Source organism: Tachyglossus aculeatus, chromosome 2, assembly GCF_015852505.1.
Source record: "Tachyglossus aculeatus isolate mTacAcu1 chromosome 2, mTacAcu1.pri, whole genome shotgun sequence".
Classification (NCBI taxonomy): Eukaryota; Metazoa; Chordata; class Mammalia; order Monotremata; family Tachyglossidae; genus Tachyglossus; species Tachyglossus aculeatus.
In genome coordinates this window covers 83,793,188-84,081,545 of record NC_052067.1, presented here as the reverse complement: position 1 = coordinate 84,081,545, position 288,358 = coordinate 83,793,188, and the positions used below count along the sequence as shown (strand labels likewise).

General features: G+C 43.2%; 1 protein-coding gene and 1 non-coding gene across 3 annotated transcripts; both read left to right on the top strand.

Annotated features, from left to right (window-relative positions):
- Positions 1 to 22,739: 22,739 nt before the first annotated feature.
- LOC119924175 lies at positions 22,740 to 22,877 on the top strand. Its single transcript, XR_005449065.1, has one exon. It is a non-coding gene; the product is annotated as a small nucleolar RNA SNORA7 (small nucleolar RNA).
- Positions 22,878 to 102,356: 79,479 nt separating this feature from the next.
- Positions 102,357 to 259,929, top strand: TCF21 (transcription factor 21). Of its 2 annotated transcripts, none has more exons than XM_038771291.1 (3): positions 102,357 to 102,582; positions 256,840 to 257,525; positions 259,553 to 259,929. In XM_038771291.1, the coding sequence occupies exons 2-3, from the start codon at positions 257,079 to 257,081 to the stop codon at positions 259,637 to 259,639; spliced, it is 534 nt and encodes a 177-aa protein (XP_038627219.1). In that variant the 5' UTR covers positions 102,357 to 102,582; positions 256,840 to 257,078; the 3' UTR covers positions 259,640 to 259,929. The 2 variants fall into 2 exon arrangements, with proteins under 2 accessions (XP_038627219.1, XP_038627209.1); XM_038771281.1 differs by lacking the exon at positions 102,357 to 102,582 and adding an exon at positions 246,737 to 246,768.
- Positions 259,930 to 288,358: the final 28,429 nt, after the last annotated feature.

Here is a 288,358-nt window from a genome sequence, read left to right as displayed (position 1 = left end):
TGAACAATTGATTGCTCTTACTTAGACTGTAGGCCCTAAGTGGGACAAAGACTGTGTCAAACCTAATTAGCTTGCGTTTGCGCCAGTGCTTAATACAGTGCTTGGTATATTAGTGAGGTCTTAACAAATACCCAATTATTATTCATTCATTCAATTGTATTTATTGAGCGCTTACTGTGTGCAGAGCACTGTACTAAGTGCTTGGGAAGTACAAGTTGGCAACATATAGAGACAGTCCCTACTCAACAACAGGCTCACAGTCTAGAAGGGGGAGACAGACAACAAAACAAAACATATTAACAAAATAAAATAAATAGAATAGTAAATATGTACAAGTTAGAGTAATAAATCTGTACAAAATTATTATTATTAAGGGAAAGGAGAAGGGGAAAGAGATCACCTGACTTTATCTTGCTGCTGAGTATTCATCTGCTTTTAGCTAGCCAGCATATGAGGAGCTGGGATTAGGGGAGCAGGAATTTGTGAGAGACCAGGAGAAGTAGCCCTGGGATAGAAGATTGAATGTTATTAATTGGATGCTACTTGCTTTATCTAACCTGTAGTAGGAGTTACTGTCCTTCTTAGTATTTCCTGCACTTCCTGCGTGCTCGATAAACATCTTTTCCTTGCTAATTGTCCTATACTTTATCTTGATAATATCTCCTTTTTTGTTGGCTTTGATTCTCTTCAGACTTCTATTTTATTTCCCTTCTGTCTTTTGACAGTATATTGAACAGTGCGTTAGGTGAAATACGTAAATGGGGATGATATCTTTTTATCTTTTGTCTAAGGGTGTGTTTCTTCCTGAAATGTGTCCATATAAAGTTGTTCTGAGAAGGTTAAGCCTTGGAAGTTCAGAAAAATAGGAATGTTCTCACAGAACAAACCTTATTTCAAGTCTCATAACATTTTATAACATGAATGTGACCCTTACAGTTTTAGTAAACCCTTCTTAGACATAATAGCTAATGTGACTTTTCAAAAGAAGCTGTCTTGTTTATGTTCTGAACTTCTTGAAGGAAAGCACAGTCACAACATTTTGAAATGTGTGACAATACTGGGCATCATTATTAAAATTTTACAAGGTCTCCGGGAGCTCTAGATCCACTCAAAAATGCCTCCTTACTTAAAACATAACTCAGCAGAGCAGCCTTTATTCATTCATTCATTCATTCATTCAATCATATTTTTTGAGTGCTTACTGTGTGCAGAGTTAGCTTGGATTCTGATTAGCTTGGATCTACCCAGTGCCTTAATACAATGCCTGGAACATAGAGCTTAATAAATACCATGGAAAAAAATTGATCTGGGTTACGTTGAATGGATCAGCTCAGGATCAGAGGGCAGACATATTTAATTAGGAGGTCCAGGGATGAGGTACGGGGTTTTCAATTATGACACCAGAAGCTGAAATATGTTGTTAGAGGCTGCTGGACACAAGGGGCTAAACCGGTGATTTCAGAGGATCAGGTGATCCAAACAAGCAGGTTTAATTGCCCTAATCTGACTCTGTTGGGTTCCCAAACCCACCTGACTCCTGGGGTTTTGGGGCAGGGGAGGAGGCAGCCACGTTGGATTTAAGGTTCCATGGGCCAGGCCAGACCTGTGGCCATGGCTTTGAGCTGTTCACATTCTCCCTCTGTGCCCTCGGGAGGTAAGTGACGTCGAAGATGGTCGTTAGAGGTCAAGCATGCCGCGGGGGTATGTTTTGGGGGGCTTATGTTGTAGGCGAGAGGCAGAGCGGAGGTTAGAACCTAGGTCTCATGACTCACAGGCCCATGGCCTTTAAATTAGGCCATGATACTTCCTCTGAAATTCATTAGGGAAACAGTGTGGCTCACTGGAAAGAGCACAGGCTTGGGAGTCTGTTGCTAAACTGTACTTTCCAAGCACTGAGTGTAGTGCTCTGCACACACGTGCTCAATAAATATGATTGAATGAATGAGTCAGAGGTCATGGACTCTAATCCGGGCTCTGCCACTTGTTTGCTGTGTGACCTTGGGCAAATCACTTAACTTTTCTGTGCCTCAGTTCCCTCATTTGTAAAATGGGGATTAAGACTGTGAGCCCCATGAGGGACAACCTGATTACCCTGTATCTACCAGTGTTTGGCACATAGTAAGTGCTTAACAAATATCATCATTTTTTTTCCTTTTCGCACAATTTCTCTGCCTGCAACTGGCATGTACATTACCGAACTCCTGGTGATGGCCGGCATCTGGTGCAGCTAGACCAGCGTGGCCCAGTGGCTAGAGCCCGGGCCTAGGACTTAGAAGGACCTGGGTTCTAATCCTGCTCCTCCGCTTATCTGCTGTGGGACATTGGGCAAGTCAACTTACTTCTCTGTGCCTCAGTTCCCCCCTCTGGAAAATGGGGATTAAGAGTGTGAGCCCCATGTGGGAGAGGGACTGTGTCCAACCTGATTTGCTTATATCTACCCTAGCACTTACTACATTGCCTAGCACATAGTAAGTGCTTAGCAAATGCCAATAATAATAATAATAAAAACCTCTGACCTCCAGGACCTACTACTCAATACCAGTGATTGATAACTGAGCCCCCTTTTTCCTCTCCACCTCCCCATTCCCCCCACCCTACCTCCTTCCCCTCTCCACAGCACCTGTATATATGTGTGTACAGATTTATTGCTGTATTTATTTTACTTGTACATCTCCATTATTCTATTTTATTAATGATCATATATAGCTATAATTCTATTTATTCTGATGGTATTAACACCTGTCTACTTGTTTTGTTTTGTTGTTTGTCTCCCTCTTCTAGACTGTGAGTCCGTTTTTGGGTAGGGACCATCTCTATATGTTGCCAACTTGTACTTCCCAAGTGCTTAGTACAGTGCTCTGCACACAGTAAGTGCTCAATAAATATGATTAAATGAATGAATGCAAAGCACTGTATCAAGCTCTTGGGCAAGTACAATACAGCAATAAAGAGAGACAATCCCTGCCCTCAACAAGCTCCTTTAATATGTGGTTATTTAATAGTGTAACCAATCAACTTAAATATATTTGGGAGACTATATGTAGATAAGCGGCATGGCCTAGTGGTAAGAGCACAGGCTTTGGAGTCAGAGGATGTGGGTTCTAATCCCAGCTCTGCCACTTGTCTGCTGTGTGGCCTTGGGCAAGTCACTTCACTTCTCTGTGTCTCAGTACTTCATCTCTAAAATGGGGATTAAGACTGTGAACCCCACATAGGACAACCTGATTACCTTGTATCAGGATAGAACAGTGCTTAGAACAGTACTTGGCACATAGTAAGCACTTAATAAATGCCATCATTATTATATGTATGTGCGTGTGTGTGTGTGTGGGTGTGTATATGTGTGCATGCATACATATATATTCATTCGGCAAGAAAGAAATTAAAGTTAAACATGAAATAGTAGCCAATTAGTATCACAAAAATTATAATACTGCAGGGGAATTCCGTACAGTTCTGAACAGATCATGAAAAACTCACTAAGATCCTAGGTTTGCATTTTAATTGCTATACAGAGCAGTGCTTTTAGGTTAGTTTGAAAGATTGGGTAACCAGAACAAAAGGTAGGAGAAAACTTCCTTAAATCAACCAATCAATCAATGGTATTTTTTGAACTGAATGACAAAGACTTGCATCTAGAAGACTTCATGGTAGCCACAGTGCTTCTAGTTGGAATGTCAACTTTTATTTCAGTAACTTTTTTCCATTGATATTTCTTTATCCAATATTGGTATAGTTTCCTCAATAATATTTAAGTCAAGAATGCGCCTATAATTGAATGTTGAAAATCAGTCAATCAATCATATTTATTGAATGCTTAGTGCGTGCAGAGCATGGTACTAAGTACTTGGGAAAGTATAATACAACAGAGTATTCCCTTCCCTCACCCCCAACGATCTGGCCTCCTACTTCATTAATAAAATTAAATCCATCAGGTCTGAGCTCCCCAAAGTCACTCCCCCACCTTCTCCAACCCCTCGGCTCTCAACCCTCTCCGCTACTCTCCCATCCTTCCCAGCAGTGTCATCGGATGAGATCTCCTCCCTCCTCTCAAGTGCTACTCTGGCCACCTGTGTTTCTGATCCCATTCCCTCTCATCTTATGAAATCTCTTGCTTCGTCCCTTCTCCCCTCCTTAACTTCCATCTTCAACCGCTCACTCTCCACTGGTTCCTTCCCCTCTGCCTTCAAACATGCCCACATCTCTCCCATCCTAAAAAAACCCTCTCTTGACCGCACCTCACCTTTTAGTTACCGCCCTATCTCCCTCCTACCGTTCCTTTCCAAACTCCTTGAACGAGTCATCTACACGCGCTGCCTCAAATTCCTCAATGCCAACTCTCTCCTCGACCCCCTCCAATCTGGCTTCCGTCCCCTACACTCCACGGAAACTGCCCTCTCAAAGGTCACCAATGACCTCCTGCTTGCCAAATCCAATGGCTCCTACTCTATCCTAATCCTCCTCGACCTCTCAGCTGCCTCCGACACTGTGGACCACCCCCTTCTCCTCAACACGCTATCTAACCTTGGCTTCACAGACTCCGTCCTCTCCTGGTTCTCCTCTTATCTCTCTGGCCATTCATTCTCAGTCTCTTTTGCAGGATCCTCCTCCCCCTCCTATCCCCTTACTGTAGGGGTTCCTCAAGGGTCAGTTCTTGGTCCCGTTCTGTTCTCAATCTACACTCACTCCCTTGGTGACCTCATTCAATCCCACAGCTTCAACTAACATCTCTACGCTGATGACACCCAAATCTACATCTCTGCCCCTGCTCTCTCTCCCTCCCTCCAGGCTCGTATCTCCTCCTGCCTTCAGGACATCTCCATCTGGATGTCTGCCCGCCATCTAAAACTCAACATGTTCAAGACTGAACTCCTTATCTTCCCTCCCAAACCCTGCCCTCTCCCTGACTTTCCCATCACTGTTGACGGCACTACCATCCTTCCCATCTCACAAGCCTGCAACCTTGGTGTCATCCTCGACTCTGCTCTCTCGTTCACCCCTCACATCCTATCTGTCACCAAAACCTGCTGGTCTCACCTCCACAAAATCACCAAGGTCCGCCCTTCCCTCTCCATCCAAACTGCTACCCTACTCGTTCAATCTCTCATCCTATTCCGACTGGATTACTGCATCAGCCTCCTCTCCGATCTCCCATCCTGTCTCTTCCCACTTCAGTCCATACTTCACGCCACTGCCCAGATCGTCTTTGTGCAGAAACGCTCTGGGCATGTTACTCCCCTCCTCAAAAATCTCCAGTGGCTACCAATCAACCTATGCATCAGGCAAAAACTCCTCACCCTCGGCTTCAAGGCTGTCCATCACCACGCCCCCTCCTACCTCACCTCCCTTCTCTCCTTCTGCAGCCCAGCCCCACCCTCTGCTCCTCTGCCGCTAGTCTCCTCACCGTGCCTCATTCTCACCTGTCCCACCATCGACCCCCAGCCCACGTCCTCCACCTGGCCTGGAATGCCCTCCCTCCGCACATCAGCCAAGCTAGCTCTCTTCCTCCCTTCAAAGCCCTACTGAGAGCACACCTCCTCCAGGAGGCCTTCCCAGAATGAGCCCCCTCCTTCCTCTCCCCCTCCTCTACCTCCCCATCCCCCCGCCTTACCTCCTTCCCCTCCCCACAGCACCTGCATATATGTATATATGTTTGTACGTATTTCTTACTCTATTTATTTTACTTGTACATATTTATTCTATTTATTTTGTTAGTATGTTTTGTTTTGTTCTCTGTCTCCCCCTTCTAGACTGTGAGCCCACTGTTGGGTAGGGACCGTCTCTATATGTTGCCAACTTGTACTTCCCAAGCGCTTAGTACAGTGCTCTGCACACAGTAAGTGCTCAATAAATATGATTGAATGAATATGTTTCCAGCCACAAGAAGCATACAGTCTGAAAGAATGGAAAAATATCCATAGCAATGGCAAATCTTCATCCAAATATTTTTTTAATGGATTTTGTAAAACCCTTACTACTTATTCAATCACATTTATTGAGTGCTTACTGTGTGTAAAGCATTGTACTAAGCACTAGAATGTGCCACACACTGTACTAAACACTGGGGTAGTTACAAGCTAATCAGATTGGTCACAGTCCATGTCCTACATGCAGCTCAGCATCTTAATCCCCACTTTACGGATGAGGTAAAAGAAGCTCAGATCAGTTAAGTGACTGGCCCAAGGTCACACAACAGAAACATGGAAGGGCTGGGATTAGAGAACCCAGGACCTTCTGATTCCCGAGCCAGGGCTCTATCCACAGTGTGACAGCATGTGTTGTGGAGAGAGCACTGGCCTGGGAATCTGAAGGTCATGGTTTCTAATCTTGGTTCTGCCATTTGTCTGATGTGTGACCTTGGGCAAGTCACTTCACTTCTCTGGGCCTCATTACCTCATCTGTAAAATGGGGATTGAGACTGTGAACCCCACTGGGGACAGAGGCTGTGTCCAACCTGGTTTGCTTGTATCCACCCCAGTGCTTAATACAGTGCCTGGAAATAGCACTTAGCAAATAATAATAATAATAATAATAATAATGGCATTTGTTAAGCACTCACTAGTTGCAAAGCACAGTTCTAAGTGCTGGAGAGGATACAAGGTGATCAGGTTGTCCCACGAGGGGTTCACAGTCTTAATCCCCATTTTACAGATGAGGTAACTGAGGCACAGAGAAGTTAAGTGAACTTGCCCAAAGTCATACAGTTGACAAGCAGTGGAGTCAGGATGAGAACCCATGACCTCTGACTCCCAAGTCCATGCTCATACCATAATTATTATTGTTACTATTAATACAGCAACTTTTTATTATGTAAGTACTGGAAACACTAGATGAATTTCAACTTGATAAAATCCATGATCCAAAAAATGGAAGAGGTGCAGGTTCCAATCAGAAGCAGTGTGGGAAGTAAACCACCCAATCTGCAAACCAACATTGCCAGCCCTGACCTCTCTCCTTCTCTGTAGTTTAACATTTCCTCCTGCTTTCATGTACATTTCCCAGTTTATTTATATTAATGTCTGTCTCCCTCTCTAGACTGTAAGCTTCTTCATTAATTAATTAATTAATTCATTCAATCATTCAATCATATTTATTGAGCACTTACTGTGTACAGAGCCCTGTACTAAGCGCTTCAGAGAGTACAATGTAACAATAAACAGATACATTCTCTGCCCAAGATGACCTTATATTCTAGAGAAGCAGCATGGCTCAGTGAAAACAGCATGGACTTTGGAGTCAGAGATCATGGGTTAAAATCTCAACTCTGCCAACTATCAGCTGTGTGACTTTGGGCAAGTCACTTGACTTCTCCGTGCCTCAGTTACCTCATCTGTAAAATGGGGATTAAGACTGTGAGCCCCCCGTGGGCCAACCTGACCACCTTGTAACTTCCTCAGAGCTTAGAACAGTGCTTTGCACATAGTAAGCACTTAATAAATGCCATTATTATTAGAGAGGGAGACAGGCATTAATATAAATAAATAAATAAATTATAGATATGTACATAAGCTCTGCGGGGCTGGGAAAGGAGATGAATAAAGGGAGAAAATCAGGGTGACACAGAAGGGAGTGGGAGAAGAAAGGAGGGTTCAGGCTGGGAAGGCCTTTTGGAAGAGATGTGCCTTCAAAAAGGCTTTGAATGGGGGGAGAGTAATTGTCTGAGGTATATGAAGAGGCAGGGCAGATCAGGCCAGAGGCAGGAAATAGGTGAGAGGGCAGAAGTAAGATAGATAAGATCGAGGTACAGTGAGAAGGTTAGCATTAGAGGAGTGAAGTGTCCAGGCTGGGTTATAGGAGGAGATCCCTTGTGATCAGGGAATGTGTCCGCCAACTCTGGTATATTGTACACTCAAAAGCACTCAGTACAGTGCTCTGTAAATATGACTGATTGATTGATTGAACCTAGGCATGTAATCCGATGCAGCTCAACTGGCATCGGCAATTACATGGGCAGCTTATGCTGGGATTGCTGGGCCAGTGTCTCTTGCTGATTCAACCTTAATAATAATAATAATAATAATAATGACATTTGTTAAGCGCTTACAATGTGCAAAGCACTGTTCTAATCGCTGGGGAGGATACAGGGTGATCAGGTTGTCCCACTTGGGATTCACAGTCTTAATCCCCATTTTACAGATGAGGTAACTGAGGCCCAGAGAAGTTAAGTGACTTGCCAAAGTCACACAGCTGACAATTGGCAGAGCTGGGATTTGAACCCATGACCTCTGACTCCAAAGCCCGTGCTCTTTCCAATGAGCCACGCTGCTTCTCTAACCATAACCTTAAGCCTAGCCCACAGAGCTGCCCCCTCACTGCCAATTGTTGGCCAACCTGAACACTTCAGAATGCTTTCTTGATGCATAATTTTTTTTAAATGATATTTGTTAAGCACTTACTTTGTGCCAGGCACTGCACTAAACTTTAGGATACATTCATGCTAATCAGATTAGACACAGTCCATTTCCCACTTGGAGTTCAGAGTCTTAATAATAATAATAATAATTGTATTCATTAAGCACTTACTGTGTATCAGGCACTGTACTAAGTGCTGGGGTTGATGCCGGAAAATTGGGTTGAACACAGTCCCTGTCCCACATTAGGCTCACAGCCTCAATCCTTATTTTACAGATGAGGTCGCTGAGGCCCAGAGAAGTGAAGTGACTTGCCCAAGGTCACACAGCAGACAAGTGACAGAGCTGGAATTAGAAATCACAAGCTTCTAACTCCCAGGCCTGTGTTCTAGCCAATATGCCAAACCCCCATCTTACAGATGTGGGGGGCATGGAGAAGTGAAGTGACTTCCTGAGGTCACAAAGAAGATATGATGCAAATCCAGGAGTAGAACCCAGATCCTCTTACTCCCAGGTTCATGCACATTCCATTAGGTCACACTGCTTTTCTGCTGCTTGTCAGGAGAAGGATGTGTAGATGTGGTCCCACCAGCAAATTAACCACTAGCAAGCCCAGAACCTTCATCACTGGCACCTGGGGATTTCTCATCTGTCAGTATTTTAGACTCTGGTTTACAGTATGAGACTGACCATAAATTACTTCTTTCTAGTCATTCATTCAATCATATTTATTGAGTGCTAACTGTGTGCAGAGCACTGTACTACATACTTAGGAGAGTACAGTGCAACAATAAACAGACACATTCCCTGTCCACAATGAGCTTAGCTTGCAGAACACTGATCTGCATTGATTTGAAATGGTGAGTCCCTCCATAACACTCCAAATAGATGAATATATCACCACATGGAGTGGTCACCCACTGGCTGGCTCCAGCAAGGCACCAACTGTATGATAAGACATGTATGTATATATGTTTGTACATATTTATTACTCAATTTATTTTACTTGTACATATCTATTCTATTTATTTTATTTCGTTAGTATGTTTGGTTTTGTTCTCTGTCTCCCCCTTTTAGACTGTGAGCCCACTGTTGGGTAGGGACTGTCTCTATATGTTGCCAACTTGTACTTCCCAAGCACTTAGTCCAGTGCTCTGCACACAGTAAGCGCTCAATAAATACGATTGACTGATTGATAAGAGCCCAAGACTTAGGTCAGTCAGTCAGTCAATCATATTTATTGAGCAATTACTGTGTGCAGAGCACTGTACTAAGCACTTGGGGGAGGATAATATAACAATAAACAGACATATTCCCTGCCCACAGCGAGCTTAATTACAATCAAACACCACTTCATGATCCAAGACAGGTTCGGCTCCATCTCACTGGAGAGTTTAGGAAAGGGAGATTATCCCAACAGGCAACTGAAAAGGGAACCAAGACTGAAGCAGGGAAAAGGTGTGGCAAGTGGGAACAGGTGATCTTGGTGACAGGCCAGGGAAAGACTTGCTGGATCTGATTGAGTGGTTTTTCAGTGGCAGTAGGGAAAGGGGAGATGGCAACCATTTGAGTGACTGGGGGCTGGTGTGAACATGCCTAGAGAGGCTGGGGTCTGAGGCTGTAGCCACTGAAGTGGCTGGAGCCACTGGGTTTGAGGTTGAAACAGCTGGAGCAACTGGCATGGCTGAGACCACAGTATTTTAATTGGAAAACAACAGAGCCCGGTGGGGTGGGAGGAGGCAACCCCTGAGAGGAAGTTTCTCCACCTTGGCCAAAGTCAGTTCAGGATCAGGGCAAGATAGAGAGGGCAGGGGCTCCTCTGTCCTCTCTGTATCACCCAGCTCCTCCCTTCTCTGGCCCCTTCACATGCATATTTTCCTCCCTCCTTTGTTCCTCCGCAAATGAAGCCCTGCTGGTTCTGGTATCTTTGCACAGGTATATATAGAGAAGATTGGTGGGAACTTCAAGTCACTGACGGAAAAGAAGCAAGGTGAAAGTGGAGTAGGGGGAAACATGGTGCAGGGAGGAATTGACTTTCTGCAGTGATAGGATGAATTGTCAGGTGGGGTTTATGGATCCTGGGCTACATCTGCAATGAGGTCAGGATTTATCTTCAGATTTTATGTCTCATGGTCATTTGGAAATGGGGTAAGCCTTGTAGATATGTGATGTAGGATTCTTATTGTGGGCAGAAAATATGCCTACCAACTCTGTTGTATAGTGCTCTCCCAAGCACTTAGTACAGTGGTATAAACGCAATAAGTACTCAACAAATACGGATGGATTGATCTTTGTGCCTTCCACTGAATAGTCCCCAAAAGGCTGTGGTCAGAATACATGCAAAAATAGCTTACTATTCCCTCATGAGAATGGGTATGTGTATTTGTTTGTATGTCCATAAGTATGTGTCCATGTGTTGGGTGAAATTGATTATATCTATATTTTTGTATAGTGAGCTGCTTCATTTTATCTCACAGAAACACGTTTTCACTTTCAGAATAAGAAATTACTTTTTGTATGTGACGAGGGCTCACCATTTTAATATTGTTTATACGTTAAATATGTCTAAAAATTCAACATAAAATTCCCTATTTTAAAGGAAGTAATTGAATATGATTTTCAGTTTTCTCTGACAGCTTTTCCTGTTTAAATATCAGACAGCAATAAAGGAGTGTGACTGAATGTGGTTGCATATTCTTTAATATTTACTCAGCTCTTCCTCTCTAGGTCTGACTAAGCCACAGACTATAGAGATGTTTAAGTCAACAGTCTTTCAAAACTCTATAGCTCAGCCAGCAATCAGAAAACTACAGGACAGGTAGCCACACTAGGATTTGCAGTTGCCAAGCTTGCTACTTCATCTGAGGAGAAAGTGAAGGGAGATTTATCTACCAATATCTTCTATTGGTAGGGAGGCCAGTGATGGCACTCAAGACCATTGGAAATAGAGACACATATGATATCAATCAATCAATCAATCAATCGTATTTATTGAGCGCTTACTATGTGCAGAGCACTGTACTAAGCGCTTGGGAAGTACAAATTGGCATCACATAGAGACAGTCCCTACCCAACAGTGGGCTCACAGTCTAAAAGGGGGAGACAGAGAACAGAACCAAACATACCAACAAAATAAAATAAGTAGGATAGAAATGTACAAGTAAAATAAATAAATAAATAAATAGAGTAATAAATATGTACAACCATATATACATATATACAGGTGCTGTGGGGAAGGGAAGGAGGTAAGACGGGGGGATGGAGAGGGGGACGAGGGGGAGAGGAAAGAAGGGGCTCAGTCTGGGAAGGCCTCCTGGAGGAGGTGAGCTCTCAGCAGGGCCTTGAAGGGAGGAAGAGAGCTAGCTTGGCGGATGGGCAGAGGGAGGGCATTCCCATGCATTATGCAAGGCAACCAATGTAACATGATAAAATCCTTAATATGAGTTGTTGTGTGTGCAGTACTCCTCGTTCACTCTAATTTATAGTATTCTTTTTGTGGTATTATGGGAGAGGGGCTGAGGGGTAATCTGTGACCTTTTCCTCTTACCGAGCTTCCGTGTTTCTTTCCCAGGTCTCTCTTAAAATGGGCACCAAGCTGCAGAACTCGGTGGCAGGAGCTGTGGTGGAGGAAGGCTGGAGGCTTAAAGAACAATAAAATACTGGATATAAAAGCAGATGTGGTCGGGGGACAGACATGCTGAAAGCTGGACTGTCCAGTATAAAACTGAATGAGTGTCCATCTTATTCATCAATAGTTCACCCTCTGAAGGAACTGAAAACTTTCCTTATTCCTTGTGACATCTGAGAATTTTCTGGGTGACAAAATCAGTCCTTCTATATTCAATAAAAATAATAATATTAATGATGGCATTTATTCAGCACTTACTGTGTGCAAAGCACTGTTCTAAGTGCTGGGGAGGTTACAAGGTGATCAGGTTGTCCCACGTGGGGCTCACAGTCTTAATCCCCATTTTGCAGATGAGGTAACTGAGGCACAGAGAAGTGAAGTGACTTGCCCAAAGTCACACAGATGACAAGTGGTGGAGCCCGGATTTGAACCCATTACCTCTGACTCCAAAGCCCAGCCTCTTTCCACTGAGCCACGCTGCTTCTCATCAATCAATCAATCAATATATATATAAATCATATTTATTGAGCACTTACTGTGTGCAGAACACTGTACTAAGCATTTGGAAAATACAATTCTATATGCTTCCAGTACAACTGTAGGAACAGTAGAGATATTGCTCTGATCTAGCTGCTTTCACAGCTACTTCCCATCCTCTGGGAGGACAATTCTATCCTCCCACCTTTTCTTGTTCCCTAATCTGATTTGGAAATTCCACCAACCAGAAAAATGGTCAGATGGGTTCTTCTCATATGGCAGCAGCCATGAGTGTTGAAGTCTCATATCATTTCTTCAAATGGTCAGGGTAGGAATGGAAAGAACTGGGTTGGTGGAGGCGCTGGAGGGGAGGGAGAGATTCCTCAGGCAGAGTTGGTTGGTTGAAAGGGATATCACCTCCACCCATCATAGGGTGGCTGGTTTATATCCTCCAGATTGGCGTGGGTGTGATTTAACTCAACTTCTGGAAATCCTCCCATCTCGAAATCCATCCTCCACAGGTGGGTTTAAGTCTGGAGACATTGCACTAAACTTGACCAGGAAGACCAAAATGCAGACTAGAGGATGATATAAAAAGAGAATACTAATTGATATGATCCATGCAGAGGAATGTCCCTCTGTTTTTACAGTGTTTATATTCCGGGAGAAAATAATAAAATATAATTTATCACCAGAAGAACATAAATTTAAACTAAAATCCCCCAAGGAGCCTTGTTTTCAGAGATCACTAGTTTCCAGAGCTAGAGCAGGGAACGACTTAATTTTGAACGTTATAGCTAATAAGTTAGAAACTAGAATCCCATAAGCCGTTATTATAGTTTGCCTTCATGTTGCACTTCAAATGTTGATTGTATCCATTATTCATAGTTTCATGTTTTAGTTGGTAGAACACCAGACTAGATGATTAGTTATAGCTGATGAAGTGAACTTTTTTGAAAGTTCAGGGGGTCTTGCGTTATATGAAACTGAATTTCTAACATTGGCCTTTGATGTCTTCCCAGTACAAATACTGGAATCACAATTAAGCTCTTTGGATAAAAGGATAAAAAAAGTGGTTATAGCCAATCCTGACCCATAGACACATTTCCTACAATATTAATGGTTTTCATTGACTGCTGTTGATCTCCTGATATAATGAATTGGCCAAATATTTTTACTTTTCTTTGCATTTAACTATTCCAAAGTGAAATGCATAAATATGCCCATTGTTTAACTCTACACTTTAATAGACTCCATATTAATGACTAAGTTTTCTAAACATATTTAAAATCTCATGAGTAAGAGACTCAAAAGGAGCAGATTAAAAGTAGCAAGCCGATATAGGAATATCATACTCCAGGTTGTGGATGACAGTGCGATTTGTAGCAGAGGTGTTGTCTGGTTCAGTGTCTGGGTGTCCTATCAGATCTACCAATCCATAGTAGAAGGGGTTGAATTTTAATCCAACATGGCATGCTGTCCCTTGTAATTGACATCTGCCCATCAGGTGATGCAATAGGATATCATTTTGGAGCCCGCGCCTCCAATCCAATGGAGGAAATCATGTGCCATATTCTCCATAATAATTAATAATAATAATAACTGTGGTATATATTAAGCACTTACTATGTGCCAAGACCTGTTCTAAGAGCTGGGGTGGGTATAAGTTAATCAGGTCAGATACAGTCCCTGTCCCATTTGAGGCTCATATGCTCATGCCCACTTTGCAAATAAGGTAACTGAGGCACAGAGAAGTTAAGTGACTTGTCCTAGGTCACACAGCAGGCATGTGGAGGAGCCGGCATTAGAATGCAGGTCCTTCCGACTCACAGGCCCGTGCTCTATCCACTAGACTATGCTGCTTCCATTCACACAACCCCCTCTGAAGCTCCCCTTTGCCTCAACTCTAACCCTTGGAGAGGTGGTGGCCCTGGGGGCCAGCAGATATAAAGGGGAATAATCCAGATGGGAGCCAGGACAGATGCTTCAGTTTTTTCTTCACCTCCTCTCATTATACAAAATGTACCAATCTGTTGTGGAACCCACACTCCAAACCACATTCGATCACATGCCCTGTGGATGTTCACCCAGGTAGACGTTGTCACCAGCCTTAGCGTCCAGCCCACCAAGTTATGCAACTCATATTTTCACACAAAATGGCCTGGATATTGAATTGAAATCTTGAAGAAGTCAGTTTTCTACTAGTGGATTATGTCCAGTTCAGCTAATGAGCTATTTTAGATCAATCTCAGGATCGGTATTGAAACATTACATTGAGAAGACCATCAAAGCACATGAGAGAATGATTCCTACACTTAATACTATTTGCTCCTGAAATCGAAAAATCATTCCAGCTTCATTTCTTGTTCTGGAATGTTTAAACCTTTCATCAGTGCAGTCAAAAGGAACTCATCACTTCTGATTCTACATAGCAACAAATTTTTATTTAATTTTTTAGGATTTCTCTATTCCATCTACCCTCCAAGTCTGTGTTTTTAATGGAGTTACTGAATGCGATTCTGCCATAAGGTGTAAGGTTCCCTCCGGCTAGGCCCCTTGCAGAACTGCACCCAAAGTGACTTAAACCTCTTTTAGATCCATATCATGGCTCAACACTCCTTCCCGCCTCCATGTACAGTATTTCATTTCTCTGGCCTCAGATCAGCCAAATGAGTCACAAGTGAACTCAAAACAGCAATAAATTCTGTGGGCTCCCTGGGAATGCGCCAACAAGTCAAAAATACCCTACAATTCCATAATGCTGCCTTATTTTATTGCCAGTCATTTAAATAGTATAACATTCCAAAGGTGTTTGCGTTCACCAACAAGTGGGATTAGGAGGAGACTGCTCTGTGGGCGGCCTCTGTGGCTAAACGAGCCACCCAGTGGAATTAAATGGCCCTGTGTCACCCTTGCACTTGGATTTGCACCCTTTATTCACCCCACCCTAAGTCCCATGGCACTTATGTCTATATCCGTAATTTATTTATATTAATTTCTGTCTCCTCTTTTAAATTGTAAGGCCCTTTGAGGGCAGGGAACATGTATAACAACTCCATTATATAGTTGTCTTCAAAGCACTTAGTACAGTGCTCTGCACACCATAAGCACTCAATAAATATGATCGATTGATTGACTAGCTGGACCCGAGTGAGCTGCATTTGGCTCTAATACCAGGTTTGGTGACCCAGATACTAAACTGATGTTGATTAGGACAAACTTTCTCTGCCATTCTGTCCTTATTTACACAGCTGGAATTTTTTTTGTACAACTCACCCTAACATTTTGCATTATTATTAATAATAGTAATAAAAAGAAGAATTGTTCTTCATCAAGTACTTACTATGGGGCCACTTTGTGAAGCATTGGAATAGGTACGATATAATAAGATCAAATACAGTTCTCATCCCTCAGAATGCTCAAAGTGTAAGCAAGAGGGAGAATGGGTATTTAATCCCCATTTTACAGATGAAGAAACCAAGGCACCGAGAAGTTGCCCTCCCTCTGCCCCCCCCCCCACTACCATCAAGAAGCAGGTAAGTCATGGAGCTGGGCTGAGAATCCAGGTCTCCTGACTCTCAGTCTTGTGAAATGTCATTTTTATGGTATTTGTTAAGCACTATGTGTCAAACACTGTTCTAGGTGTTGGGATAGATACAAGTTAAATAGGTCCCTTTCCCACAAGGGGCTTACAGTCAAAGTAGGAGGGAGAACAGGTATCCCCATTTTACAGTTGAGAAAACTGAGGAATGGAGAAGTTAAATGATTGCCCAAGGTCACGCAGCAAGCAATTAGCAGAGCCAGGATTAGAACCCAGGTCTGTCTGATTCCCAGACCCATGCTCTCTCCACTAGGCCATGCTGCTTCTCAATTGCCAATCACTTCAAAATATTCCACATAAAATAAAAAGCACCCTCATCTGCCACAGATTGCCAATACAATGATGCCATTTTGATTCAATAAGGGCACTTCATGAAGAGCCAACTCTATGTAGTTTAGCTCCAGTTCAGAGTTAGGATCCCTCTACCTTTAGGAAAGAAGAATTTTAACTCTGAGTTGGTCATATTGCAGGGGTGGCCAAGCCTCATGGAAATAAGAGCCATTGATTAAAAATGATATCCATATTCAGGACAGGCAGCAAGCATCTGGGGATGATGCTTGCAGTGAGGGATGCAAAATGGGTGTCCAGGATGGAGGGAGAAAAGCAGGGTGTGGCGGCAGTGAACAAGAGATAGCAGGGGCAGCGGCTGAGGATAATAATGATGGCATTTGTTAAGCACTTACTATGTACAAAGCACTGTTCTAAACGCTGGGGAGGTTACAAGGTGATCAGGTTGTCCCACAGAGGGCTCACAGTCTTCATCCCCATTTTACAAATGAGGGAACTGAGGCACAGAGAAGTTAAGTGATTCACCCAAAGTCATACAGCTGACAATTGGCAGTCGGTATTCAAACCCATGACCTCTGACTCCAAAGCCCGTGCTCTTTCCACTGAGCCACGCTGCTTCTCATGCTGAGGGATGAGGTGCTGCTGCCAGTTGGAGTGAAGCCTCAGCACCCTGAAATGCCCTGCCACAGTGGTGATATAATAAATAACAAACACAGACCACACAGCAAGTGAAGAAGGACCACATGCAGTTCTCAAGCCAGTTTGGTGATCCTTGCTACATTGCAAGGATAACCAAAGGAGAAGCAGCGTGGCTCAGTGGAAGGAGGCTGGGCTTTGGAGTCAGAGGTCATGGGTTCAAATCCAGTCTCCACCACTTGTCAGCTGTGTGACTTTGGGCAAGTCATTTCACTTCTCTGGGCCTCAGGTACCTCATCTGCAAAATAGGGATTAAGACTGTGAGCCCCACGTGGGACAATCTGATCACCTTGTATCCTCCCCAGTGCTTAGAACAGTGCTTTGCACATAGTAAGTGCTTAACAAATGCCATCATTATTATTATTATTATTATTAATGCATCATGGGTCATGACTTAGTCCCCTCACTTCTTCCTACAGGGCTGTGAGGAAATAGGTCATAAACATACAGTTACAGCAGTCCCTAGTGTTCTCAGGGGATGGGTGAGAGAAATACCCACAAATTCATTCATTTAGTCATATTTATTGAGCGCTTACTGGGAGCAGAGCACGTACTAAGCACTGTACTAAGCGCTTGGGAGAGTACAGTGCAACAATAAACGAACACACTGCCTGCCCACAATGAGCTTTCAGTCTGGTGGGGGAGGGAGACAAAACCAGAATACCCATCTATACCTGGCAGTGAAAGTTTAGTCAATAACCTGTGGCCATACAAGCCTTCTTAATGCTATTTGTTAAGCCCTTTTTATGTGCCAGGCACTGTACTGAGCTCTGAGATAGGTACAAGTTAATCGGGATGGACACAGCCTTTGTCCTACATGGGTCTCACAGTCTTAATCCCCATTTTACAGATAAGGTAACTGTGGCACAGAGAAGTTAAGTGACTTGCCCAAGGTCACACAGCAGACAAGTGGTGGATTGGGATTGGAATCCAGGTCCTTCTTATTTCCAGGCCCATGCTCTATTCGCAAGTCCACTCTGCTTCCTGGGAGCAGTAGAGTAGCCGGCCATCCACTGGAGAGGTGGAGCTGCTGCTCTTGCTGCTGGCCATCACAGAGTCAGCAAGCTGCAGAGACAACGGACAAGGCCGGGGTCCCCCACCACCACAGTTGCGAGCGTGAGTCCAGCCAACTGCGGAGAAACAAAAATACAAACAAAAAATCCAGCCTTACCAAGGGACTACTGTGCTCACCAGTGTAAAACAAATTGCCATAGATAATCCCAACCACTTAGCACTTTTTAGATCCTCTTATTAATATAGTTCTTTCCTGCATCATTACCTATATACTGATTTATACTCTATTTCTCTCTCTCTCTGTCTGTCTTCCCTTCCTTCCTTGTTCTGTGGTGAAGTATTCCAATCTCAGAAATCAGTCCTCCGTGAGATATGTTTTTGCTCAGTTCACGTGGCAACTGCATGAACCTTTTCAGATTTCTCCAAGATGCAGCAATAAAAATGACTTCTGCCCTGTATGTTTGCCTGCAGAGCTGATATCTATCCCAGATCAAATAGTTTTTATTCTATAAACAGAGAGTTTGACCTGTTCAGTTAGCCAGCTTGTCTAAACAAAGTGAGATCCAAGCAAAGTGATCCAGGATTCCAAAGAAAAGAGCTACACACACACACACATACCCACACATCCTCATGCATGGACACGTGTGCATTCAACATGTATTCCCATTCACACATGCACAGTGACCTACATTCCCTCTTCTCTCTTGCATTTCCCTGCCCTCCATGTACACACACACAATCTCTCTCTCTGTCTCTCCCTCTCTGACTCAGTCTGTCTCTGTCTCTCTTCCTCCCTCTCATCTGGAGAAGATTCTGGCTCCCTGCCCCTGCTGAACAAATTATCAACATCTGCTGAGATGCTGAGATTTCTTCAGTGGGGTCACCCGGTCTATAAAAAAAGAGGCTGGATAAGGCAGGATTCTTCCCAGAGTCCATCTAGTTCAGTAGGCACCAAAATGACAAATGGTGGAAAGGGTTGGAGGGGAGAGGGGATGGGGTGAGACAAATCCACCTCAAGGATACTTGATGGAAAAAGGGGAGTACCTTATTGCCAAGTGTCTGAAATTACGGGGGGGGGGGGGGGGTGGCGGGATTCCAGTGAAACAGAGCTTCAACTTGGTTTTATCAGGATTCTTCCTAAGTTGCTATTAAGAAGTATTTTTCAACAATCTCTTTTTTATTAGCCGTTTGTGCCCATTATAGTTTTCTAGTTGCTAGTTTGTTATGGCTTTAACATAAATAAGGTTCTAAAAATGTCTCACTTGAGCAGTTGCAGGGCTGGGCATGCCATTTAGGCAGAGATAAAAGCAGACGTAAAGGGTTTTCTCTGTAATGGGACTATTTTATATTTAATAGAACTGTCATATAAACATATACTAGCATTTAAAATGCAGTTTCTGGGCTATAAAATAAACACCATTTCTAATATTGCTGTTGGCTTTCACATACACAGGATTTAGTTCATTAAATAGTCTCTACTCCATTTACATGAAATGTGTTTTACCACCAAAGAGCACACAATGTACATTTTCCCTTGAAATGTAGTCATTACAAAAAGAGTTTAGGTCAGGCATAACAAATGTTTTCTATGCAATATATGTGCAAACCCAAAGCTCAAGGCAAAATAATGTCTCATTTATGTTAATAGTATGAGATTCTTTATTTTTCTAACTAGGTAAAATATGCGATCTACTTTGCCATCCATACAACAGACAGTGACTATTTATGAATCATCCTAATAGCATCACTTGTGTAAATGTGAGTATTATTGTATGTATATAGTAGTAATGATGGTACTTGTTACAAGCTTTCTATGTGCCAAGCACAGTTCTAAAAACTGGGGTAGATACAAATTAATCAGATTGAACACAATCCCTTTCCCACATGGGGCCCACACTCTTAATCCCCATTTTACAGATGAGGCGACTGAGGTCCAGCGAAGTGAAGTGACTTGCCCAAGGTCACACAGCGGACATGTGGCAGAGCCAACCTTCTGACTTCTAGGCCCACACTCTATCCACCAAACTGTGCTGCTTCCACCTACTCTGTGGCTTTTCAGAATCAGAGGAGAGAAACCACTTCTGGTTGTCTGCACTCCCATACGTATCCAGGGTTCCTGATTTGCTGTGGAATGGACAAGGATTTGTTCAGCATTCCTCCTACCTATGGCAAAAAGGTACTTGTCTTGTCTTACGCTGTCTTATGTCTTATGCTGTCGAGTCAACTCCAACCCATAGCGACTCCTTGGACACATCTCTCTCAGAATGCCCCATCTCCATCTGCAACTGCAATCGTTCCGGTAGTGGATTCATAGAGATTTCTTGTAAAAATCCAGAAGTGGTTTACCATTGCCTTCTTCTGTGCAGTAAATGGGAGTGTCTGCCCTCGACTCTCTTCCTTGCCAATGATGCCCAGCACAGGTGAGTTTTGACTTGTAGCGGATTGTCTTCCACTTGCTAGAAACTACTTAAGGTAAGAATGGAATGGGTATAATAATAATAATAATAATGACATTTATTAAGCACTTACTATGTGCACAGCACTGTTCTAAGTGCTAGGGAGGTTACAAGGTGATTAGGTTGTCCCACAGGGGGCTCACAATCTTAATCCCCATTTTACAGATGAGGTTACTGAGGCAACGAGAAGTTAAGTGACTTGCCCAAAGTCACACAGCTGACAATTGGCGGAGGCAGGATTTGAACACATGACCTCTGACTCCAAAGCCCATGCTTTTTCCACTGAGCCACCTGCTTCTGGTATGCCTCTGTTTGACTCTCCCTCCTGTAGCTGAGACTTGTAGAGTACTGGAAACTCTTCAGGTGCATAATAGTAATAGCATGGCAGGGTTAAAGCCCACCAGACTCGTTCTTCTGATAACAATTTGAGTGAGGCATACAATTTTCTAGCCTTGTTCCCATTTGGATCAGTGAATTCCTCAAAAGGATTGTTCAAACACCTGGATTGTCATGAAATGTTATCTCTTCGGTCATCAAACAGTCAATGTCCTTCATCAGTAACATCGCAGCCCTTAAGTGCTTTTGTCATTCTTGATTTGTGTTTTTTGCTACATTTATTAGGTCAATTACCTTGTTTGTGTCTGTCACCATTTCCCACACACCTTTTAGAGTGTGAGCCCCCTGGCATGTGTCCCACATATCATCCTCGGAGCTTTCCCCTGTGTTTAGTTCAGGGCTTTGCATAAAGTAAGGGCTCAGCAAATGCAATGAACATAGAATATTAGAGGGATGCACACTTGATCTGATTGTCCAGTAGTACTGAGGGATTGTGCCAAGCCAGTCCCCGAGTGTCTAACAGAATGTTCTTGTGATAATAATAATAATTATGGCATTTATTAAGCACTTACTATGTACAGAGCACTCTTCTAAGCACTGGGGGGATACAAGGTGATCAGGTTGTCCCATGGGGGAGCTCACAGCCAATCTCCATTTTACAGATGAGGTAACTGAGGCACAGAGAAGTTAAGTGACTTGCCCAAAGTCACACAACTTACAATTGGCAGAGGTGGGATTTGAACCCATGACCACTGACTCCAAAGCTCATGCTCTTTCCACTGAGCCACGCTGCTTCTTGATGTGGTGGGGATCCAGGATTAAAGACACCCTTGAATCACTGAAGAGAATATACTGGGGTGTCCAACTCTGCAGCAGACACTCTTGAGCCTTGTCTACACAGTTCATATGTTCATTCAATCGAATTTATTGACCACTTACTGTGTGCAGAGCACTGTATGAGGCACTTGGGAGAGTACAGGGCGATGAACAAAGGAAGCACGTCAAGGTGACACAGAAGGGAGTGGGAGAAGAGAAGAAGGGGGTATAGTCAGGGAAGGCCTTTTGGAGGAGATGTGCCTGCAATAAGACTTTGAAGAGGGGGAGAGTAATTGTCTGTCGGATTTGAGGAGGGAGGGCATTCCAGGCCGGATACAGGACATGGGCAAGCAGTCGGCGACGAGATAGGTGAGATCAAGTCACAGTGAGAAGGTTAGCATTAGAGGAGTGAACTGTGTGAACTGGGTTATAGTAGGAGAGTAGAGAGGTAAAGTAGGAGGGTAGAAGATGAGCAGTTGCCCGGTAGAGGAACTGTCAGTGACTTCCTCATGAAGTAATTCAGATTACTTCTGTGATTACCCACCTTAATATTTTGTAAAGTGACTTCCATTTCAGTAAGTAGCAATCACAGAAGTAATCTGAATTACTTCATGAGGAAGTCACTGAATTACCACTAGGAAGCAGTGTAACCAAGTGGAAAGGGCACAAGCTTGGGAGTCATAGGACCTGGATTCTAATCCTGGCTCTGTCACTTGCCTGCTGTGTGACCTTGGGCAAGTCAATTAACTTCCCTGGGCCTCAATTCTCTCATCTGAAAAATGGGGATTCAATAACTGGGCTCCCTCCTACTTAGAATTTGAGGTCCATGTGGGATCTGATTATCTTGTATCTGCCCCAGAGGGAAAAAAAAAAAACTGGAGTTCTGTTTGGAAGCTTTTCTTCCCACACTAAGACCATGCAAGAAGGCTGCCAAGGTAGGCAAAAATCACTCCATTCCTCCAGGCATAAAGGACAGAATACTGGACTGGATCTAGTAATAATTTGACATAGGGAAGGTATTGCATTATGCTCTTATTAATCAGATCATCAGATTTTGTGTACTTATCCCCCTTCCTCCCCTCTCAAGATCACACCTTGAGAGTTTTCAGTATTCTACCAGCCTGGACTATAGGAGGGAGAGTCAAGCAGAGGTAAACCCATTCCATTCCTAGCTTGGACAGTGGCTAGCAAGTGGAAGGTAAACTGCTACAAGTCAAAACTCACCTGTGCTGGGCAGCAGAGGCAAGGGAGGGAGTCAAGGTTGGAGACTCAAGTTTACTGACTGGAAGAGAGCAATGATAAACCACTTTCATATTTTTACCAGGAAAACTCAATGGATACACTACCAGAATGATTGCAGTTGGAGGTGAGGTGTTCTGTGAGAGATGTGTCCATGGAGTAGCTATGGGTTGGTGATGACTCGACAACGTAAATCAAGACAATCCTCCTCCCACTCGACCCTGCTCTGCAGTGAAGGTTACAGAGAGAGACTGATAGAATCACCTTTAGAAGGGTAAATCCCATCTTCTTTTCCTAGTTGGAAAGATCCCCCAAAATGTAGCTAGAAATTAGAGATTTTCTAACTAAAACATGCATAACCAAAGACTAGTCAGCGTGGAGAATATGAAAGACTGAGACTGCAGTGCTTAGGAATGAATAAGAAACCTGGCAGGAATTGGGAAGTCCCCAACATGTGGGAGGAGGAAAGGATTTAGGCATGAGGGCTTGCCCCAGAGGGACTGGGTGTACAGGTGTGACAATGTGTCAGGGTTTGAATTTGAGGGAAATTGTTCTCAGTTGGAGGGTCTGGATGAAACAGGCTGAAACATAAAGCATTCCTTATTTATACTGCATCTGCCAAGGGGCTGTTCCTTCAAAACTGGGCTCACCCACTCAAATAAATGAAACAGAAACCATTCCTTCACAGAGCTGATGGGCCGTGGGCTCAGAGGACGGATTGGCTGGGTGTAGACATCAAGGCCAGAAAGGAGTAGAGTGGTCACTGAAAGAGCCCTAAACTAGATATTTGTGACCACTGGAGTCTAACTCTGCCTTTGATTTGTTGAGTACCTTTGAGTATTTAGTATATGTCTCTGGGCCTCCATTTCTTCATCTCTGACTGAGCAAAATGCTGATGACCATTTTTTCAGAGGGGTGATATAGAAATGGAGAAAGGCAGTTGGAAATCATTGTCAGTGCAGAATCGGGACTCTTGCACAGACATTTTCCTGCCCCATTTCATTCCTCACAAATCCCTTAAAGATGGAAGAGAGAGAGAGAGAGGGAGGGAGAGAGAGCGAGCCTCGAAACTGTGTCTTCAAGTTATGGGTTCAAATTCCGGCTCCACCACTTGTCAGCTGTGTGACTTGGGCAAGTCACTTAACTTCTCTGTGCCTCAGTTACCTCATCTGTAAAATGAGGATTAAGATTGTGAGCCCCACGTGGGACAATCTGATCACCTTGTAACCTCCCCAGTGCTTAGAACAGTGTAGTAAGTGCACATAGTAAGTGCTTAATAAATGCTATTATTGTTATTAAGAGCTGTGCTGTCAATGCTCCTTTGCTATTAATTGCCACTCAGAGCCAAACAGTGAAATGGAAATCTTTTTCTCCTATAATTTTGGGATTTGTAAATGTGGTTTGTTTAAAGCAGGATTCTTTCCCACTTTCCTTTGGGTTGACCCACTGGACAGTGCCCAACCACTGTGGGGACTCAGGCTACTCATTATCACAGGTACCTCAGGAAGCCCCCTAATTCAGAGGGAAGTTGAGTAGCGGAGCATAGTGCATCCCCCTGACACAAATGAGAATCATGGAGAATTCTTCTGAGCTCCCTGCTCAATGTCCCTTTCCCTACTTCTCCCTTCTCCTCATTTCCAGGGAGTCTGCCCAACCCCACTGACATCTCCCGTGATCCCCTCTGGACACATCATGTATATACACTTCCTGCATTTACTGCTGTTTAGTTTCACTGGACAGTTTGATAGCATCTATTTTCTTTCACCTCTCAGGTTATAAAAGTAGAGAATCTTTGCAAAATATTAGCCCATGCTCTTTCCATTAATGATCTCTTTTTCCCAAAATATTTGAAGTTGATGTTCCAAGAATAAGAAAAAGGTCTTCTCAACCCTCTGCCCTTTTCCCTCTTCCCAGACACCACTCCTAGTGAATCAATCAATCAATGGTATTTGTTGAGCATTTACTGTGTACAGAGCACTCTACTAAGCACTTGGAAGAGTACAACATAACAGAATTGGTAGACACGTTCCCTGCCCACAACAACCTTACAGTCTACAGGGGGAGACCAACATTGATATAAATAACTAAATAAGTAAATAAATAAATAAATAAATAAATAGATGGCAGGTATGCACATGTTATGGGGTTGAAACTATAAAACCTATGAAATGACTGGCCCGAGCATAAATAGTTTTATTAAAAGTTCAAAACACTCAGCATTCAGGAAGATTGCAGACAAATTGTTGCTGGGTCACATTCCACTGACTGAAAAGAATACTCCTGACACTCCTGACATTTGCATGAAGAAGAAAAAGAGAGATTTGGTGCTCTCTCACCTTAATGTGAGAGCTTAGTCACTTTTCTTTTTTAATGGTAATTCGCTAAGTATTCACAATGTGCCAGGTACTGTACTAAGCACTGGGGTAGATACAATATAGGGAGGTTGGACACAGCCTGTGTCCTACATGGGACTCACAGCTTTATTCACCATTTTACAGATGAGGTAATTGAGTGCAGAAAAATTAAGTGCCTTGCCTAAGGTCACACAGCAGACAAATGATGGAGCCAGGATCAGAACCCATGTCCTCGGACTCCCAGGGCTGTGCTCTTTCCACTAGGCCATGCTGCTTCTCTGCTTTTTATACAGGAATTATGTTTGTCTCTCGCATTAGAGCGCAAATGCCTCATGGGCAGGGAATAGGTCTGTTATCCTGGGTTTCCTCTAGTTCAGTGCACTGCGCCAAGTGAGAGCTCAATAAGATGCTCCTGTTACTCCTCTTCCTCCTCTTCCAACTACAACTGCTGCTATCCTACCATGTCATAGTAATAGTAGTCATGTAGTGGCCAATGGAAAAGAAGGATTAACCATTTTACTGCACTGATTTCTCAGAGAGACAAAATTAAGTCATCAGTTTGACAGCTCCTAACGGGTGAACAAAACATCAAAGAATACATCAGATTGTAAGCTCATTGTGGACAGGGCACACGTCAACCAACTCTGTCTCCCAAGAGCTTAGCACAGTGCTCCTCACAGAGTAAGCACTCACTAAATGCCACTGATTGATTGATTGATTGACCAAATTACCATACAAAAGCAACAAAGTTTTAGGCATGGAGATTTTTTTCAAAGCACATAGACTCAGACTCTTCAATTCCTTTCAATCCCAGGACAGCTTTGTCATACATCCCATACCTCCAACGGCACCATGAAGTTCTTCACCTGCACCAGTCTCACCAATTAATGTAATCCCATCTATCTCCACACCCACTATGTCAAGGGGATCGTAATGACCCTATAAGTCATTATCTATCATCTATAACTATCAAAACTATCATCTCTACACTGATGACACCCAAATCTACATTTCTGCCCCTGCTCTCTCTCCCTCCCTCCAGGCTCCTGTCTCCTCCTGTCTTCAGGACATCTCCATCTGGATGTCTGCCTGCCATCTAAAACTCAATATGTCCACGACTGAACTCCTTATCTTCCCTCCCAAACTCTGCCCTCTCCCTGACTATTCCATCACTGTAGATGGCACTACCATCCTTCATGTCACACAAGCCCGCAATGTTTGTGCCAGCCTCGACTCCGCTCTCTTGTTCACCCCGCGCATCCAATCAGTCACCAAAACGTGCCGGCCTCACTTCCACAACATCGCCAAGATCTGCCCTTTCCTCTCCATCCAAACTGCTACCTTGCTGGTTCAATCTCTCATCCTATCCCGACTGGATTACTGCATCAGCCTCCTCTCTGATCTCCCATCCTCCTGTCTCTCCCCACTTCAGTCAATACTTCACTCTGCTGCCCAGATTATCTCTGTACAGAAGCACTCTGGGCATGTTTCTCCCCTCCTCAAAAATCTCCAATGGCTGCCTGTCAACCTACGAGTCAAGCAAAAACTCCTCACTCTCAGCTTCAAGACTCTCCATAATAATAATAATAATAATGGCATTTATTAAGCACTTACTATGTGCCAAGCACTGTTCTAAGCACTGTGGAGGTTACAAGGTGATCAGGTTGTCCCACGGGGGGCTCACGGTCTTAATCCCCATTTTACAGGTGGGGGAACTGAGGCACAGAGAAGTTAAGTGACTTGCCCAACGTCACACAGCTGACAATGTGCAGAGCCTGGATTTGAACCCATGACCTCTGACTCCAAAGTCCGTGCTCTTTCCACTGAGCCATGCTGCTTCTCTATTCTCCATCACCTCGCCCCCCTCCTACCTCACCTCCCTTCTCTTCTTCTACAGCCCAGGCCGCACCCTCCGCTCCTCTGCCGCTAACAAACTGTACCTCATTCTCATGTCCTGCCATTGAACCCTGTCCCACGTCCTTCCCCTGGCCCAGAATGCCCTCCCTCCACACAACCTTTAAACTAGCTCTCTTCCTCCCTTCAAAGCCCTACTGAGAGCTCACCTCCTCCAGGAGGCCTTCCCAGACTGAGCCCCCTTTTTCCTTTTCTCCTACCCATCTCCCCAACCCTACCTCCTTCCCCTCCCCACAGCAGTTGTATATATTTGTACAGATTTATTACTCTATTTTACTTGTACATATTTACTGTTCTATTTATTTTGTTAATGATGTGCATATAGCTTTAATTCTATTTGCTCTGACGATTTTGACACCTGTCTTCATGTCTAGTTTTGTTGTCTGTCTCCCCCTTCTAGACTGTGAGCCTATTGTTGGGTAGGGAATGTCTCTATATGTTGCCGATTTGTACTTCCCAAGTGCTTAGTACAGTGCTCTGCACACAGTAAGTGCTCAATAAATATGATTGAATGAATGAATAAGTGAAAGTCAATTTAAATTGGTTGAATTCAGGGTAAAGCCTGTGTTTGACCCTTATGGATCAAGGAGTCTGTTGGAAATCCCCAGCTGACTGAGGAGCAGCACCTTAACTCAGCATATGGAGGTGGTTTGTTCCTTCCTTACTTTAATGGGGTGACAGATTCAAATTTGACACAAAGATTGTTTTCACCAATTATCTCTCCTCCAGACTTGAGATAAATTTAAAAGTTTTCCTTGTGGAAAAAAAATGACCAATCCAGTCACATTTACCACAACATGTCTCCTTCCCAACCTTCTCCCTTTTAACCCAGGGTTCCAGATTCTTCTGCAGTGTCATGTAGGGTATATTCATCAATAGTTCTTTCATTCAATCATTCATTCAATCATATTTATTGAGCACTTACTGTGTGCAGAGCACTGTACGAAGTGCTTGGAAAGTACAATTTGTCAACAGATAGAGACAATCCCTCACAGTCTAGACAGGTGTCAATACCATCAAAACAGATAAATAGAATTATAGATATATACACATCATTAATAAAATAGAGTAATAAATATGTACAAATATACACAAATGCTGTGGGGAGGGGAAGAGGGAGGAGGAGCAGAGGAAAAGCGGGGGAGTCTGGGAAGGCCTCCTGGAGAACGTGAGCTCTCAGTAGGGCTTTGAAAGGGGGAATAGTTGGAAAATTCAAATTTGAAAAAGCGTGATCCCTTTTTCAGGGCCCCACTTGAAGTTAAGCCTGACTTGGCATGCAAGAGTATGTAAAGTTAGAATTATTTTTTATCAAGTTTACTAATTGTTCTTAGTGTCTTTCAGTGAGACAGATTTAAGTGTAAACTCTGCCATAGTGTGCCTGGTTTAAAACATTTTTTGGGTAGTGGTCATTCTGAATTACAAATAGCCTCATCCCTCTTCCTCCTTATCAAACTCTGACATATTCAAGATAGTAAGAGAGATTTGGGGACTATTGATGCCAAAACACTGATCTCCTTAATCGTTTTTAAGCCAATAGTTTTACTGAGTTAGTGTCCACACTACTTTCACAGAAGAGTGTTAAGAAGGGAAACATTTCTCTTGCTTTTGAAAAATCCCTTTTATTACCCAAGACCATTAAAATGGTCACAAATAATTTACATGTTTGTAATACTGTATGTCTCCTTGATGAACAGGGTATAGTTCTTGTGGGGAGAAAGGGGAAGAAATCAAAACATTTATAAGAGGGCATTCAGGGTTCGGAGCATGCTATAAATGGTGCGCTGTTACCACCTAAAACAACAAAAAGAGATGAGATGGTATAATACGACTATAACATAAAATGGAAAAATAATGTTGCTTTGAAAAGTATCTTGAGAGTAAAGCTGTGCACTAGTGATGCATTTGTCTGTCCTTTGTGCTACTGACAGTGAGATCCTATGCACAGTTGCAGGTGTGTCTGACAAGACTTATGGGCAACTTCATTTAATTAAATAATCTGCCTCTTCCTTTCCAGCCAAATGGACACGGTGCCGGTCTAGGTGCTTGTCAACTCCCAGGTTGGCTACTGCATCTGCCTCCTCACTGACCTCCCCTCCTCTAGCCCCCTCCTTCTCCAGCCAATACTTCTCACTGCTGCCCTTATTGTTTTGAGAAAAAAATTATTCTGCACACATCTTCCCACACCTCATGAAACTCCAGTGTTTGCCCATTCATCTCTGTATTAAGCAAAAACTCCTGACCAGTTGACTTTAAGACACTCTATCGGCTCTCTTCCTCCTATCTTCTCCCCAACACCCCAACTCTCATGCTTTGTTCCTCTCAAGCTAATCCATTCCCTGTTCCCTGCTCTCATTTCAGCCCACCCACTTTGGTCTTTAAATACCAACCTACTCACTGTATCTCACTCTTCTCTGTCTCACCATTGGCTCCTTGCTCAAATCTCCCTCAGCCAGGAACACCCGCCTACTTCATACCGATAGATTGTGAGCCTTAGGGTCCATGTCTAATTACCACTTGTATACTCTGTTCCAGAACAGTACAGTGCCCTGCAGAAACTCATTTCATGGTCAATGCAGAGAAAGAAGGAGTAGGGGAAAGGAGGGCTGTGTCACACTCACTAGGTGCTAGAGTGCAAGCCCATTATTGGGTGGGGATTGTCTCTATCTGTTGCCAAATTATATTTTCCAAGCGCTTAGTACAAGGCTCTGCATACAGTAAGCACTCAATAAATACAATTGAATGAATGAATGAATTTGAAGAGGGAGGCATTCCAGGCCAGAGGCAGGATGTGGATGAGAAGATAAGATCGAGTTACAGTGCTGTTGGTTGGTATTAGAGGAGCAAAGTGTGTGGGCTGAGTTGAAGAAGGAGGGGGCAAGGTGATTGTGCACTTTAAAACCGAAGGTAAGGAGTGTCTGTTGGAAGTGGAGATGGATGGGCAATCACAGGAGGTTCTTGAGGAGTGGGAAAACATGGACTAAATGGTTTTGTAGAAAAATGATTTGGGCAGCAGAGGACTGGAGTGGAGAGGGAGAGGAGGCAGGGAGGTCAACAAGGAGGCTGTTGCAGCAATCAAGGCAGTATATGATAAGTGTTTGGATAAATGTGGTCACAATTTGTGGGGAAAGGAAAGGGTGGATTTTAGTGATGTTGTGAAGGCTGAATAATAGTAATAATAATGGCATTTATTAAGTGCTTACTATGTACAAAGCACTGTTCTAAGCTCTGGGGAGGTTACAAGGTGATCAGGTTGTCCCACAGGGGGCTCACAGTCTTAATCCCCCTTTTACAGATGAGGGAACTGAGGCCCAGAGAAGTTAAGTGACTTGCCCAAAATCACACAGCTGACAATTGGTGGAGTTGGGATTTGAACCCCTGAGCTCTGACTCCAAAGCCCATGCTCTTTCCATTGAGCCACGTTGCTTCTCTGAACTGACAAGATTTGGTAACCCATTGAATATGTGGTTTGAAGGAGAGAGATAAATCGAGGATAATGCCAAGGTTTGGGGCTTGTGAGACAGGAGGATGGTGTGCTGTCTACAGGGACAGGGAAGTTAGTGGGAGGACAGGGTTTGAGTGAGAAGATAAAGAGTTCTGTTTTAGACATGTTAAGTCTGAGGAGTCGGTGGGACATCCAAGTAGAGATGTCCTGAAGGCAGGAGGAAATGTGAGACTACAGAAAAGGAAATCAGGACTGGAGTTGTAAATTTGGGAATCATTCGCTTTGATAATAGTAGTCGAATCCACTGGAGCAAATGAGTGGGTCCAGATGGAGAAGGTGAACCAGAATTGTAAATTTGGGAATCATTGGCTTTGATAATAGTAGTCGAATCCACTGGGGCAAATGAGTGGGTCCAGATGGAGAAGGTGAACCAGAACTAAACCTTGAGAGACTTCCACTGTTAGAGGGTCGGAGGCAGAGGGGAACCCGCAAAAAATACTGTGAAAAGCAGCCAGTGAGATAGAAGGAAAACCAGGAGGGGGCAGTATCGGCGAAGCCAAGCTTTCTCGTATTTAAATTTTTACTGAAATAGCATCTCCTCCATGAAGTCTTTTTCAATTAATTTCCAAATCTACACCTTATATCTCCCCTTAAGTATTTAAGCATTCACTCAACTCACACCTCCATAGCACTTGTGAATATACATTACTACGCTATTCTTTCCTTCTTTGGTAACTTATATTAATAACTGTCTCCCCTGTTAGATTGTAAGCTCTTCCAGGGCAGGGATTATAGCTCTTCATTCCATTGCATTTGCCTAAGAACATAGTGCTACGCTCTGCGCTCAGTAGGTGTTCAGTAAATACTTTCTTGTTTTATTGATGGCTTGACTGTAAAAGAACTAGGCCTCAGTACTGATGAGCTGTTTTTATTCCAGGACTTCACTGTTGGTGAACCTGTCTTGACATTTGATATAGTGTATGGCTTTTAAGGGATATGTTTTCTCAACAAGTCAGAAGTGCTTTCTGTAGTTTATCTAGAACTTTTTTTCTGGTATTTTTTAAGCACTTACTATGTGCCCAGCAGTGTACTGAGGAATGGAGTAGATACAAGATAACAGGTTGGACACAGTCCCTGTCCCCCATGGGGCTCACAGTCTCAACTCCCATTTTACAGATGAGAACAATGAAGCATAGAGAAATGAAGTGACTTGCCCAAGGTCACCCAGCAGACAAGTGAAAGAGTCAGCATTAGAACCCAGATCCTCTGACTCCCAGGACTACTCTGCTTCTCAGAATTAAATAAATCAAAATGAATAGATTGGACATTATCACACCTTCTTAGACCTTTAGCTTAATTCTCCATTTTCAACAAATTCTGGCGCTCAATATTCTGAAGGATGTATTGGCCTTCTAAATTTGATTTTCTACTTCTTTGTCAATCAGTATATCACAGGCTAGTTTATTAACTGAGTCTGTAATTGCAGAGTCTGTGTTAGCATTAAAGTGTGTCTTGTTGAAAATCTCTGGTTTGGCTTTTCTAGGCTGGTACAAAACCTTGACTTTCTTCAGGTGTGATCACTAGGTTGTAGTACTCTGCTAAGTCTACAAAGTAGTTAATAATAATGATGATGGCATTTGTTAAGCGCTCACTTTGTGCAAAGCACTGTTCTAAGCGCTGGGGGGGATACAAGGGGATCAGGTTGTCTCAGGTGGGGCTCACAGTCTTAATCCCCATTTTACAGATGAGGTAACTGAGGCTCTGAGAAGTTAAGTGACTTGCCCAAGGTCACACAGCAGACATGTGGTGGAGTCAGGATTCAAACCCATGACCTCTGACTCCAAAGCCCATGCTCTTTCCATGGAACCACGCTGCTTCTCAAGCAGTTCACAATCAAGCAATCAATCTGCAGCATAAGTACTTACTAAACCCACTAGAGTATAAACTCCTCCCTGGGAATGGATTACATCCATTAATCCTGCTGTAGTCTCCCAAGCATTTAAAATAATGTTCTGCACAGTAGGTTCTCAATAAATACTTTTGCTTCATTGATGGATGGCACAGCATTGTTCTAAGTGTATGGTAGTGTGCTATGAAGTTAATAGATATGCTCCTTACCATCTACAAAGGGAGACAGACATCAAAATAATTTAAAGATAGGAGGAAGAAGGGAAGTGGACAGAGAGGTGAGTGCTTAATAGGATATGATCAAAAGGACTGCAGGTAGTTGTGAGTAAATAAGTGCACAGTCATCTTTGTCTGCATTCAGCCATCTGCTTAAAGCATTTCCTGGAACACTGCCTCAAAATTTTCAATGATGCTCTTAGGGTGGTGGGTTGGAATAGCATGGCTAATGATTTCCTTCTGTTCAATCAACCAATCAGTGATATTTATTGGACACTTAATGTATGCAGAGCACTGAATAAGCTCTTGGAAAAATACAGTAGAACAGAGTTGGTAATCAGTACTCTGACCAGAAGGAATCGGGCTAGGAACTTGCCAGAGGATGATAGGTAAGATAATAAGTAATTATAATAATTGTGGTATTTGGGTTTTTTTTTTTTAGTATTTGTTAAGTTCTTGCTATATTTCAGGCACTGTTCTAAGTGCTGGAGTAGATACAAGTTAATCAGTCCAATACAGTCCAACATGGGACTCAAAGTCAAGAAGGAGGGGAGAACAGCTATTGAATCCCCATTTTGAAGTTGAGGAAACTGAGTCACAGAAAAGTTAAGTGACTTGCCCAAGGTCACACAACAGGGTAGTGGCAGAGTCAGAATTAAAACCCAGACCCTCTGGCTGTCAGCCTTATGTTTTGTCCAATAGGCCACGCTGCTTCCCATTTGTTGAATGCTTATGAGGTGCCAACACTAAGTGCTGTCAATCAATCAGTATTATTAATTGAGCACTTACTGTGGGCAGAACACTGTACTAAATGATTGGAAGAGTACAACAGAGTTGGTAGATACATTCCCTGGCCACAATGAGCTTACAGTCTAGAGGGTGCTAGGGTAGATAAAAGACAAACAGATCAGATACAGTTCCTATACCTCATGGGGCTCACAGACTAAGTAGGAGGAAGAACAGGTGTTTCATCCCCTTTATACAGACGAGGAAACAGAAGTACCAAGAAGTGATTTGCCCAAGATCCAACATGAGGCAAGTGGTGGAGTCTGGATTTGAACCAGATCTACTGACACCCAGACACATGGTATTTCCACTAGGTCCTGTTGTTTCTCAGTGTAACCTATCAAGCACTTAGTACAGTGCTCTGCACACAGTAACCGCTCAAAAAATACGATTGAATGAATGAATGAATGGTAGTTCTACAGTTCATCCACAGGATGCCTTCAGAGTTCAACTTAATCTACCAAGTTTTAATTAGAAGTCGCTGTTGATGGCTGCTCGTAGCAGCAATTAGCCACCTAAAGAGAGAGAGATCTCAGAATTCCCTATTCCATAGTAACCCAGTATCAGATCTTCTAACTCCTACGGCTCACTGAGATGGGGGTGGAGGATGAAGGAAGGAAGGGGAAAGGAAAAAAGGAGAGAGAAGGTACAGTGCTCTGCATATAGTAAGCACTCATTAAGTACCAGTGATTGATTGGAGGGGAAAGCTTTGTCAGAGATTGTGAGCAGGTGCAAATGTGAGCTGTTTGTCAGTACTTGCATTACCAACCCCATCTGTGGCTGTGTGAGTGGGTTCTTGTGGAAGTGTCAGTATCCTGATGTATGACAAAGGTGCGAACCAAAGAGAGATTAAGGAATCACAAAGGCAAGTGAAAGATTTGGGTCAGATACAGGGCAGACTGAAACAATGAGCACCCTTCATTGAATTGTTCTGTATGCTATGCTAGTGTTTTAAAACATTTCAAACTTTGTAGTGGTGCCACTGATAATATTTACTGGATTTATAAACTGATTCTGACATCGCCTTGCCCTCAGGTTGAATGTGAAAGAAGTTTTTCTACCTTACAGAATATTAGAACCATGCTCAGGATTGTAAATCATGGTATTTTTACTAAGCCAAAATGATGATGAAATCATTGAAGGTTTCAGATCAAGAAGGAAATGATGAACAATTTTAGCATTTTTGGTTAGAGATGATGAAATAGCAAGATACAGAAATGATGTTTGTTTGGATTAAGCCTTTTAAAAATGTAGGAATTTATAGGCTCATAGATTTCAGTGTTACCTGTGAAATGTTTTAAAACTTGCAGGACATGGGGGCCCAGGGCAAGATAACCTCAGGACTCAGAGACTGGGATAAAAATTACTGAAATGTATGTACGTGGGATTTGGGGCCCCTGAAGCTGCTCAAGTGCAATGAAAACCCATGAATCTATTTGAGAAGCAGAGTGGCCTAGTGGAAAGAGCATAGAACTGGGATTCAGAAGACCTGGGTTCTAATCCTGGCTCTGCCCCTTGTCTGCTATATGACCTTGAACAAGTCACCTAACATTTCTGAGCCTCAGTTTTATCATTGGCAAAATGGAGATTAAATACCTGTTCTCTATACCTCTTGGATTGGGTGCTCCATCTGATGAAGGGACTGTGATTTGATTATATATTTACCATAGTAAGTATGTGCTTAACAAATAATTATTACTTGCAACAAGAAGCGTGGTGATGATTGAAGCCCCAAATCCTTAGCCCATATAATCCCTTATATTTCCAAATGGAAGATGAGGAAGCAAAATCTCAGAGTATGAGCTCTTTCTTTGAAGCATTAAAATACCCAAATTCAGAGCACAGCAGCCCTTGTAAAAGGTACCATCTGAGAAATAATTGTTTGGTGAGTTTTTTTTTTTTTTCTTGATTTTTAAATGCAAAGTCAGAAATGCAATGGTCAAATTGGCATGTCCTGTGGAAACTATTTGTCCTTTTGATGTATTGCTATTGCAGGGGAAACCCCCATATAACAAGTATTCCATAGAGGAAAAATCTTATCACAGCAAGAAATGCATGGCTTGGGAAAACTTGGTTGTAGAATAATAATAATAATAATAATAATAATGGTATTTGTTAAGCACTTACTATATGCAAAGCACTGTTCTAAGCACTGGGGGGATACAAGGTGATCAGGTAGCCCTACGTGGGGCTCACAGTCTTAATCCCCATTTTACAGGGGATTAAGGTAACTGAGGCACAGAGAAGCTAAGTGACTTGCCCAAAGTCACACAGCTGACAATTGTTGAAATGTTTAGCCTTCTCTTGGAAGCAGAACAGCACAGGCCTGTGAGTCAGAAGGACCAGGGTTCTAATCCCAGCTCTGCCACTTGTCTGATGTGTGATCTTGGGCAAGTCACTTCATTTATCTGGGCCTCAGTTACCTTTTCTGTAAAATGGGGATTAATAAGCCCCATGTGGGGTAGAGATAGTGTCAAACCCGGTAAGCAGGTATCTACCCTAGTGCTACGTACAGTGCCTTGCACATAGTAAGGGCTTAACAAATACTACCAAAAAAACCCACCAAAAAAACTAAGGATCAAGGAAAAAAAGCTTATTGCACCAATGCCTGAGAGCTAGAAACTACATTTCCCAGGAGCTTTAGGAATGAGGCCCAATTAGCAATTTGGGCAGAACCTTTAAATCCAAGATGGGTGGGGCTTGGGATTGATTTGCTTCCTGGCTCCCCATTGAGTCATTTTCTGGCAGCTGCTCCAAAGCCCTTCCAACAGTTTCCTCCACATGAGGAATAGTGAGTACACATGGATAGGACCTAGAAAGCTTGTGTGTTCCTAGAACTTTGGGTTTTATTATTGCTACTGTTTTCACTGTGACATGGGAGTGTTTGGGTCTGGTTTGGCATTCCCCTTCCTTTTCTCCTTATCATTTAAGTTAATTTTTGGTGGCATTTTAAATAATAATTGTGGTATTTAAGTGTTTACTATAGGCTAAGCATTGAACAAAGTACTGGGATAGAGAAAAGACTGCTATTATTATAAGCAAACTGGACACAGTCCCTATGCCACATGGAGTTTCCAGTATAAGGGGAGGAAGAACAGGTATTTTATTGCCGTCCTTACATAAGGAAAAGTGAAATACAGGCAAGTTAAGTGACTTATCCAAGGTCAAATGGCCAGTAAGTGGCAGAGCCGGGATTAGTCAGTGTTCTATACCAAATAGGTGCTCAATATATATTATTGTTGTTGTTGTTGATGAGGAATGCCTACTGAAAATTTTCACTGATGTTCATAATTCTTAGTTTTAAAAATATATAATCTCTATCTTAAAACAACTCTAAACCTCAATAAATACCATTGATTAATTTGAATCACTCATAAATTTGACCCATAAGTTCTAAAACTTTCGGACTGCTTGGTTGTCCTATATCATATATACTTGTGTTTGTATATCTTTTGTCTCATTTGGGGGAGAAAGACATTTCAGCACTTCCCCAGACCTACTTTTACCTTTAGCTTTTTATGCATTGCCAGTTTAGGAAGTTCCTACCGCTTGACAGCACCCTTAACCCCAGGGGAAGGAACTTGATTCAAGATCCAGACAATACCTAGTCTCCTAACTTGGCCTCTTAATCATTGGCATTTTCATCAAGAGTAATAATAATAATAATAATGATGGTATTTGTTAAGCACTTACTATGTGCCAGACACTGTACTAAGCACTGGGGTGGTTAGAAACAAAGGGGGTTGGACACAGTCCCTGCCCCCTGTGGGGCTCACAATATTAGTCCCCATTTTGCAGATGAGGGAATTGAGGCAAAGAGAAGTGAAGTGCCTTGCCCAAGGTCACATAGCAGATACATGCTGCTGAGATTAGAATCCATGACCATCTGATTCCCAAACCCATGCTCTTTCCTCTACGCCATGCTACTTCCCATAATTGACCTTTTTGCTCCTTTCTACACCCTCTTGTCCCACCCTACTCTCCCTCCCTTCTCTGCAACCTATCCCCTTAAGCATTTTGATACTCACCCCACCCTCAACCCCACAGCACTAATGTGTATATCCTTATACTCGGCCATTTTCCCTATATGTAATTCATTTTAACATCTTTCTGACCAATTAATTGTAAGTTCCTTGAGGGCAGAGATCATGTCTACTACCTTTATTGTATTGTACTCTTCCAAGCAATTCATTCATTCAGTTGGATTTATTGAGTGCTTACTGTTTGCAGAGCACTGTATTAAAGGCTTGGGAGAGTACAACAATAAACAGTAAAACAATAAACAGACACATTCCCCGCCCACAGCAAGTTTACAGTCTAGAAAGGGAGACAAACATTAATATAAATAAATAAATTACAGATATGTACATAAGTGTTGTGGGGTGGGGAAGGGGGTTGAATAAGGGGAGTAAGTCAGGGTGACGCAAAAAGGAGTGGGAGAAAAGGAAAGGGGGACTTAGAAAAGGCCTCTTGGAGGAGATGTGCCTTCAGTTAGGCTTTGAAGGGAGGGAGAGTAACTGTCGGATTTGAGTACAGTTCTGTGTGCGTAGTAAGTATGCAATAAATACCATTGATTGATTGGGTTTATATGTTAAATTTAGACTTAATATGTCTAAAACAGAACACCTCATCCTCACCCACAAATCCTGTCTCCCCTCCCTCCCCCGGTTTTCCCATTACTTTAGACAGCACCATCATCCTCCCTGTCTCACAAGCACATAACTGTGGCATTATCCTCGACTCATCTCTCCTCATTCAATCTGTCACCTGATCCCTCTGGTTCAATCTTCACAGCATTGCTAAAATCCATTTTTCTTCTCCATCCAAACCGCTATCACATTAATCCAAGCATTTATCCTATCCCTCCTTGATTACTGCAACAGCCTCCTTGCTGACCTCCCTGCCTCCTGTCTTCCCCCCTTCAGTCCATATTTCATACCGCTACCTAGATGATTTTTCTACAAAACCATTCATTCCATGTTTCCCTGCTCCTCAAGAACTTAGCAGTTGCCCATCCATCTTCGCAACCAACAGAAACTCCTTACTGTCAGCTTAGAAACACTCAATCACCTTGCCCCTCCTACCTTACCTACCTGATTTCCTACTACAACCCATCCCATTCCTCTAATGCCAACCCACTTACTCTACCTCCATCTTGTCTGTCTTGCCACCGACTCCTCACCTACACCCTGCCTCTTGCCTCATAATTCCCTCCCCCTTCATATCTGACAATCACTCTCCCCACCTTCAAACCCTTATTAAAATCATATCTCCTCCAACTCTTCCCCAACTAAGCTCTCATTTCCTCTTCTTCCACACTCTCCTGCATCGACCTTGCACTTGGTTTTGCATCTTTATTCACCTCACCCTCAACCTTACAGCACTTACCTGTATATCCATAATTTATTTACTTATATTAATATCTGTCTCCCCCTTTAGTCTCATTAATAATAATAATGACATTTATTAAGCTCTTACTATGTGCAAAGCACTGTTCTAAGCGCTGGGAAGGTTACAAGGTGATCATGTTGTCCCACGTGGGGCTCACAGTCTTAATCCCCATTTTACAGATGAGGTAACTGAGGCACAGAGAAGTTAAGTGACTTGCCCAAAGTCACACAGCTGACAAATGGTGGAGTCAGGATTTGAACCCATGACCTCTGACTCCAAAGCCCATGCTCTTTCTACTGAGCCACGCTGCTTCTCTTTGTGGGCAGAGAACATGTCTACCAACTCTGTTATGTTGTATTCTTCCAAGCACTTAGTACAGTGCTTGGCACATAGTAAGTGCTCAATAAATACTAGTGATTGATTGATTTTACACTCTATACCCTGTTATCTTATTGTCATTAATAAGAATCAGAAAATATGAAGAGAACCAATTATTTCATAGCTTAGGCACTGTGGAAGACTCCTGCCCATCTCTTTTAGTGAAGTGTTTTAAAATAATCATGATAATTAAGGTAGTAAGTTCTTAGTAATAATGATGGTATTTGTTAAGCACTTACTATGTGCCGAGCACTGTTCTAAGCGCTGAACATTAGGGTAAATGCAAGATTCTCAGGTTGACAAAGTCCTTTTCCCATATGGGGCTCACAGACTTAAAGTTTTATTAGGTCCCTCGGAAACTACTTTGTGGGATCATTTGCCAAACTGAAAAACACATAGTCTTTGGAAGGCAAATGTGATCGTCTTTCCCAAAGGGAATTTTTGAGGCAACAATGGCTCAGAAATTGAGCCACCTCAGTCGAAAGGTGGTTTCATTTGAGAAAACTTGCAAGGGAAAAATAGCGGGAGAATGAGGAGGTAAATGATGATCCCCTTAGAATGCAAGGGGAGAACGAGCCAAGCACAGGCATTTCTCTATGACAAAGAAGGATTAACATGGATCCATATGGTGGGAGACTTCTCCTTGCTGACATTTTTATGAAGGTTATGTACATGCCCGTTCATCTTCATTCTGCTGGTGCTAATTGCTCTCTATTGGGCCCTGTGCTACTGTGTATTGAGACCGCATGTTTCCCTCTGACACTACCATCACGGCGGGCTCCCCACATTATTCTGCTGTCCACAGATAGGAACCTGCTGCTGCCTGACCACAACAGCTGGAAATATTCTGCTTTTAAAAGCTTATCTTGTTGATATTTGAGTTGTGCTATTACACAGTGGAACAGGCGATCGGCATGACCGAACCCTCTGTGGGCAGCTTGTGGTAGCCAAAATGCTTCCCGTGTGCCTTTAGATGTGGGACTCATCTTTGAATGGAAAAGGATGTTTAACAGAGATGTTTCCTGGGAAGGAAACATGATTGCCACGCTGTCAAGAGATTCAAAGGAAATGGATCTAAGATTTATGATTCATGTTAAGCCTTAAAGCAATGTGGATTTTCATTTGCTTCATTCTACTTGGTTTGATTTTTTGTGGGGATTTGAACTGGCAACAGAAGAACATTCCCAAAGCTGTCCCACGAATGCCATAGTACTACACCAGGCATAGTTCTCCCTTTTGTCACCAGGTGGGCAGTGCTTGATGTAGAAAGAAGAATTTCTCTCCACCCTGCTTCCATGTTCTTCAGTGTTGCAACGCAAGTGGCTAGTCATGATTTTATCTCGGATGGTCGATTTCCAGATTGTCTATCCCCTATCAAGTAGGGATTTGACATTGAATGAACACCTCTAAGACCAGTATTTTTATCTTCAGTGCACAGTTTCTTCCTGCCTTAATTATGGAAGTGCTTCCTATGTGCCAGACCCTGTACTAATATAATAATAATTGTGGCATTAGTTAAGCACTTACTATGTACCAAGCATTGCACTAACTCACAGTCTAAGAAAGTCTAAGTAAGTCTAAGTAAGAGGCTCCCAGTCTAAGAAAGGGAATAGGTATTGAATCCCCATTTTGCAGATGAGAGAACTGAAGCATTGAGAAGTTAAGTGAGCTGCCCAAGGTCACACAGCAAACAAGTAGTGATGCTGGCATTAGAACCCAGGTCCTCTGATTCCCTTGCTTTTCCCATTAGGCCATGCTGCTTCTCCAGTATACAATCATATCAGACACAATCCCTGTCCCACACAGGACTCAGAGTCTGAGGGGGAAGGAGAGAGGTATTTCATCCCCATTTTACAGATGAGGAAGCCGAGGTCCAGAGAAGATGTGACTTGCCTAAGGTCACACAGAAGACAAGTGGCAAAACTGAGATTAGAACCCATATCCCTGACTCTAAGGTCCAGCAGCTCCAGATGACGAATCCCATGACTTGGAAGTGGTGCTGGATTCACAGGGATCTAATAATAATGATGATGATGGTATTTGTTAAGTGCTTATTTTGTGCCAAACACTGTTTTATGTGTTGGGGTAAATACAAGGTAGTCAGGTTGTCCCAGGTGGAACTCACAGTCCTAATCCCTATTTTACAGATGAGGTAACTGAGGCAAAGAGAAGTTAAGTTACTTACCCGAGGTCACACAAGCAGACAAGTGGCAGAGCAGGACTAAAACTCACATCCTCCGACTCCCAAGCCAGTGCTCTTTCCACTAGGCCACACTGCTTCTCATGGAGGGGGGTGCAAAGGCTCTGGAGTATGTGGGGGCTAAGAGGGCTAAGAGTTCCTGTGGCAGTAGGCTCCAGGTTTGGGCAGATTTAGACAGACTCTTGAAAAATGGCACAAATTATGTCATTAGATTACTCTGTGGGCCCGGCATATTACACATGACATCACGTGAGCTTTTATCTGGTATCTGCAAAGGCCAGTGGTGACGAACTCATCGCAGGTCTTGACCCAATGGCACCGGAGAATATCCAAAGTGCCTCTTGAAAGGCAATCCTAGTGGAAAAAGCACTGACCTGGGATCCAGGGGACCTGAGTTCTAATCCATCTCTCCCACTTGCCTGCGGCATGGCCTTGGGCAAATTGTTTGTTTATTTTCCAGATGAGGAAACTGAGGGTTCAATACCTGTTCTCCCTCTTCCTTCGACTGTGAGTCCCATGTGTATCAAGGACAGTATCCATCCTGATTAGGATTCATTCATTCAATCGTATTTATTGAACACTTTCTGTTTGCAGAGCACTGTACTAAGCACTTGGAAAGTACAGTTCAGCAACAAATAGAGACAGTCCCTGCCCACAATTGGATTAGAATGGTGGGAGTCTCTAGTTCTATCCCTAATTCTTCCCCAGAAACCAAACCTCTTCCCCCTACACTAATGTACCCACATGATTGTGTATCGACGTGCGTTTGTACATTTCCAGGAACATGAGTAAACACAAAATGGGTTTGCGTTTTCTCTGGCTGCTGAAACAAGCATAGCTGACACAGAAGATATAGTCCATTATGTTGGCAGTTTAGAAAACTAAGCTGAAAATATCATCCTGATATGATTCCCCATTAATGTTTTCTATTGGAAGGGAATTGAATCAATCAATCAATCAATCGTATTTATTGAGCGCTTACTATGTGCAGAGCACTGTACTAAGCACTTGGGAAGTACAAGTTGGCAACTTAAGTACAAGTCGGCAACATTGAAGAGAGGAAGGAGAGAGATTAATAGTTTTGTATTGTGGAATTGTAATGTGTTGGCCAAGAGTAATTTCCTCTGAGTTGTATAGTAAAAATGTTGGTCAGTAATTTACATATAGACACACGATTAATATACTGCTTTTGTGTTTTCTGTTCCCTGGAAACATGGAATTTTTGGTTCATCAAACTTTTCCAAATCAAGAAAAGAGAAATTGGGGCAGAATTTATTAATAGTAGAGAAGCAGCGTGGCTCAGTGGAAAAGAGCCCGGGCTTTGGAGTCAGAGGTCATGGGTTCAAATTCCGGCTCCGCCAACTGTCAGCTGTGTGACTTTGGGCAAGTCACTTCACTTCTCTGTGCCTCAGTTCCCTCATCTGTAAAATGGGGATGAAGACTGTGAGCCCCCCGTGGGACAACCTGACCACCTTATAACCTCCCCAGCGTTTTGAACAGTGCTTTGCACATAGTAAGTGCTTAATAAATGCCATTATTATTATTGTTATTATTATTATTATTATTGTTATTATTGGAAAGAATGCTCTCAGCCCCAGTTATTACGGTGGGGGCCTGGGTATCTGCCTGGTGAATTTGGGTCAGCCCAGAGAGCAAATGTGAATGTGCTAAAGCTGAGAATATGCAGTGTAATGCAAGCAAAGAATCATACTGTGCACTGGGTAGGTGTTTACAGTTTATCTAAGCATTCAAGCAATTGACCCAGCCCGGCTGACCAGACAGCCAGTTCTCCAGCTACAGCAATTCCTTTATGCTCTGCTTCATACCGGTTTAATAAATTAGTAGTAGTAGTGATAATATTTATTAAGCACTTGGTTTCTGTAGAGCACTGTACTACGTACTGGTAAAGAAAACACAGGTGAGAAATAGACACGGCCCCTGTCCCTCAGGGAGCTCTTAGAGATCTTAGGGAAAGCGGTGGATAGAGCACAGGCCTGGGATACAGAAGGATCTGGGTTCTAATCCCGACTCTGCCACTTGTCTGCAGTGTGACCAAGGTCAAATCACTTCACTCCTCTGTGCCTCAGTTACTTCATCTGTGAAACAGGGATTAAGACTGTGAGCCCCACGTGAGACAGGGACTACGTCCAACACCCACGTCCTCCCCCTGGCCTGGAATGCCCTCCCTCCGCACATCCGCCAAGCTAGCTCTCTTTTTTCCTTCAAAGCCCCACTGAGAGCTCACCTCTTCCAGGAGGCCTTCCCAGACTGAGCCCCCTCCTTCCTCTCCCCCTCTGCATCTCCCCTGCCCTACCTCCTTCTCCTCCCCACAGCACCTGTATATATGTTTGTACAGATTTATTACTCTATTTATTTTACTTGTACATATTTACTATTCTATTTGTTTTATTTTGTTAATGATGTGCATCTAGCTTTACTTCTGTTTATTCTGATGACTTGACACCTGTTCACATGTTTTGATGTCTGTCTCCCCCTTCTAGACTGTGAGCCCATTGTTGGGTAGGGACCGTCTCTATATGTTGCCAACTTGTACCTCCCAAGCACTTAGTACAGTGCTCTGCACACAGTAAGCGCTCAATAAATACGATTGAATGAATGAAAGAATAAATACGATTGAATGAATGAATGAACCTAATTTGCTTGAAATAACCCCAACACTTAGTATAGTGCCTGGCACATAGTAAGCGCTTAACAAATAACACAATTGTGACACTTATTATCCTTATTTGTGTCATTTTTAATCTAATATTTCCATTAGACTAGGACCTGTCATTGGTACCTTCTGTGATGAAGTGAAGTTCTAATGGAAGATCACTTAGTCTGGATCTGAGAGCCAGGATCCTGAAGGTTTAGGCCCTGCTTTGGCCACTGACTTTTTTTTAAATGGTATTTGTTTAGCGTTTACTTTGTGCCAAGCACTGTTCTGAGTGCTGGGGTAGATACAAGATAATCAGGTTGGACACAGTCACTGTCCCACATGGGATTCACTATCGAAGTTGGAGGGAGTAGGATTTAATCCCCATTTTACAGATGAGGCAACTGAAGCACAAAGAAGTTAAATAACTTTCCCAAGGTACACAGCCCACGAGTGAAAGAGCCGGAATTAAAGACTTCTGACTGCCAGACCTGTGCTGTTTCCACTTGGCCAAGCTGTTTCTCTTGACTTGCTGTATGACATGGGAAAAGACACTTTATATCTTTGTACCTCATTTTCTTCATCTGTAAAATGGATATAATAATAATAATGTTGGTATTTGTTAAGCGCTTACTATATGCCAAGCACTGTTCTAAGTGCTGGGGTAAATACAACGTAATCAGGTTATCCCACATGGAGCTCACAGTCTTCATCCCCATTTTACAGATGAGGGAACTGAGGCCCAGATAAGTTAAGTGACTTGCCCAAGGTCACACAGCTGACAATAATAATTAATGATAATAATAATAATAATGGCATTTATTAAGCGCTTACTGTGTGCAAAGCACTGTTCTAAGTGCTGGGGACGTTACAAGGTGAACAGGTTGTCTCACGTGGGGCTCACAGTCTTCACCCCCATTTTACGGATGAGGTAACTGAGGTACTGAGAAGTTAAGTGACTTTCCCAAAGTCACACAGCTGATAATTGGCGGAGCAGGGATTTGAACCCATGACCTCTGACTCCAAAGCCCGTGCTCTTTTCCACTGAGCCACGCTGCTTCAATGCCTGCCCTTACCTACCTTATTGTTGCAAGAACAAAATCTGATCACAGATGATAATGCATTTGAGAAAAAATGCCATACTAATTAGGTATTCTTGCCCTTACTCTTGATTTTCTGCAGATGAGGTAAGAACTGCTCCCTTTAGGCCCTGTGCTGAAATCGAAGGAACCTTCGGGCATTATTTGAAACAATGTTATTCGTGTTTTATCTTGGTGAGCATGATTTTGCATTTATTGGGAAAATCTCTCTCCTAAAAGCCAGGGGGAGCTTGCACACTGTAGACATTGAATTTGTTCTTGGTGGTCCCCAACCCCATGTGATCCCTCTGGATCTTCATGTGTGTACTGGAATAAGAAGTGGCCCCCAAATTTCAAATCCCCCTCGGATTTGGCCAGATAGACTTGTCAATAGGAAAATTCATTGAATGTTTATTAATCCCACTCAAAGTGTTTGGCACTGCACTGGGCTTTTCTTTGGGCAGACTAAACAGCCAATGTGTGTTATTTAAGCAAAATATCCTCTTTCACCTGAATTACCAGACTAAGGGCCTGGGCTATGCAAATACACCACGTGATCATACACCTTTTCATTTGTGCTAGAGTATTTGGTGTGGTCAGGAGTACAAATGACAGGAATTACATCACTGTGGTCCCACTCTACATTTCCTCACCTCCTAGAAATTATTTTATCTTTCTTCACCTACTCAGTCCTGTACTATCAATCTCCCAAAATCCCCAGCAATGATTCATTCATTAATTCATTCAAATCATATTTATTGAGCATTTACTCTGTGCAAAGCACCACTTCAGGGGCTGTGACAGCCCCAAATATACACAGAATTATGGGTCTGTTTGATGCAGGGACTTCAACTTTGCCAGGGAATCAGAGTACCTGAGTTCTAATTCCAGCTTCACTACTTGCTGTGTTACTTCTCTGTGCCACAGTTTCCTCATCTTTAAAATGGGGATTAAATGCCTGTTTTATCTCCCTTCCTGTACTAAACGCTTGGGAGAGTACAGTGTAACAATAAACAGACATATTCCCTGCCCCAGTGAGCTCAAATTCTACAGGCTCAGTCTCCAAACTCTCCAGTGGTATGGCCTCGTGGAAAGAGCATAGACTTGGGAGTAACAAAGACCTGGAGTCTAATCCCAGCTTTGCCACTTCACTGCTGTGTGACTTTGAATGAGTCAGTCAACTTCTCTGTGCCTCAGTTTCCTCATCTGTTAAATGAAGATTTAACACCCATTCTCCCTCCTACTTAAACTGTGAGCCCAATGAGGGACAGGGACTGTGTCTGACCTCATTATCTTGTATCAACCCCAGTACTTACCACAGTGCATGGTGCATAGTAAGCACTTAACAAATACATCCATTATTATTATTTCTGCATATTGAGTTGAGTCAAATTTTACCTTAGCCCTTCTGACATCAATCTTTGAGTGGTTACCCATAAAAGGTAACTGTTTAGGAGAAATGGGCTCTGACTGAATTTAAGCCTTGTAAGCCTTTGAAATGGCCCTGACCAGGACTATCATAATAATGATCATAATAATAATAATGATGGTATTTGTTAAGTGCTCACTATGTGCTTGGCACTGTTCTAAGCCTTGGGGTAGATATAGGGTAATCAGGTTGTCCCATGTGGGGTTTACAGTTTTAATCCCCATTTTACAGATGAGGGAACTGAGGCTCAGGTAAGTGAAGTGACTTGCCCAAGGCCACACAGCAGACCAGTGACAGAGCCAGGTTTAGAACCCACATCCTCTTACCCCCAAGCCTGTGCTCTTTCCACTAAGCCACACTGCTTCAGAGAGTCATAAACCCCCAGGTAGGCCTTGGGGGCCATCCCTAACAGACCCATTATTAACATTTCCAAGATTCATTCCTTCAATCACATTTATTGAGTGCTTACTGTGTACTAAGCAATTGGGGAAAGTACAGTACAACAATAATCAGACACATTCCCTGCCTACAATGAACTTACAGTCTAGAAGACGAGTTTAAGATAGTGGGCAAGCGTGAGCTTGGTTGACTTAGAATTGTTGCTGGGGTGGGAAGTCTTTGGGTGGATAGAAAATCCCAAGGAGGGCAACGATGGGAGTTCTAGAGGTAGTGTGGAGGCAGAGTAGGGTCCAAATGTTGGACTCATTTTTCTTTTTTTAGTTAAAAAAAAAACCTTACAGAGTCGTTTTTATTTTAGAGGGAAGCTGTAGGTTTACTAAGAAAGGCACATAATAATAATAATAATAATAATATTGATGGCATTGGTTAAGAATTTACCATGTGCCAGACACCTTACTAAGCGCTGGGGTGGATACAAGCAAATCAGGTTGGACACAGTCCCTCTCTCATGTGGGGCTCACAGTCTCAATCCTCTTTTTATAGATGAGGTAACTGAGACACAGACAAGTGAAGTGACATGCCCGTGGTCACACAGCAGACATTTGGCGGAGCTGGGATTAGAACCCATGACCTTCTGACTTCCAGGCTTGTGCTCTGCAGCAAGAGTCCTGAGGTAGGTGGACCCTCTGCTGATATCAGAACTGTCACTTACTTCCAGTTCCTGCTATCAGAGTCAGAGCTTTTCTGTAGCTACAGCAGCCAGTTACAGGCCAGGGATGTGGGACGGAGCCAGAGCTGTGACAGATGGACAGCTGTCACACGTCTTTTTTTTTAAGCATTTATTAAGCGCATACTATGTGCAAAGCACTGTTCTAAGTGCTGGGGAAGTTACAAGGTGATCAGGTTGTCCCACGGGGGGCTCACAGTCTTACTCCCCATTTTACAGATGAGGTAACTGGGGCACAGAGAAGTAAAGTGACATGCCCAAAGTCACCCAACTGACAATTGGTGGAGCCGGGATTTGAACCCATGCCCTCAGACTCCAAAGCCCGTGCTCTTTCCACTGAGCCACGCTGCTTCTCTTGAGATATAGCTGCTTCAGATCAGCTCTCTAAGCCACAAATCAAACAGCTCCTACAACCCCACAACTCTCCAAGTACTCAAATAAACAAAAATCAAATACCAAACAGTTGAAGAAGATTCCTTTATTTCTGAGGGCGGTGAGGGGTGCAGTATAGGGAGCTATTGTTAAGCGAGTATAGGGAAGCAGAAAATCCTGTAATAAACTAAAAATGGCATTCAGAAGGCTGAGGGAAGGGGATCAGCAGAGTGTGTTGCGCATGTTGATGAGGCCCCTGGTGAGGGTGCCATGTCCCAAGAGATGCCCATCTTGGAAGAGTCAAGAGAAAATTTTCAGTCCCTGTCCCACTGTTGGGTAGGGACTGTCTCTATATGTTGCCAACTTGTACTTCCCAAGCGCTTAGTACAGTGCTCTGCACAGAGTAAGCGTTCAATAAATACGATTGATTGATTGATTGATCTCTCACCCTGAGGCAACTGCTTAGTCACTTACCTTCTGAAGCTGGGCCTGGTCCTGACCAAGCCATAAAATTTAGTATGATTTTAAAGTAAAGATAACTTGACTTTGTCTTACAGTTTGTATATTCTATCACACAATCATCAAACTACTCCTCCAGCCTTGCTAAAAAGCAAAAGCTCACTATACCAAAACTGAATCATGACCTTGAGTTTAATTAATCAGTAAAAATGAAGAATAGTATTGGGGCAAAAAAACAGCCAAGCACTTAACATAATCTTATCTAATATGTCCACTAAAATATAAACAAAATAAGGATAAATGTAAGTTTTCCGTTGTTCAGCATGCTAAAGAAAAAAAGCAAGCAAACTGTGAGAAACCAGCTGTTGCTATCAATACCTCCTACAAATCCTTGTTTACTCAGAGAGACTATTTCACATTGCTCCGGGAATGTCACTTGGCATAAAGGCCTTTCCCTATGAAAATTCATTCTGAAATAAAAAATATTGACTGAACGAGGAAGCATATTGGCTGAAATTAGGACACAGCTGAGGGTATTTAGGCAATGCAATGCCTAATTGTAATTAACTAACCAGATGGAAGAGCAGTACTTAGAATTTGAAGTGCAATGAGGAAAATAATGGGTCTGCTTTCCCATAATCCAGTGCTTAGAACAGCGCTTGGCGCATAGTAAGCGCTTAACAAATGCCATCAATATTATTAGATTATAATAATGATGGCATTTGTTAAGCGCTTACTATGTGCCAAGCACTGTTCTAAGTACTGGGGGGGATACAAGGTGATCAGGTTTTCCCACGTGGGGCTCACAGTCTTAATCCCCATTTTATGGATGAGGTAACTGAGGCACAGAGGAGTTAAGTGATTTGCCCAAAGTCACACAGCTGACAAGTGGCAGAGCTGGGATTAGAACCCATGACCTCTGGCTCCCAAGCCTGTGCTCTTTCCATGCTACTTCTCTTAATCTCCAGTCATCCCCTCAATTCACCTTAGTCAGGACTTCAAAAGCAGAGTGTCTTAGTGGAAAGAGCACAGGCTTGGGAGTCAGAGTCATGGGTTCTAATCCTGGATAGATAGAAATGTCCTGGTTAGAAAGCAATGTCTGGAGCTCTCTATAAAGGACCAAGGAAAGTGGAGTAAGGCTAACAAATTCCATGGGATGTTTTCACTGAAGTAGGAGTCCAACTCTTTTGGAGAGAATGAAGACACAGGGAAGGGATGTTATGGAAGAAAGTCAGATTTAGATAAGAGACTTAGAAGTAGAGGGCTGGAGGAGACTGGTGATCTAAGGAAGTGGGAATGCATTTTTAAACCTCCTAACTTCCAATACCATGGCCTTCTGATAGAAATAAAAGACACTAAACAGTAGAAAAAGGCTGAGAATTGAATTTAGGAAAGCCAACTGCCTGTCACCTTACCAGTTAATATGCCCTAAACTTGGGTCCAGTAACAGAGGTACTGTCTACATGAAGAGCAATTTAATAGCATGACATTTTTTATTTTTATTATTTCCTTTTTCTACTTCTTGAAGGGGTCTATGAAAACAAAAATGGGGAGGAGGAGGGCAGAGACAGAAAACTCCTTCCCATTGTTTCCCCATCCCTACTGAGGAAGAGAAATGGAAGGGGATGGGGAATGAAGGGCTACAGGTGCCAAGAAGTAAAGGAGAGTGATGAACAATTGTATTTCGGATCAGCAAATTTCATTAGTCCTCATCAATAAACCTTCTTGCTCTGACTGGTTTAGCATGTTTGCTAGCCTTATTTTCAGTAATTTTAATGGACTTATTTGTGAATGGGCAAATATGGATGATGCTTAGGCAAAATACCTTTGACTGGCTCAATGAATTGGAGATGGTTATGATAAAGGCACATAAATCAGTCCCTTTCAAGAACCTCTTCAAAATGTGGACACAAGTGGGAACAAGTGAATTTTTGAATCCTTCCTTCTAGAATTCAAATAAAAATCCACTGGGTTGTTTTAAATTAGACAATCGGTGGTACTTATTGAGCACTTACAGGGTACATAATAATGATAATAATAATAATAATGGCATTTGTTAAGCACTTACTATGTGAAAAGCACTGTTCTAAGTGTTGGGATAGATACGGGGTAATTATGTTCTCCCACGTAGGGCTCACAGTCTCAATCCCCATTTTACAGATGAGGTAACGGAGGCACCGAGAAGTTAAGTGACTTGCCCAAAGTCACACAGCTGACAAGTGGCAGAGGCGGTATTAGAACCCACCACCTCTGACTCCTAAGCCCAGGCTCTTTCCACTAAACCATGCTGCTTTGTGCTATATTAAGCACTTGGAAAAGTACATTCAAGTTGGTAATCAAAAAATCCCTGCTTTTGAGAAGTTTGTAATCTAGGGGGAGAGAGAAATTAAAATAAATTACAGGTGGTGGGGTAGGAAAGCAACAGAGTAAGTGCTTAGTACAGTGCTTTGTGCACAGTAAACGTTGAACAACTGTGACTGAATATAAGCATGTTTGCATATAGAAGTGATGTAGGGGTGGAAGCAGAGTGACAGAGGGGTAAAGACTAAAGTGCATAGGTGATGCAGAAGTGGAGGAGAATAGTCAGAGAAGGCTTCTTGAAGAAGATATGATTTTAGCAGAACTTTGAAGACGGGGAGAATGGTGATCTGTCAGATATGAAGGGGAAGGGAGTTCCAAGTAGGAGGGAGGGTGTGAGAAAAGGATAGATGGCTAGAGAGAAAAGTTTAAGGCACACTCAAGTAGACCGTTAGAGAAAGTGAAATATGTGGGCTGGGTTGTAGTGGAAGTGGAGCAAGGATAGGTAGGATGGAGAGTGGAGAGCGCTGATTGATTGAAGGAGCCTTTGGAGAGTGAGATTCATTCCGGAGGTCTACAGGGTTTTGTATTGCTGAAGATTGTTGTTTTATTACATCATTCAATTCTTCTGCAGTCAATGAAGAACCCAAATTCAAACCCATCAAATTCTAAGCATTTTTATTTTTTTGGTAATATGGTAAAATACATTCACTTTCCAAAAACAAATGTAATTCATCGAACCTGACTGAAAGTTGATGCCTTTCCAACTTTCTCCTACTTCTTTTATAGTTTGAACTACTTTTCTATAAGATCATTTAATTTTATTGTCATATTTTAAAATAATTAGGTTCCTGGGTTTATTTCCATTTTTCTCATTCATACTATAAAATGCTTCATCTAGTTTTGGCATTACTCTAGGGGTGATTGTTCAATTGCACAAATTGTTTTGAATAGCTTTTCAGATTTTACCATCTTTTTATAAAAGATCAGAAAATCCCAGTGTTCTAAGGATTTTAGTGGGGGGAAGCTATATAAAGAAAATGTCATTACTATTTATGACCCTACTAACAGAAATAAAATCAGATTAAGAAAAGAATTCTGACAAAACTGATGATCTGAAGTTTAGGGACAAGTGTTTACAAATCACAAGGCCAAAAACCAAAAGAATAATCATGGAACCAGCAACATTTGCTTGCCAAATATAAATGAGCCCCAAGTCATACATATATCTAATAATAATGTTTGAGAATGGAAGTGAATTATGATCTTCAGTCTTTGATCTAGCCAAGACTTCCTTAAGAGTTATGCTAATGGTTATTAATAAAGGTAGTAAAAATACAAATCATGTTGAAATTGCAAGTCACCACCTAAGACCCCTTTGACCATGTGTCTGCTGAAGACCTATAACAGTTTGAACAGCGGAAACGTCGTCAGGTTGGAACAGGGGACAGAAGAGAGAATTAAATTTCATTCCCTTTGGAAGCTCATCTAATTTGTGAGTCATCTTGATTTTCTGGGCTGGATTATTTCAGGGAGAACTAATGCTGGATTTGACCCATGTGGCTTGAAAGTGAATTTCAATGCTATTAGCATGGGTAAGTGTATATCTATCTCTATCTATATTTATATATGATTATATCTATCTATATGCATATATAATTATAATAATAACGATAGCGTTTATTAAGCACTTACTATGTGCAAAGCACTGTTCTAAGTGCTGGGGAGGTTACAAGGTGATGAGGTTGTCCCACGGGGGGCTCACAGTCTTAATCCCCATTTTATAGATGAGGGAACTGAGGCCCAGAGAAGTTAAGTGACTTGCCCAAAGTCACACAGCTGACAAGTGGCAGAGCTAGATTTGAACCCATGACCTCTGACTCCAAAGCCCGGGCTCTTTCCACTGAGCCACGCTGCTTCTCTGTTGTTTATGTATAAAAAAGCAGAAGCAGCGTGGCTTAGAGGAAAGAGTCCAGGCTTGGGAGTCAGAGGTCATGGGTTCCAATCCCAGTTCTCCCACTTTGCTGTGTGACCTTGGGCAAGTCACTCAACTTCTCTGTGCCTCAGTTCCCTCATCTGTAAAATGGGGATTAAGACTGTTAGCCCCCTGTGGGACAATCTACCCCAGTGCTTAAAACAGTGCTTGGCACATAGTAAGTGCTTAGAAAATGCCACTATTATTATTACTATTATTATACACACATCTGACTAATATGAATAACCATACATGCACCCAAAAATCAAGCATCTTACCATAAGCAGTATTATCTTAGAACTGAAGGTCAATGCTAATATATATATATATATATATATATGAACATATTTGAATATATGATATATATATAAGCATGTATATAGATGTGGAAGAATTTATGGGGGAATAAAACAATATAGTGATATGTACTTAAGTGCTGAGGGAAGGGGGTGGGGTGAATATAAACTTCGTAAGGGGTACAGATCCAAGTGGAACAGGCAATGTGGAAGGAAGGGTGAATGGGAGAAATGAGGGAAGGCATCTTGGTGGAGGTGTGATTGTAGTAAGACTTTGAATGTTGGGAGAGTGGTAATCTGTCGTACATGAGAGGGGAGTGAGTTTCAGGCCAGATGGAGGGTCTGGGCAAAGGGTCAACAGCAAGACTGGCAAGATTGAGGAACAGTGAATAGATTGGCATTAGAAGAATGAAGTATTTGTGTTGGGTTGTAGTAGATGATCAGTGAAGTAAGATTGAAGGAGTAGAGCAGTTTAAGTGCCTTAAAACCAGTGGTGAGGAGTGTTATGAGAGGATGAATGGGCAACCATTGGAGGTTTTTGAGGAGTAGGGAGACATGAGTTGAACTATATTTAGAAAAATAATCCAGGCAGAAGAGTGAAGGATGGACTGGATAGGAGAGAGACAGGTGGCAGGGAAGCTGTGGGGAGGCTGATGCCATAAAGGCGGGATATGTTAAGTGCCAGTCTCTCATCTCCCTTCTCTTTACCATAGTGTAAAATACTGCATTAAGCACGTGGAAAGGAGATCTAGCCCTCAAGGGACTCCAACCTAAGAAAAAAGCAGGAAAGAGGACTGGAAACAGCACTAAAATGTGGAATTATATCTCAAATTATATCTCTCTAACCTGTAATTTACTAGTTCACACCTAAAACAGTTTTGATACACAATATGTAGCAATATCAATACTTACAATAAATGCCACATAAGAACAAATTGTAGGAGAAAAATGAAAGTTGGATTCCCACACTCTTTCAGACCACCATGACTTTATTCTTACCAGGAAGCCCGATTTGAACTTTAATTGCTTGAAATGGAAAGTAACATTTTCAGAAGGGGGAAACCCTAACCCCTTCAACTACACCTGGGCTCTTTGAAAAAGAGAGACCTGATCATTCATTGTTCAATCCAGTTCTTAAAATGCATTCATCACCTCTTGCTATCCAATCCCCATTTGCTCTAAATTGGTGTTTTACCAGGCAGAAAGTCAACATCAAGTGTCTTTTTCATAAGAACTATTTCAGATGGCCATTTATCAGGTGTATATTATGCCACAGGGTGGTGTTTAGAAATTCCATTTGCTGTGCGTTATCTGTGATCTTTGCACATTGCCTTCATTTGTCAGGGGATTTAGATCTCAGCTGTGTTTAGTTTTTAGGGCTTGAGAACAAGTCGACCCATAGTCAGACACCTAATGATATAATCTGTGCAGTGCGAAAGCTTTCATTGCCCTCTATCAACCTTTATGTAGACGACTCCTTTGAATGCAGTAATGGATGACAATATCAAAAGCATAAATCTCGGCCAACTTCAAGGTTTCCTGGAAAACATGACTCTTTAACTTTCAGCTTACAGACAGTTGGCACAGTGACAGAAACTTTCGGACTATTCATTTATCCAGCACTAGCCAAAAATAACCAAAGCCTCTACGTGTCTGTTGATTTGTTTTGAAATCTGCTCAAAATTACAAAGCTAGAGACTGGCAATTCAGAATGAGTCCTATGAAATTAAAGAGATTCTCTTCGTTGTCTTTCCACATGTGGTACCTTGTAACCAGCCTGTGTTCTTCAAAGAAAACATTTTCTCTTGGCTAGTTCTGAATGGACCAAACTAAGGAGCAAAGAGGTGAATGCATACAACTTAGGGATATGCTCAGATGAAAATGGCAGACTAAAATAATTGAATTAGTAACCATTATTTTACGGCCACGAGTGTTTGAAAGTTTTGATGGAGTTATTATTGTATAATTTTATGAATACATTATATTTCATTGTGGTTTATAGCATTTTCATGTAGAAAAGGGACCATGTGGGTTTACCTTACACTTGCTAGATTAGACTGCAGGCTCAGAAATGGGCCCATCGTTTGCCAAGCCGCCCTGGATCATTTATTCATTTTAATTATGCTTTTGCTGACATGAATGACTTCCACTGAAGAGCTTTCAGATAATAATGTTTCTCCTGATGAACAAATGTTCCAAGGCCCAAGGGAATTTAATAGTTTTTTCTTCTAGTGAATATCCATGACAAAGACAAAAATATCCATGGAAGGGGTTTTTATTCATTTGAAGTTTAACCAAAACATTGTTTTATGCTTGGTGTATGTATTTTCAGGGTTTTTTCTTAAATAATAATGATTTGGGGGATATCTCATGGGTTCTTTTACAGGATTCAAATTTCCAAAGTGGTGGGTTTTTTTTCAATTTTGAGAGATTTTGTTTAGTTGTGTGTTAATCATTCTTGGGTCCAGTAGTACCATGCATGGTGAAACAGAGGAAGAGATGGCACCAGATGTCCACTGGCTGGAACTATCCCTTCTCTATACCCAGCCACCGCACAGATCCAATTTCTCATCATATAATGCTTAGGCTATTCCTCAATGATCTTCCAGCCTCTTTCTTCTTCAGTGTCTACTTCACTCTACTGTCTGGATCATTTCCCTACAGTACTTCTTGGAATACACCCCTCTCCAACCCATTTCTTTCCATTTCAAGCAGAAATTCGTAGCCATTGGCTTCAAGGTTTTCCTCCAGCTGTCTCCATCTTAGCTATCCCGTGGCTCAGTGGAAGGAGCACGGGCTTGGGAGTCAGAGATCATGGGTTCAAATCCCAACTCCGCCGCTTGTTAGCTGTGTGATTCTGGGCAAGTCACTTAACTTCTCTGTGCCTCAGTTACCTCATCTGTAAAATGGAGATTAAGATTGTGAGCCCCTCGTGGGACAACCTGATCACCTTGTATCCTCCCCAGTACTTAGAACAGTGCTTGGCACATAGTAAGCGCTTAACAAATGCCATTATTATTACTATCCTCTCTCTTGTGGTTTCTGTGGGGTTTTTTGTGAAGAACTTACTGTGTGCCAAGCATGGTACTAAGCGCTGGGGTAGATGCAAGATAATCAGGTCCCATAAGGGGCTCACAGGGGAAGTAGGAGGGAGAACAGGTATTCAATCTCTATTTTTGCAGATGAAGTAACTGAGGCACAGAGAAATTGTGATTTGCCCACGATTACACAGCAAAGTGGCAGAGCTGAGATTAAAACTCAGGTCCTCTGACTCCTACGCCCATGCTGTTTCCCCTTGGCCACGCTGTTTCTCTTCACCTACTCACAACTAATATTCGTCATTCCTTCCAAGCACATTTCCAAACTGTTCCTCCCTAAGATCCTGGAAGCTTGGGTTTATTTCTACTGAGTCTCTTGCATTGTACACTCTCAAGTGCTCAGTATACAATGCTCTGCACACCGAAAGCACTCAGTAAATACCAATGCTTGATTGAATGAACTTGACTTTGCCACCTCATTATCAATATCATCAATCGTATTTATTGAGTGCTTACTATGTGCAGAGCACTGTACTAAGCGCTTGGGAAGTACAACTCGGCAACATATAGAGACAGTCCCTACCCAACAGTGGGCTCACAGTCTCTGACACTTTGCTCATGGCATTCTTGTTACCTAGAACTCCCCCACCTTACATATATAATTAATAACAATAATTGTGGTGTTTAAGTGTTTACTATGTGCCAGGCACTGTATTAAGCACTGGGGTGGATATAACGTAATTGGGTTGAACACAGTACTTGTCCCATATAGGGCTCATACTCTTAATCCCCATTTTCCAGTTGAGGTAACTGAGCCAGGATTAGAGCCCAGGTGCTTCTGACGCCCAGGCTCATGCTCTATCCACTAAGAAATGCCAGACTGCAGATCATCTCATTTTTAAAGCTTGTTGTGAGCAGGGAACATGTCTACCAACTCTGTTATATTGTACTCTCCCAAGTGCTTAGTCCAAGTGTCTGCATACAGCAATCACTCAATAAATATGACTGATTGATTTAAAGCTGTCCTAAAATTCCACCTCCTTCAAGGAACCTCCCATGTTTAATTCCTAAGTCACTTTAACCCGCTAGCCACCCTTATCATTTATGTGTATTTACACCAATCTTCAGCATTTATGTGCATAAATAGTTATCTTTCATACTTTAAGAAACCACTGATAGTGAAATCCATCAATGAGTGTATGTGTATGAGAGACAGAGAGAGAGAGAAAAGACCAATGCAGTGCTCACAGTCCCAGACACACTGTGCACACAAAAGGCTGTCCCTTGTTTAGTAGTGTTTGATGTTTTACAGCACCTGAGGTTGCTGTTGCTTTTACCTCCATGTTTCTCAATCTCCTTCCTACCGTTCCTCTCCAGACTCCTGGGGCAAGTTATCTGTCCACATTGCCTCCACTTCCTCCTCCAATCTCCTCCTCCTTCTCTCCTTGATCCCCTCCAATCTGGCATCACCCCCTTCACTCCACAGAAACTCTTGTAAGACCCCATTGACCTCCTTCTTGCCAAATCCATCAACTCTACTCCATCCTAATCCTCTTAATGTCTCAGCTGCCTTCATCACTGTGGACCACCCCCTTCTCCTAAAAACCTTATCTAACCTTGGCTTCACTGATACTGTCCTATCCTGGTTCTCCCCTATCTCCCTGTATGTTCTTTAGCGGGCTCCTCCTCTATTTCCCACTGCTTCCATCTTCCTCTAACTGTGGGAGTCCCTGAAGGCTCTGTTAGGGGTCCCTTTATATTCTCCATCTACACCCACTCTCTCGAAGAACTCATTCGATCCCATGGATTCAACTACTGTCTCAAAGCAGATGATTCCCTAATCTACATCTTCAGCCCTGACATCTCTCCTTCTCTGCAGCCTTGCATTTCCTCCTGCCTTTGGGACATCTCTCCTTGGATGCCACACCAATACCTTAAAATGAATATGTCCAAAACAAAACTCCTCATCTTTCCACCCAAAGCCTTTCCTCCCCATGACTTTCCCATCACTGTAGACAGCATCACCATCCTCCCTGCTTCGCAACTCGTGACCAAACCGGGATCACCAAATCCCGTCAGCTTTAGCTTCACAACATTGCTAAGATCCACCTTTTCTTCTCCAGCCACACTGCTACTATGCTGATCCAAACACTTGTCATATCCTGCCTTGACAACTACATCAGCCTCCTCTTTGGCTTTCATGTCTCCTGTCTCTCCCCACTCCAGTCCATACTTCAGTCTACTCCCTGGATCATTTTTCTAAAAGAGTATGGCCCACACTTCAAGAACCTCCATGGGTTGCCCATCCACCTCCGCATTCAAGAGAAACTCCTTACCCTCAACTTTAAAGTACTCAGTCAGGTCTCCACCTCCTGCCTTACATTGCTGATTTCCTACTGCAGCCCAGTGCCCGTACCTCACTCCTCTAATGACAACCTACCCACTATACCCCAGTCTTGTCAATCTTGCCACCAACTCCCTACCCACATCCTCCCTCTGGTCTGGAGTTCCCTTCTACCTCATATACTACAGACCACCACTCTCCCCACCTTCGAAGTCTTATTAAAATCACGTCTCCTCAAAGAGGCCTTCCCTAACTAGGCCCTAATTTCCCCTGCTCTCTCTCCTTTCTGTGTCTCCCAGCACTTTGATTGGTACCATTTAAGCACTGATATATATGTATATATGTTTGTACATATTTATTACTCTATTTATTTATTTATTTTACTTGTACATATCTATTCTATTTATTTTATTTTGTTAGTATGTTTGGTTTTGTCTCCCCCTTTTAGACTGTGAGCCCACTGTTGGGTAGGGACTGTCTCTACATGTTGCCAATTTGTACTTCCCAAGCGCTTAGTACAGTGCTCTGCACACAGCAAGCGCTCAATAAATACGATTGATGATGATGATGATGATGATGATATTCACCCCACCCTCAGCCCCACTGCACTTATGTCCACATCGGTAATTTATTTAAATGTCTATCTCTCGCTTTAGACTGTAAGCTCCTTGTGGGCAGGGAACATGTCTACCAACTCTGTTGTATTAGACTCTCCCAATCACTTAGTACAGTGCCTAGTACATAGTAAGTGCTGAAATAAATACCACTGATTGCTTGATTGATGCAAACATGAAGGAGTCTCAGGGTGGACAGGGATCTTGTCTACCAAATCTGTTATATGGTCCTCTCCCAAGCATTTAGTACAGTGCTCAGTACACAGTAAGCACTCAATAAATACCACTGATTGATTAATTGATCAAATCTTTCAGGGCAGCCAAATTTGCCAAGCAATTTATGGAGCTCAGATGTGCTACTGGTATCAAACCCTTTCATACTTGTTAAGCGCTTACTATTTTCCAGGCACTGTACTAAGTGGTGGGGTAGATGCAAGCTAATCAGGTTGGGCAGTCTCTGTCTCCCATGGGAGTCACAGTCTTAATCCCCATTTTACAGGTGAGTTAGAGAAGCAATGTGGCCTAGTAGAAAGAGCATGGGCTTGAGAGTCAGAGGTTGAGGTTTCTAATCTCAGCTCCACCACTTGTCAGCTGTGTGACTTGGGGCAAGTCACTTAACTTCTCTGTGCCTCAGTTAAGTCATCTGTAAAATGGGGATTAAGACTGTGACTCCCATGTGGGACAGCCTGATTACCTTGTATGTATCCCAGTGCTTAGAACAGTGCTTGGCATATAGTAAGCGCTTAACTAAGAATAATAATAATAATAATAATAATAGCATTTATTAACAAATGCCATCATCATTATTATTATTATTATTATAACTGAGACACACAGAAGTTAAATGACTTGCCCAAGGTCACAAAGCAGACAAGTGTCAGAGCCAGGATTAGAATCTAGGTCCTTCTGACTCCCAAGTCCGTGGTCTAGCCACTAGACCACACCGCTTCTCTGTGGTCTATGAAAACTCTGCAAAGCTCACTGCAGAAATCATATCTGCTGTGCCACACTGTAATCAGAAGTCATGTTGTGATTTTGGAGTGTTCTGTCAACAATATCCTTAAGTAGGTGACCTAAGTAAGCTCACTGTGGGCCAGGCCTGCATCTGTTATATTGTTGTACTCTCCCAAGCGCTTAGTATAGTGCTCAGCACACTCAATAAATAAAATTGACTGACTGATTGGCTGACTGAGAACACTGGTTAGACTCTTGCCAGCAATGGAAAATATCGAGATCCCTTGACAACTGCGAAAGTCTGATCAAGCGCTTAATACAGTTCTTTGCACACAATAAATGCTCAATAAATATGATTGAATGAATCTTTGGCCTTAATGATGATTCCTGAAATTCTGTGGCATTTCCTCAATAGTCCATGTCTTGAGACAGAGTTGGTGTTAGTTTTTAAGGTGGGTGTCCCCTCCTGCTTGTAGATCTCAGCGGGCACATATGTATGTATGAATGTATTTTCAGTTGTCCATTCAGTTAGCCAGCCATTTCATTTTGACGTATTTCTGCTACTATCCTCTTGGTCTTTTTCCTGCTCCCTGAATTGATAAATGCTTTGCCTTCCTGTGTCTCCCATTAGAGTGGAATCTCTCCAAGGGGAGGGACTGTATCTTTTGCATTTGGTGTATCTTCCCAAACATGTAGTGCCATGCAGCACCCACAGTAGGTGTGAAATAAATACTACTGATTGACTGGCTGATTGGGAGTAATGGGAAAGATGCTCATGGAGAGGGGTGGTGATGGTAATGGCAGCATCAGGGCTTCTGGGGTTGAGAGCCTCACATAGACTGGCCTTCAAGGAGAAGAAAAAGAGCAGCAGGCTCTGGAGCAACAATAGTCACCTTGTCTTCATTCGGTTTTCTTGGCTCCATTGGGACTGTTCCTGTTGGTTCAACATGACAAGAGGGAAGAGAGAGGGTGGAGAGAAATGGAGAAGAAGTGAGGAGAATGAGGAGCAGTCAGAACTATAGGAAGCTTTGTGGAGAGACCCAAGATTTGGTTTTATTTTCCTGGATTTTTAAAAAATGGGTGTATAAACTAAGGTAAAATTGGGTAAAATACAATTGACTGAATAATCCACTCCCCCTGCTCCCAGCACAGTCAGTCATTATTTAAACACAATTTCATCCATCGAACTTTATAACACTAGGTGAATCAGAAATCTTATCACAATTGCTTGGAGGATATGACTCTCTCATTTCTAGGGATGAGCCCTCTGTTTTGCTGGAAAGTCTTGTTGGGATCAGTGTTGCCGAGTATTTACCACACCATCTGGTGTCTTAGAGCGTATTTAACTAATGGGAGGAGAACGGAGGTCTGGCAGGGAGCATTTATTAAAGGCTCATTATCAAGTCACTTGCATTATGGCTCAAACCAGATTTTCTCTCTTCACAGATTTTTCCATCTTCATCAGTGGTCCTCTCCTTCCATGCTCTCATAAATTCTGAGTCATCTCCCATCTTTCCTTCTCCCCTACATCTAATCCATCACTGGAGCCTGCCGACTCTTCCTCCATGGTAATTCTCGGATCCACCCCTTCCGTTCTGTTCCCACAACCCTAGTCCCGACCTTAATCACCTCCCACTTGGATTACTGCCATGGCCTGCTTGCTGGAATCCCAAATCCACATCCGTGTCCTCCATCTATCCTACTGACAGTAATAAGAATGACCTCCATTAAGCATTATGTCACTGTGTTCTCCTCTCTGTTTCTGAACATATATCCTTAGAGTAGTGAGTTGAATTCATTCAGCTTTGCCTCAGTCGCTGCCTGTGGTATGTCTGAAATCAATCAATCAATCATATTGATTGTTTACTGTGTGCAGAGCACTATACTAAGCACTTTGGACAGTACAAAATTAGTATTGGTAGGCACATTCCTTGCCCACAATGAGCTTACAGTCCAGAGGAGGATGTGGACATTAATATAAATATATAATTTATAATATTTATTCATTCATTCAATTGTATTTATTGAATGCTTACTGTGTGCAGAGCACTGTACTAAGCTCTTGGGAAGTACAACTTGGCAGCATATAGAGTTGGTCCCTACCCAACAACGGGGAGACAGGCAACAAAACAGAACATGTGGACAGGTGTCAAGTCATCAGAATAAATAGAAATAAAGCTAGATGCATATCGTTAACAAAATAAATAGAATAGTAAATATGTACAAGTGAAATAGACTAATAAATCTGTACAAACGTGTACAGGTGCTGTGGGGAGGGGAAGGAGGTAGGGCCGGGGGATGGGGGATTATATTATATAATTTATAGATAGAGATTTTGTGGGACATATGCAAATAAGATCCCAAAGGTTTATAATTGTTCTTTATACTTAGATGACTGGTAGTGAGGTTTCCTATGGAATCACATCAGGAGAGAAAGCTTCTCAGAATTGTTCTGAGGTAAAGGCATTCAACTGACCTCAGTTTGGGTCCAAATGAGATAGGGCCAGATTAACTGTTAGAGATGTATAGAAATTTTGTAACCAAATTCCAAAAGTAGATAATGGTATCAAAGGGAGATGTTCAAAATCATTGATAACCAAAAAAGTCAATACATAGAAATCAACGAAGAAAATCTCCTGACCTTTTAATCTTAGAACACTTATTCATTCAATCATTTATGTTAGCCAAGCACTGTCCTAAGTGCTTAGGAGAGTACGACAGCATTGGTAGACACATTCCCTGCCCACAATGAGTTTATTCATTCATTCATTCAATCGTATTTATTGAGCACTTACTGTGTGCAGAGTATTGTACCAAGTGCTTGGAAAGTACAATTCAGCAATAAAGAGAGACAATCCCTGCCCACACAGAGCTTACAGTATGGAAGGGGGAAGACAGACATCAAAACATGTATACAGGCATCAATATAAATAAATAGAATTATACATGTATACATCATCATCATCATCATCATCATCAATCGTATTTATTGAGCGCTTACTGTGTGCAGAGCACTGTACTAAGCGCTTGGGAAGTACAAGTTGGCAACATATAGAGACAGTCCCTACCCAACAAGTGCTGTGGGGTGGGGAGTGGGGGAAAGAGCAAAGGGAGTGAGTTGAGGTGATGTGTATGGGAGGGGGAGCTGAGGAAAAGGGGGGTTTAGTCTGGGAAGGCCTCTTGGAGGAGGTGAGCCTTCAGCAGGGCTCTGAAGGGGGGAAGAATGATCTTTTGGTAGATTTGAGGAGGGAGGGCATTTTGGGCCAGAGGTACAGAGTTTACAGCCCAGAGGGGATACAGACATTAATATAAATACATGATTTCCTATATAAAATTTATAGATGTAGGTTTTTATTCAACCAATTTAGTGAAACACATGGAATTGTGCAAATGTACAATGTGCAGGTGATATTTTGGTCAATCGCACTCATACTTCTTTGTTAACTCTCTATTGACTTTCTTTTTTCAAATTGGTGATTGACTCCAGCTCAGCGTGCACACACACACACACACACACTTCCCCCCTCCCCACCACCACTTTACCAGATATGTTTGTAAAAGAACTATGAGAAAAATCATAGCCCGGAGGATGAGGTGTCTTGTGGTTATTTACAAACACTGATATAAAAATAGTATAGTGCCACATTCTGAAAAATCTGTTTGCAAATTGAGAGTATTGATTAGACTCTTAAAAAATAATATTTAGGAAAGACGTTGGGTAAGCTGACTCATAGTAGAGAAGCTTCTATGCTGCTTGTTGAGAAGCAGCATGGCTCAGTGGAAAGAGCCCTGGCTTTGGAGTCAGAGGTCATGAGTTCGAATTCCGACTCTGCCACATGTCTGCTGTGTGATCTTAGGCAAGTCACTTAACTTCTCTGGGCCTCAGTTACCCCATCTGTAAAATGGGGATTAAGACTGTGAGCCCCACGTGGGACAACCTGATCACCCTGTATCCTCCCCAGCACTTAGAACAGTGCTTTGCACATAGTAAGCGCTCAATAAATGCCATTATTATTATTATTATTATTATTATTATTATAGAAGTGCCCTCTGTTAATCTTCCCCTTAGAGATTTGACTTCTCTTGCCCTAGGTTAAAAGGTCTTAATTATTTAATAATTATTATTAAAATTCATCCTTTTTGGAGGTATCTCTGAAAAGTATGGGAAGCAGCATGGCCTAGAGGATAGAGCATGGACCTGGGAATGAGAAGGTCATGGGTTCTAATCCCCACTCCACCACTTGTTTGCTGTGTGACTTTGGGCAAGTCACTTCACTTGTCTCAGTTACCTCATCTGTAAAATGGGAATTAAGACTGCGAGCCCTCTGTGGGACTGGGACTGTGTCCAACCTGATTTGCTTGTATCCACCCCAGCACTTGGTACAGTACCTGGCATATAGTAATGCTTAACAAATTCCATTAATTATTATTATTATTATAATGCCGACTGTGAGCCAGTTGTTGGGTAGGGACCGTCTCTATGTGTTGCCAACTTGTACTTCCCAAGTGCTTAGTACAGTGCTCTGCACACAGTAAGCGCTCAATAAATATGATTGAATGAATGAATGAATGACTCTGATGCCTGTCTGCTGTGTGACCTTGTGCAAGTCACTTAACTTCTCTGGGCCTCAGTTACCTTATCTGCTAAGTGGGGATTAAGACTGTGAGCCTCATGCGGGACAGGGACTGTGTCAACCAAATTATTTGTATCTACCACAGTGCTTATTGCAGGATTTGACACATAGTAAGTGCTTTACAAATATCACAATTATTACTGTTGTTACTACATTCCCGAGGATTTATCAGGGCTTGATTCATGCAAGGTTTTAGGAGCATCAGCCCAAGAAAAGGAGGGGGCCCTAGACACACATGGAACTTCAGGCCTCTGCTCAACCAGGGTCTGGAGACCCCAGGATCAGCTTTAGGAAGTCAGAAAGGGGAGAGAGAGCCTTCAGACTTGCAAGGAGAGAAGTGGGAGCAGAGGCGCACACCCAAATCTGTCCTCTCTTTTTCTTTTTTTCTGATTAATGGTATTTCTAGACTGTGAGCCCACTGTTGGGTAGGGACCGTCTCTATATGTTGCCAACTTGTACTTCCCAAGCGCTTAGTACAGTGCCCTGCACACAGTAAGCGCTCAATAAACATGATGATGATGATGATGATGGTGGTATTTGTTAAGCGCTTACTATGTGCAAAGCACTGTTCTAAGCGCTGGGGGGGGGGGGCCACAAGGTGATCCGGTTGTCCCACTTGGGGCTCACAGTCTTAATCCCCATTTTACAGATGAGGTAACTGAGGCACAGAGAAGTTAAGTGACTTGCCCAAGGTCACAGCTGACAAGTGGCAGAGTCGGGATTCGAACCCATGACCTCTGACTCCCAAGCCCTCACTCTTTCCACTGAGCCACGCATATGATTGAATGAATGAATTTAAGTGCTTACTATGTGACAGGCACTGTTCTAAGCGCTGGGGTAGATACAAGCTAATCACTTTGGACGCACTCCATGTCCCATATTTAATTCCCATTTTACAGATGAGGTATGAGGCACAGAAAAGTTAAGTGACTTGGCCAAGGTTGCGCAGCAGACAAGTGGTGGATATGGGATTAGAACCCAGGTCCTTTTAACTCCCAGGCCTGTGTTCATTCATTCATGCAATCAATCATATTTATTGAGTGCTTACTGTGTGCAGAGCACTGTACTAGGCGCTTGGGAAGTACAAGTGTTCTATTTACTAGACCATGCTGATCTCTTCCCCTTCCCTCACCCCAAAATGCTTTGGCTGTAAGGGAAATCTCAGCCACTGGAGTCTGCAGGGCGATAACCCAGGTGCAGCCACACCAGTTGTGACCCCAAGAAGGCCTCAGCAGCATAAAACATGCTAATGGATAGGACAACTACCTATTGCTAATGACCTAGTAATTGACAAATGCTTGTAACCAGGGAATTAGCTAATGGCAATGGAGGAAAAAACCCCCCCGAGTGTGCATATTTGGTATGGAGAGCACACAATCCCTGTTACACGGAGAGAGTGGTATGGGGGAGCCGGTGTGGAGGTGTTGGAGGCTCCTAACTTGAAGTCCCACAGTGTAGTGAATGTGGTCCATGTGTATGCACAGCACGCACACATACACACACACACACACGCACTCCATTCATTCAATCATATTTATTGAGTGCTTACTATGTCTAAAGAATTGTTCTAAGCACTTGGAAGAGTACACAGTATAACAATAAACAGACACATTCCCTGCCCACAAGGAGCTTACAGTCTAGAAGCCAGTTAACAATAATAATAATAATAATAATAATAATGATGGCATTTATTAAGCGCTTACTATGTGCAAAGCACTGTTCTAAGTGCTGGGGAGGTACAAAGTGATCAGGTTGCCCCATGGAGGGCTCGCAGTCTTAATCCCCATTTTACAGATGAGGTAACTGAGGCCCAGAGAAGTTAAGTGACTTGCCCAAAGTCATACGGCTGACAGTTGGCAGAACCGGGATTTGCACCCATGATCTCTGACTTCAAAGCCCGTGCTTTTTTCCACTGAACCATGCTGCTTCTAACCTGTATATATGTATATATGTTTGTACATATTTATTACTTTATTTTACTTGTACATATCTATTCTATTTATTTTATTTTGTTAGTATGTTTGGTTTTGTTCTCTGTCTCCCCCTTTTAGACTGTGAGCCCACTGTTGGGTAGGGACTGTCTCTATATGTTGCCAACTTGTACTTCCCAAGCGCTTAGTACAGTGCCCTGCACACAGTAAGCGCTCAATAAATACGATTGATCGATTGATTCTAACAAAGATCTTCTGACAAATTTCTGCCAGTTCTTTTGCCAGTTCTTCTGACAAACTTCCCTGAACCCTGAAGCATGTGTGTGGGTGTATCCCAGTGGGTTTAGGGAGGAGCTCACTCATAAGACAGGTGAGGGATGATGGCATTGGGCCATAATCAGGATGAAGCCTGGAAGACAGCTCCAATGTTATTGTGGACAGCAGGACTCAGTACAGTGCTCTGCACTAAATGCTCAATAAATACCACTGATTGATTGATTGGTTGATGACAGTGTCATTGCACCAGATGGAGAAGCCCACAAAATCACTTAGCCCCAAGGATAATGGAGGTAAGGGTTAATCCATCCCAATACTTAGTGTGGGGCATTCAGCCAGTAGACAATAAATACCATTTCTATTACTATGCATTACGTCCTTGAAAATACAGTAGCACCATTTTCTGGATTCTTGCTCTTTCGGTGATCAAGACATAGATCAGTTACTCAATCAGCACTTAGAACAGTGCTCTGCACATAGCAAGCACTTAATAAATGCCATTATTATCATTATTATTATCATTCGACATTTATTGAGCACGTAGTGTGGGCATAGCAAAGTATTAAGCACTTGGAAGAGTAGGATGTAACAGAATTTGCAGACATGTCCCTTGCCCACAAGGATCTTACAGTCTAATAATAATAGTAATTCTGGTATTTAAGTGCTTATTATGTATCAGGCACTGTACTAAGTGCTGGAGTGGATACAAGTATATTGGATTGGACGCAGTCCCTGTCCTACTTGGAGCTCACTGTCTCAATCCCCATGTTACAGATGAGGTAACTGAAGCCCAGAGAAGTGAAGTGACTTGACCAAGGTCACACAGCAGACAAGTGGCGGAGCCAGGATTAGAACACATGACCTTTTGAAAGACATTGAAATATATTATGGATATCAATCCATCAATCAATGGTATTTATTGAGTACTTACTGTGTGCAGAGCACTGAACCAAAAGCTGGGGTCAATAGACGTTCTCTGCTCTCTGTGAGTTTACAGTCTGCAGGCAGGGGGAACAGGTGTCAATATAAATACAAAACTTGTAGTGTATAATTTATAGATATGTACATAAATGCTGTGGGGTTTAGCATGCTGTGAATAGCAAATGCCCGAAGGTCACAGATCCAAGTGCATAGAGGTGACACAGAAGGGAGAGGGGGCCGAGGAAAAGGGGGCTTCACTGGGGATGACCTCTTGGAGGAGATGTGACTTTAATAAGGTTTTGAAAGTGGGGAGAGTGATAATCTGGGATGTATGGTTGGGGCCAGAATGATGTCAGCAGCAAAATATATGAAACAGGGACACAGTAAGCAAGCTTGCTCTAGAGGAATGAGGTGTGCAGGCTGGGCTGTAGTACGAGAAGATCAGCGAGGTAAGGTCAGTCAGTCAGTTGTATTTATTGAGAGCTTACTGTGTGCAGAACATTGTACTAAGCACTTGGGAGAGTACAAAATAACAATATAACAGACACATTCCCTGCCCAAAGTGATCTTACAGTCTAGAGGGGGAGATAGACATTAATATAAATTAATTACAGATATATACATAAATGCTGGGAGGGGGATAAATAAAGGGAGCAAGTCAGGGTGATGCAGCAGGGAGTGGGAGTAGAGGAAAGGAGGGCTTAGGTAGGAGGGGGCAAGCTGAATAAATGCTTTAAAGCCAATGGTAAGGAGTTTCCTTTTAATGCAGAGGTGCATGGGCATCCACTGGAAATTCTTGAGTGATGAGGAGACATGGATTGAATGGTTTTTTATTTGCTTTTTGAAAAATAATCCAGGCAGCAGAGTGAAGTGTGAACTGGAGTTGGAAGAGGCAAAAGTTGGGGAGGTAAGAGAGGTTGCAGATTCAACAGTCAAGGCAGTTTAGGTTAAGTTCTTGGATGAGCATAATAGCAATTTGGATGGAGAGAAAAGGGTAGATTTTAGCAATGTTGTGAAGGTAGAACCAACAGGATTTGGTGACATTGAATAATGTGGGTAGAACGAGATAAATAAGTTGGAAACAATACCAAGGTTGTGGGCTTGAGGACTGTGGTGTTGTCTACAATGATGGGAAAAAACAGAGGGAGGGCATGGTTTGGGTGGGAAGATGAGGAGTTCTGCTTTTTACATGTTTAGTTTGAGGTAGAGCTATCCTGAAGGCAGGAGGAAATGCAAGACTGCAGACAAGGAGAGAACTCGGAATTGGAGGTGATGATTTGAGAATCATCCACATAGAGATAGTAGTTGAAGCCATGGGATTGAATGAGTTCTCCAAGGGAGTAGGTGTAGATGGAGAAAAGAAGAGGACCCAGAACTGAGCCTCGAGGGACCCTCAGTGTCAGATGGTGGGAGACAGAGAAGGAGCCTGAAAAAGAGACTGTGAAGGAATGGTCAGAGAGGAGAAGAATCAAAAGAGGACAGTGTCACTGAAGCCAGAGTTGGATAACGTTTGGATATGAACATAGGTGCTGTGGGGCAAAGGGTAGGATGAATAAAGGACACAAATCCACTCGAAAGGGTCACACAGGAAGGAGAAGGAGTAAGGGAAATGAATGTTTAGTCAGGAAAGGCTTTATTGAGTAGATGTGATTTTTATAAGACCTGGAAGGTGGGGTGCTGGTCTGTCGGATATGAAGGGGGAGACAATTCCAGGCCAGGGGCAGAATGAAGGTGAGGGGTCAGCGGCGAGACAGATGAGATAATAGATGCCAATGGTAAAGAGGGGTGAAGGATTCCCTAAGCAGCGGGGGGCCCCACATTTGGAGTTGACACTGTAAGGTTTTTGGCATCTACTAGACCTTATGGTTAGAAATATACAGACTTAATGACCTAATGTTCTCCCAAACACATGCCAACTTGCCCTGACCGCAGCTCTCCATCCTGACATCTCCAGAAAGAGATTCCTCCTCAAGTGCATGCCTCCTGCATTTATCCAGTCTCCCCTTCATCATTCAACCCCCAGGCATGATCCACTTTTATCTTTGTTCAATGTGTATGGTCCTGTACATTGCGTCTTGATGGGCATCAGGAATTTCCACCTTGTTGCTTCATGATGATGATTATGATGTAGAAACATCATCATGTAGTTGCAAGGTTATCAGGCTGTCCCACATGGGGCTCACAGTCTTAGTCCCCATTTTACAGATGAGGTACCTGAGGCACAGAAAAGTTAAGTGACTTGCCCAAAGTCACACAGCTGACAAGTGACAGAGCCGGGATTCGAACCCACAACCTCTGACTACATGTGAAGTCCTTAGTGACCACAGTCAACCCTCTTTCACAACCGCTCCTGGTGGTGGACAGACAGTCGTTGTCCTTCCTCTGAGGCCAAGGTCTTGAGTGGAGGTACCTTCCCGAGGTAACTCATCCATCCATTTCCTAATTAACAATAATGATGGTATTTTTCAAGCGCTTACTATGTGCCAAGCACTGTCCTAAGCACTGCAGTAGATACAGGGTAATCAGGTTGCCCCACGTGGGGCTCACACTTTTAATCCCCATTTTACAGATGAGGTATCTGAGGCGCAGAGAAGTTAAGTGACTTGCCTAAGGTCACACAGCAGACAAGTGGAGGAGCTGGGATTAGAACCCATGGCCTCTGACTCCCAAGCCCAGGCTCTTTCCACTGAGCCACGCTGCTTTTCTTACTCTCAGTTCTCCCTTGATGCTGCTGCTTATGGCTCCTAGGATGCCTCCAGACCCTGGCTGGCCCTGGAGGATTTCACCATGTTCTTAACAGGAGCTTTTCTAGTTATTTGGGCCCAGTTTAGGGGTCTTAACAGACTGTTAAGACTCATCAAAAGTCTGTATTTCCCCCTCTTCTTAGACAAAAAGCAATTTACCTTCTCCAAACACAGGAAATAGTACTAATTTTGGTATTTGTTAAGCACTTACTATGTACTAAGCACTGTTCTAAGCACTGGGGTAGATACATGGTAATCAGGTTGGAGACAGTCCCTGTCCCAGAGTCAGAAAACCTGGGCTTTAATCCCAGCTCTGCCAGTTGCCTCCTGTATGAAATTGGGCAAGTCACTTAACATCGCTGTTCCTCAGTTTCCTCATCTGTAAACTGGGGTGTCAATACCTGTTCTCCTCCTACTTAATCTGTGAGCCCCACGTGATTAGAAGCAGTGTGGCTCAGTGGAAAGAGCACGGGCTTTGGAGTCAGAGGTCATGAGTTCAAATCCCGGCTCTGCCACTAGTCAGCTGTGTGACTTTGGGCAAGTCACTTAACTTCTCTGGGCCTCAGCTCCCTCATCTGTAAAATGGGGATTAAGACTGTGAGCCCCCTGTGGGACAACCTCATCACCTTGTAACCTCCCCAGCACTTAGAACAGTGCTTTGCACATAGTAAGCACTTAATAAATGCTATCATTATTATTATTAGAGGGACTGCGTCTCACCTGATTAACTGGTATCTACCCCAGCACTTAGTTCAGTGCTTGGCCCATGGTAAGCACTTAACTAATACCAAATTATTATAAACATTTATTTTACTTGTACATATTTATTCTATTTATTTTATTCTGTTAATATGTTTTGTTTTGTTCTCTGTCTCCCCCTTCTAGACTGTGAGATCACTGTTGGGTAGGGACCGTCTCTATATGTTGCCAACTTGTACTTCCCAAGCGCTTAGTACAGTGCTCTGCACACAGTAAGTGTTCAATAAATACGATTGAATGAATGAGTGAATGAATAAACAGGCACACACCCATTTCCACAAGGGTAGACTATACAGGAATTGATAAATTTTCCCCCAAGCAGGAGATAAACCTGCTTACACAATACTACAGCTTGCAAATAACTCTCCCAGAAGTCAGTGGAGTATGCATACGAACAAATACGACTGAATTTGGCACATTTCAAAGGAACCTCTGCTCTTTACCCATCTAATCTTATATGAAATGTTAAGAATTGTGAGAGGACAATCTAAAGCAGGAATCACAAAATTATCATCCTAGAACAGTACTCTTACTCGAAAAGAAAATGAAGTGTCCCTAATAAATTTATGTCGTGCAATATTTTTAAGGAGCCAAGACAAATAAGATAAAGTTGGCTCTGCTAAATTGAGGCATGGTGGAAGGAGGCGCTCTCTTGATAAAGGAAATTAAGACTTGTGTGTTACAACATATCATTCGCCTTAATGACTTACAAAGTTATTTTGGAGCCAAAATGTGTTCCAGGAAACTGTAAACAACGAGTGCGCATAAACTCAGGACTCCTGACTGTGGTGGAAAATTCAGAATGAATATTTGCCAATAACATTTGGCCATGAGGGTGTACTGTGAAATTTGCATGGCCGTCAGGCAGGTCCTGAAGAAAAAATTTGTCTTTTTTTTTTTTAAGACTTGCTAAATAGCAGATAATAGAAGCAACGTGGCCTAGTCAAAATTAATCAATCATATTTATTGATCACTTACTGTGTGTAGAGCACTGTACTAAGTGCTTGAAAGAGTACAGTTAACAGAGTTGGTAGACACGTTCCGTCCCCACAAAAATGTTACAGCCTAGAGGAGCATAGGCCTGCAAGTCCAAGGACTTGGGTTCTAATCCTAGCTCAACCACTTGTCTGCTGTGTGGGCTTGGGCAAGTCACTTAATATTTCTGCACACAGTAAGCACTTGGTAAATACAATTGATTCTTCAAATATGAAAGACATCATGTCAGTGTGTTGATGCCATCTGGAGTAGCCTAATACTTAACAACTTCTCTGTTGTCCTTGGGAAGTTGTCTATATATTGATTGATTGACTCACTCGTTCATTCAATCATATTTATTAAGCACTTACTGTGTGCAGAGCACTGTATTAAGCACCTGTGAAAGTACAGTAAAACAACAGTGATATTCCCTGCCCACAACAAGCTCACAATCTAGAAGGGGGAAGACAGACATCAATACAAATAAGTAAAATTATAGATATATACATAAATGCTCTGGTGTTGATGGGGGAGAGAAGAAAAGGGAGCAAGTCAGGGTGACACAGAAGGGAGTGGGAGATGAGGGAAAGTAGGGCTTAGTCTGAGAAAGCCTCTTGGAGGAGATATGCCTGCAATAGGGCTAAGAAGGGGGCGAGAGTAACTGTCTGTCAGATTTGAGAAGCAGAGTGGCTCAGTGGAAAGAGCACGGGCTTTGGGATCAGAGGTCATGGGTTCAAATCCCGGCTCCGCCAATTGTCAGCTGTGTGACTTTGGGCTAGTCACTTAACTTCTCTGGGCCTCAGTTACCTCATCTGTAAAATGGTGATTAAGATTGTGAGCCCCCTGTGGGACAACCTGATCACCTTGTAACCTCCCCAGCACTTAGAACAGTGCTTTGCACATAGTAAGTGCTTTTTAAATGCCATCATTATTCTTATTTGAGGAGAGAGGGCATTCCAGGCAAGAGGCAGGACGTGGGCCAGGGTTGGCAGCAAGACAGGTGAGATCGAAGCATAGTGAGAAGGTTAGCAAAAAGAAACGAAGTATGCAGGCTGGATTGTAGGAGAGAAGCAAAGTTAGGTAGGAGGGGACAAGGTGATGGAGTGCTTTAAAGCCAGTGGTGAGGAGGTTTTGGTAAATGTAAAATGGCATTTACCAGATTTAAAAAATAATTGGACTAAATGATGCATTTGGTAAGTTTTTATTAGGTGCCAAGCACTGTACTAAGCATTGGGGAAGAAAATAATCAGGTTGGATTCAGTCCCTGTTCCTCATGGGGCTCACATTATAAGTGGGAGGGAAAACGGATATTGAATCCCCATTTTACAGTTGAGGAAACTGAGGCCCAGATAAGTTAAGTGACCATCCATGGACACAATGTAGACAAGTGCCAGAGCTGGTATTAAAACCCAGTCCTCCAACTCCCAGGCCCTTGCCCTTTCTGTTAGGCCATGCTGCTTCCTGAGTAGTGTTGTTTAGTTCAGATGGTAAAAATGGATCAGGAAGAGGGGGTAGAAATAAGTGAGCTGGAGAGGGAGGAGCAAAGGCTCTCAGGAATGAAGAATGGGAAGAGACAAGCTAGGCGAAGTGTGGTAGTAAAGGAGGAGAGGTGGTTGGACTTTGGTAACCTTGCAGAAACAAAGCTGCTATTCAGCCCTCTGAGTGGCAGTAGTTATGCCCCTGGCAGAAACATCAGAAATGCATTCTCATTCACCCTGGGTCAAATCCCCAAATAGCACTCAAATAGGTATGCAATCATTTGCAGTCCAGCAAATCCCTGCAGATAGCTTCCTAAGTGCCAAAGTTCCAACAGCAATTACTGAAGCCTCTCGGAAAAAGGTAGGAAGGGAAGAGAAAGGAGTCAAGTGGGATGGATTTAGGAAGTGTCAACTCTTTGTGGGCAGGGAATGTATGTATACTAACTCCATTGGATTGTACTCCCCAAAGTGCTGCGTACCATGCTCTTCACACAGTAGGTGCTCAATAACTAACATTGATTGATTGACTGACAGACAGGACCACGAAGAGTTAATAGGTCAGGCCCAATTTGGAGACTTTCAGCCTCATTCAGAAAATAGAGCTCTTTTTTTCATCCCCATTCAAAAAAATCTCAGGACCATCCAAGATCTAGGATGAGTGAGACTGGAAACCTGAAAAGCAGATGGGAGGAAAAAGGGCTTTAATGTCTAGGATCAATTTTCACCATTGTCCCCAGAAAGCTGGCTTGTATCCTCCTAGGTCTGTATATAAAGCTAAGTTTTCCCTGCCCCCTGATTGATAGAAATTTTTCTTCTTCCAGGACTTCAGAATCTGGTAGTGTCTGAAAGATACTAGGATATTTTTGTTGGTATTCATCCTAATATTAACTCAAGGTCAAATAAATCCTTCTGGTTATCTGGTTTCAAGATAAAAGACTGTTCTTTTCCTCTGGGGTTTCTGTTTATGTGAGCATCTTAGTAGAAAGTTTTGTCACTCAGCTAGGCCACACATTTACCACATTTAATTCCTTTAATCTGCAAAAGTCATGTAATGTTTTTTGTTATTCTCCTCTGAACTTCCTCCAATGTATTTAGTCTCCAGGTTCCGTGATCTTCCAAAGTGAAAAGAGAATTCCAGGTGTAGTCTTGAATCAGAAAGTTAAAGAAAAAGATCCCCATTCCCTACTCTGGGATTGGTGAACTCTTTGAAGGCCCAAATATCTTGACTTTTAAATTTATTTTTTTGTTTTTTTGTGGTTGTCCTTCCCTTTTAAGCACCTATTTCTGATACTGTCTTTTGGCAATTCTACTAACTGGATTTCTCCTAATTACCAAACTCCCGAAGTTTGGACATTTTTATCCAGTTGGTTTCCTCATTTTCATTTGCTTTGAAAGGAACATTTCCTTTATCTCCCTCTGAGGAAGCAAAGAGGATCTATCTTCCAATAAAAATATCGTCTGTTAATTTCTTCAAGCTTCTGCTTAACTTAGCCTTCCATCTTTTCATGAGAACAGAAAATAAAATCATATTCAAGAGTGACTTGTGGTGCTAGTATTGTGAGTAGGCTACTCAAGAATGTGGTCCTAGAATCCCCATGTGGCTTCAGAAGATGATATAAGTGCTTAGTATAGTGCTGTGCACACAGTAAAACTCAATAAATACAACTCATTGGTAAGGCCTGGTGTGCATTGCCTTTGCTCTGTGCCAGATTCCCTTGTAAGCTCCTGATGCTCGGGAAACATGTCTACCAACTCTGCTTTATTGCACTCTCCCAAGAGCTTTGTATGGTGTTCTGCACAAAGTGCTCAATAAATATCATTGATTGATTGATACTCAGCCAAGCCCCACAGTACTTATGTAAATATTCTTATACCCTACTGTTTCCCCTCTCCAGAATCTATTTTGTTGATAGTCTCACCCTATAGATGGTAAGCTCTTTGTGGGCAGCAATCTCATCTACCAACTCTGTTGTAGTGTACTTTACCAAGTGCTTACTACAGTACTCTGCACACAATAAGCACTCAATAAATACCGTTGTTTGACTGATTCAGGAGAACAGGGAACCAGCAGTGTGCCCTGAAGAAAATAGTGGGAAGCCATGAGAAGCAAAATGGTAGAGTGGAAAAAGCACAGGTTAGAGAGCCAAAGGCCCTGGGTTCTAATCTCAGCTCTGCCACTTAACTGTGATGTGATCTTGGGCAAGTCACTTAGCTTCTCTCTGCCTCAGTTTGCTCATCTGCAAAATGGGGATTCAAGACCCGTTTTCCTTCCTACTTTCTCTTCCATTCATTCATTCATTCATTCAATTATCTTTATTGAGTGTTTACTGTATGCAAAGCACTGTACTAAGTGCTTGGGCAAGTACAGTACAACAACAGATACATTCCTGCCTACATCAAGCTCACAGTCTAAAAGGGGAGACAAACATTAATAAAAATAAATGCATAGATAAATAAATAAATGTCAAAAATATATATACATGTGTGCTGTGGGGATGGGAAGAAAGATGAATGAAGGAGCAAATAAGAGTGACACCGAAGGGTGTGGGAGATGATGAGAGCAGGGCTTACTTGGAGAAGACGTGCCTTCAATAAGACTTTGACATGGTGGAGAGCAATTATCTGTCTGATATGAGGAGAGAGAGCTTAATAAGCCAGAGTTAGGATGTGGGCGAGAGGTCAGTGGTGAGATAGACTAGATCGAGGTACAGAGAGAAGATCAAGGTATAGTAGACTCTGTACTTTGTGAGCCCCATGAGGAACCTGATTATCCCGTAGCTAACCCAGAATTTAGTACAGTGCTTGGCCTATAGTAAGTACTGAACAAATACCACAGTTATAATTGGGTAGTTGTGACTCTTGCAAAAACATTGACTCTGCCAGAGTCCAGGGTTCTGATAAACTTCAAAGCAAGGTTGGCCATCCTAAAAATTTTATGAAGACCTTAAAAGGTGCTCCATAATATCTGGAATGGTTGTGTCACAGCTGGAGTTGGGGCAAGGGGGGCTGGGGGAGAGAGGGGAATAATGCTGTTGGAATAAGCATCGTGTATCCCCTTACAGCTGAGGTTGGTGTATGCTCCCCTGAGGTTGATGAGTGGACAGCTTTTGTCCCTTCTGTCCCATGCTTAAAGTGCTCCTACCTACAGCACAAACGACACATTCCCCTCCAGGAACATGAATAGACAACAGTAAAGAAGTGGATGCTTGTTCAGGATTCCATAGCTTTTAGTTTTTTAAATATGATATTCAATAATAATAAGTATTATTATTATTATGGTATTTGTAAAGTGCTTACTATGTGCAAAGCACTGTTCTAAGCGCTGGGAGGATACAAGGTGATCAGGTTGTCTCACTTGGGGCTCACAATCTTAATCCCCATTTTACCGATGGGGTAACCAAGGCCCAGAGAAGTTGACTAGCCCAAAGTCACACAGCTGACTAGTGGCAGAGCCAGGATAAGAGCCCATGACCTCCGATTCCCAAGCCCATGCTCCTTCCACTGAGCCATGCTGCTTCTCTATTTTTAAGCATTTAACAAATGTGCCAGGCATTGTATAAGCGCTAGGATCGATACAAATTAATCAGGTTGGACACTGTCCCTGTCCCACACAGGGCTCACAGTCTTAATCCTCATTTTAAGCCCTCTTTTCCACGGCTCTCTCTCCCTTCTGCTTTGTCTATGCACTTCAATCTGTGACCTTTGGACACTTGTTATTTGCCCCACCCCAACCCCACAGTACTTATTTATTTATATTTATGTCTGTTTCCCCCTCTAGACTATAAGCTCATTGTGGGCAGGTAATGTCTGCTAATTCTGTTGTATTGCATGCTCCCAAGTGCTTAGTACAGTGCTCTGCAAGTAGTAAGTGCTCAGTAAATATGATTGATTACAGATGAAGTAACCAAGGCATAGAGAATTTAAGTGCCTCACCCAAGGTTACACAGCAGACAAATGGTGGAGTCAAGATTAGAACCTGGGTCCTTCTGATTCCCAGTTTTATTCACATTGCTTCTGTAGATGGATTTAAATTTTGATCACTTATCAGTATTGCTTTTAGGCATAATTAAAACAGGATTACTCATTACTTAAGAGCAATACATGACAATAATTTTTGCTCAATTTTATTTTATCTAATATCTCTCATTCACTGTTTCCCCCACAATAATACTCTCTCAACAGACTACAGTTGATGTCTTACTTTACTTGGATTCCCCAGGTAATTATTCAGTATAACTTTCTCTAGGCAGAGAAGTTTAAAATAATTATGACATCTTGGACATTTAGTCTTCATCTCAAGATCCTCTTCCTCTGAACCGTATTTGCCTTTGACCTTTATAAAAATTTTCCTTCTTAACTGGCTTTAACTTATCTTTGCCCTGTATTAATTCATCCTGTCTTGGGATACCCTTATCTTTTCCTGTATTATTGTTGGGTCTTCTCCCTTAATTTCCAGCAGAACATCCCCTGAGCCAATGCAGTTTGAAACGATTGGATAGTTCTTGCTGTACGCATTCCTCTTTGTGTTTTAATAAATGTGCTAAAATATTCTGAGATGCTTCTGGTTTCTTGAACATTCACAGAATTTAATACTTCCTTCCAGACCTCCATCCTGATTATCATATGTGTAACACAAAGCAGCCCATAAACAACTCTGCCTATCTCTAACTTGGGGCCCACAGCTTCTACAGGGAAAGTGAGGAAATACTTCTCTCTGGATAACATTCACAAATTTGTTCAAATGGAAAATTGGGAAATGAAAGAAAAATTGAGGGGCAGGAAGCTGATTTTCCTTTTAGTAGCCAAGAATTGGCATGGCACTGAAGTCCTTCTTGATTTACAACAATCCCATGCCTGAAAATCATATCCAATGTGCATATCAATGGGGGATGCTCTCCTGAAAATCCAAACTTTACCATTTAAATGCAGCTAGTATAGAGACTCCTAGGTGAGTAGTATCAATAATAATAATAATGCTATTTGTTAAGTGCTTACTATGTGCCACACACTGTATTAAGCACTGGGGTAGATACAAATGAATCAGATTGGACACAGTCCCTGTCCTGCATAGGGCTCACAGTCTTAATCCCCATTTCACAGATGAGGTGACTGAGGCACAAAGCAAAGTGACTTGCCCAAGGTCACACAGCAGATAGGTGGCAAAGCCGGTATTAGAACCCATGACCTTCTGGCTTCCAGGCCCATGCTCTATCCACTATGCCATACTGCTTCCTTTGTCCTTTGTCTTTAAAGACACTCCTCATGGTGAAATTAGGCTGATAAGACCAATAAAGGACCCACAATCCTGTACACATTAAGCACACAGTTTATCCCTTGTTGTGTTATGTTTTATGTTTGCATCACTTGGTCCTTATTTTCCCTCCCTACTGCACCGCCTGTGCCCTTGAATCTGTAACCCCTAAGCTTTAGGAACTCACCACACCATACCTCCACAGCACTTATGTCCATATCTTTACACTCCAACATTTCCTCTATCTATAATTCATTTTAAGACTCTCTGCCTGGCTAGATTACAAACACCTCAATTACAGAAATATTGGCTTTTAACTCTAGTGTTCTCTTTCTCTTGCTTAGTACAGTGCTCTGCATGCACTAAGTGTTAAATAAGTACTTAGACTGCAAGCTCAATAATAATAATAATAATAATAATGTAATTTATTAAGCACTTACTATGTGCAAAGCACTGTTCTAAGCACTGGGGAGGTTACAAGGTGATCAGGTTGTCCCACGGGGGGCTCACAGTCTTAATTCCCATTTTACAGATGAGGTAACTGAGGCACAGAGAAGTTAAGTGACTTGCCTAAAGTCACACAGCTGGCAATTGGCGGCTCCATGTGACACAAGGACGGTGTCTGACATGCTTATCTTGTATCTACCCCAGTGCTTAGTACAGTACTTGACACATGGTAAGTGCTTAACAAATACCATTTTTATTATTATTATTATTACTGCTGTCAGAGGATACACTAACATTGAGTCAATCAGTAGTACTTATTGAGTGCTTATTGTTTGCAGAGCACTGTACTAAGCACTTGGGAACAACATTATAACCCTATAATAGATAAATTCCCTGCCCATAATTAGTTTACAGTCTAGAGAATCTAAGTGTATTATAAAGTGTGTTCTGGGCATATCACCCCACACCTCGAAAATCTCCAGGGGCCTATCAACCTCTGTATCAAACAAAAACTCCTCACTATTGGTTTCTGACCTCAACTTGCCCCTTCGTACCTCACCTCCCTCCTCTCCTTCTACATCCCAGCCCACACACTCCACTCCTCTGATGCTAACCTTCTCACTGTGCTTCAATCTCGCCTGTCCTGCCGTCGACCTCTGGCCCATGTCCTACCTTTGGCCTGGAATGTCCTCCCTCCTCAAATCCGCCAAACAATCACTCTTCCCCCCTTCAAAGCCTACTGAAGTCTCACGTCCTCTGAGAGGCCTTCCCAAATTAAGCCCCCTTTTCCTCAGCTCTCCCTCCCTTCCGCATCACCTCAACTCTCTCCTTTGCTCTTCCTCCCCTCCCCGCCTCACAGCACGTAAGTATAGATGTAAATATCTATCATTCTGTCCATTTATATTGATGCCTGTTTACTTGTTTTGATGTCTGTCTCCCCCCTTCTAGACTGTAAACCCGGTGTGGGCAGGGATTGTCTCCCTCTATTGCTGAATTGTACTTTCCAAGCACTTAGTATAGTGCTCTGCACACAGTAAGCACTCAATAAATGTGATCAAATGAATGAATGACTATGTAACTTATTGTCAGAGGAATCAACTTCATATCTGAATGAGAGAAAATTGGGCTAGGTTATCAGAGTGCTGTATTAAGTGCCATCCATCTAGCATCACTTTGGATTTCCCAATCAATAGAAAAGGCCAAATGAGCATATAACGTAGCTTTGATTAGAGGCCAAGTAGAAATGCTAATCTTCAAGAGGAATTATTTCATTGAAAGGAAATTAATCACTGAAAAGATGTTTGAGGAGTCTGACCAAGTATTTTAAGATTTAAAAGTAATGAACTTGACTGTTTAATTTGGAAAACTGAAAATTCAGGTACATGAAGTCATGTAAGGAAAAGGGGTCATAAGCAAAACGTGATAGTGATTTTGGAAACCTTCCCACAGTTTTGGTCCAGTACAGCCCGAGAGAGCGGAATGTGCATGCTCTTCCAGGAGGGGAGATTTCAGTTTATGTCAATTTTTTTTTCTTTGATTTTGTTCTTTCTCATACTACTACTGGGGGCTTGCCTTCTTTTATTTTTAGGTTTTGTATTTGCCCAAGTAATTGGACATGTCAAGTCTACCTTGTGAACGGAAACAAGAACAATGAGAAGCAGTGTGGCTTAGTGGCAAGAGCAGGGGCTTGGGAGACAGAGGCTGTGGGTTCTAATCCCAGCTCTGCCACTTAATAATAATAATAATATTTGTTAAGCACTTACTATGTGTCAAACACTGTTCTAAGCGCTGGGGTAGATACAGGGTTGTCAGATTGTCCCTTATGGGGCTCACAGTCTTAATCCCCATTTTACAGATGAGTGAACTGAGGCACAGAAAAGTGAAGTGACTTACCCAAGGTGACACAGCAGACAAGTGGCAGAGGCATATACCCATGACCTCTGACTCTTAAGCCTGGGCTCTTACCATTCATTCATTCATTCAATTGTATTTATTGAGCGCTTACTGCGTGCAGAGCACTGTACTAAGCACTTAGGAAGTACAAGCTGGCAACACATAGAGACAGTCCCTATCCAACCACTAAGCCACGGTGTGATTTTGGGCATGTCACAATTTATCTATGCCTCAGTTATCTGTAAAATGGGGATTAGGACTGTGAGCCCCACATGGGACAACCTGATTAACTTGTAATTCCCCCAGCGCTTAGAACAGTGCTTGGCACATAGTAAGCGCTGAACAAATACCATAATTATTATTATTATTAAACCAGGGATTGTGGCTTTTAGAACTGTGGACTGGGTGATCAAGAAACTTACTCTGAGTCTCTCCATGTTAGCCATCACAGTTTGTGGCAGTTAAAGAAATAAGCAGCCTCAGTGATGAAAGGCCTTTTCCCAAATTGAGCTGCACTTGTTATCCATGACTGGGGCCGTAATAACTCTCTGGTTTATCCCCTAGTGTTGGCAAAGTCTAAAAAAGGCCTTTGACTTGTTAGTGGGAATGTGAGCTTCAGTTTTAGTCGGTCAGACAGCCATACTTATTGAGCACTTACTGTGTCCACAGTAAGAAACAGACACATTCCCTGCCCACAACAAGCTTTCAGTCTAGAGACTGTAACTGATTACAAAGTGAAACCTTGACTCTAGGAACTGAGTTAAACAAGTCAGTGTATTTTGCGTTAGTGGGTCACGTGTTCTTGTGTGTAGGGGTGGAAGGAAAACAACTTTGATGATAATTCAAGGGGTAGAAATGACTTAACAATAATAATAATAACAATAAAAATAATAATAATAGTGGTATTTAAGTGCTTACTATGTGCCAGGCACTGTACTAAGTGCTGCGGTGGTTACAAGCAAATCGGGTTGGATGCAGTCCCTGTTCCACATGGGGCTCACAGTCTTAATCCCCTTTTTACAGATGAGGTAACTGAGGCACAGAAAAGTGAAGTGACTTGCCTAAGGCCATACAGCAGACAAGTGGCAGAGCTGGGATTAGAACCCATGACCCTTTGTCTCCCAGGCCTGTTCTTTGTCCATTATGCCATCCTCCTTCCCAGGTTGAAACAGAACTGAGTTTTGCCATGAAATTTCTGAACTTGTAGGTGGAAACATCCTTGATGTTAACATGCCTTATCAGAAATGAGTCTCATCGATTTGTCAGACTTGTAAGCCTTCTAAACACTTTTGCTAAGTTGCTTTCTAAATTAAATCTTGAAAGATTTTGCACATGGAAATGAGTCTTCTTGAGTATCTGATATTGTTTTTCCAAAGCATTTCCACAATAATTACTTTATTTGGTCCTCTACATACCTGGACTGGAAGATATGAAGAGGCAGATATTCTCCCCACTGTACAGGCTAGGAAACTGAGGCATGGAGATGTTAACTGTCATGCCCAACGTTACACAGTTGTAAAACTCTGCACTATAATTCCTTTATAAAAATGATTCTTAGTTCAACTTTACTTTTTTTTTTTGCTAAACACACAAAAATTGCTGGTAGTGTAGGTCAGAGTAATATGAAGTGACAAATTCCATTGTTTTGGCTGGAATTGTTGATTAATGATGAGTGAATAATCCACTCATTTGTCTCTTTTTTTGTTGTTATTCTAAGTCTATGCACAATCTCTGGATGAATCACTCAGCCATCTTTCTTTTTTTTTGTATATCATTCTGGAAAATGAGCTTGCCAAATGACAATCAGCTAGGAGGTCTAATGAGAGATTTACTAGATTCTGGTTCCCTTGAGGTTTAGTTTACATGGTAATCGATGTCTATGAGGAAAGTTGGAAAGCACTTGCTACTGGCAAGTTCTTGTATTCCCAGACTATTGGTAAGGAGAGCAGAAATAAGAAGGGTGAGCTGCTGAAAGGAATAGAGGGAGAGCCTTGGAAAATATAGATAATATGGAATTAAATTTGGAGCCTTCCTGTATCTTTACAGTACTAATGATGTCCATCTAGTTCTACTCATTTTAGGGGGAATGGATATTTTTTGTCCTAATTTGAAATGAAAGGTCCAGAAAGTTAGGCTAAGTTGTTTGACCCAGAAACTTAAGATTCATGCTATCTGAGACTGGAGCCACTTAGTTGTACAACACCAAACCAGGAACAAAGTTAGCCATTCTATGTTTCTATCAATCTGAGGAAGATTTGTGGTTACAAATGAGAGACAGAATCCAGAGAAGCAGTATGGCCTAGTAGATAGAGTATGGGCCTAGGAAATGGAAGGTCCTGGGTTCTAATTCTGGCTCCACCACTGGACTGCTGTGTGACCTTGGGCAAGTCACTTCACTTCTCTGTGCTTCAGTTACAATAATAATAATAATGGTACTTGTTTAGTGCTTACTATGTGCCAAGCACTGTTCTAAGTGTTGGGGTAGATACAAGGTTATCAGGTTGTCCCACATGGGGCTCACAGCCTTAGTCCCCATTTTACAGATGAGCTAACTGAGGCACAGAGAAGTTAATTGACTGGCCCAAGGTCACACAGCTGACAAGTAGCAGACCAGGGATTCAAACCCATGACCTCTGACTCCCAAGCCTGTGCTCTTTCCACTAAGCCATGCTGCTTCTCTTCTGCTTGTCTTATCTGTAAAATGGGGGTTAAGGCTGGGAGCCCCATAGGTACTGGGTCCAACCTGATTATCTTGTATCTACCCCAATGCTTAGTAAAGTGCCTGGCACATGGTAAGCACTTAACAAATACCACAATTATTATTATTATAATCCAGTCAATGGCTCTAAGAAGGCCTCAGGAATCATGGCCAAACCAGATCCCCAAATAGGGTAATGACCCAAATTGAAATTTAGTCAAACCTATAAATGGGAAAGAATAGCAACAGAAAAATACAAAAGCTAAAATTTTAAAAATTAAATTTAAGGCCTCTGAAGCTTAAAACAGCAAATGCCAAACTGACTGATTACCAGAAACTAGTCATCAGGTGCTTGCCAGGCCACATTAAGGTATTCATAGAGGAAGTAGCTGGAAAGCGGTATAGGCTAAGAACAACCTCGAATTAGCTCGACATAACTCCCCTTTTAGGCCAAGTATAGTTTTGATCAGAAGGGCACAACACAGCAGCACTGGGAGCTATCTTCTCCAAACTACCCAGGGGAATGGGGCTTTCCCACTGTTGGCAAAGGACTCAGGCTTCTCCCAAAATAACCCTAGAGTTTCCGGGAAGTGTAAAGGAAACTAACCCTTCTGCACTGTGGGTATTATAGTTTTATGCTTCTGCTTCTTTCCACGTGATTACCCATCCAGGCCTATTTTGAAAGGGTCTTAAAAAACATTGGTTTGGCAGTGACCTTGATGACTGACATGAGGTCTTGAAGATTGCAGGAGATTGCTTGCTTCCTGATCACCTAGAGACATTCCAGTCAACAGCTGTTGCCGTGTGGAATGATTTGTTCTGGCTGACCCTCCCAAACTGCCTGAATTATGGGTGCCATGAGGGCTCTTCTAGGAAGGCCTCATTGTGGGCAGGGAATGTGTCTGTTAATTGTTCTATAGTGCTCTCCCAAGTGCTTAGTACAGTCGTCTGGCCTCAGTAAGCACTCAATAAATAGTACTGAATGAATGAAGCCCTGAATGATGGAAAAATCCCAAGTAATCTGTCAGTCAGACATACAGTGGCCATTCATGCATCGGATTTTTATATCAGATGATCCAGGTTTCAACTGCTCTATCTGCTTTATCCCCATCTTCTGCCTAATTTTTTTTTAATGTATAAAGCCATATAGGCTCCAATCAATCAATGGTATTTATTGAATGCTTACTGTTTGAGGAGCACTGTACTAAGTTCCTGGGAGACTATAATACAATGGAATGGGTAGACAAGACACCTGCCCTCAAAGAACTTATGATATAATGGAGAGCAAGAAGCAGAGTATAAGGATATGTGCATAAGTGCGGTCAGACTGAGGGCAGGGGAGTAGCAAAGTACTCAAGGGGTACAGATTCAAGTGCATAGGTGATTCTGACGGGAAGAACGGAGTGGGGAAATGAGAGGTTAGTCAGAGAAGACTCTCTGGAGGAGATATGATTTTAGTAGGACTTTGTAAAGGAAGATTATGGCAGTCTGTCATTCATTCATTTAATCACATTAATTGAGCGCTTACTGTGTGCAGAGCACTGTACTAGGTGCTTGGAAAGTACAATTTGGCAATAGATAGAGACAGTCCCTACCCAACAATGGGTTCACAGTCTAGAAGGGGGAGACAGACAGCAAAACAAAACAAGTAGACAGGCATCTATGAAGCAGTGTGGCACAGTGGAAAGAGCATGGGCTTGGGAGTCAGAGGTCATGGGTTCAAATCCTGGCTCCGCCACTTGTCAGCTCTGTGACTTTGGGCAAGTCACTTAACTTCTCTATGCCTCAGTTTCCTCATCTTAAAATGGGGATTAATACATTGAGCCCCACGTGGGACAATCTGATCAACTTGTATCCTCCCCAATGCATAGAACAGTGATTTGCACAGAGCAAGCGCTTAACAAATGCCATTATTATGGAAGCAGCATGGCTCAGTGGAAAGAGCACGAGCTTGGGAGTCAGAGGTCATGGGTTCTAATCCCGGCTCCCCAACTTGTCAGCTGTGTGACTTTGGGCAAGTCACTTCACCTCTCTGGGCCTCATTTACCTCATCTGGAAAATGGGGATTAAGACTGTGAGCCCTACATGTGACAACCTGATCACCTTGTATCCCCCCAGTGCTTAGAACAGTGCTTCACACATAGTAAGTGCTTAACAACCTTCTAGACTGTGAGCCCATTGTTGGGTAGGGACCATCTCTGGATGTTGCCAACTTATACTTCCCAAGTGCTTAGTACAGTGCTCTTCACACAGTAAGTGCTCAATAAATACAATTGATTGATTAACAAACACCATCATTATTATTATTATCAAAATAGATAAATAGAATTATAGATATATACACATCATTAATAAAATAAATAGAATAATAAATATTTACAAATATACACAAGTGCTGTCGGGCGGGGAAGGGGGTAGAGCGGAGGGGAGTAGGGGCGATGAGGAGGGGAGGAGAAGCAGAGGAAAGGGGGGTTCAGTCTGGGAAGGTCTTCTGGAGGAGGTGAGCTCTCAGTAGGGCTTTGAAGGGGGGAAAGAGAGCTAGTTTGGTGATGTGAGGAGGGAGGGCATTCCAGGCCAGCGGTAGGACGTAGGCCAGGGGTCATCAGCAGGACAGGAAAGGATGAGACACAGTGTGGAGATATGAAGGGGGTACGAGTTGCAGGCAGGTGGGAGGATATGATCAAGGAGTTGATGGCAAGAAAGATGGAAATATATATATATATATTTATTACATATATTATATATATATTTATATATTTATAAATATTATATATTTATAATATTTGTTAAGTGCTTACTATGTGTTGAGCGTTGTTCTAAGCATTGGCGTAGATGCAACCTAATCAGGCTGGACACAGTCCCTGTCCCACATGGGGCTCATAATCGTAATAAGTAGGAGCAGGGAGAAGGGTACAGAACAGTTATTTTTAGAAAAATGGTCTAGGTGAAAGAATGGAATATGGACTGGAGTGGGGACAGACCGAAGTCAGGGTGGTCAGCGAGGAGGCTTTTGCAGAAGTCAAGGATATGACAACAGCTTAGATGATAATAATAATAATGGCATTAATTAAGTGCTTACTATGTGCCAAGCACTGTTCTAAATGCTGGGAAGGTACAAGGTGATCAGGTTGTCCCATGGAGGGCTCACAGTCTTAATCCCCATTTTACAGATGAGGTAACTGAGGCCCAGAGAAGTTAAGTGACTTGCCCAAAGTCTCACAGCTGACAATTGGTGGAGCCGGGATTTGAACCCATGACCTCCGACTCCAAAGCCCAGGCTTTTTCCATTGAGCCATGCTGCTTCTCAAACTAATTGCCAAGCTAGCAATTTGGAGAGTAATGAAGGGGTGTATTCTACAGTTGCTGGCATGGTGGAATCAGCAGGATTTGATGAAAGATGGAATTTGCAAATTGATTTTTAATGGTATTTTTTTAAGTGCTTACTGTGTGTCAGGCACTGTACTAAGCACTTGGATAGATTCAAACTAATCAGATTGGACAAGCTAATCAGATTGGACACAATTCATGTTCCACATGGGGCTCACAGTCTCAATCCCTATTTTACAGATGAGGTAAGTGAGGCACAAAGAAGCTAAGGAATTGGCCCAAAGTCACACAGCAGACAAGTGGTCGATCTGGGATTTGAATCCAGATCCTTCTGACACCCAGTCCCATGCTTTATCCACTAGACCACACAGGTGATTTGAGGATAATTCCCAAGTTGTGAGTTTCTGAGATACGGAGGATGGTGGTATTGTCTTCAGTGATGGGAAGTCAGGTGAGATGGGAAGATGAGGTTTTCTACTTTGGACATGTTAAATTTGAGGTGTCGGGGTACATCCAAGTAGAAATGTCCTAGAGGCAGGAGGACATGTGAGACTGCAGAGAAGGAGAAAATTCAGAACTGAGGAGATAGATTTTAGAGTCATCTACAAAGAGATGGTAGTTAAAGCTATGGGAGCAAATGAGTTATCCAAGGGAGTGGATATAGATGAAGAAGAGAAAGGGACCCAGAGCTGAGCCTTGAGGGACCCCCACAGTAATTGGATGGGAGGTAGAGGAAGAACCTGAGAAAGAGATTAAGTGTGGCCAAAGAGATAGGAGGAGAATCAAGAGAGGACAAGGTCAGTGAAGCCAAGGTTAGATGTTTCCAGGAGAAGGGGGTAGTCCATAGTGCTGAGGGCAACTTAATTCAAGAGGATTGAGATAGACTATAGTCCATTAGATTTGGCAAAAAGGAGGTCAGTAGTGACCTTGGAGAGGGAAGTTTCCAAAGGTTTCTGTGGAGTGGAGAGGGTGGAAGCCAAATTGCAGGGGATCCATGAGAGAATTAGAGGAAAAGGAGAGGAACTGGAGGCAGATGGTGTAAACAACTCACTCGAGGAGTTTGGAAAGTAGGACGAAAATGCAGTGATAACTGGAGGGCACTTTGGGATCAAGGAGGGTTGTTTATTTTAGATTAGGGGCTTAGGTGGGCATATTTGAAAGCAGTGGAAAAGCAGTTATTGGAGAGTGAGCGGTTGAAGACCACAGTCAGGGAGGGAAGAAGTGGGAGGATAAATGTTGTAATAAGGTGTGAAGGAATGAGGTTGGAGGTGCAGGTGAAGGTGGTAAAAGCATGGTGGTCCTTACGACATCCTTCACATTGCTTGTGCCACAAATAATGGGTGAGAGGTTATTTTACCCATTTTAAAACAAACTTGTTAGTGTACACCTGGAATGGAAAGCAGTACTAACACTGGTCATTTCCAAAAGGCAAATGCACATTGGTTTTTATTTTTCATATTTGAATTGTAATTTATTTGTTTATTTAATGAGATCAGCAAAGGAGTGTCCAGAATTCTTTAGTGCTATCCTTGTCACCTTAGGTGGCTGTGCTTATACCAAACTTCTTAAGGTGTGTTGAGGTGGCATCCAGAAGGACTGTCCCTGAGAACGTTAAGCTAAATTTGAACTCCAGTGCAAACTTCGGCCGAAGAAGGATTTTTTTTTTTTCCTGGAAAGTTTCTCCACAGACCATGTCTGACCTGGCTAGAAATAGGCCAACAGGTAAAGAGCCCAAGCTTAGGATATCCTGATGACCATCATTTGAATCAGATTCCTACCACATATCACCATTGTATGGGAAGAGGCAAACTGCTAGTATCTACACAAGTAGACAACTGGGATAGGAAGGAGGGCCAGAATTGAAATTCTCTGGAAACTTGGGCTCGTGAACCATGAATCACACAAAGCCTACAATGCCAAATTCTGATGAATAGAGTCTTTAACAATTAGGAATGCACTGACTTTTGACTGCCTGTTCTACAGATGTGCAGTGGACCAACAGTTGTTGCTCATTTTGTGTTACAAAAAAATGTGTCCAAAGAAACTGGTTGCAGAGGAAAAAATGATTCTTATGTGTGGGTTCATAAAGGTGTCCAAATGAGAGATGTTATGAACATTGCACATGATGATGGCTTTTGCGGAAGCTTATGAATCCATTTTCAATGTGTTTTATGCTTTACCATTACACAACTTTCCAAAGCTTGATGCTTCCCATAAAAAGGAATATATTTCATTTACAAAAAAAGTTGGATTTAACTCTATAGTTTGTAAATATTTATGCATATTTCCAAAGAATACATGGGCTGAACTGCATTTTTTCCTGATTACTTATATGCCTAATACATCATTTAGGATCTCACATCTTGTTCTTGCACAATAAAACTTTCAGATGAGAAGCCGATTACACAAACAACTTGACAACAAATCAGCAGACACTTGCAAAAAATAAAACCTGTAGTTGGGATATAATCCATAAAATTGGTACAAATTTCATTCAAAGACTTCCCTTCAAACTTGCAATTTGCTGCTTATGAAAGGAATTCCCATTCCCAGCAGGGAATTAATCAAATGTTGCAGACCAACAAGCCGAGGTCAGAGAGCTTCCTCAGTTTTATCAACCACCTTCCTTGGCCTAAGGCAAAAATGGCATTATTTTCCTAACCGATATTCTGGTCAAGATAAGATGAAAGAAAATCCATGAAAATGAAGACAACCTTGATTCTAAATGCTGGTTTTTATTCATAATGGGCATGACAACTTTTCTTTCATACTTCTAAGGTATCCTTTAAGAATTCCTACACTAAGCAATACTTCCTAATGGCCTGAGTTGGACCGTCTCTATATGTTGCCGACTTGTACTTCCCAAGTGTTTAACAGTGCTCTGCACACAGTAAGCGCTCAATAAATACAATTGAATGAATGAATAACCTCTCCCCCAAAATAATTATTTGTATATTCTTCCTATTGTGCTTCTTGGAATTTTAGCCATGAAGAGCGGTAGAGAGCCTTTCCAAGCTATTCCATGGGCCATTGTGGGTGATCAGTATGCACTGTTAAGCAATTATCCAATCGATGTTTTAAATATTTCTTTTCCCCTGCACACCTTTTCCTTCTCTAAAAGTTTTTCCTAAGCAAAAGCTGTCTAAAGGAATTGATCCAACTTGTACTTCCCAAGTGCTTAGTACAGTGCTCTGCACACAGTAAGTGCTCAATAAATACGATTGAATGAATGGAGTGAATATTTTTCCCTGTCATTTTCCACTGAAATGAGGTTTACTTTTGATTCTGTTTTCTATTGAATTTTATTTGTTTTGTCCCAGTGTCTTTCCTTTTCTCCATACTTGTTTTATCACTCCAGAAACGAACGGGAATGAATCAGGCATATTTATTGAGTGCTTACTGTATGCAGAGCACTGTACTAAGCACTTGGGAGAGCAAAATGCAATTGAGGATTTTGCTGCATGCATCAGTAGAGGGTTTAATTGTTGAAAGGGCCCCTGATAGTTGCAAGCCCCTTATAGGAAGTTTGCAGGGGACTCAATGGGGACAGTTCCACTAATGAGTTACAGACTGTCTTATGTATCCAAGTTCTTTGACTATCTGTCCAATCTTTCTAAATTCTTAGCCTCCCACTTCCTCTTTCCTCCTACTAGTTGTTCTTCTGGGAGACACTGGATACTGTGGATGAAACGTTTTTAATCCCAGTGCCTACTCTCCCTTGTCAATATGTTCAACTCAAGAGTCTGTTACTTTTGTTTATCTTCTCCACTTGTGTGCCGGAAGGATTTGTTTCGTGGAAACAGAAGTTTCAGAAAAGTTCCCAAGTATTTTCGTATTCTGGTGAACACAAAGACAAAACTAGATTGTTTCTACATAAGAATAATGCTGTGATCTTGTAAGGGCCCTAAGTCACCTTTCAGCTTCTTCAAGCAGGGAAAATCTTCCTCCTTTTTTCTGTCTTCAAGTTCATTTTAGAGGAATCCAGTTTCTGACAGATACTATACAGTACAGTACAGCAGTTCAGGAAGTCCTCAACTTGTTGATTTGAATTCAAGTCCACTAGATTGTAAACTTGTTGTGGGCAGAGAACGTGTCTCTCAACTCTGTTATATTGTACTCTTCCAAATGCTTAGTACAGTGCTCTGCACACAGTAAGCACTCAATTGATTAAGCAGCAGCATTCCTCTATAAAATGGTCTAACATTTAGTTGTGATCAGACTCAGGGTGACCAGGACAGCCACATTGTAAAGCCCCTGACAAACCCCTTTACCACTAGCCTTGTTGGATTCTGCTCATTTTCTTGCTTTTTTAAAATATATTGTTATCAACATTATTGCTCTTGCCACTAAACCCCACCTCATTCTTGAATCATGACTCCTGGAAGGCCAGGGACCATGTGTAGTTCTCACTCATAATAATGATGGCATTTGTTAAGCACCTACTATGTGCAAAGCACTGTTCTAAGCGCTGGGGAGATTACAAGATGATCATGTTGTCCCACGGGGGACTCACAGTCTTCATCCCCATTTTACAGACGAGGGAACTGAGGCACAGAGAAGTTAAGTGACTCGCCCAAAGTCACACAGCTGACAATTGGCAGAGTCAGGATTCGAACCCATGACCTCTGACTCCAAAGCCCGTGCTCTTTCCACTGAGCCATGCTGCTTCTCATGGTTAGTGCAGTAATTCTCTTGGTGCTTAGTACACTACTTTGAACGGAGTAGATGCTTAATAAATACTATTACTACTAATTATAATGTTACTAAATTTACACATTGGTTTCAGCTTAACAACACTAGCCTCCTTCACAGTGCTAAAGGGTGCAGTTTACTGTGGGCTGTGGTGGAGCATGCATGGGAGCCCTAGGGAAATGGGGGAAGGATTTTTGAAGTTCGTGATGTGTCTGTCACCAGACCCTTCTCCCCCTCTCCTCACTTTTTTTTCCTTAGACTGAGAACTCCTTGAGGGCCAGGGACGATGTCTTGTTCCCACCTATGTACTCTTTCCCAGAACTTAATACGGTACTTTGCACAGAGTAAGCACTTAATAAGTACTTTTATTACTACTGCTAAGTCGGGTGAGTAGAGGAGGGGGAGGCTAGGAGAGAGAATTACCTGATTGACAAGCAGAGTCATCAAATAGGTCAACACATCCACTAACGAAGACATGAATGTCAGCTACCCTAACATGGAACTTCTCTGATTCCCTAGATTAATCCATGACTGTAATTATGTCACTCATCTATAATTAAATGAGTACACAATTCTAGGTAATTTTAGAAAACATAGAATATCCAATCTTGCTTCAGGAACCAATTTCCCATTTGTAACACTATTCTTCTGAGAAAATTGTTCTGACATCTCATTTTGACTTAAGATGCAGTTCTCAGAACTCAGTTGTGTCATAAGTAAAAGGGCTGACTGTAATTTATTAAATAAGACGTTATTGATCTGAAATGTGGCTACAAAACATGGAAAAGATTGGGTTTTCTGGAGGATCCCATGAGCTAGAGAGTAGGTTTTGGTAGTCACCCCCACTTAGCAGGTCGTAATTTGTCTTTGAGTAAAATAAATGGAAGGAAATGGGCTTTGAGGCCATAATTTGGATAAATGCCTTCTGGTTTACAATAGCTTTTGTCATTCATTGCTACCATGAGAAATTTCAACAAGAGATTCTTTGCCATTACAGCCAAATGATGCTTGTATGTAAACAAAATTTCAGAAAAAACAAGACTAAGGAAAAAGAAAGAACTAACATTGTATTGCTCAGAGATTCTTCCCTGAAATGCCCTCAGTGTCAACTATGGAAACAAATCCCAAGCATTTGAATTGGCTTCATTCCAGATCCTTTTATAAGACTACATTTCTCCATATCCAAGAGCTCTCTGGGTACTTCAAAGGGATCTCCCCTTATGGAAAAAGTACAGAGCCAAGTTAAAGGTTGAGAATTAGGCTTCATACTTTGTCTCAAAGAAGCTGTTCTTCAGTCTGAAGTTCTAGTGATGGAATGAGGTATGTACAATAGTCAAGAAGTATGTTCTGAGCTTCAAAGAACACCAGAAATGGTTTGGACTTCTTTACATCACATCTAAAATGTGTACAGATATAGGTTTCCACCCTATGACCTCTCCTTCCAATTAAACCTCGAAAGTACATCACCCTTGACATGACTACTTTCTCTATGTTTGAAAGAATTATAAGCCATTACAAATATTTTGAATTATGTGTCATGTAGAACTTGGATTCAAGCCTTAATTTTCTATACTAGCACACCACCTAGAAGAACCTTTCTGTATTCATTTCCACCTCCTTCAGATTTGGAAAAGTTATTTTAATGCACCATTTTTTTTAGCTTGAGTCTCAGGACTCTGAAGGAAATCCCTGCTTATGGAAAACAGTAACACACTTTAAATGATGCTTAGAGCTGGGTACAACCCAGTTGATTGTCAATCCCAAGCCCACCTTGAGCCTTTTGTTGTGCAAACTCCATTTATGACCAAGAAAAGCAAGTTGTCATAATTCATTCATTCAATCGTATTTATTGAGCGCTTACTGTGTGCAGAACACTGTACTAAGTGCTTTGGAGAGTACAATTAAGGAGTTGGCAGACATGTTCCTTTCCCACAATGATCTTACAATCGGATTCATCGTGTGGCAAATATCAAGTAATATTTTAAAAAAATGATCAGCATGGCTCAGTAGAAAGAGCCCGGGCTTTGGAGTCAGAGGTCAGGGGTTCAAATCCCGGCTCTGCCAATTGTCAGCTGTGTGACGTTGGGCAAGTCACTTAACTTCTCTTTGCCTCAGTTCCCTCATCTGTAAAATGGGGATAATAATAATAATAATTAAGACTGTGAGCCCCCCATTGGACAACCTGATCACCTTGTAACCTCCCCTGTGCTTAGAACAGTGCTTTGCACATAGTAAGCCCTTAATAAATGCCATTATTATTAGAGAAGCATTGTGGCTCAGTGGAAAGAGCCCTGGCTTGGGAGCCAGAGGTCGTAGGTTCTAATCCCAGCTCCACCACTTTCAGCTGTGTGACTTTGGGCAAGTCACTTCACTTCTCTGGGCCTCAGTGCCCTCATCTATAAAATGGGGTTGAAGACTGTGAGCCTCCCATGGGACAACCTGATCACCTTGTAACCTCCCCAGTGCTTAGAACAGTGCTTTGCACACAGTAAGTGCTTAATAAATGCCATCATTATTATTATTATTATTATCATCACGTGCTTCAAAGGCACATATCTAAGTGCATAAGTGACACAGAAGGGAAAAGGAGTAGGGAAAAAGAGAACTTGGAGTGATTTTAATAAGTTTTTGATGGTGGGGAGGGTGGTGATCTGTCACATTTTGGGGGGAAGGGAGTTCCAAGCCAGAGGGTGGATGTGACCAAGGTGTTGGCAGCGAGATAGAGGAGATCAAGTTATGCTGAATAAGCTGGCATTAAAGGAGCAAAGTATGCCCCTCTCTGGACTGTAAACTCATTATGGGCATGGAACATATCGGCTAATTCTGCTGAATTGTACTCTTCCAAGCGCTTAGTACAGTGCTTTGCACATAGTAAGCACTCAATAAATGTCACTGATGGATTGAGTGGTTTGTAGTAGGAAATCAGCAATCTAAGGTAGAAGGGAGCAAACTCATTGAGTGTTTTAAAGCCAATGGTAAATAGTTTCTGTTTGATGCAGAGATGGATGGGCAACCACTGGCAGTTATTGAGGAGTGGGGAGATGTGGACAGAATGTTATTTTAGAAAAATGATCCAGGCAGCAGAGTAAAGTATGGACTGCAGTGGGGAGAGACAGGAGCGAGATAGGTCAGGGAAGATGCTGAAGCAGTAGTCAAAGTGGGATGTGATAAGCGCTTGGATCCACATAGTAGCAGTTTGGAGAGAGGAAAAGGCAGATTTTAATGATATTTTGAAGTGCAACTGAAGGATTTGGTGACAGGTTAAATATGTGGTTTGGATGAGAGAGATGAGTCGAGGATAATTCTAAGGTTACAGGCCTGTGAGACAGGGAGTATAGAGGTGTTGTCTACAGTGATGGAAAATCCAGGGGAGGAGAGGGTTTGGATGGAAAGAGAAGGAGCTCGGCTTTGGACGTGTTTATCTTGAAGTTCAGCAGGTTCTCAAAATCCTGAAAACAAAAGTTTAATAAGACTCAAGAGGCTCTTATACATAAAATATCTCCTTCCAAAAACATTTTGAGAATGAGTTAGTGTAGCAGAATCAGAGGCATACAGAGGAAACTTGCCACAAAAGCTCAGAGGATTTAAAATGATGCTTGGAAAATATTATTTTCAGAAATTATTCCATTGAACCCATAACATTTAAAATTTGGATCAATTGTCTTGGCAAGCCCCAGAACTCACTGAAGTTGACCCAAGGCTCTAAAACAGTAATTAGTCTTCATTGCTAACGATTTGAACATTTGAATCTGAAAATAAAACATGAAAAATGAAATTGGCCAATTCCACTAGAAACGATGTTGGATAACTTGTGAGATTACAGTATAATCGTTTCATGTTTTTCAACAGTTTTATCAAGCCCTTGGTTCTTGATAGGAGTCTTCATTTTCCTCACAGGATAAACATTCTCAAGAGTGCAGATTTGGAAATACAAAAAACATTTGGAAAAATATTGCCCTTGCCATTTCCATGACCCGATTTTTTATTGTTTTAAAAGGAAAAGTAAAGCAGAGTGTGGACAAGGGAATGTGTCTGCTAATGTTGATATGTTGTGCTGTCCCAAATGCTTAATACAGTGCTTTGCACAAACTGTTCAATAAAAACCATTGATTGATTCACTGTGGACTAGTGGTAGTGCTCTCTTAGTTTGGGGTTCATAAATATACTCAATGCCAATTGAAAGCTCAGGTATGAGAACTCAGGTAGGCTTGCCGTTCATTACGCTTATTGGAGGGCCTTTTACATTTCTACAGAGCCATCTATCCCATGTTACTGAATGGGCACATAAACAGCAATGTCCCCTCTTCTGAAAAACAGCCATTCTCTCCTTTTGGGATTGCATTCTCAGCCACATTCATCCCAGGTCTCTGGCAAGATTTGAACCTTTCTAAGTGGAGATGAGGAGAGCTGTGGAGAGCTAAGCTACTACTCTGTGGCATTGTACTCTCCCAATCACTTAGTACAGTGCTCTGCACACAGTAAGTACTCAACAAATATGATTGACTGATTGATTGATTGATTGACTAAAGGTTTTGGCTTAGAGCTGAAAAGATCCTATATTCGGTTCCATTAGCTCCTTGATACCAGGCCACCTCACCCAAGCTCTACCCTTTTGCTCCCTGACTCTAAAGGTCCAGCTTTTATTCATGCCCACACTCAAAATTAAAAGTTAGTACCTGTGGCTTTGGTTCAATGTAATTATTTGTATGTTAGGTGGAGTTCTAATGAAATGAGCCTAGAAAGTTTAATTGCAATGACTGAAGTGGCAAATGGATGGTTTGGTCCATTACAATAAGTCCATGGGAATCCTTGAGGTCCATGACTAAATTAGATCCTAAAGATCCTAGAGATTGTGGGGCAGTTGGCTCAAGTCTAGATCCCCTGCTATGCCAGGTGGCTGCCACTGTGAATTGGCCTCTAAATGTCAGTCAGTCAATCATTTGTGTGCTTACTGTCTGTGAAGCTCATTATGGGCGGGGAATGTGTCTGTTATATTGTTTATGTTGTACTCTCCCAGGTGCTTAATACAGTGCTGTGCACACAGTAAGCATTCAATAAATACAATTGATTGATTGATTCACCTCTGAGATCTGGACTCCCAGTGGATGGCACATCTGATTCCTTGAACAATTCTACCAGTATCATTATTCTCAATTTCTGATGGCAAGAAAGCATCACAAACAGCAGAATCATAAAAATTTCAAGATTTTCAGAATGATTTTGATATGAGAAGAAGCATGGCCTGGTGGAGAGAGCATGAGCCTGAGGCTCGGAAGGATGTGGGTTCTAATCCCAGCTCTGCCATTTGTCTGCTGTGTGACCTTCGGGAAGGCACTTAACTTCTTTGTGTCTCAGTTACCTCATCAGTAAAATGGAGATTAATACCGTGAGCACCATGTGGGACACAGACTGACCTGATTAGCTTGTATCTACCCTAGTGCTTAGAACAGTGTCTGACACATAATAAGAACTTAACAAATACCATTTTAAAAAAAGAAGAATGAAGTGGGATTACAGGCATTGAAGCTCACCTGAACATAATTGCATTGGGTAAGACGTGAAGAGAACAGTTGACATTAGGGTACCCAAACAGAGTGGAGAGCTGAAATTGGTAAACTGAAAGAAAGAAGACAGAGGACAGTTTTAAATAAAGCAAAAGGAAGTTTCAGGCATTGCTGCTTCCATCTAAAAACCGGTGGTCATTTGTCACAAATATCCAAGCATAATATGCTGCAATCAAGAAAGGAGCATCTTTTTTCAAGCAGAAAATTTGGAAAGCTTGTGAGACCAGGAGGAACAATTGATCAATAAATAAATGGTATTTATTAAGTGCTTACTCTATGCAGAGCACTATACTAAGCACTTGGTTGAGCACAATACAACAGAAATAGTAGAAATGGTCCCTGCTGACAAGAAGCTTGCAGAGGGGGAGACAGACATTAAAATATATTGGGAATATGTACCTAAGTGCTTTGAGGCTAAAGATGGGGTGCACAACTGCTCAAAGGATACTGAACCAAGTGCTTAGGCAAAGCAGAAGGGAAAGGGGGTAGGGGAAAATAGGAGTTAGTGGATAAAGCCCTCTTAGAGGATTTTTATAAGGCTTTGAAGGTGGGGAAAGTGGTCGGGAGAGTGAGCAGAAGTGAAAACCGTGCTAGACACTGCAAGAAACGTGGTAACACAACAAGGGACTGTATTTAAGTGGCCTCAATGTAGTTGGAACTGTGTGTCTCATGGTCTTAGACACACACACACTATCTGAGGTAATCTGGGGTAGCAGCATGGCTCAGTGGAAAGAGCATGGGCTTGGAAGTCAGAGGTCATGGGTTGTAATTCGGACTCTGCCGCTCGTCAGCTGTGTGATTTGGGGTAAATCACTTAACTTTGCTGTGCCTCAGTTACCTCATTTGTAATGAGGATTAAGACTGTGAGCCCCACGTGGAACAACCTGATAACCTTGTGTCTCCCCCAATGCTTAGAACAGTGTTTCGCACATAGTAAGCGCTTAACAAATACCAATATTATTATTATTATCTTTAGGTAGAAGGATAGTTATATATGATCTATTTGGTGACAAATAGTTCTCTGCTTCACTACCTTCTGTAAAATGGGTCCAAAACTACCTACCAACTTTTAGGATTGTGTGAAAACTTACAAAATACTGCTCAAAAAAGCCCTCTGAGATATTTGGAAGAAAAAACTATTTTATCATAGCAAATTCCCCTTAAATGCAGCAGAGGTTATGTTTTTGAAGACTCTACCTCCTCTAGACTGTAGGTTCCCTCTAGACTGTAAGCTCCTTGTGGGCAGGGAATATGTCTATTAGTCCCACCTTCACAGCATCATTAAAATCTGCCCTTTCCTCTCCATCCAAACTCCTACTGTGTTAATAAAATCCATCACCCTATCCCACCTGGATTATTGTATCAGCCTCCTTGGTGATCTCCCAAGCTTTCTGTCTCTCCCAACTCCAGTCCATACTTCATTCTGTTGCCTGGATCATTTTTCTACAAAACCCTTCAGAACATGTCACCCCACTCTTCAAAAAACTCCAGTGGTTGCCCATCCACCTCCACATCAAACAAAAACTCCTCACCATTGGCTTTAAAGCACTCAATCACCTCACCCACTCCTACCTCACCTCACTACTCTCCTACTACTACACAGTCCGCACACTTCACTCCTCTAATGGTAACCTTCTCACTGTGCCTCGATCTTTTCTACCTCTCTGCCAACCCCTCACCCACATCCTGACTCTGGTCTGGAATGCCCTCCCTCCTCAAATCTGAAAGACAATTACTCTCTTGACCTTATTGAAAGCATATCTCCTCCGAGAGGCCTTCCCTGACTAAACCCCCACTTTCCTCTTCTCCCACTCCCTTCTGCATTGCCCTGACTTGTTCTCTTTGCTCTTCCCCCTCCCAGCCCTACAGCACTTATATACATATCTGTAATTCATTTATTTATACTCATGTCTGTCTCCCACCTCTAGACCGTAAGCTCACTGTGGGCAGGGAATGTGTCTGTTTATTGTTGTATTGTAATAATAATTAATAATGATGTTATTTGTTAAGTGCTTATTATGTGTAAAGCACTGCACTAAGCCCTGGGGTGGATACAAGCTAATCGGGTTGGACACAGTCCCTACGCCAAGTGGGGCTTACAGTCTCAAATCCCCATTTTACAGATGAGGTAACTGAGGCCCAGAGAAGTGAAGTAATATGCCCAAGCACTTAGTACAGTGCTCTGCACACTGTAAGTGCTTAGTAAATGAGATTGAATAAATGAATGAATGAACTCTGTTATATTGTATTCTCCCAAGTGCTTAGTACAGTGATGGATTGACGAATTTTGCATTTTGGAAAAATTGTGTTAGGGTAATCATGGGGATTTGTGACTAGAGGGTTGTTCAAAACTACCGTCATGATAGATAATTTTGAGAATAAATCCCTATGTTATTATGTTCATAACTAGCAGAATGCTTTACAATGTTGCCACTCATTGTGATTTTATTGTTTTAAGTACTGTATAGTTGTGAAAAGACAAAGAAATGCAAAATTTTTTTCACTGTGACAGAACAATGAGGCTTGGGGAGAGGTTCAGAAACCTCCTGGCATTATGTCTTGTTCAAACATGCATATGCTTACCACCATTATTTCCTGTACAAAATCTACTTGCCACCAACACAACAGATTCCTGTTGAAAGAACATTACCTAATTTTTCCATTATACTGTCTCAAAATCCTGTAATGAAAACACATGTTATGGAAGAACTGGGTGAATTTCATATTCTATCTCATTTAATATTTATTGAATATATTTCTTAAAGTCTTATATTATTTAATATGCTATTTCATTAACTACCTGTTGTAACTTTTCAGTAAAACCCTCTGAAGATGTTTTTCAAGGGATTAGGACATAGAATTCTTAACAGGAGGACTTGGGCAGGAAATGGAAAATTAGATTCATGCAGACAGAGCTTTAAAAATGGGATTGTATCTTCTGGGAAAATGTTATAAGTGGAAAGTCCTCAAAAGGCTATGATTGGCCTGTAACAAAGATCTTCTTCAGCCTTTCTCCAGTCCTCCACTCTTGGGACACCCATTTCCTTGACTCATTTTAATAGGATTAGGTGTGTGGACTTAGAAAGATGAAGCCGACCAGCCAATTAGCCCTAATAGGCAGATTCAGGGGACAAAAACTTTGAGCTAAAACTAGTTCCTCCGAGTGCAACGAGGGATTTATGCCCTAATGGCTTCCTTATCTCCACAAGGAGAAAAAAAAAAATTGAATCCCTCAGGAGAAGTGCTCTTTGAAATGGGACGAAATGATATGGAGAAGAATTGGGAGTCATTTTACCCAACGTCCGTGTTGGGGCCCAGGTGGTGAGCCAATAGAAGTGAAGAAAGAAGAGCAATTACAGAGCGGGGAATCTGCCAGTGTTTTGAAAGATGATTCGTTTGATCAGGCAATGCCGAGGGGCAGGACTTCAAGCTCCCTCCTTTCCAAGAACCTTTATGATCAGGAAATCTCACGGGATTACGAACAGAAAAGAGAATATTTTTCAAGCCTTAAGAAGTTTGAGGTGGATTTGGACAAGGCCAGCAGCCTGCTCATAGTTTCTTTGAACTTGTTTTTCACTAAATAAGTCATTCTCCTCTGATTTCTTCCTCCTCTCCCTCAAAAAAAAAAAAAAAAAAAGAAAAAAATAGCCCTGTGAAACAGATTCCGTGAACATAGGGATGGAAGAATAGGTTGGACACTGAAATGCTTTCCAAATAGTAGTCTTATTCAAAATATTTTCAAGGGCAAGGGGTAACAGAGACCCCCAGACTCTGTGGTAGTTTGGAGATTTAGGACATCCAGGCAAACTGAACTCCTTGCTTTGACATGTCTGCCGAAGCCTTTGAGCCTCTGATATAATTTAAGGCAATTGTCCCTGTGGGAAGGCCTAACTCTGTGACCGGTTGCATCTAAATAGTTGAACTCCCCAAGGAAACCAAAGGGATAGAAAAATTCAAGGGTAAATTACGTGACTCAGTTTGGGATGATAATAATGTTCCAAAACTTATATTTATGAATATTGCTTTTTTTTGTCCATTTCCCACAGGAAATCATGAGGAGCATATTATCTGGCATATTTGAATTTTAAGGAACTCTTCATCCTTTTGGTATTGTGCACTGATTGCTGGAATGAAAACTACCTTTGGAAATTTCTGGTTTTAATTGAAGCTGAGGATGACAACAAACAGGAACTTCAACACTCTGGGAAGTCTATCTACTTTCTGCAGTTATCATTAAAATGTCTTTTAGACGTAGGTCATAACTGGAAACCTATAAATGATGTCTCTGTATTAGGCATTTCCCACAGAGCTGGGGCCCCAGGAGATTAAAATTTATCACATTGTTCTTATAGTTACAAATACCGCTGATACTGTTATTACTTAGAAAGTGCTGCTCAAAACATTTGATTTTAGTCCAAACACATTTTATATAGTTTCTCTCCCCCCCGACAAAAAAACTCTCCTAATCTTTTTAAAAGAGGTCTAATCTATTTCTCTTTTATAAGAACAATAAAAAGAGAAAGAAGAGGGACTGCTATTTTGTTCTGTTTAATTTTGTTTCTTAGTGTGATAGATTGCCTTGGATGCTTCTAATTTTCCACTGACTTTTCCAATATAGCAATATGGCTATAAGGTTAGGAACCCAGGTTTAGAATGTGGAGTTTCTAAGCATTTCATTGTCTTGAAACTGTGTTGTATAAAATATGCAGAACATTCATTTTCCTTTCCCACTGGAATTAACAAACTTACCCAAAATCCTTTTTGTGCTTTCTAGTCACCAGAAATGAAAGCAGGCCTCACAAAAAGTGGAGAAGGATTGTCAGACTTTGAAGCAATGGACCAGTGTGAATCCACCCGATAGGTGAGACTCCCAGCTCTTATTTTAAGAAACACCACAGTAGTAAATTTGGGATTTTAAGAATATCTTAAATAGTTGGGTTTTTTTTCCAAATAAATTTTCCTAAGTTAAACTGAGTCAATTTTGTCTTATGGCAAATTTTCATATAAAGAGACCAAAGTCTAGGGGCTTCTGGGGTCCATTAAAATGAAAGTTTACTGCAGTATGGTGAGAAATAATATGACCTTTCTCTGTTTGAGGCATCTTAGAGCTTCCTCAGAGGCCCCTCTAATTGAGTAATAGTTGTTAAACATCTATGAATTCTAAATTATCTAACAAAAAGAGGTAAAGAACTGTCTTTTTGGTGATAGCAGCTTGATTTAGTGGAAAGAGCATGGGCCTGGGAATCAGAGGACTTGGGTTATAATCCCAGCTGTACCATTTGCCTGCTGTGTGACCTTGGGTGAGCCACTTCACTTCTCTGTGCCTCAGCTTTCTCAGCTATAAAATGGGGATTCACTACCTGTTCTCCCTCCAACTTAGCCTGTGAGCCCCATGTGGGCCTGGGATTGTGTCTGAGCTGATTAATTTATGGATTCCCTGAGCTTAGACACATAGTAAGCTTTTAACTAATACCACCGTAATAATTGTTATGCGTGCTTATTGATAAGGTTTGACTGGAAGCCATCATCATGGACTCCCAGAGAGGAGAGACTTTGGCAGAGTACTGATGACACAACTTGCATTAATAGGTTCCCTGTTCCCCAAATCTGTATCTCAGTTTCAACTCTTAACTAATATTTAAAACTGTAAATCAATCATCATGTCAAATACTTACGTTTTGGGAGTCAGAAAATGAAGTATGGCTAGATATTAAGAGGTTATTGTTTCCATACTTCATTCCTCAAGATTTTGTCTTTCATATTTCTTTAGTCACGGTCAGATATAGAATGTGATTAGCATCTTTGAGCTTTAAGATGTGCAAAGAATAAACATTTATAATAGAATCTCTATAATCACATTTAATTGGGCACCCTCACGGAAATTCTATTTCAATTATACCACTGAAATGCAACCATCTCTTAAGTAGGATGATATTTGGAAGTAAACAGAAGCACTGATCACTTTTTCCGAAGCCTATGCAAAATAGTTATCTTGTACCCCTGAAATGTTAGTGTCTGGGAATGGGAAAGTGGGGAATAGAGTGAGGAAGCAAAGTGTAAATTTCCAAATCAGGGATTTTTCTAGGACAAAATGTACTAGTTCTTTCCATTTCTGACGTAGCTGGCTCAGACTAGCTTTTGGAGTGAGTCGCTCTCTGAATTGTATCTTGCAGCGCTTGAGTCTGTTTAAGAAAAAACAAAAAGCCAGCTGGTGGGTTGGGGAAATGAGGTGGGTGTTGCTAATAACAATGCTAGAATCATAGCAGTGCACTGCCTTGGAAGGAGGCTCAAGAGATCATCCAGTCCATTCTCTTGTCTCCAAGCTAGCCTCCATCTAACCCAATCAGGAGATGAAGGCCTGTCCTGTTTTTTGTAAATCTCTAAGGAATTCCACTCTCTGACTCCCCTCATAACCAACTCTCATTCAAACATCTCTCGCCATCAGGAAATTCTAATCGAATTTTCACCTACTTCCCCTCTGCTGCAGATGAAACTTCTTTCCTCTTGGAAAGATGATATGGAACCTCAAATGATGGAATTTACTTGGGTATATGAAGCCAATCGATCATATTTATTGGGGGCCTTGTGTGTAGAGCACTGTAGTAAGAAATTGAGAGAATACAATATTGTTATCATTACAGTATTCATTAAGTGCTTTCTATGTGTCAAGCACAGCGCCAAGCGCTGCAGTAGATTCAAGTTAATCACGTCAGACAAAGTCCCTTTCCTTTGTAGGGCTCACAGCCTAAGGAGAAGTAAAAGATTCTGTCCCTGAACTCAAAGTGCTTACAGTCCCTAGATGGTGGGCCTATATAAGTGTGCTGATTGATTACTGCTAATCTGTTCATTAATCAGTAGTATTTGTTGAGTGCCTTCTGTGCACAAAGCACCATATTGTGTATATGGCAGGGTACAATAGAATTAGTAGTCATTGTCCCTGCCCCTACATGACTTTACAATCTAGCAGGGAGTCGGGCACTAAAATAATTTACAAATAGGAGAAAAAAGGAAAAGGGGGCATATGCAGGAGTTATGCATAACTCATGCATTGTGTATTGTGCATAAGATACAGAAGTGCTATATAAGTTAGAGAGTACACAAGGGCTTAGATAGCCCAACAATGCTGAAGTGGCATTTGGGGGAATATATCCTGTTGTGGCTCAATTTTTGATGCCCAAAGTGCTAGAGCTAAACCCTGGGTAAATTTAGGGTGGTGTTCCAGGAATTTAGGGCGGAGTGCCTATTTAACTGGGACAGAGAGACAACTCCACCCCAACACAAACAGCTTCCCCCAAGATCTCTTCATGGTGTCATGCTACTTGGTTCCACTGGATGTGGAGGAACTTTGAGAGGGTCCTCATCCATCACTCAGGGTCATAGAAAAATTATTTGTCATGCAATATCATGCACCATTTGTACCGAACTTCCACGCACTGGTTTTAAAAAGCACAGTTCCAACTGTAAACAAGCAAACACCACTATCATTAATTTTCAAGGATTTGTGAATGCACAGACCCACCCCCAGAAGGAATTTGACAGTGGAAAATATTAAGTTAATGTCTTGGTAAAGGTCACTCTACGCATAAGGAGCAGGCTCCCTGTGCTTCACAATCATTTCCAATGAGAAGACTGACGTGGCTGAATATAGCACGTCACCCGTGACCCCCGACTTATCCAGATGGATCTTCTCTCTAACTGGGCCTGGACTACATCTGCTTCAGCATGAGTATGCAGGGGTAGTCCTGGTCTTCTCACCACAGAGTGCATTTGGGTGGTTGTCTAGTACAGTCGGCATTAGCTGGGTAGCACTGTACAACTCTCCACCATCGAACATTAAAGCATGACTTTGTGGCTGGCAGTTAACAAACGAGCGCATGTCCATAGAATAAAGTCATTCATTCATTCATTCATTCAGTCATATTTATTGAGTGCTTACTGTGTGTAGAGCACTGCTTGGAAAGTACAATTCGGCAACAGATAGAGACGATCCCAACCCAACAACGGGCTCACAGTCTAGAAGGGGGAGAGGGCAGCCTCCAGAAAATTGAGCAGTGACTCTGATAGAAATTAAGAAATAGAACCATCTGCTTTTTTTCCCCTACCACTGGAAGCAGTAGTAATGGTGTTTGATTATCCACAGAGTACAGTGAACTGCACCAAGGTCTTGGGATAATACAACAGAACAACAGAAAGAAGACACATTCCCTGCCCACAAGGAGCATGATGGGGAAGACAGGCATAAGGATATTTACAAATGGAGGATTTAGAATAAATAATTGAATGCACAATTGAATAAACAGCTATATACAAGTGCTAGCATGGGTACAAATAAATGCTTAAGTGTTTACTGATGGCTGGTATGTTGATACCACTTGTGTTGTTGGGAATTAATTAGGGAAGCAGCGTGGCCTAGTGGAAAGAACACGGGCCTGGGAGCCAAAGAACCTGTGTTCTAATTCCAACTGTGCCACTTGCCTGCTGTGTGACCTCCGGCATGTCACTTTTCTATGTCTCAGTTTCCTCGTCTGTAAAATGGGGATTCAGTTCCTGCTCTCCCTCCTACTTAAACTGTGAGCCCTGTGTGGTGCATAGATTATGTCCTATCTGATTATCTTGTATCTATCCTAGGGCTTAGGACAGTGTTTGGCACATAGTAAGTGCTTAATAAATATTAGTAGTAGTAGTAATAATAATAGGGGAAGCTTGTTAGAGGAGGTGGGATTTTAGGATGTTCATGAACATTGAGGAGAAACGTGGTCTGTCGGATTCTGAGAGGGATGCGTTCTAGGTCAGGTGAACAGTATAAGCAAGGGGATGGAGGCAAGAGAGGGAAGAGAGCACATGGGCTCACAGTTGAGGAAACTGAGGCACAGAGAAGTTAAGTGACTAGCCCATAATCACACGGCAGGCGAGTGACAGAGCGAGGATTAAAACTCAGGTCCTCTAGAATGTATGCTCGTTGTGGGCAGGGAATATGTCTGTTTATTGTTGTAGTCTCCTAAGTGCTTAGTACAGTGCTCTGCACACATTAAGTACTCAATAAATATGATTGACTGACTCTAACTCCCAGGCCCATACTCTTTCCAGTAGGCCATGTTGCTTGTATAGGAATGGGAGCAGGGAGAGTAGCAAGAGCCTTAGAGCTGTTGTAAGATGAAGAGAGTAATTATTTTTAATGTTTATACATTCCTAATGACTGCCCCCACCAACCACCTGCTTTAACTTACTCCTTAAATCTGCCAGCCTCCTGATCCACTTCACCAACTCACCAATTTGGGCCAACACAGAACATCATCATCGTTACTATTAATCTTTGTACCATTTCTAACTTCACTAATTTTGAAACACCACTCTCCTTCCACAACCTTCTCAATCAATCAATCAGTGGTATTTACTGAGGGTTTACTGTATGCAGAGCACTGTACTAAACACTTGGGAGAGTACAATACAATAGCATTGGAAGATATGTTCCCTCCTCGCTTGCCTTTTATCCAGTAACCTCCCTGCAAATCAATCTTCTCCCATCAGAGACTTCCAATTTCTAGATCCTTTCAGTTATCCCAGGCTATCATGCCCCAGTTGGACTCCCTACCTAATCTCCCCTCTCAATGCATAAATCCACTTACTTAACTCCACTCTTTCTACCTTTCTCATCTCCTTTACCCCTCTGACCCTCTTACAATCTGGCACCACCAACCCCCACCTCCCCAGTAACTTGTACTTCCCAAGCACTTAGTACAGTGCTCTGCACACAGTAAGTGCTCAATAAATACGATTGATTGATTGATTGTATCATCCACAGTAGATTTCCTCCATTTCTGTCCTCGTGCCACAGAGTACTTTTGGCAGAAATCCAAGCTCCAGGCTACCTTCAGCCATTTCACTTCACCCATCCTCACTTCTTGTCAGCAATGCTGTGTTTCCTCCTTCCTTGACTCTCATGCTTATTGTCTCCACCAATTGTTCCAGATCTTTAATGTCCCCCCACCCTCAGAAACTCTCAGTAATAATAATGATAATGATGGTATTTGTTAAGCGCTTACTATGTGCAAAGCACTGTTCTAAGCACTGGGGAGGTTCCAAGGTGATCAGGTTGTCCCACGGGGGACTCACAGTTTTAATCCCCATTTTCCAGATGAGGGAACTGAGGCCCAGAGAAGTGAAGTGACTTGCCCAAAGTCACACAGCTGACAAGTAGCAGAGCCGGGATTTGAACCCATGACCTCTGACTCCAAAGCCCAGGCTCTTTCCATTGAGCCATGCAGTACTCCCTCCTTCCCTCCATGCCTAACTGAGAAGCAGCATGGCATAGTGGCTAGAGCCCAAGCCTGGGAGTCAGAAGGCTATGGGTTCTAATTCTGGCTCTGCCACTTGCCTACTGTGTGACCTTGGGTAAGTCACTTAACTTCTCTGTGCCTCAGTTACTTCATCTGTAAAATGAGGATTAAGACTGTGAGCCCCACATGGGACAACCTGATATTATCTTGTATCTACCCCAGCGCTTAGAACAGGGAAGGAATAGTGTAGTGCTTAACATAGTATAGTTATACTTATATAACATATCTATATATATATATATAGATATATATATATATAGTTATAGGAATAGTATAGCACTTAGTATAGTATAAAATAGTAAGCGCATAACAAATACCATCATCATCATCATCTTGGCACGTTCTCTCTTAACCAAATTGAAACTCTCAGGTAATAGCTCCCCCAAATCCCCTCACCTCCCCAACTCTCTCCTACTTCTCCATTCACACTCTCATCCTTCTCACCCAAATCTCAAGAAAAGATCACCTTTAGTCTTTCAAAATCATTCTGTATCTCCAACCTCATCCCTTCTCAACTTCTAATCACACATGGACCCAGTTTGCTTTCCTCCATCACAGTCATCTTCAAAGACTCACTCTCGGCCAACTCCTTCTTTCTGCCTTCAAATGGATCCACATCTCTCCTATCCAAAAAAAAGAGCTTCCCCTCTCCCTCCTCCCATCCCTGCACAATCTTCTTGCACAAGTTGTATGCACTCCCTGCTCCACTTCCTCTTGTCCCCTTCTTCACCCTCTCCAATCCAGTTTCCACTCCTTCCACTCCACTGAGACTACTTGCTCCAAAGCTATCAATGACCTTCTCTTCTTGCCAAATCTAATAGGCTCTACCCTGTTCCAACACATACCAAACTTTTGGCTGATTTTGACAGTGTGATCACTCCGGTCTTCTGGAAACACATCCTAACCTTGACTTTTCTGACAAAATTTTTGTCTGGATCTCCTCCTACCTCTCTGAACAATCTTTCTCAGTCTCTCTCACCAGCTTTTTCTCAGCTTCCTACTCCTCGGCTGTGAGTGGGTGACTCTTCTTAATTTACACTCACACCCTTGGGGAATTCATCCACTCCCACTGCTTAAACTACCTCTTCTATGAGGATGACCTCAAATCTACCTTGCTAACCTGACCCATCTCCTTCTCTGAAACCTCTCATTTCCTTCTAATTCCAGGATGGCACTGAATGGATTTCCTCTGGCCTGGTATATCCTCCCTTCTCAAATCCGGTAGATAATTACTCTCCCCTTCCTTCAAAGCCTTACTGAAGGCACATCTCCTCCAAGAGGCCTTCCCAGACTAAGCCCCACCTTTCCTTATCTCCCACCACTTTGTGCATCACCCTGACTTGTTCCCTTTGCTAGTCCCCCAGCCCCACAATACTTATGTACATATCTGTAATTTTATTTATTTGTATTCATCTGTCTTCCCCCCTCTAGACTGTAAGCTCATTGTGGCAGGGAATGTATTGATTTATTGTTATACTGTACTCTCTCAAGCACTTAGTGCAGTGCTCTGCACACAGTAGGAGCTCAATAAATATGACTGAATGAATGAATGAATGAATTATTTCCAGCTAGCCTTTCTAGCTCAAAATGTCCAAAGCGGAACTCCTCATCTTCCCTCCCAAATACTTTCCTCCTCCTAACTTTGTCTAGTAGTTGACAGTGCCACCACACTTCCCACTTCTAAAGCCCAGGACCTAGACATTATCTGTAATTATTTGTAATAATAACAGTAATAGCACTGTTCTGATCGCTGGGGTAGATACAAGGTGGTCAGGTTGTCCCACCTTGGGGCTTACAGTCTTAGTCCCCGGTTTGCAGATGAGGTAGCTGAGGCACAGACAAGTCAAGTGACTTGCCCAAAGTCACACAGCTGATCAGTGGCAGAGTCGGCATTAGAACAGATGACCTCTAACTCCCAAGCCCAGGCTCTTTCCACTATGCCATGCTGCTTCCCCTCTAGATTGTAAGCTCCTGTGGACAGGGAATTGTGTCTACCAACTCTATTATATTGCACTCTCCCAAGCACTTAGTACTCTCCACACAGTAAGCTCTCAATAAATACTATTGATAGATTGATAAAGATGAGAGTGAGGCCTACTGAGTAGGTAGGCATTAGAGGAGAGAAGTGCGCAGGTTCAGTTGTAGTGGGAGAGGAGCAAGGGTGAAGTCCGGGCTCTTTCCCCTGAGCCATGCTGCTTCTCACTGTGAGCCCGTTGTTGGGTAGGGACCGTCCCTATATGTTGCCAACTTGTACTTCCCAAGCGCTTAGTATAGTGCTCTGCACACAGTAAGCGCTCAATAAATACGATTGAATGAATAATAATAACAGCAGTTATTAGCATTTACTATGTGCCAAGAACTGGGGTAAGTGCTGGGGTCTAACCAAGAAAATCAGAACAGACACAGTACTGTCCCACATGAGGCTGACAGACTAAGAAGAACGGAGAACAGAAATTTTATCCCCATTTTACAGATGAGGCAATTGAAATTGAGAGGTTAAGTGACTTGCCCAAGGTCACACAGCAGGCCAAAGGTGGAACCAGGCCACAGTGTTCCTCTCTCTCTTTCTACTCCCATGTCCTTTGGGTAGTAGTGTGGAGAAACAGCGAGGCTTAATGGAAAGAGCACAGGCTTGGGAGTCAGAGGTTGTGGGTTCTAATCCTGGCTCTGCCACTTATCAACTGTGTGACTTTGAATGAGTCATTTAACTTATCTGTGCCACAGTTACCTCATCTGTAAAATGGGGATTAAGACTGTGAGTGCCACGTGGGACAACCTGATTACTTTGTATCTACCTCGGTGCTTAGAACAGTGCTTGGCACATAATAAGTGCTTAACAAATGCCGTAATTATTATTAGTAGTAGTAGTAGTAAAATGAGAGCAGGACTGGTAGTCAAGAAACCTGGGCTCCAGGCCCTGTTTCCAATCTCTACCCTCTCCAGTCCAATCCTCACTCTGTTGCCCTGAATCATCATTCTCCACATCTCCCCATTCCTTTAGAACCCCCAATGTTTGCCCATTTCTCGCTGTATCAAGCAGAAACTCGAGGCAAAGACACTTCATCTGCTCTTTCCATACTGCTTATCCATTCTCTTTTCCCACTGCGCCCCAGCTCAGACTGTTCATTCCTCGAAAACTAACCTACTCAATGTGCCTTGCTCTCATCTCTCTAATTGCCCACCTCTTGCTCCCTCCCCCTTCATATCTAACAGAGCACAGTTCTCTCCATCTTCAAAACCCTTGTTATGTAATAATTATGGTATTTGTTAAGCACTTACTCTGTGCCAGGCAATGAACTAAACGCTCTACATCTACAGCAGCACTTTCACACCACCTAAGCATGGTGTAATGGATGGAGTACAGGCCTGGGTATCAGAAGGTCATGGGTTCTAATCCCGGTGCCACCACATATCTGCCGTGTGATCTTGGGCAGGTCATTTCACTTCTTTGGGCCTCAATTACCTCATCTGTAAAATGGGAATTGAAACTGTGAGCCCCACATGGGGCAGGGACTGTGTTCAACCCAATTTGCTGGTATCCCCCCCCTGCCCGAACTTACAGTGCCTGGAACATAGTAAGCACTTAGCGAATACTACAATTATTATTATCACTATTATTATTATTAAGTTTTCACAATCCCCTGGAGCACTTAAGTATGTATCTTATATAACTTACTTCCTCTTATCTGTAATTTACTTTAATGTCTATCTCTATATTGTGAGCTCCTTGAGGGCAGGACTCATGACTTCTAAATCAGTTTTAACCTTGAAAATGCGTAGTACAGTGCTCTGCACACAAATCTTATTAATACTATTGATTGATTAGTATAGGGAGCCTTGAGCATATTTGAAGGTTCAAGGGAAGGAACCATCAGAAATTGTTGAAAATAGTAGTGAGGGGGAGGAGGGGAGTGGCAGCAAGTGTTTTTTGGAGGGGAGAGGGGTAAGGTCAGTGGCGCAGGTAGAGGTGGGTTGCTTTTCATGAGAAACCAAGTTTAACAGATTCCTGAGTGCAATTGCTCGGTGATTTTCTCGGATTCTCTTAGCAATAGAGGGGGCAGTAAAACAAGGTTGAGGCAAAATTGAAGATGTGGATCCCGCTAAGTGAGAACAGGGTAAGGCAGAATTTTGGGGTCAAGTAGACTGAAAGTCTCATGATTCTGAAAAAGCTCTTTCCAAGATGATGAATACCTTTAATTCTTCCCTAGAAATGGACTGATTTTTCCATCTCTTCAATCATGTTTGTTCTTATCTGGACCTTATCCAATCTCTCCAAATCCTCTTAAAAGAGTGTGAGACTAAAACTGGACATGTAATCATTCGACCAGTGCAGAGTATAGTGGAAACATTGCTTCCTAAGTCTTCTACATCATATTTCTGTTGATATATCCCAGTTGGTTTTATTATTAATGAATAATACTATGTTGATGACTTGCATTCAGCTTCTGGCCAACAAAGACAGTGTGACCGGGGTCAGCTTTATATAGGATTGTCTTCTTTTAAAGAGATTTCCTAGTACTTCAAGATGGCTTTAGCTCACAGCAAAATATCCATTTCTTTTCAGTGTGGGACAGGATTAGAAAATTCCCCTCCTTTCCCCTGAGACCTCTCCAAATAAAAACAGGCTAATAGAGTCCTCTCTGGCCAATGACTTGCAGGAAGTAGGGAGACATTCTCCTGTAGAATCAGGGCAGCAAACCAGAGTGGGAGGCAGAATTGAGCCTGAATTCCATAGAGATAAATTGCATTCTCCATTCTCTGCCTCCCTTAGAAGAAAAAAACTTAGCTTTTACACTCCCTCTCTAACCTATTGTTCCCTGACTTCTCTCCACATTCCCTCTCATGTGGAAGCTAAGAATCAGAAGATAGGATGACAGCAGAATTGGGAAATTATGCATTTAATAAATTTATTTTGTGGCTCCTTTAGTGTATAAGGGCCTCATGGCAGGGTCATGGTTTCACTAAACTACTTTTTACTGTCAAACTTGTATGAATTGCCTCATGACTATAGTAAACAGATACTTCTTTCTTTATGGTATTTAAGTGCTTACTATGTGCCAGGCACTGTACAAAGCTCTGGGGTAGACACAGGTTACTCAGGTTGGACCTAATCCATGACCCACATGGGGATCAATAATAATAAGAATAATAATGGTATTTGTTTAGTGCTTACTATGTGCTAAGCGCTTTTCTAAGCACTGGGGGGGATACAGGGTAATCAGGTTGTCCCATGTGGGGCTCACAGTCTGAATTCCCATTTTACAGATGAGGTAACTGAGGCACAGAGAAGTTAAGTGACTAGCCCCAAGTCACACAGCCGACAAGTGGCAAAGCTGGGATTAGAACCAATTACCTCTGCCTCCCAAGCCCATGCTCTTTCCACAGGGCCAAACTGCTTCCATTTTACAGATGAGGTAACTGAAGTACAGAGAAGTTAAGTGACTTGCCCAAAGTCACCCAGCAGAGAAGTGGTGGAGTCAGGATTAGAACCCAGGTCCTTCTGACTCCCAGGACCATGCTTTCTCCACTAAGCCACACTGCTTTTCCCAGGGAAGCAGAGTTATCCTGCTTTTACTCATTTTAAGTTCCCAAACTCCTAAAGGAACGCTATTCCTCCCCATTCATTTGTAAGTCATTAAGACTTCTCTAGTCATTTGGTCTGAGAAATATCTAAAATCATGACGTTATATTATATTTCATATTATTCAGAAGCAGCGCTTTGGCCAGTAAATATAAAGGGTCATTTTCACATTATATGCTATTCAAATGCCCTTTGTTCTTGGTTTTGCTCCTTTTCTAACCAAATGACTCTTCAATCTAGTGGTATATTTATGCTCTCTTAGAAGCCAAGCATGTGAAGTGTTGGGTGGGAATCGAGAGGCTGCCTAGAAATGACTTTCCCTCATCTGTCTGACTCATATTTATCTAAAAATAAAAGGAAAATGAAGAGAAAAATAAATGAAAAGAGATAACATGCAGTTGCACGTTTCTGAGAAAGGGAGAGATCATTTTCCTGAACAGTCTCCATGTCACATTACTTTCAAAATGACCTTTCAACCCCGCTAACCCTAGCTCTGGAATATAAACCCATTAATGAAAGTTCTTCTAAATCTTCCAATCCTACCCCTCAACCTTTTGTCCCCATATGTCAATTCCAACAGTATATCAGAATTTGCTCTATGCAGACTGTCTGTATGTCTATATAAAAAATAAAACAGTCTGAAGTCATCGTGACTCAAATTAGTTAAGCAAAGAATCCAGCCTGGGCTATGAATTCTTATCCTCAGCTACAAATGATTTCCTGTGTGGACCTTTGGACTGATCAGCAAACTTTTGTGATTCACTCTGTCTTGTTTGTGTAATGGGCTTGTAACACTGCCTGACATCACTAGGTGATTTTTTTTAAGAAACAATGAATATGTGATTGTAAAGCATTTTGAAAATTCACATATTTATTTATAGTGGTGAACTATGAATTATTGAAGGGCTTCTTGAAGTTACAACTGTTTATTAACCTTAAATTATTTATTTCTAGACTGTGAGCCCACTGTTGGGTAGGGACTATCTCTATATGTTGCCAACTTGTACTTCCCAAGCGCTTAGTACAGTGCTCTGCACACAGTAAGCGCTCAATAAATACGATTGAATGAATGAAAGAAATTCAAAGAACTAGAAAAAAACAGAAAAATGGCATTTAGTTCTTAGCCCACACTTTCGGGGTCTTGGGGACATGCCTACAGAGCAAGTTGCTGAAAGTTTTAGAGAAAATATGACATATGACGACCCAGAGAAGTTGAACTGCTGGATTTTTAGCTTGCTCCGGGGCAAAAGTCACAAGATGTGAAACCATTTTAAATTTGTCTTTCATATCTTCATCTGTAAGAGCAGTTCTCATGCCTATACTGGGTATAGCATTGGCACCCAGTGGGCACTAAATAAAGAAGGATAAAAGAAAAATAAACAGTGTATCTGGGTATTCCTGCTGGGAGCTCCACATTTTATACAGTGGTCTGAAATTCTCTAGAAAATACCAAGTGGTCACTGCAATGACTGAACCCACATTTCTGATCCCTGCCAGCTGTGTGACTTTGAGATAGTCACTTAATTTCTCTGTACCTCAGTTACCTCATCTGTGAAATGGGGGATTAAGACTGTGATCCCCCCATGGGACAACTTGATCACCTTGTAACCTCCCCAGCACTGAGAACAGTGCTTTGAACATAGTAAGCACTTAATAAATGCCATTATTATTATCCATGAAACTTTAAAAACTGCCCAGAGAGGGCACATTAAATAAATTATGGTATTTATTAAGGGCTTACTATGTGTCAAGCGGTCTTCTAAGCTTTGGGGAAGATGCAAGATAATCAGGTCAGACACAGTTCCTGGCTCACAAAGAGTTCAGAGTCTAAGTAGGATGGAGAACAGGTATTGAGTCCCCATTTTACAGGCGAGGTAACTGAGGGACAGAAAAGTTAAGTGACTTTCTCAAGGTCACACAGCAGATAGGTGGTGGACCTGTGTTTAGTACCTAGGACCTATTCCTCACTCACAAGTCCACACCTTTTCCACTAGGCCACACTGCTCCTCTTTAGAGGAATATAGAATTGGAAGGTGTCAGACATAGAGTGAGAAAGAAAGTGTGTGTGGGCAGGGTAGAGGGGTAGAATGGGGGAGAGAAAGAGAATTTGCTCCATGACTTCAGAACACTAAGGCTGCCAATTGTCAGTAACCACAGAGCAGCTGGGAAGCTTAGAGGCCAGAGAGAAAATTCTGGATTCGCATCTGAACGAGGGAGAGGGAGGAGGGAATGTCTACGAGAAAAATAGGGTGGAGGGGGAGGGACATCAGAATAAAAAGTAGACGAGGGAGAAGAAGTAGCCAAAGAGTGGTGAATTGTTTGTCCAGATGCATTGGCAGTAGAAGGGACCATGACAAGAAATAGAAAATTCCACTGGTGGTCTTGTAAACTATGAAAGAATGATTAAAAACTTCAAAGAAGTTCCTGATTCTGAAATTGTCTGATGTTAAAGGTATTTGTGTAAGGGGAGGTTAATAGTGTACTGTATTCTCCAAAGACAAGAGGTCAAGTGCTGGTCTGGCTGTATTTTTTCACTTTTCCCTCATCCCCTCTTAAAGCCCCTTTTCTTACTTTTTCTCCCTTTCCTGCCCCCCTTCACTGCTACATAGTGCGTATAAACCAAATAAAATATTAAGATGCCAAGGCTTCCAACTATGTCATCTTGGTGACATTTGCTTGGATGTAATCCATGGGTACTGAGAAAACATTTACCATGTGATCTGAAGGGATTATAGATGAATGTTCTGGGCATCCAAAGTGAAGTGGCTAACATGATGTTTTCTTTGGGTGTGAGAACTTTAGATCCTCAAACTTATAGCTCCCTCAGCATTGAACAAGAGTCATATTTCCAAAAACATATATGGTTATTTTAAGAAAGGCAATACAATACCTAGGATAAAGGCACAGATAGCTCCATGATTAATTTGAATAAGCTGTTAGTCAAATGACTACTACCAATAATAATAATATGATATTAAGTGCTTACTGTGTGTCAAGCACTGTTCTAAGCACTAGGGTGGATACAAGTTAATCAGGTTGGACGCAGTCCCTGTTCTACATGGGGCTCACAGTCTTAGTCCCCATTTTACAGATGAGGTAACTGAGGCACAGAGAAGTGAAGTGACTTGCCCAAGGTCGCACAGCAGGCAAGTGGCAGAGCTGGGATTAGAACCCAGATTCTTCCGACTCCCAGGCCTGTTCTATGTCCACTAGGCCCATGTTGCTTCCAACTATCAAGCTTCCCAAAACAACCAGAGGATAGAAAGTGCGATTTTGTAAGAAATGTGTCAGGAACTGAAGCCTGAATGAACCCTGACTCGCATGCTCTGGGTCTAAAAGAGATCAGCATGCAGCAGCGAAAATACTTTATAACCATTTGTTTCTATGGGAATGGACTAGTTGAAAGGGAAAGCGGAGCTCAGTTGTCCTTTAATGGAGGCCCCACAACTTGCAGAGCTCGATATTTAAGTTTCAGTTCTTTTTTATTCCTGAGTACCTCCCATCTCCTAAGATCATAATACAAAGCAGGCCAAATTGGAACCAGGAAATGGCCTTAACAACCCAACTCTATTCTGCCTCTCCTTCTACTTCTTTCTTGTCTGAGTGGTAGTAGTAATAATAGTAACATTATTAAGCAACCACTGGGCGGAATGCACTTCACTAAGCCCCTTGGGAAGTACAAGAGAAGCAGCATGGCTCAGTGGAAAGAGCACGGGCTTGGTAGTCAGAGGTCATGGCTTCAAATCCTGGCTCCGCCACTTGTCAGCTATGTGACTTTGGTCAAGTCACTTAATTTCTCTGTTCCTCAGTTACCTTATCTGTAAAATGGGGATTAAGATTGTGAGCCCCACATGGTACAACCTAATCACCTTGTATCCTCCCCAGTGCTTAGAACAGTGCTTTGCACATAGTAAGTACTTAACAAATACCAAAATTATTATTATGATTATTATTATTATTACAAAATAAGCAAAGGACACATTCCCTGCTCACAAAGAGATTATACTCTAATGGGGAAGACAGACATAACAGTGTTTACAATAAGGGTAGTCAAAATGAATACACTGAATGTGCAGTTGAATAAATGTGTATCAGAAATCCTGAGGAGGAGTATAATTAGGAATATAACTGTAAGACATGGCTGAACCCAGGTTATTTATGACCTGAAGTGTTGGGAATTATTGGGGAAGGCATATTAGAGGAGGTGGCTCTCAGCAGAGTTTTCAATATGAAGAGAGTTGTGGTCTGATGGATTTGTAATAGGTGCACAGCTGGGGAACTGACTGAATAAGGGGATGGGGATCAGAAAATCCACATCCACATTAAAGAGAAACTCCTTACCGTTGGCTTTAAAGTACTCAATCAGCTTGCCTCCTCCTACCTAACCTCACTGCTTTGCTACTACAGTCCAACCCAAACACTTCACTGCTCTAAGGCCAACCTACTCACTGTACCTCAATCTCATTGATCTCGCCGCCGACCTCTTGCCCACATCCCACTTCTGGCTCACTGTACCTCTATCTCATCTATCTCACCACTGTCCTCTTGCTCACGTCCTGCCTCTGGCCTGGAACGTCCTCCCATTTCATGTCCAACAGAAAAATCACTTACCCCACTTTCAAAGCCTTATTGAAAATACATCTCTTCCAAGAGACCTTCCCTGACTAAGCCCTCATTTCCTCTTCCTTCGCTCCCTTCTGCATTGCCCTTGCAATGGAATTGCACCCTTTATTCACCCCTTCCACAGCCCCACAGCACTTATGTACAAATCCTATCAGCCACTATCGGCTTCAAAGCTCTCCATCACCTTGCCCCCTCCTACCTCACCTCTCTTCTTTCTTTCTACAGCCCAGCCCACACATTCCACTCCACTGCCACTAACCTCCTCACTGTGCCTTGTTCTCACCTGTTCCGCCGTCGACCCCCGGCCCACGTCCTCCCCCTGGCCTGGACCCCTTCCTCCACACATCTACCAAACTAGCTCTCTTCCTCCCTTCAAAGCCCTACTGAGAGCTCAACTCCTCCAGGAGGCCTTCCCAGACTGAAATCCCCATTTCTCTTCTCCTCCTCCCCTCCCCCCCCATCACCCCCACTCTCTCCCTCTGCCCTACCCCTTACCCTCCCCACAGCACTTGTGTATATTTGTACATATTTATTAATCTATTTTATTAATGAAGTGTACATATCTATAATTCTATTTCTCTGTCCTGTTGGTATTGACACCTGTTTACTTGTTTTGTTTTGTTGTCTGTCTCCCCCTTCTAGACTGTGAGCCCATTGTTGGGTAGGGACCGTCTCTATACATTGCTGAATTGTACTTCCCAAGCACTTAGTACAGTGCTCTGCACACAGTAAGTGCTCAATAAATAATATTGAATGAATGAATAAAATCCATAATTTATTTATATTAATGTCTGTCTCTCTGTCTAGATTGTAAGCGTGTTGTGGGCAGGGAATGTATCTATCAGCTCTGTTACACTGTACTCTCTCAAGCACTCATTATAGTTCTCTGCACACAGTAAATGCTCAATAAATACAATTATTTGGGGAGATATAAATTCATTCATTCAATTGTATTTATTGAGCACTTACGGTGTGCAGAGCACTGTACTAAGCGCTTGGGAAGTACAAGTTGGCAACATATAGAGACAGTCCCTACTCAACAGCAGGCTCACAGTCTAGAAGGGGGAGACAGACAACAAAACAAAACATTTGGACGGGTATCAAGTCGTCAGAACAAATAGAATTAAAGCTAAATGCACATCATTAACAAAATATATAGAATAGTAAGTATGTACAAGTAAAATAAATAGAGTAATAAATCTGTACAAACATACATACAGGTGCTGTGGGGAGGGGAAGGAGGTAGGGCAGGGGGGATGGGGAGAAGGAGAGGAAAAAGAGGGCTCAGTCTGGGAGTTTTTATTCTCTCCCTACCACCCCAAACTTTTCCCCCACTTCTGGCTCCAACTTTTCTCATCCCACCATGATTTAGTCAATAGAGCACAGTCCTGGGAGTCAAAAGGGCCTAGGTTCCAATCCCATAGAAGGTCAGATTAGGAGGAATGAAGAGAGCAAGCTGGGACGGTGAGGAAAGCAAATATGTAAAGTGCAGTGAATGTATGAAGAACTTTGAAGCTGATTTTGAGTGATTTTTGGCTTGATGTGTAGGGACACAGGAAGTTAGTGAAGGGTTTTGAGAAGTGCAGAGATGCATGCCAAGTGATACTTCAGGAAGATGATCCTTGAAGCAGAAACCAGAATAGTTTAGAGAGGGGGAGAGGCTGGGGGCAGGGAAATAATAATAATAATAATGGCATTTATTAAGTGCTTACTATGTGCAAAGCACTGTTCTAAGAGCTGGGGATGTTACAAGGTGATCAGGTTGTCCCACGGGGGGCTCACAGTCTTCATCCCCATTTTACAGATGAGGTAACTGAGGCCCAGAGAGGTTAAGTGACTTGCCCAAAGTCACACAGCTGACAATTGGCAGAGCCTGGGTTTGAACCCACGACCTCTGACTCCAAAGCCCAGGCTCTTTCTGGTTTGCTTCTCAAACCAGCGGAGGCTGTTAAAATAGTCTTGTGGTGATAACCAGAACATGACAGCAGTGGTAGATGTTTGAGAGGAGAGGAAGAGGTAGATCTAGAAGATGTGTAGGTTTGGGTTTGAAGGGAAACTCAGGAGCATTGCAGGTCCAAAGGGGAAGCCACGGTGGTGGTACTTCCATCACACGGACCCTGAAGAGCCTCAAGTGAAGAGGTCCATTCCCCTCCCACCCCCTATTCAGAATTTCTAAGGAGGCCCCCAGAAACCTGGGATTAGTGCAAATTGACCCCCTCTTAAAGCCTTCCCTTGGCCCTAAATCACATCAAGGAACACTGGTTCCAAACCCCATAGCCTGAGAATCCAGTGGGATCCCCAGAGATTCCTATTCCTCTGCGGTATTGGAGAGTTCCTGCACCTTTTAGCTAATTTCATGTGGCAAGATAGTACTAATAATTGTGATACCTGCAAAGTACTTTCCATATGCCAAGCAGTGGGATTGATTCAATATGAGCAGATGGAGCACCGTCTCTGTCCCACGGGGGCCCACAGTCTTAGAGGGATGAAGAACAAGTATTTTATCCCCAGTTTACGGCTGAGGAAGCTGAGTTACAGAGAAATTAAATGACTTGCACAAGGCCACCCAGTGGGCAATTGGCAGAGTCAGGATTAGAACCCAGGTCCCCCGATTCAAGGTCACACAGCAGGCAATTGGCAGAGTCAGGATTAGAACCCAGGTCCTCCGATTCAAGGTCATTCAGCGGGCAATTGGCAGAGTCAGGGTTAGATCCCAGGTCCCCTGATTATCATACTCCTGTTCTTTCCATTAGGCCAAGCTGCTTCTTGTAGATGACCGGAAACACGATGATAGGAAGAGATAATAATAATAATAATGATGGCATTTATTAAGTGCTTACTATGTGCAAAGCACTATTCTAAGCACTGGGGAGGTTACAAGATGATCAGGTTGCCCCACAGTGGGCTCACAGTCTTAATCCCATTTTACAGATGAGGGAACTGAGGCCTAGAGAAGTGAAGTGACTTGTCCAAAGTCACACAGCTGCCAATTGGCGGAGCCGGGATTTGAACCCGTGACCTCTGACTCCAAAGCCCAAGCTCTTTCAACTGAGCCACGCTGCTTCTCTAGGGACAGAGATTGTCCACTAGGCTAAACAAACCCAGGATAGTACTTCAAAGGACACTAGGGGAGTACTTATGGCCAATCAATCAATCAATGGTGTTTATTTAATGCTTATTCTGGGCAGAGCGGTATACTGCTCACTTGGGAGAGCACAGTATAAAGGAGTTGGTAGATACGTTCCTTGTCTACAGGGATCTAGCAATGGCCATGAATAATGGAACCCCTAGGAGGCAGGGAATATCACTTGCCACTTATCTGCTACACCTGATACCAGAGGTGACTATGTCTGCGTCGTCATATGTGAGTGGAAGTGTGGGTGAGTGTGAGTGAGAGGTGGTTGAGTGGGAGGGAAGCTGAGAGTGACAGTGAGTGGGAAGGTGAGATATACTGTCTCCCCCTTTTAGACTGTGAGCCCAATGTTGGGTAGGGACTGTCTCTATATGTTGCCAATTTGTACTTCCCAAGCGCTTAGTACAGTGCTCTGCACATAGTAAGCGCTCAATAAATACGATTGATGATGATGATATACCGACGGTGATGGAATTTTTTCACAGAGCAATAGAAAAGCCTCGCCCTGAGACCTAGAAGCAGTGAGGCTAGTGGTAAGACCATCAGTCAATGGTATTTATTGAATATTTACTGTACTAAGCTTTTGGGAGAGTACAACATGCTTGGTAAGCACAATCTCCACTCACAAGAAGGACCTGAGTTCTAATTCTGACTCCATCACTTGCCTGCTTTGTGACCTTGGGCAAGTCACAACTTCTCTGTGCTTCAGCTACCTCATCTGTAAGATGGGAATAAAATACCTGTCCTCCCTCTTAGGCTGTGAATCCCATGGGGGATAGGAACTCTGTTTAATCTGCTTATATTGTATCTATCCCAGCACTTAATTCAGTGCTTGGCACATAAACTATGAGTCTAGACTTCTAGACTGTGAAGCCGTTGTTGGGTAGGGACTGTCTCTATATGTTGCTGACTTGTACTTCCCAAGTGCTTAGTACAGTGCTTTGCACAGAGTAAGCCCTCAATAAATGCGATTGAATGAATGAATAGTTAACATGGTTAACTGTGCCACTATTACTATCATTATTATTGTTGTTGTTGTTATTAATAATAGCCTGCAAGAAGAAATTGATATTAATGATTATGGTTTGTGTAGCACTTACTTGCCCTGTCCCTTCCAATCACACTCCCTCTAGAGCACAGACTGCAATGAGTCAGTGGTGAATGGAGTTGCAACTCAATGTGATGTTCATGCACAGATCTTTTTTTTTTTTTGCTTTTTTATGTTACTTAAGTGCTTATTATTTGCCAAGCACTGGGATAAATACAATATAAGCAAATTGGACACAGGCTCTACCCCATATGAGGCTCACAATCTAAGTACAAGGGAGTAGGATTTAATTCCCACTTTACAGATGAGTCGAGTCAGTCAGTCAGCCGCATTTATTTTTTTTCCTAGCCAGAGAACACATTCACCAATTTTATGGTAAACAACCCTCAATAAACTCCTTTCCCTTTTAGACTGTGAGCCCACTGTTGGGTAGGGACTGTCTCTATATGTTGCCAACTTGTACTTCCCAAGCGCTTAGTACAGTGCTCTGCACACAGGAAGCGCTCAATAAATACGATTGATGATGATGATTGAGTGCTTCCTGTGTGCAGAGCACTGTAATTAATAATGGCATTTATTAAGCACTTACTATGTTCAAAGCACTGTTCTAAGCGCTGGGGAGGTTACAAGGTGAGCAGGTCTTAATCCCCATTTTACAGATGAGGTAAGGCACAGAGAAGTTAAGTGACTTGCCCAAAATCACACAGCTGACAATTGGCAGAGTCAGGCTTTGAACCCATGACCTCTGAGGAAAGTACAATGCTTAGAACAGTGCTCCAGAGCTTAGAACAGTGCTTGGCACATAGTAAGTGCTTAACACCATAATTATTAGTATTATCATTATTACAGTATAACAATGGCCACATTCCCTACCCACAGTGATTTTACACTCTGAAGCACAGAGAATTTAAGTGACTTGCTCAAGGTCACACAGCAGACAAGTGGAGATTAGAACTCAGGTCCTCTGATTCCCACTCACTCTCTTCTTGCCTGCTTCTGGGCTATTCTGGTTCTCTTTCCACTGTACCACACTGCTTCCTTCCCAGTGCTTGGAACAGTAGGACCCATTTGCAGCCAAGGTGACTTCTTCTAGACTGTGAGCCCACTGTTGGGTAGGGACCGTCTCTATATGTTGCTAACTTGTACTTCCCAAGCGCTTAGTACAGTGTTCTGCACACAGTAAGCTCTCAATAAATACAATTGAATGAATGAATGAATGCAGCTGTGTCGATGCTGTGTCATAGTGCCACAGTGTCGTAACCCAGCAGACGGTTGTCTCCTTAACCGTTGCAAATAAATAAATAAACTTGTACTTCCCAAGTGCTTAGTACAGTGCTCTGCACAGAGTAAGTGCTCAATAAATACAATTGAATGAATGAATGAATGCAGCTGTGTCGATGCTGTGTCATAGTGCCACAGTGTCATAACCCAGCAGACGGTTGTCTCCTTAACCGTTGCAAATAAATAAATGAAATAAAAATTATGGTCTTTGTTAAGCACTTACTATGTGCCAAGCACTGTTCTAAGCTCTGGGGTAGATACAAGATAGTCGGGTTGGACACAGTCCCTGTCGCACATAGCCCTCACAGTCTTAGTCCCCATTTTACAGATGAGGTAACTGAGGCACACAGAAGTGACGTGACCTGCCCAAGGTCACACAGCAGACAAGTGGTGGAGCCAGGATTAGAACCCGTGTCCTTCTGACTCCCGGACACATGCTCTTTCCACTAGGCCACGCTGATTCTCAGTCTTTAATAATAATGACATTTATTAAGTGCTTACTATGTGAGCCCACTGTTGGGTAGGGACTGTCTCTATATGTTGCCAACTTGTATTTCCCAAGCGCTTAGTACAGTGCTCTGCACACAGTAAGCGCTCAATAAATACGATTGATGATGTGCAAAGCACTGTTCTAAGTGCTGGGGGGGGATACAAGGTGATCAAGGTTGTCCCATGGGGGGGCTCACAGTCTTAATCCCCATTTTACAGATGAGGGAACTGAGGCCCAGAGAAGTTAAGTGACTTGCCCAAGGTCACACAGCTGACAAGTGGCAGAGCCGGGATTCGAACCCATGACCTCTGACTCCCAAGCCGGTGCTCTTTCCACTGAGCCAGACTGCTTCTCCCCTCCTTAGCTGGATATTGGTCCAGATCCCTGCTGAGCCTTTCCACCTCACAGAATGGCCTAGGTGGTTCTTTGGTCAGACACCTGCACCACTGATGACAGAGCCCCAGCAGAGCCCCACTCAATCAGTCAGAACTAAAACCCAGGGCCGTTGATTCCTGGAGCCAGGCTTATCTTTTAGGCCAACATTAGGTGGGGTTTCAAGGATGCGGCCTTGCAAAAGGTCGACAACTCCGGGCCTAGAACATAGGAGGACATCAGAGGGAATGAAGAAAGCAGCATGGCTGGTGGATAGAGGATGGGCTTGGGAGTCAGGAGGACCTGGGTTCTAATCCTGGCTCTGCCACTTGTCTGCTGTGTGCCTTGGGCAAATCACTTCTCTATTCCTCAGTTACCTGGTCTGTAAAACAGAGATTATTACTGTCAGCCCCACATGGGACAGGGAATGTGTCCAACCTGATTGGCTTGTAATCACCCCAGCATTTAATGCAATGCATGGCACATAGGAACCGCTTAACAAATAAAACTATTATTATTATTATTATTATTATTATTATTATTATTATTAAGGACAGGGACTGTATCCAACTTGATTATTTTGTATCTACCCCAGTGCTTATAACAGTACCTGGCACATAGTGTTAACGAACACCGTTAAAAAAAAAAAAAAGAGATAGAGGGGGAGAAAAAAATGGTCTTCCTGAGGAGCACCAATGCAGGAATTTCCCAGGTTCCGAGTTTTAAGAAAATGGCTTAAATCCTGCTACCTCTATGAACTTCCGTCTGTTGGATGAAATGAAGAAGGTTTCTGGAGGGACCACTGTATCATTCACCCTGGTAGGGGCTGCATGATCATCATCATCATCATCAATCGTATTTATTGAGCGCTTACTGTGTGCAGAAGACTGTACTAAGCGCTTGGGAAGTACAAATTGGCAACATATAGAGACAGTCCCTACCCAACAGTGGGCTCACAGTCTAAAAGGGGGAGACAGAGAACAAAACCAAACACACTAACAAAATAAAATTAATAGAATAGGTATGTACAAGTAAAATAAATAAGTAGAGTAATAAATATGTACAAACATATGTACATATATACAGGTGCTGTGGGGAAGGGAAGGAGGTAAGATGGGGGGGATGGAGAGGGGGACGAGGGGGAGAGGAAGGAAGGGGCTCAGTCTGGGAAGGCCTCCTGGAGGAGGTGATCAGAGAGGCCACAGAACTTCTCTGCCTCTGAATGCGATTCCAGGGCCAGCTTTCCAGATTCTGCTCTCAAGCCTGCTGTTGGTAACTAGGTCAACAAATATAGAAGCTCAATCATGAGATTTTTTTCCCCACCCTCCCTTTTTGCAGAATCTGCATTGGTCACCCTCTGTGTGGAGACATACCCTTGTCATCTTTTGGTAGCTGCCAAGAAGGGAGGGAGGATGGAAAGAGGCACAGGAAGAAATAGCATCCCCATAGTCTGGGTTCCTCAAGCATGAGCCCGCTCCACCTCTGACAGATCAGACTAAACAGTCCCTGTTCCAACATCCAACAACCCTCTAGACTATAGCTTGTTGAGGGCAGAGAACATGCTTACCAACTCCCAATCACTAAGTACAGTGCTCTGCGTGCAGTAAGTGCTCAATAAATATGATTAATTGAACATGAGGAAGACCAAGGGCCTGGGAGTTGGGACCTGGATTCTAGTCCTGCCTCTGCCACTTGCCTACTATGTGATCTTGGGCAATTTATTTAACTTCTCTGGGCCTCAGTTTCCTCATCTGTAAAATGGGGGTTCAGTACCTGTTCTCCCTCCTTTTGAGAAGCAGCTTTGCATATTGGATAGAGCAGGGGCCAGGGCTCTGCTACATGTCTGCTGTGTGACCTTCGGCGAGTCACTGCACTTCTCTGTGCCTCAGTTCCCTCATCTGTAAAATGGGGATTGGGACTGTGAGCCCCATGTGGGGCAGGGACTGTATCCAACCCAATTTGCTCGTATCCACCTCAGTGCTTAGTACAGTGCTTGGCACCTAGTAAGCACTTAACAAATACCACAATAATATCACCATCATTATTTAGACTGTGAACCCCAGTGGGACCTGATTATCTTGTATCAACTCCAGGTTTCAGATTTAAGTGAGCAGTGACAGAGGAATGCACCTTTTTTCTAAAGATTGACTGGAAGTAGAGAAGATATGAAAAGAGGCAGTGACCTGTTACATCAAGAAATAGCAGAGAGATAGGTCATAACGGTGGCTGTAGTGATCCGGAGACACCTGGGGGTAAAAATAATAGTAATAATTGGGGCATCTGTTAATTTTTTACTACGTGCCAAGCACTATGCTGAGTACTGGAGTAGGTACTATATATTTATAACAGACACAGTCCCAATCCAGATGGGGCTCATAGTCAAAGAAAAAGGGAGAACAGATATTTAATCCCCAGTTTGCAGATGAGGAAACTGAGGTTCAGATAAGTCAAATGACTTGCCCAAGATCACCCAGCAGGCAATTGGTGGAGTCAAGATGAGAATTCAGGTCTTCTGATCCCCATTCTTGAGCTTTTTCCATTAGGCCATGCTACTTTGGAGGCATTCTTGCCCAGAGCAGAGACAGCTACAATTTTGGTCGCAGTAAAAAGAGAAGCGCCTTCAGTTCAATATGACATTCTTCAAACTGGAATCGTGGGGGCTAGTTTTATATTCCACTGTCACTTATTCCCTTCATTTCCCTTTCCTCCCTTTATGTCCCTGGCACGCTCATCTTTTCTTCAGGGAGGGCTTCCGCGGTTTGAGGAAAGTGGTAGGAGGAGCAGTGTGAACCATAACAACCATCCTTTTACAAGTAAAATGTAAGTCCCCACATTCAGCTTAATGAAAATTAAAATAAATATCTGTGTGTTTAGAAAGATCATAGGGGAGGGGAGGAAGTGGCAAGGGTTAGAGGAAAAGGAGAGCGACACTGGGGACCCTTTTGTTATGTATAATATACTTATGTGTTTTAGATCGGTATCGCAACTGTATGGACAGATGATTGATCGCTCTACCGGTGAGATCTGTCCAGAGGTAGGAAATCGGGACATTATCTAAGCTCTAAATTTTAAAAGACGCCTGATAACGCTTGGGGTTTTTTCAAGAATAATTTAAGCTTTTCTGAACTCTTTTGGGTTAAAGTGCATTTAATCATCTTGCAAAAAAGTTGGAGGGTGGCCAAATTACCCTGCAATCAAAGGGCTTTTTCTCAAAGAACACAGAACCGGATGGGATACCTCTGCCTCGGATAAGTAGGAGTGGGGGAACGGCACTGGATTCTGATTCTGGAAGTCTTCAAAAAGCCTTCTGAGTAAAAGCAGAGCTTTCTAACTCTTTGGAACAAAACTAGAATAAGAAGGCATGAGGATTCCTGGAAGAAGCAAAATTGCTTTCAACAATAGCCTCACTATTATCCATTTGTGAACTAGAAGGAAGCAAGAGCTCCTTTTATGTACCAAAATGCTTGCCTTCTTTTGGTTATTTTATCAAGGATTGGCAATGGTTTCCAAAGACACTCCCATCCCTAAAAAGTGAATCTATTTATGAGCTGGGAAAACAGCATGGCCTCATGAAAAGGGCATGGGCTTGGGAGTCAAAGGACCTGGGTTCTAATCTCAGCTCCATCATTTGTCTACTGTGTGACCTTGGGCAAGTCACTTCCTTCTCTGTGCCTCAGTTACCTCATCTGCCAAATGGGGATTAAGACTGTGAGCCCTTTTGGGGACAGGGACTATGTCCAACATGACGATCTTGTATCTATGCTAGTGCCGAGCATATGGTAAGCACTTAAATGCCATAAAAAGCATACAATAAACATATTTGTACTTGCCTCTTTAAAAATTATGTTTCTCATAGCCAGTCATGGTAGAGGGCTAAGCCATACAACAAAATACTGATGGTATTTCTTGGGAATTCCTCTAAACTTGGATTTTCACGAGGGACAATAATCTCGGTGTACATCCAGGTGACTTGAAAGTCAGCTAATCCCCACTTCTTTACTCCCTCCCAACAGTCTATGTGCGATAGGTTTGATCAATCAATGGTAGTTACTGAGCATGGCCTCAGTGCTGAGTACTGTATGAACTGATTTGGAAAATTCAGTAGATTTGGTAGTGATAATCCCTGGCCTCAAGAAGCTCACTATTCGGGTGGTGTCATTATTTCTGGTGCAAAGCTCACTCAAGCATTTATATGCATTAAACTTTCAAGAACTTAAATTAAGTTACCTATTTTAGAAGAAGGTAAGAACCTGCAAGAATGTTCCAATCTGATCCCTTCAAATGAAACATACCTTATCTAATCAAATTATCAATCTTATTTATTGAGTGATTACTGTGTACAGAGCACTGCACTAAGCTCTTGGAATAGTACAATATGCAATATAACAGTTGATAGGCATATTCCCTGTCCACAATGAGTTTACAGCCTGCAGTCAATGAATTTACATTCTTATCTATTTATATGGTTGTGGTAGGAGAACCTTCTAGAAATGGTATGATTTCTTGCTTTTCCCTATGCCATGATGCTGTTTTTTTTTAATTTAAATAATTATAATAAAAATAGTACTTGCTAAGTCCTTACTCTGTGTCAAATACAGTACTAAGCACTGGGGTAGGAACAAAATAAACAGATAATCACAACCCTGTCTAACACAGGGCTCTCAGTCCAAGGGAGAGGGAGGACTGGCCTTTAGTCTCCATTTCATAGATGAAAATACTGAGGCATGAAGAAGTTAGGTGATTTGCCCAAGGTGACATAGCAGGCCAGTGATAGAGCCAAAATTAGAAACAGATCCACTGAATCCCAGGTCTGTGCTCTTTCCACTAGGCCATGCTGTTTCTACATGCCTGAGAAGCATCGTCCCCAAAGGGAAGAGAGCCTCACTGATTTACACTTTCCATGGGTCTTCCCTTACTTTAACCATAAAACCATCTGATAACTCTAAACTTTCTGCCTTTCTTCAAATATCTTTTCTCTGATGGTTTCTTATTAGCTTGTCCTCAGTGAAGCTCTGACAGGCCAACTCCTTAACTGAACCTTCGAACTCATTGTTCACGGTATATTCCTATGTGCTGAGGGTAGTATCTGCTCGTTGTAGACTCTTAATAGATAAGGTTGGTCTTTCCTAAGATCAGGGATTATGTTCTTGCAGAATCCTGCTTTAAGGAAAGCTCTTGTTGCCGTTCTCAGTTCATATCCCGTTCCACATCATGGGACACAGCCATTTCTTTTGCCTCCACATCATGCTTTATCCAGACAGATGAGTGTTTGGGGAAAAATGTTTCCTAATTCAATCAGTGGTATTTACTGAGCACTTACTGTGTGCAGAGCACTGTACTAAGCACTTACGACAGAACTAAACACAGGAGTTGGTAAATGTGATTGCTGCTCACAAGGATCTTAAAGTTTGCAGAGGGAGACAGACATTAGGTTAGCGCTAGGGAAAATACTGAAGTAAGTTTGTCACTGTGTCCTATCCATAGTGAAAACATGCATTATGGCAGAACTGATTGTATTTTTGCTGGAGATGATGGCCCGCTGTGTATTTTGGGTTAAAGTTCATAGTTCTTTTCCAAGTATACTGAAATTGCGTACTGCTCCACCCTCTCTCCGTTCTCCCTTTTGAACTGGCTCCTTGCTTGAGGTTAAGAGATGAGAAGCAGCATAGCTCAGTGGAAAGAGCCCAGGCTTTGAAGTCAGAGGTCATGGGTTCAAATCCCAGCTCTGCCAATTGTCAGCTGTGTGACTTTGGACAAGTCATTTCACTTCTCTAGGCCTCAGTTACCTCATCTGTAAAATGGGGATCAAGACTGTGAGCCCCCAGTGGGACAACTTAATAACCTTGTAACCTCCCCTGTGCTTAGAACAGTGCTTTGCACATAGTAAGTGCTTAATAAATGCCATCATTATTATTATTATTATTATGAGAATTACCCGGGACAATTTTCCTTCTTCTTGCTCCTGCCCTCTACGTATGTGCCTCTATTAATTCTTTTGTCTTAACATTCACCTTTTTCAACCCCAATTTCTACAGTCATTTTTTAAAATTCTGTAGTTTTACATAAATCAGCAAGAGGCAGCATTCTCAGATTCTGCACACATGGAGGACACCTTTGGAAATTAAAACGGACAGAATTATTTTATCGACAAGGTCATTGTTTAAAGAAAAGACTCCAAAGTTGGAACATATCCATCCCCTTTGGTTTCAGAGCTTCAAAGCCTGACACATCCCTTCAAATGGCACCTCTGGATTTAATGACAGTCTTTTAATATGATAAAGATAACAGTTTATGGTCGACGCCAACCATTTTCCCATCGTTGGGAAACCAAAATGTACATTCTTGTGTGCTTACCGCCTATCTTTGCAAAAGTGTGTATCAAGCCACTATGTGCTGCAAAACCACAGAAATGTCCTGCTGGATCACCCCTTGGAACAAGTGCCACCATAACTGCGAAAACTGGCACTGGAGGTGAGCAGACACTTTCCAATTCTTTAATGGGCTTAGCCAAAAATAGTTAAGACCAAGTCTCAGAAGTAAAAGATAAAGTTCTGAAAATGGTTATTGTCACCTGATATATCTAAAATCCAACCACATTTTCCTCTGCCAAACTTCTTAGTCCAATATCTTTTAGCCAGCCTTTTCCTTAGACCTCCCAGAATTGGCAGGAAAAGCTTGGAGTTGAGGCGACAGGCTTTGGGCCTGCTACTATCATCATTCAGTCGCCCTGACATAATGGATGTGGCTGAGCTCAGCAGTTCATTCACTGGAATTGTTTCTTAAGGGAGGTTGTGGAGACTCCTGTCCCCAAAAGGTCTTTGGAAAAAGAGCGACTACTCAAATTTACTCAATTTTCCATAATGGTGTGAGTTTAGGCTTGCCTGCAGCAACAAGAATAGTTGTGAGAGAAAAGCATCTGCAACATGAGGCCTCCATAAAGCCCCTTTCATTCATTCATTCATTCATTCAATCATATTTATTGAGAGCTTACTTTGTGCAAAGCACTGTACTAAGCACCTGGGAGAGTGCCATACAGCAACCACCTGACACATTCCCTGCCCACGACGAGCTCACAGTCTAGAGGCAGGAGAGAGACCCCGGTAGACTGGTGCTGCCATGGCAGTTGCTGTGGCTACTGGTGGCCCTGGACTCTGAGCCACCCTGTTCCTCTATCCACAGCACCCTACTGACTTCTGTTTTTATTTTGTGTATATTTTGTGTATGTCCTTTGTCCTTCATGCTGTTTTAGTATTTTATTGTTTCACTGCTTCTGAAGTGTTTGTCTCAAGTCCCTCCTCCCCGGCTTTGATCCATAGATTGGGAGCCCCACAAGAGATAGGCTTTGTGTCTAATTCCCACCTGGGTACTCTTTCCCAGTCCTTAGCACCATGTATTCATTCATTCATTCATTCAATTCATTCAATTGCATTTATTGAGCACCTACTGTATGCAGAGCACTGTACTAAGTGCTTGAGAAATATAATTCAGCAACAAATAGAGACAATCCCTGCCCACAATGGGCTCACAGTCTAGATGGGGGTGAGACAAACATCAAAACAAGTAAACAGGCATCAGTGGGATCATTATAAATAGAATTATATAAACAGACCATTAATAAAATAAATAGAATTATAAATATGTACATGTACACACAAGTGCTGTGAAGTGGAAAGGGGGATAGAGCGAAGGAAACGAGTCAGGGAGGTTGCTGGGGGGAGCAGAGGAAAAGGGGGGCTTAGTCTGGGAAGGCCTCCTGAAGGAGGTGTGCTTTCACTAGGGCCTTGAAGGGAAGTGTGCTAGTTTGGCAGATTTGAGGACAATAAGAACTGCAGAATAAGTGCTTAATTATTATTATCATTATTATTATTATTATTATTATTATTATTATTATTATACTACAATTAGAGAGAAAGAGGTTCCTCCTGCCAGGAATTCCCACTCATCAGATTCACCAAATTAAACCCATCCATTTATTTAGTTGCCTTTCTAAAAATGCACCAACTCCTGGAGGTCTCAAGCCCTCCACCATCTCAGCACTCTAGTGCATTGACCTTTAATTGGTTAGTGTTTGCTTTAATCATTTCAGTTTATGAATTACATCTGTCTTCATATCCAATGATTATTGGACATCTGTTGATTAATGTTGACTTGCTTTCCCACATGGCCTAGTGGATAGAGCACGGACCTGGGTTCTAGTCCCAGCTCCGCCACTTGTCTGCTGTGTGACCCTGGGCAAGTCACTTAACTTCTCCACACTTTTTACGGTTACCTCATCTGGAAAAAGAGGATTAAGGCTGAGGCCTATGCCCAATCCAATTTGCTTTGTATCCACCCCAGTGTTTAGAGGAGTGCTTGGCACATAGTAAGCAAATGCCACAAATATCACAATTACTACTATCATTGTTATCATTATTATTATATCCCATTAGATAATAAATCCTCCTTGCACAAAAATATGGAAGCAGATTTTGCTTAGAATAGGACTGCTCAGGGTAAGTGCTTAATAAAATCCACTAAAAATCACTTCTGATCTTTGCTTCCTTCTAATACTGCAATAGAGAAAGAAAGCAGACTTTTTCTATCTTGCACATCTTTCCATCAGTGAGAAAGAGAAACACTTCTTCTCCTTCCACTGACAAGGATAAGACTGGTCTTGAGAGGTACAGAGTCTCAAGGTCAATCTCTCATCCTATCCTGACTGGATTACTGCATCAGCCTCCTCTCCAATCTCCCATCCTCCTGTCTCTCCCCACTTCAATCCATACTTCACGCCGCTGCCCAGATCGTCTTTGTGCAGAAATGCTCTGGGCATATTACTCCCCTCCTCAAAAATCTCCAGTGGCTACCAATCAATCTGCGCATTAGGCAGAAAATCCTCACCTTCGGCTTCAAGGCTGTCCATCACCTCGCCCCCTCCTACCTCACCTCCCTTCTCTCCTTCTCCAGCCCAGCCCGCACCCTCCGCTCCTCTGCCGCTAATCTCCTCACTGTGCCTTGTTCTCGCCTGTCCCGCTGTTGACCGGCCCACGTCCTCCCGCTGGCCTGGAATGCCCTCCCTCTGCCCATCCGCCAAGCTAGCTCTCTTCCTCTCCTCAAAGCCCTACTGAGAGCTCACCTCCTCCAGGAGGCCTTCCCAGACTGAGCCCCCTCCTTCCTCTCCCCCTCCTCCCCCTCCCCATCCCCCCCGCCTTACCTCCTTCCCCTCCCCATAGCACCTGTACATATGTATATATGTTTGTACATATTTATTACTCTATTTATTTTACTTGTACGTATTTATTCTATTTATTTTATTTGGTTTATATGTTTTGTTTTGTTCTCTGTCTCCCCCTTCTAGAATTTGAGCCCGCTGTTGGGTAGGGACCATCTCTATATGTTGCAAACTTGTACTTCCCAAGTGCTTAGTACAGTGCTCTGCACACAGTAAACGCTCAATAAATACGATTGAATGAATGAAACACCCCTCGTATGAGGTAGTCAGTCCTGAGGAAAGGAGAGGTCATGTTTTAAGTGTGACAAGTTGATCCCTTAAATCACTCACCTCTTCCCCGTGAGACTGAGCAAGAAGAGTGGCCTAGAGAAAGAGAACAGGCCTGGAAGTCAGAGGATGTGGGTTCTAATTCCGGCTCTACTACCTGTCTGCTGTGTGACCAGGGGAAGTCACTTAACTTCTCTGTGCCTGTTATCTCATCTGAAAAATGGGGATTAAGACTGTGAGCCCCATGTGGGACAGGGTCTGTTTCCAACCTGAAGAGCTTGTATCTTCCCCAGTGATTAGAACAGTGCCCATAGTAAGTAGTCAATCAGTCATATTTATTGAGTGTTTACTATGTGCAGAGCACTGTACTAAGCACTTGGGAAGTACAAGTTGGCAACATATAGAGACGGTCCCTACCCAACAGTGGGCTCACACTCTAGAAGGGGGAGACAGAGAACAAAACAAAACATATTAACAAAATAAAATAAATAGAATAGATATGTACAAGTAAAATAAATAAATAGAGTAATAAATACGTACAAACATATATACATATATGCAGGTGCTGTGGGGAAGGGAAGGAGGTAAGGTGGGGTGGATGGAGAGGGGGAGGAGGGGGAGAGGAAGGAGGGGGCTCAGTCTGGGAAGGCTTCCTGGAGGAGATGAGCTCTCAGTAGGGTCTTGAAGGGAGGAAGAGAGCTACATTGGCGGATGTGGGGAGGGAGGGCATTCCAGGCCAGGGGGATGACGTGGGCCGGGTTTCGACGGCGGGACAGGCGAGAACGAGGCACGGTTAGGAGATTAGTGGCAGAGGAGTGGAGAGTGCGGGCTGGGCTGTAGAAGGAGAGAAGGGAGGTGAGGTAGGAAGGGGCGAGGGGATGGACAGCCTTGAAGCCCAGGTTGAGGAGTTTCTGCCTGATGCATAGGTTGATTGGTAAGCACTGGAGATTTTTGAGGTGGGGAGTAACATGCCCAGAGCGTTTCTGGACAAAGACAATCCGGGCAGAGGTGTGAAGTATTCAACAGATACCACAATTATTATTATTATTATTATTAATTTCAGAGCTATGGTCACGTCCCTGACCTTCACATATCCGCTCCCCAGGCTAGGGGCTGGGCATCCTGGGAGCCTCTCTGCCTGCAAGTGGAGGCAAATGTGCAACTTGCTCTTATAATCCCCAGTCAGATGCCTTGTCCCTTCCTGTTAACCACAGACTGAGCCAGCTGTTGAGCTCCATTCACCAGAAAGGCATGGGGCTTGGAACAATTTCCCCAACTGCCCTTTCCCAAAGGATGGTTTTTGATCTGTCTCCAAATTGGACTTCCATCCTCTTCATTCCATAGAAACCATCCTCTCAAAGGTCACTAAATGATCTCCTACTTGCCAAATCCAATGACCTCTACTCCATCCTAATCCTCCTCAAAACCTCAGCTGCCTTTGACACTGTTGACCTTCTCCTGGAAACATTATCCAACCTTGTCTTCACTGACACTGTCCTCTCCTGGTTCTCCTCTTATCTCTCTGGCCACTCATTCTCAGCCTCTTTCATGGGCTCCTCCTCTGCCTCCCACCACCCTAACTGTGGGTGTCCCTCAAGGTTCTGTTCTGGTTCCCCTTTTATTCTCCATCATCACCCATGCATTTGAAGAACTCATTCACGCCTGTGGCTGCAACTACCATCTCTTTGCAGATGATTCCCAAATCTATATCTCCATCCCTGCGTTCTCTCCTTCTCTGCAGCCTCTCATTTCCTTCTGCCTTCAGGACATCTCTATTTGGATGTCCCGCAGACACCTCAATGTTAAAATGTCCAAAACAGAACTTATCTTCACACCCAAACCCTGTCCTCCCCATGACTTTCCTGTCACTGTAGAAAGCATCACCAACTTTCTTGTCATGAAAAGCTGTAACCTTGGTGTTATCTTCAACTTATCACTCTCATTCAACCCACAAAGTCATTCTGTCACTAAATCCTGTCAGTTCAATCTTCACAAAATCATTAGTCTGCCCTTTCCTCTCCATCCAAACTGATGCCATGTTAATCCAAGCTCTTATTCTATCTCACCTTGATTACTGCATCAGCCTCCTTGCTGACCTCCCTACCTTCTGTCTCTCCCCACTCCAGTCCATACTTCATTCTCCTGTCCAGATCATTTGTTTTTTCAAAAATGTTCAGTCCATGCTTCACCACTCTTCAAAAACCTCCAGTGGTTGCCCATCCACCTCTGCATCAAACGGAAACTCCTTACCATAGGCTTTAAAGAGAAGCAGCATGGCTCAGTGGAAAAGAGCCCGGACTTTGGAGTCAGAGGTCATGGGTTCAAATCCCGGCTCCGCCAATTGTCAGCTGTTTGACTTTGGGCAAGTCACTTAACTTCTCAATGCCTCAGTTCCCTCATCTGTGAAATGGGGATGAAGACTGTGAGCCCCCCATGGGACAACCTGATTACCTTGTAACCTCCCCCGTGCTTAGAACAGTGCTTTGCACATAGTAAGTGCTTAATAAATGCCATCATTATTATTATTATTATTTAAAGCAATCATGCACCTTGCCCCCTCCTACCTCACCTCTCTCCTTTCTTACTACAACCTAGTTCCACACTTTGCTCCTCTAATGCCAACCTACTCTCTGTACCTCGATTTTGCCTATCTCATCACTGACCTCTCGCCCACATTCTTCCTCAGCCCTGGAATGCCCTCCCTCTTCATATCCAACAGTCACCCTTCCCACCTTCAAAGCCTTATTGAAGGCACATCTCCTCCAAGAGACTTTCCCAAAAAAGCCCTCATTTCCTCTTCTCCCATTCCCTGCTGTGCTGCCCTTGCACTTGGATTTGCACCCTTTGTTCACCACTCCCTCTGTCCCTCTGCATTATGTAATTTATTTACATTAATTTCTGTCTTCCCCACTGGACTTTAAGCCTGAGGTGGGCAGTGAACATGTCTGCCAACTCTGCTATACTGAACTCTCACAATCGCTTAGTACAGTATTCTGCACACAGTAAATGCTCAAGAAATATGATTGATCAATTATTTGACGCGATTTAGGCACCCACTAGAAGAGAAGTAGATTTTATTTAGACTTCCCCCACCCCCAATTCCCCCTTGTATATACATATTAAGTGAGTCAGGTTTCTAAGCAGAGAGAAAACTGACAGCAAACTGTGGATAACTGCAAATCATAAACTCCACCAGTCTTTCCATCAAAAGCTAAGGCATCTTCAGGATCCTGGTATTTGCAGCAAAACCGGTAATATATATTTATTAGGGAAGCAGCATGGCCTAGTGGAAAGAGAAAGGGCCTGAGAATCATACATAGGACCTAGGTTCTAATCCCAGTTTCACCAATCAATCAATCAATCAATCATATTTATTGAGCACTTACTGTGTGCAGAGCACTGTACTAAGCGCTTGGAAAGTACAAGTTGGCAACATATAGAGACAGTCCCTACCCAACAGTGGGCTCACAGTCTAGAATGGGGAGACAGAGAACAAAACCAAACATACTAACAAAATAAAATAAATAGAATAGTTATGTACAAGTAAAATAAATAAATAAATAAATGGAGTAATAAGTATGTACAAACATATATACAGGTAAACCTGTATATACCTGCATACCTGCTAGGTGATCTTGGGCAAGTCACTTAACTTCTTTGTGCCACAGTTCCCTCACTGGCACAATGAGGGTTCAATAGCTGTTCTCCCTCCTTCTTAGACTGTGAGCCCCATGTGGGACCTAATTATCTTATATCTACTCCAGTGCTTAATACAGTGCTTGCATATAGTAAGCGATTAGCAAATACCACTACTATTATTATTATTATTGTTCAGTATTTATGCAGCTAGATTTTTAAATGTCACCACTTGCACTGAGAAAACAAAGTCATCTTGATTCCTGGTATTTATTTTGTATCCCAGACTGTAGTACACACCCCATGCTACCCACATAATCCCTGCTCTATCTCTCCTCCCACTCCACCATCACTCACACGTACTCCACCATCCACCACAATTCCTCTGGGCTCCTCACTTCCCTTCTTTCCAAACTCCTCTCCCTGTAGCAATAATAATAAGTGTGGTATTTGTTAATCACCTACTTTGTGCCACGCACCGTAATAAGCACCGGGGTAGACACAAGATAATCAGGTCCCACATGGGGCTCAAAATCCAGGTAGGAAGGAGAGCAGGTATTGAATCCCCATTTTGTAGATGAGGGACCTAAGGCACAGAGAAGTTAAGTGACTTGCACAAGGTCACACAGCAGGGAAGTGGCAGAGCCAGCATTAGAACACAGGTCCTCTGATTCTCAGGCCCCTGCTCTTTCCACTAGGCCTCAACTGTAGTCTCTCTCTATCCCATCACCAGGATAGTCCTGTGCTAATAATCAAACCTGATCTTAACAGCTTCTTTAAAACATCCCACCTTGCCCGCCTTCTTTCCTCTGTACAGTTCCTTACAACCTGGGCTTCCCAGGCCCCCAAAACTGCAGAGTCAGGTAGTAATAATAATAATTACGGCATCTGTTAAGCTCTTATGTGCCAGGCACTGTACTAAGAGCTAGGGTAGGTACAAGCAAATCGGGTTGGACTGTCCCATGAGGCTCACAGTCTCCATCCCCATTTTACAGATGAGGTAATTGAGGCCCAAAGAAGTTAAGTGACGTGCCCAAGGTCACATAGCAGATCAGTGGCAGAGCCGGGATTAGAATCTTTGACCTTCTGATTCCCAGGCCCGGGCTCTAGCACTACAGCATGCTGCTTCTCCAGATCACGTACAGCAGGAGGCCTGGGTCAAAATCACTACCTCCCTCCACTCCATGCACTGCCCTAGTTCCAATCATTCAATCGTATTTATCGAGTGTTTACTGTATGCAGAGCACTGTGCCAAATGCTTAGGAGAGTACATTACAACAATAAACAGACACATTCCCTGCCCGCAAGCTTACATGACAGTACACATTTAAAGAACAACAAAACATGAGCCTAAGAGTTGGAAGATATGAACTCTAATCCTGGCTCTATCACTGGCCTGCTGTCTGACCACAGGCAAATCACCTAATTTTTCGGCACTTCAGTTTCCTCAAGTGTAAAAATGAAGATTCAATCCCTGATCTCCCTCCTACTTAGACTGAGAGCCAACCTGATTATCTTGTGTCTTACTACAGCACTTAGTGCAGTGCTTGCCGTATAATGATAGTGATGATGATAATTATAATAATGGTACTTGTTAAGCACTTACTAATGTGCTAATCACTGTTCTAAGCTCTGGGATAGATAAAAGTTAATTGTGTTGAGCACAGTCCTTGTCCCACATGACAAGGACTCTTAATCCCCACTCTTAATCCCCTTTTTACAGATGAGGTAACTGAGGCCCAGAGAACTTGAAGTGACTTAAGCATGAGACCACTGTTGGGTAGGGACCGTCTCTATATGGTGCCAACTTGTACTTCCCAAGCACTTAGTACAGTGCTCTGCACACAGTAAGCACTCGATAAATATGATTGAATGAATGAATAATGAGTTCTTAAAAATATTATATTATTATTATTGTCATCATCATCATTATTAGCACTGGGCCAGCCAAGCCAGAGGGTCGGGAGGTTGGGCTGAGGAGTGGATTTGAGGTTGAGCGGTGAGAGGAAAAGATGATTTCAAGGGGGAGCCCAGGGAGACAGAGATTTCAACAAATAACATGGAATAAAGAAGAGTTAGGAAGCAAAAAGGAGGCAGGGAAAGGCAATGGTTCCACAAGCGACAAGAGAGGCAAAGTGTGCATATTAAATAGAGGCAATGAATAAAAGATGTCCGCATGCTTTGTGATTAAGTGAAATTGGCTACACTCTCATGCCCTGTTCAGAAGAAGCCAAGGCCAGAATCCTGGGGGGAGACTGCCTGGAGCCACTAGAAGTAGGATCGCCCAAGAGTTCGGGATACTCAGGAAGTTGATAACCCAAGCAGGGCACAGAAATGAAGCCTTCTGAAGCAATCAATCAGTAGTATCCCACAGCCAACAAAATCAGTCTCATGCTCTGCAACTGAAGAATTAACTGTGTTGTAGACCTAAGAAGTAATAATTTCCCTCTGCAATACCCTATGTTGTGAACTGAAACTTCTGCCTTCCTTCAAATGCAAGCTTCATTGCCAAACACCATCCTGGTTGTAGCTCTGCCCCAGAAGTAACTCACTCTTCGCCCCAAGGAAAGCTCCAGAGCCTTGAGAATAACCATGGCTGTTCATTTTGCAGTTGATGTGGCCTTGAGCTGTGGGAAAAGTTCTTGGTTCGGAGGAAATTCATTTTTATGAGAGAAGTAATGTATACACTTTCATTTCAGTCTAGTGAAAGATTCCTTTTAAGGGCTTGGATTCATCCTTTCCACCCATGGGAAAAGCATGCACGTTTGTAGAGGGATCAAATGTTTGTGGCCACCAGTTGGCTGAAGAAGGTTTCAGAAGAGTTCGAACACTTTCAGTTTGGTTTATATTTGGATGTCGGTCCATCACCAACCGTGACTGATTTCTCATCTCCCCACCCTACTTCTCTCCCTACTGCATCACTTGAGTCTATGCCCCCAGAGCACTGAGTAACTCTTCCCACTCACACTCCCTCAGCAGCATGACATAGTGGATAGAGCACCAGCCTGAGAATGAGAAGGTCATGAGGTCTAACCCCAGCTCCGCCACATGTCTGCTCTGTGACCTGGGGCAAGTCACTTTGCTTCTCTTTGCCTCACTTACCTCATCTGGAAAATGGGGATTGAGACTGTGAGCCCCACGTGAGACAGGAACTGTGTCCAACCTGATTTGCTTGTATCCACCCCAGTGCTTAATACAGCGCTTGGCACATAGTAAGTGCTTAACAAATACCATTGTTATTATTATGTATGGATCTTTATATGCAGTTGCTTCCCCTTACTATGACAGCAGAAATCATATCTATTTACTCCCAAACTTTTAGTATGGTGCTGGCCCATGTCCTCCCCCAGGCCTAGAATGCCCTCCCTCCACACATCTGCCAAACCAGCCCTCTTCCTCCCTTCAAAGCCCTACTAAGAGCTCACCTCCTCCAAGAGTCCTTCCCAGACTGAGCCCCCTTTTTCCTCTCCTCCTCCCCATCCCCCCGCCCTACCTCCTTCCCCTCCCCACAGCACCTGTATATATGTTTGTACAAATTTATCACTCTATTTTACTTGTACATATTTACTATTCTGTTTATTTTGTTAATGATGTGCATTTAGCTTTAATTCTATTTGTTCTGATGACTTGACACCTGTCTACATGTTTTTTTTTGTTGTCTGTCTCCCCCTTCTAGACTGTGAGCCCATTGTTGGGTAGGGACCATCTCTAAATGTTGCCAACTTGTACTTCCCAAGCGCTTAGTACAGTGCTCTGCACACAGTGAGTGCTCAATAAATATGATTGAATGAATGAATGAATATAATAAGCATTCAATAAATACCACTGTTGAGTGGTTATTAATGATGGTGATGATGATGATGAAGATGATAAGTGCCACAAGAGATGACTTGCTCTGTGCTAGTTTGATTCCCTAAAAATTGGCCACTCAAGTTTGATGTTTCAGACATTAGGAGTCATCATCAATTTTGAGAACAGCCTCACCTAAATGTTCTGGTTTCTGATTCAAGTAGGGTCTCCTTTCAATGATAGCAGCATGGCCTAGTGGATAGAACACTGGATTAGGAGTCAGAAGGACTGGATGCTAATCCTGGCTCCTCCACCTGTCTGCTACGTGACTTTGGGCATGTCACTTCATTTCTCTGTGCCTCAGTTACATCATCTGTAAAGTGGGGGTTAAGACTGTGATTCCCGTGTGGAACAGGGACTGTGTCCAACCTGACTAACTTTTATCTACCCCAGTGCTTAGTGAAGTGCCTGGCATGTAGTAAGTACTTAACAAATACCATGAAATAAATTTAAAAAAATAATAAGATAGCCTCTGGTCTGAACTGCCAGGAATGTGGGAAAACCTTCTCCAAAAAATTTTGCAACAAAGGACTTTAATTTGGTAAATGGCAAGGTGGAAAAAGTTTGCTTTCTGGCAAATTTTTCAGATATCTAATGAATTTGGCAGTGTAGGGCTCACTTTCAAAAGTGTTCCCAAGTCTCTACCATAAAACATTTTGGTGCACAACACAGCTTCATGTAGAAATTACTGCTACACCAAGTGCCAGTTTTTTTTATATGGGCTGTAAGCACATAGAGGTTCTGCTGAGTTAAATAATATTTTAATGTTCATTCTGTCATTTTTTGTAAAAATAGTAAATCATTTGCAAATAATGAATGAATCAATCAATAGTATTTTTTGAGCACTTATTGTATAAAGAATACTTTACTAAACATTTTGGAAAAGCACAATACAACAGAGTTGTTAAACCTAATCCCTGCCCACAAGGAGTTCACAGTCTTTGGGGCAACAGACATTAAGTAGATTAGGGAGAGGGGAAATAGAAAAAAATGAAAATATTTACTTAAGTGTTGTGGGACTCAGGGAAGTATCAAAGTGCTTAAGGGGTTCATAGTCAAATTCATAGTCAATGCAGAAGGGAGGGCTGATAGGGGAAATAAAGGAGTTAGTGTGGGAAGGCCTCTTGGAAGAAATGGGATTTTTGGAGGATTTTGAAGGTGGGACGAGTGATGCTGTTGTGGACACGGAATGTGTCTTGTTTATTGTTGTATTATACTCTCCCAAGTGCTTAGTACAGTGCTCTCATACAGTTAAGTACTCAATAAATGCTATTGAATGAATAAATGAATGCATTCCAGGCCCGAGGGAGAATGCGGGCGAGGGATCTTTGGTGAGATAGATGAGATTGCAGTACAGCGAGTAGATTGATGTTAGAGGAGTAGGGTATGTGGACTGGGTAGTAGTAGAAGATCAGCAAGATCAGGGAAAAGGGAAAGAGCTGATTGAGTGCCTTAAAACTGATGGTAAGGAACTTCGGTTTGATGTGCAGGTGGGTGAGTGGGGAGATATGGACTGGACTGTTTATCAGGAAAATTGAAGACTAACTTTCTTACTAATGGGCCTAGATTCAGATTGATTTCAGAAATGATTCTAGATTCCTAAAACACTTCTCAGTTAAACTCCTGTAGCAGTGGATCTGGGCCTCACTGCTTTTTCCTTTTGTTTTGTTTCACGGCGTGGATGCGGTTTTGCACATTGGGTTGGAAGGGGCAAGACTTTTCTATAAAAACCCGGTTTTTGATCAGACCACTTTCATAGAACTTGTGTTAGGTACAAATGGCCTCCTAAATGTACTGCAAGATTTGGGTCTATTTCTTAATGACCTTAAAAGGTCTTCCCTGAACTGAAGTTAATCCCAAGGTAAAAATATGTTAATGTCAGGGACCTGCCAAGGGAAAGTCAACTGCAATTTTGCAGACTCCAAACTTCTGTCTTTTTTCAAAGAAGAACCAGCAGGAAAAGACACAGACATCCGTAAGGGGCTTCTCCACCTGGATGACCTCCCACTTGACTGAATCAATACAAGATTAGGAATTGGGTCTGGGACTGGAGCTAGAGAAAGAATTAAGCAAGAAGCACACCAGAAGTCCTTTGTCTTTGGTTAGCAAGACTGGCTCCGGAGGCCTCAGGCAGAGAATAATAATAATAATGGCATTTATTAAGCACTTACTATGTGTAAAGCACTGTTCCAAGTGCCGGGGAGGTAACAAGGTGATCAGGTTGTCCCACGGGGGAGCTCACAGAAGGCCGGGAAAACTTTGCAGATCCTGAATGAGGTGACCAGATTTGGCAGGGGAGGACCTGTGGCTTCTAGGGATCTAAAGGAGAGGGAGGAGTTACATAGAAAGGAGAAAGAGAGAAACAGAGACAGATGGAGAGATGTGAGGGGGAGGGGAGGGGAATAAAGGAAAAGGCTGAGAAGCAAAAATAGATTTTCTGTCCACTCCCTCCCCCGACTCTACCACCCCTGCTGCTTGGTGATCCTGGTGACAGGACAGTGTGAGTGGTAGTGGCCGGAATTCCAACTACACAAGCCTGTGCCACTGTAGCATGACATTGCCACCCCAAAACTCAGGAAATCAGGAAGACATTTGCTGTAGCTGCAGTTCATCCATTCATTCATTCATTCAATCGTATTTATTGAGTGCTTGCTGTGTGCAGAGCACTGTACTAAGTGCTTGGAAAGTACAATTTGGCAACAAATAGAGGTGGCCCCTACCCAGCAACAGGCTCACAGTCTAGAAGGGGGGAGAAAGACAACAAAACAAAACAAGTAGGCAGAAATCAATAGCATCAATATAAATAAATAAAATTATAGATATATGCACATCATTAATTAAATAGAATAATAAAATAATAAATATGTACATCTATAAACAAGTGCTGTAGGGTAGGGGATAGAACAGAGGGAGGGAGTTGGGGAGATGGGGAGGGGTAGAGGAGCAGAGAAAAGGGGGGCTCAGTCTGGGAAGGCCTCCTGGAGGAGGTGAGCATTCAATAGGACTTTGAAGGCGGGGAAGAGAGCTAGTTTGGCAGATGTGAAGAGGGAGAGCATTTCAGGCCAGAGGTAGGAAGTGGGCCAGGGGTCGACGGCGGGACAGATGAGAACAAGGCACAGTGAGGAGGTTAGTGGCAGAGAAACGGAGTGTGCAGGCTGGGCTGGAGAAGGACAGAAGGGAGGTTAGGTAGGAGGGGGCAAGGTGATGGAGAGTTTTGAAGCCAATAGTGAGGTGTTTTGCCTAATATAGAGGTTGATAGGCAACCACTGGAGATTTTTGAGGAGTGGGATAACATGCCCAGAAAATTTTTGTAGAAAGATAATCCACAGAGCAGAGTGAAGTATAGACCGAAGTGGGGAAAGACCGGAGGTGGGGAGGTCAGAAGGAAGACTGATGCAGTAATCCAGTCGGGATATGATGAGTGATTGTACTAACAAGGTAGCGGTTTGAATGGAGAGGAAAGGATCTTGGTGATGTTGTGAGGGTGAGACTGGCAAGTTTTGGTGACAAACTGGATATGTGGGGTGAATGAGAGAGCAGAGTCAAGGATGACACCAAGGTTGCGGGCTTGTGAGACAAGAAGGATGGTAGTGTGACTGCTTGGGCTCTGAGCCATGAAGAACATTAAATTCTTATCCTCTAGCCGCAGTAGTAACCTTTACTGCTTTTTGTTTTTATTTCTATATTTTATGTTGCTCTTGTGTTTTATTGTTCCATCTGTCCTTCTGTATCTGTCACCAGTCCCCTCTCCTACTAATAATGATGTTCCACGCTTTGTAGTTGTTCAATAAATAGTTTCAAGGGCAGTAATGATCATGATGTTGAAAATACCCTTTCCTTCTTGCCCAGTCCATGTAACACATGGGGCAGCAAATGGCTTTTTCCCAGAGACCCCATATTTGACCTCACCATCCAAACCCGTACTGTATAACCTTAAAGCCTGCCCCCAAAGAAGCACCTCCTGCCAACTTGCAGAAAAATTTCCTTTCACCCTCTCCTGGTTCTTCAAAAATTTTCCATTTCCACGGTCCCAGCAAAGGGACTCCAGGACTTTCGGTATCTCCAGTCAGCCTCTGAAGGGACCCCAGACACCAGCTAAGGTCTTAGTTCCATATACCTATTCATTTCCAAATGGCACAATCAATCAATCAATCAATCGTATTTATTGAGCGCTTACTATGTGCAGAGCACTGTACTAAGCGCTTGGGAAGTACAAATTGGCATCACATAGAGACAGTCCCTACCCAACAGTGGGCTCACAGTCTAAAAGGGGGAGACAGAGAACAGAACCAAACATACCAACAAAATAAAATAAGTAGGATAGAAATGTACAAGTAAAATAAATAAATAAAAAAATAAATAGAGTAATAAATATGTACAACCATATATACATATATACAGGTGCTGTGGGGAAGGGAAGGAGGTAAGACGGGGGGATGGAGAGGGGGACGAGGGGGAGAGGAAAGAAGGGGCTCAGTCTGGGAAGGTCTCCTGGAGGAGGTGAGCTCTCAGCAGGGCCTTGAAGGGAGGAAGAGAGCTACCTTGGCGGATGGGCAGAGGGAGGGCATTCCAGGCCCGGGGGATGACGTGGGCCGGGGGTCGATGGCGGGACAGGCAAGAGCGAGGTACAGTGAGGAGATTAGTGGTGGAGGAGCGGAGGGTGCGGGCTGGGCAGTAGAAGGAGAGAAGGGAGGTGAGGTAGGAGGGGGCGAGGTGATGGACAGCCTTGAAGCCCAGGGTGAGGAGTTTCTGCCTGATGCGCAGATTGATCGGTAGCCATTGGAGGTTTTTGAGGAGGGGAGTAATATGTCCAGAGCATTTCTGGACAAAGATAATCCGGGCAGCAGCATGAAGTATGGATTGAAGTGGAGAGAGACACGAGGATGGGAGATCAGAGAGAAGGCTAGTGCAGTAGTCCAGACGGGATAGGATGAGAGCTTGAATTAGCAGGGTAGCGGTTTGGATGGAGAGGAAAGGGCGGATCTTGGCAATGTTGCGGAGCTGAGACCGGCAGATTTTGGTGACGGCTTGGACATCTGTGCCTTTTGGTGAAGGCACAGACATCAGCAGCCTTTTTTTGATCTAAAAGAAAGGTTATCTAAAACTCTCTCGCTTTGAATTTTTCCAGACCAACTGAAGTCTGTAAACTCATTGTGGGCAGAGAATGTGACTTTTTATTCTTGTATTGTACTCTCCCAAGTGCTCTGTACAGTGCTCTGTACACAGTAAGAGCTCAGTAAATATGACTGAATAAATTAATGTTGAGTTCAGGTAGGCTGATTTTTTTATTTTATTTTATTTGTTAAGCACTTACTATGTGCCTTGAACTGTACTAAGCACTGAGATAGGCACAAGCTAATCAGGTTGGACACAGTCCACGTCCCACATGGGGCTCACAGTCTTAATCCCCATTTTACAGGTAATGTAATTGGGTCACCAATTTGCATTAAGGCGGAGCTGGGATTAGAACCCAAGTACTTCTGATTTCCAGGCTCATGCTCTATCCACCAGGACACGCTTCTTCTCAATTGAGACTTTCTGATATAGGATTGTGATTGTGAACTCGTGTAGGCCTCCTGATTGTTCAGTGAGACAGTGTGATTGTCATCTGCTGTCCAAGGATCCTGGGGATTTGGCACTCCCTCCTTCACCCTGCTGCTGCTCTGCCCTGGGGCTCCCTTGGGCAGCAGTGCGATGGAATGACAAGGCTGTGCCCTGAAAAATCTTGTCAGGCCGCCTGTCTCTGGGACTGAGGTTTCAAGGGTTGGTCGTCCGCAAAACTCTGCGTAGTTCTTGTCCTACGTTTTGGAGTTGAAGGTTAGATTTGCTTCCTGCAGACTCAGGCCCAAGGGGATATTTTCCCTGAAAAAAGTGGCTTCTACAGATCATCAGAGCTTGAGCTCGTCATAACTTATAGGAGTAAAGTAACATGAAGAAGCAGAATGACATAGTAAAAAGAGCATGGGTGTGGGAACGGGAGGACCTGGGTTCCAATCCCAGCAACAGCCCTTGTCTTCTGGGTGACTGTGGGCAAGTTACTTAACCTCTCCTTACCTCAATTTCCTCATCTATGCCTCAGTTTATTCATCTGCAAAATGGGGAGATTAATACTTGCCTTTCCCTACCTCACAGGGACAAAAATGATCTGAATGACAAAAATGATCTAAAAATGATCCCCCTTTTAGATGGTGAGCCCACTGTTGGGTAGGGACTGTCTCTATATGTTGCCAACTTGTACTTCCCAAGCGCTTAGTACAGTGCTCTGCACACAGTAAGCGCTCAATAAATACGATTGATGATGATGATCTAAGTAATTTGAAAATACTTTGAAAGTAAAAACACTATGTGAAAAAGTCCAGATATTGAGGTGGGCATTTTTGGAAGCTGCCAGAGGATCGGTCAGTAAATTGTGGTTTCACAGCATGAACACAATCTCTAATAGCCCAAGGAGCTCCTGTAGCTCCCAACAAAAGCCCATTGTGCCTTCTTGGAAGAATCTGGCTCACTGAATGAAAATAGGCTGATGATCCAGAATCTGTTGGTCCCTGTCATTCTGCAAGAAAAGAAAGATTCTAGAAAACTCAGTCAAGTATCCTCCCTACCACCCCTGCCCCTCACCCCACGAAGATCAACAGACTCACTAGGCTGCCCTTACTACTGTTCTTAACACATATGCCACTTCTGGGAAAAGGAGACTGGTAGTTGCTAGTTCGTTTTTTTAGTTTCTTGTTTATTGTCTTTGCGTTTTCCTTACTTTCCCAGACACCTCGATTGAATCAGTACAGCTGTAACCAAAAAGGACTGGGAACTTGAAATTTTATCCCTCTTTGATATAAACTGTAATTGCTAAAGAAACCATCTATGTTAACCTTTGTATGTTCTACATCTGCTCAAGCTTAATAAAATAAGATGGACTATATTCCGTCAAAGGTATCTTTGATTTAGTTACTGTTTGTACCCGCCTGTGCAGCTGTAGTCTTTTTATTTATACTGTTTAAGAGAAAATTAACCAAAATATTTACTTGAGCACATGGTTTCTATTATCTCCCACTGAATTCTAGGCAGCCAGTATATGTGAACCCATAAAGACACCACATTTAAAATGAAGATATGTCACCATCCGAACATATCCTAAGCCTAATACTCAATTACGGATATGGTGAGGATAAGCGTTAAATATTTTTGCTTTAATGACTTTTGCTTTCTTAGACCCCCTCTTTTATTAAGTCATTGTGCAGTTGTTGTTGAAATACATTGTCTTTACTAAGCATCAAATCCCGAATACTGAAAAGCTACAGTGCACACAGTTGGGAAAAAAAATGAAATATGTTCTATTCATTATGGTATGCAATAAATATATTCACTTATTTTATGACTCCATATTTATAGATGCTAAAGCAATCATATTGCTAATCTTAGGTCATAAATGAAGTGGAGAATTGGTAATTCTGGCAGTTCAGAAGGTGGGGCCAGTCATGCTAAGAACTTTAGAATTCACATAATAAAATAGCACTATGACTTTCTGGAAAGTTAATTTACCTGACCAAACCACATGGCTATTTCTAAAATTAAATTCAGGGTATAGTTCATTTTTCCTGCCTCAGTCAGTCTACATTTTTGATTATCAAATGATTATCAAATTAGCTGATTATCCATACCTCATGTTTCTCCTATTCCTTGCTGCCCACCTCCTGGCTCTTTCCCAGCACATTGGCACCTCTATGAGAAAGAGGAAAGGGAAAACACAAAAGTATCATTGAAATTTGTCTCTTTATCACTTGTTATAGCATCACTAACAGTATTTATTAAGCACTTCCTGGATAGAGTATTATACTGAGAGACCGACAGAAGTAGAGATACAGTCTCTACTTTCAAACAGACTGCAATTTAATGAGAAAGACAAGCAGATAGAAATTTATGAATAAACATTATTTAAAGAGCATATATAGATCTAAGCAATAAAGTGGATAAATAAATCAGAAGAAGATTTACAAAAAACAGATGGAACCGAAATCAGAAAAAGATAAAGGGAGATGTCCACTAATTGTACTGTACTCTCCCAAACCTAGTATAAAGCTTTATATTGAGTTGGTGCTCAATAAATGCTGTTGATTGATTGAGCTGATTGAAGGAAAGCCATGACAGGTAAAGTGGTAAGATTAGTACCATATACTGTACCATGAAATGATTGAAACGACTGAAGGTTAAAAAAAAAAAGGAAATCTGAAAGAAAGAAATATTATATTTAACTCTATCATTACTTCTGTGGTCCTTTTTGGAAGTAAAATCCAGTCAATAATAATAATAATGGTATTTGTTAAGTGCTTACTATATGCCATCTCCAGTGGCTACCAATCAACCTACGCATCAGGCAAAAACTCCTCACCCTGGGCTTCAAGGCTGTCCATCACCTCGCCCCCTCCTACCTCACCTCCCTTCTCTCTGTCTACAGCCCAGCCTGCACCCTCTGCTCCTCTGCTGCTAATCTCCTCACTGTGCCTCGTTCGCGCCTGTCCCACTGTCGACCCCCGGCCCACGTCATCCCCCTGTCCTGGAATGCCCTCCCTCCGCACATCCGCCAAGCTACCTCTCTTCCTCCCTTCAAGGCCCTACTGAGAGCTCACCTCCTCCAGGAGGCCTTCCCAGACTGAGCCCCCTCCTTCCTCTCCCCCTCCTCCCCCTCTCCATCCCCCCTGCCTTACCTCCTTCCCTTCCCCACAGCACCTGTATATATGTATATATGTTTGTACGTATTTATTACTCTATTTATTTATTTATTTTATTTGTACATATTTATTCTATTTATTTTATTTTGTTATGTTTTGGTTTTTTGTCTGTCTCCCCCATCTAGACTGTGAGCCCGCTGTTGGGTAGGGACCGTCTCTATATGTTGCCAACTTGTACTTCCCAAGCGCTTAGTACAGTACCCTGCACACAGTAAGTGCTCAATAAATATGATTGAATGAGTGAATAAATGAATGCCATGCACTCTTTTAAGTGCCGAGATAGAAACAAGGTAATCAGCTTGTCCTACATGGGGCTCACAGTCTTAAGTCCCATTTTACAGATGAGGTAACTGAGGCCCAGAGAGTGAAGTGGCTTGCCCAAGGTCACACAGCAGACAAGTGGAAGAGCCAGGATTAGAACCCACCTCCTCTGACTCCCAAGCCCGTGTTCTTTCCAGTAAGCCAAGCTGCTTCTCAAGTCAAGGCTCCACCAACATTGAAGTATAAAATATGAGCAATTGAAAGGAAGAATGCAGAAAGGCATTCAGAGAACCCAGAGAGATGGAGAAGCAGTATGGCTAGTAGAAAGAACTGAGAGTCCCAGGACCTGGGTTCTAATCCCGCTATATCACTTCTTTTTCGTGTGACCTTGGGCAAGTGACTTAACTTCTCTGTGTCCTAGTTCCCGCATCTGCACAATGAAGATTCAAAACCTGTTCTCCTTCCTACTTAGACTGTGAGCCTCCTGTAAAACCAGATTATCTTGGATCTACTCCATAACCCAGCGCTTAGAACAGTGCTTTGCACAGAGTAAGTGCTTAACAAATGCCATCATCATCACTTAGTACAGTGCTTGGCACAGAGTAAGCACTTAACAAATACTATTATAATCATTATTATTATTATCATTACTATTATTATTTGGAAGAGTAATAAAAAATAAGGGATGGAATCAACCAAAGACTACTAACACAAGTGCTAGGACAAAACCTGAAAGAGAGAGGTAGATGCTGAGGAAAGAAGAGTATATCAAGTCTAAGGAGGGTGAGAGAATGAGAGGCAGACCAACAGGCTAAATGCCTTAAAAACTACCTTACTATACTCTAAACCTCAAAATCAACTAGTCAGCAACTTCAAATAATGAAAACTTTAATAGTCCTAAGGGGAGGGCTGAGGACACAGTCAGAGTTGGGGTTGAGATGGGGTTGAGGGTTTAAGGGTTAATGGTCAGGGATAGGTGTCCACATTGGTTGACAATAGAGTATTAGTCAATGAACTGGTTGATTGACTTTCTGGTGTTTGTTCAGGCAAGTTAAACATGAAAAATAAATGGGGAGAATAGGACAAAAGAGTGAGAAGGAAAACAGTGATGAAGATAATAATAATAATGATGGCATTTGTTAAGTGCTTACTATGTGCAAAGCACTGTTCTAAGCGCTGGGGGGGATACAAGGTGATCAGGTTGTCCCACGTGGGGCTCACAGTCATAATCCCCATTTTACAGATGAGGTAACTGAGGCTCAGAGAAGTGAAGCAACTTGCTCAAGGTCACACAGCAGACATGTGGCGGAGACGGGATTCAAACCCATGACCTCTGGCTCCAAAGCCCGGGCTCTTTCCACTGAGCCGCGCTGCTTCTCTAATGTAAGCTCCTTGTGGGCAGGGACCATGACTACCAACTCTATTGTACTTTCTCCCAAACACCTAACACAGTGCTCTGCACAAAGAAAGCTCAATAAATATCATGGATTGATCACCTCATAGACACAGAAGGGATTAAATTAAAGCAACCTCAGGCTGGTGGGCAGGGACCATGACTACCAACTCTACTGTACTTTCTCCCAAACACCTAACACAGTGCTCTGCACAAAGAAAGCTCAATAAATATCATGGATTGATCGCCTCATAGACACAGAAGGGATTAAATTAAAGCAACCTCAGGCTGGACAACATAGGTAGGATACTGAGAATGAGATGAGAAACTTTGGGAGAGGAAGTTTGAGGACCATGCAAAGATTTCATTTACTACATTACTGCAGGACCACATTACCCAGAATAATAATGAAAGAGTCGAAGGGCCCCATCAACAGATGGTGGGTAGATTTTAGGTGGGGTGGGTGGTCACTTGAGTGGGCATCCTAACTGTAAAGAGCCTCGATTCTGCCAGCCCTGCTTAGTCTTCCCACTAAGGCAGAAAGAGACCCACCTGAGTGACACTAAATCCCTCTTCAGTCTCCCTGTTGCTGTTCACCAAATGTTTTCTGGGTTGGCTTTCTTTCCTGCCACACTTGGACGGTGAATGGCCAAAATTTCATGACTTGTGTCAATCAATCAACCGTTTGTATTTATTGAGTGCTTACTGTGCACAGAGCACTGTACTAAGTGCTTGAGAGAGTACAATAGAGCAATATAATAGTCATATTCCCTGCCCACAATGATCATACAGGCTGGAGGGGGAGACAGACATTAAAATAAATAAGTAAATTACAGATATATACATAATTCATTCATTCAGTTATATGTGAGTGCTTACTGTGTGCCAAAATTTCATGATTGATTGTGTCAATCAATCGTTTGTATTTATTGAACACTTACTGTATACAAAGCACTGTACTAAGCACTTGGGAGAGTACAGTATAACAACAGATACATTCCTGCCCACAACGAGCTCACAGTCTAGAGGGGGAGACAGACATTATAATACAAGTAAATTACAGGTATATACATAAGTGCTTTGGGGCTGATGTAGGGGTGAATAAAGGGAACAAATCAGGATGATGCAGAAGGGAGTGGAAGAAAAGGAAATGAGGGCTTAGTGAGGGAAGGCTTCTTGGAGGAGATGTGCCTTCAATAAGGATTTGAAGGTGGAGAGAGTAATTATCTGTCAGATTTAAAGAAGGAGGGCATTCAGGACAGAAGCAGGACATGGGCCTGAGGTCAGCAGCAAGATAGATGAGATCGAGGTAGAGTGAGTAGGTTGGCATTAAAGGAGTAAAGTGGGTGGACTCGGTTGTAGTAAGAGAGTAACGAGGTGAGGTAGGAGGGAGCAAGGTGATTGAGTGCTTGAGTTTCTGTTTGTTGTGGAGGTGGATGGGCCAGAATTTGAGATTCTTGAGGAGTGTGAAACATGGACTAAACATTTTTGTAGAAAATGATGCAGGCAGCAGAGTGAAGTGTGACTGCAGTGTGGGAGAAATAGGAAGTGGGGAGGTCAGCAATGAGGCTGATACAGTAATCAAGGCAGGGTAAATGCTTGGATTAACATGATAGAAGTTTGGATGGAGAGGAAAAAGAATTGTAACAATGTTGTAAAGGTTGAACCACCCAGATTTAGTGATACAGTGAGTGTGTGGGTCGAATGAGAGAGAAGAGTCAAGGATAATGCCAACGTTATGGGCTTTTTAGACAGGGAGAATGATGGTGCTGTCTACAGTGTTGGGGAAGTCATGGGGAGCACAAGGTTTTGGGTGGGAAGATAAGATGTTCTGTTCTGGACATGTTAAGTTTGAGGTGATGGCAGAACATCCGAGTAAAGATGTCTTGAAGGCAGGAGGCTAGACTGCAGTGTGGGAGAGAGATTGGGGCTGGAGAAGTAGATTTGAGAATCATTCTCATAGAGATGTCAGTTGAAGCCATGGGAGAAAATGAGTTTCTCAAGGGAGTGGGTGTAGCTGGAGAATAGAGGGGAACCAAGAACTGAACCTTGAGGGACACCCACAGTTAGGGGGTGGAAGGCAGAGAAAGAGACCATGAAGGAGACTGAGAATGAGTGTCCAAAGAGATAGGAAGAAAATCAGAAGAGGACAGTGTCAATCAAGGCCAGGTTGGATAATGTTTCCAGGAGAAGGAGGTGGTCAGCAGTGTCGAAGACAGCTGAGAGGTTAAGGAGGATTAGGATGGAGCAGAGACTGTTGGATTTGGCAAGAAAGAGATTGTTTATGACCTTTGAGAGCGTGGTTTCTGTGGAATGAAGAGGACAGAAGCCAGATTGGAGAGGGTCAAGTGTCCATGAGTTTCTTCTAACTTACAACTTTGCTAATTTAATGAACAAATTGATGGTACTCAATGTAAACTTCCCTTTGTATGACAAAGGAAAAAAAAAGCTTTTTATTTTGGCTAGGGTGCTTAGTACAGTGCTATGCAAACAGTGAGCATTCAATAAATACCACTGATGAGGAAACAAAATTCCCATTATAATACTAATAAGGAAAAAAATGAAAGTGACCAAACTCCTCTCATTGTCTTAGGTCAGAAAAATTCACAAGGTAATAATAGTAATAATACATAAGGGAAATAAGTATTTTGAATTCACTGACAAAGTCTGGTTACTGCAGAAAGAAAACAAGGGACTCTGTAGATTATCAGCAATACAATCAGAAAAACAAATAAATGTACATTTTGCAATATTCCCATTTCACTTCTCTTCCAATCCCAGAAGATTGGGTAGATTGACAGGATCAGTCAACTTGAATGTTGGGCATTGATGCTTATAAGGACAGTGGAACTGCATTGTGTATACTACATTAGATTATTCTTGGAATATTAGATTTTAGATTAAATTAGATTAGATTATTCTTAGTCTCCTGAAGGGAAATACCATGACTCTGAGGAGCCATTCTGGAGGTCAAAGGTCAAAGGTTCCCAGCAGCATTGGGAACTATGGGAGTTCTGCACCTCCTTTTGATTTAGTTGGAATAGTTGGTGTATTTTAGGAAACAGTGGCTCATCATGTTTCTGTGGGAGGATGAAGGATTTAGAGGTTTCTCCGACCTGTGTTCTCACCCTGATTTCTCCTGTTCTGAGTTGTTTACACCTTCCTTGCCCCCTCCCTTCCTTCCTTTCCTCCCCTGATTCTTCAAGACAAAGTTATGGTTTATTTTGTTTCATTTACCCTCTCCACCATGGCTGAGCAAAATCAGTCAGTCAATTATATTTATTGAGCGCCTACTGTGTGCAGAGGACTGCATTAAGTGCTTGGGAGAATACAATATAACAATAAACAGATACATTCCCTGCCCACAATGAGTTTACAGTCTACTGGTACCAGCTGCCTTCCATCCCACCACTGAGGGTCTGTGCATTCTGGGCGGGAGAGATAAGAGCTGCTGCCACATGCACATGGAATCCCCCCACTGGACAGCCAGCTATGCTGCTAACCCATTAATGGACACTTGCTCTCCTCCACGCCACCAAGGAGCCTCCATCCCATCCTACCTTCCTCCACCTTGAGTGGGAGTAGTGTGGTTTAGTGGTTAGACTATGGGCCTGGGAATCAGAAGGTCATGGGTTCTAACGCCAGCTCCACCACTTGTCTGTTGTGTGGCCTTGGACAAGTCACTTCACTTTTCTGGGCCTCAGTTCCCTCATCTGTAAAATGGGATGGAGACTTTGAGCCCCACATGGGACAGGGATTGGGTCCAACCTCATTTCCTTGTATCCACCCTAGTGCTTAATACAGTGCCTGGCACAGTGTAAGCACTTACCAAATGCCACAGTCATTATTATTATTTTTTTTAAAAGTCCAGTCCATTTCTCCCCACTTCTCAAAGAACCTCCAGTGGTTTCCCATCCACCTTCACATCAAATACCTTGCCACGGCTGTAAGGCACTCAATTAGCTCTTCCCCTCTACAACCCAACCCACACACCTCTCCCCTCTAACGCCACCCTGCTCTGCACCTTGTTCTCGTCTATCCCACTGCCAACACCTTGTCCAAACCCTCCCTCTGGCCAGAAACTCCCTTCCCCCTTCATATCCAGCAGACCACTGCTCTGCCCGTCTTCAAAGCCCCACTAAAATCACATCACATCTGGCCTTCCCAGACTGAGCTCCCTCCTTCCTCTCCCCCACCTCTCCCTCCCCATCCCCCCCCCACCCGTCTTACCTCCTTCCACTCCCCACAGCACCTGTATATATGTATATATGTTTGTACATATTTATTACTCTATTTTACTTGTACATATTTATTCTATTTATTTTATTTTGTTGATATGCTTTGTTTTATTGTCTTTCTCCTCCTTCTAGACTGTGAGCCCACTGTTGGGTAGGGACCATCTCTATACGTTGACAACTTGTACCTCCCAAGTGCTTAGTACAGTGCTGTGCACACAGTAAGCGCTCAATACGATTGAATGAATGAATGAATGAACCACAAGTCCTCCACAAAACCTCAAGTCCACAAAACCTTACTGTCGCTCCGGCTATGGGTGGTCTTGGATTTTGACCCACAAGGAACCTGACACTCTGCTCCTCTAGCCACAGTGCCCTGTTGATTTTGTTATTAATTTTATATTTCTCCTTATCTTTAATGCTGTGTTTGTGTTTTAAGTTTTCATCACTCCTATCTCCATTTCCCTTTTGTCTTCTCTTAGGCTGTTGAGTCGTCTCCAACCCATAACTACCCCATGGACACATCTCTCCTAAAATACCCCGCCTCCATCTGTAATCGTTCTGGTAGTGTATCCATAGAATTTTCTTGGTAAAAATACAGAAGTGGTTTATTATTGCCTTCTTCCATGCACCCTTGATTTTCTCCCATGCCTCTCCCTCTGAGTCTCCACCCTTGATTTTCTCCCATGCCTCTGCTGCCCAGCACAGGCAAGTTTTGACTTGTAGCAGATTGCCTTCCACTAGCTAGAGACTGCCCAAGCTAGTAATGGAATGGGTGTGCCTCTCTTTTACTCTCCCTCCCATAGCCAAGACTAGTAGAGTACTGGAAACTCTCCAGGTTCTATCCTGAGCAGGGTCAGTCCCCTCAACCCCACTTATGTTCTTAGATTTTGAGCCCCTTGAGTGCCGGGACTGTGTCTAATTCCTATCTTGTATATTCTTTTCCAGCTTTTAGTACAGTATGTGGCTCACAAAAAGTACTTAATAAATATTATTACCAATTGTCAGCTGTGTGACTTTGGGCAAGTCACTTCACTTCTCTGGGCCTCAGTTCCCGCATCTGTAAAATGGGGATTAAGACTGTGAGCCCCCCATGGGACAACCTGATCACCTTGTAACCTCCCCAGAGCTTAGTACAGTGCTTTGCACATAGTAAGCACTTAATAAATGCCATCATTATTACTATTCAGGAAGGGGTTTTGCGAGGAGTGGGGGAGGAGATGGTATTTGTTAAGCCCCTACTATGCGCCAAGCACTGTACTAAGTTCTGGGGTTGATATAAGATAATGAGCTTGGACACAGTCAGTGTCCCACTTGGGGCACACAGCCTTAATCTCCTTTAAACAGAGAAGTTAAATGATTTGCCCAAGGTCACACAGCAGACAGGTGGCAGAGGCAGGATTTGAACCCAGGTCCTCTGGCTCCCAGGCTTATGCTATATTCCATAGCAGCTTCCCTGTGACCCCTTGGAAATGAGGAAGTCATAGAGAGACATGGTGCTACAGGCATATGGAACATGCATTCATTCATTCATTCATTCTTCTAGACTGTGAGCCCACTGTTGGGTAGGGACCGTCTCTATATGTTGCCAACTTGTACTTCCCAAGCACTTAGTACAGTGCTCTGCACGTAGTAAGCGCTCAATAAATACGATTGAATGAATTCATACAATAAGGTTGGCTCGCAGAAAGGCAAAGTGGGCTCTCGTGGTATTTATTATGATAAAGACAATTTTAGAGGCCTTTGGGCCAGGACCTCCAAGTGGTGGCTTTGTTGTCACCACATACTGTGCTTACCCCCTTAGCCCCCATGGTCCTTCATCCACAACGTCCTGTTTTCTGGAAAAGAGGTGGGGTGACCCTACACCTGTCATTCTTCAGGACACAGGAGATTGTGGTCCCCGAAACAGCACCCCTGATTGCCTAGTGGAATAAATTAAAGGAAGCTCTGTTCTGGTTTAGGGGTTGGGGGAACACGTGCCAGTAGCAAAGCAGCATTGTGAAATAATAATAATGATGATAATAATAACAATAATAATAATAATAAGAAGAAGAATGATGGCATTTGTTAAGTGCTTACTATGTGCAAAGCACTGTTCTAAGCACTGGGGGATACAAGGTGATCAGGTTGTCCCATGTGAGGCTCACAGTCTTAATCCCCATTTTACAGACGAGGGAACTGAGGCCCAGAGAAGTTAAGTGACTTGCCCAAAGTCACACAGCTGACAATGGGCGGAGCCGGGATTTGAACCCATGACCTCTGACTCCAAAGTCCAGGCTCTTTCCACTGAGCCACACTGCTTCTCTAGTGGGGTGGAGTGGATAAAGCACCAGCCTGGGGGTTAGAAGGTCATCGGTTCTAATCCTAGCTCTGCCACTTGCCTGCTGTGTGACCTTGGGGAAGTCACTTCACTTCTCATCTGTAAAATGGGGATTGGCACTGTGAGCCCTACATGGGAAAGGGACTGTATCCAACCTGATTTGCTGTAGCCACCCCACTGCTTAGTACAGTGCCTAGCACATAGTAAGTGCCTAACAAATGTCACAATTATTATTATTATTATTATTAATAATAATAATAAAACCTTTTGTAACATGCAGAGAAGCATCATGTCCTAGTGGGTAGAGCATGGGCCTGGGACTCAAAAGGACCTGAGTTCTAATTCTGGCTCTGCACCTGTTTTCTCCACGACCTTGGACAAGTCATTTAATTTCTCTGTGCCTCAGTTATCTTATCTATAGAATGAGGATTAAGACTGTGAGCCCCACGTGGGACAGGGACTGTGCCCGACCTGATTTGGTCATATCCACCCCAGCACTTAGTACAGTGCTTGGCATAGAGTAAGTGCTTAACAAATGCCATGATCATAATTGTGGCTCCTCTCGAGATGCTTCCCAAGGGTCTGCCTCCCCCAGCCCCTTCATAGGCTGAATAGCTTTTTAATTAGCCAAAAGATTTAAGATTAAATCATTGCAGTGTCAGCCATGGCAATTTTAAGGTCCCTGCCTCCATCCAGCTGCAGCCAAAACAAACAGGTAAGAGTCTCTCTCAGCACCCTGTCTGCAGTCTCAGCTCAGTAGGAAGAAGCCAAAACAAAGATGAGAGTTCCTGGGCAGGACAGCATTTTAATCAATATTTTAACCTCTCCCACCCCACTCCCTTTCCTCCAATTTCACCCCACAGAAACTCTGACACGGATTAAAGCCCAAGCAGTTGTCTGTTGGACAGACCAGGGAGCAGTGCTAGTGATGCCTAGCCCCACTTGAGCAAGCTGGGACTCTCCCAGATAATGGTAGATTGGCACTTGGCTTGAGATTTAGTCTACGCATTCGCAAATCAGAATTGGAATTGTATGTTTGAAAAAAAATGGTTTCCAAACTTTCACTTGTTCTGCATAGACAATGACCGAAAGCAAAATGATCCTTATTTATGGTTCTGAAGACTTGTCTTACGAGGCCCTTTCTCTGAGGCATTTAACTAGCTCCCTGGACCCTGGCTGCTTTGGAAAATTAGTGCTTTTTGGCATATATTGGTATTTTGTTGAAAAAGAATTCCTGGACTGTCTTATCTTTGACCACCAAGGTTAACCCAACCATTTGTCTTTGACTTTGGAGAAACATATGTTTCTACCCATTCCAAAGGTTTCATTCCTCCAGAAGTCCCTGGCCATGTCAACATAGAACTGGGTGCATTTTTTGAAAAAGATTTTCGAATGGAAGAATGAATTATTTTGTCGAGCCTGAATTTGGCAAACTAACTTTAACTGCCACGTTAACTCCAGCAGATCTTGGGCCATGCAACATGCCTAATGTTTCTGGAGTAAGGTACTAACTATGGTGCTATATTGGAACAGGTTGCATTTCTGGGTATGCCACCATTCAGCTATTTTACTCACCCTCCTCCCACCCTGAGGGTCATTTTGGAAGGCTGTCAGGTTGGGGAGGGAAGCAATACAGAGCAACCAATGTCCTTAGGGCAGTAACTGTCAATCTGGAGGACTCAGGGCCACACAGAAGTCCCTCACAAGGTTACAGAAATATATACATATATAAATACATGCAGCACTCATCCTTCTCAAACCTACCACAGTGAATTCTGAAAGATATCAACCAATCCATCAATCAATACTGATCAAAGACCAGAAGAGTAGAATACTAATCCCTGCCCTCAAGGAGCTTGCAATCAATCAATCAATCAATGGAATCACTAAGTGCTTACTGTGTGTGCAGAGCACCGTACTAAATGTATGGAGGAGACAAATCATCTTTAATTATAATTAAATGCATTATAGTGCAACAGAGTTGGTAGACCCACTTCCTGCCCAGAAGGAGTTTAGGCTCTAGAGGGGGAGACAGACTTTAAAATAAATAACAGCTATGTATATAAATGCTGTGGGGCTGAGGGTGGGATGAATATCAAGTGCTTAAAAGGTACAAATCCAAGTGCATAGGCAACCCAGAAGGGAGAAGGAGTAGGGGAAATGAGTACTTAATTGGGGAAGACCTCTTGGAAGAGGTGTGATTTCAATAAGGCTTTGAAGGTGGGAAGAGTAGTGGTCTGTCATATATGTGGGGGGAAGGAAAGAAGGGGAGAATGTTCCAGGTCACAGGGAGGCAGTATGGCTTAGTGGATAGAGCACCAGCCTGGGAGTCAGAAGGACCTGGGTTCTAATCCCAGCTCCACCACTTGTTTGCTGTGTGACCTTGGGCAAGTCACTTCACTTCTCTGGGCCTCAGTTACCTCATCTGTAAAACAGGGATGAAGACTGTGAGCCCTATGCAGGGTGGGGACTGTTTCCAACCTGATTAACTTGAATCTACCCCAGCTCTTAGAACAGTGCTTGGCACATATAAGCACTTAACAAGTACCATTATTATTAGTAGTAGTAGTATTATGGAGGACACAGGTAAGGATGGGTGGTGAGATTGGGGTACAGTGAGTAGTTTCATATTAGAGAAGTGAAATGTGTGGGCTGAGTTGTAGTAGGAAATCTGAGAGGTAAGGTAGAAGGGGAAGAGCTAATCTAGTGCTTTAAAGTCGATAGTAAGAAGTTTTTGCTGTAGAGGTGGATAAACTGTGAGCTCGTTGTTGGGTAGGGACCATCTCTATATATTGCCGACTTGTACTTCCCAAGCGCTTAGTACAGTGCTCTGCACGCAGTAAGCGCTCAATAAATATGATTGAATGAATGATAGGCCACCCAGAGGTGGATAGGCCACCACTAGAGGTTATTGAGAAGTGGGGAGGTGTGGACTGTATCTAACTGGGGATTCAGAAAAACACAAATTACCTTCAACTAGTGAGGACAGTAAAAAGAACAATGCTAGAACTATTTGATGGCTTGACTAAAGATGAAGATGAAGTGAAACTGAAACCGCCACTTGTTTGCTGTGTGACTTTGGGCAACTCACTTAACTTAGCAGCGTGGCTCAGTGACAAGAGCCGGGGTTTGGGAGTCAGAGGTCATGGTTTCTAATCCCGGCTCCTCCGCTTGTCAGCTGTGTGACCTTGGGCAAGTCACTTGACTTCTCTGTGCCTCAGTGACCTCATCTGTAAAACGGGGATTAAGACTGTGAGCCCCCCGTGGGACAACCTGATCATCTTGTATCCTCCCCAGTGCTTAGAACAGTGCTTTGCACACAGTAAGTGCTTAATAAATGCCATTATTATTATTATTCTCTGTGCCTCAGTTACCTCATCTCTAAAATGGGGGTTAAGACTGTGAGCCCCACGTGGGACAACCTGATCACCTTGTATTTGCCCCAGTGCTTAAAACAGTGCTTGACACATAGTAAGCGCTTAACAAATACCATTATTATTATTATTATTAGATAAATTAGGGATGAGGATCAGCACGTGTGCTAAGGGCAGCTGTTGAGTTGATGTGATTTGGGATGATGGGAACTAATCAGATAAGACCTCTTGGTAGAGGAGCGTTGTTCAAAAGCATGAGAGCAAACCCTCCTATCATCAATCGATCAGTGGTCTTTATCGAGTATTTACTATGGGCAGAGCACTGTGCTTAAGTGCTTGGGAGAGTACAATGCAACAATATTAGCAGACACATTCCCTGTCCATAATGCCCTTACAGTCTAGAGTAGGAGACAGATATTAATATAAATAATTTATAATGTATAATTTAAAGATAAGTACTTAAGTGTTGTGGGTTTGGGGAGGGGCAAATATCAAATTCCCAAAGGTCACAGATGCTAGATGACACAAATTAACACAAATAAACCTGTCATCAGAAATTGGTGGAGCCTATTTGCCAATAGGTTTTAATGAATTTATCAATGTACTCAAAAAGCTTAAATGTATTAATATGTTTACAAATTTGTTGATCTCAGGCAGAACTCACTAGTAAGGAAATGATTATGAAATGCGAACATAGTACTAGGTTGCAAGTTCTTAATAGTGCATTTGATTTTAAATGTCTTCCAATCACCTCGATTTATAAATTCAGCTTCTCAACTAAGAACACAAATCAAAGTCGACGTCAGATCAGCCAAGTCATGTCATATAGTAGCAACTCAGAGACATTAAGATGAGATAGAGAGAATTTGGCCTGACTAACTGTGTTTTGAAATACTCCACCTTTCAGCATTTATTTAGGGGCCTTATTTTAGGACTATACTATTCAGCTAAATGTCATTAAAAGACCTTTTGTGGGTAAGCAAGATTTGGATCTAGCACATTTGAACATGAATATTTTAACGATAGAGACTGAAACTCCTGAGAGAGTATGACGGCTTTAAGTGTGGAACTGCAAATATAAAACTCATGATCATCTAGGAGACAGGACAGCTCAAGCCTTGACTAAATGAAGATGATCATATTTCATATTTAATAATTAGCTCTCCCATCTCTTTGCCTTGCAATTTGCAAGCTTGTCTAATATATTTTTTGAATTTTCTAATCTATGTTTTGAATAAATATAACTGAATTTTCAATTGGAATAAAGGTAGGGAAAGACCAACTAACTGTATCAAATCAGGACCAAAGTTTTAGAAATTTGGATCTATACCAGCAAAAAATAGTAGCAGTAGTAGAAAAAAAAGAATCAGCTGACTAGTGAGAGATTTCATTGAGGATTTTAGGAATCATATGGATTTTGCAAAAATTTTCAAATTAATGTTGCTTACCACATCCCTTCTTAGCCTCCAATTTTTGATGTGTCATTAAGAATATTGAACTTGTCTTGTGAATGTGTTTGTCCTTTCATGCTCCCCCAGTCAGTTGGCCTTACATGATTTTGTCTTCCTCTCCTGCCTTCTGGGGGTCCCACTGAAGGAAAACAGGCACTGAAACTCTTTTCTTGCTCCAACTTTTTTAATACAATGACATATCTCAATACCTTGAATAGATCTGTGTGGACTTCCAGCTCTGTTTTATTGAATTTGGGGCAGAAAAATCAACAAATATGTTATGTCCTTTTGTTTTTCTTACAAATGCAGAAAAAAAGCAATTGCCAATCTCCAATTGAAGTCAGTGGTGTTTTCTTCTGCAAAATTTCCTACTCCTGCTTTCTGGAAGAAACCACTGCATATGCTCATGACTCCAGGACTTAAGGCTTTTTCTAGGGACTTTATTGCAGATAATTCCAAGCTTTAGGCTGTGACTAATGCCCTGAACAGTAGTGTGTCAGAGGTCAACTAGAGACCCAAAGAATGTAATAATAATAATAATAATGGCATTTACTAAGCGCATACTGTGTGTAAAACACTGTAATGAAAGCTTGTCCTCTAGGCTGTAAATTTGTTGTGGACAGGGAATGTAACTGTTATATTGTTTTATTGTACTCTCCCAAACATTTAGTACAGTGCTTTGCAAACAATAAGTGCTCAAAAGTACAACTGATTGATTGAAGCGTCTTCCAGAGAACCTAGCAATCTCAGAAGCTGACCCAATAGGCACTATTGAATGTCTCTAAAAATTGTTATAATGAAATACACCTTATAATAACTGAAAAGCCATGTAATATAGTGGAAAGAGCGTGGACCTGGGAGTGGGAGGCCCTGGGTTCTAATCTTCGCTCTGTCACTTGTCTGCTGTGTGACCATGGCGAGTCACTTCACTTTTCTGTGCCTCAGTTCCTTCATCTTCACAATGGGGATTCAATACCTGTTCTCCCTCCTACTTACTCTGTGAGCTCCATGTGGGATTTGATTATCCTGAATTTACCCCAGCGCGTAGAGCAGTGCTTGGCGTAAGCCCGTTTAAGGGCAGGGATTGTCTCTCTTTATTGCCGAATTGCACTTTCCAAATGCTTAGTACAGTGCTCTGCACGTAGTAAGCTCTCAATAAATATGAATAAATGAATGTAGTAAGCACTTAACAAATACCACAATAAATAACAAATTTCCTTGCAAATCTCCTTTTACATCATTTAGATCATTCATCCTTTCATAGTGACTATTGTGAGCAGAGCGCAGTACTAGGCACTTTGGACAGGTTACAGCCAGTCCTCTACAATGTGGGGGGTTATTATATTATTAATAATAATTATAGTAATAATTGTAATAAAAATAATACTTTGTTATGTAATAATAAATAATCATACTTGCCTGCTGTGTGACCTTCTCTGTGTCTCAGTTACCTCATCTGTAAAATGGAGATTAAGACTGTGAGCCCTATGCGGGACAGGGACTATATCCAGCCCAATTTACTTGTATGCACCCCAGTGTAATGCCTGGCACATAATAAGCACTTTAAAAATACCATTATTATTATTTTTATTCACTACTTACTATGTGTCAATCAGTGTTCTAAGTACTGGGGGTAGGTACAAGGTAATCAGGTTGGATTAAAGTCCCTGTCCCGCATGGGGCTTACAGTCTAATTAAGAGGGAGAACAGGTATAGAAACCCCATTTTATAAATGAGGTAACTGGGGCACATGGGCACTCTCCCAAGCACTTAGTACAGTGTTCTGTGCACAGCGTGGCACAGTGGAAGGAGCATGGGCTTTGGAGTCAGAGGTCATGGGTTCAAATCCCGATTCTGCCAATTGTCAGCTGTGTGACACTGGGCAAGTCACTTAACTTCTCTGGGCCTCAGTTCCCTCATCTGTAAAATGGGGATTAAGACTGTGAACCCCCCGTGGAACAACCTGATCACCTTGTAACCTCCGCAGTGCTTAGAACAGTGATTTGCACGTAGTAAGCACTTAATAAATGCCATTATTATTATTATTATTATTATTAATAATAAATGCCATTGATTGAGTGATTAAGTGCCTTGCCCAAGGTCACCCAGCAGACAAAAGGCAGGGTAGGAATTAGAACCCAGGTCCTCTGACTCCCCAGGCTCATGTGCCCTTCCAATAGGCCACACTGAAAAAAAATCACTGTAGTACTCACAGGTTCAGTGATGCACCCATGTGTTCAACTGTTTCTTCTGATGCCACGTTGCACTGCATTCCCCAGTTCTGGTCTTGCATTCTAGTCCAAACACATTGTTAAAAAGTGGCATTATGACAGAACTGAGTGTACTTGATTCAATGAAAATAGAAGAGAAGGTCCCTGGCCTCAAGGACATGGTATTTAAAATGGTACTTGTTAACTGTTTACTATATTTCAGGCACTGTACTAAATTCTGGAGTAGATGCTGGGATAGATACAGGAGAATCAGGTTGGGAACAGGTCCTGTCCAACACAGTCTAAGAGAGCTACCAAACTAATCTTTTTATTAGCCATATAAAAGCTCTATAATCTAGTACCCAAATACTAAAAGTCACCTTGTTATGTATGTCCAAACTACGAAACACATAGTTTGGAAGTGTTCCTGAGAATTTCTACAGAAGTGTGAGAGTGCCTGTCACATAGTACTTAACAAGTACTATGTAGTTGTTATAAAAATATAAAAATATATATAAATATATAATTGTAAATGATGTTTGAGAGACATGGCTCAAGTTGATGAATAATCTATAGCTTTCAATAATAAGCTAAAAAGTTTCAGCACAAAACCTGCTTCTTAACTGAAGATCATTGTATAATTTTCAACATATTAGGAATCACATTTCTAAGTCACTAGAAACAATTTAATGTTTGAGGAAAGGAGCTGGAACAGTTCTAGCTAATTATAGCTCTTTAATTTCTCTGGCAAACAAGAAAGATCTTCAGCATATGCTGTGGTGAGACGTTTAGTTGTCACTTTTATTAGTATCTCTTGGAAAGGAAAATAAAAATGAATAGTTTAGTAACCTAAGAGTTATCATTTTAACTAGGGTCAAACTTAAAAAGAAATGTTCCTTAATGTTGGAGAAACAAAGAGAAAGTTAAGTGATAAATTTGTCATTTACTATGTCCTGTCACAAAGGGATCTATTGATGGTTAGGCTTGGCTATTTCAGTCATTCATTCAGTCGAATTTATTGAGTGCTTACTGTGTGCAGAGCACCGTATTGAGTCCTTGGAAAGTACAATTCAGCAGTGTGACTCAGTGGAAAGATCATGGGCTTTGGAGTCAGTGGTCATGGGTTCAAATCCCAGCTCCACCAGTTGTCAGCTGTGTGACTTTGGGCAAGTCACTTAACTTCTCTGTGCCTCAGTTACCTCATCTGTAAACTGGGGCTTGACTGTGAGCCCCCTGTGGGACACCCTGATCACCTGATAACCTCCCCAGTGCTTAGAACAGTGCTTTGCACATAGTAAGTGCTTAATAAATGCCATCATCATCATTATTATTATTAAAGAGAGACAATCCCTGCCCACAATGGGCTCAGTCTAGAAGGGGAGAGACAGACATCAAAACAAGTAAACTGGCATCAATAGCATCAATAAAAATAAATAGAATCATAGATATAGGTATAACATAACAAGTAAAACAGGCATTAATATAAATAAATAGAATGATAGATGTGTACATATATACACAAATGCTGTGGGGTGGGGAGAGAGGTGGAGCAAAGGGAGCGAGTCGGGGTGAGGTGGGGGGGAAGGGGGAACTGAGGAAAAGGAGGGTTTAGTCTGGGAAGGCCACCTGGAGTAGGTGAGCCTTCTGTAGGGCTTTGAAGCGGGTTGGGGAGTGTGATTGGAAGATTTGAGGAAGGAGGGCATTCCAGGCCAGAGGTAGGACATGGCCAGGGGTCGACAGTGGGACAGGGAAGAGCAAGGCACAGTGAGGTTAGTACCAGAGGAGCAGAGTGTGTGGGCTGGGCTGTAGAAGGAGAGAAGGGAGGTGAGGTAGGAGGGGCCAAGGTGATGAAGAGCTCTGAAGCCAATAGTGAGAAGTTTTTGCTTGATACGGAAGTTGATAGGCAACCACTGGAGATTTTTGAGAAGTGGTGTTATATGCCCAGAATGTTTTTGTAGAAAGTTAATCCAGGCAGCAGAGTGAAGTATAGACTGAAGCGGGGAGAGACAGGAGGTTGGGAGATCAGAAAGGATGCTGATGCAGTAATCCACTTGGGATAGGATGAGTGATTGTACTAATGTTAAGGAAAGGGCAGATCTTGGTGATGTTGTAAAGGTGAGACTCACAGATTTGGGTGACAGAATGGATGTGTGGGGTGAATGAGAGATCGGAGTCAAGGATGACACCAAGATTGCGGGCATGTGAGATGGAAAGGATGGTAGTGCCGTCCACAGTGATGGGAAAGTCAGGGAGAGGACAGGGTTTGGGAGGGGAGATAAAGAGCTCATTCTTGGACATGTTGAGTTTTATATAATGTCAACAGCTCTCAGAGTGCAACAGGTCAGATTAAATGTATCTGGCATGTGTTTGTGATGATTTATTAGCATTTGAGCATTGAAATGTTATTACTTTTCAAGAATTCTCAAATAGCTGCCATGAAGATAGAATTACTAATTCTTCAAGTTCAGTTTCAGAAACTGTCCATCTCTACCCTTACCAATAGTATTTGTTGTGCATAAAACACAGCATGGCTTAATGGATAGATTATGGGCCTAGGAGTCAGAAGGACCTGGGTTCTTATCCTGACTCTGCCAATTGGCTGATATGTGGCCTTGGGAAAGTCATTTAATTTCTCTAAGCCTCAGTTACCTCATCTGAAAAATGGGGATTAAGAATGTGAGCTCCATATGGGACAGGGACTATGTCAACCTGATTAACTTGTGTTTACCCCAGGGCTCAGAATAGTGCTCAGCACCTAGTAAGCACTTAACATGTACCATAATTATTTATCATTATTATTATTATTATTAGAGAACTATACTTTAAACTGGGAGAGTGTAGAATTTGTTGAAATGCTCTCCTCCCTCAAGGAGCTTGCAGTCTAGTGAGGGAGGCAGATACTGAAACAAATTACGGAAAGGGAGAAGACATGTCCATAAATGCTACAGGAGGCTGTGAGTACCTAAATAGTTAAGCGGTGCCAAAGTCCTGAAATGACAATTTGCTCCTCTAGTGCCAGCTTATTCACTATGACTTTAAGAGAAGAAGTGTGGCTCTGTAGAAAGTGCCCAGGCTTGGGAGCCAGAGGTCCTGGGTTCTAATCCCATGCCACTTAATAATAATAATAATGATGGCATTTATTAAGCACTTACTATGTGCTAAGCACTGTTCTAAGTGCTGGGGAGGTTACAAGGTGATCAGGTTGTCCCGGGCGGGGGTGCTCACAGTCTTCATCCCCCTTTTACAGATGAGGTAACAGAGGCCCAGAGAAGTTAAAAGTGACTTGCCCAAAGTCACACAGCTGACAAGTGGCAGAGCCGGTATTTGAACCCATGACCTCCAACTCCAAAGCCCGGGCTCTTTTCCACTGAGCCACGCTGCTTCCCTGTCAGCTGTGTGACTTTGGGCAAGTCACTTAACTTCTCTGTGCCTCAGTTACCTCATCTGTAAAATGGGGATGAAGACTGTGAGCCCCACATGGGACAACCTGATCACCTTGTATTCCCCCCCAGCACTTAGAACAGTGCTTCACACATAGTAAGTGCCTAACAAATGCCATCATTATTATTGATCTTATCTATCTCACCGCCAATCCCTTTCCCACATCCTCCCCTGGACTGGAACTCCCTTCCCCTCCACATACACCAGGACACAACTCTCCTCATCTTGGAAACATTGTTAAAGGCACATCTCCTCCAAGGGGCATTCCCTGAATAAGCCCCCTTTTCCTTCCTTCCTTCATTCATTCAATCGTATTTATTGAGCACTTACTGAGTGCAGAGCACTGTACTAAGCGCTTGGGAAGTACAAGTTGGCAACATATAGAGACGGTCCCTACCCAACAGTGGGCTCACAGTCTAGAAGAGTGGGCTCACATTCTCCCCGTCTCTTTCCCTTCTCTGTTGCCTATGCTCTTGAACCTGTGACCTTTAGGCATTTGATATTCACCCCACCCCCAACCCTGCAGCACATATGTACATATCTTTAAATTATATATTACAAATTACTTGTTAATACTATATTAGAGAAGCAGTGTGGCTCAGTGGAAAGAGCACGGGCTTTGGAATCAGAGGTCATGGGTCCCAACCTCAGCTCTGCCAATTGTCAGCTGTGGGACTTTGGGTAAGTCACTTAACTTCTCTGTGCCTCAGTTACCTCATCTGTAAAATGGGGATGAAGACTGTGAGCCCCCCGTGGGACAACCTGATCACCTTGTGACCTCCCCAGTGCTTAGAACAGTGCTTTGCACATAGTAAGCGCTTAATAAATGCCATCATTATTATTATTATTATTAATGTCTGTCTCCCTCTCTAGGCTGTGGGCTCGTTGTGAGCAGGGAACGTGTCAGCCAACTCTTGTATTGTACTCTCCCAAGCACTTTGTAGAGTGCTCTGTACACAGTAAGCGCTCAGTACATACGACTGATTGATTGATTGCCTGCAGGAAATGCTCATGCTTCTGTCCTAAGGAGCCTTCACCACAGGGACTGGGGTTTCTGCAGAGCACTGGTAACTGGGCAGGAAACTGAAACTTTGCTCATCACCAAAGTGAACTCAGAGGTGTCATTTTGCCTCTCTCCTCCCTTTCCGTCCCTCCCTCGCTCCCCGGCCAGTCCATCTTCCCTCCCGGGCTAAAAGCAAGTGTACAAATTGGACGCCAGAGCCAAAGGAAGCAGTGTGGCCTCATGGATAAATCGTGGCCCTAGGAGCCAGAGGGCATGGGTTCCAATCCCAGAACTGCCACTTGCTTGCTGTGTGACCTTGGGCAAGTCACTTCACCTCTCTATGCCTGTTTCTTTACCTGTTCTTCCTCCTACTTAGACTGTGACCCCCATGGGGGGCAGGGACTGCATCCAACCTAATTAACTTGTATCTAACCCAGTGCTTAGAACAGTGCTGGGCACAGAGTAAGCACTTAACACATTCCATAAAAGCAAAAAAAACCAACCAGTTGATGAATTTAAGGAAGGGAGGTTAAAAATCAATCAGAGATGGCTGCCTGGAGGAGATGTGATTTTAGAAGGACTTTGAAGATAGGGAAAGCAGTGATCTTTTGGATGAGAAGGGGAAAGGAAGTCCAGGAAGGAAGGCAGGATCAAGACATTAGTGGTGGCAGAGATGAGAACAGGGCACAGTGACAAGGTTAGCGTGCGGGGATAAAGTGTGCAAGCTCAAGTGTAGGGAGAGAACAGAGTGGAAAAGTAGGAGGGAAAGAGTTAAGTGCACTGAAAATTGTCAGGAGTTTCTTCTTGCTACAGAGAAGAATGTGCAGTTTTAGAGTGAAGAGACATATGTGCTCTGCACACAGTAAGCTCTCAATAAATATGATTGAATGAATGAATATGCAGAATGTTTTAGAAAAATGATCCGGGAAGCAGACTGAAATATGGACCAGAGAGGAAAGAGACAGGAGGCCAGGAGATCAGTGAGGAGACTGATGCAGTAGTTAAACCAGGATAATGCAAGGACCTGGGCCAGTATGTGACTACTGGGGTGCAGAGTACAGGGAAGATCCTGGAAACTTTGTGGAGGAAGAATCAACAGGTTATTGGGACAGGTTGAATAAGGGGTGGAAAAAGACAGAGAAGTCAAGGATGAGGCCAAAGTGATGGGCTTGAGAGGTGGAAAGGATGGTGGTGCTATCACCTCTAGTGGGAAAGCTAGATGAAGGAGAGATCTGGGGAGGAAAGATGAGAGGTTAGGTGTGGACATGTTGCTATTGAGGTGCCTGGGGGGACATCCCCATAGAAACATTTTGGATGCAGGAGGATATGGGGAAGCAGCATGGTTCAGACGGTCATGGATTCTAATCCCAGCTCCAGCACTTGTCGGCTCTGTGACCTTGGGCAAGTCACTTCACTTCTCTGTGTCTTAATTCCCTCATCTGTAAAATGGGGATTAAGACTGTGAGTCCTATTTGTGTCCAATCTGACTAGCTTTTATCTACCCCAGCACTTAGTACAGTGCCTGGCATATATTAAACACTTAACAAAAAACATTAAAGAAACCCTTTTATGAACCTATCCAATCTTTTTTTTTCATCATACATCTCAGTTAAGTAGATAGGTAGGGCTTTCTTTCCAAAGTTTTCCCAGATCTGACCTCCAGACCTATGGCTCCAGCTTCCCCTTAAAATTGACGGCATTGCCATCCTCCTACAGACTGTAAGCTCTTTGTGGTCAGGGAACATATCTACCAACTCTACTGTATTGTACTCTCCCAATTTTAGTACCGTGTTCTGCACACCGTAAGTACTCAATAAATATCATTGATTGACTGATTCTTAGCAGCCCACAGCGTAATTGGATTGATTCAATTCCAGTTTCATCTTGTTGAAATTAGGATTCTATTTCCACTCTCTGACCAGCCCTCCATCCCATTGAGCTGTGGCTGAGAAGAGGGGCTATTAGCAGAATGGGACAGACTATTGCTCTGGTCCAGAAGACTTAAGGGCATTTATGAGACCCACAACAATTAGTCAGGGAGAGGATCATTGGATTCAACTCCCCTTTCACTCATTCCCCCATTCCATTAATCACCAATTAATCACCTAGAAGTTCTGCCCAGTGCCCTGGCATTGTGTGAATTTTCTCAGCCCTGCTGAGCGGAGGTTGCCCAAACCAGGATGAAAATGACCCAGCTTGCTATTTCCTCTGGGACCCCAGCCTATTTTTTAATCTCTTAATTTTTTTTCAGGCTTTCCATTTCCATGCTGCCTGGAAACTGTAGCAGTCATACATGCCATCCTAAGATTTGGGACTGTTTACATCAGTGCTACAGACTAGCTGCATTTTAGCCAGCTGTTTCTCAAGGCCTCATAAAAGTTGAAACATCCGTATTACTGAGATTTGATTTCAGCCCTTCCTCTACCCCCAAAAGGAAGGGTAAAGCACTGAAACTTATTTTAATAAGAACGCCATATGTTTCAGGTCATATATCTTTTCCACTGGGTTAAACGATCATCAACACTTCTGAGGAAATACTGAAGAAGTAAAGGACTAGTGCGTCTTACTCTTTGGAGGGGACGGGAAGGGGGTGTTACATAGCCTTGGCAGCTCTGAAGTGAGCCAGCATCCATTCTATCAATGGAGATATGTGAGAAACACTCCCTGGAGCAAGCTGTTTGATTTAACTAATAAACAGACATCACTGCTCCTGGCTGGAAAACAGAAAGCAAACCATGGTGATTTGGGGGTACGGAGCCAACACTCCCCAATAAGTCCTTCGAGCTGTTTATACTATTTGGTTTTCTTCTTTTGAAAAAATGTCCCAAATTGAATACTTCTATGGAGGAAAATGACAGCAGTTCCTAGAAGCCGGGATCTAGAGGCCACTGGGACTTGAACGCTCAGATTGAAGGTAGCGAATTCTCCAGTGTCCCCAGCAAGTCATTCCAAGTTCCTCCCCGACTCTTCTGGAAACATGATAAACTTGTTTATTCATGTGTCAGTTTCCAGTTTTTGAAATTCCGCATTAAGTTTGGGATTTTTCTTTAACAAACCAAATTCTCACCAGCTCCGAAAATCAACTCTGGAAGCCAGAATCCTGCACAAATGGTTTTTACCCTCCCTGACACGCAGAATGGGGGTGAGCGTAGGGGGAGAGGGCCTACAAAGAGGCTTGGAAAGAGAATAGAAATGAACGTTTTAATATCAAACTGGACATGAGGCAAGGTGCTAGAAAGATGTCTTAGTGCTGCTCCATTTCTGGTGTAGTGGATAGAACCCGGGCCTGAGAGTCAGGCGGTCATGGATTCTAATCCCGGTTCCACCACTTCTCTGCTGTGTGACCTCAGACAAGTCACTTTACTTCTCTGCGCCTCAGTTACCTCATCTGTAAAATGGGGATTGAGACTGCGAGCCCCATGAGGGACAGGGACTGTGTCCACCACCATTTGCATGTATTGACCCCAGCGCTTAATACAGTGTCTGGCACATAGTAAATGCTTAACAATACCGTAATTATTATTGATAGTAGTAATAGTAGATGTAGCAGAAACAGGACTTAGGGTCCCACCCATTGAATGTCACTGTGCAGATTCAGAGAGCTATTTAGAATTCAAAACACAGTGATTCAACAGTACTACCTGAATGCCTACTGTGTGCAGAGTTCAGCTAGAGAAGCAGCATGGCTCAGTGGAAAGAGCCCGGGCTTTGGAGTCAGAGGTCATGGGTTCAAATTCCGGCTCCTCCACTTGTCAGCTGTGTGACTTTGGGCAAGTCACTTAACTTCTCTGGGCCTCAGTTACCTCATCTGTAAAATGGGGATTAAGACTGTGAGCCCCCCATGGGACAACCTGATCACTTTGTAACCTCCCCAGTGCTTAGAACAGTGCATTGTAAGTGCTTAACAAATATCATCATTATTGTTATTACTTGGAGGTTGAGTTTCTGTAGAACCTCACTTCCATGAAAGTCTGCTCTAAGAAATAGCATGGCCTAGTGGAAAGAGTATGTGCCTGGGAGTCAGAGGACCTGGGTTCTAATCCTGGCCCTGCCAACTGCTTGCACTTAACTTCCCTGTGCCTCAATTTCCTCAACTGTAAAATGGGGTGTAAGTACCTCTTCTCCTTCCTACTTAGACTGTGAGCCCCACGTGGGACAGGGTTTGTGTCCAACCGGATTAATTTGTATCTACCCCAGCGAAAGCATAAGAACAGAGCTTTACTTATACTAAACACTTAACAAATATCATAAGAGTACTACTACTAATAATATGCAAACCCTCTCCAAAGTCATGCACATGTGGGCTGTTCTGGGAGAGATGTGTCCATGGAGTCGCTATGGTTCAGAAACGATTCGACAGCGTAAGACAAGACAAGTAGTGTTATTACACTATTTAGTGGGGCAGTGCTAGTGTATATGAGTAAGTGTAGATCTTCAGGGATGCATGCATCCTAGGCTTGGCATTTCATCACTGGTGGCATAAATTCCATAGCATGTCTAACAAAAAACAGACTTGGATAGAGATGCCTTTTGTCAGGACCATGAGGAACTGCAGATAGAGAAGCAACATGGCCTAGTGGATAAATTACAGGCCTGGGAGTTAGAAAGTCATGGGTTCTAATCCCAGCTCAGCCACTTGTCTGCCGTGTGACTTGGGGCAAATCCCTTCTAAAATGGGTATGAAGATTGTGGGATGGGGACTACGTCCAACCCAATTTGCTCATATCCACCCCAGTGCTTAGTACTGGCACACAGTCAGTGCTTAGCATATAACACAATCATTATTTTATGTTGATGATGCAATCACTGGTCCTGTTGTAGTCCCTCCTTGATCTCTGAGCTGTGGCTTGTGTTGACTAGCAGTGCCTTCGAAGAGAGTGACGGCCTTGGAGGAGGAATTTTCAAAAGAAATCCATTTACTGTCTAATACTAGTGACAGAGAGGGTTCCTTGTTCTGTTAAGGATTCTGAGCTGTTGCCCCAAAGGTACTTCAGGTGTTTTATAGAGTAAGTAGGCATGATCCCTGCCCTCAAGGAGTTTTTTGACTTTAATTTGAGGATGCTACAAATCAATCAATTGTAATAATAATGATGGTATTTGTTAAGCACTTACTATGTGCCAAGCACTGTTCTAAGCACCAGCACTGTTCTAAGCGCTGATTTACTGGGTGCTTCCTATATATATATCTGCCAAGCTAGCTCTCTTCCTCCCTTCAAGGCCCTACTGAGAGCTCACCTCCTCCAGGAGGCCTTCCCAGACTGAGCCCCTTCGTTCCTCTCCCCCTCGTCCCCCTCTCCATCCCCCCGTCTTACCTCCTTCCCTTCCCCACAGCACCTGTATATATGTATATATGTTTGTACATATTTATTACTCTATTTATTTATTTATTTATTTATTTTACTTGTACATATCTATTCTATTTATTTTATTTTGTTAGTATGTTTGGTTTTGTTCTCTGTCTCCCCCTTTTAGACTGTGAGCCCACTGTTGGGTAGGGACTGTCTCTATATGTTGCCAACTTGTACTTCCTAAGCACTTAGTACAGTGCTCTGCACACAGTAAGCGCTCAATAAATACGATTGATTGATTGATTGATTGATATTGGGCACTGTACTAAACACTTGGGAGATTACAACACAACAATTTAACAGACATATTCCTTGCCCACAAAGGCCCTGGAAGCAGGAGTTTTGAAGAATATCCTTCCAGTTTTCCAGGAAAATCTTCCAAATAAACAGGTTGAAAGCACCCTCAAAAGACCCCGAGTCACCCAGGACCAGCTCTGATGACTGTGCTCAAGAAGAATAAACATAAAAATCAACAAAGCAATTAACAAGAAGCTGTTGCGGTAACCTAAAAAAAAAAATATGTGCTTTTACCCCCTTTCCCTAGATTTCTGACCAGTGTACTGCCACCTTCTGAAGGCTTGGAGCGATTGTAATGTCCATTATCCCTCGACTATACCATCTCTGCATTTTAGCTTGTACCCTAAAAATAATCTGTGAAGCATGCATACCAATAGTGGATATATTTTGAGGCTTTGAGGAAATACTCAAAACAATAGTTATTTTGAGGATTAAGAAATAGCTTGTCTGATTCTGGCCAAAGGACTTTGGAAAAACTTTCCGTGGGATGCAGGGGAAGAAAAATGAAGACAGAAACTTCAACATTCTCGGCCCAAGGCCTCCCAACTGTGAATGGAGAGACCTCCTTATCGTGTTAACACTTGGGCCCTCACAGTGACCAAGTTGCCATCTTCATTCAAGCCCTCTTGGGTTAGGAACCCAGGGCATCTTTGTCTTTTAGCCCAGTCTCGGGCAAGGAGGGGCACCCCTTTCACCCCTCTCTCCATGCGGCCCTTGTTTCTTTTACTCCTTTGCATGCGTCGAATACCTTGTGAGGTGAAGAGTACGTGAGGAAGCCAGAGCAAGCCAGACAGTGGGTGTTTGGCCAGGGATTTTTGGCTGCACACAGCGCTAGAAAAAGCAACAGGAATGGCAGAGCTTCCGCTGTCAGCGTCGAACAGCAGGGGAAAGAAGCCAAGGAAAAACACCTCATTCATAACATGTGAAATACAAAAGCTCTTTTTAAAACGGGTAGTAGATGAGTGGTGGCAGGCACAAGCCAAACAAACAGTTGGTTAGGGGCAGAAGCATGTTTAGAGGCAGATGACTGGCAGCTGGGAGGAATGGACAACTTTCTCAGGGGGTAAAACCCTTGAACTAATGTTCCCTTCCATAGCTGAGGACTGAAGGGCTCCAAGAGCTGGGTTTGTGGGGAAACCTCCCACAGAAGTCCTTAAGTCCACTCATTAAATGTTTGAAAAGTGAAATGCATGGAGGAAAAAATGCTTTTTTTAAAAAATATGACTAGATTAAAATGAGACTTCATGCCTCCCCCCCCAAGTAGAAATATTTCTGGCTTGTCTTCTCGGCCACTGGGGTATCATGAGGAAGTGCTGAATTTTATCGTTGTTAGTTATGGCATATTTTTTAATTTAACTCCACTCTGCTGCTAGGAGTATGAATTGCTAGCTCTTCCAAATTTCATTTGACCCCCCTTAATCTAGCTCTTTTTTCCATTCTTTGCTTAAGCAGCGTGGCTCAGTGGAAAGAGCCTGGACTTTAGAGGTCATGGGTTCTAATCCTAGCTCTGCCACTTGTCAGCTGTGTGATTTGGGGCAAGTCACTTCACTTCTCTGAGCCTCAGTTACCTCATCTGTAAAATGGGGATTAAGACAGTGAGCCCCATGTGGGACAACCTGATCACCCCATATCCCCCCCAGCACTTAGAACAGTGCTTCACACATAGTAAATGCTTAACAAATGCCATCATCATTATTCAGCACTTAGAACAGTGCTTTGCACATAGTAAGTGCTTAATAAATGATATTATTATTATTATTATTAAAGGAGGTCTCCTGAACCAGACTGGTAGCTGGTGGTTCCACCCAAGGGCCTGGTGGTTCCTCTAAGAGGCTTAAAAATACTACTACTTCTGGTGCAAAGATGCCTTCACTGCACTCTGCACCACTGGTTCTTTCCCTATCAATCAGTCAATCAATCAATCAATCAGTATTTATTGGGTGCTTACTGTGTGCAGAGCAGTGCACTAAGCATTTGGGAGAGCGGACTGTAACAGAGTTGGTAGGCACATGGCCTGCCTACAATGAGCTTACAGTCTACTGAAGTGCTTTCCCTATACAAAGTAAAAGCAGAATTCCAACCTCTCCAAAAGTACATTTATTGAACAGAAAGAGCAATTGTGTCATCAGACCGCCCATTGTGCGGGAAATGGGAGTAAGAAAAACTCCAATGTCCTTCTCTGCGAGGGTTGGAAAGGGCTCCTGTTGAAAAGTAGAGGTGATCCTTCATGAAAAGCAGCATGGCCTAGTGGAAGGAGCACAGGCATGATAGAGGACCTGGGTCCTAATCCCGGCTCTGTCACATGTCTGCTGTGTGACCTTGGGCAAGTCACTTACCTTCTCTATGCCTCAGTTACCCCATCTGTAAAATGGGCTCATTACATTACATGTGGAACAGGGACTGTGTCCAACTTGACAATCTAGTATCTACCCCAGTGCTTAGAACAGTGCTTGTCACATATTAAATGCTTAACAAGTACTAAGTACCAAGGAATGAGCCCTCCTTCTAGACTCCATTATACCTAACACAATACTACACATACACACCAAACAGTTGTTTAATGAACACCTCCTAATGGTTTGATGCTTGGTACAAGAACAAGAATTTCAGAAGTAGAAGAGTCCACTTTATTTCCCTCCCTGATAATGCAGAGAAGCAATCCTAAATTTGTTATTACATAATATTAATGCATTGGAGAAAAGATACAGATGTAGACCACAAGAAGCAGCGTAGCCTACTGGATAGAGCAGCATGCTGGGAGTCAGAAGGACCTGGGTTCTAATCCCGGCTCTACCACTTGTCTGCTGTGTGGCCTTGGAAAAGTCATTTCACTTTTCTGTGCCTCAGTTATTTCACCTGTAAAATGGGGATTAAGACTGTGAGACCTATGCAGGACAGGGACTGTGTCCAACCGATTTATTTTGTATCTTCCCCAGCTCTTAGAACAGTGCCTGTGCCTCAGTTTCCTCATCTATAAAATGGAGATTAAATAACTATTTAATTCAATTGCGGTATTTGTTAAGCACTAACTATGTGCCCGGTGCTGTACTAGCACTGGAGTGGGTATCAGCAAATTGGGTTGGACACAGTCCCTGTCCCACATGGGGCTCACAGTCTTAATCCTCATTTTACAAATGAGGTAACTGAGGCCCAGAGAAATCCAAGTGACTTGTCCAAGTTCACACAGCAGCCAAGTGGTGGAGTGAGAATTAGAACCCAGGTCCTTCTGATTCCCAGATCTGTGCTCCATCCACTTAGTCAAGCTGTTTCTCAATGGTAGAAGCATTGCTTTTCAAGCGCTTAGTACAGTGCTCTGCACACAGTAAGCGCTCAATAAATACAATTGAATGCATGGTAGAGGAGCCACCCAGCCCTGCAGTGTAGCTCCCCCAAGGAGATGCGTGGGGAGTGAGTGGCACCACCAGCCGGAGAAGAGATATTGTTAAGAGTGCAAGATTATAATAATAATAATTATGCTATTATGTGCTTACTATGGCATGTACTAAGCACTGGAGTGCTTACAAAAAAATTGGGTTGGACACAGTCCCTGTCCTTCATGGGCTCACAATCTTAATCCCCATTTTACAAATGAGGTAACTGAGTCACAGAGAAGTGAAATGACTTTACAAGGCCACACGGCAGACAAGTAGTGGAACTGGGATTAGAACCCATGACCCTCTGACTCCCAGGCATGTGCTCTATCCACCAAGAAGCCAAGAAGAAGCCAAACTTCTTCTGTGGTGCCTCTCCAGCACAGTCCAATTCAGTCCACCCCACCTGTAGACAGGGTTTCGCCACCTGCCCATTCCAAAATCGCAACCTCCACCTGTATTCTGCCCCATTCCCCACCCTCCCACCTTGGATCTGTGAAGTGTACTGCAAACACAGAGAAGCCCCAATAGCTGTTCTATCTCTCACTACCTCTCATTTTCATGTTGGTGCCCTGTTTTGGTATGTTCTGAGTTAATTCCACCACTGAGCAGGGGTCTCCTCGACTTCAAAGTGGGTTTGACCTTTTTTTAGGAGCTGGGTTCCTGCCATTTCAAGGCCTGCTTAAACTGAGTCAGTCTCTCCCACTGGATTATAAACTCCTTTGAAGGCAGGGCTCCTGTCTACAAACAAAGGTGTGTGTACTCTCCCAAGTGATAAGTACAGTTTTGTAAGAGTTCAGTAAATATTAATCGATTAAACTATCTGCCACCTCATGCACCGTCTTCATACCCAGATACCTACTCACAAAGATATACACACCCTAAATCCATCTTTACAGTAGAACTGAGAGCAGGCTCCTGAATTCATCAGATCCTCAAGCTCTCGATAATCCTTATTCTTTACTGGACTCCACATTATTCATTCAACCAATGGTATTTATTGAGCACCAACCGTGTGCAGAGCACTGTATTAAGTGCTTGGGAGAGTACAGTTTTTCTATGGCCAAGATCCTACTGGCAGGCTCCCACCTCTCAGATCACACTGTGTATTACTGCACTGTTAGTTGCTGAGCACAGCATTTGTATTACACCCGGAATTTATTACACAAAGTTTATTGTAACAGTGAACTTGAAACAGCTAGAGTATACAGCTCTGAACTTTCAGTAAGAGTGAACTTTAAACAGTTACTGTGAGGCATATAATAATGAGGTTATTGTGATTTTCCCTGTTAAGTTGAAAAGCACTATACAAACTAACAGGACTTTAAAGGTAATTGAAAATGATTTTCACCCTGTTTGTTCTTTCTTTATATTACGATTAGTGCCAGCTTAGATTGTTTTTGTAATTGGCACAATCCTTCTTGAATTTCTCCCAGGGGAAAACAGCTATGATTCCCTAATTCTCTTTGTTCTAAAAGGCATTGGGTTTCACCCGTTACAGTTTTACTAACCACAGGTACCTTCAAGGACCCTCATTTGGGAAAGCACAGTTTTGTATAAATTCACTGGGCCAAGAGTATATTAGGGAGCTTGCAGAGTTCCCAGCTATGAATTTATTCTATCGTATTTACTGAGTGCTTACTATTCATTCACTCATTCATTCATTCATCCCGTTTTTGGGTAGGGACCGTCTCTGTATGTTGCCGATTTGTACTTCCCAAGCGCTTAGTACGGTGTTCTGCACACAGTAAGCGCTCAATTTACAAAGACCTGTACTAAGTGCTTGGGAGAGTACATTACAGCAATAAACAGACACTTTCCCTGCCCACATCGAGCTTACAGTGTGCGGGGGGAAGGGGGAAGAAGGGGGTAAAGAGATAAGACATTAGTATAAATAAATAAAATACAGATATGTGCATGGGTGCTGTGGGGCTGGAAGGGGGGGAGAACAAAGGGAGCAGGATAGGGTGACGCAGAAAGGAATGGGAGAAGAGGAATGACATTTAGAAGTCAAATCTAACTGTCGATTAACTCAGGTCATTAAAATACACAATAAGCGCTCAATATATACGACTGATTGATTGATTGACTGAATACACAACTATTGCAATACACAGTCTTTTAGACTGTGAGCCCACTGTTGGGTAGGGACTGTCTCTCTATGTTGCCAACTTGTACTTCCCAAGCGCTTAGTACAGTGCTCTGCACACAGTAAGCGCTCAATAAATACGATTGATTGATGGATTGATACTGCAAGATTTTATTTCAGTTGTCCGTTTCAATAGAAACATGATAGTTCGGCATAATTTCACTTGATGGCCAGGAGGGGGCGCAGAGGATGATCCTTTCATTCATGCATTCATTCAAAACTACTTATTGAGCGCTTACTGTGTGCTGAGCACTGTACTAAGCGCTTGGGAAGTACAAGTCGGCAACATATAGAGACGATCCCTAGTCCCTAGAATAAAGCAAGAAATAAGAAACAAGAAAGAAAAGGGGCACAGGTGAGAGAGCGAGAGATAGGGAAACTCACAGGGACTGTGCAATTAACTTTTACTGTTCTGTTTTCTTATTTTATATCTTTTTAAGTCCAAAATCCCATCCAGGCAACAGATAGATGTGCTCCTTTAGTAGGTTCACAGCTGACACGTGTTTTAACCTCCTGCTCCTGCTCTGCACACAGTAAACGCTCAATAAATACGATTGAATGAAACATTAACCTGAACTGCTGTGTGAGTAGGAGAGATGGGGCCAGGTAGGGGGGTGCCCATCACGTAGTACCGCCAAGGATCCGGTTACCACAGTGGGAGATAGAATAACAGGCCTGATCCAGGAATGGCATTTTTTTATGGTCTTATGTTCTTATGGTAAAACAAGATGAACCTCTTTTCATCTCTCAGTGAGGCCTAGTGGATAGAGCCCAGGGAAGGGACTCAAAAGGACCTGAGTTCTAATTTTGACTCTTCCATTTGCCTGCTGTGTGACCTTAGGCAAGTCACTTCACTACTCTGTACCCGAGTTACCTTATATGTAAAATGGGGATTAAGACTGTGAGCCCTATGTGGGACAGGCAGCCTAATTATCATGTTTCTACCCCAGCGCTTAAAACAGTGCCTGGTATGTAGTAATAATAATAATGATGATGGCTTTTGTTAAGCGCTTACCATGTGCAATGCACTGTTCTAAGCGCTGGGGTGGATACAAGGTAAGCGGGTTGTCCCACATGGGGCTCACAGTGTTCATCCCCATTTTCCAGATGAGGTAACTGAGGCCCAGAGAAGTTAAGTGACTTGCCCAAGGTCACACAGCTGACAAGTGGCGGAGCCAGGATTAGAACCCATGACCTCTGACTCCCAAGCCCGTGCTGGTTCCACTGAGCCACGCCTAACAAATTCCGTCATCATCATCATCATCATCACTTAGATTGTGATTTCCCTCCCCCCCCCCCCCCCAGAGATAGGGAGAGGAGGGGAAGAAGGGGAGAAAGGGGAGGAGGAGGAAGAAGGGGAAGAAAAAGCAAAAGCTAGCCAGTCCCTTGAAAATCAAGAGCTTGCTCATTTTTTTCTGTACCTGAAAATCACTGGTTTCACACCCAAGTCATCTCTTCCCCCTCCCACCCCACCCCCGCCACTGTTTTTACATCCCTGAAATATATTTTTGTATGAAATGTGTTCGTTTCACATGGTTCCATTGTGTTCTATGATTCAAAAATGATTTTTAACTAAAAAATTTAACACCATCACTCAGTGTCAGTGTGGCTCTGGGTTCAATAGCCTATGTTCTCAGGTGAGTATTAGGATGGGATCTCTACTGATGCTATTCTAATTTTATTTAGAAAGAATGCAAGAGCAAGATAGAAATGCATATATACTGTCGGTCAAGTTGGGTGTTTGAGGCAAATGACTTGAAATGTGCATATTTCTGTGTGGTTACATAGAGTGGGCATTTAGTTGGTTGTAATATATGCGGAGCACTGTGCTAAGTTCTTGGAAGAGCACAAATAGGGTGGGGACTGTCTCTATATGTTGCTAACTTGTACTTTCCAAGTGCTTAGTACAGTGCTCTGCACACAGTAAATGCTCAATAAATGTGATTGAATGAATGAATGAATGAAATAGAGAAGTAGAGTACAGGTGGCAAAGTATAAGTAGAGTACAAGTAGAGAAGCAGTGTGGCTCAGTGAAAAGAGCACGGGCTTTGGAGTCAGAGGTCACGGGTTCAAATCCCAGCTCTGCCAATTGTCAGCTGTGTGACTTTGGGCAAATCATTTAACTTCTCTGTGCCGCAGTTCCCTCATCTGTACAATGGGGATTAAGACTGTGAGCCCCCCCGCCATGGGACAACCTGATCACTTTGTAATCTCCCCAGTGCTTAGAACAGTGCTTTGCACATAGTAAGCACTCAATAAATACCATCATTATTATGATTATTATTACAGTATCTGGCACATAGTAAGTCCTTAACAAATACAATCAATATCATTTGTATTGACTTGTCCATGACTACGAGGGAAAGATATGATGGAAGTTTCCAGATGGACTAAAATGAACGATTTATGTACAGTCCTTTTTTACAATGAAGGATCTGGAAGTTTGCAAGCCTACAAATGGTCATATAGTCAACTGTGATTTTGGACTCCAGGGACCTGCATTTTGTAGATGGGTGTCTCATTTGTTTTTCTCTGAATTTCTGTTTTATTTTATTGCCTTTCACATTCACCTAGTAAGTGAAGTAACCCCACAGAGATAGGAGAAACACTTTAGGTTCGCAAAACCAGAAGAAACATAAGGGTTATTTGGGATTTTTTTTTAGATAAATTACAACTAACTGGACAATCTTTCCTATTCTGATAAGAGGTGTTTTGGGATTGTATTCTTTAAAGATATGTGATCCATGCAATAAAATATTCCTGGTTGACTGCCATAGGAAGCTAGTTCATTAATTTTTAACCTGGTATTTCTTTCCATTTCAGACATCTGTGCCATCATTATTGATGTGTTCCAATATCTCCCTATAATAGGTAGTGTTATTCCACCCTTGTCACTGGGAACAAAGTAAAGTTAAGTGACTTGGGGTTAAACACATATTAACATGTGTGCTTTTTGAAAATCTCTCTCTGAGTATTTAAAAATAATAATTTTGGTATTTGTTAAGTGCTTACTATGTGCCAAGCACTGTTCTAAGCTCTGGGGGGATACAAGGTAATCAGGTTGTTCCACGTGGGGCTCACAGTCTTAATCCCCATTTTACAGATGAGTTAACTGAGGCCCATAGAAGTTAAGTGACTTGCCCAAATGGTGGAGTCAGGATTAGAACCCATGACCTCTGACTCCTAAGCCCGGGCTCTTGCCACTGAGCCACACTGATCCCACCTCTGCTACTTTTCTGCTGTGTGGCCTGAGCAAGTCACTTAACTTCTCTGTGTCTCAGTTTCTTCATCTGTTAAAAGGTTATTAAATACCTATGTCTCTTTCTTTCTTAGAATATGAGCCCCAGGTGAGATAAGGACTTTGTCTGATCTGATTGTAGTGTATCTCTCTCAGCACTTAGCATAGTATAGGCATTTAAATTCCAATTATTATCATGTAAATGTGTAGTCTACAAGAAGACAGGGACTTGTGCCCATTACTCATATTACCCAGTGCCTAGCGCACAAATGAAAGTAAGTTGCAACAGTCAGGAAAAGGCCACTGTAGCCTGGAAACTCCTTGTGAGCAGGGAACATGTCTACCAACTCTATCGAAATTTACTTTCCCAAGCACTTGGTACAGTCCTCTGCATGTAGTAAGTGCTCATTGAATACCACTGATTGGCCAATAAATAAATGCCAATGCGTCCAGTCCTCCTCGAATTTCTTCTAGTGGATTTGTGTTGCTGTTGCTTTTGTGCCAAGCTAGCAGGACTGGGGACTCCTTGGTGGTCCATCATCATCATCATCATCAATCGTATTTATTGAGCGCTTACTATGTGCAGAGCACTGTACTAAGCGCTTGGGAAATACAAATTGGCAACATATAGAGACAGTCCCTACCCAACAGTGGGCTCACAGTCTAAAAGTGGGCTCACAGTCCAGGGAGAGAACTGTCCCTCTCCAACTTCTGTGCTCCCTTTTTTTCTCTCCTCCTCTCCATCCCCTCGCCCTACCTCCTTCCCCTCCCCACAACACTTGTACATATATTTGTACAGATTTATTGCTCTATTTTACTTGCACATATTTACTATTCTATTTATTTTGTTAACGATGTGCATATGGCTTTAATTCTATTTGTTCTGACAACTTTGACACCTGTCTACATGTTTTGTTTTGTTCTCTGTCTCCCCCCTTCTAGATTGTGAGCCCTTCGTTGGGTAGGGACCGTCTCTATATGTTGCCAACTTGTAATTCCCAAGTGCTTAGTATAGTGGTCCACACACAGTAAGTGCTCAATAAATACGATTGAATGAATGAATGAATGAATGAATGAATGAATGAATGAATGAGAACTTGGTCCCAGAGCAGCATAAATCCTCCAACCCAAAACTGTGACATGGGGCACAAACTGCAGATATGCCCCACAGCCATTTGGCCCCCGACGGCACTGAACCCTCAAGGGGATCATGGCATGGAGTCCACTCTGGGGTAGGACACAGGGGAAAGACGGCCATACCCCTGCGACTCCCACTCTTTCAGCAGACAGAACGCAGTCTCAACTCAACCTGGAAAAAGGGATGGAAGCTCCTGTCAATCCCTGTCTCCATCCCAAATTCCAGTATGAGGTAATTTTGATTTTCACCCTCCCTGGCATGGCTCTATGCTCAGTGGGATGGATAGTTAATAAGTCTGCCCAAGTGCCTTCAGGGGGTCAGCAGCCCAGAGGAATAAAAATATCAGAAAGTTCCATTTCTCTACCATAATCCTATCATTAGGATAACTTTTACTTGAAATTACTTTCCACAGAAATGTACATTCTATTTTTCAAAAATTGATCTTCATAGTTGGCAAAAGTCTCAAAAAATTGAGACTTCTGAGGGGCTTAACTCATAAACCACAATTTGTTTCCTTCATCATCATCAGAATTATTATTTGTGAACTCTGCCCAGATCAAAGCAATTTACAGATATGGTTGCTGCTTTCTGGAAAACCTACAGCTAACTAAACCATCAATATAGTTCACAGAGGAAGTTAGTTTGGATTGTATTCACTAAAAAATACAATCCATGGGGAGGCAGCATGGCTGGCCTCGTGGATAGAGCATGCGCTGGGAAGTCAAAGGGACCTGAGTTCTAATCCTGACTACACCACTTGTCTGCTGTATGACCTTGGGCAAGTCATTTAACTCCTTTATGCCTCAGTTACCTCATCTGTAAAATGGGGATTATGTGAGCCCCATGTGGGACAGGGACTCTGTCTAACCTGATTAGCTTGTAGTTACCCCAGTGCTTACAGCAATACTTGACTCATAAAAATCACTTAACAAATACCATCATCATCATTAAAGACCCATGATCCAGACAGTAAAATATTCCTGCTTGACTGCTCAGGAAAACCAAAGAATACCTTCCAATATGGAAAAATTGACACCCAATGCATAGCCTTGCTCAAAGTAGGCATTTAATCAATCCTATTGTTGACACCCGAGAGACTGAAAACCACATGAAGCAATATATAAATTTAAACTAGAAATTAAACAAGTAAAATATTTACATTCCATTCAAGGATAGGATTATGTGCTCTGAGACAAGAGGGTGAGGGAGAGAAAATAATGGGAGGGGTTTGAATTGATTGGTGGGGAACAGAGAGAGTCTGGGGAGAAATTGGTCCCTGTCTTCTAGTTAGTTGGAAAAGGCCTCCTGGAGGAGATATAAAAGATCAAGGAATAAAAAGAATAATTGTGTTATTAGTTAAGCTCTTACTTGGTGTCAAGCACTGTATTAAGCATTGAGGTTGATACAACATAATCAGATTGGACACAGTCCCTGTCCCACATGGGGTCCACAGTTTAAGGGGAGGGGAGAAGAGGTACTTAATCTCCAGTTTACAGATGAGGATATTGAGGCACAGAAAAGTGAAGCGACTTGCCCAAGATCACACAGCAGGCAAATGGTAGAAAACAGAAACAACAAATCTCCTCTCTCAAAAGTTGCCATTCCAGTCTTTGCTCTTTATCCAATAGAGAAGCAGCATGGCTCGGTGGAAAGAGCACGGGTTTAGGAGTAAGAGGTCATGGGTTCTAATCCCGACTCTGCCACTTGTCAGTTGTGTGACTTTGGGCAAGTCACTTAACTTCTCTGGGCCTCAGTTACCTCATCTGTAAAATGGGGATGAAGACTGTGAGCCCCATCAATCAATCAATCAATCAATCGTATTTATTGAGCACTTACTGTGTGCAGAGCACTGTTCTAAGTGCTTGGGAAGTACAAGTTGGCAACATATAGAGACGGTCCCTACCCAACAGTGGGCTCACAGTCTAGAAGGGGGAGACAGAGAACAAAACCAAACATATTAATAAAATAAAATAAATAGAATAGATATGTACAAGTAAAATAAATAAATAGAGTAATAAATATGTACAAACATATATACATATATACAGGTGCTGTGGGGAAGGGAAGGAGGTAAGATGGGGGGGATGGAAAGGGGGGCGAGGGGGAAAGGAAGGAAGGGGCTCAGTCTGGGAAGGCCTCCTGGAGGAGGTGAGCTCTCACTAGGGCCTTGAAGGGAGGAAAAGAGCTAGCTGGGCGGATGGGCAGAGGGAGGGCATTCCAGGCCCTGGGGAGGACGTGGGCCGGGGGTCGACGGCGGGACAAGCGAGAATGAGGCACAGTGAGGAGATTAGCGGCAGAGAAGCGGAGGGTGCGGGCTGGGCTGGAGAAGAAGAGAAGAGAGGTGAGGTAGGAGGGGCGAGGTGATGGACAGCCTTGAAGTCGAGGGTGAGGAGTTTCTGCTTGATGCATAGGTTGATTGGTAGCCACTGGAGATTTTTGAGGAGGGGAGTAACATGCCCGGAGCGTTTCTGGACAAAGACAATCCGGGCAGCGGCATGAAGTATGGATTGATGTGGGGAGAGACAAGAGGATGGGAGATCGGAGAGGAGGCTGATACAGTAATCCAGATGGGATAGGATGAGAGCTTGAACAAGCTGGGTAGCGGTTTGGATGGAGAGGAAAGGGCGGATCTTGGCAATGTTGTGGAACTGAGACCGGCAGGTTTTGGTGACCGCTTGGATGTGAGGGGTGAACGAGAGAACGGAGTCGAGGATGACACCAAGGTTGCGGGCTTGTGAGACGGGAAGGATGGTAGTGCCGTCAACAGTGATGGGAAAGTCAGGGAGAGGGCAGGGTTTGGGAGGAAAGACAAGGAGTTCAGTCTTGTACATGTTGAGCTTTAGGTGGCAGGCAGATATCCAGATGGCGATGTCCTGAAGGCAGGAGGAGATGCGAGCCTGGAGGGAGGGAGAGAGAGCAGGGGCAGAGATGTAGATCTGGGTGTCATCAGCATAGATATGATAGTTGAAGCCGTGGGATTGAATGAGGTCACCAAGGGAGTGAGTGTAGATCGAGAACAGAAGGGGACCAAGAACTGAACCTTGAGGAACCCCCACGGTAAGTGGATGGGAGGGGGAGGAGGAGCCTGCAAAAGAGACTGAGAATGAACGACCGGAGAGATAAGAGGAGAACCAGGAGAGGATGGAGTCTGTGAAGCCAAGGTTGGATAGCGTGTTGAGGAGAAGGGGGTGGTCCACAGTGTCGAAGGCAGCTGAGAGGTCGAGGAGGATTAGGATAGAGTATGAGCCGTTGGATTTGGTATGAAGGAGGTCACTGGTGACCTTTGAGAGGGCAGTTTCCATGGAATGTAGGGGACAGAAGCCAGATTGGAGGGGGTCGAGGAGAGAGTTGGTGTTGAGGAATTTGAGGCAGCGCGTGTAGACGACTCGTTCAAGGAGTTTGGAAAGGAATGGTAGGGGGGTTATGGGGCGATAACTAGAAGGTGAGGTGGGGTCAAGAGAGGGTTTTTTTTAGGATGGGAGAGACATGGGCATGTTTGAAGGCAGAGGGGAAGGAACCAGTGGAGAGTGAGAGGTTGAAGATGGAAGTTAAGGAAGGGAGAAAGGACGGAGCGAGAGATTTCATGAGATGAAAGGGAATGGGGTCAGAAGCACAGGTGGCCAGAGTAGCACTTGAGAGGAGGGAGGAGAGCTCCTCTGAGGATACTGCTGGGAAGGATGGGAGAGTAGCGGAGAGTGTTGAGAGCCGGGGGGTTGGAGAAGGGGGGGGTAGTGACTTTGGGGAGGTCAGACCTGATGGATTTAATTTTTTTAATGAAGTAGGAGGCCAGATCGTTGGGGGTGAGGGAAGGAGGAGGGGGAGGAACCGGGGGCCTGAGAAGGGATTTGAATGTACGGAAGAGCTGACGGGCATGATTGGCATGGGTGTCAATAAGGGAGGAGAAATAGTTTTGTCTGGCAGAGGAGAAGGCTGAGTTAAGGCAGGAAAGGATAAAGTTAAAGTGAACGAGGTTGGCATGGTGTTTAGACTTTTGCCAGCAGCGTTTGGCAGCTCGAGCATAAGAGCGAAGGAGGCAGACAGTGGCAGTGATCCAGAGCTGTGGCTTAGTGGTACAAGAGCGGCGAAGGGAAAGGGAAGCGAGTGAGTCTAGCTGAGTAGAAAGGGTAGAGTTGAGAGCAGTAATCTGATCATCAAGATTGGGTAGAGAGGAGAGGGAGGCGAGGTGGGGTGTGAGGCGCTCAGAAAGATGGAGGGACATCCTGATTGTCCTGGTTGTCTCATGTGGGACAACCTAATTACCTTGTATCCCCCACCCAGTGCTTAGAACAGTGCTTGGCACATAATAAGCTCTTAACAAATGCCATCATCATCATCATCATCATTATCATCAATATTTGGAACATAGATGGAGAAGCAGCGTGGATCAGTGGAAAGAGCCTGGGCTTTGGAGTCAGAGGTCTTGGGTTCAAATCCCGGCTTTGCCACTTAGCTGTGCAGCTTTGGGCAAGTCACTTAACTTCTCTGGGCCTCAGTTCCCTCATCTGTAAAATGGGGATGAAGACTGTGAGTCCCAGGTGGGACAACCTGATTACCTTGTATCTACCCCAGCACTTAGAACAGTGCCTTGCACATAGTAAGCGCCGCTTAACAAATACCAACATTATTGTTATTAGTATAGATCCTTTACCATTAGAGTAGTGAAATAGCTCGTGGAAACCAACTTGGAATTGATGGGCTTGGGGCAGAGAATGGCTGGCATAGTAAAGAAAGGCATCTCACAGAGATCTCTCCCAGACAGGCTTATGAAAGAGCTTGTAAAGGGCAATCCTAAACTCAGCAGCTGCGGACTGTTTTCACTAATATCTGACATGCTTCTTTGGCCACTAGCCAACTTTTCCCAATGCTATTCCCAATCTTCCTGTGGCCCCAGAAGCCTTTAGAACTGCCACTTGTGATTCCAGTTAATGCCATATCAAGTTCTTGGTTCCTTGCCTCCCCTTAATGTGCAGACATCCCACCCTAATTAATTAACCCAACACTGACTTCATCTCTGTGTTGCCAGACCTTCCCACACTTTGTCCCCTCCCTAAGGCCGGAGATGTCAGCACATTCTTCGCTTCATCGTTCGTCACTCCCTTTCTGTTAAAGACCCATATCCCCTTTCCCTGACCCTGTGCTCTGGTTCAACCTCGCTCTGAAGTAGCCCACAATCGGGCAGAAGCGAGCATCGCCCTTTCTGCTGGGCAGTTCACCTCTCTGGCTGCTTCAGGCCAGTTAATATCACATTTCTAGAGATTGGGGGGTGGGAGGGGGGGACGACTAAAGCCCAGAGGAAACATAATTTATCCCTCTCATATAAAAGTTAGTCCTTTCATGTGGAGCCCGCCTGGCTGTTCTGTGGGGGCTAGATGCTCCAACTCTTTTATATATTTCATTGGTTTGCGGAGTATCACCCAACGGAGTCAGATGTCAAGGAGTCGAGGATGAACCTCAGATATCCCAGAGGTTCAGATGGGTCCCAGACAGCTTGGAAGCTCTTTCAGATCTCTTTCATGTAGGAAGACCCCGAAGGAAGGAAAGACGGATGATTGTGACAAGAGTATCTGGAAGGGTGCGGAAGACTAATATTCCCTCCACTCCTCCCTGACCCTGTCACCCCACCAGGCTCTCCTCCCTCAGCCTCATCAGCAAGCCAGAGAACAGAGTGGTTTAAAGACAAAATGAAGCACAACCTCCAGTTCTAGGGACTGGATATGGGCAGAAGGCCATAGACGCAAACAGAATGATCTGGCACATGGAAGTCAGGAAAGAGATGACCTTTCTTGAACTCAAGTGTGCATCTGATCGCTGGACAACGTGGATGGCTAAAACAGTGCCAAGTAATGCAAGTGAGACTAAATAGTAAAAATAATAATAATAATGGTATTTATTAAGTGCTTACTATGAGCGAAGCCCTGTTCTAAGTGCTGGGTTAGAGTCAAGGTAATCAGGTTGCCCCACGTGGGGCTCACACTTTCAATCCCCATTTTACAGATGTGGTTACTGAGTTACAGAGAAATTAAGTGACTAGCCCAAAGTCGCACAGCAGACAAGTGGCAGAGCTGGGATTAGAGCCCAAGTCCACTGGCTCCCAAGCCCAAGCTCTGTCCACTAGCCATAAGGGCTGAGAGGCAGAGGGAGGGGTAATAAAGAGTTCAAATTCAAGTGCAAGGGCAATGCAAGGGAAAGGGAGTAGGGGAAATAAAGGCTTAGTCGGGGAAGGCCTCTTGGAGGAGATGTGATTTTACCAAGGCTTTGAAGGAGGGAAGAGTGATATAAAGAGGGAGAGAGTTCCAAAATGGGGTCATTACAACAGAGTTGGTAGATGGGTTTCTTGCCCAGGCTAGGGTTAAAAAGATTAGAGTTAAAAAAATTACAATTAAAAAGTTTAGAGTTCAAAAGACTAGAGTTATAAAGAGTTAAAATGAAGCAGCACGGCCTAATGAAACAGCACAGGTCTGGGAATCAAAGGGCCTGAGTTCTAATCCCAGCTCCACCACTTGTTGGCTGTGTGAACTTGAGCAAATCACTTAACTTCTCTGTTCCTCAGTTTCCTCATCTGTAAAATGGGGATGAAGACTGTGAGACCCAAGTGTGACATTGGCTGGGTCCAACCTGATTAGCTTGTCTCTATCCCAGCATTTGGTACACTGCGCTTAACAAATACCATTACAAAAAATAAATAAAAATCCTGCCATCCTCCTCAAAACCCTACTTTCCCTCCACCTAAAACAGGCTCTGATGTGGGGGAAAGTGAAAAATGCAAATGCAAATGGGCCAAATGTAACTAGATGCCCTTCAGAGTAATCTTCAATTCTGATTTGAAATTTGCATTGAGGCTCAGGTTAGTTTTTATTGTATTTGAACTGCCCCACCCATGGGCCATAAACTTTTCTTATCTAGCCACACAAGAAGCTAACAGCATGGCTAGATATTTAAACTTTGATCATTACTAGTTCACTGGTACTACAATAGTGACTAAATATTTATTTAGCTCCAATAGTGGACTCAATGCTTTTAAATATACCTAAGTAATCTCCTCTTCCCCAATTTAGGGATTGACTTCTTTTATATTTTTAGTGGATTTCACTTATTTTTGGAATTTCAGTTGAAAATAGGTTTTGAGATATTTCTTTATGAGGAAAAATCTCTGTGAGGAGTATTCTTTAAGACTTGGTTCAGGAGATTTTTCTGTCATAAAGTGGAGATCAAAGAGAATCATTTTCCCCTTAAAATAAATATTTTTTAAATAAATCTAAGACATTTTTAGCGAGCAACTAGACACTTCATTTCTCTTGCAATGGAGTGTGAATACATCCAAAGCAAAGATTATTTTATCAGCCCCTTATTCCATCCTGCAACACATTAGAAATTAAAAGAAATGCTTAAAAGGATGGACCAGTTCAGGGGAAGATGAGACATTGGAAATATAATGTGACGCCCTCCCAGGCATAATGGACACCTCCTCTACAGTTCCAAGGCCCAAGGGGGGAATAGAGAAAAGGGTCCGATCCCAAGCCTAGGCCCACTGTGTCATACCAAGCAGTCATCTTTGATACTCACTCCTCTGCCTGGACTGCAAGGCAAAAATGCCTCCATGGAGTAACCATTTCCACCCAGGAATGTAACTCACTAACCCTAGGTCTCTGGCTTCTATTTGGTCCTGGTGGTCTGGTTTTCCAAGTCATCTGACATAGCCAGGCCAAGGTACTGGTAAACAAGGAGGGTTAAGCATATATATGTGAAAGGAAAAGGACATCATAAATCACTATACAACACACACACACACACACACACACACACACACACACGCACACACACACACACACACACACACTTGAAATGGATGTCCATTGATAACTGAAATGAATGAGAATGTTTATTGCAGTGGGAAGGGATCTGGTTAGAAATGGAAGACTTACAAGATGCTCTTCACCTCAGCTCGGCAACACGTAAAAGTAGGAGAAAGGTAAGGGACATTTGCCTAAAGTCGGGCCACAGGCTCAGACTATACGATTTGCAGCACTGACAACTTATAGGGAACAATTCCCACCAACTAGGACCCAGCAGGGAGATGGCAGAAAGCCATATCTGATTGATCCATTTTGTAGTTTCAAGATGACGCTATCACATGTATAAACCCCCATCATTTCCTTTACCTTTCCTGTATCTTCCTGAACCTAACTATACACCCAGTTCTGCCAGAACACGTTTCCTTTTCCCGTTTTGGCTAGAATGTGGATTGGGAAATAGGGAATGTTCGTCTAACAATACAAACCAGTTTGGAGGCAGCACATGGCTGTGTGCTTACAAATGGCTTGTGTGCTTGCAAACTTGCAAGTGCACATAACATTATCCCTACCACCACCCAGCCTGCACACTTCGCTCCTCTAGTGAGCCTTTTAGACTGTGAGCCCACTGTTGGGTAGGGACTGTCTCTATATGTTGCCAACTTGTACTTCCCAAGCACTTAGTACAGTGCTCTGCACACAGTAAGCACTCAATAAATACGATTGATTGATTGATTGATTGATAGTGCCAAACTTCTCTCTGTACCTCAGTCACGATTATCTCACCACTGACCTCTCACCCATATCCTGCCTCTGGCCTGGAATGCCCTCCCTCTTCATATCCAACAGGCATTTACTCTCCCCTCCTTCAAAGCCTTATTGAAGGCACATCTCCTCCAAGAGATTTTCCTGACTAAGCCCTCCTTTCCTCTGATCCCACTCCCTTCTGCATCTCCTTGACTTGCTTCCTTTATTCATTCCCCCTCCCAGCCCCATGGCACACATGTAGACTGTGAGCCCGTTGTTGGGTAGGGACCGTCTCTATATGTTGCCAACTTGTACTTCCCAAGCGCTTAGTACAGTGCTCTGCACACAGTTAGCGCTCAATAAATATGATTGAATGAATGAATAGCCCCATGTACAGCATAGTAATTTTGGGAGTCAGAGATCATGGGTTCAAATCCCTACTCCACTACTTGTCAGCTGTGTTACCTTAGGCGAGCTACTTAACTTCTCTCTGCTTCAGTTACCTTATCTGGAAAATGGGAATGAAGACTGAGTCCCACGTGGGACAAGCTGATCACCCTGTATCCCCCCCAGCACTTAGAACAGTGCTTTGCACATAGTAAGTGCTTAACAAATACCAATAATATCTTTAATTTTCTTTATTTATATTAATGTCTGTATCCCCCTCTAGACTGTATGCTAGTGGTGGGCAGGGAATGTTTCTATTATATTGTTATATTGTACTCTCCCAAGCACTTAGTAGAGTGCTCTGCACACAGTAAGTGCTCAGTAAATGCAACTGACTGACTGATTAAGCTTGAGTACTATGGAATGAGTTTTTCTAGCGTGGGGTTCTGCAAGGAAACAATCTCTGCACTTAAGAAGAACCAGGTGTATCCACATTTGCTTGGAACTCTGTTATATTCTACTCTCCCAAGCACTTAGTACAGTGCTCTGCACATAGTCAGTGCCCAATAAACATAATTGATTGATTGATTGAAAAGAAGACTTTTTGCTTCTAAATTTTTCTAGGATTTACCCAGTCCCATGACCATCCAGTTTAGATTTGCAGCCCCTAGGGCAGCGTAGCAATTTTGAAGTTGCCTCCAATTATTGATTCTTTCAAAATGTAAATCCAGGTGGGCAGGGCGTTAGAGGAGAGAAGGATAAAGCAGGTCACCAAAGTTTCCCTGTCCTGAGTGTATTCTCATGCCTTTCCAGAAGAGTTTTCTTGTGTTTAAGAGTCCTGCATTGTTGAGATTACTGAATTTACTGTTCTGTTTGTGCCTATGAGAAAACATTGTGCCTAATCCTTTCGGGGAAGGAATGGCCAGATGTGATAACAAAACCCAGCCCTCTTTGAGATTCTTGACTTGTTTAGCATTCAAGTAGCATTGCCTCTCTTTAGAGTGCTGGCTTAGAATAAGCACTAAAATGAATGTTTTGCAACCTATAAAGCAAAAAAAAAAAAATGTAATCCTGCTCATCTTTTTAAAAAGCATTTGCGAATGATGGGCAAGGTCTAGGGCCTGGCTTAAAGTCAGAGTAGCTCATTGTGTTAAAACTCTGTATTTCTTTGGGAGCCAAAAAGCTACTTAAGATTTAGTCTTCTGATTCCCAGTTGCTGAATTAGGAAGGAAATTAAAAAATCCAAATGCATGATGCCAACCGGGGGTGGCTGTCTGATCTAACACCCCATCCCTGCTGTGTATCTACAAACTGATAGAACAGAACACCTGTGCAAAGTTGAACCCAAAGGGAAACATATAGATTCAATAGGAGACAACAAAGCTGGAGCCTGACCTGTGATACGTTGAGAAACAAAATGAACCAAGTGGGTGTGACAAAGATAGTTGATTCCTCATATATATGCTGAATTTTTCAGCTCAGATTAATGTTTTCCTGTAACTGAAATCAGCCATTTTGTTCAGGTCAGATAGCCAAGGCTGCTCAAAAGATGAATATGCAATAAGTGAGTGTTTGGTCAATCAGAGCCAAGATCTGTGAGTTTGTCCAGATAAAAGATGAAGCAACAAAGAAACACTGGACAATTTAGCTATTGGGGAAAGAGAGACAGTGGTAGGTGTGGGACTGCTGGGTTATTCCATCAGTCTTGAAGCTTTCTGACTGAAGAATTAGCTAGGGCATCTCATGATGGAGAAAGGTTCAGAAGGAATCCCAAAATTCACTGGCTCACATGGGCAATGAAGAGGACAAGGGTTACCAAAGCAACCAACTACTTGGTCATGGTGCTCCACACAGCATCAGAAAGCACTGTGCTGAGTATTCATTGGCTATAAATGCATTTTGCATGTAAAATTCTTGTTTACACTTCAGAATGGACTGTACCCCTTCCTACTGAGAGACAAGAGAGTGAGAGTGGCTCTCTGCAAACCACTAGCACTACAATCAATTCCTTCTCGTAGCCTCTCTGTCCCAAAGTGACTGGGTCAAGGGTTGACAGGCACATACGACAAGAGATTTCATCATCTTCATAATCACCATCAATATCATCAACATCATTATGCATACCAATCATGCTATCTGGTCAATTTGATGGACTTAGTTACCATTAGACAAATTTACATTTTTAATGATATCAAAGTGGATGGAAATGAGCAGTTATCCATAGTATCATGGCACTACACATTGGACTGAGTCAGGAAATTGTTCTATGCAACCCACTCTCTTTTAGTTTCTCCATCTGTGACCTATCTCTCTGGATTGTTTCAGTGATCAGGTGTCCTATGGAATACATTATCACCCTCTTCTAAAAGAGTTGTTCCCATCAGGAACTCTAACTACAAAATTACTATCAGTAGTGATTTGGATGGGTGACTTCCTTTTTACATTCTGCTCCTTAAATAGAAAATACTTAGCAGCCTGGATTTGTAAATGTGTTAAGAAGAAAGGCTTTAAGACTAACCTCTGGGAGCTTTGGAATTATCATCACAAATGATAGTTGCTTTGGTCCAAGGGTCATAGGTTAGCAGAGCATCAGCCATTTTACCCAGCCAAACATGTGTTTTGTGTCAGGGCTCCATTAAGGATGGAGCATGCTTTATTACTGAGAAAAACAGGAATATTGCTATGGTGTAAATTAATGAAAGGGAAGGAATTCATAAGCCCAGGAAAAGTACACTTAAGAGGGACAGTTACCTTCTGCTGCTGTCTAGAAACAGGGGTTGAAAAAGACCAAAAGCTCAGCAGGTTAGTGAACACAAGGAATCCATTATGCACTGGAATTCAGGAAATGAGAACACAGGTTGTTAGCTCATCCTTCATGAAGCCATGAGCCAAGCTCATTGTGGGCAGGGAATGTGTCTGTTTATTGTTATATTTTACTCTCCCAAGGACTTAGTACAGTATTCTGCACACAGTAAGCGTTCAATAAATACAGTTGAATGAATGAATGAATGATCCAGCTGCGTCTACTGGATGGTGCCTGCAGTGACACCAAACAATGCATTGCTCCCCTGTCCTCATGATCTGGATCATTGTTGGGTAGGGACCGTCTCTACATGTTGCCAACTTGTACTTCCCGAGTGCGTAGTACAGTGCTGTGCATACAGTAAGCACTCAATAAATATGATTGAATGAATGAATGAATCTGGATGTATCTTCTAACCCACTGTGAGCTTGTCATCCAAGATCAATTCAACCTTTCCCAAACCCTCAAACATCTCCAACATTTCTACGCAGTAGCCCATTATGAGTTTTCACCCTTTTATTGTTCCCATTCCTTCTTGAACCTTCTGATATTGTCTGCCTCTACAACTTCGTATTTCTACGCCTACTGATTCCCTGTCCTATTCCCCACCCCAGATATAGAATTTCCTGGCTCTGGTCACTCAGCCTAATTCTCATTTTCCAACTCAGTTGCCAATGAAATGAATAGTGACTAATGACAATTTTCAGAAAAGAGGTTAATGGTTTAGGCAGCCTTCAAAATTGCACAAAATATACCTTGAGCTAAATGATCTCACCCAGCAGACTATCAAAAAATATGACAGGTAATTCCTGTGATATTCTAATTTACCCTCTGCCTCCTAGCCAACCCCATCTCTTCCAGATGTCCCCTAGTTTAACAGGATGCATGAATAAAAGCATTTTCTTTTTGCAAATTAATCAATCAATCCTATTTATTCATTCATTCAATCGTATTTATTGAGCACTTATTGTGTGCAGAGCACTGTACTAAGCACTTGAAAAGTACAATTCGGCAACAGATCCAACAATGGGCTCACAGACTAGAAGGGGGAGACAGACAACAAAACAAAGCAAGTAGACAGGCATCAGTAGCATCAAAATAGATAAATGGAATTATAGATATATACACATCATTAATAAAATAAATAGAATAATAAATATGCACAAATATGCACAAGTGCTGTGGGGCAGGGAAGGGGGTAGAGCAGAGGGAGGGAGTAGGGGGTGATGGGGAGGGGAGGGCTTACTGTGTACAGAGCACTGCCCTAAGAGCTTGGGAGAATACAGCACCACAACAGAACAGTCACATTCCCTGCCCACAATGATTTTACAGTCTAGAAGTCTTCATGTACTGCGTTTGCACTAGCAATCATCTAGATAACTAAGCACCAGTTACCCAGATATTTTAAAGTGAAAGGGGGGATTTTTGAGCCAAGGCTAACTGAGCCCAAATTATATTTTAGACATGAATTATTCAAGCAGTTTGTTGACAGGTAGGGTCTCATCAAAATTAACAAAAAACCCCACAAGACTAAGAAGGAGGGCAAAGTTAATAATGAAGGAGATGGAAAATGAGGACAGCCAAATCATGGTTCCTCCAAGCACTTTGGTTGTCACTGTCAGAAAAACAATATTGGAATAGCAGTGCTAATTGTCTTATATTCTAATATGATATTTCCAAAAGGTTTACCTGAGGCTGATTTTCTTTAGGTCTTGGATACATAGTCATGACTGTAGTTGCTATGGTGAACAAAGTGATACTTCAAACCGAATTCAGATTGGCAAACATCTCTTTAAAAGACAATGAGATGATTGGCAGCTCAGCTTTCCGAGTTGTCTCACTTGATGTAGAATGTGACTTTACTGCATAACCAAACTAGGTAGTTTTATGCAGTAAAGTGAGAGTCTTCATCAATGACCATGATAAGTAAGTCAGACACTCCAAATTAACGAATGATACTATTCTGCATTGTAGCAGAATTGCCTAGAGGTCATGGAAGACCGTTATAACAATAGACTAATAGAGTGTGTGCAATTTTCTCCAGTTATTATTAGTGCAATTAGGTTAGCATAAGCAACTGAGTTTTCACTGAAATAACAAACCATCAACACCACTAAGAAGAGGGGGATGTGGCCCAGGATCCCATTTCAGGAAAAGGACCCTTGTCCTTTCTCTAACATGACAATTCCCCCTGCTTCATAGCAACCAGTTGCCAGAAACCTATGCCCTCTGAGATGCCATGCGATAGAAAGCAAGGCTACTAGGAACCTCCAGTGGTTGTCCATCCACTTCCTCATCAAACAAAAACTCATCACCACTGGCTTTAAAGCACTCAATCACCTTACCCCATACTACCTCACCTCACTTCTCTCCTACTACAATCCAGACAGCACACTTCACTCCTCTAATGCCAATCTTCTCACTGTACCTCGATCTCATCTATCTCGCCATCGACCTCTTGCCCACATTCTGCCTTTGGCCTGGAGTGTCCTCCCTCCTCATATCCAAGAAATAATTACTGTCCCCCACTTTATTGAAGGCACATCTCCTCCAAGAGGCCTTCCCTGACTAAGCCCTCCTTTCCTCTTCTCCCCCTCCCTTCTGCACTGCCTTGACTTGCTCCCTTTATTCATCCAACTTCCCAGTCCCACAGCACCTACGTACATATCTGTAATTTGTTTATTTATATTAATGTCTGCCTTCCCCTCTAGGCTGTAAGCTTGTTGAGGGCAAGGATTGTGTCTGTTTATTGTTGCACTGTACTCTCCCAAGTTCTTACTTCTGTGCTCCACACACAGTAAGTGCTCAATAAATGTGATTGAATGAATGAATGTACCAGGTCAAAGACTAAAGTACTGAGGCAGCAAAAGCTGGTAGAAAGAGCAAGCAACTGGAGTCAGGAGACCAGGATTCTAGTTCTAACTCTGCCACCAGCCTATTGTATGATTTTGGGCAAATCACCTAACCTCTTTATACCTCTGTTACCTCAGTTGTAAAATGGGGGTAAGAACCCTCCTCTCCCTAACTCTAAGAATGTCAACAGCATGTGAGACAGGGACTGGGTTTGGTCCAGTTACCTTGTATCTATCCCAACCCTTGGCATATAAAGTAAGCATTTTTTAATGCCATCTTTATTATTATAAGCAGCCCTCTCCCTAGAGAAGTTCATCAATCCAAAAATGATTAATTGGATGACCAGCAGTAGGGGGAAGGGAAAGAAGATGAACCAAGCCTTAATTGCTCTTACCAGATGCAGAGTTAGCACTATTTTATTCCACACAAAATCACCATATTTAACTCTAGCATTCCTCACGTGAATCATTTCTTGTATTTTTCAGATGTCGTAAAATTATCACTGTCTAATTCTAATGACTGAACCCATTTATAGTATTGGCACTGGGCCTAGAATGTTGTAGTCCCCCATTGTAAATGACTGATAAGTCTCAGTACAGTCACAAAGATGTCAGAAGAGAGAATCCTCATGGATGAATTGGTAGCCGTGCCAATGATTTGAGCAATGCCTCTCCCTCTCTCTCCTCCCCACCAGTTGAGGTCTTGCTGGGACCGAGGGAGCAACAAGTGAGTAAGCAGGGGTATAGTACATTGCTGAGTGAACTCAAGGATTTTATCTACCAAATCCACTTTTTGGCCAAAGTGATTATGTCACTGGGCCAATTGATGCTTCTCAGTAGCACCATGGACTGAAAGGCAGGATAGCTGTCTCAATAGCCACTGCAGTCTTCACCAGCCACCTTAGCCAACTAGTTTTAGGATTCTTACAAATCTCATCCTCCACATTAGATTCTCTAGGAGGGTGGTCTTTGGTCAGAACTTTCAGCTTTCATGGCATAGCCCCACATCTGTCTGTTTTACCCCACACCCTGGTGAGGTGGGAATCCAACTTTGGAGGGGAGTGCCTAGAATACTGTAAAATTGCAAAAATGTTAGCCTAAACCTAAGATACAGACAGGATAAACTGAGGGATTCTTAGGGCCTGGAATTTTTTTTGAATTTTTTTTTCATAAATCCCATCCATCGGTGATTTCATTTAGGGTTTCACAGCTACATCCCTGAGTCAAGGTGGCAATTCATGCTGGGACAGTGAAAACCTTAGGGGTTAATGGGGAATAGGACTGAGCCCCATGTGGAACATGGACTGGGTCGAACCTGATTAGTTTATATCTACCCCAGTGCTTTGAACAGTGCCTGATATATATATATATATATATATATATATGTATGTATGTATATATATATATATATATACATACATATATATATATATATGTATGTATATATATATATACATGCAAGACACTGTACTAAGCACTGGATTGGGAAAAATTAATAAGGTTGGACACAGTTCCTGACCCACACAGGGCTCACAGTCTTAATCCCCATTTTACAGATGAGGTAACCAAGGCACAGAGAAGTTAAGCGACTTGTCCAAGGTCACATAGCAGAGTCAGGCTTAGAACCCAGGATCTTCTAACTTCCAGGCCTGTGCTTTCTCCACTAGGCCACACTGCTTCTCCCACATAGTAAGTGCCTAACAAATACAATAAAACAAACTATTTTTGTCTAATTACCTTCATCAGGATCCAGTCCCAACCTTAGTCTTTGAGATTTTCAGCTGGATACCTTGCCCCCTGTAATCAGTCTGACTTTATCATTACCATTATCATCATCAACAACTCTGACTTGCTCCCTTTGCTCTTCCCCGCACCCCACAGCCCCACAGCACTTTATGTATATATCTATAATTTTATTTATTTGTATTGATGTCTGTCTCCCCGGCTCTAGACTGTGAGCTCATTGTGGCCAGGGAATGTCACTGTTTATTGTTGTATTTACTTTCCCAAGCTCTTAGTACAGTGCTCTGCACACAGTAAGCACTTAATAAATATGAATGAGTGAATGAATGAATCATCATAATTAGTATTTATGAGTGCTTACTGTGTGCACAGTACTGTACTAAATGAATTGCTTGATTTAGGTCCCTTTCCAGAGGAAATAAAACTTTCTCCAGGAGAACTGCCAACAGATTCTCTCCTGCAGGACAGAGGATTGTCCATCAAGGCTCACAACTGGGTCCTCTCACATCACGTTGTGGCCCTTCACACCATTGTTTCTGAATTACAGGCTACTATATTGGGGGCTCTCCTACCCCACTAGACTCCCAGACTACAGTTATTGGGAGACACCTCCAGAATGACAAGGTTGGAGAAGCCCGGATTCAGGGCTATGGGGGAGGGAGGGGGCTATCATGGTTGTGGGTACTCAGGCGGTTCATTCAATCGTATCTATTGAGCTCTTACTGTGTGCAGAGCACTGTACAGTTGCAGGGGCCTCTACAAATCCAGGCAATGCCCACCCTGCTTCCTGCCTTACCTCAGCCTGGTTACATTTTTCTAATGGTATGTCTTAATCAATCAATGAATAGTATTTATTGAGCACTTACTATGTGCAGGGTACAATACAACACAATTAGCAGACATATTCTGTGCTCATAATGAGCATACAGTCTAGAGGAGGAGCTTACAGTCTGAGGGGAAGTTTACAGTCCCCAGTTGGTAGAAGAGAAAGGGAGGGTTAAGCACCTACTATGTGCCAGGCACTGTATTAAGTGCTTAACAAATGCCATCATCGTCATCATCATTACTAAACACTGGGATAGATACAAGATAATCATGTTGGATACATTCCTTGTCCCAAATAGGGCTCAAGTCTTAATCCTCATTTTACAGATGTGGTAACTGAGGCACAGTTAAGTTAAATGACTTGCCAAGGTCACACAGCAGATGAGTGGCAGAACAGGGATTAGAGCCCAAGTCCTCTGACTTTCAGGACCATGCTCTTTTCACTAGGCCATGCTACTTCTCAATGTCCCATGAAACATCAGTGAGGCTTAAGGGCAATTTGAGGGTCCTGATTCACATCCCTTATAGTTTCTTTGGCTCCTTTCTCTGATAGCCAATAATATACTCCCGAAAGGTGTTTCTCATCAAGACAGAAGCAAGGGTATAGCTTGATGGAGATGAACACAGTGCCACTTCCACTAGAATTTTTTGGCTTTCTTGGGATTTTGTTGGATAGGACACATCTAAAGCTTTGGAAGCATGGGGAATATTCATACTTTGTGTAAGAGTCGAATCCTAATGAAAGTTCCTCTGCTAGACTGTAAGATTCTTGAAGATAGGCATCATGTCTATCTACCCTATTGCTTTCCTCTCTCAAGTGTTCAGTGTTCTGTATAAACACTCATAAATACCACTGATTGATTGAATGGCAGGGATTGTGAAAGGCACCTGATGCTACTGAGTATCATTCAGGAGGCATAATCAACAAACAGTAATTGGAAGGAGCACCAATCTAGCCCCCAGAGGAGAGAAGACCCAGATCGACTGTAGGGTGGGATGTCCAGAAATGAAGTCTTTGCAGTTATCTGTCTGGGGCAAACTTGTTGCCTGACTCACTGGCTTAGCTAATGATAAGATGTTGCTCTTGGTACTTTTCATAGCAATTCAAAGCATAAGGTCAACAACTGAGGAGATGATTGCTGAGAAGGGTGGAGTGTGCCTTTATGTGATCCTCTTGATTGGGTCAAGCTTTCAGCTGACTGTGGCCAAACTGGCTCCGGAGGTTCCTTCTCTTCGTATCCCCCTCTCCTGGACTCTCAGAATTGCTTCGGAGCTTCTTGGCAGCAGAAGGCCAAGGTCAGGGCAAGAAATGGGAAAGGCTGAAATATTCTGTCATTCAGGCAAGTGGTTCTGGGGCAAAATGGGAAACAGAACGTCTGTGTGGCTTCCAGATCCTGGATTTGGTTTGAATGGCTCAATTGCTGCTCATTCCAGCTATGTGTTTATGCCAATTTGGGTCCAAATCAGAAGATTAGGCCGACCAGGAATAGACATAGGTAGAGCAGATAAGGCCTTGAGCATTAGGAGTTGTAATCAAAGCTAAGATAGTGTAAACTCCAGATTCAAACCCGGGAAGTCTCCACTGCTGAGCTTCAGCTATTCAATAGGAAGCACAAAGAGAATGATGCAGCATCTTTGGTTGAAAATAGAAGTCAATCAGAGTTCAGAGACTTAAATTCTCATCCAAAGGGAGTCTTCTTCCAAGTCTTAACCAGTTAATCTTTCGGGTTTTACCCAGGTCAGATGAAACCTGCTCAGAATGTTCATTTGGCTTGAGAAAATGTGTAAGTTTCCAGTGACGTCAGAGCTGGGAGATCTGGTTTTTACACTGCTTTGGATGGTGCAACAATTTTCCCTACTATCTGAAACCTAATGACATATTTGAATGCTGACATACAACATAAAGGAATCATCACCTCCCTTACAACTAGCATTTACTGAACACTTTCTGAGTGCAGAAGAACATCCTGGGATTTATTTTTTTCTTACGGTATTTGTTTAGTGCTTATTATGTGCCAGACACTCTACTAAGCACTGGGATAGATACAAGCTAATTGGGTTGGACATAGCCCATGCCCAACATGGGGCTCACAGTCTTAATCCCCATATTACGGATGAGATAACTGAGGCACAGAGAAGTGAATTGACTGCCCAAGGTCACACAGCAGAAATTTGGTGGTCAGGATTAGAACCCAGGTCCTTCTGTCTCCCAAGCCCATATCTACTAGGCCATGCTGCTTCTCATGATGGAGTCTTACATAATAACAGTACAAAAAAGGCCTGGTTTTTGCCCTCAAAAAGTTTAAAATCTAAATTCTCTGTCAAATCCTAGCAATGACTTAAACACTAAAGTAGATTTGATTTTGGAACTCTATAATGACTTAAATGACAAGAACTTTGGGAGGCCAATATTATCTGCAGGTTTACCACTAATATTCTAAATGTTTACAGACCCTTTCTTCCTTTTTAAAGGTTACCCTATGTGATGGGATGTAATGCCTTAGTGTTTCCCCTGCTTGAAAATATCTTAAAATGCAGTTTAAGAAAATAGAAACTCCCTCATCATCCCAAGGCAAATGAAATAAAAAATCCAAGTCCATTTTCTTAAACTTTGGCTCTCCTAAGCCATAGTTCTGAGAATGCTTCTTATCAGGAATCAGAATGGGCAATGATCTGTTTTGTTTTAGCATACCCAATTTGTCAATGGCAGGAGAAAACAAACAGACCATCATGATAATTGTAAGAAGCTTGTGCAAGCATTCACTTCAAATAAATTAAGCTCTGCTTCTACATTATCTTAGTCTGAAGTGTCCTTCTGCCATTCATTTCAACTAATGGCAAATCTTGTTGTTTTGTATATCTTGCCTCCTATGAAAACTGAAGTCATAGCAATCATTTCTCTTGAACATTATGTTGTGGCATTCATTTTTCATGAATGTTTTAAAACTAGAGCAGGGGATAGGTTTACCTTTGAAGAATAAAGTTGAAAATTGAAACAATCATTGAAATAATTCAGATCCCTCCCTGACCTCTCTAAAAAAAAAGTTAATAAGGCCAGTTTGCCACTCTACAATGATCAATTCACCAATAACTGTTTAGCTTTCCTCTTTCCTTGACCTGGGCAGACTTAACCAGAAGGATTTTTCAATTGTTGTATGTCAACCATTATTTTTTTTAATTGCACGAATATCATTTAAACCTGTCTTTCCTGAAGTCCTTTTAATTGTTGGCAAAGTAAAACAGCAGAACAGTTTTTACCCCATCTCCATCCTCAATCTGGACAACAAAATCTAACACTGAAAGGTCACTCATAGTTGATTGCAATAAAATGTCAGCTATTGCTGATCCCAATATAGAATTCTATTGGGAAGATTTTACCATTTGGTGACTCCTTTTCTCCCTTCCTTCTAGTCTGTAAGCTTGTTATGGGCAGAACTGTGTCTGCTAATTCCATTGTTTCGTACTCTCCGAAGGGCTTAATAAAGTGTTCTGCACATAGTAAACGCTCAATAAATACCACTGATTAATTGATTCCCAGTCCAGGATGTGGGGACCTTTATCACCATGTTCCTCAAAGGTATTTACTGAGTGCTTACTATGCGCAGATCACTGTACTAAGTGCTTGGGAGAGTACAATGCAACAGAGTTAGCAGACATGTTACCTGCTCACAACAAGCTTTTATAGGTGCATCCTAACTCTAAATGAATTAGGCAGTGTGGTCTAGTGGAAAGAGCATGGGCCTGAGTCAGAGGACATGGGTTCTTATCCTAACCCTTGTTTGCTGTGTGACCTTGGTCAAGTCACTTAACTTCTCTGTGCCTCAGTTCCCACACATGCAAAATGGGGATTCAATTCCTGTTCTTCCTCCTACTTAGACTGTGACTGTCTTATGGGATCTGGTTATCTTGCACCTACCCCACTGCTTAGTACAGGGCTTGATACATAGTAATCCCTTAACGAATACCACAATTATTATTATTATTATTAAGTATTGTGGCTGGGCTTCCCTTTGGAAATGTGAGATACACGGTGAAGAAGCTCCTGCAAGGCCTAGGAATTCCCTTCTGTGAGGAATCACAGTCAGAGAAGAAGAGGGAAAGAGAGGTGGAAGAGTGTATATTTAGGGGGAGGCTGCTCTGGTCTTATTCATCCTACTTTTGACAGGTTATGATCCTCCACCAGAGATGCCACAAATCTACTGAGGGTCCACACAAGATGAATGTGAGCCATGTGGGACCAGGAGAATCTGGACTACCATTTTTCTTCCTGTATCCCTCTCCAGGGAAGCATGTGACTCAACATGTTCAGCCCTCCTTACCTGGAAGAACGTCTTCCCTGGGTTATTTAACTGTCCAGATGAGCAGGTCAGTTCAGGGCAGGATGAAGATGGGCTCTCTCATTTGACCCCAAGGCTCCAAGAGGTACCCCTTCTTGGAGCTATCTGTGTTTCCCTTCTAATACTTTAGTCTGTCCTGTGAGCTAAAGAGCTTCAAGTTTGCATCAACAAGTGGTATGAGAATCATTATTGAATACTCAAATGGAGAAATTGCAAAGGAGGACTGTGATGCCTGAGAATTTAGCGCTATAGACTTGCGTATCACAAATCAAAATTTCCAATTGAAACGATACACTCAATTTCCATGATCAATCTATGAAATTTCCATGATTATGTCTTCCTAGGACTAGGGCATTTGGGGGCTTGTGTTTCTGTCTTTTTCATCCATTTAACTTGCAAGCACGATTTTGGAGACTGTGATTCTGTGCTACTACATTGCTGAAACTTGGTATCACAGTGGGAAATCAGATCTTTGTACCCAGCCATTAGAGTAATAACAGGGAAGGTGCCTGAGGACAGCCTGAAGGAAAGCCAATTAACCTTTGTTGTTCATTTAAGTTAGTGTCAGTGTAAGATAGATCTAACCTGAAGGAGAGCAGAATCACCCTGGATTTGAATGACACATGGTTAGAGAATGAGGCTAGGAGTCAGAAGCTCAAGGCTTCTAAACCAGGTTCTACCGCTTGTCTGTTGTGTGACCTTGGGCAAATCATTTCACTTCTCTGTGCCTCAGTTACCTCGTCTGTAAAATGGAGATTGAGATTGTGAGCCCCAGATGGGACAAGGACTATGTCCAACCTGATTTGCTTCTATCTACCCTAGAGCTTAGTATGTGCTTGGCACATAGTAAGTGCTCAATGAATACCACAGTTTCATTATTATTATTATTATTATTATTATTATTAGCAGCAGCAGCAGCACAGAGGACCTGTCAAAAGTAGCCCACTACCTTATATTCTCAAATCTGAAGTCTTATAGCCTTCTGGTCATTTCTCCTTCCCACTCTTCCCTGGGAGAACAGTACTGATTGCTTCAGGAACAGAAATCCCCTGTCTGACTGAAGCAAGGGGACGTAGAGGAAGGAGACTCTTCTCTGGCTATGGGGGTAGGGACTGTCTCTATATGTTGCCGACTTGTACTTCCCAAGCACTTAGTACAGTACTCTGCACACAGTAAGCACTCAATAAATACCATTGAATGAACGAATGAATAACCAACTTGGTCCTAGACTCAATGGATCAGTATTATTTATCAAAGACCTACTGGTTTTCCCCAGCACTTGGGAGAATACACTACGATTAATAGGCTCGATCCCTGCCCTCAAGGAATTCACAATCTCATGACATCCAACACTCTGACCCTCCATCCTACACAGCTACCTTCATTGCTTGAAGGATTCCTAAGGATAGGTAATCCATCTAAGAGGAGATGGGCAAGATGGAGAAGTCAGGGTTTGGCAAGTGCCCACGATGGGTACTTTGAATCTTTAAATGAAACCTCTGGCAAGAATCCCCCTGCCTCCCTTCATCAAGCCAGAATAGGTCAGAGAGTAAAAGATGCAGCTTCAGCCTGGGCTCTCAGCAGAGGTGCATTTAATCAAAAGGATGTGAGCGAGGAAGAAAATTGGAAGGGTCATGATTTCCTGTTGAAGCCTAGTGCATTAATCCTATCAAAGGATAGTCCATGTTTTCTTTCAAATAAGATGTAAAACTGAACCTTGACCGCTTTCAGTTATAAAATACCCTCTGTCATCTTTTTGCAAGGACTGTGGTTTTAACTCTGCTGTCACTACTAAATCTTAGTAAACAGATTCAGTCTCCTTAAAATTTCCCTTTGCAGAGTAATTTTAATGAAATGAGGTACTGCTTCTCAGTGATGTGCTTTGAGCTTCTTATTATTCCTCTCAGTTTAAGTGCGAGCTTTTTATCCTGGATTAAGGTTTCCAGATTGGCTGTTGTCATCTGAGCCAGATTCATCAAATAATTTTCAGTGCTCCATTTCAGCTAGCTCTGAGGAGAGCTGATCAAAATATGTTCTCCTAGTGTAAGTGGGAATTTAAACAACTTCCAAGTTTCCTTCCAAGGTTACTGTAGTCTGTTGTGTCTGAATTAATCCAAATGGAATGTAGTTGTTAAAATTATGAAAATGCATAAGTTGTAGGGAGAATCTGCTGGTGTTTTGGACTCTAAGTAATAAATGTCATTTTTACTCCACTACAAATAGAAGAATCCTTGTTTTCACCTTTTAAATTCATTTTCAATTACTCAGGCTGCCAAAACCCCTTCATAGGAAGCTGTATTTCAGGGAGAGAACAGATTGATATTGAGCAGTAAGTACTGTGTCTGTCAAAACGGCTAACACATGCTTAGGTAAGTTCAGGTTAACCAGAAAAGGCAAATTAGTATCTATTACAGAGATCAGTTTCCTACAGGGAACTGAAAATAAATTAATTTCCTAGAATTGCTGAAAGCAGTCTGAAGTAACATCATTTCTCAGTGTCTTCACAAAATTCCAACTGCTTTTAGTTTTCAATATTTTGGAGCCCTACCTAGCAAAGGAAAGAGAAATGATCCAGGAGTTAGGGTAAACAAATGTTGATAATATTAGGAACTTGCATAGGTGACCCCTTCATGAAGCACTGGGGCTGAAGATCAATCAATCAATCAATCAGTGCTATTTGCTGAGTGTTTCCTGTATGCAGAGCACCGTAATGAGTGGTTAGGAGAGTATAATACAACAAGAGTTGGCAGACATATTCCCTGACCACAGGAGCTTACAGTCTAGAGGAGATAGGCATTAATATAAAATTTTAAATTATGGCTATATACATAAGTGATACGGGGCTGAGGGTGGGATGAATATTATTATTATTATTATCATTATTATTATCATTATGGTATTTGTTAAGCACTTACTATGAACCAAGCACTGTTCTAAGTGCTGGGGTGGGTACAAGATAATCAGTTGTCCCACGTGGGGATCACCGTCTAAATTTCCATTTTACAGATGAGTGAACTGAGGCACAGAGAAGTTAAGTGACTTGCTCAAGGTCACACAGCAGACAATTGGCAGAGCTTGGACTAGAACCCACCGTCCTCTGACTCCCAAACACATGCTCTTTCCACTAAGCCAAGTGCTTGAAGGGTACAAGGATTTAAAGAACCCCAGGCTTGTTCATCCCAGCTCTCTGACAAGCTCTGAGCATTTCCAGTTGGAGCTAAAAGGACCCAAAATGGCAGCTTTCTAAAGTCTGTCCCCTCCTAGGCCTCTTCCTGCCTAAAGTCTCTGCCACTGTCCAACCTCAGGCTCAAAATGAAAAATTGGCACCTGCAGTAACTTGGAAGAAAAACAGACTTCAGGCTTTCTGGCTTTCCAAGGAGAAGAGTTGGTTGTAACTCTCAATGTGTCAAAAGTATCCCTGAATTAGTTCAGGCTCGATGAAGTGAAAATATAAAAATTTCAGGGAGCAAAGCTAGAATTTAACCTTCATAAAGCAAAATTTTTTATTATAATAATAATAAGTCCCTACTGTAACAACCGCAAGCTAAAGAGATATCCGGCAACTTAGATATGTATCTGAAGATAACTATTAAATACATGATGATGCAACTGGTTATGTTAGTTACCGGTGTAGAAGGACATCAACTGTTTGTAAAGTCACCAACAGTCCATGAGTTAAGTTTAAATGGGTCATACCTGTAAATCCCTAAAAATATTTGTGTATCGGTAAAAACAAACTAAGGAGCAGCAGATATCCCAGAAGCAGCTGTCATCAGCTCCTCCACCACTACTGCTGTTACTTCCTCCTTTAGAAGCAGTATGGCCTAGTGGACAGATCGTGGGCCTGGGAATCAGGCATGGGAATCAGAAGGCCCTGGGTTCTAATACTGGCTCTGCCACTTGTCTGCTGTGTGACCTTGGGCAAGTTACTTCACTTCTCTGGACCTGTTACCTCTTTTGTAAATGGGGATTTAAGACCGTGAGCCCCATGTGGGACATGGATTGTGTCCAACTTGATTAATTTGTATCGACCCCGACACTTAGTACAGTGCCTGGCAAGTAATGAAGTCTTAATAGATACCATAAAAAAAGAAAGGTAGAGGCCTGAATGACTACATTAAGGACAGGAGCAAGGTGAAGGGCAGAGGTGCTGCTTTCCAAAACATTTTCGTTTGGAATCCGAATGGCAGGTGTTACAATCTCCACGATAACCACCCCAAGAGGTGAAGTAAGGCCTCAACTCATCACAAGGTCGGAAATCTGTTGGGAACCAGAGCCCAGGCCCAGGGATTCTCTTCTAGACTTCTGTGGGAAGAGTACTGTACTAAGCACTTGGGAAGTTGGGAAACAGCGTGGCTCAGCGGAAAGAGCCCGGGCTTTGAAGTCAGAGGTCATCGGTTCAAATCCCGGCTCTGCCACTTGTCAGCTGTGTGACTTTGGGCAAGTCATTTCACTTCTCTGGGCCTCAGTTACCTCCTCTGTAAAATGGGGACTAAGACGGTGAGCCCCACGTGGGACAACCTGGTCACCTTGTAAATTCCCCAGCGCTTAGAACAGTGCTTTGCACATAGTAAGTGCTTAATAAATGCCATCATTATTATTATTATTATCCTGTGTTCCCAACCCTGAAGAACCCCAAAGATCCAGTGTCTCCTACCCCAGGACTGCTCCTCATCTTTGTGCTTAAGAAAAGCCACCTCATTTCTGAATGCTGCATATGAGCGAGGCCATGCATCCATCAGGTTACTCATCAAACAGCCACTACTGTTTCTGAGCTATACACACCTGTGCTACATGCTTGAGCTTGAACTTCAGGTTGTCCTAAAAGTGTTAATTTTGCCTACACTACTGGTTGTTGTCTCGTTTTAACTCACCAATCCTGCAGTTTCTTATGCACTCTATCATCCATTCTCTAACTGGCATGGTTCCATTCTGTAAGCTCACTGTGGGCAGGGGATGTGTCTTACCAATTCTGTTGTATTAAGCTACCCCAGTGCTTAGAACAGTGCTTGGCACATAGTAAGTGCTTAACAAGAACTGTTATGATCGTAATAATAATGTCTTGTTATCCACTGTTATTCACTGCTTTTTATTTTATTTATTTTTATAATGGCATTTATTAGTGTTGCTCAGTGTTGAGAGTAGACAAGTGTTTGAACAGTTGAATTTCTCTGTATGCTAGCTTTTCCCATCTTAAATTGTGAGTTTCTTTAGGGCCGGGACAAGTCTATTTCACCTGCATTGTAACTGTCCTGGTACTCTTGTAAAAGTAGACACCCAAAAATGCTTGTAATGGTGACAGTGATGATGAGACTGATGATGGCATAAAAACAGCTGGGGAATGGAATAAAGCCCAAGATTTCTGAGGTGGTATATACATAGTACAGTGAGCAATTAAGCAGGTTTCCCAGGGGTTGGGACTGAATTTTCCAGATAGGCTACACATACAGACAGCCCCAAATCCCTGGATTGGCTTCTCAGTCCTCCTCACTGCTTTGAGAAAGTAGACAATGCCTTTGAGACCCTATTGGCCATAAAGCTATCCTGCCCATTCAAAAATGTTGCCACTATCAATCAATCAGTGATATTTATTGCTGAATTGTACTTTACAAGTGCTTAGTACAGTGCTGTGCACACAGTAAGTGCTCAATAAATATGAATGAATGAATGAATTTACTGAGTGCTTACTATGTGTAGATCACGGTTCTAAGTGTTTGTGGAGAGTACAGTACAACAGAAATAATGGACATGTTCCCTGCCCATAAAGAGCTCACATTCTAGAAGGAGACAGACATTAATATGAATAAATAATTTTAATATATAATTTAAAGATACCTACATTAATGTAGGGTGTGGGGGGATGCATGATGATGATGATGGCATTTGTTAAGCACTTACTATGTGCAAAGCACTGTTCTAAGCACAGGGGGAGGTTACAAGGTGATCAAGTTGTCCCACAGGGGGCCCACAGTTTTTAATCTCCATTTCACAGATGAGGTAACTGAGGCACAGAGAAGTGAAGTTTCTTGCCCAAAGTCACACAGCTGACAGTTGGCAGAGCCGGGATTTGAACCCATGATCTCTGACTCCAAAGCCCGTGCTCTTTCCACTGAGCCACGCTGCTTCTCCATGAATGAATATCTAGTGTCCAAAAGCCACAGATCCAACCTCTCTATCTTGTCGCGGACCTCTTGCCTACGTCCTACCTCTAGCCTGGGGTGCCCTCCCACCATATTTTCCTTAGGGCTATGACATCCTTGAGATATAGAATCAAATTTCTTGATTTTAAAAAATTATTTTAAAAGTACTGTGTTTTAACCTGCACAGTTACATTATGGTTTGTCTTAATTCTTCCCTTGAACAGAAGTTCAGATATTTTGAAAACAGATATGGGAATTTATTGATTTCTACCCCCTCAGATCTTACAAAGATTGCCCCCAAATGACCCAGAAGATGGTTTTCAACTCTTGATGTTGGTGGCCTCCTGGGAGAGACACTCTTATTTTCATGTCTATCAGCACTAAGTAGGAGCTAATCATTCACCTTTTGTGGCTATCAAAAATGATTTATTTTCAGGATAAGCTAATAATGTCTAAAACAACACTGCTATGCTCTGTCACCCACCAAAATACTCTAGAGGGAAAAGAGAGTGATTGCATTGATTCAATTTACCTTATGCACTTAATAAGGACTGTCAGATGAATTGCACAACCAACAATTCTTAAATCTAATTTGCTAATCATAAGAAACTCCCTCCCACTCCTTCCACCTCCTCTGCACTTCGTAATAAGTTCACTAGAGAGTAATTATAGCACTGGCATTTCACTCCTATTTCTGGCGTAGAGTACTTTGCTCCAAAAAAATAAAAAATGAGAGGATGTTACATTTTATAACATTCAAATGCTAATATTTTCTACATGTTATGCAAGGAGCAATACGAACATTTCAAATTCTTCATATAAATGGAAATTAATGGAACTATCTCAAATGGGGGCTATATTTTGAACCGGAGAGGAAAAGTGGGATCATATAACCTCATGTATCCTGAATAAGTGGAAGAGTAAACATCAGTGAAAGCTGATCCTAACCTTCAACTGGTAATTTAACTGTGATATTTAGGAAATGCTTGCTATATGCCAAGCAATGTGCTAGGCTCTGGGGTAGGTACCATCAGATATAAGTGATCTGCAGAAACCCACACTCCGTTAAGATCCCAGCCAGTTGTTCCAACAGGGGTGGCACAAATCTCACTCTGTAGCACTGCTCCAGAGGTCCCGGGAAAAAATAACTCTACTGTACCAAAAACTGAGTGCACTGAAAATCCTGTTTGCAGTTGCACGCTGCACCCTAATCCTTACAACTGCCCTTCTTCATCTCCCCCTAAACCAAGGTGATGATGGTAAAAATGCATGAATGGTAAGACATAAACCTTCACCTCTATAAATAAGTACAAGGTCTGTCAGCAGTATTTAGGACAATGGAGAAAGCCACTCTGAGAGCAGTGGCATCTTTTATTATGAAGGGAAACAATGCAATCGAATTGCAGAAAAACTTTCCAGATTCAACTGACGTTGATAAACTTTTTAACTTTTATCTACCCCTATGCTAGTACAATTCTTGACACAGAGTAAGCACTTAACAAATACCATATTAACAATAATAATTGTTGCCTGTCCCAAAAGACTTGCATATATGTCATACACAGATGCTAAGCTCCTAGAATTTTGTCAAAACATTCTAAAACACTGAATTATTTTTGACCAAGTATAGCAAATTGATTTCCAAAAGATAAAAATTGAGATCCAGGCTAGGTAATGCTAAGAGGATATGATGAAAGTTGTTTATTTTTTTTTCTACCAACCTAAACTTGAGCAAACTTTGTGGGAGGTAAAATCATCCTGTAGATAGTCAGTAACCCTAATGGGATCCAGCAGGAGAGTAAACACTCTATATTAGACAAGAATAAGTGGAAGATTTCTTCATGAGCCTCCCTACCCTGACTCCGTCAAACAGCTGTGCAGATTCTCCAGTCTCAATTTGTGTTAATGATATGATTATGGTCTTTTCTTACTCTGCCATTTGTCTTTCTCCCAATTTGACTACCAAATATTGATATTAAAATAAAAAGGACACTCTTAACTGAGCACTGGATTTTGTCTTCTGGAAAGTGGCAAAACAGGAGCAGTGTATTTTAACACAAATCCATATAAAATGCTCAGTCCTCCTACAAGAATGGTGTCCCCTTCTCCCATACTGTATTCCATTTCTTATAAATTGCCTGCTCTTCATCTTCCTATAACTATGACCTGTACACCTACTTGTAATGTTGACATTTTATGCATGTTTCACCTTATGTAGTTTGAGAAACATCGAAGAATCTGTATTGCATATTGCATCATTACTACTGATCATCAAAGTCTATGTTGTTAAGGTTAACTCAGAAAGTAACAACAATTAAAAATGCAACTTGAAAAGGGAAAATCAAAAGTCATATGCTTTCTATTGGCATGAATATTTAGAGGAAAAAGACATACAATGAGTCAAAGGGAAATACACAGGTTTCTAACTATATTAATATAATCCCAATATAAAATGGGAGGGTTTAGGATGGGAGGGGGGTTGTTTCTACCCAAATTATGTTGTTTACCTCAACAGATGTTTGACATCCTGAGTGAGGGGACCCACTCAGGGTGGTTTCAGGACTAGGTTTTTGAGTAAACTTCATTTTCTTTTCATTATTTTCTTTAAATATGATGTCAGAGCTTGTTAAATTTCTTTAGTTTAGAAAAATTGTCCTTCCTTATCTACAGAATGGGCTTATTAACTCCACATCAACTAGAAAACAAAACTCAGAACCCGGTGGAGAGGAGGGATGGGGGAAGGGACCTGAATTGAGAGAGAAACGTGTGAGATAGCAATCATCAAGCCTATTAAACTAGTCCCACATCTCCTCCACCGGCCACTCAGGATCCACAATAATTCCTGATGTTTTGGCTTGGCCAGAAGCAGGTTGGTAGAGCAGGCGGTTGGGGGAAATGACCCTGGAAGCAAAATATTGGTTTTACACCGCTAGGTATCTGTTACATGTGAATTTCCTCTGGCGCCAGCAGGTATTTTAAGCAGGCATCTGGAGGGATCCCAAAGGGGATTTTGGGGGTGGGGAAGGAGAGTGGAGACAGAGCTGGAAATTTGGGGATCAAAGCTTGGACACCCAAAGACACCATGGGCTTGCGGTGGGAGGGGAAAGACTCGACATGTCAGTCACGTGAAAGACCATCCCGAGGTCTGAGATCAAAATTTACTTCTTTCTGTCCCCGCAAAGGTGGACTACAGGGTTATTTATACAAAGCAGGGAAATCCAGCATGGTCTAGTAGATAGAGCAGGATCTGGGGGTCAGAAGGTCTTGAGTTCTAATCCAGACTCTGCCACTGATCTGCTGTGTGGCCTTGGACAAGTCACTTCACTTCTTGATGCTCCAGTTACCTCATCTGTAAAATGGGGATCAAGGCTGTAAACCCATGAGGGACAGAGGCTGTATCCAACCCAATTTGCTTGTATTCACCCCAGCACTTAGTATGGTGCTTGGCACATAGTAAGCACTTAACAATTATTATTATCATTATTATTATTATTACTATCACGCTGAGCGATTAGGATAACTTTGACTCTCCTAAACTTGCGACACTTTCCCTTGAGACTCCTTTAAGAGAGAAGAAGTGTGACCACTCATCTGCTGAGTGACTTTGGGCAAGCCACTTCAATTCTCTGTGCCTCAGTTACCTCATCTGTAAAATGGGGATTAAGACTGTGAGCCCCATGTGGGACAACTTGATCATCTTGTATCTACCTGGAGCATTTAGAATAGTGCTTGGCACTTAGTAAGCGCTTAACAAATACCATCATTATTATCCCAGCTCCGCCACTTGTCTGCTGAGAAGCAGCGTGGGTCAGTGAAAAGAGCACGGGCTTTGGAGGTCATGAGTTCAAAGCCCGGCTCCGCCAATTGTCAGCTGTGTGACTTTGGGCAAGTCACTTAACGTCTCTGGGCCTCAGTTACCTCATCTGTAAAATGGGGATTAGGACTGTGAGCCCCCCGTGGGGAAACCTGATCACCTTGTAACTTCCCCAGCACTTAGAACAGTGCTCTGCACATAGTAAGTGCTTAATAAATGCCAGTATTATTATTATTATTATCATCTGTAAATGGGAGTGAAGATTGTGAGCCCCTTGTGGGACAACCTGATTACCATGTATCTACCCCAGCATTTAGAACAGTGCTTGGAACATAGTAAGCACTTAACAAACACCATAATAATAATTATTATTATTATTGTTATAATTAAGAGGAGATTGGGGGGAGTGGGGAATGTGGGGGAAGGGGGTAGAGGGGTAAATGGGGGAGGGATGCTGCTGCTGCTGCTGCTTTATCCCCAGGAGCTCGCCCACCCTCCCAGCTGGCCAGAGGCAAGTCCCCACCTTGTCCATCCTCCAGCCCCTCTGTCCCAGGGGGTTCGGAGGCATTGTAAGGGAAGCGGGGGGCATCATCCCGGGAGGTCTGGAGGTAGAACCATTAAAGCCGAGCCGCCCGTTGAAGCGCTCAGTAAAAGTGACTGTGATTTATTTGGATTAGTCACTATAAAGGTCTGGGGAGAGACAGCTATTTATCCGATGGGAGCCTTGACAAATTGTCCTGGTGGGCCGGGCAGTGCACGGAGAGGACAGTCCTTCTGACCCCGAGCTGGGTAGGCTGCGGGGGAGGGACGCAAAATGCCAGCTAATGATACAAATAATAACAAGGGCTCCCCAACCCCCTTTGGAGGTGGGCCTGAGATAGCCCCTGGAAAAAAACAGTTGCCCAATGCAGCTTGGACTCCCTTCTGGCTCTGCAGAACAAGGGGCTGTCCCCCTCTACACTGTAAACTCTTTTTTGTTGTCTCATGGAGCTTATTAAGCACTTACCACGTCCACTGCTCCAAGCTCACTTAAGTCGGCCACAGTCCTTGTTCTGCATGGGGTTCACAGCCTAAGCAGGAGGGAGAACAGATATTTAGTTCTCATTTTACAGCTGAGGAAACTGAAGACCCAGAGATGTCAAGTGACTCGCCCAAGGTCACGCAGCGAACACTTGGCAGAGTTGGAATTAGAACCCACGTCCTCTGGCTCCCTGGCTTATGCTCTTTCCACTAGGCCACGCTGCCCTTTGTGGGCAGGGAACATGTCTACCAACTCTTTTATATTGTACTCTCCCAAAACCTTAGTACAGTACTCTACACACAGAATAATAATAATAATGATGGTATTTGTTAAGCGCTTAATATGTGCCAAGCACTGTTCTAAGCGCTGGGGTAGATACAAGGTAATCAGGTTGTCCCACGTGGGGCTCACAGCCTGAATCCCTATTTTGCAGATGAGGTACCTGAGGCTCAGAGAAGTTGAGTGATTTGCCCAAGGTCACATAGCAGACAAGTTGTGAAGGCAGAATTAGAACCCACGATCTCTGACCCCCAAGCCTTGGCTCTTTCCACTAAGCCATGCTGCTTCGCTATAAATACCACAGATTGGAGAATAATAATAATAATAATAACAGCTGTGGTGTTTGTTAGATGCTTACTCTGTGCTGAGCACCATACTAAATGTTGGGGTAGATACAAGGTAATTGGGTTCAGACACTGTCCCTATCCCCCATTAGTCTAAGTAGAAGGGAGAACAGGCATTTCATCCCCATTTTATAGATTTATTCATTCAATCGTATTTATTGAGCGCTTACTGTGTGCAGAGCACTGTACTAAGTGCTTGGGAAGTACAAGTCGGCAGCATATAGAGACAGTTCCTACGCAACAACAGGCTCACAGTCTAGAAGGAATGAGGGGACTGAGGCCCAGAGAAGTAAAGTGACTTGCCCAAGGTCACACAGGCCCCTTCCTTCTCCATCACGTTCTCCCTCATGCGCCTCCATGAACGAATTAGATCCGGATGGAGTTTGAGCAGGACCCAGCCCTGTTTCTTGAAGCCAATGTTCCACCTCCCAGCTGCTTAAGATTTTCCTCTGATGCATAAGGGATTAAAAAAATGCCTCATGATAGGGTGATTGAATAAGGAATTCACTTCCATTGTGTAAATGTGTATGTGAATGTGTGTGTTTACACACACTGGGAGACAGGGGTATAAACTAGAATGAAGTTGCCCCTTAATTGAGAACTGGAGGTGTCTGCCTTATCCCCTTGTGAAAAGGCCTTTAGATTAGGGAACCTCTGATCTTTTCCACTTTGGCTGCATATAGCCTGCCTCCTGGATCCACATATTCATTGACATCTCATTAAGCATGTTAATAGTCAAAAAATAATTCCATTGTTTTCAACATTTTGGCAAAGCACTGTTCTGTCATAAAGTGCAAGCAAAGAGAGCCGATGTTAAGAAACAGATGGGGACCTTGAATGAACCGTCCACCAACAAAGCTAAACGGGAAATGCTCTTCGAAGAATGGAAGTCTTGCTAGGAATTCTTTTTCCCATCCTTCCCCTTCCCCATTCTCCCTCTCCTCTACCCCGTCGCCCTCCCTCCACCCACCCCCCCCCCCCCCCCCCCACACACACACACTTTTAGTTTGGGGAGCTATTACAATTGAATTAGCCTCGACCCCTTTTTTCATGTAGCTTCAGTTTAAAAATGGGGTAGGGGGACTCATGCTCCCAACCTAAGTGACTTTTGGAAGAGAATTCATCCCTTGGTATCAAGTGAAGCACTGTGATGGGTGTTAGGAGCAAAGAGCTGGTAATGCTGACTGGCTGGCTTTGGTTTGATTTAAATCCAAAACCATGAAAGAAACCTGAACACTTGAACCGTTCAGTACAAGTAACTGGATCACTTACAAAAGGAAAAGAAAGAAAGACCTAAAATTGCAATGAGGTGATGGTTTTACACCATTTGGTGCCCAGACTATTTGAACCTGAAGATTTTTTCATGGCTATCTGTCTTGCTAAGGCAGGGCAAGATAAAATGTAATCTGGCTCTGATTTCTGCAAGAAAGAAAACAGTTGAAATGACTGCTCATTTATCACTGTACCTACCCTCCCCCTCTACCCCTTCCATACAACTGACAAGGTAACTCTGAACTGTTTGCTTTTTCCTCCTAACAGTTCTTTAAAAATGAATAACAGGCAGAATAAGAGGCAGAATTCATTTTGAAATTTATAATATATTATTTTAAAAGAAAAGCACTAATGTGATCGAAACCTCCCTGTCCCTAGCAAGAATGATCTTAAATGGAGCATCAATCCAAAAGGGCACTTCACTTCTATTTCTGAGAGGGCAGAATTAGAGGAAATGCAAATTTAAGAATTGTTTCTTCTTTTTTATGGCATTTGTTAAGCACTTACTATATGCCAGGCACTGTTTTAAGTACTAGGATAAATACAGAGTAATCAGGTTGGACACAGTCCAAGTCCCACATGGGACTCACAGTCTTAGTCCCCAATTTAAAGATAAAGTAACTGAAGCATAGAGAAGTGAAGTAACTTGCCCAAAGTCACACAGTAAACAAGTGCAAAGACAAAATTTGAACTCAGGTCCTTCTGATTTGCAGGTCAGTAGCCACGCTGCTTCTCATGCTATTCTAAGGGAATTACAATCCCTATATGCTTGTGTCCTTCCCCAGTTCTGCTCTTTCGTCAATCCTTTGAATTTGCATTTGTATAAAGTGTTGGGGTTTTTTTTTTGTTTTTTGGGGTTTTTTTTTGAAAAAGTGTTCTTATGAAACCTTCCAAAATTAACCTCTCCAGACTCTGATTTATTAGTTACTTCCAACCTATTCATTCATTCAATTGTATTTATTAAGCACTTACTGTGTGCAGAACACTGTACTAAGTGCTTGGACAGTACAATTCAGCAATAAAAAGAGACAATCCCTGCCCATACAGGGCTTACAGTCTAAAAGGGGGGAGACAGATATCAAAACAAGTAAACAGGCATCAACATAAATAAATAGAATTATAAATATGTACATACATAGACAAGTGTTGTGGGGCAGGGAAGGGGGTATAAATAATAATAATAATAATAATAATAATAATGGTATTTTGTTAAGCACTTACTATGTGCCAAGCACTGTTGTAAGTGCTGGGGTAGACACATGGTAGTTAGGTTGTCCCTTGTGGGGCTCACAGTCTTAGTCCAATTTTGCAGGTGAGGTAACTGAGGCATAGAGAGGTTAAGTGACTTGCCCAAAGTCACACAGCTGACAAGTGGCAGAGGTGGGATTCGAACCCAAGATCTCTGACTCCCAAGCCCGGGATCTTTCCACTAAGCCACATTGGGTAGAGCAAATCGAGCGAGTTGGGGCATGGCAGAGGGGAGGGAGATCCTGGGAAAAGCTCCCATATGAATACCCTCTGTAAACTATGTGAATATCTGTATTCATTCATTCAATCATATTTATTGAGCGCTTACTGTGTGCAGAGCACTGTACTCTGTAAATATCACTACTGTTCTTACATGTGTAGTTTCAGTTCTTTACCTCCATTAACTGTACTTGAAGCCAACTTGGTTCTTATGTATTTGTGATTGCCAGTTAGATTGGAAGTTCCATGATGGTAGAAAGTATGCATTATACCTCCTCCGAAACACATAGATTAACTAGTATGGTGTTCTGCACATAGTGGGTCCTCAACAAATGCAGTTGACTAATGCTCTGTCCTTCCTATTCATTTAAGAGAATGAGAAGCAAGGTAGAGGATGAAATTTAGGTGTAGACAACACTACATGCACAAATCAATCAATGGTATTTATTGAGCACTTACTGTGTGCAGACCGTTGTACTAAACTCTTGGAAGAATATAATGCAACAACATTGGTAGGCATGATGGTCCCTCCCCTCAAGGATCATCAGACTGTGAGCTCGCTGTGGGCAGGGAATGTCACTGTTTATTGTTGCATTGTACTTTCCCAAGTGCTTAGTACGGTGCTCTGCCCACAGTAAGTGCTTAATAAATACAATTGAATGACTCATCCCCTGCTAGATTGTAAGCTTCCCCTGCAAGACAGTAAGCTCCTTGAAAATGACTATTTTCTCTATTTACTCTATTCAGTCATTCATTCAATCATATTTATTAGCGCTTACTGTGTGCAGAGCACTGTGCTAAGCACTTGGAAGAGTACAATACAACAATAAACAGACACATTCCCTGCCCACAAGGGGCTTGCAGGCTAGAGTACTCCCAAACACTTAGTTTAGACCCTTGCATGGAGTAAAAGCCTAATAAATACCTTTGATGATGGATGACAGAAAGTGGACATGCATAAAGTCACTTTACAAGATCATTCTGGTCTGAGGTGTCATAGGGTGTCCAAACTCAGGCCAAACCCAGTCAGGTTCACCTATGACCCCACCAGCCCTGGCACCCAAATTCATGTAGGGCTCACCCTCGATTACAGGTCTGAAAATGGTGGATGGGGTTAAGTTTAGGCCTCCCAAAATTCAGAGGAAATTGGATCAGTTCTAGGCAGCTCTGAGTGACTGAGAAGACCTGGCTGAACTGGCCCCAACAGAATGGCCATGCCAAAATCCAGCCAACCCAGCTTTCCCTCTAGACTGTAAGCTCCTTGTGGGCAGGGAATGTGTCTACCAACTCTGGTATATTGTACTCTTCCAAGAACTTACACAGTGCTCTGTATCCAATAAGTGCTGAATAAAAACGATTGATTTTTTACGGTATTTGGTAAGTTCTTACTAAGTTCCAGGCACTGTACTAAGCTCTGGGGTAGACAATCAGTTTGGACACAATTTCCTATGTGGGGCTCACAGTCTTAATCCCCATTTTACAGGTGTGGTAACTGAGGCACAGAGAAGTTAAGTGACTTGCCCAGGGTCACATAGCCGACAAGTGGCGGAGCCGGAATTGGAACCCAGGTCCTTCTGACCCCCAGGCCAGGGCTCTATCCACTAGCCCACTCTGCTTCTCCTGATTGATTGATCCTCCAAACTGGGGCGAACCTCCCAACAAACCATCTCCAGACATTTTGAGCATGGGTAAAGTGTATCTAAATCCCACCACTAAATTTGATTTCCTGTTGGAGCCTGCTTGTCAGCTACTTTATGCCAGGAGTTTTCAACATGGAAGCACTTCAGAGTGTCCTAGGGGATAAGGTCATTGTGGCAAAGGCTTCAAAATCTTCAGACTCTACTGAGCTGCTTCTTGCTGAGCTCCCCAATAATAATAATAATAATTTTGGTATTTGCTAAGCACTTTCTATGTGCAAAGCACTGTTCCAAGTGCTAGGGAGGATACAAGGTGATCAGATTGTCCCATGTGGGGCTCACAGTCTTCATCCCCATATTACAGATGAGGTAACTGAGGCTCAGAGAAGTGAAGTGACTCGCCCAAAGTCACACAGCTGACAATTGGTGGAGCTGGGATTTGAACACATGACCTCTGACTCCCAAGCCTGGGCTCTTTCCACTGAGCCATGCTGCTTTTCTGAGCAGCAAAACAACGAGACAAGAGCTCTAGGCAGCCCAACAAGGTCTAATAATAATAATAATAATAATGGCATTATTAAGTGCTTACTATGTGCTGGTGGGGATACAAGGTGATCAGGTTGTCCTACGGGGGGCTCACAGTCTTAATCCTCATTTTACAGATGAGGGAACTGAGGCGCAGAGAAGTTAAGTGACTTGCCCAAAGTCACACAGCTGACAAGTGGAGGAGCCAGGATTTGAACCCATGACCTCTGACTCCAAAGCCCGGGCTCTTTCCACTGAGCCACGCTGCTTTTCCGAGCAGTGAAACAATGAGACAAGAGCTCTAGGCAGCCCAACAAGGTCTAATCATAATAATAATAATAATAATGGCATTTATTAAGTGCTTACTATGTGCAAAGCACTGTTCTAAGCACTGGGGAAGATACAAGGTGATCAGGTTGTCCTACAGGGGGCTCACAGTCTTAATCCTCATTTTACAGATGAGGGAACTGAGGCACAGAGAAGTTAAGTGACTTGCCCAAAGTCACACAGCTGACAAGTGGAGGAGCCAGGATTTGAACCCATGACCTCTGTCTCCAAAGCCCGGGCTCTTTCCACTGAGCCACGCTGCTTTTCTGAGCAGCGACTGAATGAGACAAGAGCTCTAGGCAGCCCAACAAGGTCCAGAGTAGCAGTGGCCAGACCAGATAAAAAGAGAAACTTTATCATCTGTTGCTACAGCCCCCATAAACTCCTCAGAGCCTGTGCCTCTGCCAGGAGTAAAGTAAATAGTCATTCTGGAGTTGGGTATCTGGTAGCAGTGGTAGCATCAGCAGGAACAGTTTCTCTTCTCACTTCTTCCAGATGCTGCTGCTCTGCTTTCTTGACTCTGACTCCTGTCAACATTCATCGGGGAGTAGGTGTAGGTTACTTCAGGTAAAGACTTGAGACTACTGATGTCCGGTATCTAAAAAGCGTTGAGAATCTCTAACATCGATCAATGATCTTTTTTAAGCCCATACTGTGTGCAAAGCCCTGTACTACACAGATATGTTATAGGAGGATTACAAGAACTAATAAAGTGTTCTTATTAAGGGCTTTCAATTCACTGAAGATGAAGGAAATTGAAGTTAACAGTGCTGAGATTTTATTATTGTTATTAGTATAAATAGTAATTCTCATTATTAATTATTATTAGTTTTGTCACTAACATTTAGTAGGAGCTTACAATGTGCAGAGCACTGGAGAGGGCAAAGAAAAATCAGTTAAGGCCCAAACTCTGGCCAACAAAGAGATCACAATCTAAGTTGGGAGAATTCAGACCCATGTATCAATTAGGCTATGACCTAAACCCCAGAGAAATCAATCAATCCTATTTATTGAGCACTTACTGTGTGCAGAGCACTGTACTAAGCATTTAGGAGAGTATACTATAAAGCAACTTAAATTTCAGCACATCAAATTTCAACAGTAAAATACATGTTAAACAGAACTTGGGAGGTGGGGGTGGTGAGGAGAGTGTTCAGCCACCTCACTGTTTCCAGGAAGACAGAGTCTCCTGAAATTTTGCCACAACTTTCCCAATTTTCTAGAAGTTTGGCCAGAAGCTTCCACCCACTCCCCACTGCAGCAGGAGAGTGGAGAAAGTTCCCTTGCTCTCAGGAGAAGGGAGCCTGCCCTAGGCATCAATCAGCCTTGAGTAATCCCTGGGCTCTAAAGGCATGTAGCCTGCAGGCCAAGAGGATCCAAGCCTCTCCTCACCCTCTTTAGCAGGCCCCACATTAGCAGACCCCCTACATGCCTTGCTGATTTCCTTCACAACCCAGCTTTCACACCACTCTTAATAATAATAATAATAATAATAACAATAATAATAATAATAAAACAGTAATCATAGTTGTGTATTTGTTAGCACTTTCTATGTGCCAAGGTAACCAGGTTAGACATAGTCCTTGTACCACATGGGGCTCACAGTCATTTTACTATGAAGTAACTGAGGCACAGAGAAGTTAAATGACTTGCCCAAGGTCACACAGCAGACATATGGCAGAGCTGGGATTAGAATCTATGTCCTCTGACTCTCAGGCTCTTTCCACTAGGCCATGCTGCTTCTCACTCCTTTAATGACAATCTTCTCATTGTACTTCAATCTTGTCTATCTCTGTCAATCAATTGTATTCATTCATTCAATCATATTTATTGAGCGCTTACTGTGTGCAGAGCACTGTACTAAGCACTTGGGAAGTACAAGTTGGCAACATATAGAGACGGTCCCTACCCAACAGTGGGCTCACAGTCTAGAAGGGGGAGACAGAAAACAAAACAAAACGTATTAACAAAATAAAATTAATAGATATTCCTTGAGTGCTTAGTTTGTGCAGAGCACGGTACTAAGCCCTTGGGAGAGTACTACATAACAGAGTTGGTAGATATGTTCTGATGCCAACCCCTTGCCCACATCAACCCTCTGGCCTGGAACTCCCTTCCCCTAGATATACAACAGAGTACCACACTCTCCACCTTCAAGGCTGTAAGCTTGTTGTGGGCAGGGAATGTGTCTATTGTTGCCTTGTATTCTCCCAAGCACTTAGTACAGTGCTCTGCACACAGTAAGCACTCACTAAATAATAATGGTATTTGTTAAGCACTTACTATGTGCCAACTCGATTTAATGAATGACTGAAAGTCTTATTAAAATCACATCTCCAACAAGCTGTCCCCGACTAAATCCTCATTTCCCCAAATCTCTTTCCCTTGTGTGTTGCCTCTGCACTTGCATCTCTACCCTTTAAGTATTTCATATTCATCCCTCCCTCAGCCCACAGCACTTTTGTACATATCCATAATTTAATATCTATCTCCTCCTCTAGATTGCAAGCTTTTTATGGTCAGGGAACATATCCACTAAATCTGTTGTACTCTCCCAACTGTTTAGTACAGCACTCTACACCCAGAAAGCACTCAATAAATTCCACTGATTGACTGATTGATTTCAGCAATCTGAAGGTGATGCTTCATTGGCTACTGCACTAGCCGGAGTTGAATTTGATTCCTCAGAACATGTGGTCTGATATGTTTAAAAGGCATATCTAATAAGTTTTAGAGTTATTCTAAATAAGGGGGATATCTCCCTGAGCTTGGCATTCCCTCAGTGAGATTCTTCTAGTGATGCCTCATACTCAGAATTCCCAAATCACATTGGTTGTTGCTCATTAAACATGCTTAAATGATCCCTTCTTCCTTCTCCCTCAAGTATTAAACTTGAGGTTGTGATAATAGGGATTTGTGTGGAAGTAAAATATTCATTACAGTGTGTGATTAGCATCATTTAAAAAAACCCATGGGTGACTCTAGCCTCTGGAACCGTTGATTGGTGGTGGTTCTGCTTTGCCTAAATAGAAACTCAAAAGTCTCCTCTTGAAAAATTGAGTTGAATATTAAATTTAAAAGCTGCCATAGTAATGAAGCGGTGGTGCTATTGAAAAGTAAGGCATAAAAGTGCATTAGCATGAGTGGAAAGTAAAGAAGTGGTTTGAATTGAAAGTTCGAAGTTCAAAGAACCCAAGGCTCCAGCAGGTTCCAGAAAGAGTGAAGGGAATCCAGGTGGAAAGATCATCAACTCCTATTTCTATCAATCAACATTAAAAAGATGAACTGCCGGGCAAGTCATGCATAAGGATTGTAATGTGTGACTGTGTGAAGAATGGTTCTCCCCATCCTTGATTACTAGTTTTTTAGCCAACTGTGGCAGTTTTTACAGATTACGTTGGTTTCTGGTGGAACAAAATGAAGTAAATGTGAAAGTGGACCTGTTATTTTTTTAAAAATGTTCACACAAAAATTCTTTCTTGACAAGTCATCTTTGATTCACCCTACTAAAATGAGTTTATTTCACAACATGTGCACCCCAGCACCCTTTTTCTAACTAAAGATGCTATCCAATTTTGGTATTTTCCAAGTAGAGAATAGAAATGGCATATGAGTGAATAAGAATGAGCAGGGTTATTTACTTTAAGAAAGAAACTTGAGGTAAGGGCTGGTCTAGGAAAGATAATCACCATCCAAACAACAGTAGGGAAATCCTACAAACAACAGCAGATTTCCCAAGGGAATCTAATGGCCTGATGAGAAAGGATTACAGGAAACTTGAAGTAACACTTTATTTTCCTTACTGAAAGATCTGGTGAGTTTTGGTAACTCAGGATCAAGTCAGTTGCTACTTAGACTATAGAGTTACTGACAACAGCACCCATTTAAACGCTTTCTTATTTAGCACTTTTAGCAAAGATGTTAAATATTTATATCCCTGTGGAAACAAGTTTACAACTCTGACAGCTGAGATGTGGGGTACACTTGTTACCTAAAATAAACCGCTAAGAATCAAAATTTCTCAGAGTGTTGTAAGGGTGACAACACAGCCAAAGCAAGCTGTTGTATTGGCAGGTAATGACCTGACTCTTTCAAGGGGGAAAAATAAAACTACTTTCGTTTGAATTATTCATTTAATTCAGGCCCATGCATTTTTTTCTTTCTGTTCTGTTTAGGACTGGTCTAGATAAATGGGGAAACAGAACAAAATTAATAAGTAAAATGAAAGTATATGCAAGTGAAGGGTTTTAGTCTAAAGGTTAAGGCTCTGGGAATAGAGAACGGTTCAGAAGAAGACATTAAAGCTTTCAACATTTTCTCTGCAGAGTGACTTGTAAGATGACAGAGTGAACTGTCATCTTACAAATAACCATCATCTGAGTTTGCACTACATTTTTCTTTCATGTTATGAAAAAAGAAATCTTGTTCCAGATATTTAGTTTAGCAGAAAGCCTGAGTTTCTGTGAACTCTGAACATTTTAAAAATAATAGACATCATTTGCATGGTTTTCAAATCCATGAGTATTCTTGGATGTGAGAAAGAATGTTTTATTCCTCAGTGTCATTTTTTATTAGGGCAGGGGAAAAAAATCACAGAGCTTTTGAGATAATATGGCTCCTTTAACCAGTTTCACATGGAATGTGTCAGTAACACTTCCAGTATCAAAGATGGAATTGTCCAATACAGTGTGAAAGTCTTTTTAGAGTATACTTAGAGTCTCCAGTTTATTAGAAAAGACATTTTCAAATCAAACCAGACTTACTCTATCAGATTATAGAATTTCTATAAACTTTCTCCAAAAGCCACTAATGTAGGGGTCAGTGGGAATTCTGTAGGTACTTAGAATGTAGGATCAGACTTTAAAATAGAGTGTCATTAGATTATCCTTAACTCCATAGCCTATCCAGGCATCAACCCAAAGATTGCCCCTAAAATAATTGAGTTTAAAAAATGATAACAAAATTCCTAGATTTTTCTTGTCCAACCCCGACCTCTATAAATGACATAAAGGAAGCAGCTTGGCTTAGTGGAAAGAGCAAGGACTTGGGAGTCAGAGGTCGTGGGCTCTAATCCGAGCTCTGCCACTTGTCAGCTGTGTGACTTTGGGCAAGCCACTTAATTTCTCTATGCTTTAGTTATCTATAAAATAGGGATAAAGACTGTGAGCCCCACTTGGGGCAACCTGATTACCTTGTACCTACCTCAGCGCTTAGAACAGCGCTTGGCACATAGTAAGCACTTAACAAGTACCATCATTATTATCATAAGTGGACTGTATGGCCACATGTAAACTCTCTAGTAATATCCTGGATCTGTTTAGCACCTTCTCACTGAGGAACTCTAGGCACTTTCCTGTAACATGAATTTCTTTGCCATCATATTTGAAAAAATATGATGACAAGATACCCTCCACTTGTGGGCATAGAAGTAGATAAGACCAGTGCTCTCAATTATTTACCTAGAATGTAAGCTCTTAGAAGGCAATGATGGTGTGATGCATACTAATATGTTGTCTAGCCCATTTTTCGGGAGCTCCATAAGACCTTCAGAAACTTTATCTCATTTATCACATTATTCCCATAACAGACAGAATGCACATTTCAGGTCTGAAGTGGAGAAATGTCTTGCCTAAAATCACACACCATCACTGGGACAGTATCAGAGCTCCACACTCCTATTCCTGCTCCCACTGATATTAAAACAAGAGTGATGCCACCAGGAAAACAGAAAAGGTGGTTTGGACACAGACCAATGGGGTTGTGGTTGGATGAAGAGAAGGAAGTGAAAGAAAGGATCAAAGGCTACCTCTGGAAATTGAGTTGTTCTCCAGGTCAAAGATGGTGCTGCTGAGAGTGAGTATGAATGCATGAATGTTGGCACCTTCGAGAAAAAATTTGTATTGCACGTTTGCACACTTTGACCTTGGAAAATATAGTAGGGCATCTTCTTTGGCCCTTCGCCATTCAGCTGTACATTGCTCAGGGTAGGGACTGTCTCTATATGTTGCCAACGTGTACTTCCCAAGCACTTAGTACAGTGCTCTGCACACAGTAAGCGCTCAATAAATACGATTGATGATGATGATGGTGGTTGAGGGAAGATATGTCCTTGCATCCACTGGTGGCCTAATAGCTACTTCTAGTCATTAGCAGTTCATGGAAGAATATTTAGAAACTAACACACAAATTAAAAATATTAAAGAGACTGAACCCTGTCCCTTACTTTTAGAAGTAATTCAGTAGGGTTATAACGACAGCAAGAAGCTTGGATCATTGTAGGCAGGGAATGTGTCCATTTATTGTTGTATTGTACTCTCCCAAGCACTTAGTACAGTGCTGTGCACAGAGTAAGTGCTCAATAAGTATAGTTGCATAAATAAACAAGCTCATGTCACTAAAAACTTGCTAACACTTGCCTCTGGTCTTACTCCCTGCTTGGTCCTAGTCAAATGGTGTGTGTCAGGGGGAGCCCTGCTTCCTTCAGCCTTGCCCATTAGCTGAAAGGGTGAAGGGGAGAGAGGAAATTGTCAGGATCTTTGGGAAAGATCCCTGGGTGGTCAGCTGAAGGTTAGGTGGGAGAGCAGAAAGAGAACATCAAGAATATAGGCTAGGGGGAATCTGATGATATCTGGGGTATACAGGATACTGAATAAGGTAGGGGAGCTACACACACATCATTACAGCTACACTCTTCCTCCTATCTGTAATTTGTTTGAGTGTTTGTCTCCCCTGCTAGATTTTAAGGTCCTTGAGGGCACAGACCTTGTCTATTAATTCTACTATAATCAATCAATCCATGGTATTTATTGAGCACTTACTGGTTGCAGAACACTGTATTAAGTGCTTGGGAGAGAACAATACAATAGAACTGGAAGACATGATCCCTGCCCACAAGGAGTTTACAGTCAAGAGGATAAAATGGACATTAAAATCAGTTACAGATAGGGAAATGGGAGAGTATAAAGATCATGTCTACTAAGACTTGTGCCCTCCCAAGTGCTTAGTACAGTGCTTTGCACATAGTAAGCACTCAATAAATACCATTGCTTGATTGATTGTGTGGCCTAGTGGATAGACCATGGGCCTGGAAATCAGAAGGACCTGGGTTCTAATCCCAGCTCCACCACTTGTCTGCTGTGTGACCTTGGGCAAGTCACTTAATTTCTCTGTGCTTCAGTTCCTTCATCTGTAAAATGGGAAATAAGACTGAGCCCTCTGTGGGACAGGGACTTTACAACCTAATTATCTTGTATCTACTCCAGCACTTAGAACATCATCATCATCATCATCATCATCATCAATTGTATTTATTGAGCACTTACTATGTGCAGAGCACTGTACTAAGCGCTTGGGAAATACAAATTGGCAACATATAGAGACAGTCCCTACCCAACAGCGGGCTCACAGTCTAAAAGGGGGAGATGGAGAACAAAACCAAACATACTAACAAAATAAAATAAATAGAATAGATATGTACAAATAAAATAAATAAATAAATAGAGTAATAAATATGTACAAACATATATACATATATACAGGTGCTGTGGGGAAGGGAAGGAGGTAAGATGGGGGGGATGGAGAGGGGGAGGAGGGGGAGGGGAAGGAAGGGGCTCAGTCTGGGAAGGCCTCCTGGAGGAGGTGAGCTCTCAGTAGGGCCTTGAAGGGAGGAAGAGAGCTAGCTTAGCGGATGGGCAGAGGGAGGGCATTCCAGGCCTGGGGGATGACGTGGGCCGGGGGTCGACGGCGGGACAGGCGAGAGCGAGGTACGGTGAGGAGATTAGCGGCAGAGGAGCGGAGGGTGCGGGCTGGGCTGGAGAAGGAGAGAAGGGAGCTGAGGTAGGAGGGGGCGAGGTGATAGAGAGCCTTGAAGCCCAGGGTGAGGAGTTTCTGCCTGATGTGCAGATTGATTGGTAGCCACTGGAGATTTTTGAGGAGGGGAGTAATATGCCCAGAGCGTTTCTGGACAAAGATAATCTGGGCAGCAGCATGAAGTATAGATCGAAGTGGAGAGAGACACGAGGATGGGAGATCAGAGAGAAGGCTGATGCAGTAGTCCAGACGGGATAGGATGAGAGCTTGAATGAGCAGGGTAGCGGTTGGGATGGAGAGGAAAGGGCGGTTCTTGGCAATGTTGTGGAGCTGAGACCGGCAGGTTTTGGTGACGGCTTGGATGTGAGGGGTGAATGAGAGAGCGGAGTCGAGGATGACACCAAGTTTGCGGGCTTGTGAGACGGGAAGGATGGTAGTGCCGTCAACAGAGATGGGAAAGTCAGGGAGAGGGCAAGGTTTGGGAGGGAAGACAAGGAGTTCAGTCTTCGACATGTTGAGCTTTAGGTGGCGGGCAGACATCCAAATGGAGATGTCCTGAAAGCAGGAGGAGATGCGAGTGTGGAGAGAGGGGGAGAGAGCAGGGGCAGAGATGTAGATCTGGGTGTCATCAGCGTAAAGATGATAGTTGAAGCCGTGGGAGCGAATGAGGTGACCAAGGGAGTGAGTGTACATTGAGAACAGAAGGGGACCAAACACTGAACCTTGGGGAACCCCCACAGTAAGAGGATGGGAGGGGGAGGAGGAGCCTGCAAAAGAGACGGAGAAAGAACGACCGGAGAGGTAAGAGGAGAACCAGGAGAGGACGGAGTCTGTGAAGCCAAGGTCAGATAGCGTGTTGAGAAGAAGGGGGTGGTCCACAGTGTCAAAGGCAGCTGAGAGGTCGAGGAGGATTAGGACAGAGTATGAGCCGTTGGATTTGGCAAGCAGGAGGTCATTGGTGACCTTTGAGAGGGCAGTTTCCGTGGAATGTAGGGGACGGAAGCCAGACTGGAGGGGGTCGAGGAGAGAGAACAGCACCTGACACATATATTTTCCACAGATATGTGTGGAAAATTCTAATTGTGCCACTTTTAAGGAAATGTTTAATTAGTATATTATTCAGCACATACTAAAACGAACCAGAAATAAATTAATTACTACTCCTGGTCTCCCTCCTTCTTCGACTGTGAGCCCCAAGTTGGAACAGGGACTATGTCTGACCTGATTAACTTACATCTACCCCATGATTAGAATAATGCTTTATACTATGTTGCCAACTTGTACTTCCCAAGCGCTTAGTACAGTGCTCTGCACACAGTAATCACTCAATAAATATGATTGATTGATTGATTGATACATAATAAGCACTTAACATATATCATAATTACAACCTCTAATACCATACATAATGCTTAAGTTCTCTGAAAGAGTGCATAAAACAGTCCTCAGCCTCTAGTTCACTCAACAGTAATAAAACACTCTGGGTTGCTAGAAATGTTCCACCCAGCCACTAAAATTCCTAAAACCATAATGTAATTGAATAACAGCATAACCTCCCCAAAAGAGATCATATTTGCCAACCAGTAGCACTGGGGTAGGTGGGGTTGGGGGTCCGGAGTTGCTGTGCTCCAGCTAGCAGGTTCTTTTGGGTAGGAACCATCTTTATATGTTGGTTGCCAACTTGTACTTCCCAAGTGCTTAGTACAGTGCTCTGCACACAGTAAACGCTCAATAAATATGAATGAATGAATGAATGAACTCATCAAATTGTGTCTAAAGAATCTTTTCAGGGTGTATGAGTACAGCCACTTGTCAATGACCTACTGGGCCTGCATTTGATTACATTATTTGAGGGTTTCCTGCTTTCTCCATTTGGTAACTAGACAATGGGGTAATGGGGGACAGGGAAGATAAGAGGAGAAGATGGGCCTAGAAGGTATTTACTGAGTGCTTACTATGTGCAGAGCACTGTACTATGATCTTAGGAGAGTATAATAATAATGATAATAATAATGGTACTTGTTAAGCACTTACTATGTGCCAAGCACTGTTCTAAGCACTGGGGTAGATACAAAGTAATAATAATGATGGTATTTGTTAAGCGCTTACTATGTGCCAAGCACTGTTCTAAGTGTTGGGGCAGATAAAAAGTAATGAGGTTGTCCCGCTTGGGGCTCAGAGTCTTAATCCCCATTTTACAGATGAGGGAACTGAAGCACAGAGAAGTTAAATGATTTGACCAAAGTCACACAGCTGACAAGTGGCAGAGCTGTTATTAGAACCCATGACCTCTGACTACCAAGCCCTTGCTCTTTCCATTGAGCCACACTGTTGGACATAGTCCCTGCCTTACATGGGGCTCATAGTCTTATCCCCGTTTTACAGATGAGGTAACTGAGGCATAGAGAAGTTAAATTCATTCATTCCTTCAATTGTATTTATTGAGCACTTACTGTGTGCAGAGCACTGTACTAAGCGCTTGGGAAGTACAAGTTGGCTACACCTAGAGACGGTCCCTAGCCAACAGTGGGCTCACAGTCTAGAAGGGGGAAACAGAGAACAAAACAGAACATATTAACAAAATAAAATAAATAGAATATGTACAAGTAAAATAAATAAATAGAGTAATAAATACATGCAAACAGGTGCTGTGGGGAAGGGAAGGAGGTAAGGTGAGGGGATGGAGAGGGGGAGGAGGGGGAGAGGAAGGAGGGGGCTCAGTCTGGGAAGGCCTCCTAAATGGCTTGCCCAAGATCACACCACAGACATGTGGTGGAGCCTGGATTAGTACCTAGGTCCTTCTAACTCCCAGGCTTGTGCTTTATCCACTAAGTCAAGCTGCTTCAGGGAACGTGTCTGTTCATTGTCATAGTGTACTCTCCCAAGTGCTTAGTACAGTGCTCCATACACAGTATGTGCTCAATAAATACATTATCAGCCCACGATGGGTTTACAGTCTAGGGGGAGAAGGAATCTAAGCATCCTTAGCTCTCCTGTTCTACTGTCAGGCCCCCGGGATTCCTCCCCCAGGATGGGAACTCAGAGGTGAGGAGGGAAAAGCCAGGCTGATCCACAGGCAGGAGGAAAGGGCTGCAGGGAAGCAGGGCCTGTGCACGCTGGTCAGTCAGGCTAATTTCAGCAGGGGACCAGCGGGAGGCACGGAACCTTGCTTGCAATAATGAAAAGCTGTAACAAGAAATACCCCAGGGGAGGCACAAGGCGAAGGGAGAAAGGCAGGGTGTCTCACAGGGGCTGGACATTTTTTAGGAAAGTTTTTTTGTTGTCTTAAACCCCATCCAGGCTACAGAAAATGAGTTTTTTTTTTTATGAAGGTGCGACCCCTAGTGGGCTCATGACTGTGATATGTTACACATCGTGCATCTTTTAGACCAGGATTGGCTACTATGAGCTAGGAAATGAGAAAATAATTAGTATGCATACATACATATAAGTATTTTGGTTGACAGGTGAGTTGGTTTAGAGAAGCAGCGTGGCTCAGCGGAAAGAGCCCGGGCTTGGGAGTCAGAGGTCGTGGGTTCTAATTCCGGCTCCGCCACTTGTCAGCTGTGTGACTTTGGGCAAAGCACCTACGTTCTCTGTGCCTCAGTTCCCTCATCTGTAAAATGGGGATTAAGACTGTGAACCCCACGTGGGACAACCTGATTATCTTGTATCCCTCCCAGCGCTTAGAACAGTGCTCGGCACATAGTAAGTGCTTAATGCCATCTCCTACCACTGCACTGTCTCCACCCTCTCTGAAATCCCTCTCTCTGATCATAATCTTCTCACCTGCCTCCTCACTCACACTCCTTTCCCCTGTAAATCCATATTACTCCCTCACAGAGATCTCCGCTCTCCTGACCCCATCCATCTTTCTGAGCGCCTCACACCCCACCTCGCCTCCCTTTCCTCTCTACCCAATCTTGATGATCAGATTACTGTTCTCAACTCTACCCTTTCTACTCAGCTTGACTCGCTCACTCCCCTTTCCCTTTGCCGCTCTCATACCACTAACCCACAGCCCTGGATCACTGCCACTGTCCGCCTCCTTCGCTCTTATGCTCGAGCTGCCGAACGCTGCTGGCAAAAGTCTAAACACCATGCCAACCTCGTTCACTTCAAGTTTATCCTTTTCTGCCTTAACTCAGCCCTCTCCTCTGCCAGACAAAACTATTTCTCCTCCCTTATTGACACCCATGCCCATCATCCCCGTCAGCTCTTCCGTAAATTCAACTCCCTTCTCAGGCCCCCATTTCCTCCCCCTCCTCCTTCCCTCACCCCCAACGATCTGGCCTCCTACTTCATTAATAAAATTAAATCCATCAGGTCTGACCTCCCCAAAGTCACTACCCCCCCCCCTCCCTTCTGCAAGCACCTGGCTTTCAACACTCTCCGCTACTCTCCCATCCTTCCCAGCAGTATCCTCAGATGAGATCTCTTTCCTCCTCTCAAGTCCCACTCCAGCCACCTGTGCTTCTGACCCCATTCCCTCTCATCTTATGAAGTCTCTCGCTCTGTCCCTTCTCCCCTCCTTAACTTCCATCTTCAACTGCTCACTCTCCACTGGTTCCTTCCCCTCTGCCTTCAAACATGCCCACATCTCTCCCATCCTAAAAAAACCCTCTCTTGACCCCACCTCACCTTCTAGTTATCACCCTATCTCCTTCCTACCATTCCTTTCCAAGCTCCTTGAACGAGTCATCTACACATGCTGCCTCGAATTCCTCAATGCCAACTCTCTCCTCGACCCCCTCCAATCTGACTTCCGTCCCCTACATTCCACGGAAACTGCCCTCTCAAAGGTCACCAATGACCTCCTGCTTGCCAAATCCAATGGCTCCTACTCTATCCTAATCCTCCTCGACCTCTCAGCTGCCTTCGACACTGTGGACCACCACCTTCTCCTCAACACGCTATCCAACCTTGGCTTCACAGACTCTGTCCTTTCCTGGTTCTCCTCTTATCTCTCCAGCAGTTCATTCTCAGTCTCTTTTGTGGGCTCCTCCTCCCCCTCCTATCCCCTTACTGTGGGGGTTCCTCAAGGTTCAGTTCTTGGTCTCCTTCTGTTCTCAATCTACACTCACTCCCTTGGTGACCTCATTCGATCCCATGGCTTCAACTATCATCTCTACACTGATGACACGAAATCTACATCTCTGCCCCTGCTCTCTCTCCCTCCCTCCAGGCTCGCATCTCCTCCTGCCTTCAGGACATCTCCATCTGGATGTCTGCCCACCACCGAAAACTCAACATGTCCAAGACTGAACTCCTTGTCTTCCCTCCCAAGCCCTGCCCCCTCCCTGATATTCCCATCACTGTTGACGGTACTACCATCCTTCCCGTCTCACAAGCCCGCAACCTTGGTGTCATCCTCGACTCCGCTCTCTCGTTCACCCCTCACATCCAAGCCGTCACCAAAACCTGCCAGTCTTAGCTCCACAACATTGCCAAGATCCGCCCTTTCCTCTCCATCCAAACCTCTACCCTGCTCATTCAAGCTCTCATCCTATCCCATCTGGATTACTGTATCTGCCTCCTCTCTGATCTCCCATCCTCCTGTCTCTCCCCACTTCAATCCATACTTCACGCTGCTGCCCGGATTGTCTTTGTCCAGAAATGCTCTGGACATGTTACTCCCCTCCTCAAAAATCTCCAGTGGCTACCAATCAACCTACGCATCAGGCAAAAGCTCCTCACCCTTGGCTTCAAGGCTCTCCGTCACCTCGCCCCCTCTTACCTCACCTCCCTTCTCTTCTTCTACAGTCCAGCCCGCACCCTCCGCTCCTCTGCCACTAATCTCCTCACCGTGCCTCATTCTCGCCTGTCCCGTCGTCGACCCCCAGCTCACGTCATCCCCCTGACCTGGAATGCCCTCCCTCTGCACATCCACCAAGCTAGCTCTCTTCCGCCCTTCAAGGCCCTACTGAGAGCTCACCTCCTCCACCACCTTCCCAGACTGAGCCACCTCCTTCCTCTCCCGCTCCTCTCCCTCCCCCTCCCCCCACCTTACCCCCTTCCCCTCCCCACAGCACCTGTATATATGTATATATGTTTGTACGTATGTATTACTCTATTTATTTTATTTGTACATGTTTATTCTATTTATTTTATTTTGTTAATATGTTTTGTTTTGTTCTCTGTCTCCCCCTTCTAGACTGTGAGCCCACTGTTGTGTAGGGACCATCTCTATATGTTGCCAACTTGTACTTCCCAAGCACTTAGTACAGTGCTCTGCACACACTAAGCGCTCAATAAATATAATTGAATGAATTAATGAATGAATTACTATAATGATGATAAATATATACATATATATACGCACATAAATCTCAATCAATTAATGGTATTTATGGAGTGCTTTCAATGTGCAGAGCATTCATTCATTCATTCAATCGTATTTATTGTGTGCAGAGCACTGCACTGCTCTAAGTGCTCAGGAGAGTATAGTACAACAGAATTAATAGACAGTTCCCTGCCCAGAACGAGCTGGTATATATTAAGTGCTTACTGTGTGCTAAAAACTGAGTTAAGCACTGGGGTAAGTAAAGGATAATTAGATCTCTCTCTCTGTCCCAATCCCATACACAATCCCTGCTCCACTCAAGACTCCAAATCTAAATAGGGGAAGGCAGTCACAGAAAACAATAAGGAGAAATTTCTAACCACTATATATTACAAATTTATTAGACCAAGAAAACAATGTTAAAATAGACAGTGTGGCCTACTAGGAAGAGCAAGAGCCTGGAAGTCAGAGGTTCGGGATTCTAATTTCAGTTTTGCTACTTATCTGCTATATGACCTTGGTTGAGACACTTAACTTCTCCGTGCCTAAATTTCCTCATCTATAAAATGGAGATTAAATAACTGTTTAATTTAATTTAATTGTTTGTGTTGAATGCTTACTATGTGCCAGGCACTGTATTAAGTGCTGGGATAATAATAATAATAATAATAATAATAATAATAATAATAATTATAATTTTTGTATTTGTTAAGCGCTTACTATGTGCAAAGCACTGTTCTAAGTGCTGGGGAGGATACAAGGTGATCAGGTTGTCCCATGTGGGACTCACAATCTTAAACCCCATTTTACAGATGAGGTAACTGAGGCACAGAGAAGTTAAGTGACTTGCCCAGAGTCACACAGCTGACAAGCGGCAGAGGCGGGATAAATACAAGGTGATTGGGGTGGCCACAGTACATTAAATGTCTTAATCCCCATTTTACCGATGAAGTAACTGAGGCACAGAAAAGGAAAGCGACTTGTCCAAGTTCACACAGCCAACAAGTGACGGAGTGGGATTAGAACCCAGGTCTTTCTGGCTCTCAGGCCCATGCTCTATTCACTAGGATACACTGCTTCGCCTCCTCTCCCTTTTACTTAAGCCTAGGAACCCCAGGTGGGGCAGAGACTGTGTCCAACCTGATTATCTTATATCTACTTCAGTGCTTGGCACATAGTAACAATGACCGCAGTTATTATTAGGTTACAAGAGTTGGCCAAACAGTCATTAGAAAATGCAGTGCTCAGGCTCCTCACTCTCCAGGCAACAATTAAAAATCACAGCATCATTCCCAGAGTTCGATATGTTGGGAAAGCTCCTTTCATGGTCCATGGAAGCTGGGAGGCTGTTCAGGCCCTGGCAGACACCTGCAAATCTGGGAATCCCAAGTTGAGGCCCACTTACAGCACGCCTGTAGACAGCCAGTCAGTCAGTAAGTCAGTCAGTCAGTCGTATTTATTGAGCTCTTACTGTGTAGAGAGTGCTTGTCCTAAGCTCTTGGAAGAGAAGCCCCCTCCCCCCTCCATCATCCATCAGCAGTCGTCTTTAGTGGCATGTGTTAAACGCTTCCCATGGGCCAGGCACTGTGCTAAGCGCTCACTGCGTGCACAGCACTGGACTAAGCGCTTGGGAAGTACAGTTCTGAGACCAGCCCTGCCCACAAAAGGCTCACAAGCTAGAAGACCACCCCCTCACACACACACACACACACACACACACCATCCCCCTTCCTTCTTTCATCCCCTATTACCATTCATTCATTCATTCATTCATTCAGTTGTATTTATTGAGCGCTTACTTTCATTCATTCATTCAATCGTATTTATTGGTGCTTACTGTGTGTAGAGCACTGTATAAGTGCTTGGGAAGTACAAGTCGGCAACATACAGAGATGGTTCCTACCCAACAACGGGCTCACAGTCTAGAGGACGGGTTTACTGTGTGCAGAGCACTGGACTAAGAGCTTGGGAAGTACAATTCAGCAATGGAGACAATCCCTCCCCCCACCCTCCACCCCTCTTCCATCCCCCTGCCCCCTCCCCTCCAATCCCACCCTGCTTTCTTCCCCTGCCCCCTCCCCTCTTTCATCCCCCAGCCCCCTCTCCCACCTCCCATTCCCATTTAAGCGCTTAGTGCTCCGCACACAGTAAGCACTCAGAATGAATGAATGGATGAATTCCCACCCCTCTCCCCTTCTCCATCCCCCCCCCCCCCCCACTTTTCATCCCGGACTCAATGGAAAGAGCACGGACTTGGGAGTCCGAGGTCATGGGTTCAAATTCCGGTTCCAGCAGTTGTCAGCTGTGTGACCTTGGGCAAGTCACTTCGCTTCTCTGGGCCTTAGTCACCTCATCTGTCAAATGGGGATGAAGACTGGGAACCTCCCATGGAACAACCTGATCACCTTGTATCCTCCCCGGCGCTTAGAACAGTGCTTTGCACATAGTAAGCGCTTATCAAATACCATCATTATTATTATAACAACAAACAGACATATTCCCTGCCCACAGTGAGCTTAGAGTCTAGAGGGGAAGACAGACATAAATGTAAATAAATATATTACTGGTATTTACGTAGGTGTTGTGGGGCTGGGGGCGGGGGGAATGGATAAAGAGAGCAAATCAGGCTGACACAGAAGGGAGTGGGAGAAAAGGAAAGGAGGGCTTTATCAGGGAAGGTCTCTTGGAGGAGATGTGACTTCGATAAGGCTTTGAGTAGTAATAATAATAACAATAAGTATTATTATTATGGTATTTGTTAAGCACCTAACTATGTGCCAGGCACTGTTCTAAGCGCTGGGGTGGATACAAGCAAATCAGGTTGGACACAGTACCTGTCCCAAATGAGGCTCATGATCTTAATTCCCATTTTACAAATGAGGGAACTGAGGCACAGAGAAGAGAAGTGATTTGCCCAAAGTCACACAGCAGACAAGCAGCAGAGCCAGGATTAGAACCCATGACCTTTTGACTCACAGGCCCGTGCTCTATCCACGACATCATGAGGTGGGGCTTCTGTCCCATAGAGACTAGGGGAAGCTAGGAGCATTTGTTAGGTTTTCCAATGGGTGGAGCCCCCATTTCTCCTTCATCCAAAACCATGTCCAGTGCCAACTACTAATCTCAGCTTTCATCTGCGCCAAAATGGAGTCTTGAATGCTTGATTATAGAAATAAATGGACTGTCCCAAAAATCAATCAATCAACGGTATTCATTGAGCACTTACTGTGAGCAGAGCACTGCACTAAGAGCTTGGTGGAATACAATATAACAGAGATGGAAAACACCTTCCCTGTCTACAAGGAGCTAAAGCAACCTTGCCCCTAATATAAATAATGAAGGTGGCTCAGACATACCACTGTAGAGATTTCCCCGGGGAAAGACTGAAATCAATCAATCAATCATATTTATTAGCGCTTACTGTGTGCAGAGCACTGTACTAAGCACTTGGGAAGTACAAGTTGGCAACATATAGAGACGGTCCCTACCCAACAGTGGTCTCACAGTCTAGAAGAGAAAGAAATATCTGAAAGAGATATGTTCATTATGTTTACAACGAAGTAACAATTGTTACATTACAATTAGCATTACAGTAATTGCTACGATGACCATTTCTAATTTGCTTCAGTTTTTACAGCTTTTTAAGGAAGCTGAAGTTGTTATTCAGATTTGGACTTAAAGAATAATACATAAAAAAGCAGAAATTATCTTCTATTGACAAAGCATCATCATTTCTCTTAACCACAAAAATTCAAAAAGGAAGCCAATGGAGCAACACTGAAACAACTATTCAAAATGAAAGCAGTTATGTCTGCACTTTAATCTTTTAGTGATAACTTTTTTGAAATATTGTTTCTTGCATTTTTCCCATTTGTGTACATGGTGAAAAGCTGAAATTTGTTCTGAAAAGTCAACTACATAGAGATATCAGGAAGTTCAATCATTTAAACACCCTACAATATGCATTATGGATATTATCATCTTAAGCAGACCACAGTGTGAAAGCTGTGATTTGTTGACTTGATTAGTTGGGATTGGAGACTAATGTAAAGGATACTTCGATCTCCCTGACATGAAGTGGAATGGGTAAGAATAGCATTTTTACCAGTTAGCATTCAAATCACACTCAGAACTGACTCTAAAAGTCTTCACTTAATATCTACATAAGGAAATCACCTTTGTCATCTTTCCAGACTAGAGAAATAGCATGGCTTAGTAGAAAGACCATGGGCTTGGGAGTCAGAGGTCCTGGGTTCTAATCCTGGCTCTGCTGTGTGACACTGGGCAAGGCACTTAACTTCTCTTTGCCTCAGTTACCTTATCTGGAAAATGGGGATTAAGACTGGGATGTGGGACAACCTGATAACCTTAAATCCCCCCCCAGTGCTTCAAACAGTGCTTGGCAAATAGTAAGTGCTTAACAAATACCATCATTATTATTATTAATTCTTGTTGGGGTTTATTAAATTTAGGATTTTCTTTTTAGACCTCACACTTCTCCTTCTTCTACACAGCTCAGAAATGTGGAAGGAAAATACGTCATCAGCATTCCAGACAAACCATACTCAACACCAAATGGCAAGTCAGAATCACCAACAATCAAGTATCAGAATGGTCAGTTCACTAGCATTGAGGCAGTAGTGCTCATCACAGCAGTTTCACTAGGCATGATTTGTGAGGAAGATGTTTGCCCAAGTCACTGCTGTATGGTGAGCTGAGGATGAGCTTTTAGCAAGCCAGGAAGACAGAAAAAACTTTAAAATCATAGGTGAAGTTCAATCTCAAGCAGTGTAAAAATAGTGTATAAAGCAGTGTGTCCTGGTGGAAAGAGTACAAGCCTGAGAGTCAGAGGAACTGAGTTCTAATCCAGCCTCCACCACTAGCCTGCTGTGTGACCTTCTGCAAGTCACTTAATTTATCTGGACCTCAGTTTCTTCAACTGTAAAATGGAGTTTCAATACCTGTTCTCCCTCCTACTTAGACTGGGAGCCTCCATGTGCGACAAGGGCTGTGTCTGACCTGATTAATTTGTACCTACCCCTCTGCTTAGAACAAGTGCTTGACAGATAGTAAGCACTTAAAAAAACGCTACTAAATTAGAAAAAAACAGCAGGCTATTAGGAAACAAGTGCAGTAGTTCGACCAGCCTGACATGTGCCAATCAGGAAAACAATATTTTCTTAGAGCAAAGATGTTAGCAAGAACGGGATTTCAAGAGACAGTCTTGACAGCAGTGAGAGATGCTACAAGTGGTAATTAATCAATCCATCGATGGTATTTATTGAGCACTTACTGTGTATAGATCCCACTCAGGGTTGCACTTGGAGGGTTTCCAATCACTACTCTACCAGTCTTAACTATGGGAGGGAGAGTCAAGCAGAGACCTACACATTCCTAGCTTGGGCAGTGGCTAGAAAGTGGAAGGCAATCTGCTACAAGTCAAAACACACTTGTGCTGGGCAGCAGCAGCATGGGAGAGAGTCGAGGATGGAGACTCAAGTTTACTGCATGGAAGGAGGCAATGGTAAATGATAAACTTCCATATTTTTACCAAGAAAACTCTATGGCTGCACTAATGATAATAATAATAATAATAATGGCATTTGTTAAGCACTTACTATGTACAAAGCACGGTTCTAAGCGCTGGGGAGGATAGAAGGTGATCAGGTTGTCCCATGTGGGGCTCACAGTCTTAATCCCCATTTTATAGATGAGGTAACTGAGGCCCAGAGAAGTTAAGTGACTTGCCCAAAGTCACACAGCTGACAACTGGCGGAGCCGGGATTTGAACCCATGACCTCTGACTCCAAAGCCTGTGCTCTTTCCACTGAGCCACGCTGCTTGCAGATAGAGGTGGGATGTTCAGGGAGAGATGAGTCCATGGTGTCGTTATGGGTCGGAGACAACTCGATGACATAAGGCAAGACAAGACCAGACTGTGTACAGAGCCCTGTACTAAGCGCTTGGGAGAGTACAGTATAACAGAGTTAGTAGACACAGTCCCTTCCCACAATGAGTGCATCAGCATTGCAAAGGTCTGTCTTTCCTGCCACATACTGTGGAATGGAGTGTTAGTCATGCTTAGGTCTTTTAGTCACATCTATACCCATAATAATTGTGGTATTTGTTAAACACTTAAAATACGTCAGGCACTGTATTAAACTCTGGGGTACATGCAAGGTGGTCAGGTCCCACCTGGGGCTAAGGGTCTAAGTAGAAGGGAGAAGTGGTATTGAATTCCCATTTGACAGAGAAGGGAACTAAGGCACAGAAAATTTAAGTGACTTCCCCTCTCCATCACCTTGCCCCCTCCTACCTCACCTCCCTTCTCTCCTTCTCCAGCCCACCCCACACCCTCCGCTCCTCTGCCGCTAATCTCCTCACCGTGCCTCGTTCTCGCCTGTCCCGCCGTCGACCCCCGGCCCACGTCATCCCCCTGGCCTGGAATGCCCTCCCTCTGCCCATCCGCCAAGCTAGCTCTCTTCCTCCCTTCAAGGCCCTACTGAGAGCTCACCTCCTCCAGGAGGCCTTCCCAGACTGAGCCCCCTCCTTCCTCTCCCCCTCGCCCCCCCTCCGTCCCCCCGTCTTACCTCCTTCCCTTCCCCACAGCACCTGTATATATGTATATATGTTTGTACATATTTATTACTCTATTTATTTATTTATTTTACTTGTACATATCTATTCTATTTATTTTATTTTGTTAATATGTTTGGTTTTGTTCTCTGACTCCCCCTTCTACACTGTGAGCCCACTGTTGGGTAGGGAGTGTCTCTATATGTTGCCAATTTGTACTTCCCAAGCGCTTAGTACAGTGCTCTGCACACAGTAAGCGCTCAATAAATACGATTGACTGATTGATTCCCCTAGGTCACGAGGCAGGCAAGTAAGTGGTGGAGCTGGGATTAGAATCCAGGTCTTCTGATTCCAAGGCCCATGTTCTTTCCACTTGGCTATGCTGCTTTCCCATAGAACATCATCTTCAGATATCAAGGACTGATATACATCCCTTAGATTATAAGCTCACTGTGGGCAGGAAATGTGTCAATTATATTGTTATGTTGTACTCTCCCGAGTGCCCTGTACACAGTAAGTGCTCAATAAATACAATTGATTTATTTGTTGATCTATTCATGTCCCTATATGTGTGAGTGTGTATTTGTGCCTGTGCTTATATGTGTGGGTTTGGGTACACAGAAAGATATAAGAACCAAAAGAAGAACTAATGAGCCTCTCTTGTTCACATAATAATTATAGTGCCTATGTCCTAATCATTGTGGTAGATAATCAGAACAGCCCAGCCCCTATCCCACATGAAGGTCATGATCTGAGATGGAGGGAGATGGAGGGAAGGTATTTTATCCTCATTTACAGATGAGGAGACTGAGGCCCATATGTGCCAAGCACTATACTAAGAGCTTGGGAAATAATAATGTATAATATAATGTCATTACACCCTATTGGATGGTTCTGTTAAAGTATATAACACTTTGGGGCAAAAATGTTGTGCACAAGTCCACCTGATAATTGTGTGTTTCTGTGTAGGCTTTAGGATGTTTCTTCATAAACAAAGTTAAGTGAACATGGAACTTCCCCAGAGTATAATTTACAGTAGGAATGGTGAATTGCAGCTAGGTACAATTGTGGAAGCACCTGAATAACAAATTAACTGAACCAAAGCACCAAAAATCAGGTTTTCTGTAGGAAACTAAACAGTAAATAAAACTGTTCCCCTAGTCCTCCATGACTTTTTGATGACTAGCTTTGTAGGGTTTATTTCAAATGTGGTACGTTTCTGAGATTTTCAGGTTGAAAATAAGTTTATTTTAGTTGTTTGCTCTCCAACTGTGGCAACAACCTGAGCTCACCATACCAATTGGAGAGGAGACCCCTTCTATAGATCTGAATTCAGAATAAAACAAAATTAGCTTTATAGAAGATGGGCTAACAAACCTTCCATCAGAACCTTTACAATTCCTCAGAATATTTAGCTGCTCAAACCATGCTCAGCAGCAGCAGCAGCAACAGCATCAATTACCATCATTATAAACCATGAATAGTATTTCCTGAGTGCCTTGTATGTGAAAATACATGATAGAAAGTTCTAGAAAGGTTTGGATAATTTAATGGGCAGAGGTTCATAATGAATTACTAGAGGGAAAAGTCAGGGCAGTTAGATGGTACCTCCCTAAGCACTAAGCAGCACAACTCTTTCATAGTCCTTCCAAGCCTCCTGATGCAGTGCTTAGTACAGTGCTCTACACATAGTAAGTGCTTAACAAATACCATAATTATTATTAACTCAGTGTTGTAGAGCTATTACACATAATAATTGCGGTGCCTATGTCCTAATCATTGTGGTAGATAATCAGAACAGCCCAGCCCCTATCCCATATGAAGATCACGATCTGAGATGAAGGGAGAACAAGTTATTTTATCCTCATTTACAGATGAGGAGACTCAGGCCCATATGTGCCAGGCACTGTACTAAGAGCTTGGGTAATAATGATAATAATTGCATTTATTAAGCACTTACTATGTGCAAAGCACTGTTCTAAGCTCTGAGAAGGTTACAAGGTAATGAGGTTGTCCCACGGGGGGCTCATAGTCAATCCCCATTTTACAGATGAGGTAACTGAGGCACAGAGAAGTTAAGTGACTTGCCCAAAGTCACACAGCTGACAGTTGGCAGAGCCGGCATTTGAACCCATGGCCTCTGACTCCAAAGCCTGGGTAGATACAAGTTAATCAGGTTGGACACAGTCCATGTCCCAAATGGGACTCACAATCTTAATTCCACTTTACAGATGAGGCTACTGAGGCACAGAGAAGTTAAGTGACATGATCAACTTCACAAAGCAGGTAAGTGGTAGAACTGGGATTAGTACCCGGGTTTCCTGGTTCTCAGTTCCATGCTCTGACTGTAGGCAACACTGCCTCCCTAACCCAAAATGGATAAACTGGTTTGATTTATGCTGCTCTGACAGGGTAGTAATAGTATCTACTAGTGGTATTTTTTAAGGTTTAATTTTGTGTCAAACACTGGTAATAATAATAATAATGGTGGTATTTGTTAAGCACTTATTATGTGCCAAACACTGTTCTAAGTGCTGAGGGAGATACAAGGTAATCAGGTTGTCCCACATGGGGTTTACAGTCTTAATCCCCATTCTACAGATGATGGAACTGAGGCACAGAGAAGTTAAGTGATTTACCCAAGGTCACACAGCAGACAATGGCGGAGTGGGGATTAGAACCCACAACCTCTGACTCCCAAACCCGGGCTCTTGCTACTGAGCAAAATCAAGGGGCGGTAGATTATCTAAATAATCTAGAAACATACATTATGAGTGCTCTAGAACAGGGTCAACTTTAGGTCATTCTTTTCTCCCAACTTCCTGTCTCTTCCAACTTCAGTCTGTACTTCACTCTGCTGCCCGGATTATCTTTCTACAGAAACGCTCTGGGCATGTCACCCCCCTCCTCAGAAATCTCCAGTGGTTGCCTCTCCACCTCAGTATAAAGTAAAAACTCCTCAGCATTGGCTTCAAAGCTCTCCATCACCTTACCCCCTCCTACCTCACCTCCCTTCCCTCCTTCCAAAGACCAGCCCCAACACTCCACTTTTCTGCCGCTAACCACCTTAACTGTGCCTCATTCTCGCCTGTCCTGCCGTCGACCCCGGCCCACGTCCTACCTCTGGCCTGGAATGCCCTCCCTCCACACACCCACCAAACTAGCTCACATCCCCCCTTCAAAGCCCTACTGAAAGCTCACCTCCTCCAGAAGGCCTTCCCAGACTGAGCCGCCTTTTTCCTCTGCTCCTCCTCCCCTCCCCATTGCCCCTACTCCCTCCCTCTGCTATACCCTCCTCCCTGCCCCACAGCACTTGTGTATATACGTACATATTTATTATTCTATTTCTTTTATTAATGATGTGTATATATCTATAATTCTATTTATTTATTTTGATGCTATTAATGCCTGTCTACTTGCTTTGCTTGTTGTCTTTCTCCCCCCCTTCTAAACTGTGAACCCGTTGTTGCATAGGGATTGTCTCTATCTGTTGCTAAATTGTACTTTCCAAGCACTTAGTACAGTGCTCTGCACACAAAAATATGATTGAATGAATGAATGAAAGTGAGTACTTTTTTTTAATGATATTTGTTAAGCGCTTCTATGTGACAGGCACTATATCAAGTGCTGCGTTAGATACAAAATAATCCATTGAACACAGTCCATATGACAGGCACTATACCAAGTGCTGCGTTAGATACAAAATAATCAGTTGAACACAGTCCATGTCCCACATAGGACTCATAGTCTTAATCCGCATCTTACAGATGAGGTAACGGAGGCACAGAGAAGTGAAGCGACTTGCCCAAGGTCACACAGCAAACGAGGGGCAGAGACAGGATTGGAACTCAGGTCCTCTGATTCCCAAGCCTGTGCTCTTTCCTCTAGGCCCCGCTGCTTCCCAAAACATCCAGTTTTCGCAGCTGTTGTCTGTCCAGTGTTAACTACAAATCCAAAGAACTCCAGCTGATTCAAAATCGATGTTTTCCAAGACGTGTCCTGAACTGATTGCACCCGGGAGACTCACCTGATAAAATTGAAATCTTCGAAGGGAAAGGAGAAGACATTCACTTTTATTTCTGAAGAGTAATGGGAAGGAAAATAAGACCAGATGAATTTTTAATCAAATAATTACTGTAGCATTTGTTAAATCAATCAATCAGTCGTATTTATTGAGCGCTTACTGTGTGCAGAGCACTGTACTAAGCACTTGGGAAGTACAAGTTGGCAACATATTGAGACAGACCCTACCCAACAGTGGGCTCACAGTCTAAATGCTTACTATGTGCCAAGCACTCTACTAAACACTAGAGTAGATACAATACAAGCCAATCAGACACAGTCTCAGTCCCACCTGGGGCTCACAGCCTAAGGAGGAGGGAGAATAGGTATTTAATCTCCATTTTCCAGCTGAGAAAACTGACAGAGAAGCTAAGTGACTTGCCTAAGGTCACACAACAGGCAAGAGGAGGAGACAGGATTAGAACTCAGGTCTTCTGACCCCCAGGCCTGCATTCTTTCCACTGGGCCAGACTGCTTCTCACACATATCCTACAGCTTATTCTTTTCTAAGTAACGTCTGATGTAAAGATGTTCGGTTTTAATCCATTCTGAAATCTAAATTCTTCTCAAAATGTTGGTCACTAGCAGAGAAACTGCAACAGTGTTTAAAGGAGGAGTGGTGATGATGATGATGGCATTTATTTAGCACTTACTATGTGCAAAGCACTGGTCCAGGCAGGAATCAAGGATGTTTACTTTGGGCTTCCGGTTGCAGTTTCTGGATCTAACTCTGCTGGAAACTCTCACAGTAGATAAGAAAAAGGCAAATAAAGGACTATCCCCCAAACCCCTTCCACCCTAAATTATTTTGTTAATGTAATTTATGTAGCTTGAAGGAAGCTTACCCACTCTGGGGAGGAGCCAGAGATTATCGACAAACAACTGAAGCAACTTGCATAAATTTTTGCTGGGTTGAAAACTGAAGCAGGAAGATTTTCAGCCAATTTACAGAATGTAAAACAACATCAGTTGGAATAGCTTATGTTGCTGAGTGTTCTCAGATGTGTAGCCAGTGGCAGTTACTTTAGTATTTTTCAACTGAATAAGAGTTCCAAGTGCACATTGGAACTCACTGGAGCTTGAAAGAGATTAATTGTCTACCCCTTGGAGAACTTGGAGTTGGCAGATGAATGAATAGACTGAGCTTATCCCATTGGTAGACGTCCTAACCGGTTCAAACAAAATAATAGATAACACTCTCCTTTATTTACATTTCGTAATGTTTTAATTCAGGTTATTAAGGTACCTCAGTGTTCTCCCTTTCCTTTACAATTTGTAGGCTACATTTATATTGCATGCACAATTTCTTACTAACTGATCAATGGCTCCCAACTTGTGAGCCATGGCAAGCTTCCAGGTGTGCTCCAAGAATTAAGCCATGTTACCATCTTAAATTTCATCACATATGCCCAGTTGTACTTGGGGTGAATCATGGACCTCTCTAGCTTTCCAAGAATCCCTGATGAAACAATATTTTATGTTAAACAACAGTGGCAGTAATAATAGTAATAGTATACACTGAGCACTCACTGGGTGCAATGCACTGTACTAAGTGCTTCAAAAGCATGGTGCCAGGGAACAGCGTGGAGTAGTGGACAGAGCATGGGCCTGGGGGTCAGAAGGTCATGGGTTCTAATCCCGGCTCTGCCGCCTGTCTGCTGTGTGACCTTGGGCAAGTCACTTCACTTCTCTGGGCCCCAGTTACCTCATCTATAAAATGGAGATTGAGACTGAGAGTCCCACATGGGACAGGAACTATTTCCAACCCAATTTGCTGGTATCCACCCCAGTGCATAGTACCCTATCTGGTGCATAGAAAGTAGTTAACAAATACCATTAGTAGCAGTAGTAGTGATTTGGGCAGAACTGTATTTTAGAGGGAATTAAGAGAGGAACTCAGGGCGTTTGGAGTTCATGTTGTGTAGAAGCACTAAAGTGTGAAGGAATAACGCCACAATTAATCAATAAATGGTATTTACTTAGCTCTTTCTGTGTTCAGAGCATTGTACTAAACTCTTTGGAGAGCTCAGTGCAATAGAGTTGGGGGGGTTATAGTATTTGTTGAGCACTTATTATGTGTCACGCACTGTACTAAGCACTGGGCTAGATACAAGATCATCAGGTCGGGCACAGTCCATGTCTCACATGGGGCTCACAGCTTTAATTTCCATTTTACAAATGAGATAACTGAGGCAACGAGAAATTAAGTAACTTGCCCAAGATCACACAGTAAATATGTGGCAGTAACGGAATTAGAATCCAGGCCCCTCTGACTCCCAGGCTGGTATTCTTTCCATGAAGCCGTGCTGCTTCTCCACATGACCCCTGCCCTCAAGGAATTTTCAATCTAGTACCTGCTGTACAATCTGCTTTCCAGGAGAGCTTAATATTGTGAGAAATCAAGGTTCATTCATTCTGTATTCACCCTCAAGTGTGGTGGCCACTAAGGCCCAGGTCCATGGCCACTGCACTTTCTGCCCCACCTAGGGACAATCCTAGTGTGTGGTCAACTAGCACCTCTTCCATCGCCTACTCAAAAGTGGTCAGAGAGAATAAGCGAGGGAATGTTTCCATCCAACCAAATCCCAACCCTTCAATAGAGGAATAGAGGGCCCCTTTCATCATAACTAACCTTTATTCATCTCTAAAAATAATGAAAATAATGAATTGTCTAAAGTTTAAAAACAAACACGTTTGCCCAACCTTTCAATAGAGGAATAGAGGGCCCCTTTCATCATAACTAACCTTTATTCATCTCTAAAAATAATGAAAATAATGAATTGTCTAAAGTTTAAAAACAAACACGTTTGCAAAGGGTAAGCGCCCTGTAAACAGGAGACATTTCTTGGGTTTCTACTGTACTTCCCAAGCACTTAGTTCAGTGCATTGCACTCCATAGACACTCAATAATAATAATGGTATTTGTTAAGCGCTTACTATGTGCAAAGCACTGTTCTAATAGCACTACTACAGGTTTAAATTCTGTGTTCTGAAAGCTCTAAACTTTGCCCACAATTGCAAAGCTTCTAAAACATCAGGCACAGGGTCAGTGCAGGATTCATGCTCCCATTTCCCTTCTCGTGGTCTTGGTCTGGGTCTCAGTTGTGGACTGGGCAAGAACTCGGAGTGTCCTTAGAACATAGATAGCTTGACAACTCATAATGCTTGTCACTGCCCTACGACCATGTCTCTAAAAGGCACTGAACAAAAGAGGTTGTATAAACTTAAATAATAATTTTATCCATGACCAAGGTCCTGGTACAATTAAATGTTTCAGAAATTTGTTTTGTCTATCAGTAACCAACAGTGCACAAGTCAGGGACCAGGCAAACCTTTACAAGAATTTAAAAAAGGCCTTGGATCTCACCTGGTTTCTTCATGGCATGGTGGTGTAAGGGATAGAGCACAGGTCTGGAAGTTAGAAGGTCATGGGCTCTAAACCTGGCTCTGCCACTTGCCTGCTGGGTGACCTTGGTCCAGTCACTTCACTTCTTTGGGCCTCAGTTACTTCATCGGTAAAATGGGGATTGAGATTGTGAGCCCCATGCAAGACAGGGACTGTGTCCAACCCAATTTGCTTGTAATCACCCCAGTGCTTAATACAGTGGCTGGCACATAGGTAAATGCTTAACAAATACCATAATTATTACTATGAATTGGCCAGCAAAGAAAGTGCCCAGGACGACAGCTTTGTAACTAATATTTTTTGTTTCAATCAATGGTATTTTATTAAGTGTTTTCTGTGTGCAGAGCACTGTACTAAGCACTTGGGAGAGTAAAATACAACAGAGTTGGTAGAAATGTTCCCTGCCCACAGAGAGTTTAGAGCACAGGTTTAGGAATCAGAGGACCTGGGTTCCAATCCTGTGTGGCCACTTGTCTGTCTTGTGACCCTGGGCAGGTCACTTAACTCCTCTGTGCCTCAGTTACTTCATCTGTAAAATGGGGATTAAGATTGTGAGCCTCATATGGGACATGGATGGTGTCCAACCTGACTCGCTTGTGTCTACCCCAGCGCTTAGTACAGTGCCCTGGCACATAGTAAACATGTAATAAGTACCATAAATAAATAAAAATTAGGACTCTCCTGGCTGAATCCCAGTTTAGCCTGAGACTATGCATAAATGATAGCTGCTGCTGCTTTAATGGATGCTGAAATTGACTGATAATCACACAGCAGGCTTCTCTGGTAAAGTCAGAGGAATAGGCCTCCTTGATGTTCCTGTCCACCCAGCTCCAGCTCTATCGCACAAGCTGATTTGTGTAGTTTGCAGGCAAAACTAAATTTCCCCCTCCAAAAATCTCCCTCCAAAAACATGCTCAGCCGAGGAAGGTGTGTCCAGTAAATCATCTCTCCTGCTTTTGCGAATGTAGAGTTGGCAAGGAAATTCATGTCAAATAGCAACTTTTAGTGCACCTCCACCCTTCCAAGATTCTCAAATTGCATACTAAGCAGTCAGTGTCTATACTCTGCTGCAGAAAGTATTACGTTTGCTGACTTCTGTTTCATCACCAACACCTTATCCCTCTATCCACACAGTAGACCAGGCCCTCTGACGCACCTTCTCCTCTCCACACCCTTTATTTGTGGTGTTTATTAAGTGCTTACTATGTGGCAAGTAATAATAATAATAGTAATGGCATTTATTAAGTGCTTACTATATGCAAAGCACTGTTCTAAGCGCTGGGGAGGTTACAAGGTAATCAGGTTGTCCCACGGGGGGCTCACACTCTTCATACCCATTTTACAGATGAGGTAGCTGAGGCATAGAGAAGTTAAGTGACTTACCCAAAGTCACACAGCTGACAATTGGTGGGGCCGGGATTTGAACCCATGACCTCTGACTCCAAAGCCCGGGCTGTTTTCCACTGAGCCACGCTGCTTCTCTAAACTCTGGGATATATACAAGTCCATCAAGTTGGACACGATCTCTGTACCATGTGGGGCTCACAGTCTAATCAAGAAGGAGAATAGGTATTTAATCCCCATTTCACAGAACAGGAAATTGAGGCACGGAGAAGTCAAGTGACTTGATCCAGGTCACAAAGACGGCAAATGGTAGAGCAGGGACTAGAACTCAGATCCTCTGATTCCCAGCCCCCTTGCTCTTTCCAACAGACCATGCCGCTTCTCTTTTCTCCCTTCCTTCCAGCCTTCAGTGGGATCGATTTGTCAGGACCTGGCTTGTGGATAATTCACCTCATGGCCCAGAGCCCAGCATGACTGTTGTGGAGTAATTATGGCTAATCTGAAGGGAAAGGATGGCAGACAGAGGAGGGTCATCAGCAAGCCCTTTTTCCCCTGCTGCCTTAGCAGTCAAAAAATAACATAGAAGGTGATGTGTTCTCTGGCCAGGAACAGCACAGCTACAGGAGGGAAAAGTCCTCCCTGTACAGAAGCAAGCAAACCCCCAAGGGGCTCAAAAAATCAGAGTAACAGATGGAAGAACCAGGGTGCTGACTCCCACTTACTACCTCTAACCCTACTTTCGATCCTCATCCACATTTCAAGGGATGGAAGAATAAGTTTGCTTCTGAAAGGTACTACAGATGACATTGCCTTGCACACACATGGACTAAACCTGGATATGTTTTAGAAAAGTACTGGAAAGTGCTCTTTCTACAGAGCTGTTCTGGCCTCTAAAAATAACTTTTGCCTTCCTATCTTATCAACACTTAGAGAAAAAGGGGGCAATTCAAAGAAAACTGGTTTGCGAGTCAACGGGGAAACATTTAACAGGCCTGCCGGTGTCCTCCTAGAGTTGTCTTGGACTGCTGATAAAATTATTGCACTTTATAGCCTTAGTTGCAGGTCATTTGTGCGTGAAGACAAAAGCAACTTCAACTTGATATTGCTGTCATCCTTGCTGTGGGAAGAGTCCTTTTCCTGGTTTATAACATCAATCACTTGCCCCATAAATCTTAGTGTTGGATATGGCCATTTAAATCTCCACCTGCACAAACAACAGAAAATAAGAAAGCCCATAAATCTCTACACTGGTGATTAGCAAAATTTGGATCCACTGTGAGGATGTTATAGTGAAGCGGGAAGGGAACAAACCCTAATTCATTAATAAAGACTGATATGCTGACAATCTGTTTAGTTTCCAGCACAAGGAAAAAGCAAACAGGGCACTGCTAGAAAAACAAAACGTCTGAGGTTAGTGAATTCCCCACAGAGCCCAGGGTTTAGAGATATGATATCTTAATGTCCTTATCCTATGGCGAGGGCATTGCTATCTGTAAGCCAAATGGGAAGAAGCTACTCTCCATTTAGATCTCTTCTTCTGGACTCCACAGGTTCAGGGAGAACCTGAAAAAGGGCCCCTAAGAGAGTTTCACCGCTTTCTGTTCCTCACTTTCGTTTTGGAAATTTCAGAAAGCCCTCAGGAGAGCTTTACTTTCACATGGAGCCTAAAGAGTTTGCTTTGGGGACAACTGTTTAGGCTGTGAGTGGTTCAAGATGGATCAGAAACCCCCACAGGCCACACTCGCTGTCCATCAGGTTGATGCAGGGGGCCTTCCAGAGGGAGGAAGGGGAAAAGGATGGGGCCTTAGGAGGATGAAGGGATAAGGATGGGACGGCAGGGGGTGGGAGCTAAAGATGGGGAAGCAGGGGGACAAGGGGGATAAAATGTGGGGCAGCAGTGAAGGTGGTGAGGCAGAGGGTGGGGGACAAAAGATAGAATGTCAGGAGGTGGGGAGCAAAGGATGGGGTGTCAGGGAGTGGCAGGAGGTGGGAGTGAAGGGGTACTCCAAACTTCAGGGCTAGGAAGGTGACTCCACAGCTGAAATGTATCCCGGGACCCCACAGGTTAGCGATGGAAGAGTCAGGGGAACTTCAGAAAGCCGGGTTCCTTTACTAAGGAGGAGGGCCAGGGAGAATTCCCCAAATACCCACCCAGCCTTCGTTAAGGAGGGAAAGGAGAGATTGTCTAGACCAAGAGAAGCATTTGGACTCTGTATAGGTATAGTTTCTTTCTACTATATAATATGCAGTATATTATATAGTAGAAAGAAACTTGGGCAGCATTTAAATTGATTTGGGGGTTCTTATTCATTGGAGGTAGGTGTGCACTTTGCATGAGTGCTAATTAGACACCTACCTAGTTCTTTCTCAGGAAAATACTTTCCTAAGTGCATATATATTACCGTTTGTGTGGCTGTGTATTTATGTGCATATGTGTTTTTCACATACATGTGTGCTCATGTGCATGTGCATATAGACTGATGAGGGGCTGGAGAGGGGACAATCAGGAATTATCTGGTATCTACCCTAGTGCTCAGTACAGTGCTTGGTGCAATGTAAATATAAGCTCGTTGTGGGCAGGGAATGTCACTGTTTATTGTTGTACTGTACTCTCCCAAGCACGTAGTACAGTGCTTTGCACACAGTAAGTGCCCAGTAAATATGAATGAATGAATAAATTCCACAAATTACAATTATTATGGTACTCTAATCTTCTATTCCATCCTAAAGCAATTTTGTCCTCGTGATCCCCCGGGGGTGGGGGTGGGGGTGGGCTAAGGAGAGGGTCCTGCTGCCGACTCCTGAGAAACTGTTTTAAGGGAGTGGGTTTCCTCAAGGGGTGGGAGGACCCCTCAGTTTTTTTTTTTTCTGTGGAGGCAAGAAGGTTGAGCTCTAAAGACTTAGGGTTAGTGAGATCGGGTCTTGGAGGGAGGATGGAGCATCCTTAAAGGGGGGAGGGGGTCTCTCTGCCTTACCCGCCCCTCCCCCACTGTTGGATTTACCCTGATGAGCAGGGGAAGGGGAGTCGAGAAGGGGTGGCTCATAGCGCTCATATGAGGAGCAAACTAGAAAAAGAGGAGGAGGGGGGAAGGAGGAGGAGGGGAGAAGAGGAGGTGAAGGAGGAGAAAGAGGAGTAGGAGAAGGAGGAAAAGGAGGAGGAGAGATGGTGAGGTGGAGGAAGAGAAAGAGGAGTAGGAGAAGGAGGAAAAGGAGGAAGAGGAGGAGGAGATGGGGGAGGTGGAGGAGGAGGGAGGTGAAGACCCTTTGAGGGACAAGTTAGAAATGAGTTGGGGTGGGGGTGGGAGTGGGAGGGCAGGGCAGGGGAGAGGCTTGGGGGAGGTCGGTGAGAGTGTATGTGTGAGAGCCCTGCTGTTGAATGTGGGGTTTCTGAGTGTGTCTGAGGCCGAGCTGAGCCCCTCCCCTGGGTTTCAGGGAACCGCCTCTCTATTCCCCAGATAAATTACTAGTGTCCACCAAATTCCTCAGCTCACTCCCTTCCTTGCTCTCTCTTTCTTTCTCTCTCTCTCTCTCTCTCACTCCTCTAGCTCTGTGTCTCACTCTCCGGGAAGGACCCCGACTTCAGGGGGTGGAGTGACTCCTAAGAGCCCCAGGACTCCAAATCCCCCTTCCCAGGAGCGAGCCCGGCGACCGGGCGAGGGGAGACACGGAGTGGCCATCAAGAGCGAATCCTCCAAACCACCCTGCAGTTGGGGGTCCAGGCCTGGGGAGCTCCAGCTCCTCCCCTCCTTCCCTCTTCTGCCCCCGCGCCCCTCTGCCCCAGACTATGTCCACCGGCTCCCTCAGTGATGCGGAAGACCTGCAGGAGGTGGAGATGGAAAGCGACGGCCTGAAAGTGGATTCTAACAAGGAGTTTGGGACTTCCACGGAGAGCAACGAAGAGGGGTCCCTCTGCGAGAGTGGGTCCCCCCAGAAAGGCCGCGCGGGGCCGGGCAAGAGGCGGAAGGCCCCCAGCAAGAAAAGCCCCTTGAACGGGGTGAGCCAAGAGGGAAAACAGGTCCAGCGCAACGCGGCCAATGCCAGGGAGCGGGCCCGGATGCGGGTGCTGAGCAAGGCTTTCTCCAGGCTCAAGACCACGCTGCCCTGGGTGCCCCCGGACACGAAGCTGTCCAAGCTGGACACGCTGAGGCTGGCGTCCAGCTACATCGCACACCTCAGGCAGATCCTGGCCAATGACAAGTACGAGAACGGATACATCCATCCGGTCAACCTGGTGAGCTCCCCTTAGCCTGCCTTTCTCTCTGGGGGTGGGTGGGTGGGAAAGAGCCCGGGCTTTGGAGTCAGAGGTCATGGGTTCAAATCCCGGCTCCTCCAACTGTCAGCTGTGTGACTTGGGGCAAGTCACTTCACTTCTCTGGGCCTCAGTGACCTCATCTGGAAAATGGGGATTAAGACTATGAGCCCCCCGTGGGACAACATGATCACTTTGTAACCTCCCCAGCGCTTAGAACAGTGCTTTGCATGTAGGAAGCGCTTAATAAATGCCATCATTATTATTGTTATCCGTTTCATGGGAGTCCAGGGAATAGTGGAAACTCCCGCTGTCCTGGCCAACCTCCTTCTTTCCTTACCTTTTTCTCTAAGGCTGCTTTCTTTGTATCCAGCCTGGCGCTCTGCACATAAAAAGAGCTCAGTACGGTCCACAGATTGTAACTTGGGCTTTGGTTAGGTCCGGGGGAGGAGAAGGAAGGCAGCCTCCCCCGGGAAGAAGATGGAACAGGGATGTCCAGCCACCCGGGGTGCCAATTGTCTCTATTGCTGAATCGTATTGTCCAAGCGCCTAGTACAGTGCTCTGCACACAGTACGCACTCAATTAATACGATTGAATGAATGAATTCCCGAGGAGATGGACGCGGATCTCAGCAGAGGGCTTTGCTTTCTGGAGGTGAATCTCGTCTCCATCCACGCCCCCTCTTTTCCACCCCCTCCCTAAACCCATTCTCTCAGATGATGTGTTGTGATTCCTTTCAACCTTCAAAAACAGAAAATCCGCTAGAAGGCGGGAGCTCTGAAAACACCACGGTGTCGAGAGACGCCTCATCTTTGTCTCTTCTAGGAGAATTTTCTTCCCAAGGCGGGTGGGGGAATTCGCTCCTTCAAGGTTAGGAAGCTCTGGCTTTAAAGCCAGACTCTTCAGTATTGCCAGACCAGGCCAGAGCACCGACCTATTTAAATCCGGGCAGCTTCTTTAAAAAGAAAGAAGACAAAAATGTTTTCCCATTTCCCTGTCTCTCTCCCTAAGGTGAGGGAAACTATCCTCGTTATCCTCTTTTTATTATTACAATTTCAAACCTCAAGCCTTTCTAGGCCAAAGGTCAGGGAAAAGCCGCTCGTTCACGCGCCGATTTTCCTAAAACCGCGTCGGATCCGTCTGTACTGGTCGGGCCTCTAGAACTGTCTTCAAAAGGCTTTGACGGGAGGGGACGGTGTGAGGTTATTTTGCCTGAGAGAATAATTTGCTTTGGGTTTGAATTAAGATTTAAAAAATACCAAGAGTCATTAACTGCTATTCTCTCATTAAAACTGAAATATTGGGGAAGGCTCTGACACGGAAGCTGAGCTTTTGTGTCTTTTGGAAACCATTTTAATGGATCTCACGCAGGCCCAGGAGAAAAAGCACTCGGGTCCAGAAGACCAGTAGTCTCCAGGGAGCTGGCCCGGTTCAGAAAGCAGCTTTGGGCTAGGCTATGTTCACTGTGTGTTCCCCAGACACAATCGGATCTTCGGACTGGGACCTTCTCTGGTCGGGCTCACACTCGAATCAAGGACTTGTGAACCTACATACCGAGAGATGGACTGGGAATTAGAGAAGGTTCAGAGGAGAAAGACAGATAGATTGTAGAAAATCGAAGATAAGAAGGTAAAGAAGCAAGGAGTGGGGGAGAGCGAGATGCGCCCAACCGCCTCTCCAAGTTGACTGCTTTCTAGGCCAGCCGTTAGGTTGGTTCAACAGAGGCAGGTCATTTTCCGGCCTAGTTGACGCTACTACCTGTTCCCTGTCATTTCTCCCTCGGCACCCCCTCCCGCCTCATCCCCGGAAAAAAAGGGGGAAAAAAACCTGCCGCCTTGGGTGACCACGGCTTCTAGTTTTTTCCAACACACCGCGAATTTACACACAGACTCAATTACAAAAATAACGAATTTCTCCTCCACCCACCCCACTTCTAACTCTTCTAAAAATGCCTCCCTCCCTTCCTTCCTTTCCCACTTGCCCCCCTCCCCGTCTCTCCTGGCTGCAGACTTGGCCCTTCATGGTGGCCGGAAAACCCGAGAGCGACCTGAAAGAAGTGAACGTGACTCGTTTGTGCGGGACCACAGCATCCTGACCCAGGAACTGCGAGATGGGGAGAGGCGCGCCCCAGGAGGGAGCGGGGACCGAGAAATCCCTCGGTCTCTCCCTCTCCCGCCCCCCTAAAGAACACTTAATTGGCGACGAGGAGATTCATTTCCAAAGAGGAGACCAAATGTACATTCAGAATTCCCATCTATTTAACTTTATTACCCTCTACAATGTTCAGCCCCACCGGGAAGCCTTGCTGGTTCAAGTGCAATACTGTATATAAATACCTATAAATATATAATAAAAACTACCAACGTGTATCTTTTGTATAATATGTTGTGAAAATGTAGATTCCTAGAATAGATGACTTTGAGAGTCACAATTATAAAATAATAATTCACTTTAAAAGATATATTTTTCCTTCAGGCAGGTTTTGCCATTTCTGTGAATAAATCTTTCTTTATATTGAAGAAAACCCAAGACACCGCTGTATTTTTTTTTCTTTTAAAAACAGGGATAGAGCGAGGGCGTAAGGGGCTGGGAAAGATGCGGGCGGAATTATTATTTGGACGTGAAATGGTCGCGTTTCTAGGCATTTTGCACTCCACATCGAGCCCTAGCGAGTAGTCCTACCAGCACCCAAACGCGTCCGACTCACGGTGTTGGGAGATCCAATCGTATTTATTGAGCGCTTACTGTGTGCAGAGAACTGTACTAAGTGCTTGGCAAGTATAAATTGGCAACATACAGAGACGGTCCGTACCCAAAAACGGGCTCACGGTCTAGAAGGAGATGTTTGTTTTCTATCCTTACTACGAAATCGCGCTTTAGAGGTTATGGGTGTGTATGCTTTGGAGAGTGGGAAGAGGGGAAGGGTTTAACCTTTGAAACAAAATAACCATGGCCGATATATTCTGCACCTTTCTTCCATTTTCATTTAGAAGGAAATTTGCTCGAGGGAGTGAGTGCGAGGGGGAAGAGCGTCCGAAGCTGACCAGACAATCCGGTGAGGAAAGCGAACCTCGCACAGGAGAAACGTGGGCAAGGTCCCTAGGCCGAAGTGGCTGCGGGGCCTCCAACGCTTCGGGACGCGGTGTTGGTTTGCATCGTTTCCAGGAGTGGAATTCAACTAAGCAACCTAGGTTTCCCCTCGAGGGGAAAACGAAAGCCCCGAGGGATGTCTGAGAACTTTCGTCTGAGTTTATCCAGGGCTGGCCTCCCCCCTCGCCCCGGCCCCATTTTAACTGGGTGTTATTATTCTCATGCATGGGCGGTGGGGAGAGGGGGGCTGGGGGTGACGAAGGAGTTTCCTTGGCAGGGCTTCCGCCTTCCTCGGATTTTTAATTTAAACATCTTCCAGCCTATTGATCAGCTCGTCTGGGAGGAGATTAGGCTGAGATAAACAGAGCGATTTACCCAGGGAGCGAGGGGGCTGTGCCATTGGAGGGGAGAGGCCGGCTGATGCTCCAAATGGCACCGGGGCTGTTTAATGTTCCAGGGTTATGACCGTACTGTTTACAAGATGTCTTTGGTTATTTATATTGTTATTACTAGCAGAGGGCCTTTAAATTTCCGCTTCACTTGCTCTTTCTGTCGATGTCCTCATCCTCCCCCCCCCCGCACCCCGCTCTGTTCAAATTAGTGTTTTTATTGACACCCCTCCTGTCCGTCACCCCAATCCTCAACACGCCTCCCCCAAGGCAGAAGGGTAGCCCTGGGCCATTGCTAGGGGAATCTGGGCGGTGAGGGTGGGAACATGCAGCTCCGAGATAAACCACGTTTACAAGCTGAAGGGTTTACATTCTAAAGAGCTGGGGAGAGGAGGCCGAATCACCACTAGACTCCCTCAGGTGCGGGTGTTTCTTTGCTCTAGGTTTCTGGTTTTCTCCGACACCCCTATCTAGATTGGGGCATCCTCTATCCCCGCTGCACCTGCCTTGCATTTTTTCCTCGAAAGTCCAGGTGGTGATGAGCTTCCCAGGAGCAGGGCCCAAAGCATCAACTTCTAGCTGTAATTCTATTTATTCTGATGGTTTTGACACCTGTCTACATGTTTTTTGTTGTTGTTGTCTGTCTCCCCCTTCTAGACTGTGAGCCCGTTGTCGGGTAGGGACCGTCTCTATATGTTGCCGACTTGTACTTCCCAAGCGCTTAGTACAGTGCTCTGCACACAAGAAGCGCTCAATAAATACGATTGAATAAAGAATGAGTAAGTCAGGGTTCCCCGCTTAGCTGAGGTTGGACTGAGGCCTTGTTTGGGCCTTTCTTTGACGTCTGAACCAGTGCGGTTCCAATAAATCCCAGTCCACTTTTGGGGGAGCTAACACTTCTTTATCTCAGTCGGATTATGGCCTGCAGCCTGCACAAGGGCAAAGAGCGAGGTTACATCTAACGAAGGGCAGAGGGAGAGACGATCCTGCAATCCACTCCTTCAAGTAAGAAGGGGGTTAGGGAACTTGAATGGTCTTGCTACTGTCGCTGCTGCGTCTTTACACCGCGCATTGGAGCTCGGAAGAAGTGGGTTTCTTGGCTGGGAGGGCTAGAAGAAAACCCCCAAAATAGTCTCTCCATTCGACTAAACTCTGAGAGCCGCGGAGCTGGAGTTAACATCCTCGGAGCAGGTGTCGTTAAGATACTCCCGCAGATGTTCGTTCTCCGTCGGTGCTAATGGGGATCCAGTCAACAGTCAATTAACATTTAGTGAACACCCTCAAGGGGAAAGAGGAGAAGGAAAGAGAGAAGAAAAGAGAGAGAAAAGAGAGAAAAGAAGGAAGGAGAGGAGAAGGAAAAAATCCTCTTTTTTCCTGCCGAGAAAGAATCGCAGCATTCCGTGGAAGCAATACTGCGAATCTATCGATGTGAGGCTCTCCCTGGAGGGATCAGAAATACCCAGAGAGAGATTAGTTCTTTCACAGCAGGGGGCCTGGTGGTTCAGAAAGTCATGGGCCATTTGTCTGCTGTGTGACCTTGGGCAAGTCTATTTACTTCTCTGTGCCTCAGTTACCTCATCTGTAATATGGGGATTGAGACTGCGAGCCCCACGTGGGACAGGGACTGTGTCCAACCCAATTTGCTTGTATCCACCCCAGCGCTAAATACAGTGCTTGGCATATTGTAAGTGCTTAACAAATATCACTATTATTATTATTAATAATAATCCCTTCCATGGTCTCGCCCTTACCAAAATCTCTCCCGGAGTGTGGGTCTGGCTGCCGGAGGGGAATGCCTGTAATGGGACGGGGTTGTGTGAGATCTTTTCTGTGAAGGCAGCGGGGACCGTGTGTCTCAACGACCGGGCAACGACTACTATGGTCCCCGCAAATCCCCCCCAAAGAACCGAATGAATTAGCAGCGGGTCTACTGGCAACACGTTTTGTTTTGTTGTCTGTCTCCCCCTTCTAGACTGTGAACCCGTTGTTGGGTAGGGATCATCTCTGTACGTTGCCGACTTGTACTTCCCAAGCGCTTAGTACAGTGCTCTGCACACAGTAAGCGCTCAATAAATACGATTGAATGAATGAATGAGTGAAGAGGAAGAACCTAGCAGCCTCCCTGCTGTACCAACATCTGGGAAGGGAAATAGGTGCTTCATCTCTAACGGCCTGGAGAAATAATCAGACTCCACACTTCTAAACTATTTCCAAAGGGCTTTTGCAGCGCCTTTTTATCTTTCTGATGGCTCGTGTGATTTTCACTCCTGACGTGTCACCTAATGGGGGCCCTCCCACCGCTTGTCAACTGCACTATTATTACTTAAACAGAGAGAGAGAAAAAAAAGAATCCGGGAAGCCGGTTTTTTTTTTCCGTTAGCTCCTCATTCTGCATTCTGCTCGTGGGAAAAGCCGGGCGAGAGAGAGAATGTTCTTGGGAAAGTAGATAAGGACTGGAGAAGGAACAAAAATGGTTTAATTCATTTCCTCACGTTTTCTAATCCAACATTTTTTTTTCACCTGCTCTGGGTTGATGTGCCTTCAGAAAGGGCAGAGCTGTCTTTTTGCTAAGGAAATGATTATCGATTTCCCGGGTTTATTTCCCCGCGACGCTTCTCTGCTTCTGGATGTCTCTTCTGCCCTTTGCCATCGCGGGTGCGCACGTCTTTGCGGTGCGCGCGTGTGTGATCCGAAGGAGCGCATGTGAACGCGTGTCTGGTGGCTGTGTTGTGAGCGTTGTATGTGTGTGCTCACCTTGTAGGGATGCGTTCGTGCGTGTGGGAGGAGTGTGTGCAATTCCGGCGATAATAATTTTGCTCCTTGTTCAACTTTTTGGCAAGCACTGTTCTAAGCAGTGTTGCAGCAGTTTGACATATTGGCTAGAGCAGGGGCCTGGGAATCAGAAGGTCATGGGTTCTAATCCCGGCTCTGCCACTTATCTGCTGAATGACCCTGGGCAAGTCACTTCACTTCTCTGGGCTTCAGCTACCTCATCTGTAAAATGGGGATTGAGACTCTGAGCCCCACATGGGACAGGGATTGTGTCCAACTTGATTTGCTTGTATCCCCTCCAGCGCGTAGTACAGTTCCAGGAACATAGTGAGGACTTAACGAATACCATCCCCATCATTACCGCTGGGGATGCCTGCGGGGAGAGGGCTGTGTCCGCGTGTGAATAATAATAATAATTATGGTATTTGTTAAGCGTTGTTCAAAGCGTTGGAGTAGATACAAGGTAATCAGATTGGACGCAGTCCCTGTCCCACATGGGGCTCACAGTCTCAATCCTCATTTAAGAGATGAGGTAACTGAGGCACAGAGAAGTTAAATGACTTGCACGAATGCACCCCTACAAGGTGAGCACACACATACAACGCCACAACACAGCCACCAGACACGCGTTCACACGCGCTCCTTCGGATCACACAGCAGACAAGTGTCTGCGCCGGGACTAGAAATCACGACTTCTAACTCCCAAGCCCGTGCTCTGTGTGCACGCCTGTGTGGCTGGGCGCAATTGTGTGAAGGTACGTGTCTGTGTGTTTGTGGGGTGGGGAGGAGGGGAGCCCACATAGTCTTCCCACGAAAACATTAAGGCAAAGGATGAACTGCGGGAGTCGAAAATGACCAAAGGAGAGTTTGTTCTCCGACGGGTCCCTGGTCACCAGCAGCCAGTGTCTTCCCCGAGCCCCTAAATAATAAATGATAATGATGATGGTATTTGTTAATACCATTTGTTATTGTAATTTGTAATTTGTTAATTTGCCCTTACTACATGCCAAGCACTGTTCTAAGCGCTGGGATAGATACAAGGTAGGTTGTCCCACGTGGGGCTCACAGTCTTAATCCCCATTTTACAGATGAGGTAACTGGAGCACAGAGAAGTTAAGTGGCTTGCCCAAAGTTACACAGCAGACTGGTGGCGGAGGCGGGATTAGAACCCATGTCCTCTACAACCCCGGTTTACGCTCTCTGAACTTCCAATCTCTGGCCCAGAGAGGAACCCGAGGTCAACTGACACAGACCCTCCGGGCAACCACGGCGGGGAGGAGGGCGCCGGTTGTGGGGGGCTTCTGGCGACTGATGCGGGGTAGCAAGAAGACTCGGGCAGGGGAGGAGAATGTTTGCAGGTTTCCAGCCTGCTGGAATGGAGTCTGCTAATCCCTTGGACTGAGATCCCTAGGTGGGACCGGACCTGTGTCTCATCTGATTGTCTTTTATCATCTAGCACAGTGCTTGACACATAGTAAACGCTTAACAAGAACAATGAAAATCAATCAAATTTATTGAGCGCTTAATGTGTGCAGAGCACTGTACTAAGCGCTTGGGAAGTACAAGTTGGCAACATATAGAGACAGTCCCTACCCAACAGTGGGCTCACAGTCTAGAAGGTGGGCTCACAGTCTAGAGTACAGTGCTAAGCGCTTAGTACAGTGCTCTGCACATAGTAAGTGCTCAATAAATACGATTGATGATAACAACAATAATGATAATAATAATCCCCGCAGCGGTGGATAGAGCACTGGACTGGGAATCAGAACGACCTGGGTTCTAATCCCAGCTCTGCCTCTTGTCCCCTGCCTGATATTGGGCAAGTCACTCACTTCTCTGTGCCTCAATTACCTCATCTGTGAAATGGGGATTGAGACTATAAGCCTCATGAGGGACAGGGACCGTGTCCAACCTGATTTGCTGGTATCCATCCCAGCTCTTAGTACAGTGCCTGGCACATAGTGAGTGCCTAACAAATACCACAGTTATTATTATTACCTACCCCAGCCCTTAGTACAGTGCCTGGCACCGAGTAAACGCTTAACAAATACTATGAAAAATAAAGGAACCGAAGGTGCAGTGGCCAGATGGCGGGTGTCCCTTGGATGCCCAGGATGGAGTGTGGCCCAGCGGCATAATAACCCAGCCACAGCTCTGCAAGCCCGGCCTGGAGCCGAGAGCTGAGGAGGGGAAGGGCTACTGGGACGAGTAAAGAGAAATGGAAATAAACTTAAATCTTCGAACACTCTGAAAAACTCAGTCAAACCCCCTCTCCCCGTCCCGCTCTCCTTTTCCCTGGCAGTTCTCATCATTTCCCCGAAGGAGCAGCTACTTGAGTCAATTTTATTCTGGGGATGGGCACGGGGATCATCGCGGTGGTGAGTCAGTCGTTCGTACACAGGCTGTTCGGACTCACTAATACATTTATTTGGGAGACTATTAATAGAAGGAAAGGAAATGACATTGGTCAGGAGAACTAACTGTTATTTTCTGGGGTAAGAAGAAGACGGAGAGAGATAAAAACAGGGACGGAGGCAAAGAGATATGAGAGAGATTACAAAGAAAATAAGAAGAAAGGGGAGAGAAATAGGGAGAAGAAAAGAAATATGAGATAGATTCCAAAGAAAATAAGAAGGGGAGAGAGAGAGAAACAGGGACAGAGGCAACAAGATGAGAGAGATTCCAAAGAAAATAAGAATAAAGGGGAGAGAGAGAAAGAAACAGGGACAGAGGCAAAGAGATATGAGAGAGTCCAAAGAAAACAGAGGCCAACGAAGACTTAAAAAGATGGGAAGAAATACAGAGGCACCGATGAGAAGAACACAGGCAGAAGCAGCCATCCTCGCCCTCCCCAGATCATTTTTTCTCCTTTGGCAGCAAGAAGCATCAGGAGTAGCAGTTGGAGCAGAAGAAGGAGCAGGAAGGAGTAGGGGAAGGAGGAGCAGGATCAGGAGGCGGAGCAGGAGAAGGAGGAGGAGCAGCGGTCAGAGCAGCAGGAGGAGAGGGAGCGGGAGCAGCAGCAGGTGGAGGAGCACGAGCTCGTCAGGAGAAGGAGCAGGATCAGCTGCAGGAGCAAGATCAGGAAAAGACGCAGCAGCTGTAGGAGTAGGAACAGGATGGTGAGCAGGAAGCAGGAGCAGCCTTAGCATTAGGAGCAGGAATATGCTGGAGGAGACTCTCCACATCTGCTCAGCAACCAGCCCTAGGTCTTCTCCTCATAGGCTCTGCTCCAGAGCCTCCAGAATGATCCTGGGGAGCAGCAGGGGAAGCTCTTTCAGCCGGGACCAGGGCCCTGGAGCCCGAGGCAAACCTCATTGCCTTCACCTCCTTCACTGAGACAGCTGGATGCCCTGCGAGCCTCCCAGAGCCGCTGTGAGTTTGACAATCGCGTTCTAAGGGACTGACCCGGCCGACAGGGAAAAGTATCGCCCCTTTTCTAATCCAAGGTCGGGCTGGGATAGTGGAGACATCCCTTTTGGAGCTGTGAAGACTGACCGTATCACCTCAATCCCGGCTGGACTGTGACGTTAAAAAATGTATTTCCTAATGCTTGATTTACACGTATAATAATAATAATTTTCTTTTACCCCCTGGGTTTTCCCTGTTCCTCCATTAGTATGCATCTCGAATAGAGTAGTCCCCATCCCTGGTTCTTGCTAGGGTAATCCTGTAAATAACTAATGAAAATATTTGAGAAACACTTGGCAAAAGAAAATGGTTTATAACTCCTTAGTAAAACATGGAACTAAGCCAGGGAGTAAGTAAAGCAATTAAAATTCTTCCTCTAGGCAGGGTGGCATCTCTTCACACGGGCTCACAGTTCGGCAACGCATCTCTCCTACTGCATGTGTCTGATAGGAATTTAGTCCATTTTGTTTTCTTCCCCCGGCGTGATAGTGTTAATGATGATGATGATTATAAGGATGGTGTCACTAAGAAGGTCGTGTTCCCATCAATTTCCAGAGTCTGATGATTAATTATGTAGTTTTGATTGAGAGGTATATCGAGAGGTTTTGATTCAAGTAAACTGAATATGTACTGGACTGCATCAAAATTCACAGGCTCTGTCACAAGTATCCTGCCGCATTTTTATAGTCCTGAGGCTGTGGAGTTTTCCTAGGCTAGTAATAAAAGAGAACCATTGCTAATATTGTATCCTCAGAGCTGCCTTCCTAAGTGTCTCTTTGAGCTTGAGCTATCAGCCCCTTTGTAATTGAAACTAATCTCTGATTCCCAGAGTTGTCTCTACCAGGAAGACCTAGGGGCTACACAAGGGTGCTAGTCAACTAGCGGTATCCCTTTTCTCTTTTTGATTTCTGCTTCTCTGTCTTCTTGGATGTAAGTCTTTAGACAAAGATCAGTCAAACGTATTTATTGAGCGCTTACTGTGGGCTTTCCTTATGGAACCAAAATATTTTGAGCCCGCGCACTTATGTATTTGTAGAGATCCTTAACATAAACTAAATTTGCCTATTTGGTTATTTATTCTCATATTTCATCCAGGCATAGTTCTAATTCATTTTTTTTGTCCAAGTCAGTCGGCCAGTCGTATTTATTGAGTGCTTACTATGTGCACAGCACTGTACTAAGCGTCTGAGATGATAGACACAATTCCCAGCCCACCAAGAGCTAACAACCTAGAGGACTTGTAATTCAACTTTATTTGTCCGAATCCCATTGATACTTCACACTTAACATATCCAAAATAGAACTAATCATCTTCTCACCCAAAACCTGTCCTCCCCCATCACTGCCGACAATACCACCATCCTGCCTGTCTCACATGCCCAAAATTTGGCATTATTCTCGGCTCAACTCTCTCACTCATTGAAGCAGCGTGGCTCAGTGGAAAGAGCACGACTTGGGAGCCAGAGGTCATGGGTTCAAATCCTGGCTCTGCCACTTGTCAGCTGTGTGACTTTGGGCAAGTCACTTAACTTCTCTGTGCCTCAGTTACCTCATCTGTAAAATGGGGATTAAGACTGTAAGCTCCACGTGGGACAACCTGATCACCTTGTATCCCCCCAGTGCTTAGAACAGTGCTTCACACATAGTAAGTGCTTAACAAATGTCATTATTATTATTATTTAACCCATATTCAATCTGTCACCAAATCCTGTCTGTTCTACCCTTAACAACATCATTTAAATCTACCCTTTCCTCTCCAACCAAAGTGCTACTACGCTGATCCAAGCTGATCTTCTCCCACCTTGACTACTGCATCATCCTCCTTTGTTGACCTCTCTGCCTCCCCCCAACACTAGTCCTTACTTTTTAATCAGTCAATCAGTGGTATTTATGAGCAACTATTTATTCATTCTTTCATATTGTGTGCAGAGCACTGTATTATTATTATCATGGGATTTGTTAAGTGCTTAGTATGAGCCGAGCATTGTTCTAAGCATTGGGGTAGATACAAGGTAATCAGGTTGTCTCGCTTGGGGCTCACAGTCTTAATCCCCATTTGACAGGTGAGGTAACTGGGGCACAGAGAAGTTAAGTGGCTTGCCCAAGGTCATACAGCAGATAAGTGGCAGAGTCAGGACTAGAACCCGCATCCTCTGACTCCTAAACCTGGGTTCTTTCCATTGAGCCACGCTGCACTAAGTGCTTGGGAGATTAAAATGCAGTAGAGTTGGTAGACAAGGTCCTTGTCCAACAGCAGCTTACAGTCTACAGCAGGAGACTGACATTAAAATAAATTTTGGATATGTACATAAAGTGCTGTGGGGCTGAAGGTGGGGTGACTATCAAGTGCTTAAAGAGTACAGATCCAAGTGCCTAGGCAACACAGAAGGGAGAGGGATAAGGGAAATGAGGGCATAATCCAGGAAGGCTTTTTGGAGGAGGTGTGATTTTAGTAAGGCTTTGTCTCATCCACTTTTCCTGCATTAGCCCAGTGGCCCAATCTGTCTATTTTTTTTTCTCCTTTGCCTGTTTATCTCACAGGGAATTTACCCTAAATTAATTTGCTCCCTATTACATTTAGCTATTTTCCTCCCCTTCCTCTCATCTATCTCTCTTTCCATCCATTCCTGTCTCCTACTGCTTCTCACTTTCCACACTCTTCTCCTGACCTGACACCACTTTTACCCGTCCCCTTTTCTTCTAGTAAATACTACGGAATTCTCCTCTCTCCAGCATAATTAGTTCTTTTTTAATTAGTTCATTTAGCCTTTTAAGCTTGTTACTGTTATAGGCTGTAATTAGTTCTAAATTGTAAACTAACTGTGGGCAGAGAACGTCTACCAACTCTGTTATACTCTCACAAGGGCTAGGTACAGTACTCCCCCTCCCCTCCCCCACAGCATTTATAAATATATATATATATATCTGTACAGATTCATTACTCTTTATTTTACTTGTACATACTTACTATTCTATATATTTTGTTAATGATGTGCATATAGCTTTAATTCTTTTTGTTCTGATGGATTTTGACACCTGTCTACATGTTTTGTTTTACCTGTCTCCCCCTTCTAGACTGTGAGCCCATTGTTGGGTAGGGACCGTCTCTATATGTTGCCTACTTGTACTTCCCAAGTGCTTAGTACAGTGCTCTGCACACAGTAAGCACTCAATAAATACAATTGAATGAATGAATATTCTGCACACAGTAAGAGCTCAAAAAATGTGATTGGTTGATTGATTTTTGCCGGAAAACATACATCCAGGAAGAGGTGACACAGATTCTTTGCTCACTCTTTTGCCTTTTTTTTTAACAGGATCCTATTTGTCTTCCTGATGCACTCACAATCTAGTCTAGACCAACTGGTACAGGTAGTCCTAGAATGATAGTACCTGGGCTCAGCATTTGCCCCCTCTTACTCTGATCACTTATCAGAATTTCTGTTTTTCCCTGACAGGTACAAAAAAGAAAAATACCCTTGATCCTTTTCTTAAGAATATGTCTTTGAGAAGGAGTTTCTTTTCTATTTACCATACTGTTCTTAGTTTTTTATAAACCTCACATCAAATTCATTTTAACCCTTAGCACTATGGTGCCCGCTGTTGGGTAGGGACCATCTCTTCATGTAGCCCACTTGTAGTTCCCAAGCGCTTAGTACAGTGCTCTGCACACAGTAAGCGCTCAATAAATGATTGAATGAATGAATGGTGCCTCTATTTTAGAATTGAATCCCCAAAATCTTTACGTTAGCCTCTGAGGGTTTGTCTAGCCTTACCAGCATTATTCAGTTTTGTTGGAACTCACTGTCTTTCCTTCTGCACATAATGGAAAGGGCTGGTTTGATTGGGAACCCCCAAATTTTTGTATGGCCAAAGTGATTCCCATATTCAACAACAGCTTGTTGAAGTGGTTAGGGACACAGCCTTGTTTGCCGCTGAGGACTCAGAGATGTTTTGTTCTCCTGAACACAGCCTGCCCTTAGACCATGGGCCTGGGTGTCAGAAGGTCATGAATTCTAATCTCACCTCCTCCAGTTGTCTGCTGTGTGAACTTGGGCAAGTCACTTAACTTCTCTGTATCTTACCTAGTTCCCTCATCTGTAAAATGGGGATTAAGACCGTGAGCCCTATGTGGGACAGGAACTGTGTCCAGCCTGATTACCTTGTATCTACCCCAGTGCTTAGAACAGTGCTTGGCACACAGTAATTGCTTAACAAATGCCATTATTATTAGTATTATTATTACCCCCTAAACTTGTCTTTTGGCCACCTGCAGAAAGTGTGGATGGCTGTGTAATTCATCACCCCTTCTAGAAAAATAAATCAAGCATATTTCCTCCTGGTGGCAATGCACTGGCAAATTCAGGATCCCCAAAGTACACTAGTTCAAAGTCAGGACAACGTTTTTCCATACTTGTATAAAACTTGTCCCTGAAGCTGAATCTACAGTAATGTCTTTCTCTCTAGGTGGGCAAACACAATCACAGGCCCTAAGTAGTGCTTTATTAGTCTGTATAGAAACCTAAACGTGGCCTAGCAAAAAGAGCGACACCACAGACACATCTCTCCCAGAACGCCCTGCTCTCCTACTCGACGGCATAAGACAAAAAGCAGAAACAGCATGGGTTTGGGAGGCAGAGGACCTGGGTTCCAATCCCAGTTCCCTGACTTGTCTGCTGTGTGACCTTGGGTAAGTCATTTCACTTCTCTGGCCCATCTTCTTATTCTTATCTCCCCCTTCTAGACTGTGAGCCCCCTACTGGGTAGGGACCGTCTCTATATGTTACCAACTTGTACTTCCCAAGCACTTAGTACAGTGCTCTGCACACAGTAAGCGCTCAATAAATGATTGAATGAATGAATGAATTCAGATTCCTAGATACAAAGCCCATTTCTATAAGAGAAGCAGCATGGCGTAGTGGATAGGGACTGAGCTTGAGAGTCAAAGGTCATGGGTTCTAATTCCGTCTCTGCCACTTGTCTGCTGTGACCTTGGGAAAGTCATTATACTTCTCTGGCCCTCAGTTACCTCATCTGAAAAATGGGGATTCACACTGGGGGCCCCAAGTGGAACAGGGACTGTGTCCAACCAGGTTTGCTTGTATTCACCCCAGGACTTGTATATACCTGTATATATGTATATACCTGTATATATGTATATATGTTTGTACATATTTATTACTCTATTTATTTGTTTTACTTGTACATATCTATTCTATTTATTTTATTTGTTAATATGTTTGGTTTTGTTCTCTGTCTCCCCCTTCTAGACTGTGAGCCCACTGTTGGGTAGGGACTGTCTCTATATGTTGTCAACTTGTACTTCCCAAGTGTTTAGTACAGTGCTCTGCACACAGTAAGCGCTCAATAAATGATTGATTGATTGATTTACAATAGTGCCTGGCACATAGAGCTTAACAAATACCATTATTATTATTAATCCTGGCTCCACCACTTGCCTGCCATGTGAACTTGGGCAAGTCACTTAACTTTTCTGTGCCTCAGATTCCTCATCTGTAAATAGGGAATTTAATACCTGTTCTCCCTCCCCCTTATACTGTGAGCTCTGTATGGGATGGAGATTGTGTATGACTTGACTACCTTGTATCTATCCTAATGCTTACTAGTGATTGGCACATATTGAAATGGAAATTGTTAGGCAAGCGAGAAACAAACAAAACAACAATGTATAAGCAGAATGCCCATGACATCAACCACACTACCCTGGGCATGTAGCATAATGTTATGATTCATTCATTCGTTTATTCATTCATTCGTATTTTTTGAGTGCTTACTGTGTGTAGAGCACTGTACTAAAAGCTTGGGAAGTACAAATCGGAAACATACAGAGACAGTCCCTACCCAACAACGGGCTTACAGACAACAAAACAAAACAAGTAGACAGGTGTCAACACCATAAGAATAAATAGAATTATAGCTATATACACATCAGCCTCCTCTCTGATCTCCCATCCTCCTGTCTTTCCCCACTTCAATCTATACTTTACGCTGCTGCCCAGATCATCTTTGTACAGAAAGGCTCTGGGCATGTTACTCCCCTCCTCAAAAATCTCCAGTGGCTACCAGTCAAACCAGTTTTGACCAGGCTACCAGTTTTGCCAACAGGCAAAAACTCCTCACTCTCGGCTTCAAGGCTCTCCATCACCTTGCCCCCTCCTACCTCACCTCCCTTCTTTCCTTTCACAGTGCAGCCCACACTCTCTGCTCCTCTGCCGCTAACCTCCTCACTGTGTCTCGTTCTTGCCTGTCCCGCCATCAACCCCTAACCAACATCCTCCCCATGGCCTGGAATGCCCTCCCTCCACACATCCTCCAAGCTAGCTCTCTTCCTTCCTTCAAAGCCCTGCTAAGAGCTCACCTCCTCCAGGAAGCCTTTCCAGACTGAGCCCCCTTTTTCCTTTCCTCCTCCCCATTCCCCCCGCTCTACCTCCTTCCCCTCCCCACGGCACCTGTATATATATTTGTACAGATTTATTACTCTATTTATTTTACTTGTACGTATTTACGATTCTATTTATTTTATTTTGTTAATATATTTTGTTTTGTTGTCTGTCTCCCCCTTCTAGACGGTGAGCCCGTTGTTGGGTAGGGACCATCTCTATATGTTGCCAACTTGTACTTCCCAAGTACTTAGTACAGTACTCTGCACACAGTAAGTGCTCAATAAATATGATTGAATGAATGAATCATTAATAAAATAGAGTAATAAATATGTACAAATATACACAAATGCTGTAGGGAGTGGAAGGGGGTAGGGCTGGGGGGCGATGGGGAGGGGAGGAGGAGGAGGAGAGGAAAAGGGGGGGCTCAGTCTGGGAAGGCTTCCTGGAGGAGGTGAGCTCTCAGTAGGGCTTTGAAGGGACGAAGAGAGCTAGTTTGGCAGATATGTGGAGGGAGGGCACCCTACATCTCCCCCTTCCCACTTCTTCCCTTCTCCCCTACTAAGCATCCACTGAGGCAGAAGAAAAAAAAAGGCAAGGGGCCCCATGTCCCTCTCAACTTTGCCCACACTACCCTCACCCCCACAGTTGATCTCCCAGCTTCCAACCTTCCTCCAATCTACACTTGCTGCTGAATGGATCATCTTCTTGAAGTGTCACTCAATTCACAAGTATCCTCTCAAAACCCTCCACTAGCTCCCTATGTTTCTCTGCATCAGACATAAATTCTTCACAATAGGCTTAGAGGTTCTTCACCAACTCTCCACACCTCCTCTTTTCAGAGAAACAGCATGACTCAGTGGAAAGAGCACGGGCTTTGGAGTCAGAGGTCATGGGTTCAAATCAGGGCTTTGAACAGTGCTTTGCACATAATAAGCACTTAAATGCCATTATTATTATTATTATTATTATCCCATCTCCAGTAATTAGCTGTGTAACTTTGGGCAAGTCACTTCATCATCATCATCAATCGTATTTATTGAGCGCTTACTGTGTGCAGAGCACTGTACTAAGCGCTTGGGAAGTACAAATTGGCAACATATACAGTCCCCACCCAACAGTGGGCACTTCACTTCTCTGTGCCTCAGTTACCTCATCTGTAAAATGGGGATTGAGACTGTGAGCTCCCCGTGGTACAACCTGATCACCTTGTAACCTCCCCAATGCTTAGAACAGTGCTTTGCACATAGTAAGCACTTAATAAATGCCATTATTATTATTAGAAGGAAATTGGGCTCACAATCCAACCTTCTAGTTGCTCCCGCTTTTGATTCTCCCACCCCATCCCTCACTTACACTGGTTGCTGAGCTTGGAATTCCTCTCCTCCCTTTCTTCCCTTCCCTGCTCCACCCACATTCAAAGCCCTCCTAAAATCTCACCTCTTCTATCATTTATGACCTTGCTTTTACTTAAGCCTGATTCATGTCCATATACCCTTTTCCTTCTTCCTACTATCTGTAAATTATTTTAGTACCTCTCTCTCTCCCACTGCACTTAGGTACATATTTGTAACTTACCTATATTTATGTCTGTCTCCCCATCTAGCAAGCTAGATGGGCAAGGAACGTGTCTACCAACTCTGTTGCATTATACTCTCCCAGAGCTTGGTACAGTGCTTTGAAGCAGCATGGCTTGGTGGATAAAGCCTGGTCTGGGAATCAGAAGGATCTGGGTTCTAATTCCAGCTCTGTCACTTGTCTGCTGTATGGTCTTGGGCAATTTATATTGATGCCTGTTTAATAATAATAATGGTATTTGTTGAGTGCTTACTATGTGCAAAGCATTGTTCTAAGCACTGGGGGGATACAAGATGATCAGTTTGCCCCACGTGGGTCTCACAGTCTTCATCCCATTTTACAGATAAGGGAACTGAGGCCCGGAGAAGTTAAGTGACTTGCCCAAAGTCACACAGCTGACAATTGGTGGAGCCGGGATTTGAACCCATGACCTCTGACTCCAAAGCCCGTGCTCTTTCCACTGAGCCATGCTGTTTCGAATTGATGTCTGTCTCTCCCCCCTGACCCCCCAGTCTGTGCAGACTGTGGGCAGGGAATGTCTCTCTTTATTGCTGCATTGTACTTTCCAAGCATTTCATTCATTCATTCATTCATTCAATCGTATTTATTGAGCACTTACTGTGTGCAGAGCACTTTACAAAGCACTTGGGAAGTACAAGTTGGCAACATATAGAGACGGTCCCTACCCAACAGTGGACTCACAGTCTAGAAGGGGGAGACAGAGAACAAAACAGAACATATTAACAAAATAGAATGAATACATACAAATATTTATTCTATTTATTTTAAAGCATTTAATATGATTGAATGAATGAATGAATTTCACTTCTCTGTGCCTCAGGTATCTCATCTGTAAAATGAGGATTAAGACTGTGAATCCCATGTGGCTCAGAGACTGTCAATCAATCAATCAATAGTGGCATTTAGTAATCGCTTACTATGTGCAAAGCACTGTTCTAAGTGCTGGGGAGGTTACAAGGTGATCAGGTTGTCGCATGAGGGGCTCACAGTCTTAATCCCCATTTTACAGATGAGGTAACTGAGGCACAGAGAAGTGAAGTGACTTGCCCAAAGTCACACAGCTGACAATTGGTGGAGCTGGGATTTGAACCCATGACCTCTGACTCCCAAGTTCATGCTAGTGTCCACCCTGATTGTCTTCTACTACCCCCAGCACTTACTACAGTGCCCAGCACATAGTAATGCTTAACAAATACCATAGAAAACCACTCAATAAATATCACTGATTGACTGATTAGATTGTAAACTCCTTGAGGACAGAGAACCTATCCATTGCTACTACTAATTACAATAATAATTTTGGTATTATGCTCTTCCAAGTGCTTAGTACAGTGCTCTGTAAAGAGTAGGCACTAAAATATTGTAAAAGACACAGTACTTGCTTGTAGAAGAGACTGAATATATAAATAAATGATGTTACAGAAATAATGTTGGATCTCTAAAGTCTCTGTAGGAAGAAACTGACATTAATTGTAGTAATGGAGTAGAGGATAGATTCCAAAGATATAATTTCTTTTGACTTCACACAAAACTTTAAGAAAAGGATAGAGTCTCATTTTCCTAGAAGATGAAAAAAAATTAAAATGTACTTCCTTCAGGAGATATTCCTTGACTAATCTCACCTCCCCCATGGCAGGGCATTCTATTAGCCACAATAATAATAGTTGTGTTATCTGTTAAGCACTTACTACATATAAAGCAGCATCGCTTAGTGGAAAGGTCGCAGGCCTGGGAGTAGTAGGGCATAGGTTCTAATCCCAGTGTTACCACTTGTTTGCTGTGTGACCTTGGGCAAGTCACTTAACAACTCTAGGCCTCCGTTCCCTCATTTGCAAAATGGGAATTCAATACCTGTTCTCCCTCCTACTTAGACTGTAAGCCTCGTGTGGTACCTTATTATCTAGTTTCTCCCCAAGTGCTTAGTACAATGCCTGACACATAGAAAGCTCTTAAAAAGAACCGCAATTATTACATGCTAAGCACTGTACTAACTCCTAGGGTAGGTGCAAGATAATCAGGTCGGATACAGTCCCTGTCCCACATGAGGCTCTCATCTAAGTAATAATAATGATGGTATTTGTCAAACGCTTACTATGTGCTAAGCACTGTCCTAAGGGGTGGGAGAGAGACAGGTAATTAGATTGTCCCACGTGGGGCTCACAGTCTTAATCCCCATTTTACAGCTGAGGTAACTGAGGCACAGAGAAGTGAAATGACTTGCCCAAGGTCCCACAGCTGACAAGTGGCAGAGGCAGGATTAGAACCCATGACCTCTGACTCCCAAGCCAAGGCTCTTTCCACTGAGCCACGCTGCTTAGGAGGTAGAACAGATATTGAATTCCCATTTTAAAGATGAGAGAACTGAGCGTCAAAGAAGTAAAGTGATTTGCCCAAGGTCACAATGTACAAGTGGTACTTCCCAAACAAGTGCTTAGTACAGTGCTCTGCACGTAGTAAGTGCCCAATAAATACAATTGAATAAATGAATGGTAGAGCTGGGGTTAAAACCCAGGTCCCCTGCCTCCTAGGCCTGTGTTCTTTCTGCTATGCCAAGCCACTTCTCATGGTACTTATTTGAATACTTATTTGTATACTAATTTTTATTCTACACTGTGAGCCCGTTTTTGGGTAGGGACCGGCCCATTTGTACTTCCCAAGCACTTAGTGTGGTGCTCTGCACACAGTAAGCACCCAATAAATACGATTGAAAGAATAAATATTACATTTACTTATTTCTGCTTATTTTTGTTTTAACTTTTTTTTCCTTTTGTTCCCCCAGTAGGCTGTAAAGTGGATCTGGGCAGTATCTTTTTCTATAGTCTATCCTGCCTCGACTACTGTGTTGGCCACCTTGTTGAAGACCACCACGCCTCCAGCCTCTTCTTTGTTCAATCAGCATGGCTTAGTGGATAAAGCAACGACCTGGGAGTCAGAAGGACCTGGGTTCTAATCCCGGCTCCACAATGTGTCGGCTGCGTGACCTTGGACAAGTCACTTCCCCTCTCTGGGCCTTAGTTCCCTCATCTGTAAAATATGGGTTAAAAGTGTGAGCCCCAAGTGGGACAGGGACTGTGTCCAACCTGATTAACTTGTATCTCCTCTTCTACACTGTAAATTCGTTATGGGCAGGGAATGTGTCTGCCAACTCTGCTGTATTGTACTCTCCCAAGCACTTAGTACAGTGATTTGCACATAGTAAGTGCTTAATAAATACGATTGATTGATCGATCTACCCCAGCACATAGTACGGTGCCTGGCACATAGTAAGCGCTTAAACAAATATCATTAACAGCAACAGCTTAACTTTTCCTTGAGCTCATCTATCTTTGCCTTTATCTCATCTATCTTGCCTTTGACCTCTAACTCATGACCTCCTGTCTTCCTGGAACTCCCTCCTCCCTCTCGTCCATCAGATAACCACTCTCCTCATATTCAGAGACCTATTAAATCTCATCCCCTCTAAGAAGCCGTCTCTGACTAACCTCTCACATCCCTATCCTACCTTCCTTCTTTCTGCATCACCTATGCATTTGGTCCTCACCCAGTTCCCCCAAGGAAGTGCATCTTAATGGACAGCAATCCTGCTATTTGGTGAATTCCTCCAAAATAACGTGATGCCGTGTTGCGTCGTTTTATTGGGCCAGCGTTTTTCCGAGCTGTTTATGCTCCTGTTTGGCGGGGGCTTCGAAGAAGGGGTGGGGTGCGGAAAGAGGCAGGGTTGGATTTTCGCTCAGCCCAGCCAGTCAGTCAACCCTCTGAGTCCTGCTTCCAGTTTTTCCCAAGAAGCCGCGAACTGTGAGCCATGTATCAATCAAGCAAGCAATCGTATTTATTGAGCGCTTACTGTGTGCAGAGCACTGTACTAAGCGCTTGGGAAGTACAAATGGCACGGTGGCACCCGGGACTTGCGGTTAGTGGAGGCGATTGTGGAGTCAGACATGGGGAAGAGAGAAAGGGGGACCTGGGGCAGTGGTTGTGATGACTTGTGGGTCAAGGAAGCCACTTGTGGACTTGTGTGGCTCAGTGGAAAGAGCCCGGGCTTTGGAGTCAGGGGTCATGGGTTCAAATCCCATGTGTGACCTTGGGTAAGTCACTTAATTTCTCTGTGCCTCAGTTACCTCATCTGTAAAATGGGGATTAAGACTGTGAGCCCCCCGTGGGACAACCTGATCACCTTGTAACCTCCCCAGCACTTAGGACAGTGTTTTGCACATAGTAAGCGCTTTATAAATGCCATTATTATTAGAGAAGCAGCATGGCTCAGTGGAAAGAGCTCGGGCTTTGGAGTTAGAGGACATGGGATTCAAATTCCGGTTCCACCACTTGTCAGCTGTGTGACTTTGGGCAAGTCACTTAACTTCTCTATGCCTCAATTCACTCATCTGTAAAATGGGGATTAAGACTGCAAGCCCCATGTGGGACAAGCTGATCACCTTGTAACCTCCCCAGTACTTAGAACAGTGCTTTGCACGTAGTAAGCACCTAATAAATGTCATTATTATTATTATTAACGATTCAATCGTAGGCACAGGGGAAGCCAGACATGATGGTGGCAATGTCCACAACAGCAGCTCTGGAGGCTAGAGTGGTCTGGGTGTACCCTTCACCCCTAGCTGGGAGGAAGCGCTGAGCCTGGTGATTCATTCATTAATTCAATTGTATTTATTGAGTGCTTACTGTGTTCAGAGCACTGTACTGAGCGCTTGGAAAGTACAATTCAGCAAGAGATAGAGACAATCCATATCCAACAAGGGCCGGGCAGGTTCCAGGAGGCAGGATTTTTCTGGAGGTGTGGGACTGAACACCATGCACATCATTTTGATCCCCCAACCCGGGCCTGAAGGAGATGAATGTGGTGGGGTGACGGGGATGGAGAAGGATCCTGATCTTGATTTTTCCCGAATCATTCTCACCCTGCCCCTCTGTCTGTCTTTCCATCTCCCTGTTTCTCTCTCAATTGCTGCATACCCCACTATCATCCCACTATTACCTGAAAAATCACCTAATTTTTTTAAAGAAGCCCTCCAAAGTCAGCAGCACGCAGGAGAGAAACCGGACAAATGTGAAAACAACAAACATGAAATTCCTGGCCAAAGTGGTGGTGCCGCTGCTATTGCCATTTACTCTTCTGTTCAACAAGCAGGTTGGCAGATTTGTCCACTAATTAGATCCTGTCTGGGAAGGCCAGTCAGAGGAAACAGCCCGCTGCCTCAGTCAGCTTGAGGTGGGGCAGAGTTTGGGGCTCGGTTTCCCGACCCCACCATTTCTCCAGAAACCACCAGAAAGTAGCGCCATGGCAGTTAAATTAGCGGTGAGAAAGAGGGAGGAGACTTAGAGGTGTGCTGTGCTCTTTTAGCTTCTTTTATGTGAAGTTTAAGAAAGTTTCAGGAAATGTAAACTGTAAAAAGCACTGGGTGAAAATATGTCTCCTCCCCATCCCCCATACACATAGATCTTCAGAGTGTGGTAGCAGGGGAAGAGGCCAACCACAATTTTTCCAGCTGTTCTGCAACACTCTTCCCTATAGCTTTCCACTTTTCTGAGCCATGGGGCGTGTTGCAAAGTCCCCAATGAGGGCAGCCACCCCACCATTGTTTGGACCAGCCAGAGACCCTCACCCCCTGATCAGGGGATCAATCAATCAATGGTATTTATTGAATGCTTACTGTATGCAGAGGACTGTACCATGAGCTTGGGAAAGTACAACATAGAGTACGTAGACATGTTCCCTGCCCACAATGAGCTTAGAGTCTAGAGAAAATGATAGATTGATATTGAACCTGATAGTCAATATTTCAATCAGTCGTTCAATCAGTGGTAGGTTGGGGTGCAGAAAAAGGCAGAGCCTGATTTTCTCTGACCCCAGTGGTGTTTATTGAGCACTTACTCTTTGCAGAGCACTGAAATAAGCACTTTTTTTAAGGTGTTTGTTAAGCGCTTACTATGTGCCAGGCACTGTACTAACTGCTGGGGGTAAATACAAGCAAATATTGCCCACTTGTACTTCCCAACGCTTAGTACAGTGCTCTGCACACAGTAAGCACTCAATAAATGTGATTGAATTTTACAGATGTGGTAACTGAGGCACAGAGAAGTGAAGTGATTTGTCCAATGTCATGTGCTTGCATCCTGGCCCCTCTCCTTTGGGACTTCACTCCAGAGATGAAGTCCTTAGGGATCTGGCTGAGGAGAGTTTGAGCCCTGGGGAGGATCCAGGGTAGTCGCTCCACAATTGCTGGCACCCGTCACAGGGGTGAGGTCTGGAGGAAAGGTCCGGCCCAAATTGGGGTCCTTGGCCAATAATAATGATATGTGTTATGCATTTACTGAGTGCCAGGCACTATACTAAGCACTGGGGTGGATACAAACAAATTGGCTTGGACACAGTCCCTGTCCCGCATGGGCTCACAGTCTTCATCCCCATTTTGCAGATGAGGTAACTGAGGCACGGAGAAGTGAAGTGGCTTGCCCAAGGCCACACAGCAGACAAGGGGCCGAGCTGGGATTAGAACCCATGTCCTTCTGACTCCCAGGCCTGTTCTCTATGCATCACAGTGTGGCTCAATGGAAAGAGCCCGGGCTTGGGAGTCAGAGGTCATGGGTTCAAATCCTGGCTCTGCCAATTGTCAGCTGTGTGACTTTGGGCAGGTCACTTAACTTCTCTATGCCTGTTACCTCATCTGTAAAATGGGGATTAAGACTGTGAGCTCCAGTGGGACAAGCTGATCACCTTGTATCCTCCCCACTGCTTAGAACAGTGCTTTGCACATAGTAAGCACTTAACAAATGCCATTATTATTATTATTATTATTATTATTATTATCACACCATGCTGCTCTTCAGCCGAGGTCATGGTTTCCCCACTGGCAACCCACCTATCCCCTGCCTGCTTCCTTCGTCAGAGCAGAATGTGCTGTATTGTTTCCAGGCAAGGATCTTTAGGGGGGACTTACTCAGCAGGGTGAGCTGACACCTTAGACACCCGGGGACGGGGACGTAGTTCCAGAGGAGAGAGCTATCTGCTGGCACCTTTCTGGCCGTTGGTGTGAGGAAACCTTTAGGAGGCCCATCTGAATCTTAGTTCCTAGTGTAACTACAGCCTGGCCTCCATTAGGCATTTCTGAGCCCATAGAGGACTGATTTCTGTGGAGATCCCCAGCTCTGACCCTGGTGCCGCCTGCCACCAGGCAGCTTCCCTTCAAAGCCCTACTGAGAGCTCACTTCCTCCAGGAGGCCTTCCCAGACTGAGCCCCCTTTTTCCTCTCCTCCTCCCCATCCTCCCCACCCTACCTCCTTCCCCTCCCCACAGTACTTGTATATATTTGTACAGATTTATTACACTATTTTACTTGTACATATTTACTACTCTGTTTTGTTAATGATGTGCATATAACTGTAATTCTATTTATTCTGACAGTTTTTTTTTATAATGGCATCTTATTAAGCGCCTACTACATGCCAAGCACTGTTCTAAGAGCTGGGGAGGTTACAAGGTGATCAGGTTGTCCAACAGGGGGCTCACAGCCTTAATCCCCATTTTACAGATGAGGTGGCTGAGGCACAGAGAAGTTAAGTGACTTGCCCAAAGTCACACAGCTAACAATTGGTGGAGCCGGGATTTGAACCCATGACTTCTGACTCCAAGACCCGGGCTCTTTCCACAGAGCCACGTTGCTTCTCGCGTGCTTTTTGGTTTGGACACCTGTCTACATGTTTTGTTGTTTGTCTCCCCCTTCTAGACCTTGAGCCCATTGTTGCGTAGGGACCATCTCTATATGTTGCCAACTTGTACTTCCCAAGCACTTAGTACAGTGCTCTGCACACAGTAAGTGCTTAATAAATATGATTGAATGAATGAATGAATAGGTCAGGTGGCCCCTGAGGCCCATAAACCAGGAATACAACCACTGCTCATGTCAGAGGCTGCTGCCATTGTGATTCTCTCCTGCCCCAACACACACACACATTTATATTATATATACATATGAGATATATTTGAAAAAGAGAGAGGATAAGTAGGAAGGAGAGAATTTATGCAGTGCCCTAAAGCTGATGGTCAGGAGTTTCTGCTTGATACATATATATACTGTCTGTGGGCACCAATTGGAGGATTTGGCCCTGTTTGGCAGATGTGCCCACCAATAATACCCTGCCTGTGGGAGCGATTCAGAGGATGCTGAACAGGAGTGGCCCATATAGCAATCCTTTCACCTGGTGGAATACAATCAAAGAAGGTTGCCCAGGCAACAATCATTTCTTGGTCCTTCACATTTTAGCAAAGGTGCAGATTTCACACGTTCCTGTTGATAGTACTCTCCCAAGCACTTAGTACAGTGCTCTACACACAGTAGACATGCAATAAATATGAATCATTGATAACATATTTGCAATGGAAGTCAATCAACCGATCAGTGGTATGTATTGAGCACCTACTGAGTGCCGAGCATTATACTAGGTACTTAAGAGAGTAGGAAAAAAAGAGAAAATGTGATCCTCAAGAAGCCCTTTAGTCTTAAGGGAAAGTTAGGCACAAAACAATTGAGATAGAAGAAGAGAAAGGAAAAATGAGCATGTAGCAAGTTCCTAAATTGTAGGGTATGTGCAGGACATACAGGATATGTACAGAACTGCTACAGATAATAATAATAATGATGGCATTTATTAAGTGCTTACTATGTGCAAAGCACTGTTCTAAGTGCTGGGCACTGTTCTAAGCACTGGGCTGGGGAGGTTACAAGGTGATCAGGTTGTTCCACGGGGGACTCACAGTATTAATCCCCATTTTACAGATTAGGTAATTGAAGCACAGAGAAGTTAAGTGACTTGCCCAAAGTCACACAGCTGACAATTGGAGGAGCCGGGATTTGAACCTGTGTCCTCCGACTCCAAAGCCCGTGCTCTTTCCACTGAGCCACGCTGCTTGGTGGTGAGTGCATAAATGTGTCGTTGGAGCAGAGGGCTAAGGTGGGGGGAAATGACCAGGAGAAAGGAAAAATTAATTGGGAAAGACCCCATGAGGGAGATATGATTTCAGAAGGACTTTTGGAGATGGGGAGATTTTTGATATGGAAGATTTGAAGGGGAAGGGAATTCCAAGAAGGAGGAAAGGAGAAAGGAGCCAGAGACAAGAGAGACTACAGCAAAGCACAGTGATTAGGTTAACTTAAGAGGAATGAAGAAGGTGAGATATATTTGAAGAAGAGAGTGGATAAGTAGGAAGGAGAGAACTTATGCAGTGCCCTAAAGCCGATGGTCAGGAGTTTCTGCTTGATATGGAAAGGAATGAAAAGCACTGTGTTTTTTGATGATTGAGAACATATGCAAAAGGAGGTTTTGGGTGATAGAATGAATGAAGTATGGACTGGAGAGGGGAGGGTCTGAAGACAAGCGGAACAGTGAGGAGACCAGAAGGACCAGTACTTAAATTGGGATATGACTAGTACCTGAACCAGAGTGGTGGTTATTTCGATGGAGAGGAGGAGGTGGATCGGGAAAATGTAGAAGAAAATTTGACAGGATTTAGCAACAGACTAAATAGAAAAATTGAAAGAGATGGAGGAGTCAAGGGTATTGCCAAGGCTACCAGCCTGAGAGACAGGGGAAGATGACAGTGTTATCATCTGAGATGGGTAAATTAATTATGGCAGACAATTTGAGAGGGGGAAGACATGGAATTCAGTTAAGATATTTTAAGTTTCCCGTGAGACATCAGTATGGATATGTCTAGGATGCAGGTGAAAATGTGAGGCTGGCAGAGGTAAGAAGTCAGGGCTAATGAAATAAGTGAGAAGCAACATGGCCTTATGGAGAAAGCAAGGTCCTGGTGAGTCAGAAGAACCTGGGTTCTAATCCCAGCTCTGCCAATTGCTTGCTGCATGACCTTGGGCAAGTCATTTAACTTCTCTGTGCCTTAGTCACCTCATCTGTAAAATGGTGATTAAGACGGTGAGCCCCATGTGGGAAATAGAATGTGTCCAACGTGATTAGCTTGTATCTACCCCAGCACTTAGTACAATGTCTGCTACATAGTAAGCGCTTAACAAATACCATAAAAAATCAATCAATCAATCAATCTTATTTGAGTGCTTATTGTGTGCAGAGCACTGTACTAAGTGCTAGGGAAGTACAAGTTGGCAACATATAGAGACAGTCTCTAAAAGAAAAAAAAACTAATAAACGCCCATGAACATCTATACAAGAGCGTGTCACTGAGGATCTCTTGCAGCTTGCACACTTTCAGTAGTAATTTACTAAGAATTTCAATGGTGAATTTAACCCACCTTGGAATCATTATTTAGGTCACATCTCTTCCAAGAGGCCTTCTCCCAACTAAGCCCTCTTTTCCCCAACTCCCTCTCCCTTTTATGTTGTCTATGCACTTGGATCTGTGACCTCTGGGTATTTGATATTCATCCCCCACCCCCAGCACTCACATACATATCTTTGAATTATACAAGTTATTTATATTAATGTCTGTCTCCCCCTGTAGACTGTAAACTTGTTATGGGTGGGGAATGTGTCTGCTAATTTTGTTGTATTGCACTCTCCCAAGCGTTTAGTACAGTGCTTTGCACATAGTAAGCACTCAATAAGTACCATTGATTGATTGACTGATCACACTTGGAAAATTTACCAGATAAGAGCACGGGCATGGGAGTCGGAGGACATGGGTTCTCATCCCTGCTCCACCATTTGTCTGCTGTGTGACCTTAGGCAAGCCGCTTAACTTCTCTGTGCCCTCAGTTACCTCATCTGGAAAATGGGGATGAAAACTGTGAGCCCCATGTGGGACAACCTGATTCCCTTGTATCTACCCAGGCGCTTAGAATTGGGCTTGGTGCATGATCAGGGCTTAACAAATACCATTATATTATTCCAGCACTTAGAACAGTGCTCAAGTGCCAAGAACAGTGCCTGACACATAGTAAATGCTTAACAAATACCATTATTATTATATGGTTTCTCATCAATAAAAAATAGTTTTTATCCCAAACGTGGGAATAAATACAGGGAATTTTTACATGGGCTAAAGTTGTTTAGGAATATCCTTGGTGTACCCCTATACACATATGTATTGGTATTCAAATACCTCTGATAAACCAGGCAACCTGATTGTCTGAACCTACCCACACTATTTCCCATATTTTCTTTCAGAATATTTTTGTTTTAATTTTAGTTGTTCTCAGTGGTCCTTGTTCCTACCTCTTTTTTTTCCAGTTTTTATGATTCTGTGTGGAGTTTTTCTGATTCATAATGAGATTCAATTTCAATTATTGTTTATCCCTGAACTCTCTGGAATTTTGGGTATCGGATCCTTGTTTTTTATAGTCCCTCAGAATATATGGGGGAAAGATGTTGTTACATCCAGTCAGCCCTGGAGGAAAATAATGATGAGAAGCGGTGTGGCCTAGTGGAAAGAACATGGGCTTGAGATTCAGAGGATGTGGCATCTAATCCCGTCTGCCCCACTTGCGTGCTGGGTGATCTTGAGCAAGTCACTTAACTTCTCTGGACTTAAATTTTGTCATCTGTCAAATGGGGATTAAATACATGTTCTCCCTCCTACATAGATGGTGCATTCCATGTGGGACAGAAACTGTGTCCAACCTGATTATTGCATATTTTTCCCCAGCGCTCATTACAGTGCTCGGCACATAACAAGAGCTTAACAAAATGCCACTAGCATTGTCACCATCCACATGGCTTGTTATGTACTTATTACGTATTCATATTAATATCTGTCTCCCCTTCTACACTGTAAACTCATTATGGGCAGGAAACATATCTACCGTTGTACTATGCTCTCCCAAGCACTTAATACAGTGCTCTGCACATAATAAGCATTCAATAAATACCATCGATTGATCATTTATGCTGGAGGTATACCAGCATATCTTACCTCCTTCCCTTCCCCACAGCACCTGTATATATGTATATATGTTTGTATACATTTATTACTCTATTTATTTATTTATTTATTTTACTTGTACATATCTATTCTATTTATTTTATTTTGTTAGTATGTTTGGTTTTGTTCTCTGTCTCCCCCTTCTAGACTGTGAACCCACTGTTGGGTAGGGACTGTCTCTATATGTTGCCAACTTGCATTTCCCAAACGCTTAGTACAGTGCTCTGCACACAGTAAGCATGCAATAAATGCGATTGATTGATTGGAGGCGATAGAATAAGGGAGAGGATTTCAATCTCTGACATATGTATCCCTTTCAAACACTCAAATAATTGATTTCCAAAGTGACGAAATGTCTCCAATGAAATCAACTGGCCAATAGAGTGTGTTTTTTAGTTGCCCTTGCGGAGACTGCCACTGCTCTCTTCCGGGCTTTGGAGTCAGAGGTCATGGGTTCAAATCCTGGCTCCTCCAACTGTCAGCTGCGCTCAATAAATACGATTGAATGAATGAATCTTCTGGAAGCAGCATGGCTTAGTGGAAAGAGTCCAGGCTTGGGAGTCAGGGGACAGGGGTTCTAATCCTAGCTCTGCCACTTGTCTGCTGTGTGAGCTTGGGTAAGTCACTTAATTTTTCTGCGCCTCAGTTCCCTCATCTGTAAAATGGGGATTAAGAGAAGCAGCGTGGTTCAGTGGAAAGAGCCCGGGCTTTGGAGTCAGAGGTCATGGGTTCAAATCCTGGCCCCTCCAACTGTCAGCTGTGTGACTTTGGGCAAGTCAGCTGTGTGAGTTTGGGCAAGTCACTTAACTTCTCTGTTCCCTCATCTGTAAAATGGGGATTAAGATTGTGAGTCCCCCGTGGGACAACCTGATCACCTTGTAACCTCCCCAGTGCTTAGAACAGTGCTTTGCACATAGTAAGTGCTTAACAAATACCATTATTATTAGTAGTAGTAGTAGTAGTACTACTCTCTCTCCTCCTCCTCCTCCCCCTTTTAGACTGTGAGCCCACTGTTGGGTAGGGACTGTCTCTATATGTTGCCAATTTATACTTCCCAAGCGTTTAGTACAGTGCTCTGCACACAGTAAGCGCTCAATAAATACGATTGATGGTGATGATGATAGTAGTACCCCAGGAACTCTCCTGGCTCCTGCAGCACCCATTCATTTAATTGTATTTTTTGAGCGCTGTGTGCAGAGCACTGTACTAAGTGCTTGGAAGAAAGTACAATCCGGCAACAGATAGAG

What these genes read in the sequence shown, in the direction of transcription:
- TCF21 (XM_038771291.1), top strand. Translation starts at nt 257,079, where the DNA reads ATGTCCACCGGCTCCCTCAGTGATGCGGAAGACCTGCAGGAGGTGGAG. An exon ending in ACATCCATCCGGTCAACCTG is followed by an intron (nt 257,526 to 259,552) that starts GTGAGCTCCCCT and finishes TCCTGGCTGCAG; the next exon opens with ACTTGGCCCTTCATGGTGGC.